We start from the raw sequence: 254,862 nt of genomic DNA on the forward strand, positions 1-254,862 counted from the left end.
TCATTTTTCTGGAAATAAACATGCTCGTACTGATATTATAACGGAAATTCGAAAAATCATATCCAACCATCTGCGGCCTCAACGGCAGAACTACACCTTACTACAAGTCGAAATGGCGATCCCAATCATGAAATATTTTTGGGGTAATGTTGAGATAGTCTTCTCGATTTGTAGCAAGAAGTGGATCTGCCCTTGGGGTCGCAGAGGGGTGAAAATTATTTTTTAAATATCCGTTATAATATCATTACGGGCTTCCCTATTTCTTCGAAAAATATTCATTTTCAAAAGGTTCTGTTGGGTCCCCTATTGTGTTCCGAAGACTGAAATATCTGTTGGGGTAATGTTGGGATAGTCATTTTGACTAGTAGCAAGGAGGAGATCTGCCCTTGGGGTCGCAGAGGGGTGAAAATGATTTTTTAAATATCCGGTATAATATCATTACGGGCATTTCTTCAAAAAATATCCATTTTCAAAAGATTCTGCTGGGTCCCCTATTGTGTTCCGAAGGTTGAAATATTTTTGGGGTAATGTTGGGATAGTCTTCTCGATTTGTAGCAAGAAGTGGATCTGCCCTTGGGGTCGCAGAGGGGTGAAAATGATTTTTTAAATATCCGTTATAATATCATTACGGGCATCCCTATTTCTTCGAAAAATATCCATTTTTAAAAGATTCTGCTGGCTCCCCTATTGTGTTCCGAAGGCTAAAATATTTTTGGGGTAATGTTGCGATAGTCATTTCGACTTTTAGTAAGAAGTGGATTTGCCCTTGGGGTCGCAGAGGGGTGAAAATGATTTTTTTAAATATCCGGTATAATATCATCATGTTCATCTATTTCTTAGAAAAATATTCATTTTCAAAAGGTTCTGATGGGTCCCCTATTGTGTTCCGAAGGCTGAAATATTTTTGGGGTAATGTTGGGATAGTCATTTCGACTTTTAGTAAGAAGTGGATCTGCTCTTGGGGTCGCAGAGGGGTGAAAATGATTTTTTAAATATCCGGTATAATGTCATCATGTTCATCTATTTCTTCCAAAAATATCCATTTTTAAAAGATTCTGCTGGGTCCCCTATTGTGTTCAGAAGGCAGAAATATTTTTGGGGTAATGTTGGGACAGTCATTTCGACTTGTAGCAAGAAGTTGATCTGCCCTTGGGGTCGCAGAGGGGTGAAAATGATTTTTTAAATATCCGTTATAATATCATTACGGGCATCCCTATTTCTTCGAAAAATATTCATTTTCAAAAGGTTCTGCTGGGTCCCCTATTGTGTGTCCGAAGACTGAAATATCTGTTGGGGTAATGTTGGGATAGTCATTTTGACTAGTAGCAAGGAGGGGATCTGCCCTTGGGGTCGCAGAGGGGTGAAAATGATTTTTTAAATATCCGGTAAATATCATTACGGGCATTTCTTCGAAAAATATCCATTTTCAAAAGATTCTTCTGGGTCCCCTATTGTGTTCCGAAGGTTGAAATATTTTTGGGGTAATGTTGGGATAGTCTTTTCGATTTGTAGCAAGAAGTGGATCTGCCCTTGAGGTCGCAGAGGGGTGAAAATTATTTTTTAAATATCCGTTATAATATCATTACGGGCATCCCTATTTCTTCGAAAATATCCATTTTCAAAAGATTCTGCTGGGTCCCCTATTGTGTTCCGAAGACTGAAATATCTGTTAGGGTAATGTTGGGATAGTCATTTTGACTAGTAGCAAGGAGGAGATCTGCCCTTTGGGTCGCAGAGGGGTGAAAATGATTTTTTAAATATCCGTTATAATATCATTACGGGCATCCCTATTTCTTCGAAAAATATCCATTTTCAAAAGATTCTGCTGGGTCCCCTATTGTGTTCCGAAGGCTAAAATATTTTTGGGGTAATGTTGGGATAGTCATTTCGACTTTTAGTAAGAAGTGGATCTGCTCTTGGGGTCGCAGAGGGGTGAAAATGATTTTTTAAATATCCGGTATAATGTCATCATGTTCATCTATTTCTTCGAAAAATATCCATTTTCAAAAGATTCTGCTGGGTCCCCTATTGTGTTCCGAAGGCTGAAATATTTTTGGGGTAATGTTGGGATAGTCATTTCGACTTGTAGCAAGAAGTGGATCTGCCCTTGGGGTCGCAGAGGGGTGAATATGATTTTTCGGTTTTATCGTTAGAATGTAGGCATTTGGATGTCTATTTGCCGGAACAGGATCCTTTTTGTTGACCAGCTCTAAATATTATGAGCTGGCAACCGGTTTCACTGAGAATTTTGAAATCTGGCAACACATATTCCAGTTATTTCGAAATTTTATAGACCGAAAAAAATCATGTTGTTCATGTACATTCACAATGATTCACGCGGTCATCATATTTCTGCTGATGTGCTATTAGCATCACAGTGGTGATTACTAACCTACGTAGACTACTAACCTACCGTAGGTTAGTAATCTATAGTCGAACATGGCGATCAGTCGGCAGCGATGATTTCACGCAAAATTCATTGTTGATTTTGACTGTGTCCTATGCGGAGATGTGTGACAAGATTTTGCACATATTAGGGACTATTTCCGCTTTTCCACATTCTGTGGTTGCCGCAGTAATTACGTCTGTTGAACATTTAGTGATATTGCATCTGACTTTTGTTCGAATTTGCCCAACACAACACAACCCAGCAATGTAACATCGGACACTAGGCCGAGGTGATGCTGGATTAAGAGATCGTAACTGGTGATTTTGCCATCCTCCTATCTGTTAACGATATCGCATTGTACATTGTGTGCGACTGTGCGTCTTGTACGCATGAAATATATATATTATACTGTAATCTGATGATCATTCGTTATCATGGGGTGCGTTCAGGACTGTCAACACATACAATATTGTTGTTACATACAGTACCATAGTCAATTTGAGACCTATAGACCTCACTTTGGTAGTTGATTATCCACTGTGCCTTGTTGACGGACGTGAAACGGACTAATCGTCTCCAATGACCGGTCATGTACCTGAACCTGAGCGAAAAGAGGAGATAGATGAGAACTTGTCACCAGATATTGATCAGTTCAATCCTCTGAGCAGCGAAGAAGAAGAAAATAGTGACGATGGAGATCAAGATGACAACATGAACGGGTAGGCTACTGTATGAAAAGTATATGGCACTTCTTCGATGGCAGTCAGAGATCGAAAAGTGTTCACCATGATCATCAATGAATGTTTTCCATGAACACGAATAAAAATTTATAAACGTCAAAATAAATTGTTCTTTGCGTTTGGAGAGGGTTAGGGTAAAAGTTGGGTTTGAATTGTGACTTGACTCGTGACTTGACTTGACCCGAGTCACCTCCAAAAATCGAGTGACTTGACTTGACTCGAGTCACCTTCGAAAATCGATTGACTTGACTCGAGTCAAAATGTGCAATGACTCGTGACTCGAAGGTAGTGACTTGATCCCAACACTGGTAAATTGTTGTATTGACTCAAGTCATCTTCTTGAGAGTGGTAAGTGACTCGAGTCATTGCGCATTACTCGACACATTCTATATGACTAGTTTGAGCCTCCTATATCAGGACCAATCACTGAAAAATAGGCCCAGCAATTGTCTTGTATGTGTTTGAATAAACATGTTTAGAGTGAGAAAAATTATTATATTATGAATCCGAGATCTTCGATATCACCCAAGAGTTTCGCAGAAGGGAGTTGAACCTGACTTGATTTCGATACTGAACTGTAAATACCGTGACTTGGACTCAACCCGTTGCTTCCTAGCTGGAACTTGGTTGTGAATTGAAAACCACTCGAGTCAAAACTATGAAGTCAAATTGACTACCAAACCAAACTTCCTAATATGTTTGGGACTCAAGTTGTTGCTATTTTGCCATTTAACACGATTTGTGTAGTTGATCTACTCCTCAGAGTATCTCTTAACAATTGATGATATTGGATTTAATTTACTCGTAAAATTCTTCCAAACACTCGCATGAGAATAAGTCAACAGCACTTACAGTCCCAAATGCAATTACGAGCACTTGTCTCCATGTAGTTTAACCATTCAATGTACCGTAATTACTGTTTTATTTTGACTCAGGTATATGCCTTTACCACAAGTGCAAAATGATGCCGAGATGCCACATGTAGCGGTACATCTCCCTGAATCAGATGAAGAAGAATGTGATAACTCCAACGATTTGAAAGATGATACACAGAGAGAGATCAAAGTTGATGAGAGTAATATTCCATGCAAATGAATCAACTCGTTTGCTACTGATCTCACAGAATCCGCTCATGTGTTTAGATCTCGTCCTGAGTGCAATGAAAGGGATATCACTGTCTGGTAGCTGCATTCCTTCATGGGCCAAAGAACTATCTGAACCTGAATGGGACAATATTGTGAAACGCACCATCACGGGTGAAAAATTAATACATAGCAAGAAAGAATCTGAATGATTCGCTCACGATACAGTAAGAGAGCTCTGTTCTCACTACCGGTTCATTTCGTCCAATGTGCCAGTCTCTCTTTCACTGTCAAGAGGAATTGATACCAGAATCATGAAAAAATATATTTATTTGCAAAAAACAAATCTCAAAGAACATGGTTTTTGAATGAAGCAAGTATCTGGGCAACGGCAAAATGCGAATCAAGATGGAAATGATTCTGCTGAACTGAAGATATTGGTGGATGACGGTTCGCGTTTTCTGAACGCAATGACGCAGTGTAGATTTCTGCCTTTTTTCTTGGTTTTGCGCTCCTGCATTCCTTTATGTGTGTGTCTGATGTCAAAATAGTTTGGGGACTCCGCATGGAGGTCCTGCAGAACATCAGTCCACCTGCGATTCATGCAAAATATGAAGCAGTACTATTGACTTTGTTCTGGGGTAGGCTTGCAGGAAGAGTGGTTATGTGATTGTCAGTTTTTAGCAATGATACGTACTTTTTGCAGTGAATAGCTGGATGACATTTACTTGGGTCGCCTATCAGCAGCCATGTTGTGAATGATGCTGCATCACTGCTGCTTCCATTTGGATTGTCATTACACTCGTGTGGTGGAGCAGAGTAGGCTTGCGTGGCATTCTGTAAGAAGGGATTGTTGATTAGTCGCATGTTAAAAAATTTGGAGAGTTGTTTCCCAGATAAGTCTTAGGCGTTATTGGGTAAAAATCCACCAAATGGCACAATACTGTGCAGTGGGACAGAATAACGAAATCGAATTTTCATTATCACACATACTTCTAGAAATGCAATAAGCTACACATGGTTTCTGGGGTAATCCAAAACAGGATTTACAATTACGCATGTCTGAAAGATACTTGCCTCAAGGAAGGAGAAATAGGACTATATCAGTAAAGTATCCCACCCTTGTGTGTTGATTGCATCTTTAACGAAATATTATAGCGACATTGTTGGATTGGTGTTGGTCGGGTACTCTAAGGGAATGTAGTCCCCTACCGTTGGAGTGTCTTCATATCCAATCGGGCAGAAATAGTGATTCAAACAATGATAGATATATCCAACATTCTCCTTGGCTAGTCCCGATTTGAGTTGAGCAAGCGCCTTTTCATCCGTCATGGTCCGTGTTCTGACGCGACCTGTACAGAAGCCTTATTTCTGAATGTTGCTTTGTTCAATTAACGTCAATTCAAAAACCTTTCGGTTTGTAGAGGTAATAGGCGCGTCCACGTACTCCATACTGATCGTTCAAACGCCGGAACCATCTCATTAGCGTCGCATTTCCAGTGAATGGCCCGAATCGTATCTCCCCGAACGGTGGTTTAAATCCAAGGCAGTGTAATGCTTCTTCCTTCAATATATCATATGGTTTTCAAGCTTGTACTATACACATACCGTATATCACAATAATTGTTATTAAGAGTAATGTAGAACGTAAGGTAAGCAGTATTGATCATCACTAAATGTTTCCCAATTAGAAAACCAAGACAGATTTATTTTATTCAAATTCTTTTGGCAAAATGATATGATACTGGACATTAACCTACTGACCTACTGGACTACAAGTCTTGATGCATTAATACATTTGGGAGTAAGTACGGAAAATCGAACATAATTGGCAGGCAACTAATCCAGGTTTTGGAGGTAAAACAGATTTAGACATGGCGTTGTACCGGTATACGATTTGTTCATTACACAATGTTTTTGGGTAATCAGCAGGATTGTGATGACGCGACTCGAATCGTAATTCTTAGTGAATCCACTTGACTCAAGTCATTTCCTTGAAAGACGGGAAATGACTCGACTCGAATCTATCTTTACATTAACCCGAGACATTGCGCATGACTCAGACGCCCAAGACAGGCATTTCATTGTAACTTCGAAGATAGTAAAGTTACCACATTATTCACATTTCGTCTATCAGTACCAGTACTTGAAAAATAGGGCCAAAGCTAGGGTTGGGACTTCGGGATCAAATTTGAAATCAAATCCGGGATTACAAAAGTAGTAAAATACACATACAAACTACACCAACAACATGTATTCCTTGTATTAACGACGCAAAAACATGCAACCATCAAGAGTATCATCGTTTAGACCAGGGGTCTCCAACTCGAATTTGCTCGCGGGCCAATTTCGTAGTTTATGATGAAACGGCGGGACGCAGCACCAAATAGCGATATGATATGTATTTCCAAGTAGGCCTTATTTGACGGACCTTGCAGACTGGCATTCCATACACATTGCAAAAATGTGACTCACTATTGTAATATTCGAAAAAGTAATATTTATTTAAAAATATTGTGCTTGGCATAATTTGGCGAAATAATGAGTTATAGACAATTAGACAGCATGCGAGACGACAAATGCATCATGTCATCGTAAAAGCTGTCGCGTTATGATTTCGCAGCTAGCGGACATTTGGCATGTGATAGCGATTCAGGTTTTTGGAGAGATTTTAGAGGGAATTTTAAGTTCTCAAATCCGAAATAAGATATTTTCCAGTTAACTGCTTTCGAATACTTGAAAATTTAAAATGCCGACACGGGCCGCATGTATCAGGCCACTGTTTGAGACGATCAGCCGAGTTTGTGACACTACTTTATTACCAAAACAAAAGATATCGTGCTCCGGAAGCGTTGATAGATGATGTTTACAAATCCCGGGATTTCATTGGGATTAATCCCGGGATCGGGATGGGTTCAAATCCCAGGATCGGGATTTCCCGGGGTCCCAAAGCTGCTAATAGTGAGGAAATTGGCAAATTATGACTGTGAGGCATTCGATATATGAATATATGAATGTGTTGTTCGTTGCAATATTCAAATTCTGTACCACGACTGACTTATTCGAAGCAGAGTTGTAAAAAGTGGGCTGAACAAATGAATATGACCTGATCTCTAAACAACAGCGAACAAAATGACTTGGACTCGGACCTCTGCTTCTGGACTTGACTCGTTGGTGAATTGAAAATGACTCGAGTTAAAACTATAAAAGTGTGATTGACTTGCAAGTCGGAACATTGCGACTTGGATACAACTTGGTAATTAGCTTACCTGGGTGATTGGTCTCAAGTGCCCAGTGCCTATTGAGCTGTAGAGATAATTCCACACTGATACCAAAGATGAAATTCCACATGATTTTGCATATTGTGGACGTGACATGCAGTGCCATCTTCTCAAATCCATCACCTTGCGTTTTGCTATCTCCGCGTTGGTCAGGCCAGACAAATCCATAGTCCCCTCCCTATCAATTTAGTCAAAATTAAAATCCAGCAAAATCGCAACTGTAACTCTAAAATATGAATATCTTCCGACATAATATTAGTTTTAGTCAACAACTCAATATATCATTTGAGATCACAATGATCTACCAGCTTGGCATGTATCAAATCAGCAAATGCCAGGGTCGGTCGTAGTGGTCATGGTTGGTAGTCAAGTAGAAGTAGTGCCTTGTATTTCTACTCAATTACAATGACAATTTCCAAGACTAGTTCAAATAGAAAATGAAAAGTAGCCTACTCAAGTAAGTAGGATCAAAAAGATTTGGCACTTTTTCGTTATTCCCCGCACATCCAGACGTGATCACCATGAAACCAATAGATATTTCCAATGAACATGTGAAAATTTATAAACGTTAAAATAAATTGTTCTGCGCTTTGGGATGAGGGCTGAGGGAATATTAGGGTTGGGGTGGGAGATATTAGGGTCGGGTGGGAGATATTAGGGTTGAGGTGGGAGATATTAGGGTTGGGGAAAGGAGTATTAGGGTGGGTTGGGGTTAGGATATTCTAAGATTAGGGTTGGGGGTATTAGTAGGGGTTAGGGTCGAGGTTGGGGTAAGAACATCCTAAGGTTTGGGGAAGAGGGTATTAGGGTGGGTTAGGGTCAAGGATGGGGTAAGGATATCCTAAGATTGGGGGAAGGCAATATTAGGGTCGTGGAAAGGGATATTAGGGTCAAGGTTGGGGCAGGATATCTCAAGATTAGGATTAAATTTGGGGTCAGGGTATCCCAAGATTAGGGTTGGGAGTATTGTATTCCTCACCCCATACCCTAATCTTAGAATATCCTATTCCTAACCCCATCCTTGACCCAAATACCCCTCCCCAACCCTAATCTTAGAATAGCCTATCCTAACCCACCCTAATATTGCCTTCCCATATCCCTAATATCCGTCTACCCCACCCTAACGCGAAAAACAATTTATTTTGACGTTTATAAATTTTCACGTGTTCATGGGAAACATTTGGTGTCATGGGGATCATTTTTTAGATTTGTGGGGAGTAACGAAGAAGTGCCAAAGATTTTGCCAAGCCGTCACATACTACTATAGCAGTCGATCGAAGCTGGTTACTTTTGAAAATACAAGCATGTAATTGTCGATATATATTCAGTTATCGTTACCGTGCTGCAAGGTTATTTTACCCGGAGTCGTTATTACAAATTCACTCATAAAACGTGATGGAAATCTATTCTAAAACTGCCTTTTACCAAAGTCTAAAAAGGAACTACTTTCGCAAGTATAAATAGTGCATGACTCCAAAACCTACTTGAGTACTCTGAAAAAGTAGTACGGGTAGCCTACTTTGTCACTGACCACCTCTGGTAAAGACCGGGACCGATGTCTCAGAAAAACAAGAATGTGCTACTTTATGAACAACCTACCACGCAGATTTCTTCCTGTGCTTTCGAAGTGGTTTTTGTTTGATTGGCCGGGATCCTACGTCATTTGAACCGATGTCGATATCCCACGTTATCGACATACTGGATGTTGAATGCATATCTCCTCCTGCAGGATCACGAAATTGCTTTTGACCATTTTTCAGATGCCTCTTTTGACGGGGGTTGGCAATAATCTTACTCAATAATTGTTCTTCCTCGTTTTCAGTAGATTCGCCGTCCGTTTGGTCATTCGAAGATGAAGGTTGATCTTCTGTTAATGATCCTTCAATAGCGATAGAATCGCAGTCCATCGACGAGACAGTGTGCACATCGTCAAGTTTGATTTTGGAAGACGAACCGCTGTCTCTCAAGGACAGGTTACCTTCAACCAACTGTGTATTGTTGAATTCACAGATTGATGTGAAGTTTTCTTCCTCGCAGCTTTCATAATCAGAATCACTGTCGTGTGATAGTTCATGATGGTTCATGTAGCTTGAAATGGCATCTCCCACCCAGTAGTTCCAAAACGATAGTACATTGCCCATATTCCCAAGTCCCAGTGATGCAATGCACGGTTGTTTTAAAAGAAATGTGTATTTTTTCGCCTTCTATGGCATTCCAAAATGTAGCATTAATGATGACACATTATCTATGTAGGTCGTTCAGAGATTAAGTAAAATATAAGTTTATTTGTTAGGGATAAGAGACTGATATTGATATAGAACTTGTGTTTTAGTGAATACTATTCATATATTGAAATAAACCCGAATATTTTCGGCTGGGCAATCGTGTCAGCCGAATGTATTCGGGTTTATAAACTGTTCAAGCTGCAGAATTGCAGTACTGTATATAATAATGAACAACAACATTCATATTCAAATAACCCCCTATATATTCGGCTGTCAGTCCCCATCCTTGAAGAGTTGCTGACGATTACCCCTGACGAGTGTCAGTCGAAAATATCCGAGTTTAATTCAATATAAGTATACTATTCGATTGTATACCCGTGCTGAAGTTCTGCACCTCAAAGAGTCTCTTCATCATGTGTTCTACCTGTACCGTTCGTTAAGTACCGTAACATGGAAACCTACGGTAGGTTAGTTATCTATAGTTACACTCCCACAAATGATTTGAAAATTGGAAACACATTGTGATGTGAGAGATGAAAGACAAAACTACAGTGACCTCATAACATCACATTCGTTCGTAAACTGCTACGTTACTATGAACGGCACGCTGTCGTTGCAGCGAGTCTGCAAGAACTAACCCGCTTGTCGCATCAACCGTGTTTCATTCATATCGGACACTTTTTAGCAACTTGTATTAGGTATGAGATCTGTAACGAAAGAGGTAATGTACGCTAAATGTCAGATCACTCATACGGAACAGTGCTTTCAACCAATCACGTGTCTCCCCGGGAGCTTCAAACCATGTTGTTGTGGATTTTTTCACAAAATGGAATCTGCGTAAGCGCTGGCCATGTTGTTGGTATATTACGTAAAACTGTAACTCTTCACTCTGTAAATGGGTGTAGATGTTGTTATTTTTTGATACTTTGCACTCCAATCATACTTATTCATTGTTGATACAGCCTATGTGATAGGTATAAGTATAGCAAACAGTAGCATTACGGGTAACATAAGCCATAAATAGTGCGACATGTTATCATTCACCGCGGAAGACTTGAGATCGTACAAACGAAATCAGTTACAGAGAATAGCGAAACAAAATGGCATCAAGGCGAATATGAAGGTGAGATATGTTCTATTTTCTTATAGAATTAGCTATTATGCCTGTGCAATTCTTTTCATTTCAGAATGGTGATCTTATCGTTGAACTGGAGAAACTTCTGACAGGAAATAATGCAGGGAGTGAAGATAATGTTACAGACAAGAAAAAATCGTTAGTGATCGAAGACATGCCCGATGATACAACCAAATCAGATTTAGACATAATGTCAGTTGAGCCGCCATGGGAAAATACAGACTTTGACATGGTATGTTAACTTTTAATGCACCAGCATTTTCTATTACAATATTTTAAAATTCACATCACTACTGCAGTTATTCTGAAATTAAACCTTTTGTTCTCGTCATTGTGTTTTAACTCCAATAATATCCGTTTTTAATGAAAATCGGCATTGTTTCAACTTATAATCACAGTACAGTGGAACAATTCACTACTGATATGACATACAAGAGTCTTTTCGGCACCCTCTTATCTTTCATTATATCGGAATCTTGTGGTGTATTGATTTGATGAAAATATTTATAAAATGATGATACAAATTGACGGAATTGTTTTATAATAATTTTTTTTTTGACATGTCAAAATTTTGTCAAAATTGAAGCGTTAGGTCAAAATTTGTCAAAATTTTTCATGAAGTCAAAAAATTTTTGACGTCTGCATTTTGTTTGTATCGTAGATTTTGCACTGTCGGTGAACTTATAATTTGATATTTTGCCGCTGTTAGCCTATTTTATAGGCCTACCGTTGTAAACGGCTAATCGTCTGCTCATTGTGAATCATAAACGGTCAAATAAAACAAATATTAGGTAGACATGGTGATATGGTCAACGTACCGCAATATCCTAATTGAAGAAAGACTTCTTGTGCATTGCATCATTCTTATATTAAGATGCGCATGATGAAAATTTGTGATATAGACAACATTGTCAGAGTGAAGCAACACGGTGTGTCACCAGCACCAGCAGTTTACGCACAACTTGAGTGTTGTCAGCCAACAACTGCTGCTGTTGAACGTCCTTGGCAAGCTTCTTAGTAAGGACGTGCACTTTCTACCCAAGATGTAGGAAAGTATCTCTCGTTGTACTAAAAAATAGTTTAATTATTTCTACCATAATACATATTGTAACCACTGGAATTCTTCATAGGGCCAGATTTCGTTAAAATATTGTTTTTTTCATGTAAAAAGTTGCCTGTTTCTAAGCCCAAAACGCTTTTTCAGGCCAAACTACATCGTTAGGACAGTCAGTTCCAACCAGAAATGAAGATAAGTGACCAGTACAATTTTAACATTATGTGGGAAAACACCTAATTTGCATACGTCAGGTCAAAATTTGGTTGAAATTCAGTTTTTTTTAGGCCAAAAAAAGTCAAAATTTGGATTTTTTAGGTCAAAATTTTCTTTTGTTTAGGTCCAAAAAAAAAACCGCCCTAATAATAATATTTATCTAGATCAGTGGTAGTCAAACTTTTTTAGACACGCTCCCCTTTATGATAGTAAAAACTTTCGCGCTTTCCTTATTGTCAAATCACAAACTGCAACCAGAATGCTAGCAATCTTAATATATAGTTTGATGGCGTGGGAGGTTATGACTGTTGATGAGCGGATTTTCAAATATGAAATTCGGACTATACGATGAACAACAACTATGAATTTCAGATAAATCATGCGCAGCCCCCCAAATAAATTCAGTTGATAACAGCTTCGTGCCCCCCCCCCCCCCCCCCCCCCCTCCAGTTTGAGATCCGCTGATCTAGATGGATTTGACCAGTGTTTCTCCCATAGATGCCATGTTTCTGGTCATGTATATACTTGAGTAACCTTTCACCCTCTAATAGTTAGTGTTTATCACGCTGGATAGGAATTGGTATAAAGATAATACTTGTAGCGAAAGTGTCTAATCAGTAAATGTGTGTTAGTGTTAGTTTTACTGTTATCGATTTCCTGTTATTGCATTAAATTCAATTGTAGTTGAAGAAACGAAAAAATGCTAACCTTTACCTCATTTTCCCTCGCCTGTAGGGTTCACCAACAGATGAGGATAATAGTTGTACGTCTCCTGATATCAATACTGAGCCACAGGCAAAGAAAGCCAGAAGGACCAGAAGTTCATCGAGAAACAGAGTATGTGGACCTTATATAATGAAGCGTGATGGTTTTTGTGTGTATTCTCTTTTTATGAGCTGACTCCAAGTTGCCTGTGCATGCCATGGAATATTCTTCTTCCTCGATTGACCAGGCATCATGTATGGCCTGTCCTGTAGACGGTATACACACATACCTAGTCCCAAGCTTGTTTCTGAATATCGCCTCAGCGGGATGAAAGGGAAATCAATTTTTTGCAAGATTTTCATTTTCTTTCGGCCATTGTTACATTGTGACAAACACAAACATGACCAAGATTTGGCCGAAAAAAAATCAAAATGATTCAAAAATACGATTTTCCTGAGATATTAAAAATTGACATAAAGCTACTCTGATTCCACTGCAACGATATGAGCTTATAACCTGCTGCAATTCTGTGATTTTATATATCTGTAATTGAAAATCGAAATCACTATTTTAGTTGAATTCCATTACATTGCCGTTATTTTTGGAGTTTGTGATCCTTTTATTCGGTCGTAGAGAAGTAGTTTTGTTATCCATGCCTGCGTTATTTGCTATTTTCGGTAGTGCCATCCGGAGTTGAACAACGGAAAAATCTTCAGCTTATCCAAACATGATTGAGGTTATAGCTACACACAAATTTTCCAAATTAGATTAGAATTACTGAATTTGCAAGAACAGTTCATATCATATCAGAGCTCATACTCGTAAGCATGAAAATGAGAATGGCAAATGCCTAGACACTGAGCTTGGCTTGTTTCGCACTGTACAGTTCCCATGCAGCGTATTCAGGAAAACCAGGAATTAGATCACCCTCATTTCGCTTCAATTTTTTCAAAGTGAAATCGGCCCCTAGAAAACCCAATCCTAAAGGCCAGTGTAATTACGATCTATGATTCTTACTCAATTCAGATCCTAGCTCCACACCGCTAGGGAGCGCCAAACAAATCTTTGATCGTTTGTCTCATTCCAGACTCCAAAGGTTACTGGAAACGTCGGAGTTGTAGAAGCGAAAAGGACATTCAGTGTCAAAAGAAAGTCAACAAAGGCTTTAACGGCTCAAACAAGTGAAAGTAAAGGCAAAATAAATGTAAATAAAAGGAAGCGAGACAGTGTTACGACACTTGCAGAAAATATTGAGGTAAAGTCACATTGACGTTGCGTACTTGAGCAAATTACACGTCTGTTTATTTTCGGAGGTCGCTTTCATCTAATCCAGGGGTGGGCAACATACGGCCCGCGGGCCGGATCCAGCCCGCGGACAGTTTTCCGTCTTACATGATAATATAGCCCGTGGCCCCAGTCTGCCGAGATTCCCCACTACTTGTGTTTACTACGTCAATTGTTAGTGACTGCATGTTATTATATACTTGTATGCGCAGCGTTGCGAGAGTGGAGCTTACGCGTAAGCTCGTCGAACCGAGAAGACTTGTGTTATCGGCATTTACGATGCACTCAGCCCTATTGTCGTTTGTGGTAATCATGATTTTTGTCGACAACAATGGTCATTTACACAAGGCCGATATTTCTTATTTCGGATTCCGTAACCGCCGACTTGTGGCACGACACACTTCTAGGCTTTTGTAAGGCACCGCTTATGCCAGGGGTCGCCAACTCAAAACGGGTCACAGGCCACTTTTCAAATTTCGTAGCGGACGCGGGCCGCATGAATTCAATATCGAGATTAATTAGGCCACAGAGTTGAACAACGACGCTATCTCATCACCTACTCAACCCTAATGAATTGATATCTTGGTAAATTATGGTTACCGGGCTTAGCGAACGCTTTGAAATCCTAATCAGGGATTGCAGCGTGTGTTGATTGATCAGAGAGAAGCAGACATGGCGGCGCTTGTATGACAATGTTATTCTCAAATCCGCATTGTCTTCGCCATTATCGGCGCGAAATGGCTTTGAAGTGACGTTGCTGTCGTTAAAATACATTCATTAAATACGATTTATTCCTTGCTGTCGTTAAAATACATTCATTAAATACGATTTATTCCTTGTATATGTGGATAAATGGGGGAATAATGTATCGATTCAGCAATCCGGCCCGCCAAGTACCTAATTTTCCTATGTCCGGCCCTCCGACTAGAGAAGTTGCCCGCCCCAGATCTAATCCAAACTCGTGATTTTATCTGCTGTCGATTGGTATCACCGATTTCTTATGTTTTCCGGTCTTAAAACGGTCTGAAATTTCTGTATTTTGCTTTCTAGAGTGTCCAGCTGGACAAAGAGAACAATCGCAGCACAAAGAAATTGAGCGCGAAGTTGGGTAAATATTGCGATTCCTAACTTTGTAACCATGTTTTCTCCGCTGTCCGTGTTAAAGTCATGTCCTAGTGGAAGCTGGTCGAAATTTCTATATCGGCTTATAATTTTAGTACCGTAGTGTAATTTTGAACTTCTCAATGAGCACAAATATATCTAAACCCCTCCGTGTTTCTCTATATTTATCTAAATAATTTCAATGCCGACCACATAACATGTAGACTCTGTATCTTCGTGTATGCTATAATGCAGTCATGGACTGTACAAGTTATACCGGCTGACATGGAGTTTTGATATTATGTAGGAAAAGAGAATATCAAGAAGAAAGAAGTTGCGGAGAACAGCACTAGTCGCATTCCGAGATTTGCTGCCTCCGGTATCACTATCGGCACATCCAAGGCGGTCACTCCGGGCGCCAAGGATTGGAAAAAAATTCACGCCAAGTAACGTCTAACGAAGATTATGTGATTGTGAACTTGTATCACCACACCAGTGCTATGTCTTATGCATGTGTGACAGGATTGCCACTCGTAGTGGAAAAAGAACAATTCAAAACTTAGTTTGGGAATCAACAGGAGCTTTTTGAGATCTCCATTTTTTCACTCAACCCAATCGTCATTGTAGACAGTAAAGGTCTGTAGTGAACTCTACGACTACTGCTCGCTACTACTTTATAGTTTAAAAAATAGATTTGGTCATTGGATGGCATACTTGTTAGCAGCTAATCAATCCAATCGCAAAATGATTAATGACTGTATGACACAGGAACCAGCGTTCTAACCAAGTCACAAGTCAATCTCAATTTGATAGTTTTGACTCAAGTCATTTTCAATTCACCACCGAGTCAAGTCCGAGTCGGCAAGCAGAGATTCCAGTCCAAGTCATAGTGTTGACTGTTCAGTTCAGAGTTAATGATATCGAATGCTTCGTATTGATAATATACTAATTTTCCACATTTTCAACAGTTTTTTGTCGCATTTTCAAGTACTAGTACTAATAATACCAATAAAGTCTCAACTTTACCCTTCTTCGAAATTACAATGAAATGTCAGTTTTGGGCGTCGGAGTCTCGAGTCGTATGACTTGGTCCGAGTCATGCGCAATCACTCGAGTCGAGTGATTTTCCATATTCTGAGAAAATGATTCGAGTCATTACAACCCGGGTATGACACTTTAAATTAGTACATCTTCCAAACATTTGAGTCTTCATTATACACAGGCTATTTCACACAGTTCTTATGAAAATTTTACTCCCAAATGGGATCTGAAAAAGTAGAAGTACTTGAACACTTTTTAGGTTATCTATTTCGGTCCGAGCATTGCGGAATGAGGCTATCTTTTTAATGCGGCCTTGCTGCACCTCGGACGCTGGTAATTGTATCCTATACTTGTGTTATGATCAGGGCCAACGTGTATTGCCAAAAATACTGGCGGCAAGGAAACCTTGACCCAAAAGGACCGCCTCATGTTGGTCAATATATATGTAATATGTCTATTTTTCCCTTGTCACCGGGAGGGAAAAATTATTCGCCACGTGAAGAAATGCCACTTTGAGTCGTGTGCTTCTCATGGAAGAAGTTCCTTAGGTCTGGTGCGTGCGCTTCATCGATTCCGAAATCTTTTGACTATATAGCAGACGTAAGGTCACGAAATAACGACACACAACAAAGTAATTGATAACAACGGGCCCTCCGCAGATGTATATGTATTGGGCCCTGAATTTTCAAAGACACCAATTCCGTCGATACTAACGGCAGATCTGGACACGTGGTCTATTAGTTGAAAGTTCAACAGTAATATATGCAATTCCAATCCCATTTAACGAATTCAAGTTTGGTTTATCACCCTATGGGGGCCCAAGACCAGCGTTTTTTTTTTTCGGGGGGGGGGGGGTGCCTGACGAAGTGCTGTTCTGGTCCTGATTATGATCCATCTACCATGCGTTTGTGTACACCGTTATCTCTTGTCGTGAAGATCTTTCAAGAATATGGAATCAATCGACGAATACCAGCGGAGAAAAGAGGAAAGGGCGAAACGACTGCTTGGTTCAAAGCAGAAGACTGTCGAGTCGCTCAGCCGATTGGCTCGGCCCAGACCGCGGGTGATTGCTATTTATAAATATCGACTTACAAATATTATGGATAGTGCTGGACACAATGATTCGAGCAGTGAGAGATTATCTTTTCGCGTTCTGAAATATACGCCTTGCCACTAAGTGTTAATTTATGAACGAGAATTATAGTTTTGCTGCTATTTTTCGACCATGGACGGATGTAAATCTCGATTGGTAGAAATCTACCCACAGCGTTGTCACAGAGTGCAATGAAGTAGGCACAGTCGGCTTAATACAGTGGTTCCCAACCTTTTTCTACTCATCGCCCCATTATCAAGCGCAACAGAAATTTTCGTCCCCCAAATTTACGGATCTGTGAAAGAGAACATATAAACAAGACAATTATTCACCTAGCTCTGATCGCTGCGGAATTGACTAATAAAAAGGGTCATTTTTCAAAGTAGGTGCTCGGAAAACCGCCTCCATGTCTTCCATGTTTACGTGATGGGTGGTCAACCTGTGACTCGCGTAGTAATTTTCTAAATTGGTTTCATTATCGAATTCATCGCCCAAGTAATTTAATGTGAACTTGCCGTGTCAGCCAGGAATCTGATTATCCTGAACGCATAATTTGGAATACTGATTATTCAAAAGCGTTTCCGTTGCTTTAACAGCTTTTGAGGGCCTTTTTCTAAGTGGGCTAAACTTTGAGCTGTTTTTTTTCTAGTCATCGACACTCCGGTAGCCCACGCAATATTGCGTAAACCACCTGTGTCCCTTTGGCTGAAAGATTGGACATCCCTGTTCCAAATGAATCTTGTAAACGTGGTACATCTCGCAGTTGATTTTGCTCGCGTAGTTTGTATGTTTTTACTGCCACAGAAGGTAGATTCATCGGTATGTGTTGTTCAGGGTTCGCCGAAGGTTGTCAAGTCCATCAAAAAGGGATTGCCTCGGCCCGACTTCGCGTCGCCGGCTACACGGAATACTCCGAAAACACCGCAATCCATTATGAGAAAATCAAAAAAAGACACCAAGACCAAAACACCGCAGGCACGAAAACCGCTAGCGACAATCAACGAGTAGTAAAATCTATGAATTGACGTGTTATAAGCTTCCAGTTCAAAGATTTTACTGCTCATTGTACGCCTGACACTGTGATGTGTGCTGTGTGTTGAAATACTTGCCAGTGGTTGGATTTGAGTCCTGTGATCTGGGCGTTGGACTGTGACTTGATGAGAATTTTGCGACTTGGCATCATGCTAGCGACTATTTCTCTCTAATACTACATTTTTTTATTGCAAAACTGCATTTGACTTGTACCACACCGGTATTTTTAGAATCTGTTATTTCTCCAATAAATTTTTGTTGTTATCAGCCAGTAATGAGTTGTCATTTTTTCTGCAGACTTGTGAAATCAGGTTTTGCTTTTCGCATTTTGACATCGTCAATTAAAATTTTCATCGTACAGTAATGCGACACCCGAGTTCGGCATTTCCTGTATTTCTTCACTAATAAATACCGTGCAGACTTGAGATCGATATGTAGCATCAGTGATACACTTCTACTTTTTACACTTTTCATGGTGAAGAGTGAGTAGTTTTGGTATGTTTAGGGAATTACTCGCACATGAGCAGCAACACTGGCTACTTCAAACTCACCTGAATAATTCAGATCTGATCAGGTTTGTCTTGTAAATAGTAGTGAGCGAAAAGTTGGCCACTTGCCCTTGACATTCAATTTTTTTTCATGTTGTCGAATTTGTATTATCAAAATTGATACGGGCTTCAAGAACGCGACAGTAATGGCAAACACATTTCTCTATGATTATGTTTTGCGGAGCTCGAAATGAATTCTGTTATTCGTATAATTCAAATATGTGGTAGATATTTATCACTAGTGCCAATGCGGTGGTCTTTTCTTTTACACAAGAACTCTACTAACAAACTAATGTATCTAATAGTTTCTTTACCAATCGAGTGTAACATGGATATTGGATAATGTCAGTCTCGGAAGTTCCAAACCCTGTTTTTGTCACTCAGAAAGATTCAAAGCTTGTGAATGGTAAACCCCGGTGTGGTCTCCTGATGTAATATATACATGAATTATGTCTGACATTGCTGTCTCAGGTACTGAATGGTGGAATCAACATTTCTAACTTGGAGTCCCGGAACAAGTTGAAGAATTACATTGATGTACCGTAATCATTTTATCTTGCGTATTTAGAATCAACCTTTCAAATACACGGTAACGTCAACTTCCAAGATGAACTTGGCATTTGGACAGAAAACCAGCAGGTTGGCGACACCAAAGCATGTCAGAATTGTATCAGGTGAGCGGTCACTGCTTGAATATATTCAGAATACTGTGGCATAGTGCGTTGTCTTTATGACTGGTCTCTGGTCGCTTTGACCAGTTGTTGGAGTGACATTGGCAGATACCTATACTTCAATTGAGGAAAACATCGGTTGGACTATAATGATATACATACCAATGTTGGGATTAAGTCACTACCTTCGAGTCATTGCAGATTTTGACTCAAGTCAAGTCAATCGATTTTCAAAGTTGACTCGAGTCAAGTCAAGTCACTCGATTTTTGGAGGTGACTCGAGTCAAGTTGCCTTTCCAAAGTATGAGGCATGGTTACGTCATTGAATCTTGCTAGCTGTATAAAATACAGATTGAGTGGTCATTGATTTTTAACCGATGAACGAATATACACGCAAAAAGGCGCTGTATCGCTCACGTATGCGTAGAACTGCTAACTACGTAAGCAATTGCATAGCCTCAGGTTATAGTTACCAGCCAAAATAGAGAATAGCGAATTGATAAGATGCAATACATTACGTATTTACAAATTGATATATGATATATTCGAGCCGGCGGCAATGGTTGAGGACTATATACACTATATTCGAATTATATTTCAATAAAACAAGAGGTTTGATTAAGGTAAGAACAGTGAACAGAAATACACATGCTTTACAATACTAGTTTGCGACAACATAAGCTGTAAGCTTCGGTCCTTTCATTTGCGGTCAATTTATTAGTGACAGAACAATGGAGGCTCAGTAAAACGCACGACATGGTCGCTCTCACGGGTTACACCAGCGTTTCGCGAGCAATCCGAACATATGCAAGATACAATAACTTTTGTCGACAGCGATTACTTGATGACTTGAAATTGACTCGTGAATTTTGCTCCGAGTCACGAGTCAATCCTCATTTCTGATACGCCGAGTCAAGTCAAGTCATTTTAGCAAAGTGACTCGAGTCAAGTCATGACTCGAGTCATCCCAACACTGATACATACCCCAACCATGTTTCTTTGTTCATCATCAAAAGGTTGGCAAGAAAGAATTGATTAATATTTCCATCATCATACTCGCTGATAATATAATAGTGTCAATGATGCCTTAAATAACCAGCATATTTTGAAATTTTAATTCCAGATCAAAATGCTGCCAAACAGACTTATGTGAAAACCCCTGGGACCGGCATAAGAAGTAAGTCCACGATATCTACTCCGGGGCAGAAAAGAAAATCACTGGCCGCCACCCCGAAGGCGGCAAACGCAAGCAACAATGCTGCGGCGACCCCTGGAGGGACCAAAAAGGCTACATTTGACATCAAGGTATAAATTCTTCGCCATTTCATAAACCGATTGTTGTAGTTAGCACCCCTTGTTCAAATTTATTAGTTGTTCTGTAATGCGGTATTAGAAGACCATGTTGAGCTTGACCAAATAAGATATTGTCGGTGAGCCGTGCATTGCCTTTCTAGGAATCTTTGAAGAAGCCTCTAACCTGGAAACCACACAGAGGCCCCTTGCAACCGTATAACGACACTACGAAAAAGCCGTCTTTCAAGGACCGCATTGAAACCCTGAAGGACCCTAAAATCCCAAGCAGGTTTGCAATCTTATCTCAATTCAAGGACGGTGATTTGGTGATGCGTTACTGGAAACTGTGCTGTGTAGCGTTACGTCGTCAATGTCAGTAGAATGAAGAATGTTTTTATATTGTGCATACTGATAATCATAATAGTAGTTGTAATTTTTTACATAGATGTTATTACAGGTCATTCCGTCCATCTAACTCACTGGTTCTCAAACCAGGGGGGACGAAACTGCGGTCAGTTGAAAAAGATTTTTGCGCTCCGCGCGATTCACTTTCAATTTGTAGTTGTTGCTCTGCTGTGTATAGTTCGAATAGTCGGATTCAGCTGGCTCGCAATGGTCCTATACAACAGTCTCACAGCATTTTTTGAGATCAGTAAACCAGTTAGCATTACTGGTTTCTGCCGACAACATTTTGTAACAGAACCAGCGAAAAAGTTTAATTCCGCCTTGTGGAACGGGACAAGATGCTCTCATCGCATTTATAATTAACATTGCAATGTTTTGCAGGGAAAGTAAGCGACAGAAGATCGCAGAGAAAAAGAAAATCTTCAAAGACAAGCGGATGATGGAAAGACGGGGAATTAAATGAAGATTAAAGTGATGTGCTCGATCTTCATGCACTGCCGCTTTGTTCATTATGGTTCATGGTTTCATGCTTCATTTCTGTTTGAAAGGAAGATATCGTCAGTATGGTTACATGGTTTTGAACACTCGTATGGTAACAGCCTGATGCTTGCTCGTTAGTTTTGACTGAAATCTGCGTTTTGCAACTTGGAAATGATGGTAAACCAGTGTCAGTGCTGGCAGTTGTTCAAGGAACCCTTGTTCATGTTGCCATTTAACTTTGTGTATAAATATACAGTTTTGAACTTTAACTAGCCTGCAAACGTGAAAAGCAAGTCGTGGCAGTCAGAAATCATCCAATCATCCCATGAAGGCACGAAATGTTCGTCGTCCGTTTTTAATATCATAAAGGAACCTTCGTGTACTGTACAAGTAGCATCTTCGGGATCCAAAAATCTACATTCTGTCTAGCTTACTCCTGTCGAGGTAGGAAGTATTGAAGGTGACGCCGGAATCGAGCACAAGGCTGGACCCATAGTCGCAACCGATAGCATTGTTGAGATTGTTTTAGCGTTTTTCATTCAATTCACAGTGATTAATTGGAAAAAAAATCAGCCGGAGTATGGGGTCAACAAGGATTGTATCATTGGCGAGAAAGAATAAGCCTTTTCTCGAAGTAACAACGTACCAGGCAGCATATTCATGTGCCCTTCGTTCTTATTACGATTATAACTCTTCATTTGATTTGAAGAGCTTCTTGGACAATGTAGCCCAGGGCTGTCAAACATCCAGGTAGATTGAAAAAATACATGTATTATCTCTAACAGTTCTTGAGACTTTTAGTAGTAATAAATACCTACATATATCCCTCGAGACTGCAAATGTCGAGTATGTTCATTGTTCATAGACGTCATTATAATAGGCTTACCATATTTTGGAAATGTAAAAAGAGGACACTTTTTCAAAAATTTCAGACATGCAAAACTGGAGATGAATTCTCAAAAACCGGTAAATTTTTCCCACTTCGTGATCGGTTGACTCAAAAAAAAGGTCATCACTTCCGCTCAGAGCTCAAAATAACGTTTTTCTCTCTACATTGCCAGGTGGATGACTAAAAAAAAAAAAAAGGTCTTCTTTTCGCTCAGGGCTTAAGTCACCACTTTTCCCTCCGAAATACCCGCCGGAGCTTCACTTCTGCGCTAATTTACGGCATATCACTCGCGATTTCCTCTAAATCTGACCTAAATTTTCAAAAAAGAGGACAAAATCTCAGAAAAGAGGACAAAAAGGCGTCCTCCGAGGACACTTTCAAAAAAGAGGACAAATCCTCTTAAAAGAGGACGTATGGTAAGCCTACATTAAAACCACCCGGCAGCGGTGTTCAGGTGTCATTCTGTTGACCACTAAGAACAAGTCATTGACACCCATTTTCGGAAGGCAAAAAGTGCACACTGAGTTTAGAGTTTTATGGGAAAATGGATCAAAAAGGATTTATAATATGTTCATAGTAGCGAAAACGCCAATGAGAGACCGTTAATTGCTGTTTACATGGAGCATATAATATAGGCATACTATAAAACAGGGGTTCTCAACTTCCCTTGTATAACGGGCCGCATTTTAACTGCAAAAGACGCTGCGGGCCGCAGAACATTATTACCATGTATTTGTGGTCTACTATGAAATTAAGGCTACTGTAGCCTATTTACCAGTCGTATGCGGGCCTTAAACGCTTCCACCACAGAACCGAACTCTCTGCTTCAAAGCGTGAGCGAGCATGTATGAAATTACGGTCACTTTTTCGTAACAGAGGCCATTATTACATTGAGTTCTCAGTGATATAAGAAGTCTGGCGTTCGGGGTCATTTCTGAGCAGACTGATCAACCCTTCTCTTTTCATTCCATAGCGGGGGCCCTGCACCATTTTTCACATAAGTTAACTTTGTCAAGTTGATGTTTTTCCGCTGGTCACCCTCCTACGTTTGCCCAGCCAGCATTTCATCTGCAAATATGTCCACTCTGATAAAATGCACCCAGATAATTAGCTATGCAATGTCTGTGGAGTCGGTGAATTCGTCCAATGCTAGGCTAAAGTAGTCTACGCGGCAACGTGTTTCAGAATATGCGATGAAAGATCGACTGACATTGCTGTTACTCATTTGGTCACGGTTGAATCAGACAACTGTAGCTTCAAAGTATGTCAGGTAATGTTGTCATTGCTGCTAAATTCCGGATACAGCGAATACTCGCACAGTTTTATTGAAATCACACGTTTGCTCGCAGATTTCGTGGGTTTTGCGATGTTCCCATCAATTTTGAACGATTTGTCTGCAACGTCGTCGGCAATTTTACAATGCTTCGAAATATGGATTGCTGGGCTTAACACCTATCTGACAACGTTTTTTTAGATCAGGCGATAGTTACAACTCCAGACGAAACTGTCGTGGTATAATTTTAAGCTTCAACGCTCCGTTACGACTTACGCAAACTGTTTTTCGACAAATATGACACATGGGTTTTCCATTTATATCTGACGAAGCAAATTCATTGTTTCACGCAGAGTTACAAACTCAGTGTTCTCCGTTTAATTTCCCATTCCTTTTTCTTGTTTCTGTTCAAACCATTCGCGGTGAGTGAAACATGTACTACGTAGCAGGATTCTCTTGAACCAGAGTCGACCAAATATCTATATTCAAAACAATAACAATCTAAACTCGAGCATATATCAAGAAACCAGAACACATCAAAAATGAGTAATCAAACGAAACAGAGACGGTGCGATAAGATAGCTAAGCAGCTAAATTATTTTATAACAGTATCGTGTCAGTAATAATTGCGTTCATGATGAAAGGTGTCGCGGGCCGCAAAATACACCTCTGCGGGCCGCATGCGGGCCGCGGGCCGCGGGTTGAGAACCCCTGCTCTAAAAGTATACTAATTCAAATATATGTGATCTCACTGCTCAATCGGATTCAAAAGATATCGACCCCAGAGAAACCCGAATCGCGAAGCAATTCATGCGTCCGCGCTTACAGGTAAATCGCTCGAACACGCAGGACTAAAGCCAAGGTACGACTTTATATATATATATACTTATTCTTGGAGCTCCAATGGGGCTGTTCCACTTCATTTTGAACACGCGGTGGCGACAAAGGTAACTCGACCCAAATCTGTTTTGTTGCTATATGCTTTACTATGGGAATGGACTAAACATGGACCCAATTTCGTCTATTGGCGTACAACGAGGATGATGAAAGTATCCATATCAATATAAATCATCCATATGGATATCAAATAGCTGTTAGCCGACGAAAATGAGGTTATTTCTTGGCGTCTTGTCGTCGTGATGGACATTGGCAGCATGGCAGTTGGCAGCCTATACCGGTACATTGCTGTTAATTTTCCGAGAGTCGTATGATATGGCCAGTGTTATATGTCTCATGGTGTGAAGATGGCGGTCATTCGATCTCAGAAGATACATCAATTAGAAACATAAAGTTATCCGGAGGATATGGGCTCCGCGTACGAAGAAGAGGTGCCGTATGGATGCCTGTACCTCTCCTGAAAAAGTTGTCTGCAGAATATCATTTCACCAACATGATTTATCCTGCTTCCCCTGCAGTAAATCGGTTCCCCCATGAGTGTTGTGTGTTATGGAAAATTATGTCATGTACATTTGCTGTTGTGATGTCCTACATCATATAAAAATCATGCGTTTGAATTACAATGAAGCTGATAAAACTTCAGTAAAGCCACTCCTCATCTGTTCTGTCTTCAATGAAAGAGGTTGCAGAAGAAACGTCAGTGTCAAAAGCTGTTGCAAAAGAATAAACCGTACCAGTCATCAGTCACGGCATCTTGTTCTGACAATTCAACAATTTGGAAAAGGGGATAGCTGAATCTATAGTGATTCACCCGTTATTGAAAGAAGCATACTCTATAAAGTTGATAGTGACAAACAACCATCATTCCAATTTCAAATCCCGAACACTCAACACTGTAGGATATTGAAAGTATGGCGTCAATTTTGTACTGAAAGACTTGGAAATTAGGCTTAGTTGTAAAGATAACTATCTCATATGACTTCAACAAAACAGGACTATTGTCGGTTGCTCACTACATAGACTCTTATTATACGTATCTCATTATCTGATATATATTATGTTAGTAACACGACGAACTTTTCTACAACCTTCAAGATTTTCAAGTACAAACTTGATCAAAAATGACCAAGGCTCACAAGCTTATTTTTGTGTTTTACAATTCTTGGATATGGTGATGCTATTTGTATCAATTGGGTTTACACCATAGTAGGCCCTATTTTGCTTTTTGTCTTGAAGCAGTCCCATGCATGGGTTTCTCAAATTGCGGGTTTACATTCCTTCTTCCTTAGAATTATGTAATTGTGTAATAATGACCATGCATAAATGTTTATGTGCTTAGACTGCTTACCATACAATTTATTTTCGGGTCAGGCAAAAAAATATTCGAGAACCTCTGCTTTATAGACTATATACGCTTTGCGACTTCAGTTTGTAACCGTTCTATTTTATTCAACAAAATAACTGCAACAACACAACTGGTACATTGTTTAATTGTCAATCAACAGTGAGGATGAGATCTAGTTGGTATTATTAGTATTTCATCATCCAAAAACACCAACAGATAGTGATGAGATTAAAGAATAGGAAGGTATCGGAATGACATGAAGTCTTTCAACCAGACAACTATTTGGTTAAGGTCATAATATATCTAGAAAGGGTTTGTGTTGAATCCAGTCCAATCTGGTGTAGTTTTGGCCGCTAAATGGAGAGTAACCATTGCAGTTGGTGATAAGGATAGAATCATAATTTCAACACTTCCGTCACGAGGACAAGACGCCAAGAAATAGCATCATTTTCGTCGGCCAACAGCTATATCATATCCATATGGATGATTCAAGTTTATATGGATACTTTGACCATCCTCGTTGTACGCCAAGAGACGAAATTAGGTACATGTTTAGTCGAGTCCCATAGTAAAGTATATAGCAACAAAACAGATTTGGGTAGAGTTACCTTTGTCGCCACCGCGTGTTCAAAATGAAGTGGAACAGCCCCATTGATTAGCAACGCAATGGTCGCAAGTGGAATGGAATGAGTCACGAGTCTGCATCTTCTCAGCAAGTTGATGGAATGTTTATATGTCGCGCTATTTACGCCGCTATATTTCATATCAATCCTGAAGGGTGCGGGAATATTTCACTAAAATAAAATGGGTCGCTAGAAAAAAGTACGGGCAAGCCCCGATCTTTGCCAAAAGGCAAAATACTTCATCATCCGCTCGATGCGCTCTTCTACCTATATTAGTACGGGTAAAATCCCCTTTTTTGTCGAACGGCGGTGCAAATGAAAAACTGAATGAGTATTGTGCAAAGTAATGCAAGGTAGTCTGACTCTCGCTTCTCGTGGAGAAATTAGGACGATATTTTTTTCAATTGGCGCTGATTCCGTAGCCGAACGAGGGAATGCGAGTCCAGTCGTAACACAATGTCAAAGGACCAGTTAGACATACGCGATTTCGAGAAATGCGACGATACAACCACGCGTGAAGTCGAGGACTTATTGGAATCAGTCGGCAGCGGTAGAAATTTGAGTCGAGAAGGGTCGACTCCAGTTGCACAGGTTAGTATCGTTCATTTGAGTGCATGAGAAATATATCTGTGCGAAATGGACCTAATTTTTTTCAGGAGGAACCTGGTTCTTCTGGCTTCCCGAGTTTGAATGAGCTATCACAGAATGAGAAATCTATTTCGCACAATATAAGTAACAACAATAGTAGAATATGTGAAAATGACTCAGTGGACGATGGCATCCAGAAATTCTTGGACACAACTGTCAATGAAAAGCCATCGGAATCAAATCTGCCGTATACGTTAGACCAAGTAAGGGTAATTTTGAGTTTTATCCAATTTCTGCTCTATATATCAAACTCTACTGTTTGCTGCATTATCTTTAGGTTTAGCAGTAATGGAATTTGCTTCTGTAACATTTATGATACTTAAGAGGGATGAGAGGAATGTCGAAATCTGATTCTTGGGATAGATGTCAGATCAAATATTCTAATGGATGGATGTTGTGTCTTTTAATTAGGATGAGGAGAGCTTGTCGGATTCTCAGCATTGGTCGACCGAAATAGGATAAAGTTGGTCAGAAAAATAGCTCTGATTGCTAGTATCTCACAATTCTTGAGCTATTTCATGTTTGTTAATAATCCTAACCGACCGACAAGATAGCGTAATGGTGAAGCGTCTGGCTTCTTGTTCGGTAGGACGTGGGTTCGATCCCCTGCCGGGTCAGACCAAAGACCTGATTAGTAACACTGGTATCCATGACCTCCATGCTTGGCGCTCATGCATTACTGGGATAGCATGGAGGGGTGCAGCATGACTTAGAAAGCCGTAAAGGCTATATCGGCACTTCCTTGTCCAGCGGCATATGCGCGTCATGCACTCATGGTATGCATATGCACAGATCATGTGTATGTGTATCATGAGTCGGTGTATACGCCGCAAAAACATCAAGGTCAAAAATAAACTACGTCCTTTCCTAATTGGTCTATTTGGCAATCACCATTTCATCGTCCCGATCAGGTGTGCAGAGCCAGCGGTGAATGTGTCCCACCTGCTTGTTTCCAGTGAGCAATATTACATTTGAATGATTATGAATTGGGTAAATGTGTTTATTGCAGATACTTTTCTTGTGACTTATAAATACTGATAATAACATGTAATTGCCTGTTTCAATTTAGGTTCAAGTTGAACTCGATTTCTCGCCAAATTGTTTTGATACACTGTCTTTCATAGTCTTCTTTTAAATAGCATAACATTATTTCACTGACCATCAATATCGGCCTTACCTATTATCATTTGATCAAGAGTGTTGGACAGTTTGGCCTGAAGATGACCGTAATTGGGGCATATTTATTTATGCTGATATTTAGGGTTTTATAGTTTCTGAATAGCTTCTTGGAGGTACAGAACTTCAATATACAATTGAATAGTATATTCATATTGAAATAAACCCGAATATTTTCGGCTGACACTCGTCAGGGGTTTCTGAGCAAACAATAATCTGCAGACTCAAAGTGAGATGCTGTCGAAACAACGTCAAGAGTCATGATTTGTAGGTGGGGTGGTGTTCAAGTCCCTGATTTCTGTGGCACGATATAGATCAGTTAGACCAATCAGTTATGAATTATGTTCTGTGTCTGAAAAACAACTATTGTCATATCCACATAAGTTTGTTTCCCGTCATATTCATGTTCAGTCTTATCAACGATGGTGTCACTTAGGTTTTAGACCCAACCTATTGTTGCTTTTGTAGCAACCAAATCATATTTCATGTCTACATCAAGTTTTTTTTATATTTCTAAATTTGAGTTGAGACTATCACAATGTCTATTGGGCCAATACAAGGAAATGCAACGAGTACATAATACAAAACGTCTTGATTTGGTATTGGATACTGTTGCATACTATTAGTTATGATAGCACAGATGAAGAGGGGCTAGTGTAATTACTGATGCTGTACTACTACAATAGTAGAAGTACTACTTTACAATACATTACAAAACTACATGAAATAGAAAATGAATTGTGCATTTCAGACTTATATCCACCAATTACTCTGAAAGGAGTGCCACTTTGAAAGTAGGGAGAGAATGCAAAGATGAGACAGGGGTTTGAGACAGGCTTCAGGTGGGGCAGAAAATGCCAAAAAGAGTATTTTCAGGGCATACCCATCATAATATTCCATATCATAACAAGACAGTAATGAAGCCCTTCGATTGCAGCATTAACAGTGCAATACACTTACCGTTGGAAAGTAATAGTCAATAAAGTTTGCAAGTATTATTGAAGTTTGTTCAATAATGGAGGCAAGACATGGAAGCAAGTGGAGTCATGATGGGTGTCGGAAGAATTTTCCATTGAAAGCTTAGATATGTTCAAAATGTAAACCAGATAATAGAATAATTATGTATCTAATAGTTGGTCATATGCAACAGTACAAGAAAATAAACACAGTGTAGGATGGATTACGGGATTAGTATCCCATTTCTGCAGCAGCACAGGATGAGAAATGCGGTGTACCAATATGATCAGAATTTATCCACTCTAGTGAAAGAAAGAAAACTCGAAAAATATTGCAAAGAACTGGGTGAAGAGTAAGATTATATCACCGAGTGACACAGAGGGTGAGGAGCAGAAAGAGCTCGGTGGTAGACAAGTCTGAAAACTTCCTACCAGGAGACTGGGTTGTTGTGTTATATGAGAGGGGAAATTATCCAAGCGAAGTAAGGTCAGTCCTGGACACAGATGTTAAAGTTATTGTAATGTAAAGGACGGAAAAAAATTGGAAGTGGTTGTATGATGACATTTGAAACCTGAGAAATCCTGGAGTACGTTGATCAATAGAACTGAAAAGTTAGGTAGAAATAGTTGGGATCACAGCACAGGTATTCAATCGATACTAAAATTTGTGCTTAGAAAGCACTTCTCTTTGACTGGCGTTGAAATATGCAATGTGTCTCATTTTACCCCCGTTTTCTCTATTCTCTAAGATTGCACTACAGAGCCTACAGTTTTCAAGCAATTCTTAAATTTTGCGTAATGCTATAGCCTACTTGACAACATTTCAGAAGTATGACAACTATGTAGGATATGTTTATACAAATGCCATTCAAGTAGAAGTACTATAACAGTAGCCTACTTCAAGTCCGTGGACATGGTTACACTTTGAGTTGAAGGGGTTTGGCACTAACAACTTGCCCATAAAGGCTGAGGCAAAAGTTGCTCATAGATTGACTTGATCTAAAGCTAGTTCCAGCAAATTGAAGTAGGGAAGATATGGCATAGTCTACATTTGTGCATGTAGCCTAAGCCTACAATATACATGCATTATAACTATAACGACTATGGTAGTTTCGTTATCGAATTCTATCTATTATTATATCGTCTTTTACTTGAGTTGCTTTGAATAAGAGGGATTGCATTACTTTTTGGCATATTTCAGTCGCAATGGTACATCGGAAAAATATGTCAGTGTTTTCAAAATGCATTTGACGCTATTGTGGTTTTTGAATAGCTTTCATTGAAACTTGATCTGGCAAATTGTTGGCCGCTGCGAAGCTACTTCCATCATTATGCGGTACTGAGAAGTCTCGCCATTGTGTTTCTCAAACATTTCCGTAAAACAGTGCAGGTAATTAGACTGGTCATTAAATTTATCAATTGAAATTTACTATGTGTCACCAAATTTCATGTAATGCCCTCATTAGCGAAGACTCTCTTCCGATGATTTTGTATAGCTGCCTGTCGTTTCAAACACAAACACTCCATTGAATGTTGCACAACAGCGGTATGATAGTGTGTAACTAACTAGTCATGGCTTATTCGCTCCTGCAATTTCGATGCTCAGTGACGGCTTCATTGCCGCAAATTACCGATTGCATTGTGCGTTCTAATGATTTTCAACTGATGTTATCTTTTATATTGAAATCCATTGCACATGAAGTTCTTCAAATATGTTGATAATCTTTTGCTGCTTTGTCAGACGTCTAGCCTGTGTGATGATAATTTTATTGCCAATACCGCCTAATTAAATCTGTTCTGGGCAAGCAGGCAGCGATTTTGTGGCAGATTTGCACAAGTTTTGATACTACTGGATACACAGATTTATTGGACTCAAATCAGATTCAACTACTCTAGCGTGTTTGGCTTTTAGTACAGCAACACTTTGAGTCCCCATACATCCTACATTCATACAGTTCATTATGTTGGTTCAGTTTGGATTCCTTCCCTGATTCCCTGTGGCTGTAGCCTCTAGTCTACTTCAAAAATTACTCTGTCGTGCACTGATCTGGCAGTGCCTTTGCGCAATGGTTCATAGCAATGATGATACGGAATCAATACTTTATTGTAGCATTTATGTATCAAGTAACATAAGTTGTCAGTAATGACAAGAAAGATCGGTAGACGAAGTCATGGAATGGGCCGATGCATATTGACCGTAGTAAGCCGATATCGAAACTTCTACAGAGGCAGATATCGGCCAGGCTCTACTGCTAAAACATATAACATCCAGCCGGATAACAGTACCATTTTCCATTATTTTTCCCAGAATTGTTGCGTGGCTATGGCGTTGAAGCAGGAGAGAAACTGGTCTGGCCTCGAAAAGTTTTTGCGGTCATTGCCAACAGACATGTATGATTCAAAAGCAGAAAATATTGTTATCGCCAAAGCTTATATGGCATCTCGGAAGTAAGTAGGCCTACTTGAAAATATTGATCTGCAATGGTCGATTTTTGTATCAATCATCCGTTCATACCGAACCATATTAGCACCGAGATAACATTCCTCATTCATGAATTGGATGAGATATGACTTTAATGTGGCTACTTTGGTGGTGTTTCCAATCGAATTTCGGCATCATTGTTTAGCTTATGTTGGTAATGAGCTGCAGCAAATTAAGTGATACACAATTTGATGAAATTTACGTGCAATTTGGGCTTTTGTTTGATTTATTTTAACATAATGTCACTCGAAAAAACCTACTCCCACCTTAATATCCACACTTGACACTGAAACTTATGAGAAGTGTTGAATCATTTATGAGTCTGTTGGGTACAGACTATGTATTAGTATCATATATACTTCTTATTTATACTCTCTGAAAGTTTCTATATCCGTTATGGTATAATCTTTTTCGTACAGTGGTAGTTACAAGGACATGTTTGGGCTGTTGGAAAGTCAGCAGTTTTCATCGTACAATCATAAATCCCTGCAAGACCTCTGGTACAAAGCGCATTATGCTATTGCTGAAGAGGTCAGTGGGTATTTTAAATTTGAAATTATTGATATCGGTCTATTATAGTTGTTGTGCTTCTTGAAATTGAACCGAGGTCCTGGCAATTTGTAGAATGACAATGACGCTAGTTTCTAAAAGGCCATTGTAGTGCGTGCAATGTACCTGGTGTGTAGTTCTTACAAATACCCCCCTTATTTGTGTCTTACATTTTACACAAATTAATATGAACTGGTGAATAGTGATGAAATATATTTGTAAGGCTAAATCCCGATGCTGAGTACTGAAATTGCTCTATTTACCATCATTTTATCAGTCTTCTGTATTCAATCAGACTAGATATCTTCAAAACATTTCAACTGGGATGTCTAGTCCAATCGTGGCTTCGAAGTTCAAACCATGATCTCACTATTCATGTCCCCCATCATTCTGCGACTACACACGGCTATGTTTAGCTCTGTGGGCCTTCAAGATGAATTGTTTTATCGCATACCGCTCTTCAATAAACACGAGTGTTCGGTATTGGAATTTTATTGCGCATTACAATGTCACTGAAGGGTGCCCAGTAAGGCAGTTTTTTGGATAGCAGCTGTCGGATATCGAAGTAATCTGTCTACTTGCGTCACCATATCTTCAAGCCGCAACTTTTCGGTGATTAACTCGTCGATTTGAGATCGTTTTGATTTTATTTGTGTCACCAAGGTCAGGGGCCGACCGCTGGGGGCGGTGGACAAATACAGGATACGACGGAAGCACCCGTTGCCGAGGACGATTTGGGACGGCGAGGAGATGGTGTACTGCTTCAAGGAGAGGTCGAGAAAGGCCTTGAAGGCACGTTAGACTGGTTTACTCCGAATGGATTTATGAATGTGCGACGTCTGTAATTTTCGACGTAGTAGCGAACTAGCTCGTAGACGATATTGCTGATGACGCTCAGCAATTCGGCCAATGGCATGTGAAAATCTATGTAGGCGTGCCCGCTCGTTGGTAATACGATCTTCAGGAGGGTGTGATTAATTGCATTAATGGATGTTCGTTTAATCACGCTTTTTGCCACCGTCGAAAATATAGTAAAGGTGCAGGGAAATGGTTACCGGCAGCCGGCACTGCGTTTTCTAACTAAAACTTTACATCTGCGCTACATGTGTGCGAAGCACCTTCGAATAGCATTTATCTTCACGATTAAAAAAGTAGCCGGCAACAGTCTGAGAGCAGTCCGGCGAGCATACATGGTCTGGTGTTATACCTGGTACAGTTGCTGATTCACGGTCGACATAAAAAGGTCATTACTTCGACTCTACTCCCGATTTACCCACTTTTTGCATTTATTGTGTGGTGTTGACAAAAAACATCACTCTCATTCGACTCGAATGACCCGCTCAAACGTACATGTTACCTGTTTCCGTCACTTAGGCCGATTTTCAGTTAACTCTGTCACTCCCTTATCCTATCTGCAAAAGCTCCAACGGAGGATGAATTGTCAAAAAGGAGGACCTTTAGGCGTCCCCGGAGGACATTTACGATTCTCTGAAAAAGGATGATGCATGGTAACACTAGTACAGGGGTGGCCGACCTTTTTGCTATTCACGGCCGCATTTCGATTAGTCATTTTGCCTACGGTCGCATTTCAGGGCATATAGCTCGTAATGGACAAACTGGACGCCAAATACCCATTTTAAACTGTCCATGTCCCATGTCCATGTTCGGTAAGCTCCAGACTAATATATTTATTCATATCGGATTACTATACGCACCGAAATCGCGAGTGGTCATGTTATGAATATACTTTTGGACGCGAAAAAATTTCAGATCCACGAATGAATTTCGTCATTAATATTAGCAGTTTCACATATTCCTATCAAACATTTATCCTTTCTCAGCCCATGTGATCATATTCCCCGGCAGAGTAGGCCTAGATGGAGGGTGTGTTTTCGAAAATTCAGGCCAAGTTATAAATGATGTATCTTCGGGTGGGACAATTGTATTTAGTCACTTCGTTGCATGCTGTTATTTCTTGACCTCCCATCAGGATTGTCGGTGTAGTGGAAAGATATTAAAATCGCCCTAACGCTCCAGAAACAATTTCTTTCGCGGTGAAGACACGATTCCAAGTTGGTATTTATAAATGGGGCGCATCATTTTTCTCTGCTGTTGACATCTGTTCTGCGGTGCTCAGATTGCAGAGGGCTCTACTACATTAAAATCGAAAAATGAAGTCGCATTGAACGGAAAATTCCAAGGTTGATTAAAATCTCTGGAAAATTCGGAGACAATTTGTAAATTCAATTTCCATGTCGACGGCAGCCAACACATACAAATTGATATACGCGTTCACGGCCGCACAAATTCCCTTCTGCGGCCGCAGGCTGGCCACCCCTGCCTTAGTCCATTTATTGTCATTATAATATTTGTGACCACGTGACTTGATGACCCGACGGTCGTATCGTTAGTCACCATTTCAATAAGAAAAAAATAGTATTATTTTAAAAAAAAAAATCTTGTAGTCCGCTGACCTTTTTTACGGCTGTGGCCGGACACAACGACTCGGGTATTAAAGTTATATTTGTCCCACCGTGGAAGCCTTGTAACATTGACCGGTCGTATCATAGCATCCAAAACGCGTAGCACAAAGCGACGGCATTTCTGTGAAGTATTGGCCAGCCTGATGAGATTGTTATGGTCGGAAGATACCGAATTATCTTCAACCTGAAGTGTAACTCGCGTTATTTTTTTTCCAAATCATCTATCGTTACTTTTACGACCTCGTATCAGCTGATACGATGCATTTTTACTCTATTCTGAGTCGGATCGCTCAGGTAATCGATTTTTCCTAGCCCTGGATACGACCTATGTGGTCCGTGGACATATGAGCATGCGAGACTTCGGCATGCGACACATGAGCATGTGGATTAAATTACGGGTTACGGGTAGGTTAGGGTTGGATTTATGGTTGGGTTAGGGTTAGGTTTTAGGTTAGGCTAGGTTAGGTTAGGCTATGTTTCGGGTTAGGGTAAGTTTATAGGTTATACAGTCACTTGCTGAAGTGACGCATGCTGATGTGTTCCATGCTGAACTGTCGTTTTCCACTGTGTCGCATGCTCAATTGCTCATATGTCGGGCAACCGACCTATGTCTGTGTTGGTTTGTGCCTGACATCAGCCTCAATCTTGAATGTGTAAATGTTCATTAGGAGTGCTATAAAACGAACCGCTATCCAACGCCGGACGAGAAGCGCCAACTGTCGAAAGTGACGGGTCTCAGCGTGGTGCAAGTCAGCAACTGGTTCAAGAATCGCAGGCAGCGGGACCGCTCGCCTCAGCCCTCGCCAAATTCACGGTACTAGAGAGGAATTATTGTGATTCCGTAACGTTGTAATTCGATGTCCCGCATTTCCGCAGGGATCTCGTTTCATTCGACGTGAGCGACAGCCAAATGAAGATTTCTGGGAATAATATGGCAATGAGTCAAATCGATATGCGGTGCGTGCAGTTCGTCTGCTTGCAGAGATGGGCAGCTAGCTTTTTCAAATTAGCTTACAATTATAATGATAGCTACAGTATATTTCCAAGTTAGTTAGAATTATTGAATTTGAAGACCTTCTTGGATGTACAGAACTTCAATATACAATTGAATTGTATATTCATATTGAAATGTACCCAGCTGGCACTCGACCGGGGCAACGTTTGGAGCTAGTAGAGAAGCAGTATCTTAATATTGTAAATTTGCTGGAAGATTTCACTAATGTTCTGTGTTGTTGTCCTCGGTTATTTATAACCGAATATGTACTCGTTGACGTTTGTTCTGTATCCCTATTGCCGTATCTTGCCTGTGTACCAATTGTTTGTTGTCTGTGATTATTACGTCATACAAACAAAAATAGACCCTATACATTACGAATTTGATTCACCCTATTGCCAACTTTCCCTACTGATGAGTAGGGCTGGGCGAAATGATTCGAGTATCAATTTTCATGATTCGAGTCTAGCAGTTGAAGACGATTTTTTCGAGTACTGAAATTATACGGTCCTCGCAACTGAAAGTTTTAACGAGAATTATAGTTTCGAGACTGTTTTCCACTGAGGAAGCCTTGAAACCTTGATTGGCTGTGTCGCAGCATACGAGACGTAGTACAAAGCTACCAACGTTACTGGAAATAACTCATTTCCGAAATCATGATAATTCCCACAACATTGTCATCAAGTGCAATGAAATCGGTATGGTGGAAAGAATACCAAAGTATCTTTAATGTGACGGATAACAGGCATTATGTTCTATGCGGCGGCGTAAAAGATACATATTTGAACTTTGACATGGTACATTCTGTTTTGACGTCATAATGAGTGATACTCGACCCGAAGCGTAATTCGTGATTCAGAATCGGATCACTCAGGTACTCGATTTTGCCCAGCCCTACTGATGAGAATCGGTCGAAATCTTTTAGAGCATAAACTAGCCATGTAAAGTAATTGTTTCGCACAATTCTGAAGTTCTGTACCCCAAATGGCTTGTTTAAACATTGTATATTAACAATCGTATCACCAAATATGACGTCACTGGCTTGAAATTCCGAAAAATACTTCAATATGAATATATAATCAATTGTCTAGCTGTCCAGGTCCGTCTGCTCGCCGCGATTTAGACGTAACAATTCGAATCCGTTGTAGAATGTGCGAGCGAAAACCGCTGGATGCGAACAGGATGAACAAGACTCAAGACATGAAGCAATGCGCTTTGACTTCGGATTACGCCAGCGGTTCCCTGGACCTGCACCAAACCGCGATGAAAGTATGTCGCGCGTGTTGATCGGGGTTATGTCAGCACCTCGATTTCCCTAATCCGTCATGTTGAGCGGACCGGAGATATAGTTTGTTACGTGCTGTTGCACAATGACTCCGTTTTTGTAAGCTTTCATTGTTTTCCTTGGCGCGCAGCGGTACTTTACACGCCTGTACAGGATGTGATTGATAGCGGTTATGCGGCAGTGTTTTCACAGCTAGCGTCGGTATCAACAATGGATTAGGCTACGACGCGTTCATTTTCGAATCGGGTCGTTTTGAAACTTGACGCGCGCAATAATGCGTTCGATAGTTGCGGCCTTGTGTGGGACATTTTCACAAAGGCTGGACGCAATAATTTGAGGACTCGAATCCGATGCGACTACCAATTGGGTTACCGGTGAATTTGGTACTTGACGTCTCGTAATCCTCACCCAAACTTCCCCATTCCGCTAACCCGAATACATTTATTAATACATAGATACCACGTGAAGTCTATACCGCAATTCACGCCCATATTCAGTGAAAATATTCCTTTCCGAATTTATTAATACAATATTTATGCATCTATTCGATAATAATAACAATAGTTATTACATTACCGTTGCTCAATTCAACATACCGCATTCACTGGGGAGTCATTTTACTAACGATAAATATATGGTTTCGGTACTTCCCGCCCTGAGAGCTTGGAGACCACGGTCGGTTGTAACTCAGCTCGTTCAAAACACGTCACACCAGGCTAGTAGGCTACCAGTATTCGCGGAACCGACATTTCTGCGAAGTACAGTGATCGACTCGCGGCATTGTCACAGCACAGTAATATAGTCGCGGTCAAGTAAGACAATAGTTAAGTTTGATGAAGTGTAACAGGTATTGTTTTGTTCCGGGGGCCCCGATTGGTAAAGATCTGACCTTTGTTGGTCATTATTACTCTCGTGACCTGATAATAGCTGGTGCTCGGATCGGAAGCGGATAACTCAGGCTCTCGATCATGTCTGTACCCGATAGCCGCGGAATTGCACAGCAACATGCGATTTGCGCCAGATTAGGGGCGGTCAGTAACGAAGTACTTCTACTTTTTCGGATTACTGGAGTATAGGTTTCAGTGTTTCAGGCAAAAGTTGGCCTACAATACTTACTTCTAGGGTGGGAATCATAAAGTTAGTTGATGGGGATTCGCGTGATTAAAAACTGCTAATCGAGACGCATTTTAGGCTGACATCATAAAGTTTCTATTTGTGTAGAAATTCGGCCCGTTACTTATCGAGCACTACTACTCATGGGACTATGGTTTAAGACTGCTTCCACTTGTGTACTTCAAGTTGCCTGGCCTAAAATACGACCACAGTCGTAACCAGTAACCGCGTCTGCATGTACCCTAGGTCTCGCAGCACGCCGGCTCATCACAAAAGCAGCAAAGCAACTACATGTCGCCCGGTTACGCTCGGTCCAACGACGAAAATTTAGCGCAGCGGCAACCCGACGACAACCCGCAATCCAACAAATCCCTCTCCATGGACAGATTAAACTTGGACGTGTCCGCTTTTTCCCCGCAAGACACGAGCGATATTTTTGACTCCACCACGTCTTCGTGTCATTACAAAAAGAGACAGCGTTCCGTGAGCGACCCTACGTCCTTGGGTTCGTTGAAACAACCGCCCAAGTCTTTTAGCGGGTCGTTCCGCGCGGTGCCTTACCCTGCCGGACCGCAGCAAGGCGAAGGTCAGTACTCTGGGTTGAAGTACCCGCGCGGTCAGACGCCTGGGCATTTGGAGAGCGTGCTGCTGCAGGACGCGGCGAATAAGCTGGACTTGTCGGACGCGTCGGATTTGATGAGAAGGAAGATTTTTCCGAGGCTGGCCGACTCGGCGATACCGCATATGAAGTTTCGGTTTTCTTCGCCCTATCGTGAGTGTTGATGGAGCTGTTGAAATTTCGTTCGCGCGTCGATTAAATTGTTAGGTTGCCTAACAATCGAGTATCTGAGTCTGAGTGATTTGGTTCTAAATCGAGTGTTAGGCTTCGAGCCTAGCATCACTCATTATGTCGTCATAACATTATCAATGATGCTGAAAGTTCAGACATGTACCAGTACCTATTATGTGACAGCAAAGAATATTTCCGCTCACTTGCGTAGCTTTGTGCTGCGTTTGTATGCTAAGATACGTCCATTAGGGGTGTACACTGTACAGTACCGCCTTCCACTGTCGAATGTTAGCATGGAATGGCAACGACCGATTTTGCAGATTCGCCGAGGTTGTAATCAGAATTATTTTGCGGCAGCGACCGTGGGATTTCTGGCAATCCTAAAGTTATCTTCCCGGACGCGTAATTTACTGAATCTGGTCTTGATCGAAAGCTGCTGTCGCACCGATTCCGAAAATTAAAATTAAAATATGACCAGGCACTGAACCACCCGGAATTCACCCTGCAAGTTTTAAATATCGGCATTGCCCGAACAATCGTGGAGCCGCAACGTGTCATTGTTACGGTTATTGTTTTGCGGACATCCGATTGTTCTGAACAATGCAGATTTTAGACGTTGAAGGTGATCTTTCGACAAAATCCGTAGCCTTGCCATATTTTAATTTATATTTTCGGAATCTGAAACAATTCTGCTTACAGCCTCAGCGAAGCGGAACGAAGTTACAAAATCGGTCGTTTACATTCGATACTTCCACAGTGGAAAATAGTATCGAGGCCATAAATCTCGTTGGTAGATATTAAATCTTAGTTGCAAGGGTCGTGTAATTTCAGTACTGGAAGAAAATCTTCTGTCATTACTGGCCTGGAATCATTATCCCCGGGAATCTGCATTTGAGATGGAGAACTTTTCAAATTGAATTAGGATTAGAATTAGAATTATAGCTACTAGTTTTTATTCCAAATTACCTTATGATAATTAGAATACTGCACTCGCAAAAACTTGTAAATTGAACATAAAATTCTCGCATCAGAAAGAAACATAACAAAATCAAGTCTGGCTTGTTTCGCACTATACAGTTTTGCGGTTGCGTTTTCGAGAAAGACCGTAAATCAGTGATTCCCAACCGCGGCTCTCAGAGCCGCATGCAGCTCCAAGCCACCCTTCTTGTGGCTCTGATTGACCTCTGTATATGAATGCTAAAATATAGGGAATATTAGTTATGTCAAAAGCCGCTTCTGAAAACGAGGAAAAGAGTTCTGCTGGTCATAGACCATTGTAGATCGTCTCAGTGAAGAGTAAATTTCGACACAATTTTACTAACATCAAAATAACGGCTCGTACTCGAGTAAAAATTGCCATATTACCAGTAATACTCGGCGTATAATCCCCCTCGAACTTGTGCGTTAATTGATGGAATGTATGAAGAGCTCTCACATAACGACATAATAGTATGTTGTAGTAATGATACGCATTTTCGGTTTATTTCGAGGCATAGCACTCGCCAATCTGCGTCTGTCACTGCTAAAATAACCGATATAGAATCTATAGAAGTCTGTGTGCGTGATTTTGAATTAGCTGGATGGTGAGATCCAGAGGTAGTCTAGCTACCTTGAAATTTCCGTTGTACGTAGCCTACTCGAGTACATGCGGCCCTGTTCGTACTCTGAAGTTTGAAATGCGGCTCCGACTTCCAAAGGGGTTGGGAACCATTGATATATAAAGATTGCAAATGGTCCTAAATTTTAGACGACTTGAATTATCTAGTTGTTGGAGTATGTCTTGTACGCCATATGCTCCATTCCTTTTTCGCTTTGGCGACCGGCGCGCCATTGTGCGCCACAGCGCTAATTTCCTGTCTACAATATCCTCGTTGCAGGCAACGAAGAGCAACCGGGAGGTGTCGTGAACTCAGTTCTCGGCGTGTCAACAGGGCAGACTCAAGTACCTTTGGTTAACCTTCACAAGACCTCGGTCGGTATGAACTTCGTCAACGGCATGCTGGGATCGTCACTGACCACCACCAGCGAGTCGATTTTATCGCCGTCTGCGTCTCGCCCTGAATTCTTCCAAGCATGGCCCGGAAACGGGTTGTCTTCGTGGCCCGCCCCGTTTCCTTATAACTTACAAAACACCGGGTCTATGACGCAGAGGTACGCCTTGAACGTGGGTAACATCAACTGTAACAATAATAACAACAGCGCGGCCGCTAGCAATTTGCTACTGGCGAGGAATATATTTCCGTTGGTGTCTCTCGTTATGAGGAATAGCAAAGGTGGTGACGCGATGAATTCTGTGCAGGGTAACGCAGAAAAATATGATAAGTACAGGCAGGGAGAGGAAGAACGGATTGCTTGATGCGTTGGTGCGATATTGTTATGTTCCTGATTGCAGTATCCAGACGGGAGCGAAATGATGGTAATCGAATTCTGATCTAGTTTGTGAAATGTTTCCATGCTCTAATTCTAATTCTAATCAAGCTTCTGGTTTTCCCGAAAATGCTTCAAAACTGTATGGCGCGCAACGAGCCAAGCTCAGACGCGCAGACATTTGCGTATGTGCTTATATGGGAATGAACCCTGACGCGAATTCAGTAGCTCTAATCTAATTTGGAAAAGACTGTATAGCTGTAATTCTAATTTGGTAAACATGTAGTTTTAATTCTAATTCGGAAAAATTGTAAATTTCTAATTGCCCGACTCTGATTCAAACCCTGGCACTAGCGAGGCTGGTTTTAATGAAATCGTAGCGAATTATCGCTTTGATAAATGACACCACTGTGTTTCGATTAATATGATCTGCTTCATGCTGGGCCGCCTATTGATATTAAGCAATCTTTTCGGCATGCGTTTGGTACCGATTTTTCAGTCGTTTTTTATTGTTCCCTTCGTTCAGGGGTTCTTTTTTGGTCGCAGGCACCTTCAAAATTTTGTGGCCCGATCTCGATTTAGGCTATTACATGCCTAAAATTTGAAGACAAGGTACTCGCAGTCCCGCTTACGGCGTCATTTTCAACGGATTATCTGGTTTTGTAGTTTATTGATGACATATTGCAACATTGGGCTTTCGCGGAGCCCCTAATGCTAATTCGCGGACCCCGGTTCAAGGACTCCTGCCTTAGTACGTCTACCTTGCTAACGATCGTAATGTTGATGCAAGGCCATGTCACTATGATAATAAGTATAGCCCAGGGGTGGGCAAACTTTTTAGCTCGCGGGCCGCATTCAACAGTTAATCCATTCGCGGGCCACAGTATATAAAATTAGGATACTAAGCCAAAATTCAATGGTATTTGATTATATAGTGACCGACAACATGGAAATAATATATATGTATTTGTATATTCAAAACAAACCAAACATTTATTTGATGATGACGTAGTTTGCCCACCCCTGGTATAGCCTATAATTTAAGTTTAGCATAACGCCAAAATCTCATTCGACTCTAAGCGACCGTGTCCCTGTTAATAGTGCTTTCTGGCACCCTTGTAGACAGCCCTTAAATTTGCAATCACTATAGTTTAATGGAGTGGTGCTTCTCTGCTTGTATGTTCCTGGAATGATTCCGTTCCTTATACGATGTATTACCATCGTAATGAGACTTGATTAGTCTCACTTGTTACAGATCAAAATATTTTTCATTTTATTCATTTTCCCGTTGTTCTTATGATACTAGCGTTGTACCGCAAGAGATGCCACTGCGATAAACATGCGGATTCGTTACCCTTTATTTAAAACCGGTTGCGTTTTTGATGCGCGCGCGGTCCGGTTACCATTTTTCTATCTCTTTGCACCTAGTTTCAGTTCCCCTTTTCTACTGTTATGTACTTCGACCTTGTTGCAATAGTACTGTTGGACGCTAATTGTGACGAGACAGGCGTCCGTTTGGACGTACTATAGTGGCACGGCGCGTACTGTTGAAACAAGCAATATTATCTGCGTTCTTTTTCTATAGAAATTCGCTTTATTTTGGTGTGCTCGATGAAATGTGGTACCAGCGTGCAAGGCTCGGCTGTCGCGGCCTTGAAATGAGTTTGCACTTGCACAACGCCACAGTTACCTTGAAGTCTTCAATTTAGCTATGCATTTCGCTTGATTGGTGCTGATGAATTTCGGATGATTGGATCGCTTACTGTCTTATTACGCTTATACGTGTGCTTTTATTTCGACGATTGTTACGAGTTTTTGTATGGTATGACCCACGACTTTTCGGCCCGCGCTAAGAGACGTATAATTGTTGGACGTATGGGCGAATAACTAGGAGTCGTTTATACGCCGTGACTTTGAGTCTAGGCCCCGAATAGTGCAGGGTGGTTCGGAGATCCTCATAAGATTACATTAACAGTTTCGATCATGATGATGTTATGCAACCCTACAAACCGCTTGAAAATATCGATCGATTGGTTATAGTTAGCTACTCTGTATTCTGCGTCTGTGCTCTGTAGTAATGGCCAGTTCTCATTTCAAATCTGCGTTTTATGGTGCTAAAAGTGATTCGAGACTTGTCTATATTGGATGTATCTGCTCCGTAAACGGTCGGTGCTATTGTCGACAAAACGCTTCAAAATACATTGCGCTGTAGAGTAGTATAGCCGCACTCGGCGCTGACGTTAAGGTACGAAATTCGCCGCATACTATAGCTCATTTCATTGCAGTATATGTGGCTCTTGATCGTTGGTGTGTACGTAACACATGTTTTGTAGTGAGCCTGCTTGGCTCAAAGAGATTTTTCGTATTTAATACGGTTTTGTTCTATTTCGCTCGTCAATCATTCCTCGTACTGCCTTTTTTCAATGTTTCTGAAACACAGTGATACTTTGCGACTTCGTTGTTACTGGCGTCGGCAAGGGGGATGGTCGCTTGTATGGGAGGATGTAGTGGCCAGACCTAACAATTATTCCATTCTGGTTCTAATTTGACTTATTACAGCGAAATGCCGGTAATTCAATTCAATTCTAATCTTATTTCTGAGTGTTCTGAAAATTATACAAGAGGACTGCATAGTGCGAAACTAACCCAGCTACAGACATTTGCCGTTCGGCACATTCTCGTGCTTTATTAAAATAAACTCTAGTTTCGTATGATCATAATGTTCGTAATACTTCTTTTTAATTCAGAATTAAAGTGAATTTCCAGGTTTACGAATTCGGTAATTCTAATTATAATCCAATTTCGAAAAGATGAGAATTATAGAATTATCAACTCTCATAGTGGCGTAACGAGGCTAATATATGGTTGCATTGCTCAGGGTCGGGTATGCCATGAATTTCGGATACTAGCATGTTGAAACCGTGTATATCAAATGGAAGATTCATAGTAACAAATTTCCAATAAGCTCTTCACGTCATTCTGCGTGACCCCATCCGCGCGGAGCACGTGCCACAACGAGCCTGCTACCAAGTACACGTGGAATATGACAAGAGGACCGAAAATCCATACCTATATTACAGACGTTTTTACGCTTGAATTTCGAGGGTAAAATCCGCTTCCAATTATATTCTCGACGCGAAGTACTTCCCGGGTACATCGACGGCAAATGGTTCGCCGCCTCGAATTTCGCATCACAATGCCCGTTGCAACTTGAAACCCGTCAAATCAGCTTTTAGTCCCGACGACATGTGTTCCTGTTACGAGCCAGCCAGGATTAATGGTTCGGGAACAATCGGCGGTTCGCGGTTTTCCGGCCGACTTCACCGTTTCGTGGCCACTCGGATTAACCCAATGGTTGATTAATATTGTGTACTAGGCAAAAACCGCCTATTGTCTTGTCAGTCATATTATCAATTTTATGGGCACACGCACTTTTCAATGGCTTGGCGGTAGTTTCGTCGGGGTTATATACAAGCACGGGAAGCAGTTTATGATGTGCTTCATCCTCTTGTGGTGAATGGAATGTAACAGCGTGCCGTCAGACAAACGACTATGCAACTGATTAGAAATTTATTGGTGCGTGTGTTTTCTGCCGAAGAGTGGTGCTGATAACTGCTTCATCTGATAAATACATACATGTGACCGACCATTACAAGGGATTTAATGATGGCATTGCTGATGATTAGTGTGGTCTTCACGTCATAATTGGGCTGCTATGTGTAGGAGATAGTCTTCAATTTGTCCCACGCTCCTGATGAATCAACTCATAAACAAAAAATACTTCGCAAAACTTGAGCACACTGCCTGGACTTCAACTTGCATTGCGATATTTTTTTTTACGATTTTTTGTTCACAAATTTAGATGTGTGGTTAGCAGTCCATTTGGAAGCAATGAATCAAGCAATCTTTCGCAGAAAAACATATCAGTGATGTACGAAACGTCTCGTTTTTTAACACTGTTTCCACAAAATTGGATAATTTATGGCTGTCTCATTTCAAATCCCATATCGTGAAGATCAATCAGAATTGTATTGTCATTTTCATCCACGCATTCATGACTCTGTGAACAGAACTTCTTTGCTTTGACTGGAACTAAAAACTTTGCACGAGAGAGACTACTTGCAATTGAAGACGAAATGCGGGTATGTTTGTCAACAATGCAATGGAACCTCGTTTCAGTCGTTCGGAAATATATGCATAGCTATCGCATCACCACATTAAGAGTTTTCAAAAAGTTGCTCTTTTGTAAGTGTGCCGAGAGTGTTTTATAATTTTTGGCCACCAGCCAAAAATTCTCAAAAAAGTTGTCGTTTCAACTTTCAAGATATAACTGGCGAGAGAGGTTGAAATTGCCAAGTTCGTGTATCAGTTCAATTGCGGTCCCTGCCCTGCTGAATTTGACGCGTAACACCTGCAATCCTGCATCCTTGTCGAACTACCACTAAATGGCGCGAATTATGGAAAAACATTGAATTGTCAATCACCCTTCGAAATTATTTCGCGTGTGGTGTAATATACAAACAGGGTGATATAGCAATACTCAGAGGTGGTCAGTGTAGTAACGTGACTGACGGTCTGTCTAATATACGAGACGTGAGTTCTCAAGCAGCCATGTATTCAGTGACGACCAAGCACCGAAGCACCTGCGATGTCGTCACACCCTAGTGGCGCCATAGAGCTACCACTACATCTCCCTCCTCGGGGACAAGCACAAATGCTTATAAGCAGCACAAACATATACAACGCAAGCACAGAATGAAGACAATAAACAATCCGAATTGAGGCAGTTAGCGGTACAAAGGTATGAAGCAATTGGCAGGCAAGAGGTGAATGAAGAACACAACATATTTACACACACTACTCCTATAACTACATCAGTACTCCTCGATGTATCTGCGAGGTGCGGTTCTGTTCCGATCCGACCGTCGGACTATCGCCGCCTCATGATGGTCATCACGATCGACACTAGTAGCGCTCGAACTGCTATCTCCTCCCTGATCGGGAAATTTGAAGAATTCAGCTGCCTCACTGGCGGTAATGTCGACGCCTTCTTGCGGGGCATTCTCCGTCTGGTATCTCCGCACCATTCGGCGATTTCTTCTGAAGGTGCCACGCCCAGTTCTGATAACCAACGATCTGGGTTGAGTGTCAGTGTCAAGTTTTTCCACAACACCTTGCGATTTGCAGTCCGGAATCCAGACGCGATCTCCCACCTTGAACTCATCTCCAGGTACTACTCTGTGTCTTTTGTTGTAATCACGAGTAACTCTGCGTCGGTAATCTGCTTCAGCTTTCTTCACGGCGGTTCGGTCGACAGACTTGGGCAGAAGATCGTCTGGATGACACGGTACTCTTGTTCTTAGTTTGCGGCCCATGCTCAATTCTGCTGGCGAGTAGCCGATAGCCAATGGCGTGTTGCGGTATGTGAGTAGCGCCAGATATTCATCGTCACATTTTCGCAGAAGGTTTTTGATGGTCTGAACGGCACGCTCAGCCTCCGAGTTCCCCTGTGGATATCTAGGTGAGGACATGATATGTTCAATTTTCCAGCTTTCGCAAAATGACGCAAAGTCGCGGGAAGAGAACATAGGTGCTCCATCGGTGACCAAAGTCTCGCAGATGCCATGCCTACTGAAAATCTTCTTGAATTTCAGAATCGTCTCTGCTGCGTTAACTGTTTTGGAGACTATGCAAATCTCAATGTCCCTGGAGTAGTAGTCAACGGCTAGCAGGTACATGGAATTCTGATATTGAAAGAAGTCGGCACCAACACGGGACCAGGGTCTCTCTGGGAAGGATGCTGACAGCATCGGTTCAACCTTTTCTCGCTGATGCTCCGTGCACTTCTCGCAATTTCTGACGGTTTCTTCAATGTCCTTAGAAATTCCAGGCCACCAGCATGACTGTGATGCATTGAGTCGGGATTTTGTCACCCCTTGGTGAGCATCATGAAGGTATCTTAAAACGTCTTGTCTCAGCGTACAGGGGATCACCAAGCGATTCCCTTTAAGCAGGAGTCCTTCATAAGTAGATAAACAGGCTCTATCATTCCAGTATGGTCTAAGTGGGCCATGCAGAGTCTCTTTGCATTTCAGCCACCCTGAGGATACATATTGCATCACTGTGCGCAATACGTCATCTTTCTGGAGCTCTGAGCGAATTTCATCCAACCGTTTACAAGACGCAGGAAGGCTGGATGTGACGGCATTGACATAGGCTTCTGTCTCATTATGAAGGCCATCAATATCCTCGAAAGTTGGCAGCGGACAACGAGACAATGCGTCAGCGGTATATAGCAGTTTCCCCGGAACATGAGATATGGTGAAGTTGAACTTCATCAGCCGCATTCGAAATCGTTGCACTCTGAGCGGAAGCTCATCAAGAGTCTTTGTTGACAAAAGTGGAACTAATGGTTGGTGATCAGTCTCCACGCGAAGTTGATGCAAGCCGATCAGGAGTTCCTTCCATCTCTCCATAGACCACGTTATAGCAAGGGCCTCCTTCTCGATTTGAGCGTATCGTCTCTCTGTCTCAGTCAGCGATCTGCTAGCATAAGCGACAGGGCGTAGAGAGTTGTCTACCTGACGTTGCATCAGCACAGCTCCAAGTCCATAACTGCTGGAGTCGGCAGAGATAACAGTTTCCTTATCCGGGCTGTACATAGCAAGAGTCACATCCGAGTACAGCTCTGCCTTAACCTGGTCGAAGGCCAGCTGTTGTTCAGCACCCCAGAGCCACGAAGTGTTTTTCTTCAGTAGATCCCTCAGAGGCTTTGTAAGCTCAGCCAGGTTGGGTGAGAATTTCATGAGTTGATTGGTCATTCCCAGAAACCTTCTCAGTTCCGGGACGTCTGAGGGAGCGGAGAACTTGGCAATCGCCTCAACCTTTTTAGGATCCTTGCCGATGCCATCTTTACCAACAACATGTCCAAGGTATTCCAGTTTAGTCGCTGAAAAGACACATTTGTCTTTATTCAATGTAATTCCCTCATCTCGGAGTCTATCCAGTACAAGTCTGAGGGTGGTATTGTAATCCTGTGGTGAGCTAGCAATTATGATGTCATCCATGTGACATAACACATTGGGGATGCCAGCAAGCACCTGATTCATTTTCCGTTGGTAGACTTCGGGTGCGCTGGCGATACCGTATGGAAGCCTCTTGAATCTGAACCTCCCATCAGGGGTGATGAATGTAGTTAACTTACGACACTCCGGTTCAAGTTCTATTTGATAAAATCCACTATTTGCATCCAGTTTGGTGTAAACAGTTCCTTCGGCAATCTTCCCCAGGGTGCTCTCAACTGTCGGCATAGGGTAGAGTTCCCTATCAACAGAATCATTTAGTTTCGTTAGATCCACACACAGGCGTATTTCAGAGTTTTTCTTTGGTACCACAACGATCGGTGCGCACCAGTCTGTTGGCTCATTGACAGGCTCAATTATGTCCGCCTTTTGCAATTTATTTAGCTCAGCAGTCAAACTACCAAGCAAAGGAATGGGAACTCTGCGAGGTACTTTCAGGCTAAACGGTTTAGCATTCGCCTTCAGTTTGATAGAGTACTGTCCTTTCATTTTTCCAACTCCTTGAAAGAGTTCAGGGTAAGCTTTCATGACCTCTTCCTTAGACCGAAGCGAGGGAGTTACTGCACAGTCTACTGCACGGATGCTAACTGTACCCGGCACATCTTGCAGGAGTCCGATTTTGAATGCCCCTGGGATACCCAAGAGTAGTTTAGGCGTATCCCGGACAACGTAGACCTTTTCCACAACGGAGTTATCCTCAAACCCGAGCGTCATAGCGACATAGCCAAGGGTGGAAAGTTCCTTATTCCCTGCAGTCATCAAACGTTTGTCGGAGGGTCTGATGGATCCATATTGACGCTTGTATATGTGCAAGGGCATGACTGATACTTGTGCGCCAGTATCAACGCACCATGTAAGCAGGTCAAGGGCAACCTTGAGCTTGACAAACCAGCCAATATCTTCCGCTGGTTCCACCGTGCTAATGGTCAGCCCCTGGTGTGGGATTTCAGGCTCCATGTTAACTGTATCGGTATTGGGAGCACTATCCAAATCTACAGCAGCAATCACGGATCCCACAAAGACTGGTGCGATGGGACTTGAGCGTCCGTCCACATCGTCTTCACCAACAGTATCGGATTCCACGGAGCGTATATTTGTCCGAGCAGAAGCACGGCAGACAGTTTCGAAATGTCCTGTTTTCTCACACACCGAGCAATTGTAATCGGCAGCAGGACAGAAAAATCTACCAAACTGGTGCTTCTTACCACAGTATTTGCATTTTATCAGCGACGTCTTGGCATCCTTTCCATCCTTCTGTCGAGCAGTAGATCCTGTTTTTAGTGGAGGTTTCTTTGTGACTGCATCAATCGTAGCAGATTTATAGGACGCGACACCCTGTTTGACGTATTCGCGTTTATCGATGATCGATTCAACTTTGCTCAGTGTCAAGGTTTTCGGATCCTCGGCAAAGAGTTCTGACAAGGTACCGGTGTCCGTACAACACAGAAGGAGTTTATCCATAATAACTTCCTCAAGACACCTCTGCGGATGATAGCAGCACTTGGCTGCAGCTTCGCGAACACGGAGTGACCATTGCAAAAAAGACTCGTCCTCCTCCCGTTTCAAGAAGAGCCAAAACTTCCTTCGCATTCTGAAGCGATCATCACGAAGCTCAAAGCACGCATCAAATTTCTCAATGACTAGTTTGTAGTCATTTTTATCCTCAGCAGGAATGTCTTGATCATTTTCTCGTCGAGCAGGAAGCCACGTGAGATTCTTGTAAATTGATTTTCCCTCCGGACCAATAAGACTCAGGAGGTGTCCTACCTTGACGCAGTCATCCTTTTGTGATAATTCTGCAGCACAGAGATACGTTTCAAAGTCTTCCTTCCAATCAACCCACGCTTGAGGTGGGTTGGTTCCAGCCAGTGATAATGGCTTCGGGTGCAGTCCTTGCAAGGCAGTATATCCACTAGCCATAATTCTGAGTAGCTAAGTAATTGCTATCAGCTGCTTTTATACTGTTGCCACCATGTAGTAACGTGACTGACGGTCTGTCTAATATACGAGACGTGAGTTCTCAAGCAGCCATGTATTCAGTGACGACCAAGCACCGAAGCACCTGCGATGTCGTCACACCCTAGTGGCGCCATAGAGCTACCACTACAGTCAGTACGAAGTACTTCTACTTTTTGGAAGTACTCAAGTAGTTTCCCTCTACTTCTGGTACTTACTCAAGTAGATCTGATTTTCTCTACTTCTACTTCGTAATATTTTGTGATATAGTTACTTACTTTTCGCTATCTTCAGTTTGTCAAGTAGAAGTAATTTAATTATCCAATACGAAAGATAGCTTGAGGAATTTCGGGGCTGTTTTCACGGAGTACCAACATTTAATATTCATAAAAGTCAAAGTAAAGCCAGAAATTTTTTTGCGCTTCGCGTACAGTTGTTATGGAGTGACAAATATGTTTTCACGAAGGTATCAGCTAATATCATTTAGGTACCGGATTGCTTGGTTCCGCTCACACCGCATTGTCGCCCATATCAAATATTTCATCGTAGTAAATATGGCCAACCGTACCGTTTGAAACTACCGTTTCGGAATCTACCAATTACCTACCATTTCGTAATCTAGCAGCCTATGACGTGTCCTGCTAATATGGAAAATCCGGCTTTTTTTAACGTTACACCTATTGTAGCAGATCACCTCTAAAGCTTTATGGACAAAAGACATGAAATATATTTTTCGCTTTTTACAAGTGGTATTTGTATTTCACTTTTAATTCCGAGTATCATACTTTGAGTTCTAATGACTTTCAGTTCTTTTGTCTGCAGAACATACATGTTGAAGCATAAAACCAAGCGTATAGTAATGCCTCTATTTTCCGAAAATAAAGCTATACTAAATATAACTTTTACGATCCACAATATTTTTTATGAACGTATACTAATCGCGCAAAGTGTTGAATCCGTATCCGATACAACTTCTCGGTATTGCTCTTCGCCTTAACTTGGGGCCTTATAATATTCGGAAGGGCGCCATGCCATGATATTCTCTAAAACGGGGTATTCTAGTAAACAAAGGGTTAGTATCGCATTTTCATATCAATACTATAATTTGCATCCCATGATGCGAAAGAATGCTTATTCTGTCGAAAATTGATACCTCCTGGAATGCATCAATACGAATCAAACTCTCTGCACCTTCCGCATAGCTCAATTTGCAGTTTTTGACAATCCATGCGAACGAATGAAGACTGTTTTCAAAACTACTTACTTGAGTAGATTTAAAGTCAGTCAATTTTACTTCTACTTCAAGTAGTTTTAAGTGGCTTATCTAAGAAGTACTTCTACTCGTACTTGAGTAGATTTTTTCGTCGCTACTTCTACTTCTACTTGAGTAGCTGTGTTGGCTACTTTGATCACCTCTGGCAATACTCCGCAACCAAGATCAGCACTCCTCGCCACATCATCCGCGTCGGCGGTGTCTTACAAAAAGCCTAGAGGTGGGCCGTGCTATAAGTCGGCATTTACGGAAAATAAGAAGAATATCGGCCTGGTGTAAATGACCATAGTAGTCGACAAACACCATGAATACCTCAAATACAAACAAACAAGATCAGCACTTGAAATCAACAATTAATATAGTCTGGGACAGATTTCTCAAAAGCTGAAAGTTATTTCGCGGTCTGCCCAATTTATGTTTCCGCAGATGTTTATTTTCGGAGCGGACCATAACACTCGTATTAAGGATGTTTTCAAAACTTACTCCGAGCAGTGGTGGCCCTACGAACGGGGGGGGGGGGGGGGCAGACTTACCGGGGGGGGCCTATAAGTATCTAACCGTAACTTCAGACCCCCTTTTCCCATCTGTTACTATTATCTATCTTTCACCACGGCAGGGTTTGGCTAGTTGCTGGATTCGGCCATGTCTATTATTGCATGTGTGCAAGGATAGACTACATCAAAACTAAGTAAATATACCGCATGCTGAGACGTGTATGGGACTTTTCTAACAAATGCAGCGATTTGATGATGATTGACACATCTGTACGGAATCATATTCTTGCTTGGTACACGGATTTCCATGTATATTCGTTATTATTCTTGAAAAAGCGCATAATCCGAAAAGGGGGGGGGGGGCTTCGACCAGGGGGGCCCCGGGCGACCGCCCACCTCGCTCACCCCAAAAGCCACCACTGGCTGCGAGCCAGGAAAACTGATTCGCGGGACATAGTTTGGACATTGGACATCTATGCAAATTGAGTCGATTGGAACAATTATAGGCCTATATAATCGCACACCTGTTTCGAGAAACTTACGAAAAGAATGTGTTGTGCCCCGACCTGTTTTATAAGATGTCTATTACGCTACACTCGTTGTATACGCAGTTTAGTGCTACCAAAGTTGAAATCCAGATTACTCGATGACAATTGCTTATCGCACAGCCGCGCTCCTGTATATAGCCAGCTGACACTACGTACAGCTGATGCCTAAACCGGTTTGACAACCAATTGAACGTGAAATATGATTTTAATATGGTGTGCGATACGTAGCTCAAATGTCAGTTCCAGTGACGTGACACGTGGTTGTTGTCACCGGTTATACGTCACAATATTTGCGAAGATCTCTTTCACTTTACGGTTCACCTCCTCTATTCGGAAGCCATATAACAGCGGCATTATGATCGCATGAATGAGAGTCATAACGAGTACGTGGTCACTGTTCCATTTGATTGAACATTTTCTCTTGTCACCGCAGAGCAGCAAAGTCATGGGCCACGGCATACAGCTCACTAGAAAAGCCGCAACGAACATAACCATCGTCAAGGCCAGCTTGCGATTCTGTCGACGCCGTTCTTGGCTGCGCACCGATTGAGGGGCTGCGATTTTGCGCTGGCTGGAGCTTCTTTTTTCTGGGCTGACCATCTTCGATTTCACCGTCTGAAGGCGGTCCCTCAAGTTTCTCACACCTGCATACCAAGAAGCTTGGTGTAAATTTAGATCGCGAGGCATTCGGGTTGGGCTTCTGAATATTATCTGGGGGCAGGGGGTGTAAATATTGTCTGCATCGGGGTACTGTCTCTGCAGCCGCCCAAAACGAAACTAGCAGGTTAGGGATAGCTCTCTGCGGTAATGTGATGCCCTAGCCTATTACTATTTGTAACTGAGACACATGCACACTGCACAGCACAGGCGTCACAAATTTATGGCTGGGTAAAATATAGCACCTAAGTCATTGATTCTTAAACTTGGGGTTGTAATGACTCGAGTCACGATTTTCTGATCACTCGACTTGACTCGAGTCACTTTCTCAAAATACGAAAATGACTCGACTCAACTCGAGTCCATCTGTGTATTGACTCGACCTGGAGTCATTGCGCATGACTCGAGCTAAGTCATATGACTCGAGACGCAAACGGCCAAGACCGACATTTCATTGTAATTTCGAAGAATAGTAAAGTAACCACACTATTAGGATTTCGTCTATTGGTACTGGTACTTGAAAATACGACCAGAATCTGCCAAAAGTGAGGAAAATAGTATATCACAAATGCGAGCCATTCGATATCACCAAACAGAGTTATAAAAAGTGGGTTTAACAAGACTTTAACAGAAAACTGAGCAGTCAACACAATGACTTGGACTCGACTCGAGTCATAATACCGTGACTCGGACTCGACCCTCTTTTCGCTGACTTGGACTCGGACTTGACTCGGCGGTGAATTGAAAATGACTCGACTTGACTCGAGTCAAAACAATAAAAGTGAGATTCACTTGTGACTCGGTGCCTTGTGACTTGGTTACAACCCTGCTTAAACTATTTAGGGCGGAGATAATAAAGTTGGATTAGCAACAAAGTCAGTTATCGCATTCGTCAGGATTTATCAACCCAGGATTAAGGAAACCGGTTGATCGCAGCGCATAAAGTTAGTTTTAATCTCATGATTTAAATAACTGGAACAAACTAACTAGTTATCTATAAAAACTGCGTACTATTCCTTCTCGCAAATAATTCCGATAATGACCGTGCCGATTATCTCTTAGGTAAGGGCTTCACTAAACGAATTATGTACCCATCCTTGCAGAGCGATATCAATATTATATACTCCGTTTCTTAGCTGTACCGTACTAAATACTGATTGGACACGACTTTCATTTCGCGATGATGATAATTCTACCAATTACAGTGGCAGTGTCGTTATCAGCAGCAGGCTGCTGTTTCATTCAACAAATTGTTAACTGACATCCAATAACGCGTCTTCGCGCGTAATCTTTTCCAACTTTATGCGTCGCTTAGCATTCGTCCGGATCAGCTAACTTCATTATTTCCGCCTAAAATGAGTCCCGATTAGCAGTTTTTAATCACATGATTAGCATTCTCCCGGATGAGCTAACTTTATTATCTGCGCCCATTAGACCTCGGCCCAAATCTGAGTTTAAATGGCATTTCGCGACCCAAGCCCCACACATCGAGTAGAGTATGTTTTAATACTAGTAAGCTGCGTTTATACGGGATGTCTGACATCAGAGAATGCGAAGACAGCAGTTATAGGCAACAAAGCTTTATGAAACATATACGACGCATGCGATTTCAAATTGGTGATGCATTATTTTTCTCCGTGGGCATTTGTAGGCTATTACTGTGAAATTCAAATTGCAAGGACGTGACTATTCGGTGCCGCCCAGTTCGACGGAATGAAATATCAATATCGAAGGTTTTGATCAACCATCGACGGTCAATTTTGGCCAAGGTTTTATCGCCGACGATCTTTTTAGCACCGCACCTCGCCCAGCTGCATTTTAGCCAAAACTTCATGTCTTCATGTGCCCCGGCAGGCACGGAAGGGGTTGACCTCGAAATACCTGTGTACCTTGTTCCCCCACCTGCTCGCTGCACACCCCTACACTAGGGTTGTTCAAAAATATCTTTTTGGGGGGATTCCAGCAATTCACTGATTAAATTGTCAGGTTACCCTAAAAAACACTGCACACCAAATTTGTTCAATTCTAACAAGTATAAGCCGCCGCAGAGCCAATTAAAAATTTTAATTTATGAAGAAATTTCAAATTTTTCTTTCAATCCCATGAAATTGTTGAGTTGTCTTCAAAGACGATGCAAAACAAATTTGACTCAATTCCAACTAGTAGAAGCGGAGTTATTTGAGTTTTTCGTTGATAATTCTCGGATTATCCACCAATCAAGGACGTATCCCAATTCCCAACGCTACCCGACGGTGTTTTCCAGACAAACCAATGTTGGACACATCACATCTTATCATGAATTCAATTCAATTTGTACAGCTTCTTGGAGGTACAGAACTTCAATATACAATTGATTAGTATATTCATATTGAAATGAACCCGAATATTTTCGGCTGACACTAGTCAGGGGTAATCGTCAGCAACTTAGAGAATTCAAAAGAGCATCGTATATCAACAATCGTACAACAAAATATGACGTCATCCAATTTGTGTAATATGAAGGTCGGCACATTTTCATGATTAATTCATATCTTAGTAACGACATTTTACGTGTATAGCTTGTTGGCTATAGTATATACCCAACACAGTGACCCTCGCACATGTACAAACTAGTCACAGAGAATCGCGCGAAGAAATTTTTGTTGCAATAAATTCAACAAATATTACATGCATATTAAAAGGTCGCTCAGGTGCACACGATTCAGATTCGAGCACTCGATTGTGCCCAGCACTAGTTTTTTAAAAGGACGTTTTATATGTTTGTCCTTGACGGCATATACATAGTGTTGCCATATTAGGAGGGCACTTTTTACAAGTTATAAAATTTAAAATAGCGGACGAGAAACCATGTCATTTGGAAATTTTTACAATCTGTTGGAGTTGACCTATTTATTTTTGTCAACCTACCGGCGATCGGTTTTTAATTTGTAAATTTCCTACTAAGGTTCTTTCAAGTCCGTCGAAATCCAGTTTTTACGTCTATTTTATGACGTTTTTAGTTGCATATGTACAGTCACCTAACTCTCAAAGTTATAAAAAGAGGACGAATTGTGAAAAACGAGGACATTTGGCGGTCCTCCAAGACCATTTTACATTTCTTGAAAAGAGGAAGACAACTCCTCATAAATAGGGATACCATATTTTGAGAGCCTACAAAATTCTGAAAGCTCCAGCACCGGACAAGAAAACTAGTGATTTTGAACAATTTTCGACCGATAGTACACTGTGTTGACTAATAAAAAACAGGTCATCACTCGATGATACAATACTCTCGATTTACTCGATTTTTTTACGAAACTCTTGACGTTCGCTGCGTCGGGGTCGCGTTTTATAGTTGCAGTTTAATCCTTTTTATAGAAATAGAGGACAAATTCCCAAAGAAGAAGACATTTTCAATTTATTGAAAAAGGAGGACAAATCCTCTCAAAAGAGGACGTATCAATCATTCAATCGTCAGATTATATTTTCATCTGCCGAAGACACACAATGTATGGTAGCCAGAGGTGGTCCGTAACGAAGTACTTTTACTTTTTCGAAGTACTCAAGTAGTTTTTCTCTACTTCTGGTACTTACTCAAGTAGATCTGATTTTCGCTACTTCTACTTCGTAATATTATGTGATCTACTTACTTACTTTTCGCTATTTTCAGTTTGTCAAGAAGAAGTAGTTTAATCCATCAATCGGGAAGAGAGCCTGAGGAATTTCGGGGCTGTTTTAATGGAGCATCAACATTTAATATTCATAAAATTTGAGTAAAGCCCAGAATTTTCGTCGCGCTTCGCGCGCAGTGGATACGGCGTAACCAGTATGATTTCACTATAGTATCGGTGAATATTATTTAGGTAGCGGATTGGCGTCGTTCCGTTCACACCGCATTGTCGCCCTTCGCCATATCAAATATTTCATCACAGTATATAATATTATGGCTCATAACGTTTGAAACTGATGTTTCGCTATAGCATTTACTTATCATATCGTAATCTAGCAGTCCATGGTGTGTCCTAATCTGGAAAAGCGGACTCTGACTTTTTTTAGTTTTAGAGCTGTTTTAGCATACCAACCTTCGAAACTTTCTGGACTAAAGACATGAAATACATGTTCCGCTTCTAGAAATATAGTATTTATATTTCACTTTCAATTCCCAGTATCATGTACTTTGAGTACTAATTGATATCAGTTCTTTTGTCTGGATAACAAAGATGTTGAAGTATAAAAGCAAGTGTGGTGATGCCTTTAATTTCCGTAAATAAAGCTACACAGTATGGCATTTTTACGATCCACCATATTTTTTATTGATGTTTACTAATCGCGCAAAGTGTTTACACCGTATCCTATACAACTTCTCCGTATTGCACTTGGACTAAACTACAGGTTTTATAATATGGGGGAGGGCGCCATACCATGATATTTTCTAAAACGTGCTGTTCGAGTAAACAGAGGATTAGTGTCGCATTTCCATATCAATACTATCATTTTCATCCCATGATGCGGACGAATGCTTATACTGTCGAAAATTGGATACCTCCTGGTATGTATCAATATGAATCAACTCTGCACCTTTCGCATAGGTGAATTTGCACTTTTTGACAACCCATGTACACGAATTACGATCGTTTTCACAACTACGTACTTACTTGAGTAGATTTGAAGTCGGTCAATTCTACTTCTATACTTCAAGTAGTTTTAGGCTGCTTATGGAAGAAGTACTTCTACTCGTACTTGAGTAGCCTAGATGTTTTCGTCGCTACTTCTACTTCTACTTGAGAAGCTTTCTTGACTACTTTGACCACCTCTGATGGTAACCCTGTCTTACATGAGGTCATATGGTATCCCATACATGGCGCATAATATACCTACACAAGATCTGTGCATATGCATACCATGAGGGCATAATGTGCATTGTGCAAGTGCATATGTCGCTGGACAAGGAAGGTGCAGATGTAGCGTTGTAAGGCTTTCGAAGTCTTGCACCATCCCTTCATGCTATCCCGGAAATGCTGAGCGTCATGCGGAGAAGCGTGGTTTGTATAGCCTTATGTAAAACTAATATTGGCTTCGGTTCAAATATATGCATTATTTACTTATTGTGTGTTTAGGTCGAATGTATCGTCTTGTTGCGATAGTATTCTTAACATTCCATGTCTCTGCCGATATTACTCGGTTCTATACCTCCCTACATTCTCATACGATATCAATACGCGGAGTCTCGAGTTTAGAGTATTTAATCGCCTCGACGTCTTTCTTATCTCGCACATCACTCGTGTCTCAATGTCGCTTATGTACCGATAGTGCGTGAATTATCACAGGGAAAATGATAGACGACGGCATTGCGGTTATATACCGCAGTGTGAACACCTCTACTGGGTTTGTATCTGGTAAACTTGAACCGGGCAAGTCATAACTAGAGGTCGACCGATTATCGAGGCCGATATTTGGAACTTCACATATATTCGATGTCGGCCTGATGGCTGATATCGCGGCCGATATTTTATATCAAAAATATGTCAAAAATTACACTTGCAAGACAAGCTTAACCGCTAAACATACAGAGAAACTGTGCTTCCTGCATTACAATCCACCTCTACTAGACTGATCTACAATTCTGTATCACGTTTTGAATTTGGGTGGCCTAAATTTCAATGAATATACAGTTGTGCAGAGTTCAGCAACAATTCTTTCTGGTTTCAGTTTGCTTGTTTGTTCTACAGCTTTCTGTGGCACGTACAAGTGCCATCTTTGCCTAATATATAATATTTTTGTGGAAATGGTTCTCTGCTCCTCCCATATTATTATCGGCTCATGTTATCGGTAATCGGCTATATGAGTGTGTCGATAATCGGTATCGGCCTGCAATAATTAATATCAGTCGACCTCTAGTCTTAACACATTAGTTGTAGTAGCAATTAAAGCGACATGATGCGGACAAGGGAGATCCGGCGTAGGAATTCATTTACAGTTTATATCTTTCGGATAAAATCCAATGGTTTTAGTTTGAAGCCCCATGAAGAGTGGGAACACATTGCAGTAGCTCTGTAATAGAGGTGGTCAATATCGCATTACTTCTACTTTTCGAAGTATTCCAAGTATATTTTGCTTACTGGCATTACTACCCCAAGTGTTTACGATTTTAGACTACATCTGCTTCTACTTCACGTTTTTCAAACAAAACTATGTCTACTTATTAACTTGTACTTGTGTAGTAATTTACGGTGTTATTTCTACATACCAATAGGCTTCTCAAGTAGGTTTTGCGACTGACTACCAGTTACTGCCGCCATTTATCCGTTCACATTTGGATTTCTTCACTTAAACATTCAGAAAAATGGGCAGGGTTTCCGCCCCTTATCAAGAACATATGACAATCTCTAACCGGGAGTCACACCACCGTCTACGGCAAGGGCGGGCAAACTACGGCCCGCAACACCGTTTTGTGCGGCCTGCGATAGTCTGAAGAAACTTATTACAAATATTGATAAGATGCGTACTAAAAATCGATTTAATGCAGGTACTTGATTAAACTTTTTCTTACTATATTTCACCATGATAATTCTAAGGCATTGGTTCTCAAACTGGGGGGGGGGCGTGAAAGCATCTGAAGGGGGCGCGAACATGAGCTCAACGGAATTTTTTTTTTCATGCTCCGCGCGATTTACATCCAATTCATTATTATTGCTCTGTATTTAGTCTGAATTTCATATTTAAAAATCTCTCATCCACAGTCGTAACCTTCCATGCCATCAAACTGTCCGTTAGATTTGCTAGTATCCTGGTTGCGTTTTGTGATACGATGATAAGGGGAACGCGAAATCGTTCACCATCATAAGGGGGGCGTGTCTTAAAAAGTTTGAAAACGACTGTTCTAAGGTAAATACTTCCTATATTATTTTTATGTCCAATTTCTGGCGCGACAGCCCGATCTCAAGGCCAGCGCAGTATGAATAGTTTCAACTGCTAAACATCACAGTAATCCTAAACGAGATCGACATAATTCGGATCGCGAGTGTGATTTCAGATTGGCCACTCCAGTTTTAATTATTTCAGTGATGTGCTTATAAAAAGCGATTCGCGTGTGTCTTTTGTAGATTCGTTCTCTGTATGCGTAGAATTAGGGTATTTATATTTTATCTGCACATAGTAGAAGCATGTTTGAAGCTAACATGGTTATGATGCTGTCAGCATTGTGTGTCCTGGAGCTGAACCAAAAGTGGAATTAGTAAATCTATGAACGGATCGCTGCTCACTTAAATTTCAATCCTGTTCTAAGAATCGAGACAACCGACTTTCATCTCTATAGTTTTGACAAATTGGTTATTGAGGTCGACCAGCCTATGAAATCTAGCCACTGTTTCTGATGCGTGTACGATATCATCAAAGCAATGTTTGGTTTGTTTTAAATAAGCATATATATTATCTCCATGTCCTCACTATATAATCAAATACCAATATTGCGTTTTGGTTTATAATCCCAATTTTATATAGTAGCCTACGGCCCGCGAATGGATTCAGATCTTGAATGCGGCCCGCGAGCTCAAAAGTTTGCCCACCCCTGGTCTACGGGCTCAGTTGAGTTGCCGCACTGCGGGCCGAAGCGCCAATCCCCACATCGATATTAACTAGATTCCCGTTAAGCCTCCGCGTGGACGAAGACGAGCAACACCCCGTTCGAAAACTGCGTTCGTATGTTCCTTAGGGTCAACTGACCCATGTAACTGCTGTTCAGTGTTCATACGAAACCCTTCTCCAGTTTGACTTTCAAATCTTAAATTTGAATATTTGCTACTGCGACCGCGGGCGACTCATTTGGTTCTCACGGGGTTCTCGCGGGCTACCGGTACTATACTTACTCTATCGTTTATGACTTTATATAATACGTAACAGTTTCCAGTTTTTTTTTCATGCATAACTATATGTCTAGAATACTTACTTGGAAATCACTACTTCTACTTGTACTTGACTAGAGATTTATGACGTTACTATAGTAACTACTGCTTCTACTATATGTGACAACTTTGGCCATCTCTGTTCAGTAGCTGGTTGCGTCACCGAAGTATATATATCTACGCACTATATGACTATAATTAAGAAAAGAATGAATAATATATATTCTGATGAGTCGACGGGTGTGCGCTCTTACCTCTGTTTACGCTATACCACGCTGACCAGACGATGATGATATTCACCACGATGACGGCAGCCGCGAACATCATGCACAACGACGCCGTAACGAACGTCATGATCGAGTGTCCTTTCGGACGGTTCCACCATAACATCAGACCAATCCCCAGCAGCGAGATAGCAACAGAAAACGTCCAGATGCAGATTACCGCGATTTTTACGCGCCGTGTGGTCACGAGAGTTGTGTAATGCAGCGACCATGTCACTGCTATGAAAGTGTCTGCGGTTACCGCCATCACGAATAGGTAAGACGCTAGAAGGGATGTGATGAATACTGCTTGGATGCCAAACATCTCCCACATGTGACTAGGCCCGCATCTGTAACGTAATGTAATAAGAGATGGTTTATTTCGGATTCCTGTGGCGATAACAAGACGCTGATTGCGTGTAAATCTAGACGGGTTACACCTGGGACCGGACGATTAACCCAAGTTCTCCCTATGGATAAAGAATGATCAATATTTTATTGCTATAAATTATTTAAAGGTCTTGACCTTGAGTCAGAAGCCAATTTAAAAACTAATATTACCAAGGATTGTGCAATGTTCAGTTCTTACATGACGTATACATTGTACATGTTATACCCAACCGCGATATTGGCATTATGAGGACAGCTATATAGAGTAAAGTTCGACTTAGAACGAACGCAACCGTTACCACTAAGTACCCTAAAGTTATTCCTTGAAGTCAACAAAAACTCTAATACGCCATTACCACAATCGTAATAGAGAATTATTTGAGGCAACAATGCAGGCGCACTCCGTAGTTCATCTGTTGTCGAAGGATTAGTGTGAGAACCAATACATCCCACTCCTTATAACTCGTATAGAAGCTCGTTGACGTATAGCAATGATCGGAGAGCGCGGAGTAAGCAATGTGGTCATATTTAGTATGTAGGCTATTTCATCCTTCAGGAACGTTTATCTCTAACCGAAATGTAAGTTCTATTTGTGTTTCGGTGATCGGAATCGCTGACGTGCTCTATACCCACAATAGCCATTATACCACTGGTTCCCAACCTTTTGTCATACCTTGAACCCCTTCGGGCTATATTCAAGCCAAGAGTCCCTCTATGAAAAAGCTAGCCGAGGCGATGACTATTAAAAAGAAAAGGTCATCTTTCCCGCTCAAGGGGCACTGCGCTCAAAATATTATGTGGTCTCAAATTAAAGACACAATTGAGAAAAATTTTGACAGCTGCCATTTACTTCAGAAAACCACCGTGTTCGAACTGCAGCTAAAATAATTTCAAAGACCAAAACATACGTGCGATATCTGTGGTCTTGGGTAGGGTTACCATATTTTGGAAATCTGAAAAGAGGACACTTTTTCAAAATTTTCAAACTTGCAAAACCGGTGGAAAATCCTGAAAAAATGGTATATTCTTCCCACTTCGTGGTCGATTGACTAAAAAAAACTTTCCGGCTCAGCTCCCGAAAAAATACTACTTCGGTGCTGATTTACGGCATCTCAGTCGAATTTGGCCGCAAATTTGACCAAAATTCTCGAAAAAAAAATCCCCAAAAAGAGAACAAAATCTCAAAAAAGAGGACAAAAGGGCGTCCTCAGAGTACACTTTCAAAAAAGTCAAAAGAGAGGATAAATCCTCTTGAAAGAGGACGTATGGTAACCCTAGTGTTGGGGTTCCTTTTGCCTACGTTGACTTTGAGATGAATTAGTGAATATGGAACGTATTTTCACGATCGGGTACATGCTGATCGGGCCCGTTCTGATTGATTTGGCATTCGTTTTCCCGCCTATGAGCAATTCCGTCGAGAGCCTGTCACGCCGTATTTTAAAGTTGTTAATATTGGTGGTAGCTATTGACATATATCATGGGTTTTCACGCATGAAATCATGCCGATAAAACAAATGTGCTGAAGTGTTGAGTGCGCTACATTGACATCAATTAAATTATCGGTGTACCAGAAATATTCGATACTCCCAATCAGGGCCTACGATAAGTATCGTAGGCTCCACCCAATTGATTTTGGGATATTGTGACGTCATACCGCAATAATACGAGAGTTCTATATCGTCCATATAGTTCTATGCTTTGATTGCGGTTACTAGGGCTGGGCACAATGATTCGAGTACTCGAATCTGAATCGAGTATTAGTCTTAATGATTCGAGTCGAGTAGTAAAAGGTGACTTTTTTCGAGTACTGAAATCCTGCGCTCCATGTCAAGAAGAGTAAATTTATCGACAAAAATTATAATTCGATACCATTTTCAGCTCTGGAAGCCTTGAAACTTCGATTGCTCGTATGACAGCATGCGTTACACGTATTGCAATGCTGCAAATTACCTTTACATGGTGTACGACAGGCTTTATATTATTTGTGGTAGGCTAAAAGTTCATATTTGAATTTTGTCATCTCCCAAACTGATGTGACGTCATAATAAGTGATACTCGATTACTCGACTCGACTCGAAGCAAAATACTCGATTCAGAATCGAATCACTCAGGTACTCGATTTTGCCCAGCCCTAGCGGTTACTGTGATTTGCGAGCGCTCTGCCCGTAACTTTATTATAAAACTCATATCGTGGCTCAGGTGGCTGTCATTGCACAAGCACAGTTTCAGTCATGTTGTTGTCTGTGGTGTTCATGGTGTTTGTCGACTATGGTCATTTATTTAGATATTCCTTCTTATTTTATTTTTTGGATTCCGTATCTGCCGACTTGTAGCACGACCCACTTTCTTGGCTTTTGTAAGACACCACGCAAGCTGATGAGATGGTGAGGAGGAGCCTAGGTAAACCTCCAACACTTAGGTTGGAATTCTGAAGTCGACCTCGGTCGGACTCGAACCCAAGTTGCAGCCATATTGTTGTCCCCGATGTTCCGCGGCTCTCCATGTTTCCTGTCGCCTTGTCGGAGTACAGCGAAAATTATCTATAGGCGATTTTCAACTCCCAGTTTAATCTGACGTGATAATGGAAATGCCGTATCGCCGTTATCGTTGTATTTACGTTTCGCGAGTTGCACAATTCAAGTTGTACCTTTCTATTCTGGGGCCAATGTTTCCTCGTGTTGCATCGTCTATTCATGAAATTGTCATTGCATGACGGGGCCCCGATACGAACGTAACCCAACACCAAAAATGTTGCTAAAAACTATCATTATGTCGTAAATTACATGAAGATTGTTTATGAATTGTGGAAAGTAGAACAGTTCGAACAAGGATTTCACGGTGATAAACTCTTTCCGTAGGGAATGAATGTTCAGTGTAATATAAGCGGCATAGCTTATTTGTTAAATAATGGAATGGTATACTTTGTTAAAAGCTGGACGCTCCCGCAAACACACGAATGCATCCACAGTGGAAACCTTCAAACATTATATTGCCAATTCCCCAGTATTACAATGCATAATGTGTTTACCATCGCGTATTCTTATGGTTACCAATCATGCAAAATGCGCCAAATACTATAGGTGATCATGAGTTTAGTCGAATATTAGGTTGTAATCGGTTCAGACTATTTTCAGTTTTCGGTTTTATTACACTCCAAAAATATTATTGTAATAATTATTTAAAAGTGTGTTGCATAGAATATGTAGCCAGTGCAGAGATTACGGCAAGATATGATATGATTGCTGTTCTGAAATTTATTGTGAAAACTAGTTGCCTTCCATCAACGATCTGACCAATTATCATCCAATATAGTTGAGTAAATAAGAGTTAGGAAGCCTCCACTATACATGGGCGGATGATTGGTCCGCTTCTAGTCTCTAATTCTTTGCTGAGGATATCATAACGTCCACCTGTCCAGTCAACTACTAGCACAAATAAGCTACATACTTAACCATACAGCTATGCAGGTATACAGATGTACTTACGTGTATACCTTCGGACACGTCACAATTGTCCTTGTATGAAAAAAGACGAATGTAAATGCAATGAATATGTCAGCGAGCGAGAAGTTCCACAGGAATGTTAGAAGTTTGCTTTTCGTTGTAAGTTTCACGGAGGTGACGACAAAGATCAGTAAGACGTTCTCTATCATTGCCACGACTCCAAATGCTATTAGCACGCTGGAAATTCTTATATGTTCCGGGTTACATTCACTGACGCACGAGTTATTGTTCATGTTTGATATGGACGGAGACGGGATGTCCACAGATGTCTGAAAAACAAGAATTTGACCGGTTTAATATTTCCTGCTCAAAACCAGAACTAAATCTTTCAAATCTTTCAACACCTACTATGATGGTGCAGAATTAAATTCTATGTGGAACTACTGTAGTTATGATCGAGCTGTAGCCTATTTTCAGGAGTTGGTGTACCTTATTGCTGGAAAGTGGGCATCTCTTAACTCAAAAGTAATCCAGTCTCTTCAAGAATGAGTTCATGAACCAACTTGATACCAATTTTTCACTTTTCGGAGGGGGGGTCGTTGCATCAGCCAATTATGACTCTGTCAATACACCAGGGAAATTATACTGCGCGCCATTATACACGAACAATCGAACATAAATATCGCTGAATTATGTCTAGACATTATATGCAATCTGCATATATATTTAGTATGTAATTTTAAATGCAAAATGTTATATCGGCGCTAAGCACCAGGTGTGCCATCTGGAGGTGTATACGGCGGGACCGATTATCCTAACTTGGACCCAAAATCATATGTCTCGGATTAACTATACCAATAATTTAACTTATGAGTGATGAACAACGCGTCAGTAGACCTCGTCCTAGCATTTTCCAAATTTTAACGACGCTGTAGGATCAGATTGACCACAAGTTCACTGCGGTATACATGAGTATAATTTGAAATATATAAACATCCCGCAATGCTATGGCGAACACATTCGAGAGCAAGATTCCTGTCACGAGTCGTATATAACCAAAACGAGTGATTGTATGACTTTGGAGCTTTGTCTGAAACACCGAGCTCGAAGTCATTTACGAATCGCTCACATTAGACTATTTACATCGTTACCTTTGTTGCCGAAAGCGCCATCAGTTCTTTGATGTCTTGTATCCGATGTCTAACTGCCAGCCCGGCACACTGCAACCAGTCCTATATCAAGAGACCTTTGCTATGTACTATGGATATGCATGCACCAGCAGTCAGCATCCTAACCCTAGTATAGAGGTACCATAATAAATAAATTCGACAAATGGAAAGCCGCAATACTTGATACGCAAAGAACGGTTTGAGCAACGCCAATGTCAAGAACACGTCGCTTACATCAAGCGAGATCGTAAACAGATACTTTGTCTGTGCCTCAAGTGGCAGCTTGACTCGTTTACTCACTCGACGCATTTATATACTTGGAAGCCGGCATCTGGCTGACCTATCAATCAAAATCGTGGCTCTGTACACATAGGATAGCCACCAGTCCCACGCGCCAAGCTTCAAAATTTATAGCATCCTGAAATTATGTGAAGCTGTACCAAGGAAATACAGGTTAATCTGACACACACCGTTTTCACTACACCCGCTTTAAAAACGACGTATGGGAAAAGAAAGTAAGGGCCAAAGAGCATGCGAATTAACGACCTTATAATTGGACCCTTACCGGTAAAAGCATGTCTGGTGACATTGCCATCCTATTATAAATTAAGTAGCTAAATATATTCGTATCCCGACATCGGATGCCAAGTCAACTCGAACTGACTCGTTCAGCTATCGACCACTTTATCACGGTCAACATTTGACCAACTAATCTCCATTTCGCAAACCCACAACTCGTAATAACTTACTCATACGTGCATGACTTATTGCGATAACAAATTGAACGTACCGTGTCTTAATAACTGAGGTGGGGAAATTGTGTTTCGCGTGAGCAATATGACGACAGCAAGAAGATTCAATAAAAGATGATGAACGCGCAAAATTATATGATGGATATAGGCCTATACGTATGTGTTAGGTCACATATCCATATACTACTATATATGCAAAATTTATGTTCAGAATATACTTGATTTTTTTGGTTATTCAACATTTTCATTAGCGATCATTGATATTTTCGATTGCATCCATTGCGCGATAAAATTAATTGGTACTGATGGTGGGTACGTCGTCCATTGATATAATGGTAAATATGTTCTGGATTGAGTCCCTTGTTGCATGACTGCTATCTACAAAAGCCCTAACAAGGTATTCACCGAGTCGGAACAGCAAAAACATAATGAACAATTGAAACACAATACTCCGATATCGGTACAGCTATACTGTGATACGACATTGTAGGGCCCACTATATACTCGACGCCCACAAAGAAGTTGCCGCTTAGATAGAGCATAGAAACAAATTACGGACGAACGATGCCTGGCGGAGGATTCGAGTCATTTTTGCAGGTAATGCGTGGTCCGAATTATTGAAATCATTTCAATTGTTCATACGGAGTTTGTGAGGTGAGGACATGGTAATTGCCTGGATTAGAACGAAAGTGAAAGACATAATGCTAGGCTCACTACTGAGTAGGATTGAGAACTACATTCGACAAGAGCGTAAAAACAATAATGCTAGAATGACAGAATATCAGTTGCCGTACTTTGGTTACTACAAAATGGCATGATTTGACACCGTGCCAAGCGGGTTCACATCGGCAATGGCAGTAAATATCATAATATCGTACTAAAGCATGAATATAAAACTATTCGCAACTAAAATATTTACGATTGAAAATGATGGTTGCCGTCACGCCAATGCGGAGTCAAAACGCGCGGCAGATGAAGACCTACGTTCCTCACGCATATCGATCTATAATTGTCGCCCACTAAGATACGCAACTTTTCAATCGTACGCTTTAGGACAATATATTTTAATGTAGTAGCCTACTAGTACATATGAGAGCTCGATTCCGGTTCTTTTTAGTTGTAAAGCTCTGCCATGCCACCCGATTCGCTCGCCCATGTCTGTGACGTCAAAATACAGTGGTCATCGACCATAGGGGTCAGGGGGCTGCAGAAACCCGCAAGCTCAGTCTTGATTGTCCTATAGTGAAATATAGCACTGGATATAGTCGTTTTACACTTGACGCACTGCTATATAGTGCATTTTTTTCAAACTAGCGCTTTTTGTGGAAACAAAACAACAATATTTATATTATTTGCCAGAGGAAAAACTTGGATGTGTACTGCACGGTACGAAAAAAGATGGTATAGCTGTAGCTACCCACCCCAGCTACCCACCCTACGGCCCACATCACACACTTGAATAAAATAGAACTTAGTTCCTTATCACATACGTTTAATTAAAAACATGTATCTGTATCCGAACTCATAGTCGCCTATATTTTATTTCGAGAAACGTTCAAATTTGTTGATGCGTAATAGGCTATACCTGTATGCAAATGGCGGGTTCATCATGCCTATTTTTCAACCTCAGTGCTCCATCAACCCTTATTTTTGTCGTGAACGGTGATGTATAACAGTTTTTTCCTGGGCCCAAGACACAGTTTTGCAACGATAAAATATTCACGGTGATAGCCCTGGTTACATCATTAAATATAGGCTAACTGGTGCAACTTATAACCTATATCAACTGTTCTCATCCCCGCCTCATGCCACGAGACTAAACTCAAATTAGAATTCTGAAACCAAGTCGAATCCAGTGGTGACTTCTGGCCTATACGAGAACTGTAGCGAACAAATATTTTTAATGCTGATATGGGGATAATTTACAAAACGTGCTTTTATGCCGTTATAGCGGTAAACAGTTTCGCGCAGTCTGCTCTTTTAAATTATACCCTTACTCAGCATATCTATATCCCCAATATATGTAGGTGGAATGTGTATGTGTATGTGTACTGTATATACATGGGATTTCGTGTCCATTAATCAGCAAAAGTTTTGTCTTTTTCAATAACTATGAGCATAATTGAACACAAATCAATGCCGTCTTATCTTACCGCAGAAATCTGTTGAATCTGTTATGGTGTGAGTCGTACCGAAACATTACATAAATTCAGCACCTTCGAATCTATATTGACAAGATTGTTGTAGAAATCATTATGACTCAACGCACGATCGTAAAATTTGGTATTGCAGACAGGCAGCAAAAGTGATAATTTCGCGTCACTCATTTGTGCCTGACAACATTTTATGCGCCACGAGAAAATGCAGCGAGCGACGGATTGATAGCCTAACGCGAGGGTTCTCGACCGAGCGAGATAGTGTAATGGTTATGCGTCCGGCTTCTCGAGCGGTAGCGGTCGTGGGTTCGATCCCCGGCCGGGTCATACCAAAGACTCGAAAATTGGTATCCGCAGCTATCCTGCTTTCCTATCCTATTCATTTAGTCGTATGAATGAGCCAGGGGTGTCCAACTCAATTTGGTTCGCAGGCCGGATTGAAACATTTTGATCGTCGGCTGGGCGGACCAGTCATAATGACGCCAAAATCCATACCTTTGATTTTCACTGGAATCCTTTATCATAACGCTTATACATAGAGTATAATACATCATATTACGGATCATAGAGGAATATGCATTTATTTGCAAACAGCGGAATTTTCCAATTCGATGATCAGCTCCTAGCTGACTGAATAGCTATAACAACGACATAAGTTGGCATATTTTTATGCTGTCTTTGTTTTAATCGTGATGCGACGTTGACCCTGTGCTGCATACGTTGTAAGGAAGGCGAGATATTTAACTTCAGACACGGACACCGTAATTTGGTTCATTACTATGAAATCACCATTCGTTTTTCTCCAGAGGCCGGGGACAATTTCAGCGAGCAGTTATAGGCTATAAATCAGTGCAATCACTCCAGAATTCCTACCAAAGTGTTGGAGTTTATCTAGGCTCCTCCTCGCCATCTCATCCGTGTAAGAGGTGTCTTATAAAAGCCTAGAAGTGGGCCGTGCTACAAGTCTGCAGTTACGGAATAAAAACGAAGAAATTGGCTTGGTTTAAATGACGATTGTAGTCCACAAACCCCATGTGAATATAACAAACAAAGAACAAAGTGCAATCACAGATGTTGGCATTATATTATTTGCGTAACGACTACTTAATTTACCCCATGCATACAACGGCTGCGCAAGTGCGCATGGCTTTTTCGAATTTTTTGAGTAGGCCTAACTATATTGTGGTCCATTTTTCCACAAAACTCTGAGCTTAGTGCGCACTTTCTTGCCTTTTCGTAATTTTGGTGACTTGTTCCTGGTGGTGACTAGAGTGAAAACGCTGGACTGCCGTCGGGTTGTTATATTGTGACATTGCTGTCTTGCTGGATTATTTATGTGAATAAAGTATTTCGTATTAAAAATCATAGCTATTGATATAAATGTGCTGGATAATACAACTGTATAATTTCATTTCCTCAGAATTGCTACGCGGGCCGAGAGTGTCTTTGGTGGTCATTTTATGTTATGGTCCCACATAAGTTTAGCAAGTGTTTGAATTTTTATCAATAGCAGGCCTATTCCTTATATTATAGGCTACCCGCTGTTTTTCAGACAAAAATACATCCAGCAGCCAACACAAATGAAGCTGATCACGTAATCAGGAGGGCACTTGCTATGTGTCGCCTTTGCTACGAGGAAACATCGGATAACGTGGAGCAAGTACGAAACATCTACTTTATGCATGACTATGAAATGATATGTACACTTGTGCAGGTGGTTGAGAAACTGAAGTTGGATATTAATGCCAATTGGAAGGAAGAGTACACGGAGAGAAACGCAGAAGAACCACGATTAGATAAAACCAATACTCGTGTCAAGAAGTAGTCGGCTAATTATTCTATACGATTCGATTTTAAACCTTTTCGTAAATATACGCAATTTATATATAAGGAAGGGACATGAAATTTTATATATCAGTATATTGAATTAGTTTCGTTCTCCGTTCCAACTGAATCGAAATATAATTCTGTATATTAGTACTTTGTGAGTGTGTCCAATCATACAGATATCTTGAATTCGTATAAATGACTGCTTGTAACGAATATGCAATATGCATATGAAAACAGTAAGAGAGAGAGAGATTTATTTTTTATTGCATCAACCGATGACGCCACAATAAATAGAACACGTATAAATATGAAGCATTTAAGAAAACAAATAACAGTGGTTTACCGGTGGTGCCGGCGATATGATCATGACGATCTTCGAGTCAATCAGAACCAGGGTGAATATGGTTATTCAACTAAACTGTCATAAATTTTTAACGAACCAGGGTAGCCTACACCATTACAAAATGTATCGTATAAAATGAAATGGTAGAAGCAGTAATATAACAGAAGAAGATATGATGGACATTGGACATGCACATAACAGTTACAGTCACACACACAATCAATGTGCACAAAGTACAAGTAGGTTGCAATACCGAGAATGGACACTAGAAAGTGTATAAGCAATAAAGCGTTGACTCAGAATTTACTCAGAAGATAGTCCTGCATTCATGCCCTAAATGAATGTTAATTGGAGCTTTTTAATTGTACCGGAATCTGCTTGTTCCATTTATCAATACCAGCTCGTTTAAATGGAGAGAGTCCTCTATAAGAGTGGGACATGAATAAGTTGGAGTTTGCGGCAGACCGCGTGTTATGAGTATGAACATCACTTCACTACAGTATTGAAAATAGTTCTTTGGTGAGACGGGGACTGGCAGCTGGTTAGTTTTATACATTACTTTGGCTAGCTCAAAGATATGAATATTCTATCGCAAATTTTAAGAATACGCAACTTTTTGTACTACGGAGCAAGTCGACTAAAGGGCGGTATTCGAGCAATAGCAAATGTAGACATTAGATAGGACATTGAAAATAACACGGCTGTAAAGAAAGATCAAGTCGTTTTGACAGCTACTTATCTTTTAATTTCATCGCACTTTTTATCGTTTTGAATTGTTAACTTTTGTTCAATTTTATCCGATCAATATACACCTCAAAATTGCCATACAATGAAAAGATAGGAAGATGCCGAAACGACTTGGCGTAATCTTTGAAATCAGACACCCGATTGAGCCTATAGGCGATGTAAAGAAGAGAGAGAGAGATTGAGAGAGAGAGAGAGAGAGAGAGAGAGAGAGAGAGAGAGAGAGAGAGAGAGAGAGAGAGAGAGAGAGAGAGAGAGAGAGAGAGAGAGAGAGAGAGAGAGAGAGAGAGAGAGAGAGAGAGTCTTTATTTTCATCCAACCAAAATACATAACACACGGCAGTGGTGGTGGTACAGAAAATATGCATGCACAGTATTCGGTATTAGATAGGAACGATCGATAAGACCGTGAAGGTCATCTAAGTCTGATCACACCAGCATCAAACAGGTACACTTGAATCTAAACAGTCTGGCTGTAAAAAATGTTACGGTAGATAAAAAAATAAAATAGAAAAAAAAATTAAATGATGGTAGCAAATTATCAATGAAGCAATGTCTGGGCGAAGTAGGGCAACAGTGTTAGTGTAACGACAAGAGGTGATCAAGAGACGTGCAGTCGTGCACACTCCACATGTACCCTGAATGAAAAGTAATAGAAGATAAGCGACAAAACGATGTGATGTAACACTAGGGCTACCATATTTTGGAAATATTAATGGAGAAAAATTTTTCAGAATTTTCAGACTTGCGAAACCGGAGGAGTATCCCGAAAAAATGGTAAATTTTTTCCACCTCGTGGTCGGTTTACTAAAAAAAAAGGTAATTTTCTCACTCAGCGACCAAAATACAGTTTCCGGCTCGAAATACCCGGTTGCCCGACATATGAGCAATGAGCATGCGACACAATGGAAAACGAGAGTTCAGCATGGAACACATCAGCATGCGTCACTTCAGCATGTGACTGTATAACCCAAAAACTTACCCTAACCCGAAACATAGCCCTGAAAGTAACCCTTATATATATCTTAACCTAAAGCCTAACTCTAACCCAACCATAAATCCATCCCTAACCTACCCCGAACCCGTAATTTAACCCACATGCTCAATGCTCAGGTGTCGCATGCCGAAGTGTCGCATGCTCATATGTCCACATTGTCCACGGACCAATCGGCCTATATACCCGCCGGAGCGTTACTTCTGTGCTGATTTACGGCTTCTCACTCGAATTTGACCGTAAATTTGACCAGAATTCTCAAAAATGGGGACAAAAGGGCGTCCTCCGAGGACACCTTCAAGTCAAGAAAGAGAACGTATGGTAATTGGTAACCCTACGCAACGCGATTTTATGAGGAAGCTAGAAATTGCAAAGTTTATGTATCAGTTCCATTGCGGTCAATGTCCCTCAAATTTCAACGACTACTTCACATCGGAAACAAAAGCGCACAAGTACAGCACACGCGCGCAACGAAGAACAACTACCATATGATCAGGACTGAATACAAGAAAACGCATTGCTCTATCAAGTATGCCGGACCCCAATTGTGGAACAGCATCTCGCTGGCTATCCGACAGTCGTCAAGCATATTGTCCACATTCAAGTCGAAATACAAGCAATTTCTTCTAAATGAATACTAGCCAGCATAGTGTCCTATATGGTGTCGACACAAGCAAATTGCACGGTTCAATGAAATTGTATCACGTCACAGTTTCCATTTGGCTACAGGCAATTTGACGGTGATTTTTGACCGGCTTGCCGAGCATTAAATTTGATGAATCGGGTATCAATCGAAAGCTGACTCTGCACTGATTACGAAAATATAAATTTTATTCCGCTCGCGGCCCTGGAACCCCCACAATCAGCCCCCAATTATTCATTGTCGAGTAGATTGGCAGTGTGACGCAACAATGATGTCTGGCGAAACGAGAGACTCGCTCAAGAGCAAGGATGCGGCCGAGCGGCGAAAGTGGGATCAGCTGACGTCGCGGCAATAGCGATGTGCAAACGCGCTACGGAGAAACGCTGCGCTGTTGATACTTTTTCTATGCGTTTCGGTACACGCGAGCACACACCAGTCTTTCCTTGACTTGTAAGCGTAGAACTGGGTCCACAGAATGTATTAGGGCCCTACCAATTTTCGCGCAATATCCTTCAGCTGATAAAGATATGTAGGCTACGTCTAAGTAGTCTACATTGGATATGTCAGATTATTATGATATCGATTGCCTTAGCCCGCTTGTTGCGTAGGGCTCCAGAGACACGTCGCGCTGTTGATGGCGGGTGTCGATACTTTCTATAGTCGCTTTTATGGTTAAGTGTGAGCAGGGAGCATTGAGCATGAGCATACATTACAAGCTTTTATTTGATCCGTATGGGTAGGACTTGGTCCGCGAATGCAGCAGGTAAAATGTTGATTGTTGAATAAAGTTTAACAGCAGGAGTGTCGAATTAAACTGGTATCGCTGTCCGGATTCAATCCGTTACTAGAAAGCTTGCGGGCCATACCTGCCAAATGATTCCAAAATGTTACCACCAAATTCATACCTTTGTTTTTCACAGGAATATATTTGATATCACTATAAACGTTGACGTTGGAAGTTGGTTTAGCATTTTTCAATCACCAAATAGTGTTTTCGAATGCCGGGGACCTTTTGCGTCAAAAGTAATACAGTGGTATCACAGATATTTGAATTATATTCATTCTGTAGCCTGTATATATATTCCTAATGTAACTTAAGTAATACGGATTTGCAGTAGTTTTTTCGCATCTGTGAATAACTGAATGTCCATTGTCCATTCGGCCCAACAGAGTTTGCACTTTTTTGCCTTCTCGGAATTTGGCAAGGTCACCGACGTGGTGCTTATGGGGACTAGAGTGAAAACTCAACACTGTAGTTGTATTACTAGCCTACAGTATGATATATTTACATTATCTAAATTTGCTGTCTTGAGTGAATCTTTTTACTTGAAAGTATATTTTTCTTACTAGAAATATCTCTAACAGCTGAAGGATTGCGCGAAAATTGGTAGGGACCAAATACATTCTGTGGACCCAGTTCTACCATTACAAGTCAAGGAAAGGCTGGTGTGTGCTCGCTTTTAGCGAAGCGCATAGAAAAAGTATCAACAGCGCCACACATCTCTGGAGCCCTACGCAACAAGCGGGCTAAGGCAATCGATATCATAATAATCTGACATATCCAATGTAGACTACTTAGACGTAGCCTACATATCTCTATCAGCTGAAGGATATTGCGCGAAAATTGGTGAGGCCCTAATACATTCCGTGGACCCAGTTCTACCCTTACAAGTCAAAGAAAGGCTGGTGAGTGCTCGCTTGTACCGAAACGCATAGAAAAAGTATCAACAGCGCAGCGTTTCTCTGTGGCGCGTTTGCACATCGCTATTGCCGCGACGTCAGCTGATCCCACTCTCGCCGCTCGGCCGCATCCTTGCTCTTGAGCGAGTCTCTCGTTTCGCCAGACATCATTGTTGCGTCACACTGCCAATCTACTCGACAATGAATAATTGGGGGCTGATTGTGGGGGTTCCAGGGCCGCGAGCGGAATAAAATTTATATTTTCGTAATCAGTGCAGAGTCAGCTTTCGATTGATACCCGATTCATCAAATTTAATGCTCGGCAAGCCGGTCAAAAATCACTGTCAAATTGCCTGTAGCCAAATGGAAACTGTGACGTGATACAATTTCATTGAACCGTGCGATTTGCTTGTGTCGACACCATATAGGACACTATGCTAGCCAGTCTTCAGGATTACCGGACCACGACCTAACATCGACCTCGGCCTCAGCCACATGCCACCTCATTTTGTCGCTTGCGTCTTATATTCTCTGCATTACTTTTCATTCAGTGTGCAATGTGCATGCCTCTTCTTTACGTCGCCTAGGCTAAGGTGGGTGTCTGATATCAAAGGCTACTCCAAGTTGTTTCGACACCTTCCTATCTTTTCATTGTATCGCAGTCTTGTGATGTCTTGAAGCGATGAAAATATGAATAAACTTGACTGATTGATGTTGATATTTCAGGTCGTGGTTCGGTAATCGGTAGGCCTATTCACCAAGTTGAATTCAATCATCGCATCGGTGCTTGCAAATACCATAATAAGCACGATAGCTGCTGAGGCTATCGTACATTCAGTTCAGATTTGGCTATATTGCCTACTTACTATACTAGGGTTGTCCATAATTTGGAAAATCTAAAAAATGTCGCGCATCCAATACACAACACTCCTACCGACTATGCGCGATAGACTCTACAGCTTGATCCGCAAGATGGTGTGCAAGGTAAATTGTTATGGTCGAGTGCATTCATGCCGCACTGACTTATCCAGACAGATATAAACAAGATTATATTGAATTTCTGAAATAGCCTTTCGAAATTAGCTCCCGTTGGACATGAGCGTGTCCGAGTCAGAAAGATGTTTTCGTATCAAACTTGAGTTCGACACAGTACCTCCCGCGTTTCCTGCATCCTCTAGGTACATGATCCTGGTGAAACCGGAAGAATGCAAGACTGTTTACGACCTCGAAATCCTAATAATCCGTAAGTTTGGCTACTCGAGTGGTACTATCGCGACCCTGAGTCTGGACGGATTTTGTCTGCCTTCGTCTGAACGTATCCAGTTGCTGTCGAATGATGATCGTGTTCAAGTGGTTACTGTGGCAGAAAATACACCAGTAACGCGTAGAAAAAGGAAAAATACCGAATCGAAGGACATCGATGACGATACCCATAATGAAATAAGCTTCTCTTCGAAAACGAAAAAATTCAAGTTACATCACAAAGATTTGAAATGTGAATCAGGTAAAAAAACGAAAAAACGCAAAAGTCATTCAAGTCCAGTGGAATCAGTGCAAGGAGCAAATAGTTCAATTTCCCAATTTGATCCCAATTCTGTGAAATCAAAGATGAAAAAATCTAAAAAAAGAAAACGAGACTCCTGTGTATCAAACCAAAACAATAATTCTTTGAAAACAGCGATTAAGTCTGATAGATCATCTACAGATATTTGTAGTAAGAGTCACACGAACACTTTACTTAGTCATAATGGTTCGGTCTTGCTGAGCAAATTAGAGAATTCAAAAAAGGTACCAAATGGAAAATTATCACCAGAATCTGCTTCAAAACATGACGGAAAACTAACATTATGTACTAAATTGACGGAATTCAAAGCAAAGATGAAGTCACCCCAACAATTACCATCTGAAACACTAATGAAAAGTTCTGAAATACCGAGGAAGCCGTGCCCTAATATCGAGAAATCTGAACCACAGAAGATTGAGAGTACAATCAAAAACTCGTCAAAGCAGACTGCCTCGAAAACAAAAAAGTCAGCTAATGAGCAGAAATCGCACATTACATTTGAATCAAGCGATTCCAGCTCCAGTTCTGAAGCCGATGAGGAATATGCTCCGACCGCAGTAGAGAAAAAAACCCTCGCGTCGTGGCTGAATTCTGCGAAAGCTTCCATCAACCAACCTAAAAAGACATGGACCACCAAAAATCAAACAGATCCTGGCGTATCCACCAACATATCATCCGTATACAGCAATCCTGACCTATCCAACGATACGTCGCAAAACATGGCAGAAGAAACGAACAACATTGATGCGCCAACGAGGAACTATCAAGAAATGCTACCTTCTTCATGGCCACCACGGGTCGGTGACATTATCGCATACAAAATATTGGAAATGTCCATAGATTACACGCCAGTAATATCGGAATATAAGGAAGCAAAAATCAAAAATGTACTGCTGGCTCAAAATTCTCCGAACGGGGTGAATTCGGTATCGGTGGAGATTCTGGGGCCCAAGATGCCGCCAGTCAGGACCTTTGGAAGATTTGAGATGGACTTTGGCGACGAAACGGGCGAAGAATCTTTGTGTACAGACGTTATTTTAGAATGGCAGACTTTACTGGAACCAAAACTCGTAATGTAAACCGGAGGCTGGCGACCTTTCTTACTCTGGGAACCGGTATCGAACTGAAATATTTTTCACGTAACAGTTTTCAAAAGACAGAAGAAGTGGCTCAAAGATGCATCAATTCTTAATTTTGTGTATGGTCGCTGATAAATTTTGTGAATTCAGCCAATAGTAGTAGAATAGCATTTGTTGAAATACACCGGGAGTTATTTTTTAAGCAACTTGCTACTGCTTCATTTAAATTTCATCTAGAGCTCCAGGTCAACTCAAATGCAACTCCAACAAATGCATGTACACATACAGCTCCAGTTCCTTGCTCCATCTCCAAAGCCCTGCCAGTAACACACATGTTTCGCTTAAAGAGATTGACTCGATTTTATTTTTAACGATGATATTGACCACTGAAATTCTGAACCTTCACTTAACTTTTCGCTGACCACAGGTTGCCAACTACTACTGTAAACCAACATTCCAATCAGGAATTACGTGTGATCTCATGAAGACCAGGCCTTACAATTTGCATTGTAGGCTTTCTAATCCACGAGACCAGTCCTAGTATGAGTTGCAATAACTTTGTTTGTGCGTTTTGCCCTGTTCCTCAGATAACTCTGAGATTGAATGTCCTGACCAGCTAGCTTTTTTGGAGCTAATACTGATATCGAATGTCCTGAAATGTTATCAGTCGCATCGATACACATCACAACGTTTAGTCAATCATTCTGAATATGTCATCCGGTGATGCAGTATCAAATGTTCGATTTTTTCAAGCTTTATTGCAACATTTCAAAATGCAACACACGATAATGTAACAATTTTACTCTTTATAAAAATTGATTTGTCAAAGCGGCAACGTGTTGACCAGTTACCGATAACTGTATTGAGTTCAGTGGATAAGCATTGGGGATGGGAAAATGAGAATAGCTGAGCATCTGTGAGACTGTCCCAAACTTCGTTCACGACCAGCGGGGTCATGCTTAGGCAGTTTGAACCTTGCGCGATATCGTCGAAGTAATATACCACGGGGTAACCCAGAATAATACCAAATATGGTACACAGATTCACATTATCTGTCTCCATTCTTATCACTGAAGTTTGATTAATTGTCACCAAATGATCGACGATACGACTACAAGTCTGTACGATAGCACCGTTCAAACACTGTTTGGGTATAATTTGCGGGGTATGGCGACGTTTGCTAATGTCCACAAAACTTAATACCGAGTGGGAATCACTAGTAATTACAGAACGAAGCCTATCCAGACATGTCTTCACATTACAAACGATCACGTGCCCATCAAGATTTAGTACGCAAATGTCGGACGAATTTATTACGCCTTTAATTTGCTGCATGACTTCCTGCAGTAATTGCAGAAGCACTTCATCGGGTAGCACTATTCTTTCCGGAGTGCAGGCGCTGCGTATTCCAATTGCGACTAATTCCACGTTTCTGAAGAACATCACGAGGTCATGTTTCTTTATGGAAACCTTACTTTTGTAATGTTGCTTGATCCAAGACCTCGTGAATCTAACCAGTTCGTCCATGGACGGTATTCCTACTACAGTCTTCTAAAACAAAATTAAGTACATACGTCTACTGTACGTGTTAAAACAAACTAACAATCCAACGTTAAATTTACTAGATACAATAGCTTGCATAAGAAAAAGGCGAGAAGCACGGGGAGGGTAGTTCGAATTAGTAATGGTGGTGAGGCGATTCTTCAACGTAAACTATCTTCGTCTTTTCCTTTGTCGTACTGTGAGACTTCCTTACCGTGACAACAATGATTATTATTATCACGGTTAAAAGAACAGCCACACAGATAGCTAATATACATTTCTTTTTTCGATATTTATGCTGGTAGGACCTTGCCTTTTTCAAGAGTTCCGTGCTGTCTTCGACGTAGTCCGCCGCGGTGGATATGTGGTTCTCGATGTGATTTATGATATCGCTTTGGGCGTGTACTAATTGCGACATGGTCACAAAGACTTTGTGCAATTCTACGATATTGCGTTCGATTTTGAACACATCTTGCTGAAAGGATTCCACCTCGCGTAATTTCTTACGCATCTCTTCGTCAATTGCACTGTCGTCCGTAATGTCGGCGTGCAGCAGCGGCACATTCTCTTTCCTGGCTACCGATTCGTCGAGTTCCGACTCTTTGATTTCTCTGCCTATGATTTCCAGTTGCCGTTTTATCTTCTCTTTACATCGATTGCCATAAATATTTTGTAAAATATAGTACTCTTTCACGACGCACGTTAAGTCGTAGCCCAAGACATTGTGCATATGAAAGCGCATTCGTACTTCAGCCGGAATGAAGCGATCGCTTGATAAAGGAAGCATCGCTCCGGACGGTAGTTTATGCCAAGTTATATTTGCTTTATCCATGGGCTGCATTTCTATTCCTCGCGTTTCTTCCCTAGTACTTCGTACCACTTCGCCAGCATAATGTATCATCACTTGTTCGTCGACTTCAAAACGTCGCAATATGGACTTGGTTTTTCTCGCTAGCGAACCAAAACGGTTACTCAGCCTGTCAATTAAATCCCGGCACCTCCTCTCTTCGTCTCGACTAGATGATATCAGTAGTTTGTCTTCGAGTCGGTGCAACTCTTTCAGTATTTCCTTCATTTGCGAAAGAAATTTCACCGCCTTACCTACACGTCTAAACAGAATCTCCAGATGGCTATCCAGAGGCACTTCCTTCTGTATTTCCGGTTCGTTGTAGCGTCCGGGGTGGATCTCCGCTAGCCTCAAGAGATCTGGCATTCTGTCTCTTATCATATCTGCGACTCGGTATCACCATTGTGCCATGCACACAATGCGACGTGCGTATCTGGTTGCTTCATCCGTCGTATGACGAGGAAATAGTTCGCTAGCCTACGCATCGCAGTATATAAAACAGATGGTCCGCTCTGTCTTTCGAGTACAGGAAGTCGTTGAGTTACAGCGCGAAACAAAAGCGCTCTAGGGATCTGGCAGGATAATTGTCAACACCTGACGATCAGTCTAAACTAGCGGCGGGCATCCAACATTTGATAGACGTACGTAATCATCCGATGATATCTCGCGATAAATATCACCCCTTGGGTGCATTGAACATTGCCTACCACCGTTTTCGCGCAGTGTATCTCGGTGGAAATTCCCGAACTAGGAAACTCCACAGTACTGACGAAGTGTGCTTTCCACGATTACCGCTACCAAAGCAGTCCGGATTCAGAAGACAGCGGAAACCTTACTAACCATCACAGGGTCAAGCTTGCAGCTATAATATCGACTCCACAAAAACATACAACATGCACGCAATTGAATAATATATTCACATTGAAATGTTATTCTCAATTCTCTACTAGTTGTCGACGACTAAATATTTGGATTTCAATATGAATATATTATGCAAATGTATATCTACGTTCGGCACCACCAAGAGCCTCTTCAAATATACGCATAAAGAAATGGAAATACATCAACGCCACATCTTAGTGTACTAGAACAACAATTTTAACAGAAAGTATAGGCAAAAGATGAATGTTTAGATATATACTCCTCGATGATTCGAGTTCGCTATTTCTCACTAAATCCGATGTTCGCGGCTTGCCATGAGCTGACAAGCCTTGACTCTCAACTCGGCGGCACGTTCCTTCGCGACCTGCAGCTTCAATTGTTCTTGCAGCATTTGCTGAGCCGGTGATTTACTTCCGACCTTATGCTCGCCGGACGCGCTCGTGCGAACGTCTACGATGCGAGGGCAAGCCGTCTCGATAACGTAGCTCTTCAACTTGGCGATGTCCGATCGCAGTTTTTGCACTTCCGCCGTGCGTTTATTTTTAGGCTGTCTGCGGGGGAAATTCAACGGCTGCAATGCGTTCATTCTGTCCAACAAGTCTTTGCCTTGGAGTTGGTAATTTTCTGCGCGCGTTTGCCGTAACGCGACGCGCAAAGAGTGGATTTGCGCTTCCAAAAGCGGCGAATCGTTCACGATAACTTGCGCGCCGGGCGTGGCGCCTTCAGACACGGCGGCTCCGGCTAATATAGACTCGATTTTCGATTTCCCCGCATCGCCGATGACGGATCGTTTCGACTGCGCGGTCAGCCTCTGTTTTAACTCTGACTTTTCGTGTTCTAAATTGTCAATGTCGCGCTGCAGAGTATCCAAAGTTTCTTCGTAATACCGATCCTTTTTCTTCAGCTCTTCCTTCAAGTTGTCGTTCTCACTTTGAGCCCTGCTCAGCTGCTCCTGTTCTACTTTACCGCTCTTTTCCAATTTCCTTTCCAGCATACCAACTTTCACCCTGATCTCCCCGATTTCAACGACTTTGAGTTTCAGGGACTTTCTCAATTCTTGGATCACGACGTCCTTGTCTCCAAGCTTAGAAGCCAGGCCTTCCGAATCGGAAACCTCTGATTTAACGACCTGCGCTCGGCGCGCTATCGGCGGTGAAACCGCGACAGGCTTTTCTTTTGTATCGAATTCTCCTTCTTGTAAAGCAGTAACTAGAGAATTCATAGCCACCATTACATCGCCAGCAGCGCGGCGGATAGCATCATGCCCGTTTCCAGTTATATTGTAAAATTTTTTGCTGTGCGCTGCAAAAAATTCCTGCATTTCTTTTGACGAGACCGAGTTGTTTTCAGTAGTAATCTGCGATCCGCAGCTCTGAACTGTATCGTACAGTATGTTGTTTATAATTCGTAAACTGTCCCGGTTGCGTTCGGTTTGAGACACAACGTCAGTAGAAAATTGCAGAATCGGTTGATCCGATTCGCCCGCGTCTTCATTCGGCTTTGGCATTCTGCGTCTCAACTTTTTGCAAAACTGCGCAATGTCAGAACACGCAGTTTTCACATCTTTCAGCAAGATAAATATATCAGCATGGTCGTTTCCAGTGCCTAAAAAGGATCTCAATCTGAGCGAATTGACTTGAATGCTTTGCAGCATCACAGTCGACTCTTTGATGTGATCGTCAAGCAATTTATGGCAGTCGATGTACGGTTCTTTCGCGATATGAACACTGAACAGATGTCTGAAAAATTCCACCGCCCTGCCGAGATTACCTAATGGCGTGGTCTCATCTAGCGAGTCCCGACGTAGCTGATCGATTAGATAATCGAGCGCGCGTTCGTGCGGCGCCATTTCCGAGTGCAACGTGCCGATTTTCTGAAACAAATCCACGCGGCAGTGTCCCAATGCCGATTCGTACTTGTCCATCAGAACGCGCAAATCTTCCAACTCGCACATCAGCTTTGCGGCGAAAGTCAACTGTTCCCCTTTGTGACCGATCATCTCGTCCCGTTGCTCAGGTGGAGACACGATCTCAAATGCATCCGACACGTGTCTTGAAACCAACTCTGATTTCTTCGATATTCTCTGCGCTAAAAGCAGGACCTCTACACAATCACCATCGCCGCCCGACCTGGAAAATGCAGAAGGCATGAACATAGAGAGATACCGGACATGGTCTCTGGCTTGCCGCGCTTCTAGTTTACGAAGCTCCAAATCAACCGCTCTAGCTGCAGTCTTAGTTTCGATCATTTTCAACTGATAATCAATGCGAGGCGTCGGCTCTTGCTCAACTGCAACGCCCTCCGATTGTTTTTGAGATAACTCTTCATTCGATTCTTGAAGGTCTTGCACTAATTTTCGAAACTTTTTAATAGTTTCTTGATAATCGGCGATGGCATCATTGGCGGCTTCTACCTTACGCTCCGCGTTTCTCATACGAGATCTGGCCATGTCTACCTCCTCTCTTAGCTCCATCTCGTTTTCCCGTGCGTTCTCCTGAAGCTCTTCATTCATTTCGTTCATCGTTTCCAAATCTTGAATCTGCTCCTCGTAATCCGCGATAGTTTCTTCAAGTTTTAGATTTTTGTCAGTGAGATCTTCCACCATTTCTTCGGCCACTTGAGCGACGTCAACTTGTTCTTTTAATTCGTCGATGGTGGATTCTGCCTTTTCCAGCTCTTCGGTCAGCGATTGATTTTTTTTACGTAACTCTTCCAGTTCCTTGTTTTTCTTCTCCGTTTGCTTTTCGAGGTTTTGATGTTCCACTTTTTCTGCGGACGACAAGTCTCTCATTCTGACCAGTGCTTCCTTGAGACGAGAGTTTTGTTCTTCCAGCTGCTTCATCTGGTAGTTCGAAGGTCCGCCGTCGTCTGCAGTCTCTACTTCCGCTTTCATAATTTCCAAATCGGTTTGTAATTCTTCTACTTTTTCTCTCAAAGATTCAACTTCGGATTGCAGAGATTCAACTTTCTCTTCCGCCATTTCCTTGTCCAACGTCGCCATTTCAATGGCCTCGTTTGAGTCTGCCATGTCATCAACGTAGCGATCTCTAGCCTCCACAGCCTCTTTCGCTTCTCTTTTGGCTTCCCTAACCTGTTTTAATAAGTCTTGATTTTGCTCGCTCATTCTCGACTTATATTCCATTAGCTGTTGCACTTGCAGTTTGGCTTTTTCCAAGTCTTTCAACTTGTCGCGATCGGCCTGTCTTTTTACTCTTATCGTCTCGAATTTATCTTTCCAGTCCTTAACCTGCGCTTTGAGCGATTCCACTTCTGCAATTGACACTCCTGCGTTTGCTAGCGATGATCGGCTACTGTAATTGCCAAACAGCTCTTGAGTCAAAGACACAGGTTCAGATTCTTTCTCTTCTTCACAAACAGGTTCCGGAGGCGGGGTGGAGATGGCTACTTCTTCTTCATCACGCACGGCGGATGGTTTTGACATTGATGTTCTTTTACTGCTTGGTATTTCTCTTGTTACATTCGGTATTTTGCTATCTGCGCCATCAGATTTAGGGGCCAGGCTAGTCCTCGGTTTTTGAAGGCGACTTGGAGGTTGAATGCCTGACTTGGTCTCACCGACCGGTAGGGCTTTGATGTGCTGCTGTCGCACAAATACTCCACAGTTTTCGCCGCAGCTGAAATATCTTTTTCCTTGTACAGTTCCATCATTTTTTCCTTTCGGAACATCAAGAACAACTCCAATCCACTTTCCAGAAGCAAACATTGTCGTGCCAATGTATGCAACGGTACCCTTTAGATTCTTGCCTATAATATCAACCCTAGTTCCCATCTTAATCTCACTCATTTTGCTGGTTATATGAGATCAAGAAACCAAACTAAAGACTGTGAAACAATAATGAGAGTGAAAATTTGTTCCAATAATTTAGTCTTCAGTATCATTTTATTACGACTTTTATCGATTCATTATATCACAAAAAGTTTGATACAACAAAAAGAAACTCGTGAACAAGTTGAAACAAAACTCACATACCAACCCTGTACCAAAATGGAATAAAGCACCATCGAGATGCTTTGACGATGGAGATGCGATACAGACTTTTATAGCAAGGTCATCCACGTTTTTTCTCCTAAGGGCCATTTCCAACCTGGACAACAAAAGTTGGAACCACCACATTCCCAAATCATCTGAAATTTGGTACATGCATAGATGAGTTAATTTTGAACACAATGAAGTTTACTCCCACTACACGAGATCCTCGTCTAAAGGAAATATCTACTTACCCCCACCCAATAGCAACCTAACTAAGAGATCTATCGACTACTCGGGACCTATCATCTGGAATGCATTACCACCACACATCCGTGAATTGCCTTATAATAGATTCAAAAAAGCCCTACTTGATCACCTCTTGTCGCTACACTAACACTGTTGCCCTACCTCGCCCAGACATTGCTTCATTGATCATTTGCTACCATCGTTTAATTTTTCTTCTATTTTATTTTTTCAACTACTGTAACCTTTTTTACAGCCAGACTGCTTAGAGTCAAGTGTACCTGTTTGATGCTGGTGTGATCAGACTAGATGACCTTCACGGTCTTATCGATCATTCCTATCTAATACCGAATACTGTGCAAGCATATTTTCTGTACCACCATCACTGCCGTGTGTTATGTATTTTGGTTGGATGAAAATAAAGACTCTCTCTCTCTATTTGAGGAAAATTGATCCCTGTGGTCAAAAGTTACGTCATTTTGAAAAATTGACGATTTTCTGCTCATTTCACCTCTGCAGCATTCTGGTTTATCAATGTATAATTCAAAAAGGTGTAAACAGATGTTGGGATACAGTTGATATTTGGCATTGGGTTTTCTGAGTAGCTGGTCTATTGGTCTATATTCTCATGTGGTATTAAATGCCATGTGGTGTAATGTTGAAGGTTAAATTGAGGCGAAACTTGATCGATGGTCTGAAATCGGTCAAGCGTTACACAATTTAGAATGCGAATTGAGCAAAACCTTATAAGTATATTCAAGCGAGTAGGGTATCATATGAAATCTGGTTACTAAGACAATTTTCCATAGTTTTTTCATTTTGGTTTATTGACTGTAAGGTAGGGAAATTGCAATCTCAAGAGTACACTGCATTTGTACATGGATATGCTCAAGTTTGAACTATGGTAGACCAGGGGTGGGCAAACTTTTGAGCTCGTGGGCCGCATTCAACATCTGAATCTATTCGCGGGCCGCAGTACGCAGTATATAAAATTGGGATTATAAACCAAAACGCGATATTGATATTTGATTATTATAGTGAGGACAGGGAGATAATATATGTGCTTATTTAAAACAAGCCAAATATTGCTTTGATGATATGGTACATGCGTCAGAAACATATAGTGGCGAGATTTCATAGGCTGGCGGACCTCAATAACCAATTTGTCAAAACTATAGAGATGAAAGTCGGTTGGCCCGGTTCTTAAAACAGGATTGAAATTCAAATCTGTGAGCAGCGATCTGTTCATAGATTTACTAATTCCACTTTTGGTCCAGTTCCAGGACACACAATGCTGACAGCATCGTAACCATGCTAGCTTCAAACACGCTTCTACTATGTGTAGATAAAATATAAATAACCCAATTCTACGCATACAGATAACAAATCTACCCAAGACACGCCCGAATCATTTTTTATGAGCACAACACTGAAATAATCAAAAATGGAGTGGCCAATCTGAAATCCCACTCGTGATCCGAGTTATTTCAATCTCGTTGCGCCTTAGATCAGTGCTTTACAAACTTTTTGCTATTCACGGTTGCATAGTCGTAACGAACTAACTGAAGGCCAAATACCTACGTTGAACTGTCCATGTCGATAACTGTCCATTGCCAGTGAACTCCAGACTAATCCAATGAATGTCCTTACTTTGACATTCAGAGCACTATCGGTAGAGTTTCTGCTCTTTATTAAAAAAAATATAACTCTGAATGTCAAAGTTAAGAAATTTAGCAACGGACGGGTAAACGGCGAGAGCAATGGAGCTATTCTTACTAATTTAAACCCAAGGAACAGCTCTTGGTTTCAAATAAGTAGTTGGAAATTGACATATAGTCTTCAGGGGTAGTGATGAGTATAAGTTGAGCTTAACTAGGTGTGTTGAGTCAAAAAAGTATGGGAACCATCGGTCCGCCATATTCCAAACTTAAGCATATCCATGTACAAATGCAGTGTACTCTTGAGATTGCAATTTCCCAACCTTACAGTCAAAAAACCAAAATGAAAAAGCTATGGAAAATTATCTTTGTAACCAGCTTTCATATGATAACCTAATCGCTTGAATATACTTATAAGGTTTTGCTAAATTTGCATTCTAATTTGTGTAACGCTTAACCGATTTCAGACCATCAATCAGGATTCGCCTCAATTATAGCATTCAATACCACATGGGAATGTAGACAAATAGACCAGCTACTCAGATAACCCAGTGCCAAATATCAACTGTAATCCAACATCTGTTTACACCTTTTTGAATTTTACATTGATAAACCTGAATGCTGCAGAGGTAAAATGAGCAGAAAATCGTCAATTTTTCAAAATGACGTAACTTTTGACCTCATAGATCAATTTTCCTCAAATAAACTTTATTGTGTTCGAAATGAACTCATCTATGCATGTACAAAATTTCAGGAGATTTGGGAATCTTGTGGTTCCAACTTTTGTTGTCTAGGCTGGGAATGGCCCCTAAATGCTATCCTAACAGGATAGCCGCGGATACCAGTTTTCGAGTCTTTGGTCTGACCCGGCCGGGAATCGACCTACCCACGACCTACCGATTGAGAAGCCGGACGCGTCACCATTACACTATCTCGCTCGACGCTCGGTAACATGCTAAAAAGAGACATACAAACTCAATGAGAAATAGCAGGCGTATTTTCAGTAGATGACAACACTGACTCGACACCGGAGAAACGCCAAGAATACCTACATAGAAGTATAGATATAGAGTTAAATATTCATGCAATAAGGGTCTGTATCACTCACATATATGTAGAACTGTTACACTACGTAAGTAATTGCATAGCCTCGTGTTATAGTTAGGAGCCGAGATAGAGAATGCAATACAGTACCCATTTATGCATATTGATATGATACAACTCGAGTCCGCTCCAATGGTTGAGATGAGGAAAATATATACTATATTCGATTTAAATTTCATTAGAACAAGAGGTTCGGTTAAGGTAAGAACAGAGAACAGAAATAGATATTTGGCTATTAAATTACTTTACTACTGTACAAGTTTACGACAACGTAAGCTGTAGCTTCGATCACTTCGTCTGTGGTCAATATATTTGTGAGAGAATATTTGTGGCTCAGTAAAACGCACGATCATTGAAGATAAGGTGATTTTTACTTGATGACTTGAAATTGACTCGTCAATTTTGCTCCGAGTCACGAGTCAATCCACATTTCTGATACGCCGAGTCAAGTCAAGTCAAGTCATTTTAGCAATGTGACTCGAGTCAAGTCAAGTCATGCGAAAAACTCAAAAAGGTGACTCGAGTCAAGTCTTGACTCGAGTCATCCCAACACTGGTTATAAGTAGAAGCAATATCACTGTATCATCAATACATTAATGAACATGTTTGCGGCATGCATAATGGCCCCAATGTAGGGACACTGTAAAACCTGCAAAACTTGCAAAACCCGCAAAACTTGCAAAACCAGCAAAACTCGCAAAAGCAAGGCATACTCAGGTAATTGTGAGTATCTTTTACAATATTGTCGCTGTATGGCCTTGAGATATCATGGATTAGATATGAAATTAACTGCCGGCAACTATACAGCAACTATACGAGTTCTGCGGGTGAAAAATGGGGTTTTGCGGTTGACTACCAGAGTTTTGCGGTTGTATAGGAGAGTTTCGCGATTGTATAGGAGAGTTTTGCGGTTGATTACTAGAGTTATGCGGTTGTATAAGAGAGTTTTGAGGTTGACTGCCAGAGTTTTGCGGTTGTATAGGAGAGTTTTGCGGTTGACTACCTGAGTTTTGCGATTGTATAGGAGAGTTTTGCGGCTGTATAGGAGAGTTTTGCGGTTGACTACCTGAGTTTTGCAGTTGTGTTTGAGAGTTTTGCGGTTGACTACTAGAGTTATGCGGTTGTATAGGAGAGTTTTGCGGTTGACTACCTGAGTTTTGCGATTGTAGAGGAGAGTTTTGCGGTTGACTACCTGAGTTTTGCGGTTGTATAGGAGAGTTTTGCGGTTGTATAGGAGAGTTTTGCGGCTGTATAGGAGAGTTTTGCGGTTGACTACCTGAGTTTTGCAGTTGTGTTTGAGAGTTTTGCGGTTGACTACTAGAGTTATGCGGTTGTATAGGAGAGTTTTGCGGTTGACTACCTGAGTTTTGCGATTGTAGAGGAGAGTTTTGCGGTTGACTACCTGAGTTTTGCGGTTGTATAGGAGAGTTTTGCGGCTGTATAGGAGAGTTTTGCGGTTGACTACCTGAGTTTTGCGGTTGTATAGGAGAGTTTTGCGGCTGTATAGGAGAGTTTTGCGGTTGTATAGGAGAGTTTTGCGGTTGACTAGAGTTATGCGGTTGTATAGGAGAGTTTTGAGGTTGACTGCCAGAGTTTTGCGACTGTATAGGAGAGTTTTGAGGTCGACTATAGTCACCTTTAAAACCCTGCTAGTTACCAGCAAAACTCTTCTGTACAACCGCAAAACTCTGGTAGTCAGCCGCAAAACTCTCCTATACAACCGCAAAACTTTCTTAGACAACCGCAAAACTCTATTTTTCACCCGCAAGACTCTTTAAGACAACCGCGAAACCCTATTTTTCGTGGGCTAAACTCTCTCAGGCAACTGCAAAACCTTATTTTTCACCCGCAAAACTCTCTTAGACAACCGCAAAACCCTTTTTTTCACCCGCAAAACTGTCTTAGACAACCGCAAAACGGTATTTTTCACCCGCAAAACTCTATTATACAACCACAAAACTATCCTATAGAACCGCAAAACTATCCTATACAACCGCAAAAGTCTCTTAAACAACCGCCAAACCCTATCTTTCACCCGCAAAAATCTCTTAGACAACCGCAAACCCTATATTTCACCCACAAAACTCTCTTAGACAACCGCAAAACCCCATTTTTCACCCACAAAACTCACTCAAACAACCGCAAAACCCTATTTTTCACCCGCAAAACTCTCTTAGACGACCGCAAAACCCTGCTATTCACCCGCAACACCCACGATATCTTGAGGCCATACAGCGACAATATTGTAAAACATACTCACAATTACCTGAATATGCCTTGAGTTTGCGAGTTTTGCGGGTTTTGCAAGTTTTGCGGGTTTTGCGAGTTTTGCGGGTTTTACAGTGTCCCCCCAATGTAAACCTTATCACAAAATAAGCAAAATGGCAGAATTGTCATTCTATCATTGATAGCCGGATGTGAAAATCTATCATCATCATCAATGGTTTAATAGCAATTTTATCAGTTCAATACACCACAAAAATGCGATACAATGAAAAGACAGGAAAATGTCGAAGCGACTTGAGTAGTCTATGGAATCAGACACCCACCTGGGCCTAGGCGATGTAAAGAGAAGGCATGCACACTGAATGAAAGTAAAGAAGATAGCATAGAAAAAGAAAGCGATAAGAAATAGGGCGGCATGTCATGGGAAGCGAGATCGATAGGTCAATCGTGGTCCGGTAATCTTGAGGATGGACTGTATTTATTTAGTAATAATTGCTTGCATTTCGAATTGACCGCAGTTTCCCATTGGATTCAACCGTCATATCGGCTCAAAAAGACACTAAAACTTGAGCGAACAAACCTACACCGACGCTGCTACATCTTAATCACTATTATGAACATTGAACAAATCTGCTAATTAGTCCACATTTCAGCACGGTCTCGCCTCTTAGCCAGAGATGGGCGGATTCCAGATTTTGGGAATCCGTATCCGTCCTGATCCGACAGTCAGATAGGATTTCGGAGTCCGACAGTTGAGCACCAAAATTAGGATCCGAAAAAATCCTGCTATTGTTTTAGTGCTATTTCACATTAAATATAGCCTGCAAAACAGATATGAACATTATAATCAACAAATAAGTATCAAGTAATGCCTTACAAGGGTTTATTTATATCACATTTCAAATCAATGTTAGGTTAGGTACGGTATATATCTTGAATATAAATGCGAGTAGTATAGTAACTAGGCAGGGGAAATGAGCTAAAAAGACTGTGAGAACAGAGAAAGCAATATTAGTTGCTTTACGGAGAGGTTAAACATAGTAACCCAGGCATGCCATGATGCCAACAACAAAATCAGATATTGTGCATTGTGACTTGGCCAAGACAACTAGGCCTATGGTACTACTGAAGAATGGAACTAAATTTTCACAGAACAGACACGTATCAAACAAAATGGATGAATCAATCAAAATGATCACTTGAGTTGATAGAGCAGCAATGAATAGGAAATATATATAATATTATATAATCAGCATGATGGTGTTCACAATCAATCAGAGAGTACCGGTGGTACTTCAGTTCTAGTGTGTTTCCGAAATCATAAACATGACCAATTGACCATGCCAGCATATATTCATACATTACCACACCACACAATCATTCCAAATGACACCAGAAATCAGAACCACCATGAGTTACCTCTGCATTCTGCAACAACACCGATACCTCGGTTTTCTGTCATCCTGACAACTGGTATCAAGTACCCTAATGGCTGATGAACAGGAAGTATAAGAATCAATATCTAAGGAACAACTGAATTCGAAAACAAACACTTCTACAGCTCGCTTGCTGGAGCCTGCCTTCGTCCTCATCTCATCCAGCAGTAATCTCATCATTGCAGAAACTTTACTTATGTTGCTAACGCATTTCCACGACGTGACCGGTAGCAGCGGTTTCAACGTTGTCATTTATTGTCGGAACCAGCCTGGGCTTGATCCATAGCAATGAATGCATTTAACTACGGAAATAATATAGCAGCAGCTTTTTTCATTGAATATAAGATATCTTGAACCTTTATCACCCCATTTTTTTATGAATATCAAATCCTGTTTAAATCCGGCTCATATGGCAGTTTCAGAATCCGGCTCCGATCCGGCCATAGTAAAATTCATCAAAATCCTGCTCCGGCTCCGGCTCCTGAACCGGACTGTGGCCATCTCTGCTCTTAGCTGATTTTTATCGTGACGTCGCACAGAGTACTGGTGAATTCTGAGTGACAACGGGAGCAACGAACGCACCGTCGTATGATATGATAGGCAAGTAATATAACCAGAAGTACTGATATGAAACTGAATTTATTTAGAATATGACTTACTTCTGTCAAGGGAAAGTTAGTTTAGCGAGACTGAGGAACAGGGGAGACATATTGATAATAAATGGAATTTTTTGGCTATGCTGTCACATCAAAAGGTAAAGACGAATCCGTAGGTACACCATATTGTCGTATCATATCATAATAACTGAATGATAATACTATAGGATGATTACATACGATAATAATACAAAAAAATTGTATATTGTTTTCGCATATGTGGCTCGTGGTCGTTTTGATAATAAGTATACGCATGAATGCATCGTGCAGAAAACAGCTGACATCACGACGGATTGCTGCTTAAATTCAGTCTGCATTGTTGTTTGCTACATTCCATCATTTCCTTCCTTCCTTGGGGTTTGGTGGTTTTCAGATGATACACCACTTTTCATTTCGAAACCTTCCTATCTTTTAACTGTATCGAATTCTAGTGGCGTTCGGAATTGATGAAAACTCTGAATAAACTGAACTGATGTAATTTAGTAATATTGCTCAGGTTATGTGGCATAGCAAACACCAAGCTGTTTTGTACCAGATTAGATACATTTCCAGCTACAATATGATTTTGTCTACTGTATTATTCATCGCTGCAGCGGTGATTATATATTTCAAATTCTTCAAGAAGTCTCCAGAAGACTATGAATTGATAGCGCCCTACTACAAGGACAGATGTTGGACGATAAATGACGAAGTGGTGGACACCCAAATATACCCATTTAAAGTGGACATAAAGGATTCGCAGCTGGAGGATTTGAAAACAAGAATTCAGCTTACAAGGTAAAGAAGTGCAGTAAAATTCACTGTATGATACATGATAATTCTTCCATGGTATCAGTGTGCCTGTAGAAGTGGAGTTATTTGAGTTTTTCATTTATAATTATGGGATTATCCACCGACAATGCTATTTTTGAAAATCCAGAACTTTAAACTGCAAGAACTCCGCTTCTACGGGTTGCAATTGAATCAAATTTGTTTTGCATTGTTTTTGAAGACAACTCAACAATTTCACGGGGTTTACAAATTTTTTTTAATTTTTTAATATTCAAATTGGCTCTCTGCAGGCTTATACTAGTTGGAATTGAACTAAATTTGGTATGCAGCGTTTTTAAGGGTAGCCTGACAAATTTAATCACTGAAAGGCTGGAATTCGGAAAAAAAAAATTTTTGAACAGCCCTAGGTGCAGTGTGTGCACTTGTCGAACGCTTGCACAATGTGCCTGAGTGTATGCACATTAGCTAGGTTTTGAATTCAATAAATAAATGTTCAGATGCTATGAAGAGATAAGAAAGAATTGAGTCAAGATAATATGCCCCAGATTTTTCTGTGAATATTAAACTTACTATCACCAATTGTAAAGCGGTTTGTTTATTATTATTGACAGTTCAATGCCACATTGTGTTATCTTGACTGGTTCATCACCCGATAAAGTTCACCTGTCACACATAACATTGTCCTGTCAATCCAAATTTATTTTTGTAAACAGATTAAGAATCACAAGATACGAAACTTTCAAACATATTCATTTGTATTCCTAGACATTCAATGCCATCACTGAAAGATTCAAAGTTTCATTATGGTGTAAACAGTAAGTTTATGACGGATTTGCTCGACTACTGGAAAGAGTCCTTTGATTGGAAGAAGCAAGAAAAAGTACTCAACAAATTTCCGCAGTTTAAAACGAAGATTGAAGGCTTGGACATACACTTCGTTCATTTAAAACCATCCGCACCCACATCGTCAAACCAGGTTTTAAAACATTTTCATCTAATCTTGCTCAAATTCGAAGAGCAGCCTTAATGTAATCCTTAAGTAGAAATTGCTTCTCTAATTGCTTTTGTGAAATCTCATTTTGCTTTCTCCATTATTTTCAAAATTTGTTAGTTGGAGGTCTAGAACAGTGGTTATCAAACTGAGGAGTGTGAAAGCATCTGGAGGGGTCACGTAGCTGCGGTCAACTGAAAATGTTCCATGAGATTTACCTCCAGTTCATAGAATTGCTCTTTGTGTAGTTCGAGTTTTATATATTTGAGAATTTTCTCATCAACAGTCATAATCGTCGATGCTATCAATTTATCCGTTGGGATTGCTAGCGTTCAAAACCACTGGTCTAGAAGATCAATCAAGGTTAGCCCAACATCAAAAGGGGCTGATTAACTTACTTGCAGATGAGCATTTGAGCATGTATTATCATATGTATGTAGTACTTATAACAGTGGTTCGCAACCGGGGGTCCGTGAAGCCTCAAAATAGTCGATAATCTAATCTGTATTTTTTAAATTCGAAAATCGCGAGGCAGTTTCGCTGCATTACTAGTAAAACTCCAGAGATCACATCTGAGATGAAATATCCTACTGTGCAGACTCATTTCTGTTGCTAGATTGTCAATAGCCTACTGATACTAACATTTTGCTGAAATTTGGAGATGTTTTGTTTGGGATTGTGGGAAAAAAAGTTGGATGAGTTTGAGTACGGTCAATCGCGGTGACTTCGAAATGTTTACAAAAATCCATTTTCTCCTGTGATGCAGGCTACATAACCATTTTCCGTAATAGCTACAAGATGAGCTGACATGACCAGGCTTGACGTTATATGTTCATTAGAAAATTGTTTCAATTTTGGTGGCATATTTGTTGCGATCGTACCCAAATGTGGTCGTCGGAAACCTTACGCGTTATTATTACATTCATCACCACTTATATTTGTGGAAATGGATTTTCGGCACTCGTTCACATCAAATTGAAGAAGGGGATTTTGAAGACATGACCACGTATTTCAAGAAATGCAGTTGCAGAATTTGCTTTGAAATAATAGAGGTCAACCCCATTTCTACATGAATAGTATGATCTTATTTTCAAGAACAGTCATTTCGTTGCTATTTATCTCTAAGCCAACAGTTATCATTTGCACGAGACAGATGACGATTGCACGATAATTGAGCTAAATTTGAATTGAAACTTTGTGGGGGTCCGCGGGGTCCGAAAGGGGTCCGTGAGGACAAAAATGATGAGAACCACTGACTTATAACATACAATGTACTGTTTATCAATTCATTATAACATTTTTCAATTCAAATTTGCGTGTTAACTCTACATTTCTGTGTTGTTTTAGCCAAAGCCATTGATGCTCGTTCATGGGTGGCCCGGTTCTTTCTTCGAGTTCTATAAAATAATTCCCATGCTAACTGACCCGACATCTTTCGGTGGAAATGAAACGGATCTGTTTGAAATCGTCGTACCCTCTATTCCCGGATACGGTTTTTCACAAGCTGCAGAAGTTCAAGGTACATCTCTACTTCAATAATGAAGATTAGTGGTAAATTATAGCTTCCTGCATCTTCATACCTAGATTTCTTCTGAGCAGAAAATCAGCTACAAACAGTGTGTGTATTAAGATTATATTCTGACAATTCGTAATTAATTGGACTGTAGAGGGCCAAAATCAAATTCTCACCTTGTGTGATTGGTATATTGGACTGCTAGCTGTCTTAACTGTAGGCCTACTTATATATTACCTTATTCACGAGTGACTTCGGCTACCACAGGAATTTTTTTAAATGATTGAAAGGATGAACAAAATAATTTAGTCCATTGTTCATCAATAGACTTAACCTATCTCCCATTAACAGAATAGCAGAAGACTGAAAATTATTACATATCCTAATGTTACGTAGCATTTGATGAGATACTGACAGGTACATAACTTCAATATACAATTGAATAATTTGGAATTGAAATAAACCTAAAACTTTTTGGATGACACTCATCAGCGGTAACCGTCAGCAACTAGTAGAGAATAAGAAAGATCATTGCATATCAATATGTATATATTATTCAATTACGTAGCATTGAATTGTAAAATTGTTAGGGTATTAATTTTGTAATGATTGCACGGAAATTTTACAGGTTTCAGTAGCCCGCACTGTGCTCGTATCTTCCACAAATTGATGACGAGGTTGGGTCACAAGAATTACTACGTTCAGGGTGGGGATTGGGGTGCGTATATTACCACGCACATGGCGATGTTGTATCCTACGTGAGTTCACTACACTTCACATTGTTGTATCAAGTAGGGCTGCGATCGGAATATAGTATTATTTCTAATAGTTCGAGTTGAGTAGTGAGAAACTAAGTTTGCGAACACTGAAACTTTACTTTGCTGTCCACCAGTAGTTATATCACAATGAAGACTATAGTTTCGGTATTTTTTTCTCGCCGCAGAAACCTTGAAATTTTTCGTGTCCAAAACACGTAGTAGCTACGCACTAGTGCGGAGTGGATCGACAAATTCTCTGGTCCTGCTCCGATCCTGTTTTTTAAAGCTCTGGTCCGACTCCTAGGCCGGATTCTAGAAGTGACCGTGAACTAGAGGTCGACCGATTATCGGCTTGCCCGATTATCGGCGCCGATATTTGGAAATTTCTCGAATATCGGTATCGGCCAATCTAGGCCGATATCGCGACCGATATTTTATATCTAACTACAATCTACCTTTTCTGAACTGATCTGCAATTCTGTATCATGTTTTGATTTTCGGGTTATCCCAAATTTCAACGAATGTTCACAATTAAGCAATAAGTCTTTTCGATTTCAGTTTTCTCGTTTGTTGTTCACCTTTCTGTGGCATGAACAAGTGCCACCTTGCCTAATATATAATATTTTTGGCGAAATAGTTCTCTGCTCCTTCCATATTAATATCGGCCTATGATATCGGTTATCGGCCCTGTGAGCGTCGAAATATCGGTATCGGTATCGGCCTGTAAAAATCAATATCGGTCGACCTCTACCGTGAACCGGTCTGAAAAACTCCGACAGTAATGATCTACTGACAGGATGGTATTGAATATTGATTGAAAAAATTCAAACGGGACAATAAAAACTCAAAAGATCAAACCCAACCCTTGGGTGAAGTAATAATGCCAACTTGGACTCAGCGTGTGGTTTTTTTCCATGACGTTTCACTTTGACTACTGATTCGAAGGTGGACTAGAAGGCAAGACTGTCATAATTCTTCGTAAAAAGTACTCATTCGCTCCGATCCGACTCCAGCAATATCAGAAAAAGTACTGATCCGGCTCCGAACCGGCTTCGACCAAAACTGAGAAAATCCGGCCCTGCTACGCATGTTATTGCATATGACATTTCTCTGAAGTTGCGATCAACACACAGCATTGTGTCAAAAAACGCCAAATTATCTTCATGTGGTGTGGTAATGACCCGGTCGTAACCAAGTCACAAGATCCCGAGTCACATGTCTATTCTACTGCTATAGTTTTGACTCAAGTCAATTCGAGTCAGGGTTCAAAGCAGGGTTGTAATGACTCGACTCCAGTCCGACTCGAGTCACAATTTTCTGATGACTCGACATAACTCGAGTCATTTTTTCAAAATACGGAAATGACTCGACTCGACTCGACTCGAGTTAATCTGTGTATTGACTCGACTGGGACTCGAGTCATTGACTCGAGTCTCAGACGGCCAAGACCGACATTTCATTGTAATTCCAGAGCCAACACACTATTGGGATTTCGTCTGTTGGTACTGGCACTTGAAAATGCGACCAGAAACTGCTAAGAGTGAGGAAAATTGGTATATTTTAAATGCAAACCATTCGATATCACCAAACAGAGTTATAAAAAGTGGGTTTACCAAGATTTTAACTGGAAACCGAGCAGTGAACTCAGTGACTTGGACTCGGACTCGAGTCATAATTCCATGACTCGGACTCGATCCTCTGCTCGCTGACTTGGACTCGGACTTGACTCGGTGATGAATTGAAATGACTCGACTTGACTCGAGTCAAAACTATAAAAGTGAGATTGACTTGCGACCCTGGTTCAAAGGTTCGACTCCCAAGTAATTGTGTCCACTGTCAATTTTTTAGTACAATCCTGTTCATCTCATTTTTTTGCAACTCTGTTTGGGTGATATTTAATGCCTCGCATTCATAATATACTAATATTCCTGACTTTACACATTTTCTGGCCCCATTTTACAAACACCAGTACTGACAGACGAAATACCAATAATATAGTAGCTTACTATTCTTCAAAGTTACAACGAAATGCCTGCCATGGACGCTCGAGTCTCGAGTCATGCGCAATGACAAGAGTACAAGTCGCGTCAATACACAAATTACCTCAAGTCGACTCATTTCCCATATTTTAGAAAATGACGCGCATCGTGACTCCAGCCATTACAACACTGCATAAAATGTACGAACATTGAAATTAGAACTTTCCACATCATTAATGCCATCATTCTAACTATCATACTATCCACACCATCATCCATGCAGATGTCATAATGAGCGATGTCCGGTCAGGATCGAATCACTCTGGTACCGGTACACGATTTTGCCCGGCCCTAGTATCATGTCCTGCATGATACGATTTTGAATTTCCTTCAGAGCAATCAAAGGTTTACATTTGAACATGAACTTGTTCAACGAATCACCAAACCATTACGCGAAGCTTTTTTTCGGATCTGTTGCCCCGTCGCTGTTCTTTGATGAACTCGACGTCAAGAGTCTGTTCCCTGTACGAGATATGATGCTGAACTTGTTGTTGGAAACTGGATACATGCATCTGCAAGCGACCAAACCAGATACTATCGGTGTGTTGTTCATGAATTACGATAAGGTTATATGACTCTAAAGTGACTGTTTGGTAGGTCATGCTTTGGCGGATTCACCAGCCGGGCTGGCAGCATACATATCTGAGAAATTCTCAACCTGGACTCACGGCAACGGAAGGTAATGTAGCACGTTCATACCAGATCTGGAAGTGATCATTAACGAGAACTGAGTTCTGAGAAAGTGACTTTCTTCAACTTTTCTGTTGCTTACGTCCAAATACTATCTTTTTACGACAAAGTGGTGCAATGACATTTGCAAAATGCCATTTCGACTGCAATTTAGTATTGCCATATTCTGTTCTATCCTAAGAAATTCAGAGGATGGGGACATTTTAAAGCATTGGACCTACGACGAGCTGTTAACAAATATAATGATCTACTGGTGGAATGGAAATATAGCATCTTCAATGAGATTTTATAAGGAAAATGTTAAAGATGCCAGGGCAACAATGAAGTGAGTACAGCTTATCATTGTAAAGACACATATACCGTGTGGATTTCCGATTGCAACTGATGAAAACAAATAAATGAATTAATGCGTGAGAATTAATATTTGCGCCCAAACAAAGCATTGCATCGAGAAAAAATGATTCTTGGGACTGGAAATACTTCAGTCATACAGGATCACCATTTCTTATTGATATATATATATCGGCTTTCAATTAAATAAAAGGGCAAAAGAAAACAGGAAACAAAGGAACATCAAGATATCAGTTTTGGGCCCTTATCAAGCGCCTCCAGCGTGGGCGGTCGTGGGCGTCTTCGAGCGATAGCCCGCGTTGCGCTAGCTCGGTCTCTATTGTTGAGCGCCATGTGGTTCTATTCCAGCCACCTCTGCGCCATGGCTCCGTCGGAATATGGTTGATTATTGAGGTCAATATTAATAATAATCACTAATTGTCAGATTATATTCTCATCTGCCAAGACACTCACAAAATGTACAATTCGATATACAAGAAACAATGCGATATAATGAAGAGATAGGGGTATGCTGAAATGACCAGTTGCGGTCTCTTGATCTGTGTCCATGTCGGCCTAGTGTGTTAATCTTCATTAGTAGTTCCTTTTAGTTGCTCTTGTCTTTATCTTCACCATTGGGTCTTTCCTGGCTTTTTGTCAACGCAAGATGACTGATGACGCAACACCACAAATTGGGAAATTCACAAGAATATATTATGTTACTACGATGAAGAAGTTATTTGGCCGGTTAGGATAATTACGCTCATAAAAGTAATGTAAACCAATCCAAAACCTACTTTCTACTTTACCAAAGTCCAAGTGTCAAAAGTAAGTAGTTTGCATATAAAAATGTTAAGTAGAATTGAACATAGTTAAAAATTTAAACGATTTGAGTAAATTGTGAAAGTAGACGAAACCTAATTGAGTACTTTGTAACTGAGTACCTCTGTGTATGTGTTGGCAATGTCTTTACTGTTTCTATTCCATCACATTCTATGATAATCCCGATACTTTTTTACTTGAAACTTTTGAATATCATGCGTATTGATCATTGGAATGACTGCATCAATTACGTTTGTTCACTGCAGTGTGAAAATTCAAGTACCCGTCGGATTCGCGTGCTTCCCGCACGATCTTTTCACATCTCCGAAGAGCTGTGTTGAGCACAAGTATCCGAGACTCTATTCATATACCCGCATGGGAAACGGAGGTCATTTTGCCGCTTTCGAAGTTCCGCAACTTCTTGTTCAGGATATACGAAATTTTGTGAGGATATGTGGGGTGAGGCTTGGTAAACTATAGGACACTATACCAATTATCCGGAAGTGTCTATTTGCAATAGATACCTTCCTAAATCCTTGGTTTTCGTTTTAAAGAATTTTCATCGATTCATATGCGCTGGAGTTTATTCACCAGCAAGTTATCATAGTTTTACATAAATTACATGGTCTGTAAATTTTGTTGGTAGACGTTGCTGGGATATTGGTTTGTTTGCGAGCTTTTCATGTCTCTGTTGTGGCATGGAGTTCCTGCATATCTTCCATTGAAACCCGCATGGACATAGTTTTAGTCAAAATCAATATGATAGACAATCAGTCAGTGTAAATGTGATAATATGATATTACAGACGTCATGACACTTTTGTTTTTTCAGAGAGAAAATCTGAAGAATCTGAGAAATCAGGAGTGACAATTTTGTCATGTATACAATGCTAGATCTTCGCATTATGTTCTTCTAAACTTAATTATGAGATTTCAACTTAATTGTACAACTCTAATAATTTGCACTTATCAGATAATTAATTTTTTTTTGTATAGTTTATAGCACTGTATTTGATTCATTAAAAATGCATAATATATGTACATCAGTATTGAAGTAATTATTTTAATATAACGTAATGTGCTTTAATACTACATTCTAGTAGTTCAAAGTGAATGTTCAATTGGTATAGGCTACCGCACATGGTCGGTTTGACATCCTATTTTTTCATTGCATCGTATTGTATCTTGTCTATCGCATTGTGAGTTCTGTGCAGATGAAATTACCAGTATCAATGGTTCATGTGTACACGTTACGCAAAAAAGTCTTTCAAGCTTCTAAAAAGGTGTATCTCCAGTTTTCTCAAAATAATCAAGTCTGCTTGCTTCTGCTATTATTTACGAATCACGTTGCGCTCACTCAGAAAGTCTGACCTTTCTTTAAGATCATCTGATTCAGTCTTCGATGTTTTTGCCAGACTTCTGTGTATGTTTTGAAGCCTATTATTTTCCGCCTTTAATTTTACGAAAATATCCATATAATACTTGAAAATTCGTGCTGCTAAAAATAAAGGAGAATGTAATAACTAAAAGATGTGATAATATATTTGGATCTTACATTTTCTGTATACAACCAGTGGTGGTCAGATAATCATTGATAAAATAATTTACAAGTGGAGTTTACGGACATGACAAGACGACTGCAAGAAGAGGTGGAAATGTGAGGTCTGAAAACTACTCTCCCATAGTTTGAAAAAGCAGATTGAGCTGGTAGCTTTGGCGTTAGTTAGTAAATCGCCAGTATCCGCTTTCTAAATTGCAAGAGCCATCGTTTCAGTATAGAGACTGTACTTTCAGAATGAATGGTGCCAATTTAGAAATTCATTTCTATTATGGTCGTTCTGCCAGGTAGTCTAACCGCGTACAGGAAGATTTGATAATTCTGTGCGTTGTGCAATGCTAGCTTCGAATTGTTAGTATATTAGCGCTGTCACATCAGTGGTTATTTCATGATCATAGCTTGTTCGAGACTGATGCTGTAGTGTTTATATCACTGAGCCAGCTCAGTTGGGGGGTGGGACGCAGTGTTTATATAGCTCAGTGCAAACTACGGCCAGACCAGTGCTATGCCTCAGTGAATCTCGTAGCCGCGCTCATTGCCTTTGCAGCAATCGATATTCGATACCCGCCGCGCCACCGACAGGTGCCGAGTCGAAACCTCGAGAGTGCTGCCCGCAGTGATGACCGTAGGCTACGATTAACGTTGCGTTTGAAATGTGAATGTGCAATGTACATCTGCTCATTAATGCACATTATTTTCAATTTGGCGTACTCAGTGGCTGTTACAACCAAACTATGATTATCTATGTAGTTTTGGCATTAGTGGGACTATTAGTTTACTTGAAGCAGAAAAAGAACTCCCGTGATGATTTTTCGTCGCTAGCATCATATTATGGAGATCATTGCTGGACAGCAGAAGACGAAGTCTTCGATTCCGAAGTACATCCGTTCAAAATCGAGATTGAATCTGCCCAGCTTGATGATTTTCGCACAAGGATTGAGAATACTAGGTAAGATGCTTGTTTTTTGTAATTGTAGGCCCATAGCAATATCAGCCCCTATGGAATCTCGGCTCATTTTTTGAAAGAAATCCTGCGCGATGAGAGCTTTTCTGCATAGAATAATTAAGTAATTGAACAGAAAGTTCTGCGGGATGTTGCCACAAATTCCACTCTGGAATATCAGTAGCCTATGTTTCGCTCATTGTTCCGACATCAAAAAAGCCCATAGAAAAACCCGCTGAAGTATATAGGGAATCGAACGAAAAGGGAAATGAAAGCGCACGAAGAAAGACAGCCATAATATAGTGAGATCGAAAAGTGTTCTTACATCGGGCTTTAGGCTGAGGTAGATATTAGATTCAGACACCGTGATTTTCAGTCAGTCTTCTATTGAAATTTTTATCGCTTGTAAACACCACAAGATTGCGATATAATGAAAAGATAGGAGAGTTTTGAAATGTTATTTCAACATCCTTCTATATCTATTAATCACATTGTGTCCTGTTTATCGTTTTGAACGTTGTGGGTATTTGTGTGTGCCTACAATTATTATGTTGGCTACATGTGCACTGGTGTCAGTTCAAAAATAAAAAATTCTTATGTTGGCTAAATAAACGCCGCATACCAAATTTGACTCAATTCCAACATGTAGAAGTGAAGCAATTGAAGAAAGAAAATTTTAAATTTATCATAAAACAATTTGAAAATATTCAGATTTAACTGGCAACACCATGGATTTGTTAAATTGTCCAGAAAATTATGCATAAGCAGTAAAATTCGAAGAAAAAAAGTTAATGCACACCTATAACCAAGACCAAGGTCTCTATAGCATATTTTAAAATCTGTATGATCATATCTTTCTGGCTATTCAATACAAAGACTTATAAATTGCAAACATTAGCATTATGGTACAGTTTTCTGACGTCAATAAATATTGACTCGGTAAGTGTTTTCTAATATAAATTCTACAGATTTTCGATGCCATCACTCAAAGACACGGGTTTCACATATGGCGTGAACTCTGAATTTATGCAAGACGTTGTCAAATATTGGAGAGATTCATTTGACTGGAGGAAGCAGGAGGAAGAACTCAATAGATTTCCGAATTTCAAGACAAAGATTGAAGGATTAGACATCCACTTTGTACATGTCAAGCCAGTGTCCTCGAAGAATCAAGTATGTGACCTTGTGTAGATTTGGTCTCTGTTTCAAGGACAGTTTTTCTCCGTTACGTTTCATTTCAATTTTCACTATTAATCAATATCAGCATGGTGTAGTTTTTAATTAAATTGTTACATTGAAAGAGCTGTTTCTTTATTTTAGAGTTGCTCACTTATATTTACTTCGTTTTGTGTTTGTTGTGTTCTCCGGGTGACTCCAGCCGTGAACATTTCGATCATGTCTTGTCTCCTTGTCAATACGATCTAATGTCAGTTTTGCAATTACAAAATCACTTCTATTTATATCTTGTGTGATTATTAAGAGTGCCTTCTCTATTTTGTAGTAGATAAAAAAACGAATCCCTCAGGCTCTGTCTCTTTCTCTTCAGTAGCCATGTATCACGTTGCATATTGTGTGTGTGCTGCTGGTTTTAGGATTAGAATGAATGATAGCACATAAGTTCTCCATGTGATAGTTCCCCTAGTTTTAGTGAAGAAATTCTCATATTTTGATTTTTCCGAGTTTAATATAAGGAGTTGTCGTTATTAATAACTGTATTCAATCAAGCATGCCTCTCTCCCAGAATATTATGATTACAGTGTTTGGTACTCATGGCTTACACTGTGTTTCGTGGCCCAGTTAGCTCTGGTAGCCTCTGACATAATGTGGTAGCAACGCAACTGAGCACCGATTCCGTTTCAGGCCAAGCCTCTAATGATGGTACACGGTTGGCCCGGATCGTTCTACGAGTTCTATAAAATTATTCCTATGCTGACGAATCCGACGTTGCACGGAGGCAACGAGACAGATGCCTTCGAAGTCATCGTGCCATCCATTCCTGGTTTTGGATTTTCACAATCTGCCGAGGTCAAAGGTTTGTGCACAAGCTATTTCTTTTAGGAGATTCGTATTTGTGATGAAAGGCAAATCGGATTCAGCCATAGGCTACATTTGTTGTGGGTCAGGCACCTTGAGTAACTGCAAAATTTCTTTATTCAGCGTAACTGTGAATTAGGTATTGCAAAGTTGAAGTAGGCGAGTAGCATTTGATGTGCTTGTTGGACATACTGAACCTACTCCTTACACTTATTCGCGCTGTGAAATATTGATTAAATACGCAGTATCTAGAAATCTATCTATATATTTATGTGCTCAGGTCTTGGCAGCTTGCACTGTGCTCGCATTTTTCACAAACTCATGCTGCGTTTGGGGCACAAGGAGTATTACTTGCAGGGTGGAGATTTTGGATCGTATATCACGACTCACCTCTCAAGGTTGTATCCAAAGTAAGTTATGTTTCTAGCATTTGCTTCTCATTTACCCTCGCTGAGTATGGTTATCGTAACACTACATGAAAATTAAACGAAGATGTTTATCTTGGATGCAGGTTTTTCTATGATTTGTTAGGAGACGTTTTGAAGTACACAGAGAACTCACAAACTTTGAGTTCGCAGCTTTTCTGTTTGCAACTCGAACGTGGACAAGTTACATCGATTTTAGGAAACTTCCTGTCACGATTTTCAAGCGAGAATCAATATCAAAAAGTATTGCATTTGATTAAAAAGATACCAATTGATTCTATGATGTACATCACTAGTTTTCGCATGTATTCATTACGCCATACTGAAAAATACAGCATCACCCATCCTAGTATTTATGTCTGTAGTATATAGACTGCCTGCTTTGGTGCATTCGATAAAACTGGATGTTTTGAATCTGTATAATATTCAATATCAAAATCGATATCACACTACTGTCAGTGTTACTTATGCACGCAACTTTTTATGAACTCATATTGACTTGTAGGCCTACTGGTGAGTAACAACGCTAGTGTCTACATTCTCGGAAATATCAATATGGGATAAGACGTCAAAATATCGTCCAGTTTTATGAAGCTAGCTTGTGCTACCAAGGAATTACTTAACGAGAATAAGGTAAAGCGATTCAATACTAATAAATCAGCTTGATAGACGAGGTGGAAAGAGGATTTTCTTATTCGTCGATTGTCGTTTTGTGTGACTTTAGAGTGTAATCACTTTCTCTTGTGAATTATTTCTGGTGGTGTTATTGCAGAAAAATATCCATTCCGCCGTCATATTAGTTTTTTGCCACTACTGTACCCTAGTATTGGTTCATTTCCGATGCATGCTACAAATGAGGCTCTGTGCCTGTTGTTGCTATCTTTGATTGTCAGTGAACTCCCGTTTCAATTTCAGCGCGGTTAAAGGTTTGCATCTCAACTTCAACACAACTTCATTCCCGCCGTTACTTATATTGAAGATCCTGGTTGGGTCCTTTGCACCGTCTCTGTTTTTCGACAAGGAAACTGCCAATAAGCTCTACCCTCTTAAGAGTATGGTTCTCGAGCAATTACTGGAGACGGGGTATTCGCATATCCAAGCCACGAAGCCTGATACCATTGGTATGTTTGATGCCTACACGCCGCACAGAGGTGGTCAGTTACGAAGTAGCCTACTTATGGTTTTTTGGAGTAGGCCTACCGAGGCGTACTCATGTAGGTTTTGCCTACTTACAGAACTAACTACTTGAACTTACTACCTGAACTACTGTTTAATGGGTTTTGTGGCAACTTTACATCACGTTTGTGATGACTATTTGGGAAGATATCTCGCATTTATTTCCATCCAGCGAACATATCTCGTATTTACATCGCCCAGGCCAGTGGTTCCCAACCTTTTTCGTCTCGTGACCCCCTTAGCCGATATTTGAGCTAAAATTCCCCCCCATATGTGAAAAAGTTGCCTGTGACAAAAAAGGAGCTTTTTAACGCCTAACCACTTGCTGACTGTGCAATTAATGGCCAAATATATTCTGATATGTCCGATTCATGTCGAATGCGGACCGTACTACACTTTGGTAAAGTACAGTTAAATTTGACCTGTTTTTTTTTACCGATCGGGTAGCCGCTGACGAAATATAAATCACTAAGTCCGGTTGCTATGGCCTATTGTTGCATCGATGAATTTGGTTTGTTTTTCACGTTAGCTCATATGTTGGCTAAAAAAGTTAAACAATTTCACCAGCGGCCTGCTGAATTCGGCTTGACTTTTCCTGCTTAGTGGCAATTTGGTCGAGAGGCCGTCGCGAGCCCAACGAGATCGTCTCGCGAGCCTCACTTTATCAGGGGGTTTAATATCTACGGAAGACATTTTAACATACACCTAGCTTGAAATCCGCCAAAGAAACGTACAATTGCAAAGAAATAATTTCTACTTAACAGTTCTATACCATAAAAATCTATAAACCTTGTGAACCCAGTGTATCTTCCGATACAGCGCCAAAGCCAGATTCCCCCCTAAAAATTTCAAAATTCCCCCCAAGGGGGAATTTCTCCCCGGTTGGGAACCACTGGAGGCCCAGGTGGGTGACTGATATCGAAGACTACTCCCAAGTCGTTTTGACACCTTCCTATCTACTCATTGTATCGCAGTCTTGTCATGTTTTGAATTGATAAAATTCTAAATAAACTGATACCTATGCCGTTGGCACCCATTTGCAGTGTCATTATTCATTTTGCGTTAGTCCTGAAGATGCATATTGTAATTTTAAATGAAGCCAACTCCGATTAACTGCCAAAACTATGCGACCGCTTGACCAAATTAACCTTTTGAAATTACTTGTAGTTTCAAAACCTTTGATTTTCTACTTCAGCTTATAGTAGTTTCTACATGCTTTGGAAATAGCTACTTCAATTTGTGTTTGAGTAGTAATTTGCGGCACTACTTCTACTTGAGTAGCAAGCTAGCAACAGTGATTACTTTAAGCACCTCATGCCTACTTTCGTAGTAATATCAGCATTTGTTAATTTACATTGCGTTATGTTTATCCAGGATATTCGTTGTCAGACTCGCCTGTAGGCCTTGCCGCATACATTTTGGAGAAGTTTTCGACTGCCACCGATCCAAACGGAAGGTAAGATCAGTGTTTTGCTTCCACAATGTAACTTAACTAATTGTTGTTAGCCTGTAATTACCTTTGTAGTAACACGACGACTGCCGAAAGCGACTGACACATATTCGACCTAATAAGTCACAAGCATTGAGTACCATTACCTCAGATAATTTCCAAAAACTGTCACTTGTCCCAATTAACGCAGTCACGCCGTCACTTGTTTGGCCAGACTGCATCATCTCAACTCTCATTCCTTCCATAAACATATAGATGCGTGGACTTGGGATATAGTAGTTTGAGTTATATTTGAGTACCAACGATGCGTGCTTTGATCACCTCTGAATGTACGGTAGGCCTACTTTTTAATCATCACAGGTACATAGATTGGCAAGCTACATCATCGCCAGATATTAAGTTGCGAACAAAGGGAATCGTAGCTTATTCAGGGCATGTCTCTTGAATATTATTGCTTCAAATTCGATGTGTTTTTTCGACAGGGAAAAGAATGACGGGGATATTTTGAAATACTGGAACTACGACGAACTCCTGACTAATATTATGATTTACTGGTGGAACGGCAATATCACCTCAACGATGAGGCTTTACAAAGAAAGCCTTGCAGACCACGCTCCGACATCAAAGTATGTCAATCTTATCATTAATGTTGCGATTTATATCGGATGCTTATATGGCAAAAAAAAATATGGGCATCAATCTGTGATGATAACTATCCGTTGGCTTGGTATTGTGGTATGAGAACAGCAGATTTTGAACTGTGCGAAGCTGGCTTCCAGGGCATCTATCAAACTGCAGCACTACTTTTTACTGCATGTGTCATCAAGCTGTTGGAGTTTGAATAGAACTTGAACTTTTGACATTTGGACAAGCATTACTCTACTACTACAGTTCGATAGCATGTGAATTATCACTGTACTGTACGTACGTGTACTGTACAGTACAGCATATTCTTTATATTTGTGTTTTAACTGATTTGGGCTAAATTTGCGTCGATATATTCAGATCCGAGGCTATATTTCCATCCAGGTTTTCAGATATATCACACCACCATTTTCTGTATGTACGGTTGAACACATCACTTTGTTCATGTATTCACAACAAAACCAAAGATCATCATCAATGTTGAATGGTAATAATTCAGCACAGGCAATATGATGCAACTGTGTGAAATGGTTCTTGCAAATATATTATGGTTGGAGCTGATCGTAAACCCTCATCCCCCCCGTATGTTTGGTGCATACTGGCGTCATCATCCCAACTGAGTGGTTATGATTTTAAGTTCTCCATTTACTTGCCAGCATCAAAGTTCGTGTGCCTGTCGGATACGCATCCATGCCCAATGAGCTCGGCCCCTGTATACGCGGCCAACTGGAGGCCACCTACAAACGCCTGTTGTCATTCACCCGCATATCCGAAGGCGGCCATTTTGCGGCGTTCCAAGTCCCGCACCTTCTCGTAGAAGACATACGAAATTTTGTTCGACTGGCAGAGGTTAGTATCGCTATGAAAATGGTCTCTCCCACTGCCGGTCCATGTCCACTTCCCTTCTGGTCCGCCAAATATATTTCAATTTTGTTGTATAATGTGTTGTAACAAGAGTAGCATACAAACAAAGAACACTTTTTAAACGAAATCGAATGAACTTCGAAAGTTCAATTTATTACCACTTCACGGTATAATAGAATCTAGCAAACAGCGTAGTCGCCCAACAGTCAATATCAAGTCGGTAGCAGGATTTTGTAAGTTCCTCATCAATCATACTGTCGTGAAGTCCTAACAAGTGATAACTCGAATACTTGGGTACTCGATTACAGCCAGCCCTGCAATTTTGTTTTACGAGACTCGCTTGTTGATTGTGAAGTTGCGTTATTTAGTTAGCTGCCGTTGCGATGCCGATCCTTGACTACGTTTCAGAACGAGAAGGCCCGGCAATCGTTTCGCGAGGCTGAATGCCGGCAACAGTTCAAGCAAACTCACCTGGACCGCGTGAGTCAATGAAAATGGATCCTAGCACATGGCGGTCTTGTCGTAACTGATTGAGCGAGTCTACGTTGCATAGCAATTTTGCTCTTGTGTAGTTTTCTACTCTCTGTTGTTACATTTTGTATGTGCTCCGTCTGTTGTGTATTGTTGCGTGTATTGTTGCATTACAAGTTTTGATCTATGTCCTATGACGTGTTTTGGATAGTTTTTTTTTTGTGATTCAGGAATCTGTATATGACGTTGCGACTGTGCGCCAGAGTTTGTGTTGATTAGTATTATGGTGTCCATTGTCGAGATTGAACTGCCGAGTATCCAGCAGAGTGAGGTTTCGATTCGTACGAGCCCGCGTTCGCTACGTAGTGTGGTATGACTGGAGGTAGTCGAATATGCTAGGCTACAACGTAATCCAGGAGCCGTAGTGGATTTCCTGTGAATAAAGTGCTTAAGGACGGGGAGAAGAACGCAAGGTTCACGGTCGCGTTTCATCATCAGTTTGCAGATAATTTCATCCTTACATAACACCACAAGATCGTGACACAATGCAAAAGTGTCGAGGTTAGGGTTGGGACTTAGGGATCAAATTTGAAATCCCGGGATCGGGATTTCTCCGGATTTGCGCTTCTCAATCTCGGGATTAGCAAAGTATAGTAAAATACACGTAGCCTACAAGCTACACACACAACATTTATTCCTTGTAGTATTGACGCAGAAACATGCTCCCGTGAATACGAATGAAACCCAGCGATCGAAAGCCACCCGGATAATGAGCGTTTAAATTCATGTACCGCCTGTTTCGCGTAGAAGTTGATTCGTCAAACGTGATCGAAAAACGTCCAATGTTGCGTTTCATTGCCATAAGCTCTTTTTCCACACACTTACGGATTTATTTGCTGTGCTCGATCACCAAGTCACAAACCCGTTTGCGACATCTTGACAAGTCATAGCCCCTTGAAGGCCCGACGAATTCACTCACTTTGGGTAATTGAATAAATGTTTACCCGTCCACAGCAGTTAACTCAGGAGTGTCAAACTCAACTGACGTCGCGGGCCGGATTCAACACTTCAGATCCTTTGCTGTTATTTTTCATTTGAACAGTTAATTAACCAGCGTATACACAATAATATATTACATTATATGACGGATTATAGGGCTCTTTTTTCGCATATAGAATTGGCAATAATACGATGACCCGTCCGACTGAATACGGCAGTTATAAGCCGATGAAACAGTGGCTCTAACGATGATATAAGTTGGCATACGTCTATGCTCCCTTCGTTTTACTGATATATTGGCATCAACCCTGCGTATGCGCTGTGAGGAATGCAAAAGATGTAACTGTCAACGTGGACGTTGGAATCTGCTTCATATTATTATGTCGCGATGCGGATTTATCTCGGGGCTGGAGACCTCTATTATATTTTCCATGCAACCTGCATACCAGGGTTCTTGGCGTTTTCGCTTCTGTGAATAGCTATAGTTTTTGGTCAGTGAAATGAATTCGCACTTTCTTGCCTTCTCGGAATTAAGTGTCAATGTCAGCGACCCGCTCCTTATGGTGACTAGAAACCGCAACACCACAGTCGGGTGGTTACAATGTGGCCCGTGGACATACTCGACATGTGATATCTTGAAGGACTATTTAATGGAAGTATTTCTAACTAAAAATCTCAACATTTGTTAGAAATGTGCTGGATAATACACACATTTTCAACTACTTCGCGGGCCAGATGAAATCATCTGGCGGGCCGGATGCGGCCCGCGGGCCGTATGTTTGACATCCATGAGTTAACTGGTTAAGAAGTTCATCGAGGCGAGGCTTATGCGATTTATTTTATAGGAATCGATCTGCTTCATTTTCATTTTTGGCTGATCTTTCTTTGACGTGTCCGATTGAATCATGCATGGTTTAATCACTATCGTTTTTACGGACCGTAAATGCGTTATCAGTCCCTTTGTGCTAGACACTGAAGCTTTCAAAACGTCTTGACACAAGTTGCATTTGGCTTTTTATGTAGATTTATAAAACAAACAGTGTCGCCAAACATGTAATTTTTTCTTCGCATTGACATCTTCGAAATTCGCTATTATTCGACCTGTATTTCACCTCCACAGCACCATCCTTGTGACTTTCCGATACTCAGTTACACTGCTACGATTCGTAGACTACGAAGTGATTGTGTAGTTCATTGTTATGCCATAGTTGGCTTTAATATCAAATAATTGTGAATTGCTTTGGACGATCAGCCGAGTTTGTGACATTGCTTTATTACCAAAATAAGAGATATGGCGCTAAGTAAGCCTTGGAAAATGCTGTTTACAAATCCCGGGATTTCATTGGGATTAATCCCGGGATCGGGATTGCTTCAAATCCCGGGATCGGGATTTCCAGGGGTCCCAACGCTAGTCGAGGTGACTTGGAGTTGGAGTAGTCTTCTAAGTCAGGCACCCACCTGGGCTTATAGAGACGATATCAATAAGAGGTATGCCCATGAATGAAAAACGGAAGATGGCATAAAATGGCAGGCGGTGAAATGAAGTAGCGTGTGTCGGAAGACAAAATTGTTGTTGTTGTGGCGATCGTTGACTACTATGGTCAGTTGGTCATTTCCACCAGGCCAGTTTGTTCATTCTTATTCAGTAGCTGTCAGCTTGTAGCACGGCCCACTGCTAGGCTTTTATAAGACGCCGCTTACGCGGATGAGATGACGAGGAGGGGCCTAGATAAACCTCCAACACTTGGGTATGGATTCTGGAGTCGACCTCGGCTTCCTTAAAATGGACAAGCAGTGGAAAATAAGAGTTGCAGCCCAGTGCACCGCTGACGCGTGAGATACCGGTTCGAGTCTCGGTCGGAAGTAGCACGTTTTGATGTATCGGAGGTGTCCTTACAAAAACACCAGGAGAAAAAAAAACGGTGATGGACGAATACAAGAAAGCTAATGAATAGAGCTAAGAAAGCGTAAATTATAACAAAGCGGAAAGATCAAGACCGAACACTGTTACATCGGGCATTAGGCCGATGTGGATGTGGATGCTAATGATTGATACACCGTACTTGGTCGTTTCGTCATCCACCTATCTGCTCATTATATCGCATTGTGTGTCTTGAGATGAGGAAAATGGTATAACCGACGATTATGATTTACATATGTCATTAGGCGAAATCGCCATGTCGAATCGCGATCCGGAAATGTGAAGTGAAGGCTATAGCAATTATTTAGCGGTGGGTGAAGGTGTATAATAGTCGACATACTAGGATTCTCGTGTGGTCCACGTGATACCGTTTACAATTTCGACCCGTCTCTTTTCAGTTATGTTGATCATGTGTGAAAATTTGGAGGGGAAACGAAATATTACAGCATATCCGTTGACTAGCCGTCGCGGGTCTATTGTGACATAATGAAATGTATGACGTCACAATATATAGGAAATTTGGGGATGGGGTGAAGGCACCCTCCGTCAACTGTGGCTGCGCCTATAATGATTTTCTATTGGAAGCAGAGGTGGTCAAAGTAGTCAAGAAAGCTCCTCAAGTAGAAGTAGAAGTAGCGACGAAAAAATCTAATCAAGTACGAGTATAAGTACTTCTTCAACAAGCCACCTAAAACTACTTGAAGTAAAAGTGGAATTGACTGATTTTAAATCTACTCAAGTATAAGTAAGTAGTTTTGAAAACAGTATTAATTCGTTCGCATGGACTGTCAAAAGCTGCAAATTGAGCTGTGCGAAAGGTGCAGAGAGCTTGATTCGTATTGATGCATCCCAGGAGGTATCAATTTTCGACAGGATAAGCATTCTTTCGCATCATGGGATGTAAATTATAATATTGATATGAAAATGCGATACTAACCCTTTGTTTACTAGAAGACCCCGTTTTAGAGAATATCATGGCATGGCGCCCTACCCCATATTATAAGGCCCTAAGTTTAGGCGAAGAGCTATACGTTTAAGTTGTATCGGATGGTTCCATCACTTTGCGCGATTAGTATACGTTAATAACAAATTATGTGGATGGATCGTAAAAGTTATATTTAGTGCAGCTTTATTTTCGGAAAATAGAGGCATTACTACACTTTCTTTTATGCTTCAACATGTATGTTCTGCAGACGAAAGAACTGAAAGTAATTAGAAATCAAAGTGTGATACTCGCAATTGAAAGTGAAATACAAATCCACTTCTAAGAAGCGGATAATATTGTATCGAATCGAATCGAATATGTATCGATCTTTTGCCCATAAAGCTTCAAAGGTGATCTGCTAAAACAGGGGTAACGTTCCAAAAGGCTGGATTTTTCAGATTAGCAAGACACGTAATGGGCTGCTAGATTACGATACGATAGGTAATTGCTGGATCCTAAAACGGTAGTTCCAAACGTTATGGTGGGCCATATTTACTGTGATGAAATATTTGATATGGGCGACAATGCGGTGTGAGTGGAACGAAGCAATCCGGTACTGGAGCCTACGATAACAATAATTATAACGACAAGTTATCGTAGGCCCCGCCGGTACCTAAAATATATTCACTGATACATTCGTGAAAATATATTCGTCATTCCTTAACTGCTGTGCGCGAAGCGCAACGAAATTTATGGGCTTTACTTGACTTATATGAATATTAAATATTGGTACTCCGTGAAAACAGCCCCAAAATTCCTCAGGCTATCTCTCGTATTGGGGGAATAAACTACTTCTACTCGACAAACTGAAAATAGCGAAAAGTAAGTAAGCAGAGCACAAAATATTACGTAGTAGAAGTAGCAGTAGAGAAAATCAGATCTACTTGAGTAACCAGAAGTAGAGGAAAACTACTTGAGTACTTCCAAAAAGTAGAAGTACTTCGTTACTGACCAGCTCTGATTGGAAGACGCATGTGTGTGTCGTGTAGGCCTACTTATACGCATACGATTCCGAAAGTTGTTGAAGTTTTTAGCAGTGTTGGGATGACTCGAGTCATGACTTGTCTCGAGTCAGACTCGAGTAACTTTTTTCGGATGACTTGACTTGACTCGAGTCACTTTGCAAAAATGACTTGACTTGACTTGACTCGGCGCTTCAGAAATGTGGATTGACTCGTGACTCGGAGCAAAATTTACGAGTCAATTTCAAGTCAATACGTAAAGCGTGTCGATTAAATCACCCGATCTTATGTATGTCCGGGTTGTTCGCGATACGCTGGTGTCACTTGTGAGAGCGACCTTCACTGATTGTACGTTTCACTGATCTTCCATTGTTACGTATATCACAAATATATTGACCGCAAACGAAACGATCACAGCTTACAATGTCGTAGAAGTAGTAGATTATTTTAATAGCAACGTATCTTTGTTTCTTAGATGGCTCAGAGCTTACGTTGTGCAGTGCTCACCTTTACCAACACTCTTGTATGATTTAAATCCAACGAATATAGTTTATGCGTTTCTTTCTATTCTCGCGGATGTGTAGATGGTTAGTGTATTGTACCATATCAATTTGTTCAACTTCTCGAGGCTTCGTATTCGATCCTCAATATTGACTGATAATAACAGACTGTAGCATGTAGCTATGCAGTTACTCGCGTATTTTATTAGCTCTACGTGTGCGTGAGCTATATACAACACCTTTTTGCACGTATATTAAACTTTATACTCGTTATTTGATTCAGGATAAATCTGTCATTCACCCAGTTAGCCAGATGTAATGACTTTGCATCATCACTCATACTTCGAAAATTCAATTTGACTTGAATCGCGACTTGACATGACTTGACTCGACTTGACTCGAGTCACCTCCAAAAACGAGGGACTTGACTTGACTCGAGTCACCTTTGAAAATCGATTGACTTTGACTTGACTCGAGTCAAAATGTGCAATGACTCGAGATGACTCGTGACTCGAAGTTAGTGACTTGATCCCAACACTGGTTTTCAGGGCAGATGATGAAATTGAACTGATAAATGAACTTCCTCGTATCATTGATGTTTAGCTAGGGTTAACATACGACGTCCTACTTTAGGAGGATTTGTCTTCCTTTTTCAGGTGTTTGAAATTGTCCTCAGATGACGCCTAAATGTTCTCCTTTTCTGGAATTCCCTATTTGAGCTAAGATAGTGGATAGATTCGAGTGAAAAGGGGCATAAACGACGCTAAATAGGAAATTCGTCGGCCGAATGAAGGTGGCGACCTTTTTTATTTTGGTCAACCGACCACGAAGTGGGAGAAATTTGCCATTTTTTCCGAATTTTACTCCACAATTCTAAGTTTGAAAAAGTGTCATCCTTTCCCGGTTCCAAAATATGGTATTCCTAGTTTAGCACACCATTTGCTTTCAGAATTAGCCCTAGAACAGTAAAAAAAACTCATATCATACTACATTGCCTATATCTCTGTGTTATTGCTGGGCATTTTAGCCGGAGAATATCTGTACCCAAAAGACTAGCAATTCGTGACACCAGCTCCCCACTGCTCGCTGTCACAAATTAGGACATTCCCCTGCCAACGACGCAGGGACAGAGATACTCCCAGCCCAGCTAGATAATAAGTTCTGTAGTAGCTAAGCTAAGAGCAATCGGATTCGCGTTAACCACTACCAAACTCTGAGCCGCCATCGTTATCTTGCTATCATTTGCCCTTACCAACCGAACAGTCTTGCACTCTATCCAGGGCCGTATCAGCACTTCGTCAGCCCCCCCCCAAAACGTTGGCCTTGGGCCCCCCATAGGGTGATAAACATAACTTCTGGGGGGCTTCGCCCCCCAGACCCCCCTTCGGCTATCCGCTTTTTGACGCTATTTGACATGAGCATTGAGTGTCCGTTTTATGGGTCAGCTTTTCACGCCTAGACGCGCGAAGCGCGAAAAAATTCAGTAAATCATGATTGAATCGGCCAATATGATCGGGAATTACATACATACTGCTATCAATTTTGATCCTCTCTCTACTCACGTAATCAGATTTACCGGTAGAGGTGAGCGAGGTCTGTTTTAAAACGTAGGACCGCCCAATAATAATTAGACATCTTCGGGCGTACCCGTTAGCACGAACGAAACAGCACTTCGTCAGCCCGCCCCCCCACAAAAATTGGGTTTTGGGTTCTCATAGGGTGATAAACATCACAGTGTTCGCTTTTGCCACGAAATTAGCTGCACTGTTTAGTGAGCCAGCTCGAAGCGCGAAAATTTTCGATAATTCATTATATAATCGGTCAATAAGATCGGGAATTGCATTAATATTGCTATCAATATCTTGTCCTCTCTGCTCACGTTATCAGATTTACCGGAAACTGTAGGGCCCGTAAATAATAATTAAACATCTTCGGGCGGGCGGACCCGTTGGTATGACTTCGTTACATGATTTTATTTCGTGACCTCCTGTCTGCTATATCAAAAATATAGAATCGCTCAAACGTACTAAACTAAAAGACGCACACGATTTCAAATTGCTATTTCTTCACTGGCATATATTTTTCCTGCTGGATGGTATTTGTCTTATCAGGTTCAGATTGCCAAGGCAGGAATATATGGCGCCAGTCATTTAGGCGCCTATAGACAATTAAACCTATTATTTTGTATATATAACGAAGTTTTCGGTCTGCGTAAGGGCAGTCCGTTTCGGCCAAGCTTTTCGCGCTGCCGATCGTTCTGGCACACTTCTTGGAGTCGCATGGAATAAGCTCAAAATCGTTATATATCTTGGTGCGTAGTGGCGTGTTAATGGCCAACGCCGATATGTCCATTTCTATAAATCTTGCGTGTTTTTTCTTGGGGGAAGAGTACCAAATAATCAAGATATTTGGCAACTTTAAATCGCGCGCAGCGCGAAAAATTTTGGAAAAAATTGCATAAATTTTCTAAAAATACTCTATAATTTATGCTAATTCATGAAATAATTTGGGGCCCCCTTCGAGCTCGGGCCCCCCCCCCAATTGGGGGGTTTGGGGTGCGGCAGTTACGGTGCTGACTCTATCCATTTTATGTTAACAACGTCAAATCATTTGGCAATATGCGGTAGGCCTAATGCACATATTGTGTGCGAGATCTTGTGTCCAAGTGCTACAGGGAGTTGCAGATATCACTTTAAGAAGACATTTCCTAAACCAGAGAGTTAGTCGCGCTCGAGAAACTGAACTGGAATTCAACATCTATCTGAACGCTGAGCGGCATACAGCTTGTACTTCTTCATCACCGACACAATATATCATTTCAAGGCATTTGTAGATGGAATCGGTAGAGTTTGACTTTATTTAAGCTTCTCTGTATCATACACGCAAAGAAAGGGAAATCTGCAATCGATCAGGCAAAGATTTGGCAATAATCGGAGAAAAACACTGTACACATAACAGCGATAAATGTCACAAAATAGAAATATGCTAGACGCTGGATATTCAACTAAAATTAAATAAGACTTAAATTAACCTTAGGCAATGGTGTGGTTTCGCATCGTGCGACTGGCGGCGTGCGTGGAATAAATATTTGCGTCATGCTGCCAGCTTGTGTTAAAAAATACATTAATTGGCTTGCGTAAGGTGGTAATAATGATAGTGAATTTGATTTTGCTGTTCTTGCGTCTTATCGTGTCCATCTGCTTCACTACCTATCGATCTCACTGCTTTTTTAACGCAATCTTTCGCAAACTGTTCCGTAAACTCCGCGGTATCACGGTCGCCATCGCGATAAATGAAATGATGATGGTGGACCGTACCTACAGAGACAGGTAAAATATGTTCTGAATTAGACTGTTTCGTGTTCTGGGTCCTTGTTTCCGCGTTCGGGTTAGATGATGACGCTGCCTCTTCGGTTTTTATATCACAGTCGCTATCGTCGTCGGCACCGTCGCTATCGTTAGCGCCGATGGCTCGCCGACGTTCAAAAGCGCCTTGTCTCTGCAACTCGCGAAGCCTCAAGTACATGGCCTCTTGAAAATGTTGATCATACGGGGATGCGAATTTCGGATCCCTTTTACGCGTGTTGTTCGACACATTACGGGATTCGTGAAAATGTCTCCTGTGCCTCGCCGAAGTCTTAGCGTGAGACTGGCGCTGTCCTTCGAGTTTAGGCCGGTGGCGACTGTGAGGCAAAGATTTCGTGCGCTCGAAAACATATCGCGAGTCAGAAGGCGTAACGTTCTTGTTACGACATTGCGGGTCTGTATCAAGGCTCCGAGCATTAGCCTGTTTTCGCTTGGCGTGATTTTCTGAAGAATAGTCTCTGGAGATTTGCTGAGAGTGCTGCTTGGCAGTGATCGATAAACTGTTTGAGCCTCTTACGGGGGAAGACGTATCCGAGCGACGAAGTCTGCAATACAGATAATTATGGTGAGCGTATGAATAAACCCGAATGGCCCGATATGTAGATGCTACCTGACTACAAGCGAAGCATTGATTTACAACGGATCTGCTAATCCCAATTATAGTTCCAGCTCTAGAAAAAGGGTGTATTTACCACGGCGGTTACACTATAACGGGACAGGATTGCATGATGCAATCTACTGTCTCAAAAACTATCCATTGGTCAGCTCTCAGCAACTTTAGAATCATTATCCGCTAGCGAAATGAATAGTTCTCCAGTGAATCATTCCCTATTCGTATACTTATTTTTGTCTGGATACTACTAACGGGGTTCGCCGGGTCGTTCGCTGAAGTAGGATTTCGTTGAGCATATTTACAGAAGCATCTCAGGCACAACAAGCAATACTTCTGGTATAAACAGCGGCGTCGTTTCAAAACTTCTATGCGCCAGCCCATGAATCGAACTCAACGACCGTGCAGCGCTAAGTACACTCCCCCTTCATAGTCGGGTAGAAATAATCTCATTGACAAAAAGTCGGCTTAAGGCGTCTTATCGCTAATTAGTCAACTCTTAGTTTTGGGCATGATTAATAGGAGGCCGCGATGGAATTTTGAATGATTGTTGAATGCTTGTAAGTATGATTATACTGCACACAGTAGTGGCACAATGATTGATTCCGATTCTAATGCTTTAGATTGAAATATTTTAATAAAAATATTAATAAAAACTGATTGATTGATTGATTGATAGACCGGAAGAAGCACAGATTTCAACAATGCCATATCGTTATCGTGCAATGAATGTAGTACAAGACACTTGAAACCGCGAATTCAAGTCCCTGACAGGGTTGAACTTGGCGACTGCAACGCGCCATCTTAATTGCGCGTTGCTGTTCAGTTTTACGAAGTAGTCTGTCGGTGTACTGCGATTTCCACTCTGTTATCATACGCCGTTGCAGGAGCATTCTCATCAATAGAGATAGCTGTCAGAACCATGCGGAATGTTAATAGGATTTACTCAAGGTCATGACATGGTGAAGCGGTAACAAGCCTTCCACCTTCGAGCAATTTAATTATAGTTTGAGGGTGAACCTATCGGATACACACACTGCAATGGCGGTGAGACTCTATCGATTCGCAATTTTGAGTGTGCTGGCTCGCCAATTGATCTGATGTCTGGTTGAAGGGACTTACTTTGATTTCAAATCGTGGATGCTTTTCCGCGAAGACGGTTCTGTCTTGGGACACTCGGCACATCGGCATTCGGTCTGATCTTTGTGGACGTGAGAAGTGACGCCTTGTAATCTTGTGTGTAATGTTCTCTCGGGAGTGACAGATAAACGAACGCGCACCGTCTGCCGACTTTGCGGAGATTCGCAGACTTTCTCGTTGACCGCTTCGTATATCGATGTCATCAACGCTGTCATGTCCTAGGAAAACAATGCACAATTTAGATATTCGGAAAGCTGTAAATAGCATACGAGTTTAAACGTTAATCTCGTGGTGGATTATATGTCTGACTATTCTATACCTTTGAAACAAATATATATATCAGACCATCTTTGCGGTTATTCCGCTGAAGTACATTCTCAATCCGCATTTTTATTCGCGCTTGCAATGCCGATTAGACGTTACCGCGGATTGCAAAAGGATATTAATGTATGGAACTACTTTGCTAGTCACTGGGTGTTAACGTAACCTAATATTTAATTGCCATTCAAATCCTTGTTTTTCAATTGACCGTGAATTAGGGCCGACACTTACGCAGTGGGCTGTTGACGAATAAGACTTGAACATCAACACTGATTTTCAAGTAGTGGGTAAGTAAATGTATCAGCTTCTGCAACACCATTCTAAACGATGGCGATTACAATTTAATCATTCGCTCACGTAACTATACAAAATGGATGGGAATCATCCACACATAGTTTCGTTTCTCGGCACGATTAGCTTTATTTCGCTGTGAGTAATATAAATTAGAACGACTCGACACGGGCGGCCACTATACCACCATCATTATCCCGCTCAGAAAGTCCTTCACAGAAGTCAATCTCGTATCATATATATAGGCCTATAATTCTCGTGACATCTTGAAACAAGTGCAGCGATGTACTTTGATCTCGCTAAAATATGTCATGATTGGAAATCCGACGAATGCCGGGAAAATCTGTCGTCACGAATCGAATGGTTAGCAGCTTCATCCGTCGTGGAATTATTGACACGGTCTTTGATAACGCCGCCTGTTCCCTTTCCGAATCGGATGTATTAATTATTCAACTTTTCCGATTGAGGGGAGTCGAAATAAGCGTATCGCGAATGAATTTGCTACGCGCCAGTTTGTCGTCACCGTGAGACGAGGCACTACGGACATCAAACGCGGATACCGGTATGCAATATTATGCGTTACCCGTTACCATCAGAAGAAGTTACTCAGTGACTTGTTTTAATCTCATCGCGATTCGCACGAAATAACACCAGTCCTGTACCGGTTGACTGTGGAGAGTTCGCATGATTTTGGAAGCCTGCCCGACACACGAGTTACTTCTCACTGTATGCGGATTATATTTTAACGATCGAAAATATGCTTGTAAACTGTCTCCGAGATCAATCTTATTCATATTCGTTGCAATAATTAGATTGACCGTGCTATCCTATATTCAGACTGCAGACAATTGACAACTGTCGTAATGGTTAGGATGGATAATCATATTCTATCGATTATTTGCACTTCACCGGTGCAATTTACAGAGCTGTGATTCAACTTGGATATTTGTAGTAACATCTAAGACTGTAAATCGTTGGCAAACGGTACAGAAATCATACGCGAATTGTCAGATGGACTGCCTGTACAAATAAGCAAAGACGTCCGCATGTCGGCGTGGTGCGTGCCAACCACTCATTATCGGCAATTTTTGTTTTCTCAGCAGCATATTATAGCCCTGCAGGGAAATGAATTGATAACAATCCCTTTGATTCTTGACGTTCTCAATAAAACCTCGTAAAATAGGCCTGGTAGGCGAGATACATTATTGATCTGGGAATGGAGATTTTAAAGCCAGAGTAACTATGATTATTCGTAATGAAAATACACACCAACCGAATCATTCCCATCATATGAAATCACCTAGTTTTAGTTCAGTCACACAAACTCGGATTTCCGACAAAATATAAATAAACACCGCTCTCAAAATCGGCTTTCATGTGTGATAACAGAAATCGGCGATTTTTCTTCAATGCGAGCCGAAAATAATCTTCACGACGCAGTCGTTAATGCATATAAAATCGGGGCTGTACGGCCCGTTTGAAGTAACAGACAACGCCGAACAGATCCCAAGTTAATAGCGCCGAGAAACGAATTTACGCGTTGTGTCGGGAGAATTACATTATCCAGTGTTAAGGCGAATTGTTTGCCAAAGCCTGGCCGAGATGATTATACCTGCCATTATGCTATTACCATATCAAAGCCAGGATACTTCGGTTACGTCTGAACAGACCGGCGGGTTTCCTTTTTTCCACACGAAAACGATATTGGTACGTTTCGAATGGTTAAGTGAATTAATTGCCGGAATTTGCCCGTAATTTCGTGCCATCTTTTGTCATTAGAGTGCCGATGAAGAGCACTACAGCCGACGACCGAATATACTACTCGGTAGGATTTGACTGAAGCGAACGACTCTCAAGACGTTCGTGGAATAATAGGAATTCCCAATCACGCTACTTGTGCGGGCTGGAATCCTCAAAGCGTTCATATATGGCCAACACTTCATGATATCACAAAAGCACTATAACCAAATAATTCATCGTCATTTTTCACGGAATCATTCATAGCCGTGGTTGACCGCCTGTAAACTTAATGCGCAGAAGTTGCGTAACCACAATACCTCGAATATATTTTAAAATCTGTATGCATTAATCACACCGACGGCACCATCAAAGGGATTACGCAAAAACAATACTTGACTGAGCGACTTTTGAGGTCAGTGGAATTTTTGATTTCTAATTTCCGCTCCCCGCGCGAACTTTTCTCAAATCAAAGTTATATTTGGCGCAACAAAAGCCACCGTTTTTTTTTATACAAAGTATCAAGTCGTGCGTGGGCTTGCATTGTGTCGGACACATCTCTCTTTAATATGCCGATGCGAATCAAAATATGATTAAAATATTAGCAAGCGGGAGATCTTATAACACGGCCGGTTATGTCAACAGCGTCCGACCGGGATTATCGTACTTGCACTGTTGAACATGCACATAAATGATAGAAGGCATGCTATTAAATGCTATAAGTTGAGATTCTTAGAATTGCGGGAGTGTTGGGTGACGCTCAAGCATCTGTATTATCAATTACTAATATAATGCGGATTGTTACATCGCTAATATATCTGAAATCATGAAAGCTGAAGATAGGCACATGTTGGGTCCTTCGATTGCGGTTTGCGAAGATTACATCTGAACTCAAAAGTCCTTTGGAATTGTTAAACACATTGGAGTTTTGTCAAGTTTTCAAAAGTATATGTGTACTGCGCAATCGCAAGTATGGAATGGGAGTTCAAATGTGGTTTGCAACATAAAATATTGAGCATAACCGCAAATTTGCTGCGCGGTTTACAACAGTGATTGTTATCTGTTAGAAACTTAGCACTACGACCGGAACTACAGTTATATCAAAAGCCAGCGATTTTGCAATACTGCTTTTAACAGCGTTCCGGTATTAGAAGTGACAATCGAACGAATTCAATTCATCGCGGATTACACACTGAGCTCGTTGATAGTAACGCAAATGCAGCATGACCAGACACAACCCGTGTAGGAAATTAGAGATAATTCGGGTAATATTGTGCAATTGTGCATATTGTTACAAATCCTATGGCCTAGAAAATCAGATAGATCTGGATACTGGATAAGGTTGTTTTTGTTATTATATATTCACGCTATTTCGATACGTATGCTCAATTGCTCATACTCATGTTGTTCATTTTAGATCAGTCCAGTCCCTCTTTCGTTCTAGGCAAATACGGAAGGTAAGAAGACACTGGTAATGCGGATTGGATGGCAATGCAGAGCTCCAACCAATAGTATGGGAATCTGGAGTCGAACTTAGTCAGACTCGAACCCAAAACCCATTAGTGCTGTAGCGGTGAAACATGCTGGTACGGTTACGGTACCTGCCACCATTAAGATGACGCTTACGATTGCCGCGTGCCTATTGCAATAACTGGTTGAAAACTACTATTTCAAGCAACAATTTGTCAGCGCGAGACGCAGCAACACTATAACTGCAAAGCTGTCATTCTAAACGTTCAAAACGGCCGAATTGAATCACCAATAATGCATGTGATGGATAAACCCAAGAACTACTCCACGAAATAAACAAAAATAGCCGACAACCTTGACGCCAGCAAGATGGGAAACTTGAAACGGGCAGTATTTTGCGCAAGTGAAATATTGGATTTTTTACTCCACACTTTAAACACTCACCTCACGCGGGAGTTTATCTGGTGTCTTGTCGATTTCGTACAAAGTTATCGTCCACTCTTTCTCGTTCTGTTATAAAACAATCGAAATCACAGATAGCCTTGGGTAAGGTGCAGTAATATTGGTCTATGCATATTGCATGACTCGATTGCCCTTACAGTATCAGTAGCCTAAAGGGTCGAACATAAGTGAGGTCGATCGGGGTGACCTCTGATGTCATACGCCCAACTTGAAATAATGTAGGAACGCCTTCTGCAGTTGAATATATCATCCACTGAAGTTCAGTGGATGTGGAAGCAATCAGTTGAGCTGTAAGCCCATCCATGGTTTGACATTGATTATGCAACGTATTGAAATGAGGATGTAATCAATCCTTGTCGACATTGCAGTGAACACAAACATACGCGCTTCGAACTTTCAAGACTTCCGGTTTAGGCGGGAAGCCTAGACAGATTTCTACTCTTTTAACCTGATGAATAAGTATATTAAAATCGGGGCAGGTAAGATCGGCATGGGATCAGTTATGCGGAAAAGAGGACGTACATGTATACCCCAAAGCCCCGAAAGAAGGCTCAATTGCATTCCGATGTCAATTAGTGCTCAGAGCGCGTGGGACGCAACGGCGCACTTCGCTTTGTTGCCAGCTCCCCATTTATTGCATTATATCATTACTGCGAGTTAGATCAAAAGCTTCCGAAGTTAGGCGTGAAATAACCGCAAGCCTGTGGAGGATTTACGCTGTGCTGAGCATCATCGCCGCGCGGCTAAAGACTATACATCAACGCAGAGAATATAAGGAGAATCTCGCATGCGGGATAGGTCTGCCATGAAGATATTATAAGCAAGCCTACTATATGTAGAAATATGTTGGTAACAAACTAGTCTATTCTATCAATATTCATATACATACAGCGCCATAATTATACAATACATCATATGTGATATAAATACATCTTCTAAACATTTAGGAACACATAAATATCTTCTTATAATACCGGTCTACATCAAAGGCCTAATTTCCATGTCAAAGCCTAGTCCTGGGGTGGTATGAGTACAAGGGAAATGTTTACAACGCATCTGGAGGTGCATTTTATTCAGAGACTACCGGATTGATGCGACTAAAGTGATTCAGAGTTACATAAAAAAACACGAGCTTACCGTTAATGCTTTATTTGTACTAGATAATGTTGATTCGACGGGTAATATCTTCGATCTCTCTCGGCTATCCCATCTTTTACAGCATTCCTTACCATCTGTTTGGGGTAGATTCACTGCAACAAAAATTTGGAAATTGGAACGTGTCAGTATTGTTCAGAGAAATTCCATGGTGATCTGAATGTGATAAATGATCCAACAAGATTTGAACATCAATTCGCATGGGTTGCCACGTACCGTTAAAATGGGATTCAGTTCAACATGTTCAGTTAAGTTCAAGATTTAATATACCGCTCAGTAAATATCACTGAACCCCAAAGTGCCTTACGTCGTTCGATGCAAACACTTGGCTATAATTAACTCGATTATGGAATATAAATTCCCCCAAAATTCACGAGTGCACACCACGTAGGAAATATCTTTTATCTCTCAAAACTTATCCTGGCGATTCTGTTATACGTCAAAGGGGATTTGCGTTCTCAAAGCGCGTATTAATTTCCGCAATACGCCTTTAATACTCATACTTGGCCACATTCCGGAATATGGAACTTTCGACATGTTATAAAATTACCGACCACCTAATACTAAACAGCCCATAATCCGAATACAAAACGCATGAGTGTTTTACATATTTATAGAAGTATGATACGATATATAATATCAACGTTGATAACGAGAGATACGCATTATTTGATGGAAGGATACGTTACATTTATTATCTGTTGAACATTCAAATATTATTGATACAAAACCCGAATCCCGCTTCAATGAGCATGTCGGGAGGATTATGGCAATGTTATCCAAAAGGTTTACATTCGTCATGAAGAAAAACAAATCAAGGGATTTGGACGACTGCCAACGAATGAACTCATCTCGGGCATCAAACGGCCAGCGAGACGCACGGGGATCATGGTACGCTTACAATTTCAAAAAAGGATCTGACTCACACCTGACAAAAGCGCGTGACAGAGTTGACCTGGAAATCCTAAAAATTGAAATTTCGCCAGCAACTCCGAAGTTACAATAAATCCAGGACGACGCGTGGGTATTATATGCGACCAACGGATATAGAGACGGATCATGAGCGAATAACCAAACCAAGGTGAACTTTACATATAGTATAGATGCCTCTATAACACAGATGAAAAGTCCTTTCGAATACGATTAAGGCACTAAACTGCATTAATAATATAATCAATCTGAAACAATTACCGGTAAGTGCCACACTCCTATAAGCACGGCGTTTGCGACCTCGGGGCTTCTCGTTGCATTCAACGTTAACCTACAAATGATCCCTACATATAGCTACAAATGATCCCTACATATAGCATGTATAAGCATATTGTAAAATGTATTCATTGTATTGTATATAGGCCTACTTGTTCAGTAGCGGGTAGTCTTTCAGTAAGTGTCTAAACGTCATGATATAAGCTCTAATCAATTTATCACTGTGTACAGTTCTACACAATTATCATACTAAAACCAATCAGTCCTTATAGGACATGACACTAATACTTTGAATCTCTTAAGAGACAGAGCCACTTAATTTACTTGAAATGCATGTAGGAAGCACGGGCAACGTCCAACAAATTGAGGATTGAATATTTGAATTGATCCGTTACAGAAACCAATCTCCAATATCTTTAGACTGCTATCATGATAGCACTTGTACGGCTTCGCACAATTCATTATGCAGGCAGGCATTGTGCGAGCCGCCTAGGGGTTTGCAATACTCAGAATGTAGGATCGCGTGAGAACGCCCGGCATGATTGAAAACTCTGCCTTGCTGAAATGATGACCATGACAATACATACCTTTAAGACCAACAGGAGAGCAGCAGTTGGCGTTGTGAAGTTCCGATTTTTCACAATGCACATCCGGATCTTTCGCATAATTACGGCACATCTGAAAAGGGAAACGAACTTCATGCTGTGACTTATTATAGTAGGGTACAATGGAGTGTGTTTAAACAGCTTCAAACGCGGTTCCAGCGTTCAGTATCAACAGTAGACTTCACATTACTAGCGGTCTTAGGCAAATATGTACTAAACTCAGGGTTCTAACTTGAATACCCCAGCTAGCATTTCTCTACCAAGCTGAGAATACAATTCAAAATCACGCTCACATAAAGGAAATATTTCCAACCACCAAATAGGCGGTATCCCTTATTTTATCTGTCTTCTCAAAGCTAAGAAATACAATAATGCTACACCAATAGTCCAATAATGACGATTACCGGTGGCAGCTGAGAGCAAGTCACTACAGCTTGCTGTTCCGTTGGCAAGTTTCATTACACAACATTAAATCTTCACTGATAAGTGTTCACTGTTCATTGTGCGATATCTCGATAGATTTCGCATGAGATATGTCGGAGGTTGAGCAATGAGCGTATATAAGTCGCAGGTGCCGGGAGCAGAGAGCAAACATTTAGATAAGGTAATCGTCGATGGTTCACTGATTCAACATTTCGGTAACTACAAAAGCCGGCGGACCGATGCCGGCATTTGCAAGCTTTTCCAGGCCTCTCGCACCTGTTGAATCGGTCGCGTATTCAACCGCGTTCACATTCCAAATCAGGCCAAACTCGGAAATGACACGTCAAGATTTTCGTAATTTCCAGATATATGCGCTGTTGTGTATTTATGCAAGCTAATTCCCACCCCGATGCCGATATATAGTCAGCATGTCTGTTCTCTCTCGTTAACAGAAACGAAATTAACTCAATGTTGTCATGAAATATCAGATTTCAAAGCCGCCGACGAAACTTGTAATCACATAATCAGCGGCAGGCTCTTTCTCAGCATTGACGCCCAAGGCCTGATTCCTCATGATGTCGCCTTGGGCTATCGCGTGATTACAGTGACCTCAGCCTTTTGATGTTATTGATGTTTGGGCTGAAAATTACTACGACGCAAGAACATCGAGGGTATGTCTCGGTATGGTGTCCCGCCATATTTCAAGTCGGCCAGGGATGTATACTGACTTATTGAGTCTTGAGTGTACTCAGGGTATGCCACACAGACTGATATCACGAATTACGAATGCCCCAAAGGAGTGAGATGACGCCATGATATTACTGAAATAGCCAAAATTGACAAACATCACAAGAAAGATAAGATTGACAAGTTGATTAGTGTGGTTTGAACACACCTATAACTGTACCCATCGGCAACTAGCCCCTTCATCAGAGCTCTCGATAATACATAGAATCCCCGGTAATGCCTGCAAGGGCGATACGCGATGTTTATGTTATACCATCCGCGAAGATGTCAAAGCCATAAGTCAAATTCCTGGCGTTGCTAATTGAAAAAATTTATCTAAAAATTGAACTGCAAAACGGGTACTCGAAATTACCAGGACGCGGAACTGCGGTCACGGACCATAAATCACTCTTCTTCTATAAACCCCACTGGACAATGGCTGCGCGACATTTATAACTTGTAGGACGCGGCGACTAGGAAACACATAAAATGCGATGGCGGAAGATCGTATATCTTCAAAGGGGCTGTATATTCCATGATGCCCAATTCTCTATTCCAAAATGGGAGGAAAATGTACATTGATACCGAACAATGAAAGGACGTGTTGTGTAATGTTGGTATCGTCCGGAAATCGGAAGCCAAGGGTCGGCGCATCAATCGAAGAGCGGTTTCAGAAAGTCACCTGTAGTAACACACGTCCGTAGGGGCTGTATTGTTTATCATGTGTATTATATGAATTTTACGTTCCTTTGCGGTACATTTTGAGGCCTCGGACGAAAAGGGTTTACTGGTATTGAAGAAAGCGTCGCGTGACAATCTCAGTTGATTCAGTAATTGACGTAATGCTGTTCTTATTTTGATAAGTTTCCTTTGAGCTGTTTCCAGCGCGCGCTTTGATCGTCAAATCTACCCCGTGCGGCGAACACAAGCACAAAGGGTGTACGAAATACGAAAATGGAACCGTCACGAGTCATAAACCGACAAATGCATCAAAAAGGCATGGCTTCAAATTGCAAGACCCATTATTGTCAATTTCCCATTCTCCGCGGTTTTATTGGCCTTAATTATTTTCCCAAGCATGAATTTCAAACTGCATTCGCGCAGACAATGAAAATAAACCGTGTACATTTGTTATCTCGGCATAATTGCGTAATAACACATTTCATCTCTTTACGCCGCCGCTCAGGGGCATCCATCATCGACAATCATGCCTGTTACACTGTTACAGCACTCTACAAAGACTGCAATGTATCCATTTAAACGCGATTACGAGTACGGCTCTGCGTTACTTTCAGGAAATATTCTGACGATTATTTGCTTCCGTGACAAGCCCCCATTGGAATGAGATGTTATACCCATTCTTAAATCATGGTTGCATCTATCGACAATGATATGCGAAAGTCCTGCGTCTCAATGCTAAACTTGATAACATGTACGTTTGGGTTGTGTTTATGCTTATCATGTTATTCCTTCAGCGAAAACTATCACACAAGATAGAGCCATCGCAGACCTATATTAAGAAACTGTTTCAAAATTTTGCCTTCGCAAATCAGCTGAAGCACGCTCGTCGCAATGCCTTATTTTAAGCCGTGAAAGCACCGAACGCTTGCGCATTGGCCCCGTTAAACAGAATTAATACGACTTAAATCCTTGGCGAATTTCCAGCTCAAAGGCAAATAATCCACTTTCTGAGAGCTCGTTGCGCATTCCTACTGACGTCATGATTCCGTGAACTCAACTAACCCGATACATTGCAACTCAGCACGAGATCGCCAAATATTAGGCACCATAATAGCGCATAAAAGCATTACTCATCCTACAAACTTGAGGAATCTCATCTTTTCAGCTACCAGGTTACTGATAGTAGCCTACATACAGCAAGTCCACCATTCATCTAATATCTGCTAATGTATGCCAATGCCATCATGCAAATATATTGTATTCTGGCACTGTGATGCTATGGTTTGTATCGCATCCGTGATTTCAAACAAATTGTATTTATTAGAAGTGGTCGTAAATACTATACAGAGTAGCCCCTATGTGTTGGTCGGAATTGTAGACAGTGAGCTACAAGTTGGTAGTGTGTGTACTGATTGGATTCGTGTCAGACAAAGTAGTGTTTAGTTTAGGGTTGTCAGCACGTAAAACTGTTGAATGGTATTAAACAATATCGATATCAAGATACAGCAAACAACCATCACCCCAAGGCATAATTCACGGACCCGCCAACATCTATACAATCTGCTGGGGCGTCGCGGTACTTAGAATTACTTGCTTCACCCTACTGCGTGTGTGTTCTAGCATCAAAAAGTCATAATCGTATCCATAATTCACTTGTAACACTTGTAAACGTTTCGCAACACCCTATTAGATAATCAATTTGTAACAATAATGTTGGATACATTCAGTAGATTTGTCACCGAAGCATCGAATAACGCAGAATTGAATTTGTAAGTGTCTATTGCCAGATCTCAAGGGTGGTGTCAGGTTGGAACAAGGTGTTGATAATGCTAGCGGAATTATGATATATTGGACTGAAGGAGAGCCAATAAAACACAACAGCCAATTCGGCAGCATAGTTTTTACAGGGTACAAATGACTACATAGAATCGCAAGAGATGCAACAGGATCGGACAAGGTGACACGGTGAAACACAGAACCATTAGTTGGAATCGGCACCAAAGTAATTCATTGAAATCGACCATAGTGTACTGAAAGTACCAATACTACACCCCTCGGAAACCGACGTAATCAGGGAATGTAAATATAACCCATGCGCCCCGTACAGTTTTGATTCAATACCATGATCGTCAGTATAGATAGATTTACTGCTTTCCTGGGTCAATCTCTTGAATTCGGCAAATTCTTTGAAATCCAAGGCGGCGTTGTGATTTGTGGAAATTGTTAGCGGAGATCACAGATCTGTTACCCGGATCCGGTTACTAAGTCCAGGTTTTTATTTAACCCTTTAACTCAATCACGCGTTACTTTGCACCTAATTTGAATGAATCACAGCGATTAATGGGTTTATAATGCCCACGACAAGTCGCTTTCGAACCGGGAGATTTGAAAATTATCTAGAGAGTAGAGATCCCTGTCTATTGAGAGCTCACTTTCCCGCGCGGACACAAGGACAAATCAATTTCCACTAGCATTCCAGATGTCGCCCATGTCTTCATACTTTGAAATACTTTACCACAATCGATATGTAATTATATCCATTGGGCACGGACTGCATTGTACGCGGTATGCCAAGTGGATTTTGAAGATCTTGTACGGCATTTCGGCAAATTTCTAACGCTCTGGCCATCAAAGCGTAAAAATAGAACTTCATACCGTGCATACTTGTCAGATGGGCTTAACGAAACATGCTTCACTGGGGCGTTGATGGTACTTTTAATTTTGCAGTCAGAACTCCAACTCACCTCGGACTGTCGCTGAACCCGGGGAGGGTCACTGTGTAAACCGCAAAATCTGCAACTGTCCTCAATTCCATGTACTGCCTTGGGACTTTCACAGTTATATAATTCTTTCGGTGGCGGGCTAGGATCGTTGGAACCTACAAAATATAAATGTACATGAGTTATAAGAAATGGCTTGACATAAATCTATCCCTCTTAAGAATCAAACATAGTTCGTACTTTTCCGATTGCAAGAGAGAGTTTGCTATCATGCACGAGTCATCCCCACAAGTTTAATAATTACAGCTAATGTTGACTGTGAAAGCCTGCTAATATTGGTTCTGCATTTCAGGTAACAAACTCTATTGTCACGCCGACAGTATACTATACGCTGGTGCTCGATTGATATAGGAACTATCGTAAATACGAGCGTTGAAGTTACGAGTAAAGATGAAAGGTTCGCGGGCCGCGAAATAAGAGGTTTCAAACTTAATTAGGGCTTTTGGCAATAAATTCTCCCTAAAAGACATTTGATGGGACTTCAATCAATTTTGAGAAAGAAATAATATATGCTGCTGGATACGTGTTGATGCAACTTCGTATTATTATCGCGGGGTAGTGTAATTATACGGCAAAGAAAATAAAGGGCTTTACGCGCGTCTCTTTGAAGCGGCGCAAGATTCGCTATTATACAATGCGAGTATCACTGTCGTGAAATACACAATGGGACGAATTAGAAGTAGAATTGTTTTGAGTTGGTCACACATCGGCTTGACTCAAAACTAATCGCTATCTTGTTACGAAGTGTGTCTATTCAAGCGATGGCAGTCAGAAATTGTTCGTGCGAGCGACCCGGCAGTCTCTAGTTTACATTTATAGCCCAGACAAAAACGTTCCAACCAACAAAGGACATGAAAAGACGCCGCATCTGTTTACAGTCAAAATCGTACCGGATCACTAACCAACTGTCAATCTTACAAAGTCAGACATCTACTAATCCCAACTACCGTAAACTCGGAACTCCTTGCGTAATCAAAGAGCTCTAGACCTCTAGTTATCATGACCGATTTACTTTGCAATCCTTCCTACCATTCAAAACATGAACCATAGATCATTCTTGTGAAATACCCAATTACGCAAAGGCCAGGCGCTGTATAACGTGAATTTTAGCTCAGCGGGATATCACAGCGCAACAAGCGGTTTGAAGTGGACCACAATAGCATGTAGTACCAACATACGCCAACAATAGTATTGGCGCAGAACATGACAATATCCACTATCTTATTATGAAGATACAAATGGCGGAATAATTACCTTCTGGAGCTTCACGCTTTCGCATGCTTGAAAACCCTGCAAATATTACATTACATTTATTACGATGTGGTGGTAGTAAGAAGGCGTCGAGGTCTTGGTTATCCGAGAAGGTAAAACTCAAGAGCGAATATATCAGATGAGCCCATAGCCAAACATGTGTATATAAATGATAAGCTCATGCATAATTCATATCAACTACTACCTTAGCGAAATCTATTGCGCGCCTCCAGAGAATATGGAGTCGATTTTACATTAAAACTTTGTATCAAGCTATTACTGCAGCATGCGTGGATATCTTTCAGTCCAGTAAAATATCTTACTTCGTTCTCGCTTGATTCTTGGTTTGCTGTGTTTTGCCCCCATGCTATTCCGCAATACGCTCAAAACCGCCGGTACACATCCAAGTTTATCATTCGTCAGTGGTAATCCCACAAGAGGCAACACAAAAATTTCACTAAGTCAAACGGCGGAGGTTTATTATAGTTCTGAATTGCCAAGGTTAGAAACGGTTTTAAAAAATATATCCAATCCACTTGATCATTCTTAATGAGGCCTTCTCTAGTCAAACTCGGCAATCAGCATCAAAGAAATCGCCGCGACGTTGTTGGTGAGCTACAGTTGTGGCTTTGAACACCCGCAAATTAAGTGGCGGTGACGATAGGACTTGATCGTTCTTCGAATGCTTTTGATACATCAGCTATCTCTTCGCAACCGGCCGTAGAGATTCGATATTCACGCGAACTAAATCAGCCTTTGATCTCGACGCGAAACTTGCTACCTGCGTCCTTTATGCTGCACATCGAGAAGGTGCCACGCACAACGGCAAACAATAATCCGATGCAGCTCAGCTCGACGCCTTGAGATACGAGATGCCGGCGCGACCCGCATACCACAGAGAATGAGAGATTCGAGCCGCTCTGCTTACGATGTGATGTTTGTACTGCCTTTCGAGACCACAGAATGCCAGATCAAACGGAGCGAAGGGAAAAAATACGGCCTTTGATGTAGTTCGAAGCCGCTTATTCGTCTTCCATTGTTTGCTCTTTCAGTGGGTAACGAGACTGACGAAGTGTTTACGACGAGAGGCGACTTCTGACACGAGATCATGCAGCTGAATAGGACTGCAGCGGTAGTGATAAAACCAGGGATAGGGGCAGGGAGTTTTAGATATCCCTGGATAAAACACACGCTGGCGTGGAATTACGTTCCCCTACGACGAAATTAGTTATTTTGTACGCTGCATAGGTATACGGAGACTGATACCTAATAATACGTAATATCCGCCATCCAAATCAATTATTCTTTGCTCACTGCAAGCAACCCAATTGATATCATATCACCAAAACATCGCTTGTCAATTGTTGGTATTCTGACTTGATCCCGTTTATTAGATATTTTCCTTTTGTGGTTCATTACATTATGGTTGGTGATTATGATTATGATTACATTGCGATTGGTGATACGGTTGTTGATATACAATGTTATTTCCAATTTTCTATTAGTTGCTGACGATTGCCCCTGAACATATTTGGGTGTATTTCAATAGGAATATACTATTCAATCGTGTTGTACATTATGTTTCAATCAAGAAGTATACTTTTTAGACTGAAAATAAGAACTCGAGATGGACAATAAATTTATTGGTAGGTCAGCCACGAATAGCCTAATGATTAGCAAAAAGCAAGACATGCATAGTGTGCCGTAATTTTAGCGGGAGTTATGCTGAGTCTCTGGAATATAACTACAGTCAAATTTTCAATCTTTTTATTTCTGGGCTCCTCGTCCCCCGTGTAGCTGTTCTTCCGGCGACAAAAAGCCCAGTATAAAAGAGCCGATGAAGAAAGAAAGAAAAGAGCAAGAAATTGCCACGAAGAACCATTAGCATCGAAGAAGATTGACACCGGGCAGTAAGTAGGCCGTGGTGGATGTCAGTCTAAGAGACCGCAAATGATCGTTCGGCATCCTCCTATCTGTTCATTACACCGTATTGTGTGTCTTGTATATTGCATTGTACAATTGTACATTGTGTGTACGTCTTGGGAAGATAAAAATATAATCTGAACAATATTGGGTAATTGTGCTTGTATTTACCTTCTTGCCTGCCACCTACCGGCTTATAATGTCGACAGCGACACTTGACGGATTCGAAATCGCCATCCCACCCACGTCCACAAAAATGTAGATATATATATATACCGATGAGAAGACGTGTTGGTTGGTATTTAAATAGCTCAGTGGTAATAACCCGATCTTGACTGACTTGGTTCGCGAGCTGATGCGCTCAAATAGCTTGGAATTCACTCCTAGCTACCCCACGGACGTCGGACAATCACTGCATCAATGCAATCGATTGTGATAATCCAAAACGCGCGATTACAGCTATCATTACAGGAAAGACCCGAACTTGTCGATTAAGAGTACATTGCAACTTGTGCAACTTTCTTTACAGCTTCCGGCAGCTTCCTAAATACTCGTAAGATATGTAGAATGCTATTTTAAGCTGTTTGAAGGAATCTTATAGTGCAACTTTAGTCCATTTTTTTCATGCAACTTTTTGCAACATTTTGCAACTTTTTAGATTTTTCAAGAAAGTATTTTCGATTTTGGTGAAATACACGGCCAAATTCGACTGAAACACCGTACATTAGCACTGAAGTTACGCTTTTACGGGTATTTCGGGAGCTGAGCCGGCAAAATTGACTTTTTTTGAAGTCAAACTGGGAAGTTGACCTTTTTTTTAGTCAACCGAGCAAAATGTCGTCTTTTGCATCTTTTGCAACTTTTGTCAAAAATAAATGCAACTTTCCACGGATTTAACTGCAACAAAAACTTGCCCTAGTAATCACGATTTTGCTTCCTTGAACTTGACTCTTGGACATATATCAGAAGACTACATAACTAGGACAGGGCACAATGTTTCGAGTGCTTGAATCTGAATCGCGTATTGATACTAATGATTCGATTCGAGGAGTGAGATATGATTATTTTCGAGTACTGAAATTATTCCCTAAGATTTGATCTATGAACAGGAATTATTGTTTCGATACTATTATATTTACTGTGGAAGCCTTAGAAACTTGAGTTGGTCGTAGGCTAATGCAGCATACGAACAAGTAGTAAAAATATACTTTGGTGAAAATGACATATCTGTGAAGTTCTGACCAATCTACAACATCGTTACAAAAATTGGTATGATCGAATAATACATTAGACCAGGGGTGGGCAAACTTTCGAGCTCGCGGACCGCATTCAACATCTGAATCCATTCGCGGGCCGCACTGTATAAAATTGGGATTATAATCCAAAACGCAATATTGTTATTTGATTATATAGTAAGGACATGGAGATTATACATGTGCTTACTTAAAACACACCAAACATTGCTTTGATGATATCGTACACGCGTCAGAAACAAAGTGACGAGATTTCATTGGCTGGTCAACCTCAATAACCAATTTGTCAAAACTATAGAAAGATGAATGTCGGTTGTCCCGATTCTTAGAGCAGGATTGAAATTTAATTGAAATTTTTTTCATTTGAGCTCAGCTTTGCGCTACGAAGTTTGAGAACCACTGTCTTAGAATTATCATGGTGAAATATACCGAAAAAAGTTTAATCAATTCCCTGCATTAATTCGATTTGCAGTACGCATTTTATCAATATTTAAAAAAACCTTTTTGCAACCGAGGGCTACTTTTGCGTAATGATTGAAGCGGCGGCGTACTATTTACTCCTGCCGTTTACCCGTACCGCACTGAATTTCCGCTTTGATATTCATAGCACTGGGCAGGACTGGACATCATGCTATCTGTTTTTATATCAGTCAGTTTGAAGCCTGGCGTTGTATGATATCAACTAGTGCGCTGTACTCAGGTATTTAACTTGACACTGCAATTCTGAGTGAGTGTTCCGAATGTGCATTAATTAAGCGTGTTTTGTGTTTGTTTTTGATGAAGTTCATGTCCGAAAAGGCTGATTTACAACGATAAGTTGAACCATAGACGCTTGCAACCTTCATAGCTGCTGCGCATACACCACTGTACTTTTCCTTATCAACAATGCATCAAACGTTTGCTGCAGAATGAGGTGGGGGTCATTTTGCAGTGTTACAATTTCTATCTCCAACTGTTCAGCACCCAGAAATGACAAGATTTCATTATACCGGACAGCAGCTACGATTACAGAAAGTTAGAAACATTAACAGAAACAAGCAAGTTTCAATATATATTGCCGTTTAGTTTCATGTCACGGTGTGCCCGACTTCCACATGCGAATCGTTCAAATCTAAAGCAAAGAATGTTTTGCCTTGCCAGCAATAATATTGGTTGCGACTGACCTATATCACATCGAAAGACGAAATCAACTGAAGCAGCAGCAGGTATGCAGAGATTGTGCCGGACAGGATGCTCACTTATAAGAAAGCTGACGTTGTATTTCGGCAGATATTTCAATCTACACTTGTCTACCACTTCATCCAAAATTTGGTTATACTCAGCGTTGGTGAAATGGGAAAAATCCCTACGCGTCACGTATCCTACTAATATTGGTTTGAAACTACCAGTTGTTGCACATCTGCTATCGGGATTTGTTGAATTACTCACGAAATCTGATGACCTAATGCAGACAAATAGCAAGCGGTCGTTATTGTCGCCTCTGCTGCGTAAATTGATCACGTGTGGAAAAGGCATATACAAAATATATGCTCTGCAGAAACGTTTCCAGAGCATGGAATTCGTCCAGTCGCACTTGATAACCTTGTTTTTACTTTCCGAGTATAATACTTAATCGGAATTAGCCCCTGTCTCGATCGACCATAATTCTGACGACTTCGCAAAGACATGAATGAAATGATTGCAAATAAATGAAGAATGATCAGCCAGTGCTGACTTTTGATGCAGTTACTGAAGATGGCCGTGGATTAGAAGATGAACACTGTGAACTGACAGATTTTGACTCCATTATCCTCGGATTTGGAATTACAGTTCTTGAGAAACCGGAATTCGAATTTGAATTCGATTCCAATCATACTGGATTTCCACGGAACTGTTGATCGAATCCGTGATATATATCTTTCTATATTAGATAATGTCTTATAAAACCCGATATAACCTAAATTGAATCTTTCCTTCTAGGTACTACTTACCACACATATATATTGCATACATTATTAAACTTCCGATTGCCCCGAAAGACACATATACACTATACAGATAAAGTCCCGTGTACAACTGCGACTTGTAGCCCGCTTTAGATATCAAAATCACAGGCCCTAATTTTTTACAAATTTATTAGGAATAAATAGATAGAAAACATAGATGAATTCAAATTCAAAACTAAATTTGCAATTTTCACAAGCGTTCCAGACAAACAAACTAAAAAATAATATTCATACTTTGGATCAAACTGTCCATTTTGTGATCACGTACTACGCGAATCACGGTGCACATTCGCTTGGATGGAAGACGAGTCAGTTCGCGCCATGCAGTTTTACCATGTGATTTTCAATTACTATAGGCCTTGCTATGTCATCGGCCTGTAGCGTTGCTCATTGCAGCAACACAGCCATCGACGAATTCCAATTTTCTTATTCTTGCAGCAGCACCACCATAACAAAATGAGTAACAGTATTACAAAGAGTAATAGTCCACCGAGTAACCCACAGACTGGAAACGAACTACTGCAAAGTCCTGCTGATGATATGGCGTCGGCCTTTGTAGTATTAGCAACGCTGGTAACTTGCATACTCGTGGTATAGTCCGTTGTTGAATGAACCGGTTTTGTGGAAATATGAGCCGCTGTCATAAGTTTATCGAGCAACACTGTTTTTCCCGGGGTGGTCGTAGCCGGGGCAAGTGTAGTGGTTACACAACCCCCGCGAAAACGTCTATAAGCGTAATTGCTGTTGCATATGCAAATACCATGGTCCTCGTGAGAGTATGATGGACATTCAACTATCTTCTTCCCTGCAAAGATTTACAAAAACATGAATATAATTGTATGGATTTCCTAATAATGAGCATCATTTGAATTGATGAATATAACTGCATAGCGAGGACGCGTGTATTTGTATATAGCGGAATTGAGCGACAGAATCACATCAAAAGGATCGATCAACTTTTGTTAGTACTCCATGCATTTTTTCTAGATATGTTTGCAAGTTTGGGACTGTAATTTTACCCAATCTTCGTAGACATTCGTGAAAGTGTGAATACAGACACAATGATACATGTGTAATGTGTATGATGCACCAGGCCCATACTTATGCACTCGTGCAACGACATATGTTTACGATGAAGCGACACCAGAAGATGAGTGCGCTTCTATATAAACCTCATCTAGAAACGTAACGCGTCACCGTCACTGTCTCCGACGTGACGTTTTAGTCACTTCATTCTGTGAGAGTTTTGGCAGTATACTGTCAATATTTTGCACGATACGGTTGAATTTTGTTTTGTCCTGATAGGAAATGATGCCGAATTGCAGAAAAGTAATCCTATACGATTCTTACAGCCACTTTGCGATATAATACACTTTCATATAATTACTCAATATCTGCGAGCAGTCATAGGTTAGAAACAAAATCATTTCATGCGACTCAATTCAAATTCTCTCTCTGTATGACGGAGAATGGATATGTAAATTAAGAATTCAACATTTTCTAATCCGCATATTTACAATATTACAGAAATAACGAACTTACTCACCTTCAACTATGCGGTGATTGTGAACCACACCCATAACATATAGAAACATGAACAATAAGCCATAAAATGTTGATGAAGTCATAATCGTAAATTACTGGAATATTCACGAAGCAATCCTAACGATAGAACACTAAACACATCAAATGATTTGCCGTTGTAACGCAGTTGCATTCGTATAAACTACAATGAATTTTTTCCCGCCAAAAAAGGCGACGCTATCTCGATTCCCGCGATACCTGTTATGACGATATATTAGTTCAGTATTGTACTCGCGACCTGTCATATTTCGTCACATCTTTTCCATATCACGTGTTGTCCGTACTATTAGTCCATAGTGTGACTCAATAAGTTTCTGTGTTGAATTCAACAACAGATAGTCACCTGACTGACACAGAAGCAGTCGGCGAAGTAGACTTTGTCCTCCTGTCTGACTGAAAATTGTCGTATACGGCCGAACGTGGAGCATGTCATTCTCATCGCTCAAACCCAAACTGATCCAGTTATAAATGACTCAATATCATGGTTGAATTAATCACTCAACAGTGCATATACGTCAGAGTCACAGTATGCAACAGGGAATCTTAAAGTATATGGGTTGCGCAGGGTCGCGACTGCACCCAGTGCGATCTTATAATATGTTTGCAATATTTTTTGATATTCTTGCAACAACAAAAAATCTTCAATATCCTGTGGATATTTTGTACGTGTCCGTCGTCACTATGTTACGTACAATAACGTGCAGTGAGGTTCATGGCAGGTGAAGCACTGACACCCCCCCCCCCCACACACACACATACACACACATGCACCTTTGGTATACCTAATGAAGATACAAGATGTGAAATAACAGCAGCCAGCAAGAGACAGCGGGTAGGCCATTGCAGTCGAAAAACATCATAAATGCCACAAACAACAACAACAACAACAACAACAACAACGCAGGCTATGTAAGTAGCTATTAGATACCACAATAAAAGCTGGGTATGGGTGGAAAATACTAACAGCTACACCAGTAAGGAAATGTATTTGCTCCGCATTACGTACCGGCCGTTTCAACTCCGCAATTCATACAACACTTCAATCGATAGCGCGTTTGACCGTGCTGCGATTGTCCAATTGTTATCGAATAGTAAGCGAGGCATATTCATATGTGCCTCACCTATATAGCTATTGTTTCTCTGATCTGTCATTGAACGCAATAATGCTAAATTTCACATTTCTTGGCGATTTTGAAGGAGGCTCCAGTGGTCAGAGAGTGGTAATATTCGGATTTTCGGAATAGTCGCGACAATAGCATTTGATTCATACCAGATATTATGAATTATGAGCTGTATATGATGAATTGCATTGACGCATGTGATGCACAATCCGCCTCAGCTGTGCCTCACTCTCTTTTCGCGCTGTATTGTTGAACAATAAATATGAATATTGGTGATGTTGGATGAAAAAATGTTCAAATTTAGTTATTCATGAACATTGACGGTAAATATCAATATCATTGAAGATTTTCAAAATTTTCCTTTACTCATCCTGGCGACAGGTGAGACACTGCCTCACTGTCTCCCCTGACTACACGTCACTGGTTAGGTACTATAGTCAATAAACGAAAGACGTAGAAAAGTATTTACTACACTATGGATTGATCATGAAAATGTGCCGACCTTTACGCAAATTGGTTTGAATTCATGATGAGATTTGTCCGAAATTGGTTTCCCTGGAAAACACCGTCGAAGAGTGCAAGGATGCTTTAGTGCAGTGGTTCCCAACCTTTTTGTCTTCATTCCCCACTTCAGATTTATTCTGAGCCTTCATTTCCCACCAGGACCGTAACAGCACTTCGTCAGTCCCACCAAAAAACGTTGGTCTTGGGCCGCCACAGGGTGACAAACCCAATTTCTGGGGGCGGAGCCTCCCAGAACCCCATCAGTCCTGCTGAGCCTGTACGATTTTTCCCCGTTACTTATCAGCTACATGGGTCTACTGTTTCTAGCGTATGCTGATTTGGACTAAATGCACGAAGTGCGAAAAATTTATATAATTCGTGTTTGAATCGGTAAATATGATCGGGAATTGCAATTATCAATCTTTTATCCCCTCTCTGCTCACGTATTCAGATTTACCGGTAGAGCTGAGTAAGGTGTGTTGGAAAAGGTAGGACCCCTAAATAGGAATTAGACATCTTCGGGCGGACTCGTTGGTATATTGACTTCATTGCATTATGCTATTTTGTGACCTCCTATATCTGCTATGTCAAAAGATATGGAAATCGCCAAAACTAAAAGGCACACACGATTTCAAGGACAATAAAACATATATGTATATTGTAGGCCTATATATATCAAAGTTTTCGGTCACCACCAGGCTATTCCTTCTCGGCCAAGGTATTTTCGCTGCTGATCGTTCTGGCACACTTCTCGGAGTTGCATGTTACATGGTTAGGTGGCATAAATTTCCAAAATAATACTTTAATTTATGTTAATTCACGAAATAATTTTTGGCCTCTTTTAGCTCGCCCTCCCCCAATTAGGGGGTTTGGGGTGCGGCAGTTACGGTTCTGTTCTCCACTACCCAGCACTTTTGTCATCACAGAGCAGTTATCTGCTGGTTTGACTACACAAGACACACAACCACACCAGTACGCAATACAATCGGCCATAACTGCAACATAAAACAGATTGTGAACCGATACCAGTGACGCTCAAAATTTCGCGAAAGCGTTATTTCACGTCAAACTAGTCGTGCTGGATGAGTTTGTGACGTCATCATTGGCCAGCCAGAGTTAAAAATGAGGTTTTGTAAACAACACGCGATATAATCTCCGATACATACATTCCAGAGCAGTTAACTGGTAGCGGTAATTGCGCATATGTCTCCGTGAATATGTAGACTGTCCTGTATATAATTTTGAACAAATGCGTCTATTCCCCACCAGTGGGGAATTCTCCACCGTTTGGGAACCACTGCTTTAGTGCATGAGTGTGCAACGAGCTGGTGCGCGAAAATGAGACGTATAGGCAATGTTCCCTCTAATTTTTCACGAGTCTGCGCAAACACGTCAACTCACTGCGCAGGCCCTTGGACAACAGTGCGCAACCGGGCCCCCATAGGGTGATAATCCAGACCCCCTAGGCTGTGTGCTTTTTGCCGCTATGCTTATCATATAAATTGGGTGTCCGTTTGGCGGGTGTGTCGCTTGAACGCGCGAGGCGCGAAAACTTTTCCTAAATTCCCTGATTGAGTCGGTATATTGTTATCAATTTTTATGAGAGAGAGATATAGTCTTTATTTCCATCCAACCAAAATACATAACAGGCGGCAATGGTGGTGGTACAGAAAATAGGCATGCACAGTATTCGGTATTAGATAGGAATGATCGATAAGACCGTGAAGGTCATCTAGTCTGATCACACCAGAATCAAACATGTACACTTGACTCTAAACAGTCTGGCTGTAAAAAATGTTACGGTAGTTAAAAAAATAAACGAAAAATTAAACGATGGTAGCAAATGATCAATGAAGCAATGTCTGGGCGAGGTGGGGCAACAGTGTTAGTGTAACGACAAGAGGTGATCAAGTAGGGCTTTTTTGAATCTATTGTAAGGCAATTCACGGATATGTGGTGGTAATGCATTCCAGATGATAGGTCCCGAGTAGTCGATAGATCTCTTAGTGCTCTTATGCTCTCTCTCATCACGTAATTAGATTTACCGGTAGAGCTGATCGATTCAGGTGTGTTGGAAAAGGTATAGGACCCCTAAATAATAATTAAACGTCTTCGGGCGTACCTATACTTTTGTCTTCCGTTTTCACATGCTCCGACAACCATTCCATGTTAACGGATCGCACTTCTTTGTTAATTTGGCTAGTGAAGGGATGAGCATGAGAAACCCATTCGTTTTGCCATCATTAAAAGCGATCAGTATAAACAGTGGCAAGCAGAATTAGCGAGTATTCACTCAACGTTGGCCACACAGGCAAGCAGCTAGCCAAAACACTTGTAGCGACACAAATGGACGCTTGTAACCGCAAGTACTTGTGGGACCTTCTGTGATGTCACAATAAATTAGTGTACGTACGTCGTACATGGTGACATAGATTACTAGTAGATACCAGAGATGAGCGGATTTGAAATTTCTATGTCCTAATCCAATCCAAATCCGAACATTTCAATCCAAATCCAAATCCTAATCCATAACTTTTTCATATTCTAGTCCATGTCCAATCCTAATCCGATTCCAACTGGAAATTCAGAAAAAATACTAATTTATGCAATGGAAGGATTCGAAAATTTTCTTTCGCAACGAACGATTCACTTGATTCAAGATAACTTAGTAACCATAAGTACATTATTAACTGATCCGAATAAAGTTTGTCGCCATTCGCCACACGACATTTCAATCTCCCAGAAAATAGGTAAATCCAATCCAAATCCTAATCCGTTCTGAAAAAAATGTCTAATCCAAATCCAATCCAAATCCGACAAAATTTCACAAATCCTGTTTTTTCAAAACCTAATCCTAATCCATGCTCATCTCTGGTAGATACACGCACGGGAACGCACTTCATATCAATACATGCTATCGATGTAGGTAGGCCTTCCGCGTTAAAACACTGATGTGACGTTTTAATATCGGCAATGCACTCATTACTATTAAGACATATACAGTCATGATACGAATATTCCAGTCTGACTGAAGCAAGAACAATAATAGCGTATGACCTTATCGACTTAAGATTCCCGTTCAAACGAATCGCATAAAAACAAAATTTGCGCTGCTGAGAAGCTGATGTAATTCAATGCCCCGCAGTGCTCAGTTGAAGCATTTCTCGATCAGCGTTTGCAAAGGGATGGATTTTTTCAACAATATTGGTGCTTGTACTTGCATATTATCCTATCTCACCATACATGATCAGATTTGCCTGATGGAAGTGATGACTTCGAATATTTACGGCATGTAATTGATGTACAGTAAATGTTATGCAACGTTCATGCCACGCCGAGAATAATACTCGCAGATCAACATCGAACTATAGCCCATTGTTATTTATAACTTTGTTAAACCATGTTATTTCGCCATTCCCAGAAAAGATTGCGCTATTGAAATGATATCAGTATCGCTCACGCGACCATACTAAAACAAAAATCTCTTTCGTGAGACCCACGTCATAGTAAATTATCATTTCTTAACAGAACGCAATATTTGCCTTTACGGGCCGCACTTTTACCTCGGTTTCAGACTTCAGAGATAACACTCTTTGCCCCTTGCAATGTTCCCTCTCATTTTTCACGAGTCTGCGCGCTTGCGCGGACCCTTGGAGAACAGTGCGCAACGACTAAAAAAAGTCATCACTTCAGATTTTTTGTGCGCAGCTTAGATTTTCTGTGCGCAGAGACCATTTCACCACTGCGCATTTTCGCACGTGCGCAGCTTAGAGGGAACATTGCGTATAGGTATTTCGAGGTCAACCGCCAGCCGCGCTTGGACAAAAAGTCCATTTACATGGTGAAGTCGTCTCGGAGCTAAGTCGTCTTGGAGTTGGGTTGCATTAAAAAAAAACGGTATTTTAAAGCACTTTGTTTAAAACATGTGAGCCTACGGAAAATTACCGCCCGATGTAGCCGATGTATATCGATATGGAATGGTTTGAACCCTCAAAATAGTCGGTACAACACGAATAGTACAGATATCTCGTCAAAGGAGCTAAATATACCCTATATTTTAATTGCTCAATGTCAATCACTATGACGTCGCAATTGAATATTGGTGACGTCATGGCTTAAAAAACACAATAAAAAACATGTTTTAAATAAGGGCCTCGTTTTAAACATGTTTGTTTTAAGTTGATTTTTGTTGTAAATGCAACCCTATCTTGGAGTGATGCCACGAGATTACTTACCGAAGTGCTAAAACTTCGATGGAGTTTACGTTGGCAAATCTTTATCACAGCTCAAGTGATAGGAGGCCTACAGCCGTCTAGGATTGAACTGGGGTATTATGCTACGTCAATCAGTTGCAAGAACAAGAAATAATTTTACGAAATTTTAGAATGGCTAAGCACACCTTGCGTATTTTCCGAATTGTCAGTTGTGCATGTGCAAGCTATATTGTTGGCTATAAGCCTACTCGTGTCATAATCCGTGACGCTGAGGCGGCTGAGCAAAAAAGACCATGTGCATATTCTTGGAAAAGCGGTATCATTATACGTAGGTTATAGTTATCAGCTCGTATCATGTAATGACAGAGGGCTCTCCTTTTCATCCAGTTGAGATACGTGCAGAGTTCATGCAATATTCTTGTTAATGTTGGTAGAAGTGGTAGAGTCGGGATTCATTTACAAGCACCGGTACGGGGTAGCCTAGTGCTCAAGCCAGCCGTCTCCAGTATCAGTATCAGTTTATTAATATGTTCATCATTTCAAAACACCACAAAACTGCGATACAATGAAAAGATAGAAAGGTCATCACTTCGGATTTTTTGTGCGCAACTTAGATTTTCTGTGCGCAGAGACCGTGCCAGCACTGCGCATTTGCGCACGTGCGCAGCTCAGAGGTTTTATGCAGTGCTCGCGTACTACCTAAATAAGTTACGCACGCCGAAGGCGGTCAAAATGTATCTACCGTGTTGAGCTGCTGAAGGCAGCGAAACAGAAAATAGACTTCCCAGTTTAATTGAGGCGCAGTATATGATTTCTGTAGTGGATTGATTGATTGATCAAATATATTAAAACGGAATTTGGTTAGGTATAAGAATCTCAATGCTTTACGACTAGATCTCTAACCAGTAAGCCGTCATTGGAGGGATTCCCTCTACCCGCGACGACGACGGCTTCAAAAAACTCAAAATCAACCCCACCTGAACTAATAACTCCCTTCGGCCAAAAGAAAACAATCTACTCGCGTACCACCTGGAACACATTCGCGTACCACTAGTGGTAGGCTACGCGTACCACAGGTTGGGAACCGCTGGCCTAGGCGAAGTAGAGAAGAGACATGCACATTGCACAGTTGCACACTGAATGAAAAGTAACTCCAAGTGACTCTGCGGAACGGATTTGGCTCAAGACGGTTTGAAGCAGTTTGCCTTTTCCTCTTTTTCGAAAATTATGGAATAGGATTGACGAGTCAACTTCGAAGCTGACCCAAACGGTCATGTATTGGCTTGTACATAAAGACATTAAGTTTGGGGCAACATACGACTGGGCAAAGTGTGTTGCCAAAAAGATCGGCGGCGTCAAAAGCATATTTTTTTTCAAAAGCTTATTTTTGTCATTTTCAGATTTTATTTTTGGCAGTTTTGGCATTGCCAGGAATTTGTATTTGTATACTCGAATTACCGATGCAAAACACTGTATAGTTTAATCTTTCATATCAAATGAAAGTCACAAAACATGCAGTATCCACTTTGTGTCATCAAAGATCGATGGGGGTTACTTCTTGGCGATCGTGGCATTTTGCACTGTGTATAAGTGTATGTTAAATTGTTCATTGATGAAACTATATCTCTGTTGTCCAACGGGACACAGTCTATCAGTGATTGCACCATATGCTGACATTTTTATAAACAAGTTCTAATAAATAGAATTAGATATATATATAGGCTACGCATTGGCCTAAATGCAGCATGGGCCGCGTTTGTCAGCTACATGAGGTATCAAAATGCACACGAGCATCGAGCGGTGACAACAGGAAAATGCCTATAGTCAGTAGTCATTGATCTGCATTCCTAATTGCTGGATAACATTTACTACCCGGGTTGATCAATCCGCCGTATATCGTAAATCCAGATTTCAGTACTCAACTTTTTGGCCTCAACCCCAAGATTTTCATTCGTACTACTGATATCCCTTGGACGGTTGACCGCGGCTTTCCGAAGGGTTCAAGCACCACAATTTAGGCATTTAGCGTTGCACACTTGTTTGGCACTTCATGCAGACACATTTCAGTATACTGTAACAGAAGGCTCGTTGCCGAACTCAGGCGCTCCATGTAACAGAAGGCTCGTGGTGCCTGAAGCTAATGCGAAGCTGATGGCGACTTGCTATCCTGTCGTTGTGAGTATTCTTAGCCGGGCAGATGCACTCGTTACAGATGTATTTCGGAGAAGCGTATTTTTTTTTTTAGTGGGAGGATGACCGCGGTCATCCCAAATTTAATTCAGATAAAATTTCAATACAGACAGGGCAAATTATTCTATTACATCGCTCTTTTCATTCGCATCATTCATTCAGTAAAATTTCAAACACAAATTGTCATTCGCTCTCACATTCATACTCATAGACATTCATTCCAATTTCTTTTCCAGGATTCATCATCGTCATCGGTCATTCGTCATCATCCTTGCGTCATCGTATTCCCGTCATCAGCATTCTCGTTCGCCGTTCCCATTTCAGGTCTCCGTCGTCATCGTTATCGTTTGCCGTCCTCCGATCATGTCTTCAGGTTTGTGTTTTCGGTTTTAGATTAGGGGTTCTTCCGTTTTTTCTTCGAAGTTTTTCAGGCTGTCGATATGTCTCCAATTTGGCGATTTTCTTATTCGTGTCGCCATCTTTCGCAGGATATTTCGGGTCAAATTTCTTTTCTCTTCTTCGTCGTTTTCGGGTTTTTTGTTTTCAATGTCTAGGTTCCATTTGTATTTCAGGATGACTTTTTTGAAGATCGAAATCAGGGCTATGGCAGCTTCGCTCGTCGTGCCTTGATGTTGCAATATGAGCTTCGGATCTCTGAGTCTGATGTCGAGTTTTATTTCTAGTTTTTCCAGAATGTCCTGTGTAAATCTACATCGCCCAAATACATGTTGGATTGTGTCATTTTCTTGTTGACATAGTCTGCATTTGTGGGTTTCAATTTTCCCATTTCTAATTTTCAGTAGATTTCGTTTTTTCTTTGCTTCTCCGAATAGATATCCTTCATCTGCTAATCTGAAATTGATAATTTTCTCTTCGCTTTTTAGAATAAGGTTCATCCGCGATTTCTCAAGGGTGAGCTTATCCCAGTTTGCTTTCTGTGTTATTTGGTTTTCATGAAAAGAGTTCAATTTATTGTATACTTCTTTGAATTTAAGTTTCTCCCATTCCTCTTTTTCTATGTTCATTTTTTTGATGAGCTCTACGTGGTCTGCCAGGTTCTTCTCTATCTTTAGCTTGTGTGGCATGTCGTTGGTATAGAGCTCACCGTTTATTTCTCTAATTTTAGTTCCTAGGTAGTACATCTTTATGTAGTGCCACATTTCTGTCGGAGTATCTTGTTTTGCCATTTCTTGGTATTTAATGATCTAGCAAGCTTCAGATAAGGTTGTCACGAAGGGTATTTTTAGTCCCCCTTCAGTCTTCTTTTTGATCAGAGTTGTTCTTTTGATCGTTTCTATTCTTTCTGGCAGATATAAGTATCTGAAGAACAGGCCTTCAATCTGCTTTTGTGTTTTTCGGGGTATCTTCTTTATTCTTGCTGTGTACGTTATTTGGGTGCACGTAAGACTTTTTAAGACATTTGTCTTCCCCATCCAGGAGAGGTGTCTTCCTCTGTAGTTGTTTAGTATTTTCTTTATCTTGTCGATTTTTTCTTTCCAACTGTCTAATATGTCATTTTTGCCAAATCTATATCCTAGTATTTTGACTTGTTCCTTTTTCCAGCATTCGTATTCTGATCCTAATAGTTCTAGTTTGGATTTGTTGTTGGTACTTAGTATTTCTGTTTTCTTTTTGTTAATTTTCTGGCCCGTCGCCAGTTCAAATTGCTTTAATATCTCGAGGGTCTTCTCTAGGGATTTTCTGTCTGTCGCAAAGATTGTGAGGTCATCTGCGTACATTTGGGTCTTTAGTTCTAATTTCCCTAGTTTTAGACCTTTTATACCTTTGCTGTTCTCGATTTTTCTTACTAGCGGATCCGCGCATAAGGCATATAAAGGCATGCTTAGCGGGCATCCCTGTCTTATCCCGTTGTTAATGGAGATTTCTTCTGTAAGCTCCCCGTTAATTTCTATTTTGCTCAAGGCTTCTCTGTACGTTGTTTCAATGTATAGTTTGTAAAATTGTCTCCCATGTTTAGTTTCCCTAGGATTTTTTTCAGGAAGGTATGGTTGACTTTATCAAACGCCTTCTCCTGATCAAAAGACGTGATCAGGAGAGGTAGGTTTTTGTCGTTACAGTATTTGATAGCAGCTTCGATGTTTTCTGCTGCATCAAAAATTGATCTGCCTTCTACACTGCATTTTTGAGGTTTCATTACAATGTTGGGCAGATATTCTTTTAGCCTGTTTGCTAGTACTTTTGCCAGGATTTTATAATCCTGGTTAAGTAGAGTAATAGGCCTATAGTTTTTCAGGAGGTTTGGGTCTCCCTTTTTGTAGATTATTCTGACTATGCCTAATCTCGATGACTGGCATTGATTCTTAAAGAGGAACGCGCTATTGAGAGTTTCCAGTAGCTCTCCCTTAATTATGTGCTAGAATTTTTTATAAAATTCGGCTGAGAGCCCGTCTGCTCCCGGCGATTTGTTGTTTTTCAGGTTTTTAATTACTTTTTCAACTTCTTCTTTACTAATTTGTTTATTTAGTAAGTCTTTTTCGCTCTCTGTTATATTTATGTTCTCTAGTTCTTTGATGAACGGGTCTTGTTTATTTTCCTCTACTGTTTCAACGTTATTCCAGAGTTTATCGTAGAATCGTTTCGTCTCGCTTAGAATTTCCTTTTCTGTTTTATAAATTTCAGTTTTTTCCTCGTTTTCAAGAATCTCTATTTGGCTCTTGGTCCTTTTGGCCTTGAGTTTGTCGTAGAAATACCTTGATGGTCGTTCGTTCTCTTCGAATTCTTTTATTTTATAACGTCTACATTGTTCTCTTGTCTTCTCCGACATCACGTCTTGGGTCTGTTAGGACTGTGTTGCCATTCGAACATAGTGTCTGGGGCGAGTTCGGACTGTTTTGTCCCTCGGACATCGTGTATGAGGGGGGTGTTCAGACACCATGTCTGGCGTGTGTTAGGACTGTGTTGTCACTCGCTGACATAGTATCTGGGATCTGTTTGTGTTGCGCCAGACATGACTCAGACCTGATATCTGCGCACTTATTTTATCCGGACATGCTCCGGAGCTGATACCTGCCCACTAAATACCCCCAGACATGGTCCGAACCGGATATATGCGCGCTTAATGGACACATATATGCGTCAGACGTGATACCCGTGTCCTAAACGACGCGTTTTTGCTGATATCTGCGATAGCTGGGTATATCCACAGTAGTGGTGGCTGAGTATATCCACAGTCACCAGCAAACACAAAACTTATTGAAGATATTTTTTAAACATCTTTCATGAGTTCAAAAGATGTCCTTCGATTATGTGCAAAATATATACATTTGTCGACAGAAATGGATATATATAAGACGTCCTGTAGGACATCCTCAAAGACATTCTGATGGACATCCTCAAAGATATCCTGATAAACATCCTCAAAGATATCCTGATGGACATACTCAAAGATATCCTGATAAACATCCTCAACGATATCCTATAAGATATTTTTTGTACAACTCGACCCTGTGTGACCCTGAACCCTGGTTGGCTAAACCTGCTATATGCTGCACTTCACATATGAACGAATACGAATCGTCAGTTTTACAAATCATGTATGGCTTTTTGTTCTATATTATACCAGTCCAAGATACAAAAAAATGCACAGGACTAGACCTCGACGGAAAATTGCAATAAAAATGGACGAAGAACGAAGGTAAAATAACAGTCCATGGCAACATACAGCATACGTTAACATGAAGTAGACAGCAAGAGGTAGGCCTTGATTCAGAATGAAAACTAATCGCCAATTTTTAAAGTCCTTTATATGGCTTTCTGTTCTGTATGAAATCAGTACAAAATACGTCCAAAAAAAAAACTGGGATGAAGAAAATACGTTAGCAAGAATTGGGTCTTGATACAGAACTGTGCAATCACTTCAGCAAATATTTCTGCATTAGCATTAGTCCACGTTATCGGTGTCGGAATCTTCAGCCTCCTCGATAACAGTCTAGCTCCCGTCTTCCCAATTTATCGTCGTCCTATAACATAAATTAATTGATTACTTTGATTGATTATAGCAGTAGAGAAAAAGGAATTATATGTGTTTGGGTTGAGTACCGTGGGATGGTCATGTCAAGTCACATTCATCCAAGGAGTCCGAACCGTCTTTTGTAAATCATGACAACCTTGGTGGTGTGTGACAGCTAAGTCAAACTTTACCATCTACTTCGACTAAATTATCGATGAAACTCTGCGCTTCAAATTTGGCTCAATTCCAACATCTAGAAGCTAAGTCAGAGTTTCTCAGCCATCTTTTGGCCATGGCCCATTGTCGGGTTTGAAAGTGTTATGAGGCCCGCCTCTTATCACAGAGTAGAGTCGTAGTCCTTTTCAATGTGTGATAATCGCCACCGCCGATTTGTATATTTCTCTAACATAAGCACCTTTTTATCTTACTAATGATATTTAAATGTAGACCTACAGCGACAAGAAATCGCGCAGAGCACGACAAAAATTTTCAATTGGATTACATCAACTTCAACAAACGACCAACAAAGTAATTTTGGGTTCAGTCGAGCTCCCCCAAATTGGGTGTTTGGAGTGACAGTTACGGCCCTGGAAGATCGTATAACTCATCGGTACTTCCGCTGTTCCACTCGCGTCGCGGAACCCTATGATCCAATCCCCGCATCCGCACTGTGTGATTGGGGTTTTAGTTCCACTATGGGGGAACGATTCTGGGCCAGCTTCAAAAATTTCTTTGGTGAACGGGATAGTATAGCTAGCTGTACAATGTACATATAGTTGGTTGTATACCTAGTAACGATGCGATGTCAAAACATTTTAGAACCAACAATACAATCAATTCATGTTGCTCTTACATTATGTACAATGACTTTAAAATCGGACATTTTTCGCCAAGTCTAAAGATTATTGTACTGCGCTAAATCCTAAATCCATTACGATTTGTTGCGCTTCTTCCTGTGGATGCCATGTACTTCCACAGGAAGTTGATAATTGATAATAAATTGCAATTGTGGCTACTTTTATGTTACAATAATACACCCTGCCAAAGTAACGTAAACCTACATCAACTGCACTTTAGTCCGAGTCTAATGCACACCCTTACAAGGGCATGTGACTTATGACATTGCCGAAATACTTGTTTACTTCAGCATCAACTTGCAGTTATTAAATAATCGAAATTATTTTCGTTGCTGTTGGCCGTTTGTTGTCATTGCCGGGGAACAAAAGCCACCGTTTCCACTCCCATTTTCGCATTGTACATTGCGACTCCATACGTGCCACTGCATCTCATCAGAGTCGGATGAAAGCTACCTGTGGCCTGCCCCTGAGCTAAGTCATTAGAGTTACAAAATTTTCAATTCATTAAAAAAATTTGAATTATCTTTCAATTTTGCTGTCATCCCTATGAGATTGTCAAGTTGTCGAAAAAAAAAACAATGCATAACAAATTTGGCGCAATTCCAACCAGTAGATGCGAAGTTTCAAATCCCTAATTTGGTATCTCAATAATTTCACTTTCCACATTGGAATTGAGCCAGATTTGCCATGCCTCTTGTTCGCCACCGAAACACCCGGCCCAGAATAGTCAGGCCCAATGTTCCCTCTGATTTTTGACGAGTCTGCACACACTCACCAACTCACTAGGTGGTCCCTTGGACAGCAGTGCGTAACGACTAAAAACAATGACATCACTTAGGATTTTTTGTGTGCAGCTTGAATTTTCTGTGCGCAGAGACCGTGTCAGCACTGCGCAATTGCCCACGTGTGCAGCTTAGAGGGAACATGGGTCAGGCCATTGCAATTTGAGCCCCCCACGCAGTAGAAATGCAAACAGTGGAGGATAAACTTGCTTCCCGTGTTGAAATTTGCATTGAAAGGAGTTTGAAATGAGTGATTAATTATTTGCCCAAAAGTTTTGGTGACATTGGTTCCACCGCTAAATCTGAGCAAGTGCAACAAGAGGATCAAAAATTTATGCGAGACCGACAATATTGACAGAATTCAATAATTACAATAAATTTCTTTTAAAGAACATTATGTCAAAGTTGCATTACGCGATTACAAAATAACTGATCATATCTTGAAAAGTTTGGAAACAACTGGTATAGTGTTCTGAAGAAGAATGGTAGCAGCCCTGTAGGTAGAAACGATTCACTTACTGTCAAATAATATGATAAAGAGCACAGGTGTCACACAGACGTCAACTTCATAAACAAAATTACCTTGCAAGCTCCAATAGCAGTTGGAAAGCCGCCCACTTTAGCTGAAGTTGTTTGATTCTTGACCGTAGGATGAGCCACTTTACATGCTCCTTCAAAGAGAATATAAGTAGATCAGGGGCAGCACAAAACAATGCAGCAAATCGGAATCTCTCCAGCGATAACAATATCTCTCGAATGCGATTACCGCAGTGTCAAAATTGGGATTTCAAAACATTCCAGACGCAACACAGAGTTTCGCAATCAACGCACTTGTTTGTGATTTCGCCATGTTGGATCTCAGTAAAAGATGACCTGAAACGAGGGTTTAGCCTATAAAGCTGTGTGGTCAGTAACAATTTGCAATTAAGCTGCGATGATCTTCCACAAAAACGGAAATCAAAATACCCTACCTTGGTAAAAATGCTCTACGTTATTGAGGGTTTTGTAATTGCGATTGTAATATTAGTAAAAACTTACGTTTAGTAGTCTTGTAAAGAGTCAAATTTTGAAAATTTATTTTCTGTTTATTTTTGCTACACAGCTTATTGTCTTGATCGCTGACTTCCGAATAGTTGCTGCTTGGTGAAATAGACATATATATATATATATATATATCGGTTTCGGCCAACATGAGGCGGTACTTTTGGTCAAGGTTTCAGGGATGTGTAGATATCCCTGCAACGTTTCCTCGCCATCGAGCTTTTTGGCAGCACACTTCACAGAGTCACACGTCAGCCGAAATGTTATTGTCAACTTCTTGGTGTGTCGTGACGCAACGCCGAAATGCTGATCTTTGTAAATTGAGCGTTTCTTGAAGGGGGGGGGGGAGGTTACTCATATTAATACCAAGACATCTGGCCACAATAAAGAAAAATTAAATAAAGTTTTCTAAATTATTCCATTCAGCTTAATTTTCAAAATCAATTTGGGCCACACTTCCAGCCTTCTCCAATGGGGGGTTTAGGGTGCGGCCCTGTGTTTAGTGTTCCTTACCGTCTTTGCATTTCAACTTTCGGCGGTCTTTTTTGATATGCCCGTTTATCGTTCATGGATGATGATGTCTCATAGTAAAAACGAGCACTGATTGACTTGTTTTGCGAAATAGGCATTTCGAAACATACCCTATCACGAAACAATTTGAAGCACAGACCGTGTCATGCGTAATGTGACAATGGCACAAAGAAGGTTTGAACTAAACTATATGGAAAGAGTGACTTATTGTGATTTCAATTGCTACGACATACTTTGCTACATTGGCGTTATGTCGAATATGGATTACGCAAGCGAGCTTGCCAGGTACGTAGGCTGCGTAATATGCGCGGCATATTTTCGTTCCGGCTCAGTTTATAAGCTTATGGTTTAATTTCACGCAGCAATATTCAAAAGTAGGTTCTGTGTTTTGAATTTCAAGAAATGGACACGCGGGCTGCACTTTGCCCAGGTCTGAGTTACATAGTGCGGCAAAGTTTGCTCTAATCAACAAAATCATACCAGTTCAGACTTCTTGCAATCGCAGTTAATCAAGTTCTTTTCCAGTTGTTCCAGATGAGATACGGTTTGACAGGGGTCTTCAATAAGATCTTCCAGCAAAATTGGGGTTGTGGTACTGTGTTTTTTTGAGTAGGTGATGATGTGACCTTCACTGAGATCCATCATCTGGTTCATCTCTAACTTCAATTCTTTAATGTCTTTACGCATCAAAGAAACAGAGTCGTCACTGTATGAAGATGTTTGAGTTGATGGTGTGCACGGAGCAGCTAAAAAATTATTTGAATATAAGAAAGCTGGATTAATCATATGTGATAATCTTACCATTACTTTGTAACAGGCCTCGTTGTTGACCGTCGGAATTTTGCAGTTAAACATTGCTTATAAATGAAGGAACGTCTGGAAAACAGAGCGACAATATAACTCAAATTCAAGAATGAATCAAATTGTTAGGAGCTTACTGCATGGGTTAGTTCCCTGCAACTGGCCGCTACATTCAATGTGTGGATCATGCTGTTCTTGAACACTTTCCGCACGATGGCAAACTTGCATTGCAAGCATCATTCAAAACAGCACTCTTGCTCGTCACACTTTTATTGCCAGAATCAGGAGATGGCCGCAGTCTTAGAATTGGTATAGGCATGCCTTGTGTCTGAATACTTGGATTACGTTGCTGCTTTGAAGGAAACGCATCATCTACAAAGTATGAAAGTTTTACATATGAATATTCTATGTGTACAACATATTGGGCAGAATGACAGATTATATTATACCTTGATCCTCAGTTGAAATAGAATTATCCAAAAATTTTTTGGGCGGCTGACGTCTTTGTTTAGACTGTTGTCGTTCTTCATCTTCAGACAATGACGAGGAGGACAGGCTACTATTGTTCGCAACTTCCTTCATATCAATCATTATAAGCCTTCTCCCATACATCTAAAACAGATGGATATTGGATAATATAGATGGCAAAATACCAGACTTGTACAAACTACTGGATTTTCAAAAAGCGCAACTAGAATTACTTAAATTTGAAAACTTGCAACTATATAACGACAGGCGCCCTTTAGTTGTTTGGAAACTACGGTAATATTTTTTTCAAATGTGCATCTAGTACTATAGAACTACGGTACTGAAAAAAACGTTGGTTAGTTGTCCGTCAACTAATTAAGTATAGTCAGTACAAGTCTGCAATACTGCAATGATAATACTTGGTGGTTGGTAGGCAAACAAATTATGAGTTTATACTTACTGGAACTGGATGAGCATTTGATCTGGATTTTCTACAGAGACCTATTGCCCTTGTCATGTTTTCGTGGCTTCTTGTTTTTCGCCTCACCAGTGTCATTCTTCGCTTCCGTCTGTGCTTCCACTGTCTTATTTTATATCTCTGGGAATTAGTACCACGTCTTTGGCTGAGCCCACAAGCGCCACGCTACACTATTATAGACAGAAGTACAAAAACATTCAATCAGAGCGCATGATTTGAGCGACCACCACGTCATGATAATCCAGTACTGTCCCTATAGCTCATGATATTCGCAAAAGTGCAAACCAAACCAAGGTCTATATACTTTATGACATTATACCATACACCGTACCTATGTTTAATATTAAGCATATATAAATTACCATGCACAGTTTTAGGTAATCCTCCAAAGGAAATGGTTGACTGAGCCTCACTTCACCATGATTAATTCCTGAACGCAACTAAACCAAACCCACAGCTGTAGCTATAAGCCGCCATTATCAGAGCGCTTTGTCTGCCAGTAATATATTTCGCGCCGAGACTTGCATTCGCGTGGGAGAAATGACGTCTCGTTTACACTCCGGATCAGGAGCCGGATTCGGCGCAGGATTTCAGCGATACAGTACAGCCGGACTGGATGCGGATTCTGAATTTGTTCTGACAGTGGGATTTTAGCAAAATGCTTACTTATAATCTTAAATACTATATCATGATTTTGACAGAAGTTTATCGAACGCTGAACTAGAAATTCTCCAGCCGGATTTTGCGGACTTTCAAATTGCCACCTAGAGCCGGATGGATTCGGATTCCAAAATTTGGGAATCAGATCATCTCCAGAGGATTTAGAATCCGGCTGCGTAATACCAATTAAATACTCTAATACCCAAGCACCGAAAGCAGCTGATGGTGCGGAGCGCGATGATGTGGGCTAATATTATATTGAAGTTTAGCCTGCAAAATCGCAAGAAACAGCGTGGCACTAGGTGGAACATTCGGTAGTGACACTATAGGTGACTAATTCGCCCTATAAGAGTAAAAATTCAATATAATCTACTTGACATTTATAAACGCCACTCTACCATAGGAAGCAATAATCGAATTCGACATTCCTCACAAATATATTTTCAGCATTCGACAAAATTTAGCCAAGAAAAAGTTGTGCTTCAGCACAAGCTATGCACAAGAAAAAGATATATTGAAGTTGTGCTTTAGCACGAGGTATGCACAAGATATGATTTGGACATGACTGGACAGGAAAAATATATATCTAAGTGGTGCTTCAGCACAAGGTTTGCACAAAATATGATTTGAACATGACTGGACAAGAAAAAGATATGTTTAAGTTGTACTTCAGCACAAGGTATGCACAAGATATGATTTGAACATGACTGGACAAGAAAAAGATATATTTAAGTTGTACTTCAGCACAAGGTATGCACAAGATATGATTTGAACATGAGCGGACAAGAAAAAGATATCCTGACAGGTTCAAAAGATATATGGTGTTTGCTGGGCGATAGCTGAGTACATCCAAAGCTATCAATACTGTGGTTATACTCAGCTATCACTGCTGTAGATATACCCAGCTATCGCAGATATCAGCAAAAACCGCAAATATAGAGGTCATATATATAGACCAAATGTCGTTTAGGACGTGGGTATCACGTCTGACGCATGTAGGCTGTCCATTAAGCGCGCAGATATCAGGTCCGGACTATGCCTGGGGGTATTTGGTGCGCAGGTATCAGCTACGACACATGTTCAGATTAAAATAGTGGGCAGGTATCAGGTCTGAGACATGTTTGGCGTATCACAAAAATATTCCAGACACGATGTCCGAGTAGCAAACACAGTCTGGACACAGCCCAGGCATGATGTCCGAACACCTTCCAGACACGATGTCCGAATGACAACACAGTCCGATCTCACCCCCGATACGATGTCCGCGTTGCAAAACAGTCAGAACACACCCGAGCCATGATATCTGTGGTGAGCTCGGACTGTGTTGTCATTCGGACATCGTGTCTGGAAGGCTTTAGCCAATGAGAACGGACTATTAAAGTTCTAGCACAGGAAGAAGGCAGCACTATAGCTAGGACTGTTTGGCGTAACAATGCCTACTGAGCATGCGCAATCTAGAAGAGATAGTAGCGTTCTGATGGTTGCTGATATAGTGAAATCCTAATAAGAGCACAGTAGCCTATATTTCCTTCATAGCAGATACCAGGCGTTATCTAAGGATATTGAATCAAAAGGACCAGCGGTCCGCTACAATACTTGCTGATATTTCGAACTAAAACTTCCATAAAATTCAATATTTTCAAAAAGCCTTAAATAATTATTTTTTGGCATTTTAAAATCTTTATTTTTGGCAGTTTTGGCACTTGATTCCGAAAATGACAAAAAATACACGGCCTGTTGATATGTCTTGTCTGGTCGTCACAATATCAATCTCCGTTACAATGCAACATTCGAGGCTGATTTTGGGGGTTCCAGGACCACGAGCAGAATAAAATTTATATTTTCGAAATCATTACCACGGTAGCTTTCGATTGAAACCCATTTATCAAATTTAATGCTCGGCAAGCCCGTAAAAAATTACCGTCAAATTTCCTTTGACCAAATGGAAAGTATGATTTCGACTAATTTCACTGAACCGTGAGATTTAATTACCACACCATATAGGACAATATGGATAAACTATAGATAACTAACCTACGTAGGTTAGTTATCTATAGATAAACAGTGTTTTGGAAAAGGACCAGATATTGCTCCGTGGTTACTAAAATCCATTGATGCAGAAAATTCGCTGTAGCCAAGTACATGCTGGCTTACAGTTTTGCATAAACATACTTGATTTATATAAACGCATATTACATGCTGTGCATTCTCGTCAATCTTTGCATCTTACAGTCGTAGCCGATCAGCCTATGAAAATACCCACCAATCTTCGCGTAGGAAGCTGATTTGTACAAAATGCCGAAGATAGAATCTTGGGAAGAATTCTCGAAAGCAGCGGAAAGGCTCTATCAAAGCGATCCGTTCAATGTTAGATATAACATCAAGTACCGTCATTGTGACGGAAAACTGATAATGACCGTCACCGATGATCAAGTTCGCTTGAAGTACGAAACTCAACATGCACAGGATGTCAAAAAAATCGAAAAGTTGACTGCTAGTTTGCTAAGAATGATGGTGCACTGATTTCAATGATTTGATTCGTACGGATTGTCAGTCTGACGTCTGAGAGTGATATTACCTCTTATACAGACGCCTCATCAGCACTGTCACGCATTTTTGCAGTAATTGTAATTTGTTTTCAGGCTCTGCCATCACTAGGTAAAAGTCTTTTTTCATCAAAATTGTAACAACTATTCTTTCCACACTTGTTCACGAAAGAAATGTTGTCAGTCATTATGTTGGTATTTCCTGATATTGTTAATATGTACCATGTATTGACATCTGAATTCATGGATTGTTATGCTAATGTGTGTACTCAATCTATCACTACATTCAGTCGTTTGCTACATGTAATGACTGAAGAACTTTAAGAAATATGCCGTAATCATGTATATTGTCGACTTTGATATTTTTAATTTCGTAGTACCCAATACAAATTTTCCATTCTCCCATTCCATATCATTGAATAATCATATTAAATTGTAGAGCTGCTAGGATGGTTTCCAGATATACAATGTACCAGTTACTTTCTTCTGTGTTATATGTGGTTAATTTGGATTCACGAGATGTGTATTGCAAAATCTCTAGTCCCATGTGTGTCACTAAGCAATAATTCTACATTTGTCTGATGTGCTCGGAATTATCCCTGAAATTTGTGCAGTTGCTAATACGATTGTAATGTAGGGTTACCCTACGTCCTCTTTTTTGAAAGTGTCCTCGGAGGATGCCCTTTTGTCCTCTTTTCTGAGATTTTGTCCTCTTTTTTGAAAATTTAGGTCATATTTAGAGCAAAATGCGAGTGATATGCCGTAAATTAGCACAGAAGTGACGCTAGGCTGGGCGAAAAGTTGACCTTTTTTTTTTTTTCAATTATTAGTCTCAACCACCCGGCAATGTGGAGGAAGAAACGGTATTTTGGGCTCTGAGCTTGAAAGTCATAATTTTTTATTTTTTTATTTATTTTTAGTCAACCGATCACAAAGTAGGAAAAATTCACCGATTTTTGAGAATTCTTCTCCGGTTTTGCAAGTCTCAAATTTTTGAAAAAGTGCCCTCTTATGAGATTTCCAAAATATGGTAACCCTATTATAATGCATATTGAAAGTGTTGATTTGAAGAATTGCCAAAGCGTTCATTATCTCAGAGCTTAGTGTTAGCAATAAATAACAGCTAAATAATTGTAATCAATCATATTGCCAATGACGTCCTCTCCATGGTTTGGTATTGTTTCAGATTTATACAGGTTGATTGGTGAGAGCATTGGATGCGTTCATTTGGTGATTGTGTAGAATTTTTCTCTCGACTTTCGACATTTTATTTGCGTTTTATATTGTTTGACTTTCAGAATGCTAGTCTAAAATTGCTTCATTCCATCTTTGAAAAGCAAGATTTTGATCAAAATGTCCGAAAGTGTCGATAGTCGTCTGCGTCTGGCTCAGGCTGATGGCGATAAACTGAAAGTGGAGGTAAATAAGAATTCTTTGTAATTATTGTAAGGAGAGGTCGGCCTAATAATAATTTATCCTTACTAATAGCTCCTCGTCTGCATGAGTCCTATGTGAAAACCGCAATGAATTAAAGTCCGATAATTCTGTAGTTTTGAGTTACTATCTCAAACACTCGCCCTACTAGTAACAACTGTGGAGAAAAATATATTCCTTATAAAAAAAAAAATCAGGTTGATGCCGTGGAGAAAACAGCGAAGCAGCTGATTGAGAGCAAGCATGATGGCGACGAACTCCAGGGATGTTATCAGAAATGTATTGAACTGAAGCTCAGATCCTCTGAATTACTGGTTGAGGCTCATGGATTGTTGCAGGTTTGTATACATTTGTAGCAATCATTGCATGGTTACTGGCCATCCGTCTCCGATTTTGTTATTTAAAAACACCGTTAGTACCAACAGTATTTCGTCATCAATTATTCTGCTTTTGGGAAAAGGCTAGCGAGTCCTTGGCAGTGGTTTCAGCCTTGCACACTGCCCTGCACAATCCACAATTTACAGTCTACAATTTTGTCATTACGGAATCGTCTGACCATGTCACCAACCGGGTTAGAAGATTGTCCTGAATCCGCCACCTTTGAAAAATATTGTTGTAGTCCTACTCAATTCTACACATTACAAAATGTTATGAACTTGTTTTGCTCAACTCCGTAGTTATTACTTACGCCACCGAGATACTGCAAGCTGATTTGGTGTCTTAAACTGTTATGAATTGCATTTTGAAACATAGATTAATGATTTTCCAGAATCACTAAATTCACGTTAAATTTCTTCATATCGGTATCCCAAATTCCCAACTTTGTCGTGACCCTAAATGTAGGCCTATTGTCTTGTAGAATATGCTGTACGTCCTGCGAGATTGATCTGACATATATGCAGCTATTTATTGAAATATTGCCTACCTACATCTTCATTCTTCAGCAAAATGAAAAGACTCGAATTCAAAACTTCCAAATGAGGAAAAATGAAGAAATCCAGCGTATACAAAAACTTCAGGTTTGTGAAGCTATCATCTTTACAAAGCATTATGCTTGTCATGTTTTTTCTATTCTAGTCGATCCTTAACAGATTAATGGATGATCTTGAAAAGGCTTCTAGCAATGTCGAGCATTTAAGGTACGCTAACTATGCGCGTATAATATCGAACTTGTTGTAACGAAGACATCTTTAGATCGATGCGGCAAAGTGATGGAAAGAGTGCTACTGAAAGTCCGCAAAACACCCCAACCAAGCAGCAGCATACTCTGGATGAAAATGATTACGAGTAGTAAGTACTAACCTACAGTATATTGCTAATTCGAGATATTGGAACTCTCGGGCATCGATTTATTCTGAAATAACTATGCTGTCTTCGTTCGGATTCCATCAATTTGACTCTGAGTGTGAAAAAGCCTAATAAGCACTGGCGCGGACAATATGGGCAAATTATGATCATGCTCACTCAATCGATAGCCTACATTTCATTGTGACGGATTAACTTAGTGTTTTTGAATTTTTGTTTTGTGGCTCTTTTAAAACTCGGATTTTTTTATATGTGTCTCGTGCATGAAACAGGTCTGCCCACCCCTGCTGTAAAAGTATCAAAATACCCAGATGTTTACAACATGTAAAATCGTTTTAAACATGCCATATAGATAGCTAAGATAGGTATCTCCTGTGTGGACGACTCAAATACTTTAGATCAGTGGTTCTTAACCTTGCCCCCAGCGCCCCCCAGGGGGCGCTGGCGATTTTGAAGGGGGGCGGAAGCGCTCAGGGGGCGATATGGGGGGCACTGGGCTCAGGGGGGCGGTATGGGGGGCGCTGGAGAAAAATGGCTTCGCAGTAGATGATGTGGTGATAGGACATATCCTTAATGAGTATTCAGAGCAAATTAACACCGAAAACTTCGTTACATATAGCCTTCAAAATACATATGGGTTTATTTGTCCATGGGCGCCTAAATGACTGACACCGAATGTTCCTGTCTTGGCAATCTGAACCCCAGAAGACGAATTCCATCTGGCAGGGAAAAATTATATGTCAGTGAAGAAATACCAATCTGAAATCGTGTGCGTCTTTTAGTTTAGTACGATTGGGCGACAGAGATATTCCTGTTGGGCGATATCCCAGTTAAGCGATTCTATATTTTTTGATATTGCAGACAGGGGGTCATGGAATAACATCATACAACGAAGTCATACCAACGGGTTCGCCCACCCGAATATGTTTAATTATTAGTAACGGGACCTACAGTTTCCAAGAAACCGCACAATGTTCGCTTTAAGTTTTGATGAGTCTGCGCAAACTCAATGCGATGACCCTTGGACAACAGTGCGTAACGCCTAAAAAAGGTAATAACTTAGGATTTGTTGCGGGCAACGTAGATTTTCTGTGCGCAGAGACCGTGTCAGCACTGCGCACGTGCGCAGAGGGAGCACAGAGGGAACATTGCACCTCACTCAGCTCTACCGGTAAATGTGTTTACGTGAGCAGAGAGAGGATAAAAATTGATCTCAATTTACATGCAATTCCCGATGATATTGACCAATTTAATCATTAATTAGTGAAATTTTTCGCGGTTGGCGCGACTAGGCGAGAATAGCTGCCTCAGTAAATGGACATCCAATGTAGATACCTAGTAGGCTATCAGCAAATAGCGGACAGCCTAATGGGGGTATGGGAGTGATGTCCCCCGGAAGTTTGGTTTATCACCCGATGGGAGCCCTGGACGTACGTTTTTTGTTTGGAGGGGGGCTGACGAAGTGCTGTTACGGCCCTGGTAACGAATAATTGTACCTGCGGGCACGCCCGAATATGCCTAATTAATAATTACGTGCCCTTTATTTTCCTATACAACAGCTCACTCAGTGCTACTAGTAAATCTGATTACGTGGGCTGAGAGGATAAAAAGTTTATAGCGAATTATATATGTAATTACCACCTATTCATTCATGCATTATAGAAAAGTTTGGTACCTAGGGTGACCAGACCACACAAACTTTGCTGACCATCAAAATCACGATATGGGGTTCGTGGGGGCGAAGCCCTCAGAGGTTCAGTTTATTACGCTATGGGTGCACAAGGCAATCGTTTTTAGGGGGGTTGACGAAGTGCTGTTACGGTCCTCCCTCTTACTCATTGTCTTTATTACATTCCTTACAATATGAAGTTGGGAGGGGGGCGCTGGAGCACGATAATTTTTGAAAGGGGGCGCTGGAAGAAAAAAGGTTAAGAACCACTGCTTTAGATGAAGTGTGATGAACGAATACAATTGAATGCGATCAAATTTATGTTGAAGCAATGAACATTATAATATGTGTTGGGGATTTAAATCTTTAGTTCAGAAGAGGACGATGAGTATAATGATGAAGATGATGATGAGGAAGAGAGCCTTTACGAAGTGATGAATTCGTTTCATGCACAGGAAGACGACGACCTCTCGGTCAAAGCTGGGGATGTGGTGTGTGTGATCCATAAACAGTAAGGACTGCCATAATTTTTTCGTTACCGAGACTGCCAGCTGCTAGCATAGGGATTTTCTTGAAAAGCTTTCTTGCAATGAAGATTGATTTTTGCATTTTGATCTCTGAAAAACTGGGATGAAAATATTTGAGAAAAATATATCTCAAAGATTCAGAACTCTTAAGATGAACACTTCAACACTATAATGACAGATAGGGTTTTCGAAGAAATAAAATTTTTCTCAATCAGGAGTTCGTAACCTTTTTGTTAGCGTGGAACACAAAATCTATTTTGGTGGTGGAGCGGTTACCTAACCACAAAATTTGAGAGGCTGATGACCCAAAACAACGGTCATCGCTTTCTCCCAGCCTTGGTCACAACCTGATTAGCAGTTAGAGCGCAATTATTTATTAGGCCTAGTGTGTGTATTATCTGTATGGCTATTGTGACCAGCGGTGAGCACAGGAAATGAGACAAAACAAGGACAGAAGTAAAAAACTAGGACAGATCTTATAAATAAGGACAATGTAGTTATGTAGTTGTAATTTCAACATTGGGCTTTCACGGACCATTCAAAATTAGTCCTCTGACGACGTATTTGGTGATACGGCTGTTAATACACAAGTGTTCTTATGAATTCTTAACCAGTTGATGACGATTACTCCTGATGAGTGTCAGTCGAAAATATTCATGTTTACTTCAATATTAATGTATTATGCACTTGTCTACTGAAGTTCTGTGCCTTTAGGAATCTAAGGATGAGCTTTGTACGTGATAAGATGAATATGCCCAATGGTTCTCGATGAGCATTATGGGACACATGTTGTATGCATCTTTGAAATGTTCTCCCCGTTTCAGGGAAGACGGATGGTGGAAAGTAAGGGATGAAGGAGATAATATCGGGATCGTGCCGTCCAATTTTCTTCAGCCCTATGAAGAAGAATTGGAGGAAGAGCTCGAGGATGAAGCTGAAACGACTTTGAACGAGGACACAGGTTTGTAAAAAGATATTTGCTTTGGCAGCGCCGGAATTGGAATTGGAGTCTAAGTTTTGGAGTTTGTTGAAATGCTGTGGAGTCTACTCCAACCACTTAAAAATCAAGCCAAATGCTCCTAAATGTTACTAAAAATACTGTATGTATCAATATAATGTAATTATAATATATATCGTAAGCTAATTATACTGTAATATAATGGCACCGCCAAAGCATCACAGAATTACATATTTGGTATATATTGTATTTGCTAAAATTCACAAAGAATGGAAGAACGATATCAAGTTGCCTGGTTTCTGGACTATTTCCTTATCATTTTTATTATTACTTTCATTTACTGATTTTTTTTCGCGTACGCACTGAAACATATAGTTCCGAAATGCCAGTTTACGAATCTTATTTGGAAAAACTTCACGCAGCTAGGGGTTACTGTAGTAAGTGTGTGCCTATAATTAATTAAGGAGATGTAGGTGGTTGTCACCAGTAGTCCAGTGTTTCTGTGTTTTTGATTGCTGTGTCGAAGCACGACTCCTATAAAATCATTCCACTTCTAGTGCTTTTTCTGTTTTCTAAATGATTACACTGGCCAACAAAAAAAACTTATTTGAGTGCCAAAGGTATTTTAATGGTATCTAGGTATGTTTGGGCTGCTGAGTCCAAAAATGACATCCGTTTCTCTGCATTGGCTCTAATTTTCGAGATATCGATAATATTTATTTATTATTTATATTTATATTTAAAAATTTATTATTTATATTTATATTTATTATAAGTAGAATTCTTGGAATTATGCAGATCTAGAATATTTTCGGCGATCTGTGCCTCTGTACTCTGAGGAAGTACCCGACTGAAAGACAAAAACTGCCCTCGATCTGGAGCTTGAATAACATTTTACCGTACAAGAGAGAAAGAATTACTCCCGTATTTTAGCCAACAAGATGAACTTTTTTACTGCAAAGACATCGAAGGGCTTTTACTGAAAATCGAAGTTGTAGTATATAAAGTGAAATTTACCTATGCCAAAATCTGCATAATTTGAGCACTTTCCGAAACAAAAATGTGGAATATCTCAAAAGAATAGGGTCTATTCTGAAAAACGAATGTCATTTTCGGATTCAGCTACATAAGAATGCCCTAAAACCGGAGTATACAAAGGTCCGTAGTATACAAAGAACATTTTACCCATGTGAAAATTTGCGTATTTTTAGCACTTTTCGAACCAAAAATATGGAATATTTGAAAAAATCGAGCCAATTCAGAAAAACTAATGTCATTTTTGGATTCAGCAACCTCAAAATACCTTAAAACCGTTGGAACTTTCTTGGCACCAAAATGTGTGTTGACCAGTGTTATGTTCCTCCTCAGGTGAACTGACGGCACAAGTCACATCCGAGCAAGTTACGGAGAGAAAGAGGTAGGTACCTGTAGTGAGTGAGATGACGGTTATTGTGGTAAGACAAATCTCTCTGGTGTACTTAGTGGCAAGGAACTTTGGAAGGGAATCAGGGAAGCTGTGAATGAGGTATCAATGTAACGGCAATTAGTGACTCTCTAATTTTGTAGCGAACTTGATAACATCAAGTTTACTAATATCTTCATATGTAGCATTGTAATTCCTGCTTGTACTAACATTATTGAAGGTGTCAGAATCTTCTGGTAAGCTGCATGTTACCTTTAACAAATAGCACATGCGCTGGGTCGATTTTGAAGTGTACGTTTGTGTTTGTGGCAACAGTGGTGTGGCATTGGGCCGATGATATTTGCTATAAGTCTTCTACAGTCCTCCCATCTCTACAACCTACCAGTTTACTGGTTTGCAATCAATCATGGCGAGTTTAACAGCCCTGACTATAGTAATGACGGAAGATAGGCCGAGAGTATCTGAATTTAATGCTAACGTGTACGACTAAGTAGCATAAGTAGTAATATGTGTAATTTTCATATGCGCGGCACTGAATGCATGAAATCGGATGGAAATTGCCATTTGCGAAATAGCCTATTATGTGTGTGCCATATTATTCCGAATTACTTTGGTTGCCTTGTTTACATGTAACAGTCAATACTGGAGAACAGTTTGCATGTTGTAGCTGTAAAACAATAGGAATAGGGTCACGATTGTGTTTCATGACTGTGTTTGTTACTAATCTTTTGCATGCGTTGCGCGTCATTTTTTTTTTCTCAAGAACTCAGTTTGCATGAGAGTGTCGATGGACATGTACTGAGACTCGCTTGTGCTGGATTCATTTTGACTTCGTGCTTTTACTGATTTCAATTTCATTTTTCATTAAGTCTTTTGCGGATGCGAGTTTCTATTTCTGATTTAGATGCGTCGTTGCAAGTTTTGGATTTGTGTTGGAGCCTGTATTTTAATCTAAAACGCTATCCAATATTTTGATTTAAAATCAAATTGGTAGTTGGATTCTTTGTTTGAAAACTCTCAATATAATTTATGTGATAAAGTGCTATTCGTTTAATTCACTGTAGGCCTTGTTTTATAGCCTGTTAAAACAGATGTGACGGATGTGCTAGCTGCTTTGGGAGCAATACCAGCCGGATTTCGGCCTTCCACTCTAGGCCGGTTTTCTGAGAAAGCGGAATACACACTGCGAAACGCTGTTCTTCCATCCTTCACCGATTCGAACACGGGCCTGTCAGATCTGCAGTGGGACCCAACACTGAATCAGGTACGTTTTACGATCAGTTATAAAACTACATTGAAGTTGTCATGTTGAGTCTTGTTATAGGTGAGGGCGATACCTACCAGGGTCTTGAGAAGCTGCAGGCTGTGGAGCTGTAAGATGATACCTTTGCCGGGCTCTGGTGTGGAAGTTCTCAGTCGGCATGTGAGGCTCGCGCTATTCAATGGCACCAAGGTCAGTTTGAAACTACTGAATGTTCAGCTTCTTGTTGAGAATGCGCTTGACATTTTTAACGTTCGAGACCTTACTGCTGATATGCCGAATGCCGCCCACTATTACTAGTGTTGTAACTTGTGAAGCTCTTTTTACACAAATACCATGCCTTATGTCAGGTTTGAAGCTTTAACTTTGCCAAATTGAAGCAGCTTGCGCTCATGGGAGACAAATTATTATCCGGGAAATTTGTAAAATTTATTACCTAAATTTTTTCAGTCTGTTTGTACTGGCCGACAAATATTATGACATTCTTGTTTGAATCTCCTCACCAATGTTGATTCAAGCCCCGCAAAAGTATTAGGCATTGCAAAAGATTTTAATAAATGATGCAACTATTGTACTCCCACACTGTGCAACCCGCACCACATTGGAAAAATTTGATCTTCTTTATCAACAAAGATGACTTGATGTTCTAAATACCTAGCCTCAGCGATGCCAAAGCGGTGAATATACTAAAATCGAGAGTCTACGTTTTATTGAGCGTATCAAGAACAAAAATACAAATTTCCTATCCCTAAGTAATTTTTCGTGATTTCAAAATGTTTTACCCTTTGCTGAAAGCACGTCCAAGACTGATTTTCCATCATAAACTTTTTCGTTTGAGGTTTTCTGTCTCTTTCAGGTTTTGAGCAACGTTCACACCGTTCGCGCCACTTGGGCGGAGAATTCTCCCAAGCTTTGGACGTTCTCGCCGAGGGTGAGCTTCTCTCCATTTTCTTGCCGCCACTGCTAATGTTTCATTTCGTTTTTTCGCTTTCAAGGTTCCTGGTGTGCTCTCAAGCCTTATAGATGGCGCTTGCACCGTACGGTCGGATCTCACCCACAACAATCTTGGAATTCTGTTCGAGCTCTGTGTAACTTATATAAGATCGGTGAGCCCGCAATTTTCTTTCTTTTCCCCAACGTTACATTGTTATACGCAATCGAATCCTCTGGGTGTAAAAAATTCAGCCGGCTAGAAAAATCGTACACTACAGCGATGGTCCGGATGTAAAGTACGGAGATTCTGATGAGGAAGCAGCACGAGCTGAACTTTGTGTATGTCGAAGGCCTCTTTTACACCGCCAGAATAACATAGCTGTTCTACACGGAGGCCATCACTTTTTAGAGATTTCGTTTGCATGAATCTTGGCAGCCTTTTGTCACCCTACTCAAGCAACACATACCTGTAGTACAGGGGTGGGCAAACTTTTGAGCTCGCGGGCCGCATTGAACATCTGTATCAATTCGCGGGCCGCACTATATAAAATTGGGATTATAAACGAAAACGCAATATGGATATTTGATTATATAGTGAGGACATGGAGATAATATACGTAAGTGCTTATTAAAAACAAGCCAAACATTGCTTTGATGATATCTTACACGCGTCAGAAACATATAGTGGCGAGATTTCATAGGCTGGCGGACCTCAATAACCAATTTGTCAAAACTATAGAGATGAAAGTCGGTTGGCCTGATTCTTAGAACAGGATTGAAATTTAAATCTGTGAGCAGCGATCTGTTCATAGATTTACTAATTCCACTTTTGGTTCAGTTCCAGGACACACAATACTGACAGCATCATAACCATGTTAGCTTCAAACACGCTTCTACTATGCGTAGATAAAATAAAAATACCAGAATTCTACGCATACAAACGAATCTACCTAAGACACGCCCGAATCGTTTTTTATAAACACAACACTGAAATAATTAAAAATGGAGTGGTCAATTTGAAATCCCAATCGTGATTCAAATTATGCCAATCTCGTTGCAGCTATCCCGCTGTGATATCAAGTATTTACCTTAGATCAGTGATTCTCAAACTTTTTAAGACACGCCCCCCCCCCCCCCCCTTACGATGGTGAAAGATTTCGCGCGCCCTTATAGTCATATCACAAAACGCAACCAGGATGCTAGCAAACCTAACGGGCAGTTTGATGGCATGGAAGGTTACGGCTGTGGATGAGAGATTTTTTAATATGTAATTCAGACTAAATACAGAGCAATAACTTTGAATTAGATGTAAATCGCATGGAGCGCGCAAAATTTTTTCAGTTGCGATCAGCTTCGCGCCCCCTTTCAGATGCTTTCACGCCCCCAAGGGGGGCGTACCCACCAGTTTGAGAACTACTATCTTAGAATTATCATGGTGAAATATACTAAGAAATAGTTAATCAAGTACCTGCATTAATTCGATTTTTAGTACGCATTTATCATTATTTTTAAAAAGTTTCTTTAGACTCTCGCGGGCCGCACAGAACGGTGTTGCGGGCCGCATGCGGCCCGCGGGCCGTAGTTTGCCCACCCCTGCTGTAGTAGAAGTTGTAGAAGTAGTCGGAGTTGGCATTTGAGTAGCGGTAACTTAAATTTTTACTCATTTACAAGTAGCAATAGTGATTTCTAAGACATGTCGAAAAAGTTTCAAGTGAAAAGTAGAAATTGAAGGTCTGGAAATTGCTCAGTAGTTTGATTTGAAAGTAGATTTAGACAAGAATATTGTAGCAGCTAATCGGAGGTTACTAGATTGGAAATTGCAGCACACATCTTCGTGAACAGCGCAAAAAGACGAATGGCCCTTCAAATAGGTGCAATCAAACATATATTCATAAATAGATTTTTGAAAACATGTTCAGTAAGCTTGATGCAGGGGCTATTCCGCCGAGTTGCTATGACAGTTTCACTCGTAAAAGTGGTGAAAATATGTGCAAACTGCTTTTCACTTTAAGCAATCCAAAATGGTAATCTTTCTGAGAAAAAATGCAAGTCGAAGTGGTCTAAATACGTAACCATTTGATTTAAAAGAGCTGGTAGGCCAAAGCTACTCAAGTACCTTGAACGTGTAGAAGTATTTCGTTACTCTGTTGAATAGTCACGTTGCCTATTCCAACTTTCTCAAGTATTGTTGACACATGTCACAAACCTAATCCGAAAATAACCCAACCCGAATATACTATCCTGGCAGTGTAAAATGGTCGTTAGTTGCGTGAATAACAGTTTTTCGCTAGATTGTGTGAATGTATTTGACTCGTAGTGTGGATGTAGCGACTTGCCTCAATTCTATGAATCGAGGTCTGTGTGCAGGACTGTGTGGTTAGTGATTCTGGTTTGCACTGTACCCAGAATTACATCTATGGTGTAATGCTTCAATGGAGTTTTTAAACTTAGTACTAATTGTTTGATGTTATTTGCTGATCTTACATTTCTTATTCTATATCCAGTAATATTTCTTCATGAATATTTTCAGCGTGTTACTGACTTACTGGTACTAACAATCTGTATTCTGTATGGTGAAGTTTTTCACAGAACTTTACTGACTTTATATCACGTTACTCGTAATGTTTGCTTAGCTTGCTATATAGCTCTCTTCACTTTGACTTGAGATCTCTTTGAAATATGTGCGTGGTGCTTTGTGTAGAGGCTTCAATACAAGTTGCAGGATAATTAATTCTCGAAATGTGTATTTGGATCCAGAAAATTAACGCCTTGTTCATGTAGGTATTGTCTTGTGTGGCGTTAACGTCAATGGTATTGTCGCATTTGTCAATTGGCGTTTATGTAAACTGGATTCTGGAAATTTCTGCATGGTTATTTACTGATGGCGAATTTTTAGAAAACTGCAGAACGTGCGGAGCTGAGCTGTGGTTGGGTGTTTTTGAAGCTATACGACGAACAAGGAATTGCGGTTCCGAATAAGTATACAGTATACCACGTATCCACAATGTTTTTTTTCATTTGAATATGCACTTGATTCAGAACTTACGAGCTTAAACTCCACGGAGGAACGCCGTTTGAAAGCGGAGTGGCTGTTGATCCGACGATTGCTAGAAGAGGTAACCGACATTTGACAGTAATATGTGCAACTACAAATATTATTGACAAAATTCATTTATGAAGTTCAAAAAGTAGTAGAAAGAAGTGAAAGTAGTAGAAATTAGGGTTTGTTTATGTCACTTTTGCGAGCGAAATTATAGTTTTAACCCGGTGAAATACCTTCGGACTGTAATCCCATATCATAGTGGCAGAAAATATCTTGGAAAATTGCTCGATTATTCGAGTCACCAGTCATTTTGTGTTGTCGTGAAGATAAATTTAGCAATGCCACACCTCGACCAAATTTACTTTTTGAAGCTATTTGAGTACTTACCTGTCATTTTCTATATTTACTTGAAATAGTTTTGGAATGTCTTGGAAATCGTTAATTCAACTTGTAGAAATTTACTGAAGTAGCAATACCGAGTACGATTGTATGGTGTTCGGTTGAATCTGCACCCTATTCTCGGATCTGTAAACGTGGGGCCCGTGGAAGAATTATATTGATCAGGGCCCGTTCCTATATGACTGCATCTTACTCACACAGGTCGCTACAATGCTTAATCCACACTTGCTTTTAGCTTCCAGCAGCAGATTGCGCAATCTTCTTACTGCAAATAAGCAACCGAAGATCATTATCAAATTAGGAACGCTGGATAATGCTGCGAAAAAGCTGTTGAAGTATGATCTTTCTCTATGCTTAACACCATTTATTTGGTTAAACCGGTGTATTTATTCATTTCCTGTGATACTTTTTGGTACTTATTATGTTTACACCTCTGCATTTATACTTGCGAGTGTCTGACCAGGATATCGTCTATTTACAGTCCACAGACAGATGTAGCCAGATGTCAAAAGATGTCCTTTCCTATTGAAATGTACATTGTAACATCGTCTCTTTTCACTACGTCCCACTGTTAATCAACAGCTGGTGTAGAACCTGTCATTTTCCAGCTTACTTCCCATGAACGTGGTGTTGCCGTCGTCCTATTGCGGAGCCGTGGCTATTTATCGTCGGATTCTGGCCGACGCATTGATAAGAGATCGACTGTCGCCGCGTGACGCCGACCCGATATCGTGTCCGTTTCTGTCGACGTTTCCAGATGCTTTGCTGCTTCCCGATGTCATGGATGCTGTTAGAGTAAGCATTAAACTACTGGGTACGGTGTTTTACTGACGTTTGATCTGATTTTCAGAATGCGTGGGCAGACAAAACGAAGACGTTTCGTCGAGGTGACAAGGTATGTCGTGTGACTCTAATCTACGGGCTGTCGGCGGTTGTCTAATTCACAGGCGCCGAGTTACGGGGCCACCCCATACAACAAGATTAAACGCCCGCCGTCTGTGATTTAAAATCATCAGGCGCTGTCAAACAGCGAGTCCGTGACAGCGCGTAAATGCCAACTATTTACCGTTACCGACACACGCGCGAATAATTGAATACGCAGTTTCGTTGGCGACGACGAACTAGTGCTTAAAACGCCCCAATAAATTGTAATCCGTGATTAGTAATCACTAATCACTAATCAGACAATTGAACAGCTTCTTTGAGGCACAGAACTTCAATATATAATTGAATAGTATATTCATGTTGAAATGAACCCGAATATTTTCGGCTGACACTCGTCAGGCGTAATCGTCAGCAACTAGTAGAGAATTCTGTCGAATCGAAATCTCTCGTCTCGATAATTTTTCGCACAGGCGGGATTATCCAACAAGTGTTTGTCAATTGTATTTTTTCGCACAGGCGGGATTATCCAACAAGTGTTTGTCAATTGTATAATTTATGGACTTTGATTGTTCCGCACCAATCATCGCATACTCGGAAAGGGTCGCTCACACTTTCATTTGTGTGCCTTGGAGTCGACTTTTATCAAAATGCACCAGCCAAGGCTGTGTCAACAAAAAGAGTTCGTGTATCATCTAAAAATAGTACATTGAACGCTCTCGTATTCGACATTTCGTGCTGGTGACGTCATATTTTCTGTTACGATTGTTGATATACGCTGTTCTTTCGAATTCTCTACTAGTTGCTGACGATTACCCCTGACGAGTGTCAGCCGAAAATATTCGGGTTCATTTCAATATGAATATACTATTCAATTGTATAATCAGACAATCGAAGCAACCTCGTTTACGACGTCGATTTCGACACTCTTGCGCTGAGAAACACCCATCTTCTCTCTGGACCAGACGAGCAAATTCACATTCTCCTTCTCTTAATTGAATTGTATTTGCGCCCATATTCGTTTACAAAATAATTCTTGGGTTAGGTCCGTGATAGTCTCTTTAATTGGAGGCTGGAGGTTCGTGATAGTCTCTTTATTTGGAGGTTTGGAGCGCGAAATAGGACAGTTTGTTTGTGTATATCTGCGAATTGAACAAGATCCTAACAAGGCTTTGCCAACTTTTATCGGGAAATGCAACAATGCAGCTCAAACGTCGTTATAATGTGCAAACAATTGCCACGATGTCAGACTTGGAACCCCATAGTGCTGTCCGCAAGTTGAGGAATTACTGATTAGATGCGCGCTTTCTCGTTTGCTATCATCTGTATAGGCTGCTAATTCTTGTCTGCTTTATACACTTGAATGTATTCCCTCGATGTCACTTGTCAGTGTTTGATTTGTTATTAATACTGCGCAGTGCGCATTGTCCAGTGCACGGCGTTGAATTACGTTGTCAAAATTGATGCTACACGAGATTCTCGGTGACGCAAATTCTGAATTTATTCGATTTGTTTGAACGGGAGCCTTCTATGTTCCAACAAACTTCATTGCTGGACGGACTCTATTGAGCGCAACCATATCGCGGATCGAATTTCACACCTTTGGGATATGTAGTTCTATTGATAAGGTCGCGGCATGCGCCCATATTGCTCTTACTGCAATAACACGTGGATAATTCAAAGCACACCATTTTACAATCAAATTCGACTGGCTGATCGGGGCCTACGTAGGCCGTAGGCCCCTACCTGATATTAACCAGCGCGTTGTCGGCATAAAAACCCAGGTGCGTGGCCAGGGAGTTTCTCATTTATAACTAGAAATCCCGTCCTTTTGAAAATGCCAATTCACTAATTCGTATTATCAATGCTGCTTACTGCAAATTAGCGAGAATCATTTGTATGCGAAATGGGTCATCGATATCTCTCGTGCACTATCTGTCGGCGGTTTGATTTAACGCGTCCGCATGCAGGCCTGCTACCGTCTGCAGAAATACTTTCGCCAAACAGTAACAATCTCTGAGTGTAATATTGTTTGTGTTTATGTATCTTTTTGATTAAAACTTATGCCCGCGTCTGAACAAATTGTGCTCGTTGTCATTGCCGAATCTGGGTATTTAGGTATGACTAGCGCACCCTGTAATTGTAATTATTGCAGGTTTGCGGCATGTCTGCAACTTCGTTATTAGCGCAACTTTGCTGGCCGATTGTACAGTCCGATAAAATTGATCACAACGATGTATTTCGCATAGCGTACTGATGCTGATTTCAGCAAACTAACGATCCTTATTAGATGTACAAATTCGACCTCATCGTTAGAAACGTAGATTTCATCGCCAGCTCTGAGAAACACCATCTCCCATCGCGATTTGACGACCAAATGTACGTCCACCTTCTACAAATTAAAGCGCAATATTTGCGTCGATGAGGGCCGCAATTCACGTTTTATATATTTTGTGAACCATTTTTGTGATAAATTTTCTCGGATAGCAAAGTTGAACAGTGTTTTCTTGTGTCTGCCTGCTAGTTGGAATTTATTCCACTGCCCATATTATCAATCCAATTATACTTTGCGAACGTAAATCGGAAAATGCAGCAATGCAGTCAAAATCGATGTTTTAATCAGCAACCAATTGTCGCGATGCGAGCTACTCGATGCTAAGTAAAAAACCATTGTGTTGGCTGTAAGGGATAATCACTGTTTGGCCGCGCGCGTTTGCAATCACAATTCTAGGCTGTTTTCGTGTTCCAGAATTGTCGCGCGCTGTGTCACTGCATAGTCCAGCGACGAATGCCGAGTGCGCGGCAATCAATGACCTAATTCCGCAATCATCTCAGCGGGAGATCGCGTCGCGTCGCATTGCCAGATGCGATACGCGTGCACAGACGAATCTCGCTAATTGATCGCGGCCCCGCGTAACACTGATAATACGACTTGTTGAATTGCAACTGAATATTAGCGTCAGAATGGTCATTTTAAAAGGACGGGGGTTTTGCGTTTCAAAAGGGGGGATTTCGACACCCCCTGGCTACGCGCCGGCCGCCACCCCATGCAAAAATACAAATAGGCGCCTATGGTCTAATTAGTTGGCGTTGATGCGCAAGTAGAAGTAGTAGAAATTTATAAAACACATCAAAACTACTTCAAGGGAAAGTAGAAATTCAAAAAGTCTGAAGATTACTGAAGTAATTAGTTGTGAAGAAGTAGATTTGATCTTGGGATCCGTAGCCTAGAGGTACAGTCCATGAGGGGTCACATAATTTTAGTGGTTAAACGGAGGTGGTCGCTTTCAAAATAGCAAGATGTATGTACACGACTAGCGTGTGGACTGTATCGTTCGCTTGCATCACATTTTCAATCGTAAAATTGATGCAAATTTGTCGCAAAACTACTTGATGAAAAGAGGGTTTCAATCGGTGGTATTGGTGGATTAAAAAACGGATAGTTTGCGAGGTGGTGATTTTGCTATGATATTGAGGTTGGAATATATTGGAAATTTATCGTTTTCTCTTCTCAGAGGGACAAAGAAACTTTGAAAATGAACTTCAAGAAAGTGTTTCTCGAAACTGGATATGTACTCGTTCGTTCCATGTCGTTACCACCGTATCAATGGGCTCACTTACAAACCGAACAGGTCTGATATTGAACTTGTGTTTTGTTTAATGAACTCTTCATATTTAATGTCAAATACTCCTGTTGCAGGGCCGTTGGCAAAAGATCTATCAACACATTCAACTGGCCAAATCGGCAACGTCTACAGCTTCTGGGGTTAAGACTGATTCTACTAATGCAGTTTTGAAGTCATTGCTATCTTCAAACGTTGACCACATGCCGTTTGATATGAACGAACTGAGCTTCAACTTGGTTAAAGATCATAAAGTGTCAATTGTTGAGTAACGTGTCTCAAGTCTTAAGCCTTGAGAGGGTTTTCAAAGTGAAGAAAATATCTAGATGTATATATAGTTTCTATTTTTGTACTGATTCCGCTGTATTTTGTATAAATGTCCATTTGTTTACATGTTCCGCACACAAAATGTAGCATTTTGGAAAGAGACTGGCGCTACAGTTTTGCACACGTGGGACTTGCTACGCATAAATGCTTGTGTTTTATCGAAGAATGTGTTATTGTGTACCTTCTTTTCTCTCGTGAGGTTTTGCCAGACTAGCTGCATCGGGGCTATGCCGATGCTGATATTTGTGACATTATTCAATGCAGAAGTGGTCAAAGCAGTCATTAATGGTAGTACCTAGGAATACTGTACTACAGCCACGTTACAGGTAGTGTTCGAGACGTGCTCAAACTATCACAAGAACCGGCGAGTTGTGGTCGCAAATAGGTGCAATTCGTATATAATTCGCTTACAAGGGCTGTTACGCGAATTTCACTGGTGCTGATACGTCCAAAAACGCTATATACGACTGGATTGAATGCGAAGATTTGATAATTTTGTAAAAATGCTCATAATGCAATATTAATGCCACCCCAGTAAATAGTTCAAGCGACCTAATTCTGAGAGAGAGAGAAAGTCTGAATGACTGTTTCGAAAAAATGATACACTGCTTTAGTATATACCTCGGGAGTCATGCATCAGGTGCGTTAATAACTTCATCAGACCAATACACCACAAGATTGCGATACAATGAGAAGGTAGGAAGGTGTCGAAACGACTTGCAGCCTCGCATCCATCCATCAACCTATAGGCCCTATTAGGGGAAGTGAGGTGAAGTGCCCTTGGGTTCATTGTGGTCTTATTGAATTTGGGCGTCCGGCTTTTACGGCTTTCCGCAGTTGCTGGAATTCGAAATTTAAAGCTGGTGGGCCTATATTGGGATTTGGGACCCTGCCTATCGCGTTCAGAAAGTGGTTCTCTATATAGCTCAGTGTTCTCGTCAGGGATATCTAGATATCCCTGGTTCTCGTTAGCAGAAAGAGAAAGAGAAATTTCTGGCCGCACGACATCTTGTGGCAAGGGTTAAAAGGCCCGCGTTATCGCCTTTCCTCACTTTGTCTGGCCGATGTCGTCTGTTTTGAGAACAGGTTTATAAAGTTGATGTAATATTACGTCCGTGGCTCCTAGGGGCTCGGTTACACACACACTACTACAGCAGATAAAGCTCATTGAGTTGCAGTAAATATTCATGGTTAAGCTAACCGCAGTCCACAGGTGTATGCAATTATGCAGGAAACGTTCGATGTTCACCCGAGTGCGGGGTTACCATACGTCCTCCTGGTTTAGCATGTCATTATGATATGTAATTAAACTCTGGGTGGGTACTGATACCGTATCATATAATGATGCTTTCTTGAAACCTAATCAAACCGTCATAGCAATCACCAATCAATCATTCATAGGCCTACTTGTTGTTATTCATGATTGTTTGGCGGCCATACTGGCCAATATATGAAATAGGTGTCTCGTGCACACCAAATATGCTATTCACCGGCCGCAACACACATAGGTGTGGCGCTGAGAACCGTCTTGACACCTCAAATATACTGCGTTTTGCTTTATACTAGGATTCCATCCAACCAATGTTACCTCTCTAAGCTGCGCAAATGCCCAGTGCTGACACAGTCTCTGCGCACAGAAAATCCAAGTTGCGCACAGAAAATCCGAAGTGATGACCTTTTTTTAGCCGTTACGCACTGTTGTCCAATGGTCTGCGCATTGAGTGGGTGAGTGTGCGCAGACTCGTCAAAAATAGAGGGAACATTGATTCCAACCATAGGTTTGACGACTGAAAAATCACTTTCCACTTCGCTGCATATTAGCTGGTAGGCCTATACTGTATCCAAACATTATACATATGTTTTTGTGCTTTTACTAATTACACGAATAAAACAAGTCATTTGAGGTGAGGTGAACAATCTCAGGATTGTACATGCAGCGCAACTATAACTTTCTAATTCATTCACGAAAAAATTATCGATGGACTTTCATCAGTGAAATTTCAGTGAGTAATATATGAATCAAATTCGAAATGTAGGCATTATTATGTTGGTTTTAGTCAATTAACAATACAAAGGTATTGTTTCATGTATTAACATGATTTCACATAGACCTAGCTATTAGTGTTAATGTGAACTTATGCAGATTTCCAGTGTAGTAATTCAAATTCAGTATACGATTATCTGAGTTGATCGACCTGATTTGTGGAGGCTGAGGTGGTGTTACCACCATTTACTATACAAAGGTCTGTTACATCTCGAAAATTATGGCGGCATCAACTTCAAACGTCGAAGATGAGTTTGCACATTACATGGACGAAGTCAAACGAATAGAACAAGCCGATTCCGTTCTCACTCCGAAACAACAAATAGACCGTTTGAATCGCCCTGGCTCGACTTACTTCAATCTCAACCCCTACGACGTCCTTCAAGTAACCCCAGAAACCACAATTCCTGAAGTAAAAAAGAAGTTTCGACGCCTTTCAATTCTAGTCCATCCGGACAAAAATATCGATCACAAAGATCTAGCTCAAAAAGCATTTGACGCTATCAAGAAAGCGTGGGAGTTACTCGAGGATGAAAAAGAACGTAAACGATGCTTAACGGTAGTTTCCGACGCAAAGGAGAGACTGGAGACTAAACTACGAGAGAAACGAAAAAAGATGAAAAAAGACGGCTTAGGAACTGAGATTCCGGAAGACGACGTAGCAGTATATGAAAAAGAACTTCACAAAGAAACCTGTAAATTATTTGCCGACATGGCCATCGTACGACAAGAAATGGAGACTCGGGAAATGAACGAAAGGAAGCGAAAAGCCCAGCAAGAAGCAGAAGAAAAAGCGAAAATTAAGCAGCAAAAGGAGTGGAATAAAAATTTCGAAGAAAGTCGAGAGGGGCGCGTGTCGAGCTGGCAAAATTTCAAGAAGGGATCCAAGAAGAAAAAGAAAGATACAAGAACTACGTTCAAACCGCCGAAAGTCAAGATGGAGCAGAGATGAGAGCCTTGTTCTTTGTAAATTATCTTGTTACTTACATTCGATATGTTGTTTTACTCTTGGAAGGATGCAAAGATGCGGTCACTTGCAGTCGTGTACCTCGGGAATCCACTAGAGGAGAAATGACGATAGATTTGACATCCCAAAACTGTATTGCACGAATTTCTGCTACAGGCTTACAGTAATTAAATAAATTTTGAAAACGATTGTCACTCATGAAGTAGAAGATAATTTTGGAGGAACAACTGTATTATGCAATTGGATAGTATATTTATATTGAAATGAGCCTAGATATTTAAGGGTGACTACCGACACTCATGGGTAATCCCAGCCGAAAATGCCCGGGTTAATTTCAATATGAATATACTATTCAACTTGTGTGTTGAAAATAAGTTGCGAAAGAAATTAGTTGCATGTTATGTTATAGTTTCATATCCTGCTGTTGTGATGGCTTTTGATGACATATGTGATTTGGATGAATTTCTGTGATCGAGAAATCGCACGTTTTCTTCTCTGGTTTTGTGCATTATTTCAAGATGGGACTTGTCCGCCCATATTTGTCAAGACACCTTGAATGTGTAACTGAAATGACAGATATATATATAATTCATGACATCCCTACTCCGTGCATGCCATATTCCAATATTGGCAATTCAAAGATGTGATTTCAAGTTTATTGTGAAAGATGATACACCCGTTATCCAATTTAATATTTTTAAATCTTTTTTGTTCTTCATTAGAAACGCTTGACGGTAGAATTAAGCTAACATGGACTGGAAAAAAATCGTGCGGTCGGAGTACATGCAACTCCGTCAAACTAAACGATATCAACGTAGCGACAAGATCAAAAGCGCTTTCGAAGCGAACCGAGCCAAGCTGGATGTCAGATTGAAGGAACTGAGTGAGAAAAACAAAAAATACAAGGTCCAGCAAAGAGAATCGGAGGCCGCCTTTACCAACCGGCCGTACTTGAGATCGTGCACCGTAAAAAGCTCGAATCATTCGTACCGCGAACAAGCGGTACCACTATGTACGTTGCTGGCGGTACCGAATTTACCGGTGTGCTACAGTTGGGTCCCTGTGAGGCAAGATTTCATGGTGGAGGATGAGACTATATTGCATAACATCCCATATATGGGAGATGAAGCTTTGGACAAAGACGGCAGCTTCCTGGAGGAGTTGATCATGAATTATGACGGCAAAGTCCACGGCGATCGGGAAGGCGGATTTTTAAGCGATGAACTCTTTGCCGATTTGGTCGAGGCTTTGCATAAGTGCAACGTGAACATGTCGAAACGTCCTCGCAGAAGCAAATCGAAAGGGGATGCTCCGTTAGTGAATGGGAGCTCGTATGAAACTGCTAGCGAGTCTAGTAGTAATGAAGATATTGAATCTAGCAAAAAAGGTACTTCCGATGGGAAGGGTGATACTAAAAAAGAGTTTCCTGCGGACGAAATCTTCGAAGCGATAGCGGATTATTTTCCCGACAAGGGGTCTGGCGAAGAATTAAAAGACAAATACAGAGAGCTGACCGAATTAATGGACCCCAACGCGCAACCTCCGGAATGCACCCCTAATATCGACGGGCCTAACGCGAAATCCGTTCAAAGGGAGCAAGCGGTACACTCCTTTCATGAGTTGTTCTGTCGAAGGTGCTACAAGTACGATTGCTTCCAGCACAGCCACTTGTACAGGCCGCCTGTGAAAGCGAACAAACGCAAGACCCAAGATGTAAAAACACCGGTAGAGCCTTGCGGAAACAACTGCTTTCAAAACGTAGATGGTGGGTTGGAATACCGCGAACTGTCGGAAAAACCTAGTAGTGCTTCGAGAGCGTCTGCGTTCCGTAAAAAACTGAAAGATGGTAGAAGCGGAAATAGCAGTGGCAGTCGTCCGAGCACTCCAGCTCCTAGTGAGAGCGAAGCAGACACTGATACGGCGGAAAGCGATAAAGCACCGTTTCTTCAATCTGTCGCTACATATTTAGAGATGGTGCCGGCGAAGTTAACGCGGCCCGAATGGACCGGGGCCGAATCTACTCTGTTTCGGGTCCTACGTGCGAATTATCCGAACAATTTCTGCGCGATTTCGTCGCTGATAGGCACGAAAAGCTGTAGCGAAGTGTACGCGTTTGCTCTGCAAGAGGCTGCAAAATCTCAACGCGGTGCGCCGGACAGGAGTCATCACTCTGAGCATGATGTTAAAGATAACGCGTCTCCGCGTAAAAAGAAAAAGAAACACCGTCTCTGGTCTCTGCACGCTCGTAGAATACAGTTAAAACGTGATTCTTCGAGCAATCATGTATATAACTACCAGCCTTGTAATCATCCGGGTCAGCCGTGCGACGCCACTTGCCAATGCATCATGGTCGGAAATTTCTGCGAGAAATTCTGCCAGTGTTCGTCCGATTGCGAAAACCGTTTTCCGGGGTGCAGATGCAAGGCGCAGTGCAACACAAAGCAATGCCCGTGCTACTTGGCGGTTAGGGAATGCGATCCGGACCTTTGCGGGCTGTGTGGTGCCGATCAGCTCGGAGCCAACGCTCAAAAGTGTTCGTGCAAGAACGTGTCGATTCAACGCGGTATGCACAAGCATTTGTTGCTGGCACCGTCTGACGTGGCAGGATGGGGGATATATATCAAAGAAGATGTGGCTGCTAAGAACGAATTCATATCTGAATACTGCGGGGAGATAATTTCGCAGGATGAAGCAGATCGTCGTGGCAAAGTCTACGATAAATACATGTGCAGCTTTCTGTTCAATCTCAACAACGATTTTGTGGTCGACGCCACCCGTAAAGGCAACAAGATACGGTTTGCGAACCACTCGGTCCATCCCAATTGCTACGCAAAAGTCATGATGGTCAACGGAGACCATAGGATCGGGATATTCTCGAATTGTCCAATACAGGCAGGAGAGGAGCTGTTCTTTGATTACAGTTACAGCCAGTCGGATGCGGTCAAGTACGTGGGTATTGAGAGAGAGATGGAAGTGTCTTGAACGTACTACTCTTTGGTCCTGATTGATGCTTTTTCTTGAGGCTATCGTTTTTGGGATATTGCCACAGTAACATCAGTTAACTTGTTCTTTGACTGCTTCCTGTTGACAGTGTGCTATATTGACAATCCACCAATCTCGCTTGCGATGATGATGAAATGTCTGTCATTTGAATCATGTATACGATGATGTCGTAAGATGCACTACTACGTCTTAGACTACGACCGTGCTAAGATCTTGATTTGTCTTCACGTGTTTTGTGATTTTTTGTCACTGCCTAATGCCTATTAGGAAAAACTGACATTCATATTTACTGGGGGTCGAGCTGTATTGCACCTTGGGCTGGGTAAAATCGAGTGCCTGAGTGATTCGAGTAGGCCCTACCGCTCGTGACGTTATATCAGCAAGAGGGAATTCAAGTTCCCAAATGCGTAATATTTTTCTACCGCGAAGTGTATAATGCCAGTTATCTTAACAACACTGCAAGGCGGTCACTACTATACAAAAAAGCTGGTGCCATGAAGCCTTCTGCGGCATGTACCAATTGATAGGCTATGCTACCGCAAATCAAGGTTTTGAGGCTGTCTCGGTGTCAGTATTGTATCGTAACGACAGTTCTCGTTCATTAAATTTATGAGGGGCAGAATTCTGTTGCCGTACTCGAAAACATTGGATCTGACTACTCAACAGTTTTTACTCGAATTGCTATACCCAGCCCTAAATCTACCTATGCCACACAATGTTGAGCCTCGAGATGAAACACATATTGCAGTTTATTGCTGCTAGGGTAATTTTGTAAGGAATTTTATACCTTTGAGACGGAATTAGGTGTGTTGAAAACGGGTATTATCGCTGATGATGCAGTTATCATGTTTTTTTAGATATATTACACGCGATTGCATAACTAGACATTGTACTGCGGTATGGCGGAAACCGCTGTCAAACAAGAGCCTACTCTGGCGTTGGAGGATAAAATTGTGCTGCTCTGCGCGGACAATCCGAAGGGCATCAATGATGATTTTATCCAAAAAAACGAACCCGACATAGAAGTTCAGCAACGAGTCGCTGCCATCAACAGGCTGTTGACGATGGGAAAAATTGAACTGCTGAAGTCTTCCAACGGGCTAATTTACCGGCTGAAGTGTTCCAGTAGTGCGAGGTACAGCATTGCTGTTCCTTTATGTAATGAATTTTCGAAGACTTTTTTATTGATTTTATGTTAACTACTCTTTTTTTGATTTAAGGTATAAGCTATTTCTTTACAAGTTAACTGAAAATATTTTGGATCCATGGATACTCAAACTCAGTCCTTCGACTCTACCATAAAACCATAATTCTTCATTGTTTCATTGGAAGTATCTTGTGGTCTGTGGAGATTTCACTAGACTAGTTCACAGTCGCTTATGTCTGTGCTTGGAAGTGTGTGTATATATGTCCTTGGAGTTGATTGTAGTGAAAATCTAGAAAGCTGTCGAGGAGATTCGTCTATGCTTTCCTTGTAAGGTTACTGCATGGTTTGATAAATAGTTAACACTAAGTATTATCCACCGCTGAACTACAGGACGCATGTAATATATTCAACCTAGCTCATGAATACCACTGTTCATATTTAGGTGCGTAATGATGGAAAATTCTTACTTTGACTCTAACGATTTGCTCAAGTCAGGTCAAGGGTATCGACAACCAAGATCGGCTGGTCTACCAAGTAATAGAGAGCGCGGGCAGCAAAGGAATATGGATTCGAGACATCAGACACAAGTGCAATCTCATGCTCACGGAAGTGAATAAAATCCTGAAGAATCTCGAAGGCAAGAAACTGATAAAAGCCGTCCAGTCGGTCGCGGTAAATCAATGCGTGCGACTCGAATCGATTGTCGATTTATAAAATCATACCGTTTCCTATTTCAGGCGTCGAAAAGAAAGGTGTACATGTTGTATAATTTGGAGCCGGACCGTTCTATCACGGGCGGAGCGTGGTATTCCGGGCAGGACTTCGAATCGGAATTTGTGGAAGTTTTGAATCAGCAGTGTTTCAAGTTTTTGCAACAAAAAGAAGAGAATGCAGAGAGTGAGGTATGTTGAATAGGCTTGATAGCGATTTACTTTCGTGCTTCATTATAAACACTACTATTCCGTGAGTGGCTTACATACGATTAAATGTGATGAGGGGCTGTTAGTGAGAAGATATTGCATTTTTTTGCTTTATTCAGACTACATTGAGTCCGTCTTTACGGCACCGGTCTTCGTACGCCTCGTTGGAGGAAGTTCTGCAATTCATATCCGATTTGGGAATCAGTAAGGTATTTCAACTCTTCCAAGTTGTATGTATGAGGTGTTCTTTGTGTGAAATTGCTGATTTTGACGGTGTGACACTTATCTTGTGTGACTTTTTAATGCTAAAAGCTATTGTAATCGCAAAACCAGCCCTACTCTTGATGCCCAAGTGTCGCATGCTGATATGCCCACTGCCGCTGTATCTTTTATCAGTTATGCGGCAGGTTTCAGCGTTCATTTAGCAAGGGTTAGAGTGCAAAGAGGTTACAGAATTCCATACGAGGGATGCCAAGTGCCTGGCATTTACAATATCTCTACATAGTCATGATCTCTAAGCGATGTAATATTGGCGTTTCGCTACATGCTATGTTTTCTGTATACAGGTTAAACTTCAACCGGAGGATATCGAGACCATATTAAACACACTGATATACGACGGGAAGGTGGAGGTTTTCTTGGCACCTTCTAAAAATGGAATTGAGAAATTATATCGATCGGTGAGGTCTTTTGTTGATGCAGCTGACGTCACAAGAGCGCCTTGCACTGTCTGCCCGGTAAGATGGATTCTTGTGTGACTAATGACTATGTACCCTTTTCAATAGAATTTCGTTTTAGGTTTTCCACAAATGCTTACCTGGAGGTGTTATTTCACCTGAGAACTGCGTCTACATGACAGAATGGATGGAATACTGAGCGGGATTTGTCCTGGAGTGGAACCTCGACAAGCGTGTGTGCTTACTGCTTAACCCTGCCTCCGTACGGAAGGGTGTATGTTCGGTAGAGGGATGAACATAAGTAGGATGGGCCCATCAAACAACTGCATCGGAACAAAATATGGAAAGTGTCATTGATGGTATATTTGCAGCGTCAAGTATTGACGAAAATACAAGTCTTTCATTACAATTGTGTGTGAATTCCTTGAGTGTTGGGGACATGCAGTCAGGGAGGCAAGTGAGAAAAAAATAAACTATAAAACCTTTAATGATTGTTGGTATTAGCTACGGATGTTCAATTGTTCATGAATGAATAGCTTGCTTTTTCGCATCTAAGATTGTGCAATTTGCGTGTCTATTCAGAAATATAGGGCGAGAGAAGCGGTGGGTTGCATACGAGCCCATCGCTATGATTGTACGTTGTAAATTGCTATGATCGAATGTAATTTTTCGATACCATCACTATTGATAGCATAATTTATCGAAAACAGTCCAGAGCTTATAATGACTGTTGAATGCTATTGTACTGAGTGCTAAAATCAAAACAGTAATAATGTCGAGGCACCAGAAACTAGAAATAAATTGCCATCGAATGTGCGGTGTGTGACGTGTGAGTCAATTAGTGTCGATCTGGACGCGTTGCCGAATATAATACTTAAGATTTCCCTCACGTGGAAAAGTTATTGCCAACATCGCTCTGGTGTTTGTTTGTTAGTTTCTTGCTGCACATTGCATGGTGGCAACCATCATAGCGGTTAGTTGCGAGAAAGTAAAGTAGGTAAGCATAATTTTTTGCTCAGTGTGAACTATCTGCGTTCAATTTCCTAGATCCAACGAATATATATATACTCGCGGTGTATGTAGGCTATGCATGTGCGCATGTGGACTGGCAGCGGCCGCCACAGCGCAGAAGAGATTATTACTGAACTTTGACTGCGCCACTATATACCGTGTTGGCGACTTGCGGTTCATTACGATGTAATCTCAGGGTTGTTTATATAGCTCAGTGGATGTAACCAATTCAATTTACCAATTATAGTTTGACTCCAGTCATACACTCATTTTCAATGTATCACCGAGTCCTGTCCGACTCACCGACTCCAAGTCATGGAGCAAAAGCGAGCAATGGGTCGAGTCCTGTCCTGTCCTAGCTCTTGGGCGATATCGAAGGCATCGGACTCATTTTTCTCAGGCTCTAAACATGTTTATTCAAACTATCGATAAAAGACATCAGTTTCTGGACCTATTTTTCAATATCACTTGGTCGAGTCATGCACAATTCCTCGAGTACAAGTCGGAAGTCGCGTCAAAACACAAATTGATACTAGTCGAGTCAAACGTTTTCTATTGTTGTTTGAACGTTCGACTCTATAATAAATTTCTTTGAAACCAACAATGCTGTATAATGTATATTACGTCGCAACAATCACTGTAACAGTATCAGTACTATGATTGACGCACTGTCAAAATTAAAAGGTATCGTAGCAAATAACCATTGCTAACCCACTGCTGAATTTAACTTTTTCCAGTTAGATTTTGTATTATATTTGAAATGGTTGAAGCTGTCAAAGGATCAGCACAGCAATATTTACATGGATTGAAAGATTCTCTTTATGGCATCACTCATATATTTCAATTGAACAAAAAAGTCAACGATCAAAATCGAAAGAAAAGGCAAAGGCTTCAAGATGACGTTCAAGCAAGGTTCGTTCTATAGTAATTCCTTAGGCAATATTCTGGACTGATCACGCTACAACCTAGATACCCTCTATAAATGGAGCCAAACCTAGAAATGCTCAAGGTACACTACAAAAAAAAATAAGACAAATTTGGTCTCAATGTCTCAAATCGATTTTTTACAAAAAAAAAGTCTTAAAGACCAATAAGTCTTGAAGACCAATTAGTCTTACCAAGTACTTTATGTCTCAAAAGTAAGCCAGAAATTGATCGAAAATAGTAGCAGTGCCTCGGGGGCATCCTTTTCAGTGTTAGGGGTCTGAGCGGAGGAGGGGAAGGATGAGAGAGACCAGAAATTGCAGTGTTGAGATGATCCTGTACTAAGTTTACAAGGTATTCACTAGATATAGTTATCAAGGTACATGCCACTTACTACTCACATGTACTATTCAGATCAATATATATATGGTTGTCTGAGTCGAAAATAGCATTTATGGTGAGTGGGTGGTAAAATGAGACCAAATCATCCTCATTTCTTAAATTTGAGACCAAATTTGTCTAATTTTGAGACCAATTTGTCTAATTTTTTTTTGTAGTGTAGCTATCGGGATTTAATTTCTTCAGAACCACAGTATTTCCTTAGGCCTACCCGTCAAAGATCACAAATTAGTTCAATTGTGTTTCGGTTCATGTGTAGTTCATGCAGGCAGTCGATGCCTATTGCCAGTCACAAATTGCACCAGTCATAATTTCAAAGGAATTGTGGTCCTGGTAGCGATGGCTATTGGAAAATATGTTGTGCTAAGTAGGCCTATAATATATCCTTAATGCTGGGGTGAATGTAAAAATCTGAAGTCTTCACTGCTCTTAGTTTCCTTCACAAGGAACAAATTGACTTTATACTGTTAATGACAAAATATAACTTTCTGATGGAGTGCACTTGTCGGATGAGAAGGAACTATTCATGCTTACAGGAATTAAGAAAAATGGAAACTGCTTCTAGCCTTATAACTGCAAACTAACTAAGATAACCAATCACCATCCATCATTTCAATGGATACTGACTTTGAAATAAAAATCTTCATGCACTTACCAAGAAGCTGAAAATCAGGTTCAATCAGCCACTGGTATAAATTGTCGGTAACCCTTACATATGAGTGATTGGAATCTGAATGATATTAAGAACTCTGTATTGTCACGAAGACAGGTTCATTTTGGTGAAGTAATCGCAGATGGTCTATAGCAGTGATTCCCAACCGCAGCTCTCAGAGCCACATGCGGCTCCAATGTAGCCTTCTTGCTGCTCTGATTGACCTCTAAATAAGCCACAAAAATGTAATAGACACAGTTGATGTTGGTTTCTATGAATAGTCATAGTCAATTTCTGTATATGATGGCTAAAATGAGGGATATTTGTTTTGTCTAAAGCTATCCAAGTCCGCTTCTGAGAAATGGCAAAGAATTCTTGCAGACTAGCGTCGAACGAATCGATGAATACCCGGTAGACAATAATATATCTTGAGTTCTACTGGTCATAGACCTTTAAATATCGACTCTGTGAAGAGCAAATTTCGACACGATTTTGCTAGCATCAAAGTAACTGCTCATAGTCAAGTTTATATTGCAATAAGTCCAATATTACTCGGCGTATATTCACCCGCAAACTCGTGCATTAAGTGATGGAATGTATGAAGACTGAAGAGCTATCACATACGGTAACGACACAATAGCATGTTGTAGTAATGATATGCATTTTCAGTTTCCTTCAATGGATAGCACTCGCCAATCTGGGTCTATCAATGCTAAAATACACGACATAGAAGCTATAGAAGTAGCCTATATGTGCATGCTTTTGAATTAGGTGGATGGTGAGATCCAAAGGTAGGCTAGCTACCTTTAAATTTTCGTTATAAGTAGCCCACTCGAGTGTTTGAGAGAACACATCCAAAATGGTTGGCAACCACTGGTCTATAGTATTGAGTATTAGAAATTACTGCATACTTGAATACTAGATCGATAAAAATTCCTATTCTGTTAGGCGATACAGGAATAGGTTTGAAGCGAGGCGGCCATTGCACTCCAACTCCACATCAATCCAGAAAACTACTTCTTCATCAAAATCTGAAGCTGGTCTCCTCCGAGGTCTTGGCATGAACACCGCAATGAGCCTCATGATATGGGGAAGCTTGTGGATGTTCCATGGATATCTGACTCCATGGATTCAGTATCGATTGGAGGTCGGTGTCTCTACTTTCCTGACCCGGTGAAAGACTAAGTTGTGTGGCTGTTTTCAGAAGTTCATGTCAAGTTCTACAGAAGAGGATGTCAAAGAAGCCCACCTTTATGCTACGGATACAATACTACGCCTATTTTTTTACTCATTGTGGGTACTGCCTTTGCATTTTATCAGTAAAGTAAGTATCATTTATTTGTGACTACAAATAAAATGAATTTTTCCTGGATCAATGGAAACCATTCTTATGTTACGTTTGAATGATTATATCTTTATAGGAAAGATGCTATATTTCGATGTTTTCCTGGAATTTCCCATGACTAACACGCCGCTCCTATATCAATTTTGCAACACAACAGAAATTCACTAAGATTTGCAAGCTTGGATATTCTGTATTAAACTGCTATTGAAAGGAATTGTTGATACAATTTATATTCTCAGATTTGCTGAAGCCTTTTTTGTATTTGCAGATTGTCAATAGTTTATACTTTGTTGGTGTCTCAAGTGCAATATATCAACACTACCGTGGCCAACCACGTGGGTTCAGCTCGACTGGCCGGATGCTTGCGGATTTCATCTTCAGCTCAGTGGTTCAGACCATTTTTCTTGTGCAGGTGTGTTGAGTTATAATCAATATACTATACATACAACTAGAATAAATGATTGTGAAGTTCTAGGTCGAGTGGAACCAATATGATGGTAACTTGTCTTGTATCTGGAGCTGTGGGTTAAACCTAAGTTGTAGACCAGCTCACCCCTTGTTGATGTGTTCAAAAATGATGCAGCAAGTTCAGAATTTCTAGTTTTCCGCATGCCTCCACAGTATCATGATAAACAACCAATAGCGCCATGATAATTATATTTTTCTTGACTAGGTCAATTAGCTCTAAGATGAGCATACTGGCCGAGCCACGTGTTAACAATGCTTTTCTTTAACTGACAAAGTATTATATAATCTAATGTGCGAGCTATCTTGATTTGATGCTTGGTCCCAAAAATCCATAAATCAATGTGCAATTAAAGACCCGCCATATGTCCGCGAAACTAGTGACCTTGGCAGAAATTACGATACCTAGATTCTAGAGAGGATAGGCCTATATGATTTTCGAGGATCAGACCCCTTGATGTGGTTTTTTGCTATAGTGTGCGGACGACAAAACTTGAGTCTGAGTTTTGACTAAACAGAATATCTATCCTATGTTTGGTGTCATGACGCCTCTGAAAACCAGAGGTGGTGAGCAAGTATTGAGACCAATGATGATCACTCTGACTGACCACTTACTGATACTTAATAGCCTAGTTTGAGTGAAAATTATATCAAAGTTCTCCATTTAATAGCAAATGACCACTGGCTGATTATATTCCACCTATGTATATTTTTGATTCAACTAGAGCCCGTTCTGCCTTGACAGTATGTAATACGGTCATACCCTATTGCTTTCACCTGTCACGATCTAGGTCAGGGGTTCTCAAACTTTTTTTACCGCATACTCTATTCGATTTATCTGCATGAATGGCATACCTTTTAAAAATGATGTAGCATAAGTTTACGCTGTTGAAAAGACACAACTACGGTATGTGTTTAGACTTTCAAACATCATTTCACACGTTTTATGCGATGGGTGAGTTTGATGTTTCTCAAATTAATTCTATTCATGAAATTTCTCCTTCACCATGCACAGGCTTGCAAAATTATGCTCATAATGGTAAGTGGTGGAATGTGGAAACATGGTGGTCTAATCTGTCCCTGGAACGCTGCAGTTAGTAAGCTTGAACTTCTTTCTCGCTTGTTGCAAAAAATTGTCCGAGTACAAGAAATTTGAAGTTGCTCACGTACCCCAGATTGAGAACCTCTGCCTTAGACATTCGATGAAGTATTCAAATGTTATTAGCGCCAACTCTAGTAAAAAATTTGTGGTTTGCTGTATTACTGATGTCAAACTAAGGCATAAGATAGATATAAAGCACGGAATCTGCTCTCGCGGTACACCGGAAATGCTGTAGGATCACGATGACGTATCGTCCGCCGTGGTCAATCCCGCTCCAGAGTTGTAAGACTTGTTTAACCAAGTCACAAGGTTCCGAGTCAAGTCAGGTTCAATTCACTTCTGTGAAACACTTGGGTGAAAGCGAAGGCCTGCATTCATAACATACCGTACTCATTTTTCACACTCTTTTAAATGTTTATTTAAACTGATAAAAGACAGTTTCTAGGCCTATTTTTTAAGTATCGGTCCTGATACACGATACTTGAATAAAGTGATGTCGAATTTCTCGAGTCGTTGCGCAAAGTCACTCGAGTCGAGTCTAGAAACTGTAAAATGACTCGAGTCATTACAACCCTGTATCACTCCCTCGTTTCATATTCTTTCAGGCGAACCTGGTGTTGGAGATACCCTACTTCGGCCACCTCAGCTCTCTGCTGTACGGTCTCCACTACTCGCTACTCTATGCATTGTACGCTTTCGAATACAAGTGGTTCAACATGGGCCTGGACTTCCGCTTGCGCGTCCTGCTCGTCGAGACGCACTGGCCGTACTTTTGCGGATTCGGCACGCCGCTCTTCGTCTGCATAAACCTGACGTATTACTCCGTGGTCGTGAGCGGCTGCGTATTTTCCTTCCTCTTTCCCTTTTTTATCATCAGCGCCATCAAGGCCGAGACCCCGCCGCAGACGCCGGCCGCCCGCCTTCGCATTTTCGACGTCTGCATGCTGGTGTGCGATTCCGTGTGCAAGAGATATTTGAGTTCTAAAATGACCAGCGACGGCGCACAGTCGACGGCTCCGAGATAGCAAATTCTTTTTTATTACGTTATTTCCATTCTTATATTTATACTGCAGTGTGTGTTTGGGTTATTCTGTTGCGTGATTATCATTACGCATTCACTGTAAGGATGAAGATCGTAAGTTTGCTAATCCTGGAGAATGATAATCCTCTGATTAAAACTAAATCGTGGATAAGATTTCGCACGATGATTATTATCAGAGTCGTCTGGTAAAACTTTTAATCGGACGATTAGTGTTCTCCGGGATAAGGTAACTTACGATCACTGCCCCAAAATTTGTCATATTACTGAACGAGTGCATGATATCGGAACGGTATCGGTGCCGGCCGCCTCTGTGATTCCGTGCCGGCTATTGTAAATTATCAATCCATTGTACCGCCTTTATGCAACCAAGCTGATCTCTCGCGTGTCGATTTGATGCGGCGAGACAAATATTGTTATTCTGTTCTATTTTACTCGAAGAAGATCACACTCGGATAGCACCGACTTCGGTACGGAGTTAAGCGGTCGCAAAATTGTAATCGCAATCCGCATCGGGACTCTGCGATGTTATATTTTACCTAATCGTATCTGCCGATCATTTGCCATGTTGGTCATAATCGTAAGTAGGGTTGGGCAAAATGGAGTATCTGAGTTATCCTATTCTGAATCTAGTATTACGCGTGGAGTTGGGTATTCAAGTATCTCTCGTGATGAATTAACAATGGTATAAACGATATATGAAATTGAATATGTAAAAAATATATTACCAGTTCTAAATCGTATTGGAGATGATTTGACCATCGAACGTAAACATGAATGGCAACGGCCGGTTTTGCAACTTCGTTCCGCTTCGCTGAGGATGTAATCAGAATTGTTTTGCGGGAGCTACTGTAGGATTACTGGCAATCCGAAAGTCCCCTTCCAGAGCGCGAAATGTATTGAATCTGGTCGAAAGCTACTCTCGCACCGATTCCGCAAATATGAATTAAAATATGGTCAGGCTCCGGACTTGTAGGGAAAAATCTCCCTCAACATCTTCAATCTGTATCGTTCAGTCAGTCGGATGACCACAAAATAATGACCGTAACAAGCACCCGATGTGGCTCACAGATTGCTCGGACAATGCCGATGTTTCGGGTTTGGAGGGCGAATTCCGGGTGGTTCAGTTCCTGATCATATTATAATTTATGTTTTCGGAATCGGTGCGACAGTAGCTTTCGATCAAGACCAGATTCGGTAGTGTTCGCGTTCCGGGAGATGACTTTTACACTGCCGCGGAACGAAGCTGCAAAATCGGTCGGTGTCGTCCTATGTTAGCATTCGATAATTTGATGTTATGACGATGTTGTCGGTTGATCGGGACTTCACAAACATGTCATTTCCACTAACAAGCCTGCCTATCTTTGTACTACACGTTTCGTGTGCTGCAATTCGACCGATCGAGATTTGCAGTCTTCCCCAGCGGGAAATAGTGTCGAAACTATAATTATCACTGAGCGTATAATTTCAGTACTTGTAAAGATAATCCCTCACAACTCGACTGAGATCATTGGAATTGATAGTTGATTAAGATTCGAGCACTCAATCATTCTGCCCAACACTAATCATTGTCTGCTGCAAGAGTGGTTCACATCCTTTTTTACTTGAGGTATATAGTTCTTGCGTGTTTCATGAATAGGTATTTATCCTTCTGTAGATGTCTACGGCAGTGCTATTCAGCCCTTTGTTGGTGTGGTGATAAGCCCCCAAAGTAGTTTAGATGAACTCTTGCAACTTGTATACTTGATAACACTAATTGCATTCATTGATAGCTGGTTAGTAAAAAAAGGTCGACTCCACGAGTACCTGTTAGATGGGTTACCATACGTCCTCTTATAAGAGGATTTGTCTTCTTTGACTTTTTTGAAAGTGTCCTCGGAAGGACGCCTACATATCCTCTTTGAGATTTTTTTTTTCAATAATTTTGGTTAGATATAGGCAATATAGCACTGGTCTACGTCAATACTTCTATGAGTTACATCAATGATAACCTCGAGCATCCTCGATCCCTCATATTTCTTTTGCCGGTTTAGAGTAAGTAAACGAGGTTGCAACAAATCCACTACGCGTGAATCGGTCGGTAGTGCGGTATGATTGTAGTAAGAGAACGATTTAGTGCCATAGGTGCATGCTGCGATGTTCGCTAACTCATTTTTCTGTCGCGGTATGATGCTGTACTTCAACTTCTTTACGCTACCCTTTTTTACATTGCGCAGTAAAGTAGCTGATGAATGCATTTCTTGAGTCTACTCCTCGACTTTCGGTCACAACCTTGTAAATATTGACTCCATTGCCTGGTCGAATTTTGATCTATTAAATTCAGTAATGAGAAGCAAGTTTGTTTTCGAACAGTAGAGCTTATCGTGGATGACGTTCGACAGTGCATAGGTCAGGGGTTACGAAGACGCGGCCCGCGAGGTCATAATTTGCGGTCCGCGACCTGATTCGAAATTTATCCTGTGTCCACTATTCCTCACTAGCTGATACGGCGTCGTGATATCCTGCCACGGAGTAAGAATTTGCTGATTTGAATGGGCATATTGCCTTGAGGTGCAATGGCCCACCACTGACAAGACCGAGACGCTTGAGTAACGAATTCGGGCTCCCAAAACACCAAGCTTTACGTGGAGATAGTTTTCCAGCAAGTAGGCTACCGTGTATAGCTAACCCCAACATCGATTGTTTGGTCCAGGGGTGGCAAATATGCCAGTAGAAGGAAAATTATGCGGCCGTCGACACTTGATTCAATTAGGCGGTCGTCAATATGCAAATTGAATTTACGAATCAGCTCGAGAGATTTGATTTATTCTTGAAATTTTCTTCGCGCCACGCGCGGGTCGATGCGTGTTGATTTTCGATTCTAATATAGTAGTGTCCTTTTTAATCTGAGCCCCACAGTGCAGATGGCAACACCAGAGGAAAATGATGCCCCCCATGAAGAAATATCAATTCGTAATCGTGCGTTTACGATTACCAGTTCACTGTTCATTAATTTTATTGCGTGCTATTCAATTCTGGGTGTCTAAACTTTCACCACTAGCAAGTTCTTACAAAACAAAGTCTTGCCGAATTTTATCGGAGGAGCAATTTTATAGGGTGGAAATATCGATTTCAGGTAGTGAGGAATTAGGAGAAAAGGTTGGGACCCTATCTTATAATTTAACACTATACCTTTGTTTTATGTAATTTTGTAGATGATGTTACTGCCAGCAGTGTATTACCACACTAAATTTACATGTAATGAGATTCTGTTGCGATTTCCAAATAATCCCGTGTGTATATAATAGACGTCCCGTCTTCGATGATTAGGCAACCTACATTGCTGACGACACATGATATAAAGAAACTAGGGGCATCATAGTTGCATCAGGGCTGATTAAATGGATATTTTCATCCAAAATAATTAGAATATAAATGCCGGAACATTTACACACATCAAAATTAGAATATCTCTTGAGAGGCTGGTAAAGTTGCGAAAGTATGGAAAAGTATCCAATAAGATATGGAAGAAGGTTGCTATGGTATGGAAAATTGTCAAGTATGGCATCGAACGATTGGGGCGGGTATGGAGTATGGAAATTCCCATTCCATACCATACCATGCCCTCCTCCAGGTTAAGAGCTACTGCACTAATTTGTATCGTGTTCGCGTAAAGTGGTTCTCAACCGGGGGGAAGAGGGGGGAATTTTGAAATTTTTAGGGGGGAATCTGGCTTAATTTTTATAGGGGGAATCTGGCTTTGTCATTGTATCGGAAGATATAATGGGTTTAAAGGTTTTAGATTTTTATGGTATAGAACTGATAAGTAGAAATTAGTTCTTTACAATTATATTTCTTTAACGGATTTAAAGCTAGTTGTATGTTTAAATGCCTTCCGTAGATATTACACCCCCTGATAAAGTGAGGCTCGTCACGAGACGATTTCGTTGGGTTCGCGACAGCCTCTCGGCCAAATTGCTACTAAGCAGGAAAACGTCAAGCCGAATTCAGCACAAGGCCGCTAGTGAAATTGTTTGACTTTTCAAGCCAACATATGAGCTAACGTGAAAAACATACCAAACTCATCGATTCCACTCAAGTCTTTAGCAAGCGGACTTTATTTTTTGTCCGCGGCTATCCGACAGGTAAAATTTGACTGTACTTTACCAAAGTTTAGTGCGGTCCGCATTCGCCATAGTTCGGACATATCTGAATATCTTTGCCATTAATTGCTCAGTCCAGTGTTGGGATGACGAGTCAGACTCGAGTCACTTATTTTGCAAAAATGACTTGACTTCACTTGACTCGGCGCTTCGAAAATGCGGATTGACTCGTGACTCGGAGCAAAATTTACGAGTCAATTTCAAGTCATCAAGAAAACAGTGTCGATTAAATCACTGTATTTTCTGTATGTTCGTTTTGTTCGCAATACGCCTGTGTCACATTGTGAGAGTAACCACTAAGCAGTCATTAACTGATTGTGCGTTTCGCTGATGATCCTCTATTGTTACACCACAAACAAATTGACAACAAACGAAACGATCGCTGCCTACGTTGTCGTAGTAGCAATAGATTTATCTAATAGCAACGTATTTCTGTTTCTTAGAAGGCTCAGTGCTTACGTTTCGCAGTGATAGCTTTACCAACCCTCTTGTATGATTGAAATCGAGCGAATATAACTTGTTTAAACTTCTCGGGGCTTCGTAGTTCGTACTCGATCCTCTTGGCTGACAATAACATACTGTAGTTACTCACGTATTTTGTTTGCAGTTCTAGGTGTGTGTGAGCGATACAACGCCTTCTTGCATGCATATTCAACTTTATACTTCGTTGTTTGATTCAAGATAAATGGCCAATTAATCTGTCTTACACACAGCTAGCAAAATGTAATGATTTTAAATCGGCACTGGTACTTCGAAAATTCAATTTGACTTGAATTGTGACTTGACTTGACTTCATCATCATCATTGGTTTATTAGCAATTTTATCAGTTCAATACACCACAAAAAATGCGATACAATGAAAAGAAAGGAAGATGTCGAAGCGACTAGGAGTTGCCTATGGAATCGGACACCAACCTTGGCCTAGGCGATGTAAAGAGGAGGCATGCACACTGAATGAAAGTAAAGAAGATAGTATAGAAAAGGAAGCGACAAGAAATAGGGCTACATGTCATGGGAAGCGAGATCGATAGGTCAGTCGTGGTCCGGTAATCTTGAGGATGGACTGTATTTATTTAGTAGTAATTGCTTGTATTTCGACTTGAATGTGGACACTGGACATGCTCGTCAACTGCCGGATGGCCGGCGGGATACTGTTCCACACATTAGGTCCGGCATATTTGATAGAGCGATGATCTTTTCGGTCGATCATATGATAGTTGGACGACGTGGACGCGCGTGTGTTGTACTTGTGCGCTTTTGATTCAGAGGTAAAGAAGTCATTGAAATATTCGGGGCAACGACCGCAGTGAAACTGATACATAAACTTGGCGATTTCTAGTTTACGCATATCTTCTATGTTTAGGACGCCGAATCTCTTCAGCAGTGACTTAATGGATGGGCAGCCAGGCCCCTTTGGGGCCCTAGCTATGATTCGGAGTACTTTATGCTGTAGTTTCTGCAGTGGCTTAAGTGCAGTTTGACTCGAGTCACCTCCAAAAAAAGAGGGACTTGACTTGACTCGAATCATCTTAGAAAATCGATTGACTTGACTTATGACTCGAGAGTCAAAATGTGCAATGACTCGAGATGACTCGTGACTCGAAGGTAGTGACTTGATCCCAACACTGACTCAGTCAACAAATGGCTGCGCGGTAAAAAGCACATTTTTTTAGTCACAGGCAACTTTTTCATAGGGGGGGGGAATCTTAGCTCAAATATCAGCCAAGGGGGGCACGAGACGAAAAAGGTTGGGAACCACTGCCGTAAACGATACGATTCAATAGAAATTTGTATTACTGCTTTAATGCTAAGAAACGCTTTGGAGTAGCCTACAGAACTTCATGATACATTTGAATAATATATTCATATTTATTCCCGAAGCTTTTCGGCTGACACCAATGATATATATACATCATATTATTGGCTGACACTCATCAGGGGATACAGTCAGCAATAATGCGAGCATTCAAAAAACTATGTTTAACAACAAGCATTGGTAATTATGACGTCACACAGGGTAAAATACGAAATTCCAAAAACGAGAGAACTATAGCGCAGGCACGGAGAGAACGAAACAGAACAAGTGTGCATTTTTTAAATGATACACGAATTCTTTCCGTTGGCATTCACTACGCTGGTGCATAGTGATGATGGTGGAATTAAGAACAGACAAATGGAATAAATTACGACCCTTTCCCAATATAGAGAAAATGTCGGATTTTCTAGCAAGTGTTTATCGATGGAAGACTTTTGACCGGTGGCTTGGTTGTGTTCGAAAACAAACGAATTATTTTGCTGCGACTTGGAAATGTACGATTTGATAGACGGTGGAATGCATTCTTTAGTACGCTCCTGCAACCGTTTGGAAGTTTTCCCTACGTACCGACAATCACAGTGGTAGCCTACTTGAACTGATAACTTACATGACTTTGTTGTGAAGCCGGGAGAAAGTCCTCTCGGGTTACATGAAACATTGGTATCGAAGTAAAGACAGCATCGGTTTTTGTTTTACCGTTGGATAACAACGGTGGACAGCTGAAGTTAGCTGTTTCTCAAATCGATATGAAATCGGGCCGATCCAAGGTAGATATGGATGTATACATCCTCACTTTCGCGAAAAATTTCTTCGGAAGTTTCTTGAGGTTTGGTGTCATTCCAATGACGTACCTTATTATTAGGAGAAGTTTTTGCTGCACTTAAATCTTGGGAAAGTTGCACTTAATTTTAACAAAAGTCGCAGTAAAAAGTTGAATTTATAATTTTTTAGATATATTAGCGTATGAGATACTCGAAAATTTGAAGATTTTCCTGGTATCTGGCTATCTGCTTGTTTCGTTTTTTTCTTCGTTGTTCAATCGATCATGAATACATTTTTATATTATTTAGGTTTGAATACAATATGATAGCATTTCGCTGTCCGCTTCCGCTGAGCTGTCAAATTTGGTACTTTCCCATTTCACGGACATGTGAATTACATGTTTTGCCTGTACGCAGCAAGAAAATAACGCAATGCGGAAATAATTTTCTGCAAAAATCCAAACAGCAAAGCAATTAATCATAAAACAAGTCGAGCATACCACCACCCCAACCAGAGTTGCATCAATTACAATATTTTAATTCAATTACAATTACAATTACTTCCTTGCATGTTTCAATTACATTATAATTACAATTACAATTACTCGATGCTAAAAATATCAAATTATAATTACAATTACTGTTCAACATGTAATCAATTACAATTATAATTACAATTACAATTACTTTTGAACAGGTAATTGATTCAGTAAAGAGGTGTTCTTTGACAACCGTAGCGACGTAATTAGCAACAATCTCAAGCTATTCATGTTTCATTCCTGATATGTAGAATACCCTTTAATTAAAAAAACTCGAACGTGTTCGAACTATTCCTAATCATGAGTACTGAAAACTAAAAGCACAGAAAAATGTTTCAAGCGACTGTTAAGAACCAAAGGTTTGAGTGACTAACAGCAAATAGGCTGTAGGACAGTCAATGAAATGTAATCAAACGAATAGGCTACTCAGAGCTGGATCAAGCTAATGAAATCTAATTGGTAAGGCGTCAACGATAAGGATGATACCGATAAGGTGCGTAAAATTAAAATAAATGCAAAAGAAAAGAACCTCCTGATAACTTAGAATTACAATATTTTGGTTCCCATTTACATTTTCACTTGTTCGGAAACTGTTAGATTGCATTTGATGAACATTATGGTGCGAAATGTTTCTGGCCCCAGTAAATTTGGCCAAGATTGGAGGTAAGATTGGGATGACATCTCTGCAAATGCGTGATCAAGTTTGATGAAGCCTCGGTTGGAAACTTGATTTTTTTGCTATTGTTGCAACAAGCCTCGGTACTGGTCAGAGATTATAAAGACTGTGGTGTAGGAAATGGTTCAGTACAAGTTTCAGAAGAGTTTATTTGCTGTTCATCCGTTTTCGAAATATTCAGATTTAGTTTAGCCCACTGGTTCTTTAACTTTTTTAGACACGCCCCCTTTATGGCAGTAAATATTTCGTGCCCCCCTTATCGTCATATCACACAATGAAACCAGAAAGTTAGCAATCCTTACAAATAGTGTGACTGTTGATGAGAGAATTCTCAAATACGAAACTCAGTCTATACACCTAGCAATAACCATAATACGTAGGTGAATCGGGTCAAGCGCGGAAAAGATTGCAGTTCACTGGAGCGTCGCGCCCCATTCAGATGCTTTCACGCCGTCCAAGGGGGCACGCCCCCAGTTTGAGAACCACTGGTTTAGCGTATATGGTAGGTCACAAAGTTTTCTGTTGCTACTGAAATATGGGAAACAGTTTAGCGTGACTGAATTATTTAGTTATAGTGCAGCACGCATAGAACACCAATGTAAATAGGCTAATTATTACACGTGGTGACGGCTTACTAAGGCCTTAAGGCCCCTCGTCATCATCCTGGTTGGTACCAGATTTTCACTGGTGCGAAGAATAAATGATTGATTAAATGATTATTTTATGGTGTGATTGTCAGGTTTCCATGAAAATGTAATTGAGATTGTAATTGAGCAAAATTTTGATCAAATTACAATTACAATTACAATTACACAAAATAGAAATGCTTCAATTACAATTACAATTACAATTACATGAAAAAATGTAATTATATACATTCAGCTCAATCACAAATTACAATTGATCCAAGTCTGACCCCAACCCTAAGGCATTGCAGCAAAACTCAGTGTCGGAGACTCATTTAGCGGCATGTTGGTGAAAAGGCTCTTTATGTCGAATGAGCCTAGAAAATTATTGGAAGCGTTGAACTATATGAGCGACGCATCTCATCATCGAAGGTAAAAGAATCGCGTACGCAGTGCGACCCGTATAGTTCGCGAACAAGTTCCAGTTCCAGTTCCTATTAATGCTGAAGGAAGGGGAGGCCAGGCCAATAAAGAGCGCTTATCTAACGATTAGTCGCAGTAGATTGAGGTCAGTGAGAGTACAAGGCAGGTACGGTTTATATGGGGGCCTTATTTCTTCATTCCAACCGGTTTAAGACGGGACAGTACCGCAGCCAATTCATTATCCGCTTGTCCTTTCTGCTGGGCTGCACCAGCGATTCGGGGCTTAAGCATTTTTTTCTGAACCGGATCGGGTTTCGCTGTCAGAATAGGTTTCGATGCAGTCGGGGGTTTCAAGGCTACGCCAGTTATCTTTCTATCATACTCTGTTTTGTTTCTTTCGTGTTGTGAAGCAACAACGGGCTTGAGGGCGATTTTGGTCGGAAGTTGTGGCTTGGAAGGAGTATTTGTTACCATTCGATCGCCACTTGCAGGTGCTGAGGTTGATTGAGCTTGAGCCACAGTAGGTGGTTTCAGCGCCACCGAAATTCCCGAGGACTGGCCCACAGTGTTCTTGGGGTCACCGGTTGCGTCTGATATGTTATCCGGGTGACTCTTTCGCGTTACTCTATGCTTGAGTTTGGATTTCAATACGTTTAAGGCAGAAAGCGACGGCAATACTGAAAATGAGCATTTAGTTTAGATTGGAATAGGTACAGGGTGGATATTATGGGTTTTTCAACCTTTGATTGTGGCTCTTGTATGTACACATGTACAATGCAGATGCATATGTATTTCCCCGCATTGCTGAGAGAGTTAAACAGATGATGTAACTATGCATTCTATTACCCCTCAAATTATGCAATGCATATTGTTTCTGGCCTTACAGTTTGCGCAACAATTAGGAAATTTACGCGAGTGCGGCTATACAAGGACATAATCGAACGATTGAACTCTCTAGTAGAGTTCAGATGAACACTTTATAGGGAACACATAATGATCAACAATGAACTTGATAATTTATCATGGTAGCGCAGGTTCCGTTCAAATCTGGACTGATGATTGTGCATAGGACCATTACATTTGTATGTACGCGATTATCAACAGACGCGAATCATTACGCCAGAGTTGAACAAAATTTTCAGGTTTTCCAAATTAGATTGTAATTAAAATTATTGCTACACAGTTTTTTAATTAGAATAATTAATAATTATAGCTCGTTTTGCACGAAAAGGAAAACCAGAAATATGACTAGAATTAAAATTAGAGCATAAAAACATTTCACGAATTAGATTAGAATTACAGGTTACTGTCATTTCGCTCAAATCTGTCTAATTAGCCAACTAGTATAAAATTATCTAGTTAAACGCTAACCTGATTGTTGAGAAGTATCGACGACCTCCACGTTAATGTAATCGTCAGAATTATGATCTGAAAATGAATCGTCGCTCCATTCCGGATGTTCTTCGTGATCGGGAGCTGCCGAAAAATTCTCGTATTGATACGCAGACTCTTGCACATGCGCACCTGATACGTCTTCATATCCCTTGTCAGACCGAGGAATGGCAATTTCGTATCCATCCGATACGGATTTCAATTTGGTAACATCATTCCTTGTCTTATCGTCGTCGCACGCAGTGACATTCTTCGATTTATTGGTTGTTTTGTCTGCCCTCACTATGTACTGATTGGTTATTTCGTAATCCGTGTACGCCTGGGGGTCAACGCTGTCTATTGCCTTCTCGCCGTTATCAAAGCTCGTTGTGGAGTATGGTTTAACCTTTGTATTGTTACGACTCATGGATCCTGACGTCTTGTCGGTTGTCGCATCAGCTTGCTTGCGATGTTCTCTGTGAGTATACGCGGACAAAGCAAAGATGATAAAATGGTGGGATTGAGGAAGGGCCGGGCCACTTGGTCAGCGGGCCGGATGTGGGAAAATGAAGTACTTGGCGGGCTGTATTCCTGAATCGACACATTAAACGTGGATTTATCCATTTATACAAGGAATATCTCGTATTTAATGTAAACTGTAAGTTTAAAGTATAGAGACTAAAAACAGTATTCAATGAATTTAGTAGCGCAATGAAGCTACTGAAAAAGCATCTGAAGTCAATGAGACATTTGTGGTCGATCAAAGTTGTCAATATAAGTTATTTGAACTCTGGCTGCATGTTGGACGTAGAAAGAAACATCAGTCAGCAGAAAATATTCGGGTTCATTTCAATATGAATATACTACTCAATTGTATATCGAAGTTCTGTACTTCCAAGAAGCTCTTTAAATACTCTACAAGTTGCTGACGATGACCTCTGACGAGTGTCAGTCGAAAATATGCGGGTTTATTTCAATATGAATATTTTATTTAATCAGGCCTATCTTCGCCGCTTGGACAAAATGACCGATGATGCCACGGTCGATGCAATCTTCGGATATCTACTAAGTTGCCGTGATACGACGGCTGTTTCACGCGATTTTTATGACAAGTTATGGAAGTGATGCAAACTTGTGCCAAAACGACTCTCTACGTTTCAAAATCTGAAGTAGATTTAGCAATCAACTGTTCAATAAGAAGTTCCTATAGTATAGTCTAAAAATGCAGCCGATTGAAAGATTTATACGAGCAAGCCAATATAGCTACTTGGGTATATATTCCTAAGAAATAAGTATACACACTTGATTACTGATCACTTTTTATTCCAATGCCGACTTCGAAACGATTCTCACGCCTACTCTTTCTACATGTAAATCTAGAATTCTAGATTATCGAACAGTAGTTCTTAAACTTTTTGACCCATCACCCCTTTACCATCCCCGACATTTTGTTATCACATCCGAAAACCTACCGGTCATTAGTAACGAAGTACTTGTACTTGTACCTTTCCGGAGTACTCAAGTAGGTCTTGCGTATTTGCACCATGTGATTATGTTTTAAAGCTACTTCCCCTTTTACCCAACAGTTTTATGACGCAAAACGACTTACTTTATACACTTTGGATTGTGTAAAGTAGAAAGTATATAGTTTGGGATTGCCTTGTATCACTTTTGTGAGTGGAATTATCAGATTAACCGGGCAAAAGAGCCCCTGTATCATGGTAGCAGAATGCATTTTCGAGAATTGGTCTATTCGTGGAGTAATTAGTCATTTTGTGTTGTTGCGAAGATTCTTTTTGCAATTTCGAAAGAGTAACCCATAACCGCATGACTACTTAATGTTTGCAACACCTTGACCAGCAAATCTACTTTTGAGAACTTTTTACTTGGGTATACTTGTCGGACCTCTTGTGTGTTCTACTTGAAGTAGTTGTGGAATGCCTTGGAAATTGGCATCTTTTAGTGAAGTTGAGTAGAAATTTAATGCATTCCATCAACTGGATAATGACTACTTTGACCACCTCAATTTGCCGTAGCTTGACAGTCGACATCGGTTACCATACGCACCAGGAACAACGATCAAGCAACTATACACTCACCTCCACCAGTACAAAAAAATCAGAGTCAATATGACCAAAACCGACATTGCGAATAAGAGTGCCAAGGCTATTACCACTGCACCATTGCTTTGTTCTGCGGTACCTGAACATATAGTGAAGATATTTATTTTTATTTAGTCATTTGGCAGTGCGACAAGATAGCTGCGAACGAACGTAGTATAGGGGATGGATTGTCAATGGAAAGTATAGATTTATAATTAGCAGCAATTTTCAGCATGATACATAGCAATCTGCCAGTGTAAGCCAATCGTTGTCCTCACATCACATGCTGCACGCTTCTCATTGTGTAAAATTGGGGTTCACCATCTACTCCGTGGATGTGGATTTAAAAAATATATATATATTAAAATTCAGTAAAAACGCAGGTGCAGCAATAGGCCACTTCTTGATCTCGAGTTCACATTCTGTTACAAAACAAAGCTAATCGTACTACATAAGCTTAACGGCATTGCCGTTGTCCTTCTCATTGACAATCGTTGTGAATGTGGGTTTTCAACAATGTATAGCCTACTTCTGAACACACACCAACAACTGGATATGTAATAACTAATTAATGTACTACATGTTGATTGTGTGTTGTATGGATATCATTTTATCATTCGAATTACCGGTTGGGGACATTAATTTTTCAATTTTCACAGGGATCACGGCGTTAAAAAGGTTTGGAAACCCTGGTGTAAAACCTACTTTGCCATTGTGTCTCCATAAGTGGCTTCAAAAATATGATACAATACGTTCGAACTTATAGTTAGACTCATTTAACAAAGAATGTGTACGTATTATCTAATCACAGAAGGTGTTTAATCTTTAATGCCAACGGGCAAACGGTCTTCACCAGGTCAATGATGTAGGGATTATGGGGTTATGCAGCGATGCGTCACAGGATGCAACGAGAAAACGTCATCTACAAACCAGTGACCGACGGTCCGTCGCTACTTCCCGCCATGACGCATTCTCCAATACTGTCAAATTCTGTGCTGAAACCATTGCACGTTCTTGCAGATATCGTGAAAGTGTAATTTAGACCGCTCTTCATTATCCGAGAATAATCAGTACGCTTCGCGTGCAGAGTAATATGTTCGGTATCATGGTCAACAAAGTTACTTTGCGCTATCTCACGACTTCGAATTGTCAACTGCAAGGGAAATTTGTAGATTTTCTGTCATAAATTCCGAGATGTGACTTACTATGGGCGAACGGTGCACTATACCCAGTTGATATGTATGGTGAATATACAACACATATACGTACATGTACAATAGGGCTGTTCAAAAATAACTTTTTTTTCCCGATTCAAGCCGGTCACCTCTTAAATCGTCAGGTTGCAGTAGAAAACCTTGCTCACCAAATTTCACTCGATTCCAACCAGTAAAGGCCTCCGCAGATCCAATTAAAATTTTTAATTTATTATGGAAAATTTAAAAAAAAAAAATCCAAAATTTTCTGCCAACCCCATGAAATTGTTGAGCTGTCTTCAAAGACGTTGCAAAACAAATTTGAGTCAATTCCGACCAGTAGAAGCGGAGTTATGTGAGTTTTTCGTTGATAAAACGCGGATTATCCACCAATCAGGGATAATCCGAGAAATATCATCGAAAAACTCACATAACTCCGCTTCTACTGGTCGGAATTGACTCAAATTTGTTTTGCAACGTCTTTGAAGACAGCTCAACAATTTCATGGGGTTGGCAGAAAAATTTAGAATTTTTTTTTTTTAATTTTCCATAATAAATTAAAAATTTTAATTGGATCTGCGGAGGCCTTTACTGGTTGGAATCGAATGAAATTTGGTGAGCAAGGTTTTCTACTGCAACCTGACGATTTAAGAGGTGACCGGCTTGAATCGGGAAAAAAAAGTTATTTTTGAACAGCCCTAATGTACAATGTCGTACATGGTACAATGTCATAAGCCTACATTGCCCAATTATAATTTTATATAAATATGGTCGATCGGTCAGATACAAATACAATATGAGAAAAATCATATTTAGAAATATAGAGAAATTAAGTTATGTACTTCGTTAGCTGATCGAAAATGGCTACGTTGGAAATTGCAGAATGCACCTTGGTGACCAACGGAAAATGACAAATGAATGGGAGCAATTTTGGATAATATGTTCAGTTACTTTGGTACGGACTATATTAGGCCACTCATAAACGCGATACAAACTTAGTTACAACGACTAACTGTCAGGTAAAAGTTAAATTAGTCTAAAGACATAAACCACTTGAGTTCACTGTGCAATTTGGCAAAAGCTGATCGAGTGCTCCGAAAAATGACTGGGGTGAAAAATGTTAGTATGCATGCTATCACTCACCGAACATGTAAAAGTAACTGACACTTGCCTTGTATTCTGTGATCGGAAAATCTTCAACGGACCAAACCAACCTGCAGACATCTGCGTCGTAGGGTTTCGTTATTAGGAAGTATTTGAATATAGGATCTGGCAATTTGTTTTTAATGGAACCAGAGATCGTAGTGCTTAATGGTCTGATGCATCTGGATGAACATACCGTCACCTAGAAATGAAATAATATTTGGTAGGGTGTTTATCAGCGGATAATTCTGTCATCATAACCTTCGCTAAATAATCAGAATTCTCGGATAATCCACCGAATGTTCGTTTTCGGGCTATTGCGCTGGATGGGTACTCGGAGTAGCTCGGATATCCAACTATCTCGACTCTGAAAGTCATTGAACGTAAAGGTTTTAGGATTAATAGTTTCCGATAGTCATCCGCAATGCACAAATCTATATACTATAATTTGAGCTGATTAGGATGTGGAAAATGTTGAAGATAATTCGATTTGGTGCCGGCTTTATACATTCGAAAACATCCAGCACATTAATTTAATCACGACCTATTCGGGATGAGGATGACGATGGAGACTTTATGATCGAAATTGATAAATCCAGGCCGAATCTATGTCCCGGGGTCGGAATCTCTGACCTATGTTCGAATCCCAATGACTTTACGTCCGGAGTATAGAACACATCTGCCTCAGTTCCACATACCACCGCGGAAATGTGTGTTGGCACGTATGGATCTGTATACAAAGGTACGATAAACGTGGCGTTCGGGTAAGTGCGTATGCAGTTGCTTTTATGCCTTACTTCTCACAACGATGTTAACACTAGCCGTTCTGTTGTACGATCTACTTCCCTCGTAATATGCGCGAAAATAAAATCGTGTTGTTTCTCCATTATACCATATTTGTCCAAGGTTTGCTTCAACTGTCCCAAAAGCATTGCTGATATCCGGTATATTAGAGCGTGATGCATGGTCCGTAATTTCAATGCGGACAGGACCATCGACGCTCGAAATATTTAGCAACACTGTTACGTTAGCTCCCGCATCTACAGTGAACGCAGTTGAGGACAAAACTCTTACTACCAGAAGATCTAAAAGAACATATTTTATACGATGCTAATTCTATAAATACGAATCAAGCGAATTCAAACCCTGTCTGCAGTCGCCTCCGCCATACCCGTCATGGCACGAGCAGTATGTCTGACATCCTACTTCTATACATTTGCCTCTATTGTTGCATTGTTCAGTTGAACAAGTACTTCGTTCTGAAATGCATGACACGTGCGTTATAAGCTTTCTGATTTGATGTATTTACTGCAGTTTATTCACAACTATGTTACAGACTTTGAGGCCAAGTCTACGCGTTAAAAGCGGATAAGCAATTGAGCATGATTGATAGTCAAGGAGAGTTTATCCGCTACATGTTGCAAAGAGAAAAGTTACTACGCGTTATATCAATTGGGTGATGGAAATCTATTTATTGCGAACCAGGAACCACGAACGCTGTCATCATAGGTGTGATGACCAAGATGATTGCGACGTAGTTCATATTAACGATTTATTATCCATATTTGTTGGAGTATTTTCACGATTGTACGTGTAATGCTAAAATATTCATTACGAATATATATCTGGCTACGGGCCCAAGTACGCAAACGCTGATACCTATTCAGGTGTAGGTCGGAAGATCTATATACATTTTGAGGTAAAGATAAGATATATATCTACATTTCACAGCAATATTTGTCGATCAAAAGTTCAATCCATTCAATTCCCAACGTCATTGTGCAGTAGTATAGCAGAACCATTCAATGAATATCGATGACCAAGGCTGAATAAAATTAAGTAGGCATGCTTGAACAATTCAATTCCTATAGTCAAGTATTAGTCAGGTCGGCCATTTATACCACCACTAAAGCAATTATAGGCCAATCACAGTATAGATTAGTTGAAGAAGTTGCATAGTGCCGATATACTGCATATTCTGTTTTCATGAATGTCTGTTGAATCGAAACTGCTTCTGATCTGTGATCATCGCACGACCACCCAGAAGAGATACCGAATTTAGGTTCTCCAATAAAGGATTGAGAAAATCAACTGTCCGCAATGTAACTCTAAACATTGTAACCGATATATTCGACTCGAAATAACGTCCAGCCCGAGCGATGACGAATGGAGTTTGGTTGAATCAGATAACTCGGAAATAGTTTGCCCAACTTGCTATAAATCTACATATGGACCATCTTACTTGCAATCTCGCACACGAAGCCTTCCTCAGATGTGTCGGTCTCGTCTATCCAATGCAAACTCATCAATGCCGAAGCATTGCGACGAGATGATATTATGAGACCGTCACCACGATTGTTGGGGCTGTTCACGGACCACTTCGTGAATCCTGTTCCATTTTCTATCGCAGTCAAATCTTCCCACATCCATTGACCATTCCGCTTGTATCCACCAATCCAGAACGAAACGTTTTTTGACATTCCGTAAAGTGCCGAGGATGAGTTTTCAAGGAAGCTTTGGATAGCTTCCGTTTTGATCATCGCTAGGCTGCCGCCAAGGTTCCTGCACGTGGTGTTTGCCGTCGACAACGCCGATTTGTTTTGAAAGTTTATGTGATATTTGCAGTCTCCAAGTTCGACGAATCTCAATTCTAGAGGTGAATTTACTCTGATCTATTTGAACATGCAGAATAATCTTTCTATGCCAAGTATTTGAATTCGTTGATTATGTCGCTAATATTTTAGTAAGTGCAATGATTCTTAAGCTGTGGGTAGGCCTGGGCCAAATCGAGTATAACCAGCGTGTTCTCAGCACTGCCCATTCTCGGTAATGCCCATTCTCGGTAATGCCCATTCTCGGTAATGTCCATTCTAGGTAATGCTTTTCTCGGTATTGGTATGGAACAGTGGACATATCAATGTCAAACGTTTTGGCCAACATGCGGCGGTTATTTTATTTCAGGGTTTTATCGCCGCGAATCATTTTGGCACCGCACATGGCGCACGTTGGTCGCATGTTGCCCGAAACGATTTCATACGATATTTAGTTGCCGTATATAAATATTTTTTGAGTAATGAAGAATTCAGTTCCCGGCAAATCGCGCAAGGCGCGAAAAAAGTTTCAAGAGAAATAAAATCTGTCCTCAAAGAAACTTATGTTGCACGTTTTGCAACAGACATGGTTATAATATATGTCGTGTGCGTCAAATCATTTGGTACTGCGAATTATTCACGTCGAAATAGAACTTTCCCCTTCATTTTGCTGACAATCTTCAAAACGTCTGTTTACGTGTCAATATCACTTCACTAACACTGGCTTCCTTCCATGTTTCGAGCAAAACTTTACAGACGGGCGACAGGATATTTTCAAGACGGAAAGTGGGCGGCAACCATGTTTATAGGAACAACTACAGTTACGTGGGAATATATAGTAAGTCATGCTTTGACATGATATGAAATGTGAATTTATACGAAAAGACAACGGACCCACGAAATATCGAATGAATAATGTACTGCGAGTGTAGGTTGCGACGTAGGTCCAAAATTTTCAATCGACTGTAATATTGTTGTTACATATCATACATAACAAATGATCATGCATGTAGTACGAGCATTCGTGTTACTCAAACCATGTCATCGAAAATAACGCTGCATGAGAATTTGCGATCCACGTCACAAACAATGTTCATTGTTATTATTATTATAATGAATGCACACTGCACAAGTATGTGAAATTACAATTTGATATCACGCTGTGATCACGCTTGAAAAAATACTAACGCTCAAATCAGGCTTGGAAAACTATGCAATATTCAGCTTTTCAAAATTAGTTTAGAATTAGAATTACAGCTATACATTTCATTACAAATTAGACAAGTATTAGAATTATAGCAACACATTTTTTATAAATTGGATTAAAATTAGAATTACTGAATTCGCGAATACTTGAACATCGAATCAAGTTCATCCTCATGAGCACATAGCAAATCTCTGTACAGAAAGCTTGACTCGTTTCGCACTATACAGTTCACCTGTAGCAGTTACAGGAAAACCAGAAATTAGATTAGGACTAAAATTAGAGCAAAGAGACATTTCACAATTAGATTAGAATTAGATTACCGGCATTTCGCTCTAATTAGTCTAATTAGACCACTAGAATTATCTAATTGTCCAAGGCTGGCTCAAATAATAGAACTGGGTAGTGTTCTAAGGTAGCTGCGATTGATGTGATAAATTGACAATTTCATCGTTTCTCGGAATATCGTGGCAGTCGTCTTTTTTTGAAACATGAAAAGCTAGTTTGGCAGTGTCGCGCAAAACTCAGACACTTTTCCCACCTTGACATTGCTGGTTTGTATATTCCGGAGTGCAGGAACAGTTGTAAAAAGGTGCAATGTCCGAGCTTATACAAAAGCCTTGGTTGAAACACGGTGCCGATGAGCAGTTATCTGAATGATAAATTGATATAATAGATGATTGAGATTCTGACCGGTGACCCGCCCCATGGACATAGGGTTGTCTTGCCAGTGTTACGTAATACGATTCGTTGGTTGCAGCACAGTCGTGATCTGTGATATATATATTGTCTTCACCAAAACAATGCGGACACACGAGACAATATGATTGATAATCCTGCTCCTGCACATTCAGGGTACGGCGAGGCTCATTTCAATAAAATATTCAGATGAAATTTGATATGATTTTTAATGACATTTATTCAAAATGTGTTCGAGTGTTTCAATGCGCGTATCATTCTGTTTTCTTGCATGATTGGTTGCCAACTGAGTGACGTTCGTTCGGTTTCGCGTCGCCTGCAGTCTAGAACAATGCTTTGCCTTTCATTTCCTGGAGGTTGTTCATACTTACTTGATATCGTGGTGTTTATTAGACCTTGAGTTGCTTCCGTACTATTAGTCACTTCATCATAGCCAGTTCGTTCCGATCCGGTTTCTGAAAGTAAAATGGATCTGATGAGCAGACGGAATAATTTCCTTTTCGGTTCAATCATTATCAGTCTTTGTCTGCTTATCTGTGCCTACTTAGTATCCGCATACTATAACTATAAAATGTAACGTAACGTTCCGCTTCGCTGAGGCTGTATTCAGAATTGTTTTTGCGTAAGCGACTGTAGGATTTCTGGCAATGCAAAAGTTATCTTCCAGAGCGCAGAATTTACTGAATCTGGTCTTGATCGAAAGCTACTGTTGCACTGCTTCCAACAATATAAATTAAAATATGGTCAGGCTCCAGACTTTGACGAAAAATCGCCCTCAACATCTGAAATGTACATTGTTCTGAACAATCGGATAACCGCAAAACAATGACCCGTTGCGGCTCTCCGATTATTCGGACAATGCCGATATTTCAGACTTGTAGGGCGGATTCTAGGTGGATTAGTGCCTGATCATGTTTAAATTTATATTTTCGAAATCGGAGCGACAGTAGCTTTCGATCAAGACCAGATTCAGTAAATTCTGCGCTCTGGAAAATAATTTTTGGATTGCCAGAAATCCTACAGTCGCTTACGCAAAAACAATTCTGAATACAGTCTCAGCGAAGCGGAACGAAGCTGCAAAATCGGTCGTTGCCATTCCATGTTTACATTCTATCCTATAAATATTTTTAAGACTGAACGTAATATTCTAATCGTATATTGAAGTTATTTACCTCCAATAAGCTCTTCAAATATTTTTATGGAATAAGTTATCGTATAGGCCCCAGTAATACTTTATTTTGGTAATACGAACGTAAACCTCACTCACCCGTGTAACTCATTGTGGTAGTTACCTCATTTGTTATATTGGTAGCTACACAACAGGAGGCGAACACTATGAGCACATGCCACATCTCCCTCTGTTTTATAGCCATATACTGTGTTCGGCTATATTCCTGTATAAGATAAATAATTTTCTAAACAGGGTTATGTCTCCGATCGACTTCTAAAAGTAAAGTTCGAACCGAATTGATTCGATTCTCTGAAGCCTATAAGGCCTATTCATCTCGGCATTTCGATGGAATCAACTCTTACCCATCGAAACCTCGCATTGACAACATGCGACATCAGAAAGCTGCAAATTCAACAATGTGTGTTGAACACGAACTTGACTTTAGAAAGGGCTTCGATAGGTTATATCATGGGATTGAACAACACTGGAAGCTTGCCTATGACTGATCAGCTGCATCTACTAAAAGAGCTCGGAAATTGCCTAAACTCTAAAGTTTCAAGTTTCATGTTCGAAACAAGTATTTCCGAGTGCAGATTGCAGCACTGATGATGCTTCACTATTGACTAGAGCTGCTACGGCGGCTTGTCTGTGACGTCAGAATAAGTCCTATATAAGAATACTGACGTCATCCACGTCGCAATCCTCGATATGCTTCTCAGATACTGCTATGTCAACTCTTCTTCCGATCATTCTTCTTCGTCTTTCTACGAAACAGCACGAATGAATACAATGGCACGTTTATGCTCAAGTGATTATTGAATAAATAACTAACTACTGCGCGCTTTTGATGTGTTCCTCGTTTCGTGGGCGTATCGCATATTTTCACAACTTCCTAACGTAATGACTTGCAACGACTGAACGAGACGTGAGCGTCACGTATTTCCTTGTCGGTGCTGACCAGACATGGGGTGATTACTTCATGAATGTAATCGATTGCGATTACGATTACTTCTGAATCTCGCGATTACGATCACAGCAAAATCTGGAAGTAGTCGATTACGATTATGATCAGGATTACTCCCGATTACATTTATTTTCCTACTTAGAATTTGTCTTTGAACACATATTGGAAGACAATTTGCTGTTTACGTCATAATATACCTAATGTCCTACTTTATAGCTGACGATTTCTCGCACCCAACGATTTGCATTCTAGTCAGGGTCGTAACCAAACCTCTCAATAATAGGGTGAGCAAGGAGCTCGAGGGGACACAAAATTATTTCGTAGATCAGCATATATAATGTAGTATTTTCGATAGATTTAATTAACTTGAAAATTCTCTTCGTGCTTTAATGTCGCTGAATATCTTGATTTTGAAATGCATACCTCACCCCCTCAAGCAAAAATATTCATAATTTTTAGAAATAGGCATTTCGGTGCCGGCCATTACCGTGCCACGACGCACCAAGTCATATGCAGTTTCGGTCAACATGTGACTTCACGAAGTGTGCTGGTGTAGCTGCTCATAATACATCTACAAACTATATCCAATCGATCGCGACCGGCATATGTTTTAATGCTCGTTTTAAATGCCAGTCATAATTTCACTGTGAACATCAATCATAAACAAATCTCAATATGTGACTCAGCAAAATATCTCGGCGTCACCATTGATTCCAAATTGTCTTGGAAGCAGCATATTGAATGCACAATATCAAAATTAGCTCGGTGTGTGGGAATAATGACCCGTCTCCAATCTTTGGTTTCCAGATCAGTACTACGAACCATCTACTTCTCTCTTTTCCACTCGCATCTGCAATATGGAATCGTAGTATGGGGAAATGCCTGTACAACATTTTTGTGCAGAATTCGAACCCTGCAAAACCGTGCGATACGGCTGATCTCATCTGTACCTTTACGTACCAATTTATCGCCTTACTACCGTAAGCATCGAATTTTGCGAGTTGATGAACTGTATCGCTTCGAAGTATCAAAAGTTGTTCACAAATATTTTTCCAATAGTCTCCCTCCTGTGTTTGATGACTTTTTCATACCTGCTAAAGATGTCCATTCCCATTACACGAGATCTTCGTCTAAAGGAAACGTCTACTTACCCCAACCCAATAGCAACCTAACTAAGAGATCTATCGACTACTCGGGACCTATCATCTGGAATGCATTACCATCACATATCCGTGAATTGCCTTATAATAGATTCAAAAAAGCCCTACTTGATCGCCTCTTGTCGTTACACTAACACTGTTGCCCTACCTCGCCCAGACATTGCTTCATTGATCATTTGCTACCATTGTTTGATTTTTTATTATATTTTCCTTTCCTAACTAAACATTTTTTCACAGCCAGACTGTTCTGAGTCAAGTGTACCTGTTTGATGCTGGTGTGATCAGACTAGATGACCTTCACGGTCTTATCGATCATTCCTATCTAATACCGAATACTGTGCACGCATATTTTCTGTACCACCATCACTGCCGTTTGTTATGTATTTTGGTTCGATGAAAATAAAGACTCTCTCTCTCTCTTTACGCTTATTCCCGGCGCGTTACCGTTCGAATATTAGCATTCCGATACATTCGTACCGCTCTGACTTGCACGCTTAAAAAGTGCCAGTGAGAGAGCATGTTGATTATTGTTGTTATAATTAAAGATTGAGTGTAACTATTGAAATTAAACAGAAATTTCTATAGTGTAACTGTTGCTGTACTTGTCTGGCGTTCTCAGTATTGAAATGAGAGGTACGTAGTTAGTTAACAACTCAGTAGGACACGAGTTCCTACACTACCAAAGAAATACCTTGGCTGAAACTTTGTGCATGTATCCATTGTTCATAACCGCGCTGGACGGGCGTGACCAATAATCCTGTCACGCTCCTAATCGGATCTCCACAATATAAATGCCATCTGGGGCACACACAGAGGAAAATGATGCGCCCCGTGAAGAAATGACAATTTGGGTATACGACTCACGAAATATTTTCTTTAGTTTTCTTATAGGCTGCTACGTTTGGGTGAATCCAATATCTTTTGACTATATAGCAGACGGGAGGTCACGAATTGGGCCCTCTCGAAGATGTTATAATTATGAATTGCTTGCCTAAATTTTTGAACAGACCCCCTACCCCAGCTCGATCGGTATATCTGACCACGGGAATGAGAGAGGATCAAAATGAATAGTACTATATGCAATTACCACTGTTATAGATGAAATACAGTGATGAACCTGAAATATTTTTTACACTTGGCGCGACTTGACAGCAAATACAGAGCGAATCTACATCGCATCAAAACGTGTTTTCCAGTTGTGGCAAAAAGCCTGGTCGTAAACGGGGGTCTGGGGGACTTCACCTGAAAAAAGTGTGATTGATCACCATGTAGAGGCCCGATACCAACGCACGAGGTGTAGTTTCGGTCCTGATTGTAGCTGCAACCTGCGCTATATAAGCGAATAGCTATAGTGTCAGATCTAAATGTTGAGTAAATAATTGCGAAATAACGATTGGTGCCCATTTCAAGTAGGGCCATATGAGAATAAGAAAATGAACATAAAATACTGCCTAAAATACAGATATTGCTGCAAAAAAACGACTCAGTTATGATCTATATCAGCAAGCGTTGACTTTTAATGCTTCGATTTGGAAATCGTCATGTTCAATTTGACGAGTACAAAATTTCAATTATTTGTCCGGTGTACGTACATAGGCCTACTGCTCGTCAAGCGGCAATGGTCAAACTGCATTTAACTAAGCGTAACCAAACATCAATACATACGTTACTATTTGAAACTAGGCAGTGTTGTGATTATTATCCTGCTGCGAGGTAGTGGCTTCTGAGTGTATTGATAACCTGATATAAGTCATGACGGGAGTTCTTACAATCACACAACTGCATGTACATCGAATATCTATCTACTAAGTTTGGATAATTCGTTCTGCAATGACGAGCAAATCCAATACTTTGTGACATAATATAGGGCAGTGTCATTTGAAAATCCGACGTTTCTGCCATTAATAAATTGATATAAAACCTTATTGTTCAAGAATGCTCACTGTTCAGTTCATGTCATAGTCCTTGTCATGACCGTAACAGCACTTCGTCAGCCCCCAAAAAACGCTGGTCTTGCCCCCCCCCCCCCACAGGGTGATAAACCAAACTTTTGGGGGGATTCGCCCTCAGATCCCCGTCTACCGATACCTTTCAACTAAGGATGGTGTGAACGTAAGGTTCACGTTCGCGTTCTGTGTGTGAACGTCAGAGATTTAGAGGTTCACGTTCACAAACGAACCTTGGTAGGTTCTCTACTGTGAACCTTTTTGATATATTACAATTATCATTTCATTGTAACATCTTTGTAGGAAAGTTATTGCATTTCAACTGCGGGCCACACTATGCATGGCGCAGGCAGCATTAAATATCAACACCAAACGAGCATGCACCTTGACAATCTCAAAAAGTTTACTTGCTATGTTACAAAAGTTTAGTCGAAATATACAGCTTTCCGTTAGTGGATATTTAGTGGCTCTCTGCTGTGAGATGGACGCGCAATCACACAACATCAAGAGCGAAATACAGTACGAGTAGTCAGTGAATGATGCTTATTCAATCAATCAATGAAATTGGTATCGTAGTCTGATGTAAATATTCGAACAGGCGGACGGGGTCAATCTTGACTTCATATGTTCATTGTATTATAAAAACTAAATCCGTTGCGATTGGGGTGTTGGCTTCTGCTATATAAATTGCTAATGGGGTAATATCGGTAGCAAGTATAGAAACACGTTTTACACTCTGCTCAATATCAACGTAGCAATACACAGACGCCAAATACATTGACCGGTCTGGCCTAGACCGTTGAGGCGTAAGTGTATATTCCATTGCAAGTCCTCGCCGAAATTGTTGACAAAGCGACGGAAGATATTGATTTTATGGGATTAATATATTATTTGATTGCCCCAGTTGATACATTTGGCGACGTTTAAGATGTCAATATGCGCTTCAGCATTGTGGCATTATGTGGCCCGAGTCGTCGCTAGGTACCGTGTACTGTACATTAATACAGGCTACCACTTCACTGAAATGTAGGGTTGGAATTAGCAATATGACATCACGTGACGTCATGACGTTCACGTTCGCGTTCACACAGAACCTTTCAAAAAGGTTCACGTACACACGAACCTGAACCTTTCTGAGGTTCACACCATTCCTACTTTCAACCGATACTTCTCAGCGAAATTTGCTGCGCTGTTCAGTTAGTCAGCTAATTTCGCATAAACCGCGCGAAGCGCGAAAAATTCTATATTTCATGATTGAATCGGTCAATATGATCGGGAATTGCATATATATTGCTGTCAATTTTTTATCCTCTCTCTGTTCATGTAATCAGATTTACCGGTAGAGCTGAGTGAGGTGTCTTGGAAAATGTACGGTCCGTAATAATAATTAAACATATTCGGGCGCGGACCCGTTGGTATGATGACTTCGTTACGTGATGGTATCCCGCGGCCTGTCTGCTATGTCAAAAGATATTGAAATCACCCAAACGTACTGAACTAATAGACGCACACGATTTCCAATTGGTATTTCTGCACTGGCAAATAATTTCTCTCTGCGGGATGGCATTTGTCTTGTTGTATTCAGATGGCCAGGACGGGAACATTTGGCGCGAGTCATTTAGGCGCATCTGGACAATTAAACATATATGTAAATATATCGAAGTTTTCGGTTAGCATGGGCAGTCCATTTTTGCAAAAGTTTTCTCGTTCAGGCACACTTCTCAGAGTCGCATGTTACATGGTCTAAAACTTCATGTGTTGCTGCGTCATGGCGTGGTAATGGCCGACGCCGAATGCCCATTTCTATAACTCACGCGTATTTTTATTTGTGAGGGGGGGGGAAGGGTACCCAATAATCAAAAAGTTTGACACCATTAAATCGCGCACAGCGCTAAAATTTTTTGAAAATATTGCATGAATTTCCAAAAAAAAACTCTAAAATTTATGTTAATTCACAAAATTATTTTGGGCTCCTTTCGATCTCGGGCCCCCGATCGGGGGGTTTGGGATGCGGCAGTTACGGTCCTGGTCCTTGTTCAAATAAGAAGTAATCGCTCTTTCACAAAGAAATCAATTAGATATGTGAAATAGTCGATTACTTCGGATTTTTTTTCGAATGCAATCGATTGCGATTATGATTAATTGAAAATGCTGTAATCGTCGTAATCGATTACGATTACTAATCACGATTACCCTATGTCTGGTGCTGACCCATATTAGAGAGAGAGAGAATCTTTATTTTCATCCAACCAAAATACATAACAGACGGCAGTGGTGGTGGTACAGAAAATATGCATGCACGGTATTCGGTATTAGATAGGAATGATCGATAAGACCGTGAAGGTCATCTAGTCTGATCACACCAGCATCAAACATGCACACTTGACTCTAAACAGTCTGGCTGTAAAAATGTCACGGTAGTAAAAAAAAAAAAAATAGAAGAAAAATTAAACGATGGTAGCAAATGATCAATGAAGCAATGTCTGGGCGAGGCAGGGCAACAGTGTTAGTGTAACGACAAGAGGTGATCAAGTAGGGCTTTTTTGAATCTATTATAAGGCAATTCACGGATATGTGGTGGTAATGCATTCCAGATGATAGGTCCCGAGTAGTCGATAGATCTCTTAGTTAGGTTGCTATTGGGTGGGGGTAAGTAGATATTTCATTTAGACGAGGATCTCGCGTAGTGGGAGTGGACATTTTTAGCAGGCATGAAAAAGTCATCAAACACAGGAGGCAAACTATTGGAAAAGTACTTGTGAATGACTTTTGATACTTCGAAGCGATATAATTTGTCAACTTGTAAAATTCGGTGCTTGATTGATACAAATTGATTGATACAGATTGATACAAAAAGCATCCACAGCATTCTTATAGATCAGTGGTATTCAAACTTTCTGTCGTCGTGTATCTCTGTTGACCCGTCAAGACAGCCGTGGACCCCAAGTTTTGTTTCTAATTTACTCATGAGACCGCCATCCATGTCGGAAAATAATATAGGCTATATAGTGAAACTGCATAAATTGCGCTTATATCTTCAGTTGAAAATAACATCATACTATAGAAATTAATTTCTATAATCATACGATGTGGAATTTGTTGAGACTTTCACTGATTAAAAGCGAATAAACTTTCGGATTTCTGCTGCTGCATGCCAGAAGTATCGATAGCCGCATAACTTCTTCCAAGTTTAGTTGGTTCCGCGCCCTGAACAAACTTCGAAAATTCAAGCTTGACTTGATAAGATTCGAGTCAACTTTATAATCAAGTCACTCAGACTTTATAATCAAGTCGCTCAGACTTTTAGTTGTTAACAGTCGCTTGAAACATTTTTCTGTGTTTTTAGTTTTCATCACTCATGATTAGGAATAGTTCGAATACGTTCGAGTTTTTTTTTTAATTAAAGTGTATTCTACATATCATGAATGAAACATGAATACTGAATAGCTTGAGCTTGTTGCTAATTACGTCGCTACGGTTGTCAAAGAACACCTCTCCACCGAATCAATTACATTTTCAACAGTAATTGTAATTGTAATTGTAATTAAATACATGTTTAACAGTAATTGTAATTGTAATTCGATATTTTTAGCATTGAGTAATTGTAATGGTAATGTAATTGAAACATGCAAGGGAGTAATTGTAATTGTAATTGTAATTGAACTGAATTATTGTAATTGATCCAACTCTTGTATATACCCACTCGAAGGTGTGATACATCAGAGACGTGGGGTCAGGGAAGGCAAATGAGGCAGTGCTTCAACTGTCGTCAGGATGAGTAAACAAAAATTGTGAAAGCTTCAATTACCGTTGGAATTTTCTATCGATGTTCATGAATGACTGGGTTTGAACATTTTTCTCCCCAAATCACACAATTGGCATATTTATTGTTTGAAAATAAAACGTGAAAGAGAGGTAAAGCACAGACGGATCAAGCCTTATCATTAGGGCAAGTTTTTGCAACTTTTGCAACTTTTTTTTTACAGCTTCTGGAAGCTTCGTAAATACTCATAATGTATGTAGTATGGTGTTTTAATCTGTTTGGAGGAGTTTTATGTTGCAATTTTTTGCAACTTTTGTCTATATTTTTCATGCAACTTTTTTCTGCAACTTTTATCAAATATTGCGCAAAATATGCTATAAAACTATAATAAAGACTAAATTAATTGATTTCAATGGACAATGCGGCCCACCATAGGCGCCGAACGCAGGTATACTGGGTATGCCGTGTTTACCTAGCAATTTTTTCGGGTATGCGGCATACCCACTATTTCGTTAGTCATGAAACTCCCTGAACTAACTGGTAAATTGTGCGATTCGGAAATAAGCAAAGTATTTTGTTGACGTGCTACTGCTTACGTGAGCAAATTATCAACACATTGATGAAACGTGAGTAATTAGAAGACGCGACGCGACACGACAAGACCGGGAGCTCGATACCAAAGATGTGGATTTCTACACTCGCGAAATGTTGTAATTGTCCTCTCCTGAAAGAGGTTACACATTTGACTTTGGCAGTGATCCATCAGGAATAAAATTGTATTTGGATCATCGATTTGAACTGAACGGGGACCTGAAAGCAATTGTGGAAATGACCCGACCAAACATCAGTCCAGAACTGTATGCCAAATTGTTAAATTGCCAAGCAACTTCATGCTCTGTGGAACGAAGTTTCAGCATGCTACGCAAACTGTTGGCAAACGATCGTCATTTCTCCCCCTACAATGTCTGGAAATATTTGACACTATATGTAAATAGATCGCTTGATTAATTCACTCTCCTTCAAATTTGAGGTCTTTTCCTATTTCTCGGACGCCCAATCGATGCGATCGAAAATGATATTTTCACTGGGTCACCTTTTCCAGGAAGCCTTGGATCATGTTTGCAGACCTAGGGAGGTGGTTTGGGTGTGATATTTGATTTGGGGGGAGTATCGCTTATTATTTTCGATATTTTCTTGCTGCTTTCATGTAGGTTTCAAACCCTATGTAAATAAAAATGTAACCATGATCGATTTAATAGCGAAAGAAGAAACGGAACAAGCAGACACCATACAAATTTCAAACTGCTGGAACCTTTCGAGTATCTCATACCCTAATGATTTCAAAAAATTGTATAAATGCAACTTCTGCAACTTTTGTTAAAATTAAAAAAATAAATGCACCTTTCTCAGGTTTTTAGTGTTACAAAAACTTGCCCTACGTATCATCGATAGCGCAGTTCATCCTAAACAGCTTAAAATTTATTATAACTGATACGGGCCTACGATAATCAAGTATCGTATAGGCCCCGAATGATATAAGTCGAATGTAACTGTCGCACTGATCGACTTCTCAATTCTTAAAGTATTCGGGGCGCGGCGGTCACATATAATGTTGCACTACATGCAGGGCCGAAACAGCAGCCCTACTTCGTCAGTCACCCCCCAAACTTTGGTGTTGGGACCCATAGAATTATAAACCAAACTTCTGGCAAGGCTTCGCCCCTCTCACCCCCTTCGTGATGAGCCAATTTACGACTATCCGTAAGGCACGTTTTACTGTTGTAAGGGTTCCGTGCATGCATTTTCATATTCAGGAAGGAACTTTGTCTATAATATTGGTAATTGCACATAATGCTATTAATTTTTCATCCTCTGTCAGCCCACGTGATAAGATTTACTGGCAGAGCTGAAGGAGTTGATATTGACTTCAAATAGCAAGCGCAAGACTATTCCGCGCCTATGGACAATGGGCAATTGGCAATATATATATTGATGGTTTTGGTTAACATGCGGTGGTCATTATCTTCCAAGGATTTATTTGGTAAAACACTTCGCGAAGTCGCATGTTGGCCGAAACTTCTGAAGGCTTGGTGTGTCGTGGAGCGGCAATGACCGGCGCTGAAATGTCATTTAAAAAAATAAATGATGAGCAATTTGTTCTCAGGGCTCTGAGGATACTCTTATTTAAAAGTGTACGGTACATTCAGGTACCGTAAATAGCGCGAAGAAAATTTTGAAGTTGCAAAACATCTCCCACAAAATAATTTATAATTTATGTTGATTTGCGAAATAATTTTGAGCCCCCTTCGAGCTCCTGCCCTTTCCAATTGGGGGTTTGGGGTGCGGCAGTTTCGGCCTGGCTACACGCCTACACTTTAACGCCGGTACTTACAAAGCTACTAACGAATCAAGAACGAGGATAGCTACGGCCTTGTTTGTGATTCAAGTTTGTAATTGTGAATGTCACTTCAACGGCAGTTCATATCTCTCCCTAGATCAGGAAGACAATGTGTATTTGAAAACTGCACTGTCATACACTCGTCGCCATGTCTGCTATTCTCTTTGATCAATAAACATATCGTGCGATCCATGATTCCGAGTCGGGTACATCGAATTCGCTAGTGATATTGGTCGCCGGCGCGACACCAACTTAAATTTTAGGATTTTGAAAAGGAGGTTCCGATCCCTGAAGCCAGAATTTGCGTTGTCTTTACCTTTCAAAGACAGGTATAAACTGCCATGAGTATAATTATTCTGGGAGTGATGTAAACTTACCAACAAGTTGCTGCAATATTGATGAATTAAATACAAAAATAACATTCGGCAAAGAGCCATATCATACAACCAAAAGAGCCATATATGGCTCGCAAGCCATAAGTTCCCAACCGCTGGATAGTATTCACGTCTGGTATGATACCGCTTCGTAAATGACAGAGACTCTGTAAAGAAGTATGTCGACTACTATAACTTCTGTGACTGCATTCCTGCAGCTTTTGTCAACTGATGTACAGCCTTCGTATAATTCGACAATATCAATATATAATATATATTATATATGTTTTACGGGAATAATATGACACATATAACTAAACTTTCACTAATGACACAACTTTCCAAATAGCTCTGTGATCCGCTTCAATATCCTCCTGGGGCCCGCATGTGGGCCAGGGTCCACCGGTTGAAAACCCCTCATCTTGCGGGAGTATTTTCTGACACGATATCTTCACCGTTGGACGTGCTAGACCCAGTTTCGCGACGCAACCACTATCTTGTCGTCCCATGTCTTTAGGCAGTACGTGTAAATCATATGACACACCACCCACTTTGCTTCCACATGATGCAACAGCTGTGGGGGCCTTTATTTTGTGCTAAGAAACTCATGAAATAAGTAAACTTATGAATCTTATGGAAACTTATGAAATAAGGAAACATATTAAGGTAACTTATGAAACTTATGGAAACTTTTGAAATAAGGAAACGTATAAAACAGGGTAACTAATGAAACAGGGAAACTTTTGAAACAGGGTAACTATTGAAACAAGAAAACTTATGAAGATAAAGAGAGTCTTGGAGGAACAGCCGTTCAATACACCATTTCAGATAAGATTATATTCATATTGAAATGAACCCGAATAATTTTGGCTGACACATGTTAGGGGTAATCGTCAGCAGCTAGTAGGGAATTAAAAAGAACATTGTCTAGCAACAATCGCAATGATACAATGAATACAAGCCAGTAAATAACCAATCAATTTTAGTTGAAACCGTCCAGATATGTAATACCTTATTGTCATCGTATATTATGTGCTGTGCTGTGTCGAGGTTTAATATGAACGCATCGCATCGCACAAACCAATGTTACTTAGCCTATTTCATAGCGCAATGGGGAGAGTTCAGTATCGCATACACGATCTTTATCTTATATTATAAACCTGACTGGGAAGAAAATTTATTACCGTGAATTATACTGGACTCATTCACCTTTTACTTTGCTTGAATTTATTTCGAATACCAAGGGAAAACCGTAGCCGTTGTTATTGTAAAGTCGGATAACGATAGAGTATTTTCAGCGTTTTTCAAATTGAATTATGATTAGAACCATAGCTGTACAGTATTTTATTTCAAAATATATTTTAATTAAAATTTTAGTTCCACAGGTTTTTCCAAAATATATTGGAATTAGAATTACTGGATTCATGACCAGTTGGAAAATGATATAAGTAGTTCATACCAAATCAGCTCTTTCTCATAAGCATGAAAATGGCAAATGTCTGTACAGCAAGCTCGGTTCGTTTCGGACTATACAGTTCTCCTGTAGTATTTTCAGGAAAACCAGAAGTAGATTAGATTCAAATTAGTAGAGCATTGAAAAATATCACAAATAAATTAGAAGATTACCAGCAATTCGCTCCAAGTAGACAATTATGCCGGAATCAGTGTATCTGGTATTCTCCTAAATTAACTTGGCAATTTACATAAACATGTTCGTAATTGTGGAAGAATTAAAGCTTCGTCCGGAGAGTTAACATTTTTATATAATCTGTTGTGAAGAACGGAGAGTAGGCCTACACCAAAACAATGTGACGTCTACCAGCGCATCTGAGATATAATGCACATTGCACAATATGAAACTTTCCCCGCGCGGCAATCAAACAGGGTCACGCTTTAGCATATGATGATTGCGACACAGTTGCGTTTGCTGAATGATGATTGACGCTGAATTGGTATCTTTGAAATAATAGTCGACGTCAATGCCACTCAAGTATTTGGATAAACTTAGCTTCCAGTTAAATCTTTAAGCCATCCTTTTCGGTTCGCGATATTATTGAAAGTACTCGTGATATACTCATATATGACGTATGGAAATGTTGTTACTTATCGTTCCCAATGATTTATGATTTTAAATTTTTTTCTAGTTATCTAACGTTACCCTAACAACGCCCACGGTTTTCACTTGGCATTCGAAATAAATTCAAGCAAAGTAAAGGTGAATGAGTCCAGTAATATATTTTCTTCCCAGTCAGGTTTATAATATAAGATAGAGATCGTGTATGCGATTGTGAATTCTCCCGATTGCGCTATGAAATAGGCTAAAAAGTGACATTGGTGTGTGCGATGCCATGCGTTCATATCAAACCTCAACATAGCACAGATATGCGATGACAAATAGGTATACTACACATCTGGACGGTTTCAACTAAAATTGATTGGTTATTTACTATGGCTTGTAGGACCTATTCATTATATCATTGCGATTGTTGCTATACAATGTTCTTTTCAATTCTCTACTAGCGGCTGACGATTACCCCTGACATGTGTCAGACGAAAATATTCGGGTTCAGTTCAATATGAATATAATCTTAACTTGTATATTGAACGTCTGTTCTTCCAAGAGTCTCTTCATCTTCATGGGTTTCCTTGTTTCAATAGTTACCCTGTTTCATAAGTTTCCCTGTTTCATTATAGTTACCCTGTTTCATAAGTTTTCTTGTTTCATAAGTTTCCTTTCATGAGTTTCATAAGTTTACTTATTTCAATAGATTTAGTATTATTTGACTTGGCCTAGTCTTCCTATAGTGTATTTTTCTGCAAATCTAGTGTTTTTTCTTGAAGAAATACATTTATATGAGGATGCTATTTTGTTGTGCTTTACATAATATATGTGGTTGATGGGATGGTATAGATAATATTCGTCTACACTTGATCTTTTAGCACAAGAACCAACCGTAGGCCTATACACGTAAATGTATTGTCTGCCGCACTTTGTATCACCAGCAGACTGTTTAATATCTCGAGATTAAATCCAGCGTTTTGACACCTATTGTATATACATATGCAATCGCGACACGTAGTCAGGAGTTATAATATAGGGTTACCATATTTCAGCAACCCAAATTCCGGACACTCTTTATCGCCCACTAGTGGATCTCAAAATGAGTTGTGACGTCACACTAGCAAAGCTTTGCTCATAGACCAGAGGTGGTCACAATCTGGTTCAGGAATATGTGGCTGTGTGTTGTGTAACCAGGACCGAAAGCACACGTTTTCAGCCCCCTCCCACCCAAATAAACAATGATTTTGAGCCCACACTATGGGGTAATCTATGCAACTTGCCGGTGCGCACCCCGGAGCTTTATAAAAATCCCACATCTAGTGGTTTCCAACCTTTTATGATCGCGACTCTATTTCCAATTGGAAAGTGTTCCGTGGCCCAAATCAATATTTGACCAGCTGATTACTTAAAGAAGGCAGCACCCTTGCCCAGACTTACTCACGGGCTATTTTGGAAGCTGATTGCGTTCAACATATTCGCAAACCCCAGAATAAACGCAAACGACCCCCCGTTTGGAACCACTATCTTTGAATAAAGCATTTAAACGGCCTTAACGATCTCTAGGAATATTCCGTTTGTCCTATAATTGCGATTACAATTAGGCTTATTCCAGTAAATGAAGGTTGTTTTTATTTATATTTTATTGCAGTTTTTGCGAGGGTGGTAGTCTCCATATTAAAATCAATAAATGTGATAGAAAATCGCGCGCAGCGCGAAGAAAAATATCATGCATCAGCATACATATTCCCCAAAAAATATTGTGCTTATGCTGATTTACGAAAAAGTTATGAGCCTACGTCAAGTCTTCAAAATTCCGGACATTTGGCATATTTTAGAAATTCCTCCCGGACGCTAGTTTGAACAGTGAAATTCCGGACATGTCCGGGAAATTCCGGACGTATGGCAACCCTATTATAATATAATGTTCGTGGTTATGTCTTGAAGTTTTTACGAGGCCATGACTGGCAGTTTGGAAATCTTCAATTCAATTCAATTCAATCCCAGTCAGGGTGCAGTAAACGCTGCGAAGGCACAATTAATATTAATTATTAACTATATAAGTAGGCCTACTAGAGAGCATTGAATTGTCAGTGGAAAGGTAAAAATGCTCCAACATCTCACCAATTATGGGTGCACCCAGTGCATATATATTATCATAGTGTCCTACAATAGTGTGGACACTAGCAAATCTCACGGTTCACTTCGATTGGTGCACACTTTCCATTTGGCGGCTAAAGGCAATTTTGATGGTATTTTTGCCGTCTGGAATAATACGACCCAGCTCGGTGCTAGTACACACGAGAGTGAGAATGTGAATGCTAAATCGCTTGCGCAACAATGGCCAATACACTTGCGGTTTGCGCTGCTCCTCTCCTGCTCCCAGACGGTATGGTTGCGTCACAATGCCGATCTCCGTTACAATGCAACATTCGAGGCTGATTTTAGGGGTTCCAGGACCACGAGCAGAGGAAAATTATATTTTCGCAATCAGTACCGCGGTAGCTTTCGTTTGATACCGATTTTTATCAATTTTCGCGCTGGGCCAGCCGGCCAAAAATTATCGTCATGGAGGGGGAGATTTCGAAAATTTAGAGAAAGTTATAAATGATGATGCATCTTTGGGTGGGCCAATTATTATCAGTCGCTTTGTTGCATGCTGTTAGTCTTGACCTTCCATCAGGTTGTCTGTATAGCGCAGGGGCGGGCAACTTCTCCAGTCGGTGGGCCGGATCTGGGAAAATGAAGTACTTGGCGGGCCGGATTCCTGAATCGATACATTAAACGCGTATTTATCCACCTGTACAAGGATTTATCGCATTTAATGTAAACTTTCAGTTTGAATCATAGTGACCCAAAAAGTATTGAATGAATTCATTAATGTAATGTACTTCAATAACTGTTGAAGTCAATTCAATCTATTACTACAATTTTTATTATTATTATTATTATTACAAAAATGAGTGGTGCTTTTCGCCATTTATGGCGTTGTGCGCCACGGTCGTCAGGAAATTCAAATCAAGCAGTAACTAAATCTACAATTTTTATCATTTCAATACACCACGAGACTGCGATACATTGAAAGATAGGAAGGTGTCGAAACGACTGTGGTCGATCGAAGTTGTGTACAGGTTCTTTGAACTCTGGCTGCATGTCCGGAAATAAGAAAGAATTACCTATAGTAGGCCCTACCTAATTTGACGTAGTAAGCAAGTAGTGGATAATTGCGGAAGATCAAAAACTGCCGACGGGCCGCTCAAAATCACGTCGCGGGCCGGATCCGGCCCACGGGCCGCATGTTGCCCGTCCCTGATATAGTGGAAAGTTGGAATCGTCCAAACGGAAACAATTTTTTACCGGAAACAAATTTCTTCCTAGCACATGATTCCGAGTTGGGAACTCATTTTCCTCTGCTGTTCGCATCTGCATGTACAGTGGAACTCAGATTACAAAGTTCGCTACTATATTAAAATCGTAAAATGAAGTCACATTGAATCGCGCATAGCGCGAAGAAAAATATAAAATTTATTAAAATCTCACCAAAATTAGAGAGTCAATTCGTAACTTCAATTTGCAAGGCATCATGCGGCCCGCGGGCCGTAGTCTAACCACCCCTGCTCTACCGTTCAGGCGATGGCGTGCTGGTCCTTGTTTTCAATTACGTTCCGTACATAAAACGACTACTGGTGTCGTAGTAATGCATACTATATCTGCTCTGGGACTGGACACAGGATTGACTGGACGACCATCTGATCGTATCGTACCTTCGATACCGTTAAATTGAAAAAAAACGCTTTCACATTTTCCTAGTGAGACTAATCCAAAAACGATAAATCAATCTGAGCGGGGTCTAGGCTATTTAACTCCTTTGGACATGTTTTCGATACGATCCCTGCACGAAATTATTTTGAGACTATTGCTCGTACTCTCCAGTTGATTTCATTTTCTTTCGACTGGATGCGTGTGTCTGTTCATTTCTTGCAACGTAAGGTAAAGATATCACAATCTATTCTTTATCGAGATGCCACATGCGGGAATCTCATGAATGTGCGGCTTCCCTCGACGCAATAACGATATGCCAAAAATAGGATCAAACGAGTAAAAATAAGCGCGAAACAGTATAAATATCACGAAGCCGTGGCAAACTGTTCATGACCTCTTCAACCTCAATCTCGATAACTCAGACGAAAAAGATGAGATTCCTCATGATCCTCGCTCTCGCTGCCGTAACAACAGGTAAGAATGCAATATTGAGTCATAAATCGCGGCATTTGTGGATAAAATTGTTACATACAGCATCACCAGCAAATCGAATCGTTGGTGGATCAAACGCTGCCTCGGGAGCTTATCCCTGGCAAGTGAGTAACGCAGTTGCAATCTCTGTCCGGTGATGATATTCGCAAACTTGTGAATTCGTTCCAAGTATCACTTCGTAGACCCATCGGAAACAGCTATTTCTGCGGTGGATCTCTGATTTCCATGGATTGGGTCATGACGGCCGCTCACTGCACGTAAGTATATATACTGTTGCGGATACTCGGTTGTCACATTTCGAAGGCATGTGCAACTAAAACTTTCAGTGTGAATCTATATGTATAGACTCAGCGCCGTAAACGTTGCCATCGGAAGCACTACGATCAGCAACCCACTCCAGACCATCTCTGGTCAATTCACCACCAACCCCAACTACAACTCGAATACAATCAGCAACGATTACGCCGTCATCAAACTTTCGTTTAGTGCAACCTCCGGATCAACGGTAAATGTCGCAAAATAGATGTAAAAACATCACAGAAACTCAATGAATTCGTATGTGTTAGGTTGCCGCCATCGCCTTGGCTTCTTCCGGCCAAACGTTCTCGGGCACTGCCGTGACCAGCGGATGGGGATACGTTAACGGTGGAAGCAGTGAGTATAGCAAATTCCAAACTACCTCTAGCCCATGCATTCCGACAATCCGATATAAACAGATAAATGAATGTCACGAATAGACAACATAGTGGACAGATTGATTACTGTTATTGCGGAAACGACTCTCTGCTAGTGCTACATGCAATGTTGTGCTTTTTCGTAGACCCAAATACTATCCCAAACAATCTACAATACGCCGAGGTGCCTCTGGTCGACTCCGAGACTTGCAACGATGCTTGGACAACACTTCCCAACCAACAGAGAATCGACGCCTCAATGCAATGCGCTGGAGGTGCCGGAGCTACTTCTTGAATGGTAAAGGAACATATCTCCCCTACGCTGTTATGTCAGATTTCAACATCTGTTGCTTTCAGGGCGATTCCGGCGGTCCACTCGTACAACAAGTTAACGGAGTATGGACTCTGATCGGTGCCGTTTCCTGGGGTAGCGGCAGCTGCAGCACATCTCAGCCAGCAGTTTACGCAAGAATCGCGAACCCCACCGCAAGATTATGGATCAACCGAGAGACTGGTCTTTAAATATATGCCAGCGTCGACCTATGATTGATAATAATGCTCGTGAATGCATATTTGTGATCGTGAATAAATTCTTGCAGGCGTATATTTTCGGATATGATATTCTCAGCTGGCAGTTTATGTTGACAGCTGTAGACGCGTACACCCTACCAATGGTCACTCGTACAACCTATATTTACACCAGCCTATCAAACACTGAATGCCCTTAGTCACGTTGAAAGTCTTCGTATGATGACAATTATTCACATTGCTTTGAGTCAGTCCTATGTTTAATGTAATAGAGTTGTGTTAGCATCGCTTTTGGCGCTCGACATTTGATCAATTACGAGCTACGATATGCATGACGAAACATCGCTAGGCGCAACGTTATCGAAGCTAAGACGGGGCTGTTCCTGAGACCTCATTAACGCATACCTACTGCTAATATGAAAACAATCCGCTCACCGAGGCGGTTAAACATAAAAGAGTTAAAAGTAGGGTTGCGTCTAAAACACTTTGTTTAAAACATGTTTTAAACAGTGTTTTAAACAAAGGCCTTAAAAAAAATTGCACTTTTTAAGTTGTATAATTATGCCATAATTGTGTAAATACTTTCCAAAAAACATGTTGTATTGTAACGGTGTGTCTTAGGCGTGTCACAACAGTGTATTGCACGCCTTATGCGTAAGTGACGTAACTTCCTATTACGATAATATCGACCATTTATAAACTCGTGCGATAGCAATTTCGAGGAGATTCATGCTAAAACCTACTGAATTACGTACAATAAATAGACTGTGTTGAACATTAAAAAAAAAAAAAAAAAAAAAAATCAGCCGTTCTCATTTCTGGCCGGACATGCGGAAGCAGATTGCGTCATGGGCTCGACAATGCCACAACTGCCAAGCTTGCAAGATCACGATTCACAACAGACCACAGCTGACTAACTTGCCAATCCCGCATAAAAGATGGATGTCGGTCAACATCGACGTCGCGGGACCGTTGCCACAATGCCGGGGATATCGGTACTTGCTCGACGTTGTATGCAGATTCACCAGGTTTATGACTGCTGTTCCTATGATCACGTGTGATGCGGCAAGCGTAAGTGACGCCTTTTTGTGGGGATATGCTAGTATGTTTGGATCGCCGAGGGTGGCTATATGTGATCAGGCCAGTTATTTTCGATCTGCTACATTCACAGCTCTTATGCAAGAGATCGGTACTGATTTGCAATTCTCTATTCCATACTGTGCAAGGACGAACTCTCTGGTTGAGCGAAGCATCAAGGATCTGAAAATAAGTCTCAAGACACATGGTAGTCCTGCTAATTGGGTGGCGCACCTTGGCTGGGCGCTATGGGGCATTCGTTCAGCGGTTAAAGAGGACCTCGGGTTCACGTCGTATGAACTGATGTTTGGTGAGAATGTTCGCTTACCTTGTGAATTGGTTGAATACAGTGATCCGACATCGCGGCCGGCGCAGAAGATTGAATATGTCAGCGAAATCTACGACTTTCTAGACGGCATGAAACCAACAGGCACGCGAGTCGATCGAATCACTGAAGTGTTGCAAAAAGACTTGGACCGTTGCAAGTTTGTCTATGTGAAAGAGCCTGGCTTGATGCATGGACTGCGCCCGACTTATCTGGGACCTTACGAGGTATTGTACAGAGGCAAACATCATTTAAAAATTGCAATTTCTGGCAGGCAAATGAACGTGCCTTTGGACCGTGTGAAAGTCGCGTTTTACGAAGGAGACGGCCTCTCAGATTTTTCGCCGCCAGCGCCGAACATGCATGAAATATCCGGTTCACAGGCTTCAAGGAAACACGTGGTCGTGGAAAAAGCGCAGAATGTGAACCGGCATGTCGATCATAATGATGTTACTGAGAAAATTCATTCAGATCAGATTGAGCCGCCGCTGAGCACTGCCGTTTCGAGCGATTCAGGAAATCGAGACAATGCCACTGCGGCGATCAAGGATACGGTACAGGAGGTAGCAAGTCCTAATCTGTCAAATTCTACTTCCAGAAACGATAGCAATAGTCCCGTTAAAACGAAATCAGGACGTGCTGTCAAGAAACCGACGTGGCTGAAGGATTATGGCGTATCCGTCAATTCTGTGCCTGGCGATTGTGCTGTCATCCGTGACGTTGATTCAAACGAACCCAGCGAATAGCACGGATATCAAGATGGTCATTGACGTTTGTACAAAGAATGCTGTTTCTGAGTTTATTGAAATTACCCCGCCAGATGAGTGTGTAAATAACCCCGTGACTCGTTCGGAGAAATGCACAGCTGATATTTATGCCTTGCGTAACCGCTTCCATCATTTTAGTGGACAGATGTGTTATGTTACGGAGCGAAAATGGAAATCTCATTACTTCTTTTTTGGTACTTACAGCCAAGAGGTATCTGAGGAGGTTCGTTACCAGATTCCATTGGCGGAATGTCAGCACGCTATAGTTACTAAATTGTCACAATACGGGAATCTGGAGGACATGGGGGAAGGATTGTATGCTACCAATAATTCCTTGCACGTAGATTGGATATGGCCTACGACAGACGAAGGTTATCTGCGAAATTTGATTTTTCATGACGTAGATATTGTATATGACACTCTGAACGTTGCCTTGAGATCTGACCAGACTGATTTGTCACTTTGTGCCCCCGATAGAGGGCATTGCCGAAACCAATTGGCCACAGTAGTTGGGATTCTGGTGCATTGACTAGATACCGTTGCCCAACAGTGCTGATAGGAAGGAATTCACGAGTTGTGATCCATTATGGACAGCGTTATCCATATGCGACAAGAATTGAAATGCCGTCATTGGGACTGAGTTTCAGGTCACGGAAATCGTGTCAATCGGAGACCACGAGATGTATCAGGAAAAACCCGATCATATGTCTCGTCAACGATTTTTTCGTCGTACCGAAGCGTTGTAAGGTCGACGAGATGCGACGACTGAAGATTGAACAGCCTGCAGCAAGTTTCAACCGTACCAGTTCGAGCATGCGTCTTCTACTAGCAACTATACAAGAGGTAAAAGATGAATCTGATTTTCGGTACCGAAGTCTGGTGTCCAATTTGAACGCATTTGAATGTAACGCTGAGCAACAGATGTTTGCTATCCAAAAGTCGCTGATACCGCTCAATACGAACGCCGCATTATACTTGACGCCAACCAAAGGGCGCCCACGGTTTTGTCAAGCAGGCGATGTAATACAGGCTGAACAATGTTTTAGACAGACTGTCGTAGTACAGGATAATTTGTTCTTGCCAGGCGGTAGACTATCTGCGCGACCAATTGTAAGGTTCGGCCAAAACTTTTCACGAATGGCCACCTTGGTAGATAATGGGACGGCATACTTAGGTCCGGTAACATTAGATCTCGGTTCGAAAAACACGACAAAAATTTTTAAAGTAGGGAGGTCATTTTTCAAATTTCAAAATGGCTTATTAATTTCGCGGAACGCGTCGGTCACTGAGTTAAAATTCTCAATGCATGACGGTTTAGATACTGTTTTAGAATCGACACATCCGGTGAATCTTACTGAAACATTTTTAGATATTTTCAGTAAAATAGACCCTTCACTTGGTACGGATTATGACAGCGTGTTGGCTCATATGTCCCATAGCATGTTGTTAGTTCAAAAATTGCGTGAATTATCAGCCTCCCACTTAGCTAATCGTAGTACAATCGGCGATCACGTCGATGTCGATCCTTCACTCCCTGTTAAAATTGTTTATGAAGCTTTTAGGGGCAGCATCTTGTACATTTTGGCTAGTGTAACGAGCCCAATTGTCCAATACATTTTCCTTTTTTGTCTGATGAACGCTATGATCTGGGGATTGTATTTAAGTTGTAAATTAATTGGTTCGAAACGTGCTGTAATGCGTAAGTCCTTTCATGACAAACGTATTGCCGTGTTGAAGTCTATTTCAGGAACGGCGAACACGTTGCGACAGCGAGTTTCGAAAAACGCGGGAAGCGGTGCTCCGACTGAAACACGTGGCGTACACTCTGATCAGAACATTGAATTGCGATCGATCGATACGGACGGTAATATGCCGGGGGAACTGAATGACGGGAATGTCTCGGATGCGAGCACCAGATGCCATACTGTCGATATCGGTACCGAACAGCCGCTTCTGCAACATGACGACACCGTAACCGAACCGACCGATGGTGCACAGCTCTCGACCCAAATCTCCCTGGACGTCAACCAGGGGGATCAAATAGTACCTTCCTCAATGGTACACGAGCGAAATCAAGAAACCATTCCCTCCCGTCAAGATTCAACAGCGGCTTCGCGAGTATCGCCGCCCCCAAAGAAGAAACCCCCGGCCATAGTAAGACCTGTTTCGCCGATGAATTCAGGCAACCGTCCAGCCACGAGTGAGTAAACGGAGGAGCACCGCACACGCGTTTTTGGTTGAGGTAGACGTCGATTCTACCCAACCTAAATTGTACTTGCGAAGTACAATTGTTGTATGTAACGACCACATTGTATATAAGAGTGGTCATGGACTGTTGTTAAAGTTAGATAGCCTCTCAGACTTGGCTGGTGTGTAGCACTTGAGCGAGCCTACTGAGATGTAAATTGTGTATAATTTTTTTTTGTGTTAGGCTTAATGTAGTTAGTTGTAGGCTACCTATTCTAGTGTGTTAATCTGGATTTTGCGTAGTGTTGGGTTACTATTCTTGTTCAGTAAGCTGGATTGTATTGTGATCTGATAGGCTAACTTGTATATTATAAAAGCTGTAGAAAACTTGTTCATCTCTCTCGTAGTCTTAGCGTCTGGACTTGTTTAATAAGTGGTATTGTTAGGCTACCGTATTTACTGTTGTGACACCTTTGTTCTAATTGCTTCCGCTCATTTGCATGTCCGCTCCCTCAAAGTGGAGATGGTGTAACGGTGTGTCTTAGGCGTGTCACAACAGTGTATTGCACGCCTTATGCGTAAGTGACGTAACTTCCTATTACGATAATATCGACCATTTATAAACTCGTGCGATAGCAATTTCGAGGAGATTCATGCTAAAACCTACTGAATTACGTAAAATAAATAGACTGTGTTGAACATTATATTCGTCTGAAGAGTTCACGATACGACAGTGGTCGAAGAGGACGTTCTATCTCTCAGTTAAGTACAGACAGAGTGCAGCCTACGCAAGGACAACTACTCGTCTGAGTTCTAATTGCAGAGACTATTATACCTCAATTAACCATATCGTTACAGTATGAGCCTACGGACGATTACCACCCGATATAGCCGACGTATACGATATGGATATGGGATGGTTGGAACCTTCAAAATAGTTGGTTCAACAGCTATAGTACGTCAAAGGAGCGATATACCCTAAATTTTCAATTCTCAATCTCAATCCACTATGTCGTCACAATTGAATATCTGTGACGTCATGACTTGAAAAAAACACAATAAAAAACATGTTTCAAACAAAAGTTTGCATCCCTACTAAAACTGTCACAGAAGGCAGCATTTATACTGTGTAGGCCTACATCCATCCACTACATATAGATAGAGAGAAGCAGACGTGGTCGAAGTATTCAGGAAAACTACTCTAGTAGAAGTAGAAGTAGCGATGCTAAAATCTACTCAAGTACGATTAGAAGTAGTACTCTTTAAAGCAACCACAATTACTTCAAGTAGAAGTAGAATTGGCTTGCACTGAATCTACTCAAGTAAGTAAAGTTGGGAAAATATAGTCATAATACGTTCGCATGGTCTGTCAAAAGCTGCAAATCGAGTTATGTAGAAGATGCAGAGAGCTTATTTCGTATTGATGCATTCCTGGAGGTATAAATTGTCGGCAGCATAATCAGCGATTCTAATGTTTTGTTTACCCGAACACCCCGTTTCAGAAAATGCCACGGAATGGCGCTCTTCCACGTAATATAAGGCCCGCAGTTTAGACTGAGAGCAATACAGAGAAGTTGTGTCGAATACGGTGTTAACACTTTGCGCGATTCGTGTACGTTAATTACAAATACGGCGGATCGTAAAAACACCACATACTGTAATTTTATTTCCAGAAAATTGAGGCATGGGTTATAAAATTCGACATGTATGTTCTCCAGACAAAAGAACTGAAATTAATTAGAAGAACTTAAAGTGAAGAATCTACAAATTAAAATAGAAATACAATTGCTATTTCGAAAACGCGGAAAATATATTGCAATTCTTTTGTCCAGGAAGTTCAACGATGATCTGCTAAAACAGGCCCAACACTCAAAAAGAGACCATTTTTCCAGATTGGGACCCACCACATGTTGCTAGGTTACGATACGATAAGTAGATGCGAAATGCTAAATGGTTGTTCCAAACGTTTTGATGAGCCATATTCACTGTGAAGAGCAGAGTTGGATCAATTGCAATAATTCAGTTCAATTACAATTAGAATTACAAATACTCCCTTGCATGTTTCAATTACACTACAATGACAATTACTCAATGCTAAAAATATCGAATTACAATTACAATTACAATTACTGTTAAACATGCAATTGATTCGGTAGAGAGGTGTTCTTTCACAACCGCAGCGACGTAATTAGCAACAATCTCAAGCTATTCAGTATTCATGTTTCATTCATGATACGTAGAATACCCTTTAATTAAAAAAAACTCGAACGTATTCGAACTATCCCTAATCATGAGTACTGAAAACTAAAAACACGCAAAAATGTTTCAAGCGACTGTTAACAACCAAAAGTTTGAGCGACTGACAGCGAGTAGGCTACAGGACAGTCAATGAAATGTAATCAAACGATTAGGCTACTCAGAGCTGACTGAGGATAATGAAATGTAATTGGTAAGACGTCGCGATGAGGATGATACCGATAAGATATGTAAAATTAAAATAAACGCAAAAGGAAAGAACCTCTTGATAACTACGAATTACAAAATTTTGGTTCGCATTTACATTTTCACTTGCTCGGAAACTGTTAGATTGCATTTGATGAACATAAGGGTGCGAAAATTTCTGGCCCCAGTAAATTTGGCCAAGATTTGAGGTAAGATTGGGATAACATCTCAATAAATGCGTGATGAAGTTTGATGAAGTCTTGATTGGAAACTTGAATTTCTTTTTGCAATTGTTGCAGCAAGCCTCGGTAGTGGTCAGAGATTTAAAAATAAAACTCTGACCGTGGTGTAGGAAATGGTTCAGCGCATATTTCAGAAGAGTTTACTTGCTGTTCATTCATTTTTGATGTAGTAAGATTTAGTTTAGCCCACTGGTTCTCTAACTTTTTTAGACACGGCCCCCTTTATGACAGTGAAATATTTCGTGCCCCCTTTATCGTCATATCACACAAGGAAACCAGAATGTTAGCAATCCTTACAGATAGTTTGATGGTATGGAAGGTTATGACTTTTGATGAGAGAATTCTCCAATATGAAATTCGGACGCAGAGCCATAACTATTAAATGGAGGTGAATCGCGCCAAGCGCGGGAAAAAATTCAGTTTACCGGAGCTTCGCGCCCCCCTCCAGATGCTTTCACGCCTCCCAAGGGAGGCACGCCCCCAGTTTGAAAACCACTCGTTTAGCCTATATTGTAATTCACAAAGTTTTCTGTTGCTTGCTACTGAAGTGTGGGAAACAGTTTAGCATGGCTGAATTATCTAGTTACAACGTGGCACGCATAGAACACCGATGTAAATAGGCTAATTATTACAGGTGGCGACTGTGTACCAAGACCGTGCGGCCCCTCGTCGTCATCGTGGTCCGTACCGGATTTTCATTGGTGTGACGAATAAATGATTGATTGATTGATTATTTTATGTTGAGATTGTCAGGTTTCCATAAAAATGTAATTGAAAGTGTAATTGCGCAAAATTTTTATTAAATTACAATTACAATTACACAAAATAGAAATGCTTCAATTACAATTACAATTACATGAACAAAACCATTGATTTAAAATCTCCAATCAAATCACTTTCAACAACAACATTCGATTTTACTTCCGGAAATAGAGACACTTCGTTTGAAACGTAATCGCGCATGTGCATTGGTTCTCAACCTTTGCGGACCCCTTTTTGACCGTCACGGATCCCCGCGGATCCCTCGAGGTTTTAGTTCAAATTTAGGTCATTATTATCGCGCAACCGTATCTGTCATGTGTAAATATTAACTCTAGGCTAGTGATAAACAGCAACAAAATGACTTTTCTTGAAAAGTAGCATCATACTATTTAAGTAGAAATTGGATACGCTGTTATTATTTCAAAGCGAATCCTGGAACTGCATTTCTTGAAATACGTGATCGTGTCTTGAAAATCCACGCCTTCGATTTGATATGAATTAGTTCCGAAAATCCATTTCCACATATATAGGTGGTGGCGAATGTAGTAAAAACGCGTAACGCTTCCGATGACACCTTTGGGCCTGATCGCAAGAAATATGGCACAAAAATTTGGAAATATATTTTTAATGAACATATAACGTCCAGCCTGCTCATTTCTATCTCTTCTAGAAGCTCATCTTCGAGTTATTATGGAATAGTGGTTATGGATATTACAGGAGAAAATGGATTTTTGCAAACATTTTGAAGTCACCATGCCCGAAGTCTACGGACCCCTGGTTGAGAACCACTGCTCTCGACAAAACAACCCAAATCAATTAGGAGAACTAAAAGTAATGATACCGTGTATGAAAAAAAATGCAAAGCAGATACGATTTTCAAATAGCATGAAATAAATTTAATGTCTTTTGTCCACAAAGCGTCAACGTCAACAGTGGTCAGCTAAAAGAGGGTCAGATTAGAACACGGCATGTCCCAATCAAGTTACAATTCCAAGTAATGGAGCGACTTTACCAATTAATTATCCCGTCCCCAACTCAAACCAATAAATAAGTCGAGTTTAACAATTAACATGACATCACCGACGCAACTATACCCGAATGTTAAAGTGCGCCTTTGCCCCCATGGTGGTACTCCTGCTCGCAGCTGTGACTCCATAAGTTCGTGTGCATCGACGATTTTAGTTTATTGCGTCATATGGGAATATAATCCGTATACATCAGTGCTTCTCAGCCGGTGGGGAATTCTTCACTTGTAGGGGAATTCCGGGGTTTATGTATTCACGTATATACGGCGGCCCCACAATTACGGTTACAAGTAGGCTACACTGCACTGGACTGGTGTATTCTTCGCTAATTTTATGGCGTGTTATTCACAAAAACTTAATTTTGAATTCTGGATAACCAATATATTAGCGTCACAAACACGTTTGGCGCGAGCAGCATGCAGTGTTGGGACGACTCAAGTCACCTTTTTTGGAAAGACTTGCCTTGACTCGACTTTTCAGAAATGTGGATTGACTCGTGACTCGAAGCAAAATTTACGAGTCAATTTCAAGTCATCAAGTAATAGCTGTCGATAAAAATCACTGCATATTGCATGTGTTCGTACTGTCTGCGAAACGCTGGTGTAACCTGTGAGAGCGACCAATCTTTCAATGATTGTGCGTTTTAGTGATCGACCATTTTTTTATTACAAATAGATTGACCGCAAACGAAGTGATCGGAGCTTACAGCTCACGTTGCACTATAGTAGTAGTAAAGTAATATAGTAGCAAAATATATAACTATGTTCTATAGACTGCTCATTGTGCTCTGTTCTCGCCTTAACCATACCTCTTCTTTGATTTAAATAGAATTTGAATAAAGTGTATAATATACTCATCAACCATTGGCGCAGACTTGAATTGCATAACATGGTTGTATAGGCGGCTAGTTTACGGCATCATATCGATTGGTTTCTACTTTTTGAGGTTTAGTATTCTATTCTCTATTTGGCTAATAATTATAGATCGATACTATACATAGTTACTTACGTAGCTTAGCAGTCTGCGTATGTGCGAGCGATGCAACGCCTTTTAGCCAGTAATTTTATTACTGTATATTCAATTGAATAGTATATTCGGGTTTCATTATTATACCCGGGTTTCATTTCAATATGAATATACTATTCAATTGTATACTGAAGTTCTGTACGTTCAAGAAGCTCTTCAACTGTACATTCGTTCATCGATTCAAAATAAGTGACCACTGAATCTGTAGGTAGGCCTATTTCAAACAGCAGTCTAAGCAATGACGTAGCCTAATCATGCCTCGTACTCTTAAAAGGCAACATGACTTGAATTGTGACTTAACTCTTGACTCGACTTGACTCGACTCGACTCGACTCGACTCGAGTCACCTCCGAAAATCGAGTGACTTGACTTGACTCGAGTCACATTCGAAAATCTTTTGACTTAACTTGACTCGAGTCAAAATGTGCAATGACTCGAGATGACTTGTGACTTGCCTTGATACTGACTTCATACTTGACTTGATCCCAACACTAGCATGACGTGCCATAAAGTTTTCGCCGAATTTTGCGGGATAGCAGTATACAAGAAGTTTTTGTGTTGCAATAAAAATTGATTTTTTATGTCTACTTACAGAGGTACACGGAATATTGAATAGGCTAGATAACTGACCTCGGATTCAAGTTTGCTCAGAAAAGTTATGATCAACTGCCAAATATCATTGGTCACTATCAATCCTGCAGCGTTTTAACCTGCATCAATAGGCAGTCCTTACGAAACAAATTCTTGCCAAATTTAATTGGAGGGATCTTTTTAAGGGTCGGATAGAGGGATCTTAGGTTGCGGGTTTTGTTTGTTTTGGGGTATTCATGGTGTTTGTCGACTACTATGGTCATTTACACCAGGCCGATATTCTTCTTATTTTCCGTAACTGCCGACTTATAGCACGGCCCACCTCTAGGCTTTTGTAAGACACCGCTGACGCAAGTGAAGTGGCGAGGAGGAGCCTAGGTAAACCCCCAACACTTAGGTATCGGAATTCGGAAGTCGACCTCGGTCGGACTCGAACCCGCACCCATTGGTGTTGCAGCCGCGGATTATACCACTGCGCTATCTCGCCACTTTTAGGTTGCGGGTAATATAGATCGAAATAAATCATAAGTGGGGAATGAAAGGAAAAAGGTTGAGAACCACTTGTATATATGAACCATTTGCGTGCTTTCCTCGATTTTCAAAGGTGACTCGAGTCAAGTCACTCGATTTTTGTAACCCCGGTACCCCTAATTTACCAAGATATCAACTCATTAGGGTTGAGTAGGTGCGACGAGATAGTGTCGTTGTTCAACTGCGCGGCCTGATTAATCTCGATATTGAATTCATGCGGTCCGCGTCCTCTAAGAAATTTGAAAAGTTGCCCGCGACCCGTTTTGAGTTGGCGACCGCTGGTACAAGCGGTGTCTTACTAGGGTTACCGTACGTCCTCTTTCAAGAGGATTTGTCCACTTTTTATACATTTTTGAGAGTGTACTCGGAGGACGCCCAAATGTGCTCATTTTTGAGATTTTGTCCTGTTTTTTTTAGAATTTTGGTTAAATATTTGGCAAAATCGACTGAGATACAGTATATTTCCACTGAAGTAACGCTCCAGCGGCTATTTCGGGAGACGAGCCGGAAAGTTGCCTTATTTTTTTAGTCAACCAACTGATAATGTGAAAGGAAAAACTGTATTTTGTGCGCTGAGCGAGAAACTTGACCATTCTTTTTTTAGTTAACCGACCACGAAGTGGAAAAATTTACCATTTTTTCAGGATTTCCTCCGGTTTTGCAAGTCTGAAAATTTTCAAAAAGTGTCCTCTTTTCAGATTTCCAAAATATAGTAACCCTGCGTCTTACAAAAGCCGGGAAGTGTGCCGTGCTACAAGTCGGCGGTTACGGAATGAAAAATAAGAAATATCAGCCTGGTGTAAATGACCATTGTAGTCGACAAACACCATGATTAGGCCTACCACAAACGACATTTGGGTTGAGTACATCGTAAATGCCGATAATGCAAGTCATCTCGCTTCGACGAACTTACGCGTAAGCTTCACTCTCGCACGCTGCGCATACACGTATATTATAACATACAGTCACTAAAATTTGACGTAGTAAGCAAGTAGTGGGAAATCTCGGCAGACTGGGGCCGCGGCCACATTATCATGTGAGACGGAAAATTCTCCGCGGGCCGGACAAAATCCCTTCGCGGGCCAGATCCGGCCCGGTGGCGGTATGTTGCCCGCCCCTGGTCTACGAGTATATCAATGGCACATATGACGAAGGATTCTTAAAAATATTCACAGATGAAGCGAAAAGCCAAGCAGGTGGCGCCGGGGCGTTTTATATCTCTAAAAGTATATACGGAGCAAAATCGTCGGGAAAGAACTCGTCGTCATTTACCGCCAAGCTTGTTGGAATTAAACTGGCCATAGACTGGGTGAATGGAAATGCGCATCAGGATATTCTATTACTGGTTGATTGCTTGAGTGCCCTTCAAGCGATTCAGGAAATGGAAGTTTAATCTCATCACCTTATCGGCAAGATTCTGCAAGGCATTCACGCATTGAAAGGAAGAGGAATCGGTGTCGTATTGGTATGGATTCCTGGACAATGCGGAATTCACGGGAACGAGAAAGAAGATCTCCTAGCGAAAGCGGAAGCCGACTCGCCTGGTCTACAAAACGACGAGCCAAGCCTGACTTCGAAAGAAATCATTAAAATCATACAAACACATGTATATGAAGAATGCAACTCGAGATTTGCAGGGTCCGAAACTGCAGAACATTTCAATAAGTTTGTTCCCGATGTTTATTCAGCTGTTGGAGAGAGAGAGAGAGAGAGAGAGTCTTTATTTTCATTGAACCAAAATACATAACAAACGGCAGTGATGGTGGTACAGAAAATATGCGTGCACAGTATTCGGTATTAGATAGGAATGATCGATAAGACCGTGAAGGTCATCTAGTCTGATCACACTAGCATCAAACAGGTACACTTGACTCAGAACAGTCTGGCTGTGAAAAAATGTTTAGTTAGGAAAGGAAAATATAAAAAAAAATTAAACAATGGTAGCAAATGATCAATGAAGCAATGTCTGGGCGAGGTAGGGCAACAGTGTTAGTGTAACGGCGTCTTTGAAATGCCGAAGAAATGCCAGTCAATTTTATTCCGCCTACAAACCGAGCATTGTGGATTTTATACTACCACGTAGAACAGGGCCGGCCAACCCGTGGCCCGCGAGATGGTTCTGAGTGGCCCGCGAGGTAATTTCCGAAATTTCTAATATCATCAAACATGGATCGCACAGATTGTGAACTTGCAAGGACAACCACAAATTTTATTAGTGTGGCCGCAACACTTGAGATGTGATGAATAAAATATCAGTTTCGACTCATTGACAGATCCATCAACCATTCACATATTGGTAGCCTATATCTTCGTACACTACAATACAGCAGAATAATTTGCGATAGATTTATCAAAGGTAAAAAATTTCTACAAGCTTAGCGCAATATGTTGTCACTCGATTTCTTGTTTTTAAAATTGTTGCCCTTTTGTGAAAATTGAAGAACACCCAATGTATCAGATTGATTCTAACTATATTCGCGATTACGAGACAAAGTGTCGTTCAACATATGCGACCTTGCGTTCGTGCTCGCAGTAAGACCGTCGACTATGAAACCTAGGCACGAAATGATTAACGCATGTTGATCGCAGCTTTCGATATCGATATGTCCATGCGCCGAATAGCCCAGCCCTCGCAAACTTATCCCAACGATATACAGCATTCCCGCAACATAGTCAAGTGACAATATTATTGACCTATGAACTTCAAAAAATTTTCGCGCTTTGCGCGGATAGTGGCCCGCGCAAAAGTTCGTCAATCGAATGTGGCCCTTTGGCTGAAAAGGTGGGCCAGCCCTGACGTAGAACATAGTGCCAGTTCCACATCACATAAAGATTGTTGCGGGTTGATCACGGCTTCACGGAAATGTCGTCTCCACCAATACATGTTGTGAATGTGCCAATTAAGGTTTGAAGGCTCCCGAAGTTGAAAATACTAACCGAAATAGAGCCATAGAACGGCCGGTCAAATTCAAAATCGCAGCAATACTCCATTTCAGATTCGAGTACGCGAATCATTGTGCTTAGTCCTACTGATGCGCAGTGGCCAGCAATGGAGCTTGAGCAAAATTAGCCAGCGAAAAATGAAGAGTCACATCAGGTGGTCGTGTCATCCAATGCCAGGTTGTTCTGAATTCTTCAGCCATTTCTTGCTTTCTCCTCTTCAATGCAATTTTCATATTTTTGCGCCGCTTTGCTTTCGAAATATTTTAAATGTAGGTCATGCTTCTCCTTTGCCATTGCCAGTATATCATCTGGAATAAGTTGGTTGAAATGAATCAGGAAATCAAGTAATCAACAGGGAAATTTTTTGCAGCTTTTGCAAATTTTGTTATAGTATCCGGGAGCTTCCTAATACTCAGTCAGAATATAGCCCATGTAGTATGTTGTTTCAAGCTGTTTGAAGGAATTTTATATTGCAACTTTGTTGGTATTGCAAAACCGAACATTGCTGTAGTCATGTATTTGATGATATATCTCACTTCGTGCTACCTGCTGCTATTCAATATCTTTATATGATCAATGAAAATACTATACTACGGCACTTACTGTGAATATTCTCAAACATAGCATCAAACTCTGATTGAGGAGATCCTGCAATAGTTTTGGCGCGTTCTCCCCGCCGACTAGAATAAGCTTTTTAGTCTTCTGCTTTAGATTTTTCCACAGGTTTTGAATTTGGCCAACCGTTCTGTGGACACCAGTATTTGTGGCTCTATACTGTTCAAATACTGGTCTGCCAAGTTTTTTCCTTTTGTTTTGTGGTAATGGTGACCCCGTCCGTTTTCGTATTTTCAACGATATTCAGACTATCTTCAACAAGTTCAACGACATTATATTTCTTCAGTTTACGAAAATTCTCTCTAATTTTGTAATCCGTTTCTGTAATAAAAGAAAATGACCACCAATCATAAGAACTTATTCGCTTAACATTCAAATGAGACACTGTATATCTGCAAAACCTACAAGACATCAAGTAAACCATTTGTAAAAGCAAGGTATGTGCTGGTATGTTGGTATTGCATCATTTTTGAAGTTCTGAGTAAACTCAACGATACCGGTAATCAAAACCCGAAAACACTGAATGCAAAATCTCAACGTCAATACACGAACAAGGTAGGCTACCGGTATGTACAAGTAATGCATGTTACTCTTACATCGATTTTTGCTCATGCCTCATTTTACAACAGTCTCCTTGGTACCTTGTAGATATTATACATTTTTACAGGTATTACAGTGTCACATGTAAAATCGATCAAAAAGACAACAAAACTAACTTTATTGCCACCACTGATGTTGAAATATACGATCTGTATTGGCAATTGCTATCGATAGTACCGGTCCACGAACCATTGAGTACTCTAGATATGACATATTTACACGACAAAATCCATCTATAAAACAATCTCAGCCCTCACTTGATATCTTTTGCGGCATCAACAGCGAAGCACACCGCCGATCAAGTCCTTGAACCACCTACCCAGATGGATCAAATCTCGCCGATCAAATTTCCCCGATAATGGCCTGATCGTCATCTATACCACGGAACTCCGACGATCTGTTACGCATGATCGGCGATCATACTTCGATCGCGATCTGTGCAACCGACCCTAAGATCCCATCTCAACAGAATTGGTTTGTCGGATTCTCCAAATTGCGAAAGTTGTAATGAACTAGAAGACGTATCACACTACGCAATGTACTGTCGAAAGTACAGTCGTCAAAGGAAAGCGCTAATTAATAAATTCTCGCACCTCAAAGTACCAATGGAATTGGAAGTATACTACTGACAGGCGCACGTCTCTTCGAAGATGTGATAGATTACACCCTATCAACGAATGCAGTCATCTAATGCATGAACAATTATCGCGAAAATGGCAAACAAAACCATTGAGTTAAAATCGCCAATCAAAGCATACTCAACAACAACAACAACAACAACAACGGAAAAGGTGACTCGAGTCTGACTCGAGTCCAGTCATGACTTTGAGTCATCCCAACACTGCGACCCAATGGTTCAGAAGCCATGCTCTAACAGTGGTTCTCAACCGGGGTCCGCGAAGGATTTTCAGAGGGTCCGCGGAACCTCGAAATTTGCAAAATTGCCAATGGCCTACTGATACAAACATTTGAAGAGCTTCTTGGAGATACGGAACTTCAATATACAATTGAATAGTATAATCATATTGAAATGAACCCGAATATTTTCGGCTGACACTCGTCAATGGTAATCGTCAGCAACTATAGTAGAAATTGGAAAGAACATTGTATATCAACAATCTTATCACAAAATAAGACGTCACCAGCATGAAATTTCGAATGAGAGAGCGTTCAATGCACTATTCTAAGGTGGTACACGAACTCCTTTTGTTGACATGTTGTTGTTTAGAGATGTTTTGTTGGGGTTTGAAAAAAATATATATAATTAATAAAAGATCAATCAGGGAACCTTCTAAATATTTGCACAATTCCGTTTTCTCCTGTAATATGCATAACCGCTATGGTACAATAACTTTAAGATGAGCTGCTAGATAGAAATGGCTAGACTGGACCTTATATGTTCATTAAAAAAATCTGTTTGTCAATGTTAGTGACATATATTTTGTGATCATACACAAAGGTGTCGTCGGAAACATTACGCATTATTATCACATCACATTCGTCACCACCTATCTCTGTGGAAATGAATTTTCGGCACTCGTTCAAACCAAATCGAAGGCGCGGATTTTCGAGGCACGATCACGTACTTTAAGAAATGCAACCACAGAATTCACTTCGAAAGAATAAAAGTCCATCCAATTTTTACGTAAATAGTAGCCTATGATGTTATTTTCAAGAAAACACGTTTTTTTCTGCTGATCACTAGCGTACAATTCATATTTGCACAAGACAAATGACGGTGGCACGATATTTTAACTAAAACATTGGGGTCCGCGTAGTTCGTGTCGGTCTAAAAGGGTTCCACGAAGACAAAAAGGTTGGGAACCACTGCTCTAGTAGAATTAGAAGTAGATTATGAATTGGGGAAGAGACGTTGAAAATTCCGCCTTAATCGTAAAAAAATAATTGCAGAAATCTTGAAATATTCCACAATATTTGAATACTTGAAGCTTTGAATACTAAAATTGAGTAAACGTCGCAGGTTTTTTCTCAATTTAACAAGTAAAAATACGGATTTCCAAGCAAAAATAAGTGTGTCGTCGCTCCATCCTACAATTTGTATATTAGGGGTGCCCAAACTAGGTTCCGCGACCCCAATGGGGTCGTTTGCCTATTCTTAGGGATCGCGGGGACGAAAATTAAATACCAATGACTATTAGATGAATTTCAATTAGGCGGATGCTATCGGCGGCTCATTTCTGAATATGTCAGTGCATTTTTCAAAGAAGAAAAACGACCTCTGAGGAATGCGAACCAGGCAAACAAGGTAGCAGATCAGTCGGAGCGTCATTTTAGAGCGCCTCTTACTATAGTGTAGGGTTAGTGCCTGGCCCTTAGTATGATAATGAAAAAAAAATAGCACGGTAATTTTCGGGAAAATTTCAACTGACCGGTGTATAATAATACACACAGGACACGCGCGCAGGCGCGGCCGAATAAGTTACAGATCTTTATCTGCATTTTGCATGACGCAGAATTACACGTAGCAATTCTTGACTATACTTCGATTGGATATAGATAGAAATCGTTCCAAACGACCTATAAATGCGTTGCTATATTCTTTATTGAGTTTCTGAATGTAAGGTCGGAGGTGGCCGAGTTCATAACACAGGTCAACGAAATGAATTTTTTTTGGCAGAACTTCTTGGAGTCTTTTCTGGGGTTTTCAAGGTCGCTGATTACACTGGTCAACAAACTGAACTTTTTTTTAGGCAGAACATCTGAGAGTCATTTCTGGGGTTTTCGAGGTGGCTGATTACGAATATCACATTAGTTTTGTCAGAATGGCTCTTTGTCAGAAGATATTTATACCCCTAAAAAAGCCCAAAATTACTGTATTTGCCCTTAAATATTTCACTTGATAGGAAGAAAATCGTACTTTTTTCTAATTTTATACTGAGTATAATTCTACACGGTATGAATTGCATAATTGCTATTATTGCGGACATTCTCGCCAGCTTTCCCATAGAGGCCGTGAGTAAGATACGAGCCAATTTTTACTAATCAGCACGCCAAATTTAGAGATGGGGTGATGGAACGTTTTCAAATCGAAATTTGAGGCTGCGACCTTCAAAATTGGGGATCCCTGCTTTATATCGTGACTACCGTCGAAACGTTGCATAATAATTCTGCTATAGGACAAGAATGAACTGGATGACCATATGACCGTATCACACCTTTCGTGTCGATACCGTTAAATAGGAAATATATCCTAATCAAATTTCTTATAATGAGACTGTATGTCAATGGCGAAAATCTATTTGCTTGTCGTTCGGACCAAATTATATAATTGGGCATCTTATCCCTGTTTTGGGTATGGGAATAATTTTGAGGCTGCTGTTGTTACCAGTTGATTTCATTTTCTTGCGATTTGATGTGCGTATTATTAACTGTTGTCCCAAAGCGAACAGTTTATCTGTTGCGGAAATATCATCGACTATCTACTCTACATAATGTGACGATTATTGTCGTTATCCTTTATCGAGAAGCCATATGTGGAAATCTCATGCACGTGCGACTTCCCACGACGCGATATCTATGCCAAAAATAGGCTCGAACAAGTCAAAATGAGCGCAAAACGGTATATATATCGCGAAGTCGAAGTCAAATGCTCATATCCTCTTCAAGCTCAATCTCGAGATAACTAAGAAGAAAAAGATGAGATTCCTCATGGTCCTCGCTCTCGCTGCCGTAGCAGCAGGTAAGAATGCGATATTGAAACAATATGCCGTGGCATTTCTGGACAAAATTGTTATTTACAGCATCCCCAGCAAACCGAATCGTTGGTGGATCAAACGCTGCCTCGGGAGCTTATCCCTGGCAAGTAAGTAACACTGTCACAATCTCTGTCCGGTGATGACATTCGCAAACTTTTGAATTCTTTCCAGGTGTCACTTCGTAGGCCCCTCGGAAACAGCCATTTCTGCGGAGGATCTCTGATTTCCATGGATTGGGTCATGACGGCCGCTCACTGCACGTAAGTTTGACCTGCGAATTTACTGTGGCGGATATACTCACACATCGCATTTCGAAGGCATGTGCAACTAACATGTCTTTGGCTAATAAGTAAAAATTCAAAACTTGAAGTAGGCCAACAGAAATACTCAACACAGCCACCTATTTACCTTGCCTGGAATCCTTCAGTGTGAACATATATCTATAGACTCAACAACGTAAATGTTGCCATCGGAAGCACCACGATCAGCAACCCACTCGAGACGATCTCTGGTACATTCACCACCAACCCCGACTACAACTCGAATACAATCAGCAACGATTACGCCGTCATCAAACTTGCGTTTAGGGCAACCGCCGGATCTACGGTAACTGTCACAAAACAGTTATAAAAATGAAAACATCACAGAAACCTGATGAATTTGTGTATGTTAGGTTGCTGCCGTCGCTTTGGCTTCATCAGGCCAAACGTTCACGGGCACTGCCGTGACCAGCGGATGGGGATACATCAACGGTGGAAGCAGTGAGTAGCCTATAGCATATACCAAATTCCAAACTTTCTCTACCCCCCACTCTAGCGTATGAATACCGACAATCCGATACCACTCAATAAGCTGGTGAATGAATGCCACGAATAGACGACATAATATTGACCAGATATATTGTTGTAATTAAGGGAAAGTCTATCTAATACATGCGATCTTGTGTTTTTTCGTAGACCCCAATACTATCCCGAACAATCTCCAATACACCCAGTTGCCACTGGTGGCCTCCAAGACTTGTAACTCGGTTTGGACTGTACTCCCCAACCAACAGAGAATCGACGACTCAATGCAATGCGCTGGAGGTGACGGTGCTACTTCTTGCATGGTAAAGCAATAAATCGTTTCTCCGCTGTTCTGTCTGATTTTATCATCTGTGGTTTTCAGGGTGATTCCGGCGGTCCTCTCGTACAACAAGTTAACGGAGTATGGACTCTGATCGGTGCCGTTTCCTGGGGTAGCAGCAGCTGCAGCACAACTACGCCTGCCGTTTACGCAAGAATCGCGTTCCCGGAAGCGAGAAGCTGGATCAACCAAGTGACTGGCCTTTAAATGTATGCCAGCGTCACCCACTGATTATAATAATGCTCGTAAATGCATAATCGTCATCGTGAATAAATTCTGAGACGAGGAAATTTTCGGTAGTGATATTCTCAGCTGGGTCTTCATGTTGACAGCTTTAGACGTGTAGCCTACGTCCTGCCAATGTTCGCTCGATTAACATATTCACATGAGCCTATCAAAAAACAAAATGCCCCTGCTTACGTCAAATTCTTCGTATGATCAAAATTATTCACATTGAGACAGTCCCAATAATTATTAATGGAGTTATTAAAGCGCTGTTAACATCGCTTTTGGCACTCGCCGTCTGATCAATTACGACAGGGGTGGCCAACCTTTTTAGCCAAAGGGCCACATTTGATTGACGAACTATTGCGCGGGCCACTAGCCGCGCGAAGCGGTCATAGGTCAATAACATTGTCACTTGACTATATTACGGGCCTGTTGTATATCGCTGGGCTCAGTTTGCAAGGAATGGACTATTCGGCGCCTGGACTTATCGATATCGAAAGCTTCGACCAATATGCGTCAATCATATTGTGCCTATGTTTCATAGTCGACGGCCTCTCTGCGAGCGCAAACGCAAGGTCGCATATGTTGAACGACACTTTGTCTCGTAATCGCGAATATAGATGGACTCAATCTGATGCATTAGGCATTATTTCATTTCACAAAGGGGTAACAATATTAAAAGTAAGAAATCGAGTGACAACATGTTGCGCAAAGCGTGTAGAAAATTTTTACTTTTGATAAATCTATCGCAAATTATTCTGCTTTATTGTAATGTACGAATTTCTACCAAAATGTGACTGGCTCATGGATCTGCCAATGCGTCGGATCTGATATTTTAGTCATCACATCTCAAGTGTTGCGGCCAGCCTAATCAAATTTTTGGTTGGCCTTGCAAGTTTACAATCTGTGCAATCCATTTTTGATATACATTTTAATAATATATTCATATTAAAACCCGAAGCTTTTCGAGCTGACACTTCTCAAGGGCAATCGTCAGCAAATGGAGAATTTCAAAAACATGCATCTAGCTACATTGCATACAACCAATTATGACGTCATAGAAACAAACAACATGAAATACAGGCAAACCGCGAGCGCAGCTAGTGGACAATTTTTAGATTCACTACAAATTCCTTCTGCTGACACAAGCGCGGTCGGTGGATTTTAATATAAGTCGATTCCAGTGCAGACAGATGGAAATTAGTGCGGCCTCTACCTAATATCGAAAATCTTTCATCGCGATAGTTTTTAGCGCAAGTTGCATTCTCAGCCAAATGCTTGCCGATGGCAGAGTTCATAGCCATGGCCTGATTACGTTCTAGTATTCGGAGATCAGTTACGGCTGCGTCTTCGCGAGAGTCCAATATGCGTGATCTAATAACGCTAGGGACATGTTGTTTGATGCGTTCCTGCAAGCGCTGAGTTGTTCTTCCCACGTACCGACAATCACAGTGGCAC

The 254,862-nt window shown here is 40.8% G+C and overlaps 19 protein-coding genes, 2 long non-coding RNA genes and 1 pseudogene across 35 annotated transcripts; 14 read left to right on the forward strand and 8 right to left on the reverse strand.

The window, feature by feature from the left end:
* Window positions 1-2,841: 2,841 nt before the first annotated feature.
* Window positions 2,842-4,840, forward strand: LOC145441891 (uncharacterized). The gene is made up of 3 exons (XM_080319840.1): window positions 2,842-3,108; window positions 4,065-4,204; window positions 4,272-4,840. Exons 1-3 carry the CDS (start codon window positions 2,969-2,971, stop codon window positions 4,421-4,423), a joined length of 432 nt encoding a protein of 143 aa, XP_080175966.1. The 5' UTR covers window positions 2,842-2,968; the 3' UTR covers window positions 4,424-4,840.
* LOC145441890 (basic immunoglobulin-like variable motif-containing protein) lies at window positions 4,524-10,134 on the reverse strand. 2 transcript variants are annotated; one of them, XM_080319839.1, is made up of 7 exons: window positions 9,288-10,134; window positions 9,092-9,215; window positions 7,481-7,670; window positions 5,622-5,775; window positions 5,424-5,563; window positions 4,909-5,048; window positions 4,524-4,804 (listed from the first exon to the last, which is right to left on the reverse strand). In XM_080319839.1, the coding sequence occupies exons 1-7, from the start codon at window positions 9,631-9,633 to the stop codon at window positions 4,615-4,617; spliced, it is 1,284 nt and encodes a 427-aa protein (XP_080175965.1). In that variant the 5' UTR covers window positions 9,634-10,134; the 3' UTR covers window positions 4,524-4,614. The 2 variants fall into 2 exon arrangements, with proteins under 2 accessions (XP_080175965.1, XP_080175964.1); XM_080319838.1 differs by having other exon boundaries at window positions 9,092-10,133.
* Window positions 10,135-10,645: 511 nt separating this feature from the next.
* Window positions 10,646-22,044, forward strand: LOC145441889 (nucleolar and spindle-associated protein 1-B-like). The gene is made up of 12 exons (XM_080319837.1): window positions 10,646-10,840; window positions 10,905-11,084; window positions 12,858-12,959; window positions 13,915-14,082; window positions 15,162-15,219; window positions 15,520-15,658; window positions 17,190-17,316; window positions 18,181-18,321; window positions 19,495-19,600; window positions 20,721-20,902; window positions 21,052-21,179; window positions 21,677-22,044. Exons 1-12 carry the CDS (start codon window positions 10,748-10,750, stop codon window positions 21,756-21,758), a joined length of 1,506 nt encoding a protein of 501 aa, XP_080175963.1. The 5' UTR covers window positions 10,646-10,747; the 3' UTR covers window positions 21,759-22,044.
* Window positions 22,045-27,010: 4,966 nt separating this feature from the next.
* Window positions 27,011-44,098, forward strand: LOC145441916 (uncharacterized). 2 transcript variants are annotated; one of them, XM_080319870.1, is made up of 10 exons: window positions 27,011-27,393; window positions 27,459-27,653; window positions 31,891-32,030; window positions 32,484-32,595; window positions 33,277-33,405; window positions 35,765-35,910; window positions 35,973-36,053; window positions 37,239-37,359; window positions 38,735-39,260; window positions 41,156-44,098. In XM_080319870.1, exons 1-10 carry the CDS (start codon window positions 27,259-27,261, stop codon window positions 41,632-41,634), a joined length of 2,064 nt encoding a protein of 687 aa, XP_080175996.1. In that variant the 5' UTR covers window positions 27,011-27,258; the 3' UTR covers window positions 41,635-44,098. The 2 variants fall into 2 exon arrangements, with proteins under 2 accessions (XP_080175996.1, XP_080175997.1); XM_080319871.1 differs by lacking the exons at window positions 27,011-27,393; window positions 27,459-27,653 and adding exons at window positions 27,701-27,843; window positions 27,923-30,069.
* Window positions 44,099-53,184: 9,086 nt separating this feature from the next.
* Window positions 53,185-67,510, reverse strand: LOC145441923 (melanocortin receptor 5-like). 2 transcript variants are annotated; one of them, XM_080319879.1, is made up of 4 exons: window positions 67,366-67,510; window positions 65,674-65,960; window positions 61,790-62,148; window positions 53,185-53,642 (listed from the first exon to the last, which is right to left on the reverse strand). In XM_080319879.1, the coding sequence occupies exons 1-4, from the start codon at window positions 67,393-67,395 to the stop codon at window positions 53,266-53,268; spliced, it is 1,053 nt and encodes a 350-aa protein (XP_080176005.1). In that variant the 5' UTR covers window positions 67,396-67,510; the 3' UTR covers window positions 53,185-53,265. The 2 variants fall into 2 exon arrangements, with proteins under 2 accessions (XP_080176005.1, XP_080176006.1); XM_080319880.1 differs by lacking the exon at window positions 67,366-67,510 and adding an exon at window positions 66,783-67,317.
* A 485-nt stretch (window positions 67,511-67,995) lies between these two features.
* On the forward strand, window positions 67,996-71,685 carry LOC145441929 (uncharacterized). Its single transcript, XR_013915915.1, has 3 exons — window positions 67,996-68,149; window positions 71,261-71,368; window positions 71,423-71,685. It is a non-coding gene; the product is annotated as an uncharacterized LOC145441929 (long non-coding RNA).
* On the forward strand, window positions 71,003-179,096 carry LOC145441915 (nephrocystin-1-like). 3 transcript variants are annotated; one of them, XM_080319867.1, is made up of 22 exons: window positions 71,003-71,014; window positions 162,445-162,565; window positions 162,778-162,918; window positions 163,525-163,599; window positions 163,658-163,719; window positions 163,775-163,870; window positions 165,925-166,065; window positions 166,906-167,042; window positions 168,408-168,456; window positions 168,522-168,564; window positions 169,541-169,726; window positions 169,787-169,915; window positions 170,580-170,654; window positions 170,719-170,829; window positions 170,909-170,995; window positions 173,553-173,635; window positions 173,696-173,772; window positions 174,334-174,433; window positions 174,707-174,893; window positions 174,949-174,993; window positions 178,496-178,612; window positions 178,681-179,096. In XM_080319867.1, the coding sequence occupies exons 2-22, from the start codon at window positions 162,500-162,502 to the stop codon at window positions 178,873-178,875; spliced, it is 2,202 nt and encodes a 733-aa protein (XP_080175993.1). In that variant the 5' UTR covers window positions 71,003-71,014; window positions 162,445-162,499; the 3' UTR covers window positions 178,876-179,096. The 3 variants fall into 3 exon arrangements, with proteins under 3 accessions (XP_080175993.1, XP_080175994.1, XP_080175995.1); XM_080319868.1 differs by lacking the exons at window positions 71,003-71,014; window positions 168,522-168,564 and adding an exon at window positions 168,683-168,698 and having other exon boundaries at window positions 162,178-162,565; XM_080319869.1 differs by lacking the exons at window positions 71,003-71,014; window positions 170,909-170,995 and having other exon boundaries at window positions 162,178-162,565.
* LOC145441895 (uncharacterized) lies at window positions 76,925-79,446 on the forward strand. Its single transcript, XM_080319842.1, has one exon. The coding sequence runs from the start codon at window positions 77,037-77,039 to the stop codon at window positions 78,582-78,584; it is 1,548 nt and encodes a 515-aa protein (XP_080175968.1). The 5' UTR covers window positions 76,925-77,036; the 3' UTR covers window positions 78,585-79,446.
* LOC145441896 (syntaxin-like) lies at window positions 80,134-81,662 on the reverse strand. The gene has a single exon (XM_080319843.1). It carries the CDS (start codon window positions 81,352-81,354, stop codon window positions 80,263-80,265), a length of 1,092 nt encoding a protein of 363 aa, XP_080175969.1. The 5' UTR covers window positions 81,355-81,662; the 3' UTR covers window positions 80,134-80,262.
* Window positions 81,868-86,019, reverse strand: LOC145441894 (dynactin subunit 1-like). The gene has a single exon (XM_080319841.1). It carries the CDS (start codon window positions 85,658-85,660, stop codon window positions 82,145-82,147), a length of 3,516 nt encoding a protein of 1,171 aa, XP_080175967.1. The 5' UTR covers window positions 85,661-86,019; the 3' UTR covers window positions 81,868-82,144.
* Window positions 93,341-102,611, forward strand: LOC145441900 (epoxide hydrolase 1-like). The gene is made up of 9 exons (XM_080319846.1): window positions 93,341-93,946; window positions 94,706-94,916; window positions 96,279-96,450; window positions 97,073-97,202; window positions 99,576-99,781; window positions 99,839-99,920; window positions 100,113-100,256; window positions 101,350-101,542; window positions 101,915-102,611. The coding sequence occupies exons 1-9, from the start codon at window positions 93,669-93,671 to the stop codon at window positions 101,948-101,950; spliced, it is 1,452 nt and encodes a 483-aa protein (XP_080175972.1). The 5' UTR covers window positions 93,341-93,668; the 3' UTR covers window positions 101,951-102,611.
* Window positions 103,307-110,910, forward strand: LOC145441899 (epoxide hydrolase 1-like). Its single transcript, XM_080319845.1, has 9 exons — window positions 103,307-103,589; window positions 104,552-104,756; window positions 105,444-105,615; window positions 105,898-106,027; window positions 106,958-107,163; window positions 108,593-108,674; window positions 109,151-109,294; window positions 109,970-110,162; window positions 110,586-110,910. The coding sequence occupies exons 1-9, from the start codon at window positions 103,375-103,377 to the stop codon at window positions 110,667-110,669; spliced, it is 1,431 nt and encodes a 476-aa protein (XP_080175971.1). The 5' UTR covers window positions 103,307-103,374; the 3' UTR covers window positions 110,670-110,910.
* Window positions 118,842-135,143, reverse strand: LOC145441897 (uncharacterized). The gene is made up of 8 exons (XM_080319844.1): window positions 134,562-135,143; window positions 134,242-134,277; window positions 132,952-133,085; window positions 128,360-128,450; window positions 126,549-126,661; window positions 125,394-125,459; window positions 121,113-121,348; window positions 118,842-119,925 (listed from the first exon to the last, which is right to left on the reverse strand). Exons 1-8 carry the CDS (start codon window positions 134,602-134,604, stop codon window positions 119,139-119,141), a joined length of 1,506 nt encoding a protein of 501 aa, XP_080175970.1. The 5' UTR covers window positions 134,605-135,143; the 3' UTR covers window positions 118,842-119,138.
* Window positions 139,512-141,677, reverse strand: LOC145441898 (uncharacterized). The gene is made up of 2 exons (XR_013915907.1): window positions 140,946-141,677; window positions 139,512-140,204 (listed from the first exon to the last, which is right to left on the reverse strand). It is a non-coding gene; the product is annotated as an uncharacterized LOC145441898 (long non-coding RNA).
* Window positions 152,568-159,004, reverse strand: LOC145441901 (uncharacterized). Of its 7 annotated transcripts, none has more exons than XM_080319847.1 (7): window positions 158,303-159,004; window positions 157,923-158,110; window positions 157,444-157,606; window positions 157,132-157,366; window positions 156,674-157,069; window positions 155,204-155,292; window positions 152,568-152,992 (listed from the first exon to the last, which is right to left on the reverse strand). In XM_080319847.1, exons 5-7 carry the CDS (start codon window positions 157,046-157,048, stop codon window positions 152,962-152,964), a joined length of 495 nt encoding a protein of 164 aa, XP_080175973.1. In that variant the 5' UTR covers window positions 157,049-157,069; window positions 157,132-157,366; window positions 157,444-157,606; window positions 157,923-158,110; window positions 158,303-159,004; the 3' UTR covers window positions 152,568-152,961. The 7 variants fall into 7 exon arrangements, 6 of the variants coding, with proteins under 6 accessions (XP_080175973.1, XP_080175974.1, XP_080175978.1 ...); XM_080319848.1 differs by having other exon boundaries at window positions 157,444-157,507; window positions 157,539-157,606; window positions 157,923-159,004; XM_080319852.1 differs by having other exon boundaries at window positions 156,674-156,939; window positions 156,995-157,069; window positions 157,923-159,004.
* Window positions 179,097-181,071: 1,975 nt separating the features above from the next.
* Window positions 181,072-182,666, forward strand: LOC145441928 (dnaJ homolog subfamily C member 8-like). Its single transcript, XM_080319884.1, has one exon. The coding sequence runs from the start codon at window positions 181,195-181,197 to the stop codon at window positions 181,924-181,926; it is 732 nt and encodes a 243-aa protein (XP_080176010.1). The 5' UTR covers window positions 181,072-181,194; the 3' UTR covers window positions 181,927-182,666.
* Window positions 182,667-182,687: 21 nt separating this feature from the next.
* Window positions 182,688-185,798, forward strand: LOC145441914 (histone-lysine N-methyltransferase EZH2-like). The gene has a single exon (XM_080319866.1). It carries the CDS (start codon window positions 182,692-182,694, stop codon window positions 184,921-184,923), a length of 2,232 nt encoding a protein of 743 aa, XP_080175992.1. The 5' UTR covers window positions 182,688-182,691; the 3' UTR covers window positions 184,924-185,798.
* Window positions 185,799-185,843: 45 nt separating this feature from the next.
* LOC145441925 (DNA-directed RNA polymerase III subunit RPC6-like) lies at window positions 185,844-188,097 on the forward strand. The gene is made up of 6 exons (XM_080319882.1): window positions 185,844-186,079; window positions 186,583-186,763; window positions 186,829-186,993; window positions 187,131-187,220; window positions 187,578-187,748; window positions 187,810-188,097. Exons 1-6 carry the CDS (start codon window positions 185,844-185,846, stop codon window positions 187,885-187,887), a joined length of 921 nt encoding a protein of 306 aa, XP_080176008.1. The 3' UTR covers window positions 187,888-188,097.
* Window positions 188,098-189,385: 1,288 nt separating this feature from the next.
* On the forward strand, window positions 189,386-196,957 carry LOC145441924 (etoposide-induced protein 2.4 homolog). The gene is made up of 5 exons (XM_080319881.1): window positions 189,386-189,611; window positions 191,623-191,821; window positions 191,879-191,998; window positions 192,288-192,431; window positions 194,192-196,957. The coding sequence occupies exons 1-5, from the start codon at window positions 189,460-189,462 to the stop codon at window positions 194,609-194,611; spliced, it is 1,035 nt and encodes a 344-aa protein (XP_080176007.1). The 5' UTR covers window positions 189,386-189,459; the 3' UTR covers window positions 194,612-196,957.
* A 683-nt stretch (window positions 196,958-197,640) lies between these two features.
* Window positions 197,641-215,662, reverse strand: LOC145441913 (uncharacterized). 3 transcript variants are annotated; one of them, XR_013915910.1, is made up of 14 exons: window positions 215,179-215,662; window positions 214,283-214,366; window positions 213,754-213,864; window positions 211,660-212,067; window positions 210,563-210,676; window positions 210,215-210,502; window positions 210,051-210,147; window positions 209,679-209,784; window positions 209,446-209,619; window positions 208,012-208,234; window positions 207,079-207,181; window positions 204,980-205,455; window positions 200,542-204,285; window positions 197,641-198,285 (listed from the first exon to the last, which is right to left on the reverse strand). XR_013915910.1 is itself a non-coding variant. In XM_080319864.1 (13 exons), the coding sequence occupies exons 1-13, from the start codon at window positions 215,282-215,284 to the stop codon at window positions 203,795-203,797; spliced, it is 2,781 nt and encodes a 926-aa protein (XP_080175990.1). In that variant the 5' UTR covers window positions 215,285-215,662; the 3' UTR covers window positions 199,920-203,794. The 3 variants fall into 3 exon arrangements, 1 of the variants encoding a protein (XP_080175990.1); XR_013915911.1 differs by lacking the exon at window positions 214,283-214,366; XM_080319864.1 differs by lacking the exon at window positions 197,641-198,285 and having other exon boundaries at window positions 199,920-204,285.
* Window positions 215,663-231,823: 16,161 nt separating this feature from the next.
* On the forward strand, window positions 231,824-233,278 carry LOC145441926 (chymotrypsinogen A-like; annotated as a pseudogene). The gene is made up of 7 exons (XR_013915913.1): window positions 231,824-231,982; window positions 232,043-232,107; window positions 232,172-232,257; window positions 232,346-232,505; window positions 232,567-232,654; window positions 232,821-232,972; window positions 233,032-233,278. The product of XR_013915913.1 is annotated as a chymotrypsinogen A-like (transcript).
* Window positions 233,279-251,886: 18,608 nt separating this feature from the next.
* Window positions 251,887-253,466, forward strand: LOC145441927 (chymotrypsinogen A-like). The gene is made up of 7 exons (XM_080319883.1): window positions 251,887-252,035; window positions 252,097-252,158; window positions 252,223-252,311; window positions 252,498-252,657; window positions 252,725-252,812; window positions 253,008-253,159; window positions 253,219-253,466. Exons 1-7 carry the CDS (start codon window positions 251,993-251,995, stop codon window positions 253,381-253,383), a joined length of 759 nt encoding a protein of 252 aa, XP_080176009.1. The 5' UTR covers window positions 251,887-251,992; the 3' UTR covers window positions 253,384-253,466.
* The last annotated feature ends 1,396 nt before the right edge of the window (window positions 253,467-254,862 follow it).

The sequence above is a fragment of the Botryllus schlosseri genome, chromosome 6 (genome assembly GCF_051294905.1).
Source record: "Botryllus schlosseri isolate E-star chromosome 6, Bs_hap1, whole genome shotgun sequence".
In the NCBI taxonomy this organism is placed as follows: domain Eukaryota; kingdom Metazoa; phylum Chordata; class Ascidiacea; order Stolidobranchia; family Styelidae; genus Botryllus; species Botryllus schlosseri.

Coding starts and splice junctions, on each gene's coding strand:
- LOC145441913 (XM_080319864.1), bottom strand. CDS start 215,284: ATGGCTATAAAACAGAGGGAGATGTGGCATGTGCTCATAGTGTTCGCC. Junction 209,620..209,678: donor ATTCTGATTATTTAGCGAAG/GTTATGATGACA, acceptor TTTCATTTCTAG/GTGACGGTATGTTCATCCAG. Junction 207,182..208,011: donor CGACGGACCGTCGGTCACTG/GTTTGTAGATGA, acceptor CTATATGTTCAG/GTACCGCAGAACAAAGCAAT.
- LOC145441916 (XM_080319870.1), top strand. CDS start 27,259: ATGTCAAAGGACCAGTTAGACATACGCGATTTCGAGAAATGCGACGAT. Junction 27,394..27,458: donor GGTCGACTCCAGTTGCACAG/GTTAGTATCGTT, acceptor AATTTTTTTCAG/GAGGAACCTGGTTCTTCTGG. Junction 33,406..35,764: donor GGTCGAGAAAGGCCTTGAAG/GCACGTTAGACT, acceptor AATGTTCATTAG/GAGTGCTATAAAACGAACCG.
- LOC145441927 (XM_080319883.1), top strand. CDS start 251,993: ATGAGATTCCTCATGGTCCTCGCTCTCGCTGCCGTAGCAGCAG. Junction 252,159..252,222: donor CGGGAGCTTATCCCTGGCAA/GTAAGTAACACT, acceptor AATTCTTTCCAG/GTGTCACTTCGTAGGCCCCT. Junction 252,658..252,724: donor GGGCAACCGCCGGATCTACG/GTAACTGTCACA, acceptor TGTGTATGTTAG/GTTGCTGCCGTCGCTTTGGC.
- LOC145441901 (XM_080319850.1), bottom strand. CDS start 157,048: ATGTTTAACTGCAAAATTCCGACGGTCAACAACGAGGCCTGTTACAAA. Junction 155,293..156,673: donor ATTGCAAGAAGTCTGAACTG/GTATGATTTTGT, acceptor TTCTCTTTGAAG/GAGCATGTAAAGTGGCTCAT. Junction 152,993..155,203: donor CTGCTATTGGAGCTTGCAAG/GTAATTTTGTTT, acceptor TTTATGTTATAG/GACGACGATAAATTGGGAAG.
- LOC145441891 (XM_080319840.1), top strand. CDS start 2,969: ATGACCGGTCATGTACCTGAACCTGAGCGAAAAGAGGAGATAGATGAG. Junction 3,109..4,064: donor CAAGATGACAACATGAACGG/GTAGGCTACTGT, acceptor ATTTTGACTCAG/GTATATGCCTTTACCACAAG. Junction 4,205..4,271: donor AGAGATCAAAGTTGATGAGA/GTAATATTCCAT, acceptor TCATGTGTTTAG/ATCTCGTCCTGAGTGCAATG.
- LOC145441923 (XM_080319879.1), bottom strand. CDS start 67,395: ATGGCAATGTCACCAGACATGCTTTTACCG. Junction 65,961..67,365: donor CACCAGACATGCTTTTACCG/GTAAGGGTCCAA, acceptor CTTGTTTTTCAG/ACATCTGTGGACATCCCGTC. Junction 62,149..65,673: donor ACGTGTCCGAAGGTATACAC/GTAAGTACATCT, acceptor ATTACGTTACAG/ATGCGGGCCTAGTCACATGT.
- LOC145441924 (XM_080319881.1), top strand. CDS start 189,460: ATGGTTGAAGCTGTCAAAGGATCAGCACAGCAATATTTACATGGATTG. Junction 191,822..191,878: donor GGATTCAGTATCGATTGGAG/GTCGGTGTCTCT, acceptor GGCTGTTTTCAG/AAGTTCATGTCAAGTTCTAC. Junction 191,999..192,287: donor CTTTGCATTTTATCAGTAAA/GTAAGTATCATT, acceptor TTGTATTTGCAG/ATTGTCAATAGTTTATACTT.
- LOC145441899 (XM_080319845.1), top strand. CDS start 103,375: ATGATTATCTATGTAGTTTTGGCATTAGTGGGACTATTAGTTTACTTG. Junction 105,616..105,897: donor ACAATCTGCCGAGGTCAAAG/GTTTGTGCACAA, acceptor TTATGTGCTCAG/GTCTTGGCAGCTTGCACTGT. Junction 106,028..106,957: donor CTCTCAAGGTTGTATCCAAA/GTAAGTTATGTT, acceptor TTTCAATTTCAG/CGCGGTTAAAGGTTTGCATC.
- LOC145441915 (XM_080319867.1), top strand. CDS start 162,500: ATGTCCGAAAGTGTCGATAGTCGTCTGCGTCTGGCTCAGGCTGATGGC. Junction 168,457..168,521: donor CAAGTTACGGAGAGAAAGAG/GTAGGTACCTGT, acceptor TGGTGTACTTAG/TGGCAAGGAACTTTGGAAGG. Junction 174,434..174,706: donor GCTGCGAAAAAGCTGTTGAA/GTATGATCTTTC, acceptor GTCATTTTCCAG/CTTACTTCCCATGAACGTGG.
- LOC145441890 (XM_080319838.1), bottom strand. CDS start 9,633: ATGGGCAATGTACTATCGTTTTGGAACTACTGGGTGGGAGATGCCATT. Junction 7,671..9,091: donor CACAGGAAGAAATCTGCGTG/GTAGGTTGTTCA, acceptor CTAAATTGATAG/GGAGGGGACTATGGATTTGT. Junction 5,776..7,480: donor ACTTGAGACCAATCACCCAG/GTAAGCTAATTA, acceptor GATATATTGAAG/GAAGAAGCATTACACTGCCT.
- LOC145441928 (XM_080319884.1), top strand. CDS start 181,195: ATGGCGGCATCAACTTCAAACGTCGAAGATGAGTTTGCACATTACATG.
- LOC145441895 (XM_080319842.1), top strand. CDS start 77,037: ATGAGCGTGTCCGAGTCAGAAAGATGTTTTCGTATCAAACTTGAGTTC.
- LOC145441897 (XM_080319844.1), bottom strand. CDS start 134,604: ATGGGGGCAAAACACAGCAAACCAAGAATCAAGCGAGAACGAA. Junction 134,278..134,561: donor AAGAATCAAGCGAGAACGAA/GTAAGATATTTT, acceptor TAATATTTGCAG/GGTTTTCAAGCATGCGAAAG. Junction 133,086..134,241: donor AAAGCGTGAAGCTCCAGAAG/GTAATTATTCCG, acceptor TATATTTTGTAG/GTTCCAACGATCCTAGCCCG.
- LOC145441914 (XM_080319866.1), top strand. CDS start 182,692: ATGGACTGGAAAAAAATCGTGCGGTCGGAGTACATGCAACTCCGTCAA.
- LOC145441896 (XM_080319843.1), bottom strand. CDS start 81,354: ATGATAAGAGACAGAATGCCAGATCTCTTGAGGCTAGCGGAGATCCAC.
- LOC145441889 (XM_080319837.1), top strand. CDS start 10,748: ATGTTATCATTCACCGCGGAAGACTTGAGATCGTACAAACGAAATCAG. Junction 18,322..19,494: donor CCAAGACCAAAACACCGCAG/GCACGAAAACCG, acceptor TTGCGTATTTAG/AATCAACCTTTCAAATACAC. Junction 19,601..20,720: donor GCATGTCAGAATTGTATCAG/GTGAGCGGTCAC, acceptor TTTTAATTCCAG/ATCAAAATGCTGCCAAACAG.
- LOC145441925 (XM_080319882.1), top strand. CDS start 185,844: ATGGCGGAAACCGCTGTCAAACAAGAGCCTACTCTGGCGTTGGAGGAT. Junction 186,994..187,130: donor AAGAGAATGCAGAGAGTGAG/GTATGTTGAATA, acceptor TGCTTTATTCAG/ACTACATTGAGTCCGTCTTT. Junction 187,221..187,577: donor CCGATTTGGGAATCAGTAAG/GTATTTCAACTC, acceptor TTCTGTATACAG/GTTAAACTTCAACCGGAGGA.
- LOC145441894 (XM_080319841.1), bottom strand. CDS start 85,660: ATGAGTGAGATTAAGATGGGAACTAGGGTTGATATTATAGGCAAGAAT.
- LOC145441900 (XM_080319846.1), top strand. CDS start 93,669: ATGTGGCATAGCAAACACCAAGCTGTTTTGTACCAGATTAGATACATT. Junction 96,451..97,072: donor ACAAGCTGCAGAAGTTCAAG/GTACATCTCTAC, acceptor GAAATTTTACAG/GTTTCAGTAGCCCGCACTGT. Junction 100,257..101,349: donor GATGCCAGGGCAACAATGAA/GTGAGTACAGCT, acceptor TGTTCACTGCAG/TGTGAAAATTCAAGTACCCG.